The sequence below is a fragment of the Phodopus roborovskii genome, unplaced genomic scaffold, assembly GCF_943737965.1.
Source record: "Phodopus roborovskii unplaced genomic scaffold, PHOROB, whole genome shotgun sequence".
In the NCBI taxonomy this organism is placed as follows: domain Eukaryota; kingdom Metazoa; phylum Chordata; class Mammalia; order Rodentia; family Cricetidae; genus Phodopus; species Phodopus roborovskii.
The window spans coordinates 1,764,081-2,052,438 of NW_026126511.1; the positions used below are offsets into that span (position 1 = coordinate 1,764,081).

The 288,358-nt window shown below is 45.7% G+C and overlaps 2 protein-coding genes and 1 non-coding gene across 3 annotated transcripts; 1 reads left to right on the plus strand and 2 right to left on the minus strand.

Moving 5' to 3' along the window:
* Window positions 1-16,225: 16,225 nt before the first annotated feature.
* Clybl (citramalyl-CoA lyase) lies at window positions 16,226-214,198 on the minus strand. The gene is made up of 8 exons (XM_051195198.1): window positions 214,119-214,198; window positions 99,881-100,067; window positions 44,234-44,422; window positions 39,695-39,796; window positions 37,877-37,970; window positions 36,400-36,567; window positions 31,665-31,789; window positions 16,226-16,450 (listed from the first exon to the last, which is right to left on the minus strand). Exons 1-8 carry the CDS (start codon window positions 214,172-214,174, stop codon window positions 16,355-16,357), a joined length of 1,017 nt encoding a protein of 338 aa, XP_051051155.1. The 5' UTR covers window positions 214,175-214,198; the 3' UTR covers window positions 16,226-16,354.
* Window positions 27,924-28,028, plus strand: LOC127230539 (U6 spliceosomal RNA). Its single transcript, XR_007835188.1, has one exon. It is a non-coding gene; the product is annotated as a U6 spliceosomal RNA (small nuclear RNA).
* An 18,117-nt stretch (window positions 214,199-232,315) lies between the features above and the next one.
* On the minus strand, window positions 232,316-276,388 carry Tm9sf2 (transmembrane 9 superfamily member 2). The gene is made up of 17 exons (XM_051195199.1): window positions 275,993-276,388; window positions 264,596-264,663; window positions 262,134-262,227; window positions 255,703-255,830; window positions 253,520-253,649; window positions 251,984-252,108; window positions 251,437-251,548; window positions 250,423-250,502; window positions 249,018-249,126; window positions 246,143-246,275; window positions 244,469-244,588; window positions 242,411-242,468; window positions 241,152-241,311; window positions 240,394-240,545; window positions 239,183-239,294; window positions 235,663-235,834; window positions 232,316-232,996 (listed from the first exon to the last, which is right to left on the minus strand). The coding sequence occupies exons 1-17, from the start codon at window positions 276,371-276,373 to the stop codon at window positions 232,929-232,931; spliced, it is 2,202 nt and encodes a 733-aa protein (XP_051051156.1). The 5' UTR covers window positions 276,374-276,388; the 3' UTR covers window positions 232,316-232,928.
* Between the last annotated feature and the right edge of the window lie 11,970 nt (window positions 276,389-288,358).

The window sequence follows — 288,358 nt, forward strand, 5'->3', positions numbered from 1 at the left end:
GCATCCCAAATTATTTCACACCTTTCTTAGCAGCAATACCCTACACACTCACTGGCAATAAGTAGCCAGAACTGCTCAGGAAGCCACTAAAGAGGATGCTCTTCGGGTCACTCAGGGATGCTTACTTGGAACAATTAAAAGAAGAGGCTGTTTCGCAGTTTGTTTTTAAGGCAGATGCTCAGCTGGCCAGGATAGCGGTACTTAGCCCTTCACAGAGCCGAGTGCTCTCGCGTGGTCTCTGTGTGGCTTTGCTTCCCTGATTGACAGTTTCTGCCTCAGCTCACTCTGTTTTCCCAGGTGGCTTGTAGCCTTCGGAAGAGTTGTCTGTTGTGAAAATGCCCACACCATCTTTCATATGAAGAACATATACATGCTTGATAGCTGGCAACAGCCAGGGAGGGGCAGGCTAGCCAGGCCAGACTCTCTGGTAGGGATTCGTCTCAGCCATTCTTGACCATTTATTTACTTATTCTTGATCCACACCAATTTATGTAAGGGGGGGGGGAGAATAGGGACGCGGCTCATTGTCCCTGGGAGACCAACAGATGCTACCTATGGACCAGTTTGCTAAGTCTCAAGGGTGTAGGACCAATTTCTTTAGAACAAGAAGCAGGAGATTGCTACAACCAGCTGAGAGAGGGCAGGGCCTGATCAGAGCAGTAAGCGGTATATAGGGAGGAGACTGAGTGAGAGCAGAGACAGAGAGAGGAGGCAGAGGCTGAGGGGCATGCCAGGGCTAAGCTTGGCCATGAGGTCTGTTGAGGAGGGGTCATTAGCTCCAGAAATGAGCATGTCAGGAGATTGAGATCTACAAAACATAGCTAGAGAAGATCGTGTTCTCTGTGTGTCTCTTGGGCCCTCTCTCTGTGCTCCTCATCATTTCCCAGCAGGGTGTGTGGCCAGGTACCTTCACCTTTTCCCAGGAATCTGAACCACTAACCAGGCTTTCTCCGTACTCGACCCTGTCTTTGAGAGGAAACACTGTTGGCTCAAATGGGAGCCTCCACATCCAGTCCAGGTCATACAGGACCAACTGCGGAACTCTGGTGAGCATCCTGGGCCTGGCTGGTGGACAGGCAGAGCTTGGGCAGCTCAGCTAGGTCATTTATAGGAACTGCCTGCCATACTGAATCCTGCTCAATCCAAAGAGGATGCACAGCTTTATCTTAAAGGATTGGGCGTGGGGAGGGGGGCATGGGGAGAGGCTGGAGACGTGTCCCAGTGGTTAGGAGCATTTGCTGCCCCTGCAGAGGACCCAGGTTCAGTTTCCAGCATACAGCATCTTCTGACCTCCGTGGGCGCCAAGAACACACATGTGGTGTACATACAAGTGTGCAGGCAAAATATTAATGCATAAAGTAAAATGAATGTATAGATATGTTGATTTATATTTTCATCTATAGTCAGACGTTAGCAGACTACGGAAGCCTTACTCTTTCTGCCTCAGGGGAGGCCTAGGGGACCTTCTCTGTACAAGCACCCTCTCTTAGGAGTGGGGGCATTTAGGTATTCTAGAAGCTGGGTGGGTGACTGGCAAAGGATAAGAGCAAGTAATCTTAATTACTGAACTACCTGCCCCCTTGGGTCACCTCTTGAGGTGAGGGGGTGCAGGGGGGAGGGAGAGGGAGAGAGAAAGGCAGAAGGAGCCTGTCCCAGTAAGTAGGTACGCACATGTGTGGAGGTCAGAGGGGCCAGTTTTTTCCTTCTGCCATGGGGGTCGAAGGGGGGCATCAGGCTTGGATGCAAACGTCTTTACCCACCGAACCACCTCCCTGGCCCAGCACTGAATGTATTCGCTCATTTACTCAACAGAAATCGACTAGGGGCAGGCGCCAGGGAAGAGGAAAGCTGATGAACTTTCTGCCTCTGGTTGAATTCCAGCCTCATAAGCATGTGTGTGGCTCGCAGAACCGAGGTAGCAAGTGCCTGTCCTGTTCTACTTAGCTCTTCCTCGCTTACCGTGCAGTCTCTCTGTCCCCTCCTTTCTGCACTGTGTCCCCTGCTCAGGACATTTCAAGTGAGGGTGGCCCGTGGATGGAGGCCCTATGGCTCCCTCTCCAGGGCCATCCGGCTGCTTTTGTCTCTACCCCTCATAGAAAAGCTGGAGGCCTTTGGAGATGAGGACAGTTACACTTGGCCTGCGGAATGTCTTTCAAGGCTAGCCTGTAACATGCTGCCTGGAGGTGGAAATGATCCAACAAACCAAACCATGCATCACAGACATCCTCACGCTCCCTGCATAGGGGCCAGGTGTATAAACAGAGCAGGGAGGGGCCGGACACCTTGGAAGCCCCTAGAAGGAATTGCTGGGAGACACAGAACAGGCCCTTTCAGGGCCCCTTTCCTTTCTTTCTCGTGTGTTTTGTTTTGTTTCGTTTTGTTTGAGACGGGGTCTCACTAATGTGGCTCTGGCTGCCCTAGAATTCACTATGTAGGCCAGAGTGTTCTCAAACTCACAGAGATCTGCTTCCCTCTGTTTCCCAGCTAGGACTCCTTTTTCTACACTTCCTACTTACCAAGGCAGTGCAATGCACCCTGGACTTTCTTTTCCAATTCTCTGTCACTATTGAGGACCTGAACGGCTCTAAAACCCCATTCTAATGTACTTTGTGACACTCTGCCCGGCTTACGAGACCGGTGTTCATATCCCACCTGATAGTCACATACAGGACAAGGTCTCCCAGCATTTCTCCTAACCATCATGCATTTCTAACCTTTTACAAATCCTTTTCCTTGAATAGCCAAATTCTTAGATGTTTTTACATCTTTTCCCCCCTCCCCCCACCTTCCCTGTGCCCTCCCTTTTTAGTGGATCGAGGATAACTGCCCCCTCCCTTTTTAGTGGATAACTTGCATGTTTGTTTGGAGACATAATGAAGAATGAAGAGTAGTAGGTAAGAAAAGCCTAAACTGAACGCTGGACTTTCACAACCAATAGAATTACGACACAGGGGAAAAGGTCTGGGCCTCCTCCAAAACACCTGCCTCCAGGTCAAGTATCTCATCATACTTAAGGCAACAACAGAATCTCAACAGACTGCCGGAGTGAAAGTATTTTCTAAAAAGGTCCCAGCCTCATTAAGCTGGGAAAGGGATGGATCAAACCTGGTCTTTGGGCCTAAGGCAAAAGGCCTTGATCAGAGCTTCCTGCATCTCTAGGGGAGGTCCTGACCCTCAGGAAACAGCTAGGCTAGGGCCAGGAGGAGCTTTCCTCAAAGTGGCTCAAGTTCTGAAGAACCCCTAGCCCTTGTCTTAGTGACTCAGGGCGAGCAAGCAAGCCCTGGCTGAGGCCACAGAGGAGGTGGCCAGAGGGCAGTGAGAACATACGGTCCCTGGGCTGTTTATGAAGACCCTCCAAGTCTGCTGGGCTTACTCCCCCCACCCCAGGACCCCCTGCTGCAGAAACCGAAGATACTGTGCAAGGCCAGAGCTACTAAGTCCCTCAAATCAGATATCTGAGCCTGCTCATACACACTCAGGGACATTAGGACTCCCTTAGCTACTGGCTGGCCTCTGCTTTTTTATCTGAACTAGCAGCAGTCAGCTGAGACACTGAAACAGGTACAGTATTCTGTGTGTAGTTTAAGTATACAAGATATATATATATATATATATATATATATATATATATATTAGTTCTGAAGCATGGCCATGTCACCAAAGGAGCCACACTTTCTTCTGGGGGAGATTTCCATAGCAGTGTTGTAAGGAGGCCCGCCCCTGTCACCTGGCAGATGCACTCAGGCAGGACCCTGGTCAGCCCAGAGTTTCATGATTATGTAGTCTGCACGAAGATGCAAAGGACTCCTTTAAAAGGCAGACCCGGGCACTTATGCTCTCTTTCCTGATGTTCCCCTGGGGCAGACAGGACTCTTCCTGTCTCCCTCTTCTCTTCTGTCCTCTCTCTGTCTCTGTGTCTCTTTATCTCTTTTCTCTTCCCTTCGCCCTCGCTCCCCTTTCTAATAAAACTTCTCACTAAGCTCTGCCTGGGTCACCTTTGCTAGCCATGGAATCCGCCAAGGCCCCCTCGAGCTTTATCCCTAACAAGTGTACCTGAATGTGAGTGAGAAGTCAGTGGATAGCAAAACTCTGAGGTTCCAGTCCTTTCTCTAGTCAGCCTGGTGTGTAAGGTGAATGTGCAAGAAATTGAAGCTCAGGTCAGATGAGAGGAGTTGTTTTCACAAGGGTAAAGTTCAAATCTTAATGGGCCTAACACAAAAGTCACATGCCATCTTTGAAGGTTCTATGGCTTGATTTGGTCATTTCTCTCATCTGCAAAATAAAAGCTGACTGGAGTTTTATTTCATGAGACTCAGAGATCAATATCTGTAAAAAAGACTACCAGATATTTAGGCAGAGGCAGGTGGGTCTCTGAGTTCAAGGCCAGCCTGGTCTACAGAATGAGTTCCAGGTCAGCCATGGCTACACAGAGAAACTCTGTCTAAAATAAAATAAAGTAAAATAAAATAGAGTACCATTATAATTTTAAATTAAAACCAGGTCTTGTGATATTGCCCAGATCAGCCTGCAGCTCCTAGCTGCACTAACCTTCATGCCTCCATGTCTTGCACAGCCGAGGCCCAGTACCACTGGGCAGTTCTCTCTCTCCTTTTTGGTTTTCCCAGATATATTATCCATTCTTAGCCTTGAACTCATGGTGAGCCTCCTGCCTCAGTTTCCTGAGTGCTGGGAGTGTAGGAGTGTGCTATCATGCCTCATCCAACAGACATTTCTAATAAGCAGTCCATTGCAAGGATGACCTCAGAAGCCTTGGCTGGCTTCCTGGTGCTATGACTTATATAATTGAAAACTTAAATACAAATAATGAGGACATCTGCTGTACAAAGATTTTAAAAAATTAAAAGTTCTTAACCTATTGAGAAACCCCTTCTTACAGAAAATCCAGACGTTTGGATCCAAGTCCCACCAAAGATTTTTGGCAGGTGTTATGAGTCTAGAAAAATCACATTTCCCCCACATTTTAATAATCTCACATGGGTTTTAAGTCCATCACAAAACACGGATTTATCTTTTGCCCTTGAGAATCAAAAGATAGTCAAGGTTTTTGATTTGTACACTGAAGACAGCCAGATGAGAAACATAGAGATACTGTGGCTCACAAGCCTGCATATGCCTGTAACCTCAGCATTTGGGAGGCTGAGGTAGGAGGATTAGTATAGATCTGAGAGTCCAGCCCCAACAAGCAGGAGTCTGTCACACACACAGAAAATGAAGTCAGTGTGTGTGTGTGTGTGTGTGTGTGTGTGTGTGTGTGTGTGTGTGCCCATTCGCAAGTGCACATGTGCAGTGAGCCTCTTGGTATGAAGGGGAGCCCTTACTGGGGGGGAGTCACATTGAAGAAATTTTAAGGGACAGGCAGGAAAGGGAAGCATACCCCTAACTCCCAGCAATGCCTGCCTGGGAAACCAACTCTTCAACTGGCACTCAGCTTTGGAGGTGGGTTTTATTTTCCCATGAAGCCTGATACCCGCTCCTAGAATGGCAGCATACCTCTGTGTTCCTGAACTCTGGCTGCAGCAGCAGAAGGTGTGGAGGTAGAAAAGTATCACGCAAAAGGCAGGAAACAGAAATACTGTGTTTGGGATCTGGATCAGAAATCCAAATCAAGCCGGCACTATTGCTGACAGAAACACACATTTCTAAAGATATTTATTTGAAAGTTTGGAAGAAAGCAAAGCTCATGCCCTGGGGCTTCTGGGAGTATGTACAAAATACAATAATTAAATTAAGTCCAGCAGTTAAAATTCCTCATAAAAAGAAAAGGCTGGAGTGCTTCCCAATGGGGAATGCTTGACTTAAAAGAAAGGTTTTACTCCATGGCCTGAAGGTCAACAAACTGAGGCTCCATGAGAATGTATAAAATTTCTTAAAGCGCTCTTCTGTCTTTGTTTTGTTGAAAGAAAATAAAAGAGTAAAAAGGGACAAGTTTTGAAAATTCAAAAAAAAAAATGAAGGTGCTGTCCTAAAATCATCAGGGTTTTTATAAATGCCACACTGGAGGCTATGAAAACAACTTCTCTTTTCTGAACACTAATCAAACACATATGCCCTTCACGGAGGGGGGGGCAAGGAAGCTTTTGAACAAATCTCTTTAGAACAAACTCATTTTCAGAGGCACTACTTGCAAATTCATGATGAATTCACTTGCCAGTAAATTTTGAACATATTTACCTTCAATATTTCAATATTCTCATAAATACATTTTACATTTCGAAATGGCTTGCATGGCACAAAAACTGGTGTGTGTGTGTGTGTGTGTGTGTGTGTGGTTTCATGAGACAAAGTTACTAGATTTTGTTGGATCCTACCCTAAAATGGAAAGTTTGTTGCAATTTGAAAATGCCTTTTTTTTAGGGTGGAGAAATGAGACAGTGTTTCTCTCTGCAATGTCTTTGGCTCTCCTGGAACTGGCTTTGTAGACCAAGATGACTTCCAACCCAGAGAGATCTGCCTGCCTCTGCCTCCCAAGTGCTGGGATTAAAGGCAGTGCCCTCACTACCCAGAGAAAATGTCATTTTTTAATATTTATTTATTTATTTATTTATTTATTTATTTATTTATGAGACAGGGTTTCTTTGTGTAGCTTTGGAGTCTGTCCTGGAACTCACTTTGTAGACCAGGCTGGCGTTGAACTCAGAGATCCACCTGGCTCTGCCTCCCAAGTGCTGGGACTAAAGGCGAGTGCTGCCACTGCCTGGCAAGCCTGATCATTTGTAAGCATCTTTCTAGGCTCCCGTATGAGTGTCCCTGGCACTCTCAGATGACCTCTGCTGAAGCATTGTGAAGCCATAATCTATCTGCTGTGTCCTGCAAGCCTTGAACGGAGACAGGAGATGCTGTCTTTGGTATACAGGCAGCATGATCAGATGTGCCACGTTAGGAAGAGCGACGATATTTCATTTACTGGACAATTAGTGGTCTCGTTGCCATCTCTCCTTTGATTCTCCAAGTACAGCATTAGCTGTCCCCTGCACTCAGGGTCTCTCCAGTAAAATGGGCAGAATGCACAGTCGGTGCCAAGTTCACAGTAAATGCAAGACTGTGGAATGTTCCCGAAGCAGCGGGAACTTGAGCTAGAATTACCTCCAAAAACACGGGCTCAGGATTGGGGGTGGGGTTACCTAATTTTCTTGCTTTCCTCTTGGAATTTGTGCTTTTTGAAATTCTGAAGGTGGGTGGGCCTGGGGTGGGGAATTCTAAGGAAGAAGAGCCAACCAATTTTAAGTACTCAGAGGGGTGAGGTGGAATGAAGCCAGAAGACACAAAGAATTTTAAGGGCTTTGGAAGATAAGGTGGCAGGGGTCCGTGAGGCCAGAGAAGCAAGTACAGCTGCTGTCCTTGGGGTCTGAATCCCGCCACTGTCCCCCAGGACCGTTTCCCTGGCAGACCCAAGACATTCATTCCCTCAGCTCAGCCCTGGTGGCAAACCCTGCAGTGTGGGAGAGGGAAAGGGGGACCGTAGGACTGTGGGGTGACTGAGTCTACTGTGGGCTTTTGAACCACAGCTGTTTGAACTGAAACAGGCTCGGATGTCCTTACTGGCATTGGAGGGGCGCTGTGGCCCAGTTTCAGGGAGACCCTTTCTGCTCATTCTGTAGTTGTGACTCTGGGTTGGGAGTGTGGTGTGGTTTGGCATATATGTGGTTCTACCTGCCGTACAACCTCGAGCAAGCCAACAATCCCAGGGCACTCAGTGTCATTAGAAGTGTGTGTTTCTATGTGAATGGTGCCCCCTTTCAGCCAGGACTGGTACCGTATAAGGCCTCTAGAGCTTTGGTTTCTATCTATGAGATCAGGAGATTGGATAAAATGATGGAATTTAAGATTATTATAGTCAAACATCTCTGGCATTGAGTAAATTCTCACAGCCGATGAACAGGCCTACGGTGTTGCTAACAGTGCCATGAGGCTCTCCCGTAATGCACACAGACGTTGCCAGATCAATGCATTTTTCCCGTCAGAACATGTCTAGCAACAGAAGCAAAGGAGAAAACCAGGCTCACTAATAGAAATCAAGGCTCACCCGTTAACCTGTTTCTGGAGGAATCACTCACTGGCAGTTTAAGACAGCTTGATCTACTATGTAGTGAGCCGGTTGGCCACATAGTGAGACCCTGTCTCAAAACAACAAGAAAGGGCCTATAGCTCAATGCCTAAGAAAGGAAGAAAGGTGATTGATGGATGGGGATGCAGAGGAAGGGCCTAAGTCAATTTCTGGAAGTTGCATAACATATCAGGATACCCCTGTCCTAACACAGCCCACACACATGCAAGTACAAGGCTCCTTCAGCTACTCTGGGAATGGCCAGGCCTTGGGCCACACAGCTGTGTGGATACTGGAGGGCTGAAGGCTGTGGTCCCCAGCTGGTCAAATGTGTGCCATTTCCATGGTGTGTCCCTCTGACTGCCATATCTTCACGGCAAAGCTCGGAACTAGTGTCTTCTCTAAGAAAACTGAGGCTTAGAGAATAAATGTCTAGTCTGAATGTAAACTAACTGACTAGTGAAAAAGCCAGGACCAGAAGCTGATTGATGGGGAGAGACTCAAGCCCTGGTTTTAACAAACACACCTTCTTCTTCTTCTTCTTCTTCTTCTTCTTCTTCTTCTTCTTCTTCTTCTTCTTCTTCTTTCTTTGTTTTTCAAGACAGGATTTCTCTGTGTAGTTTTGGAGCCTGTCTTGGACTTCTCTCTGTAGATCAGGCTGGCCTCGAACTCACAGAGATCCGCCTCCCTCTGCCTCCCAAGTGGTGGGATCAAAGACGTGTGCCACCACTGACCAGCTAACAAATACACTTTTTATGAAGCTCATATCTGGGGGTGAGGAATGAGAGCAGGAAAGTGTTTGGAGGATCATAACATCGTCCGGTATGTGTACTGTGTGAGGGCACACATACCTAGGGGGAACTCCAGTAACAATCCAGTCCAACACACTGGGAGATGGCAGATCAGTAGGCTGTGGGGGAACCAGAGAGCCCTCACAGACAGGCATGTCCGGAAAGGTTAGCCATCTTGAGGATGATGGGAAGGGAAACTCGGGCAGAGACGCTCATGCGGTTAGAGAGGCAGGCGCTACAGCACCCAGTGCAAAGGAGGAGGGGGGAAGCAGAGTCCTGGAGCTCGGACATCACAGCAGCCCATTGTCTCGGGCAAGCCTGGGAGAAGCATCATAGGGTTCCCATGAGAGCCTCTACAGGAATTCCAGTTCCTGGTAATCCTGTCATGGAGTTTAGACTATCGGTGCGCTGTGTGTGTGTATGTGTGTGTGTCCACCCATGGAGGTCTGAGGACTACTTGGGCAGGGTCTTTCTTGCTTCTGCCTCTATACACTAAGGCACCCCAACCCCTCTACCCCAGCTGTCCCATTTTTTTTCCTGTTTCCACCTCCTACCTGTACAGCCATATGAGTCCTGAGATTACAGATGCCTACCTCTGCATCTGGCTTTTTTTCAATGGGTTCGTTCATCATCAGGCTTGCTCTAGGAAGCACTTCTACAGGTTGAGCCATCTACTCATCCCCCTCCTCAGGGCTCACCCTGACTTCTCCCTCCTTCCCTTCATGGTGCTTAGGAGATATAAAGGCAGATGCTTAGAGAGAGCACTGTTCCTCTGAAGACACTACACTCAGTCTCACGAAGCCAGAACATTCCTTGTCTTTGTGATGCTATTTGTGCATCTAAATAACAAAGGCAATTTAGTCCATTGTTTAAGACAAAACAAAAACTGGGTTAAACCAGTTGTTTGGCATCCAGAAGACCAAAAGTCCTGCTTATTTCCACTTCTTGCCTTCAGCAGCTAGGGTGGCTACTATATGACCCATCCGTGGGCTCCCTTGTTTTCTCTTTCTTTCCTGTGTGTGTGTGTGAGTGTGTGTGTGTGAGTGTGTATGTGTGTGAGTGTGACTTGTGTGTGTGAGTGTGTGTGTCTGTGAGTGTGTATGTGTGTATGTGTGACTGTGACTTGTGTGAGTGTGTGTGTGAGTGTGTATGTGTGTATGTGTGTGACTGTGTGTAAGTGTGACTGTGTGTGAGTGTGTGACTGTGTGTGTGTGTGGCACATACAACATGCAGGAGCTGGTTTCCTCCTTCCACCATGTGTCTCAGGAGTCAAACTCAGGACTTTAAAAGTCCCTTTATTGAAGAGGCCTTGAACCTTGTCTTTAAATTTGCAGTGTGCCTCCGTTCAGTGGTTCTCAAGTAAGAGGTCACATGTGAGGAAGTTACCACACCCTGGTCCATCTCTAGTTGTGGCAGAACACAGCTTTGTGGTTAGTTCCTCCTGCATGGCCTAGGGAGAAAAAGGAGGTAGCAGGCCAAGTAGCAAGCTTCCTCAGACCTCAGGCTGGCTCTACCTGGCTCTGCACGGCTGTCAGCCATTGGGCCTAGCCCCCAAGACACAGGAAAGACGCTCACTGACTGATGGATTTCCAAACGTTTTTAAATCCTTAATTCAAACTTCTGTTCTTATAACTACTGTGGCCAATAGAGCTTGTCCGTCTGTTTGTTTTGGTTTGGCTTTTTGGTTTTTTTGGTTGTTTGGTTTGTTTTTGTTTTCTGAGACAGGGATTCTCTGTGTAACAGTCCTAGCTGTCCTGGAATTAGCTCTTTAGGCCAGGCTGGCTTTGAACTCACAGAGGTTCACCTGCCTCTGCCTCTGGAGTGCTGGGATTAAAGGCCTGAGCAGCCCCCACCACCCGGCACCCTGTCTGTGTTTCTAAATATAACATAATTGTATGGGTTTGTTCCTTCCTGAACATCCAACAGACTTAATTTTTTGAGACAGGGTCTCACTATATATAGCCCTAGCTGACCTGGAACTCAGAGATTCACCTGCCTCTGCCTCCCAAGTGCTGGGAATTAAAGGTTTAGTCACCCAACTGAGCCTACACAGGCATTTCAGCATAAAGAGAATTCATCTGTGAATACCCAGAGACTTTCTGACAGCTGTCTGGCATCCAGTGAACTCAACAGGTACATGAATTTAGTTGACCATTCCTGAGTGCAGACTCCCCATTAAAAACTTTCAGGAGAATATATTTACTCAGCAAGGTTCTGCTTCTTTCTTACCCAGGGGATTAGAATTTATGGTGTTCTCTCACAGATGTGCAAAGAAATCAAAAGTTGCTTGCTGCCTCTGGGGGAATCTTAGCCAGAAAGCTGTCTGCTTTGGGGATTCAGATCCTGGGTTAGGAAACATCACCTCGACAGAGAACGGTTGAAAAGGCAGAAGACCTGGCTTCTTCCAGGTTCTTTGGCCCACAAATCCGGTCATCTTTAAAGAGAACCAGTGCATCAAGACCCACAGGACTCGCCGCCAGGAATTGGAGGCTTCCCCAGAATTTGTCTTTCGCGCGTGGCCTAGGTGCCAACCTCGGTGTTGGCGACACATTCAGGCGGCGGGTCCCCAGTACCGGCTGTGGGCCCCACGCAGGTGTCCGGTCTGTGCGCGGGGTGCGCAGGGGCCCAGGAGCCCCGAGAGAGACGTTATTGTTACACTGTAACGAGTCTGATTAACACGCTCCTGACACTTTCTCTTAGTTTCTCTGGCTCCTAGCAACCGCGCACAAAGGCGAGGGATTGTCCCTGGCTCCGCGGGGACACGGGGCAGCCTTTGATCTTGTACCATTACAGCCTGGCTGCGCGACAGGCTCGCGGGTCCGGGAGGCCTGCAGTCCTGGCCACTGGGCCACTGGAATCCCTCCAATGCGGCCCGGGCCTGGCCCCGACGGCCACTGCCCGCCCGCCCCCCACCCCGACCCGCGCGCGCCAAGCACTGCTGCACGCGCGTTAACTCATCGCGAAGGGAAGGGCAGCAGCTTCCGAATGGGTGCCCGGAGCCTGCTGGTCTCTGCCCAAGGGTAATGACCACGCGTTGAGCTCAGCCAGTGAGTGAGTGGCGCGGGACGGAACAACTGCGTGTTTGATCTGACCACTTGGGCACGGCACTTTTCCTAAGCGGCACGCCGCTGCCAGGCTCGCCTTGCCCGTCCGTCCCGTAGGGAAGAGTGAAAGGAAAAGACAGTCAGTCGCACTGGAAAAAAAAAATAATAAAGGAAATATATCTATATATGTGAAGGACACCAGTTACATAGCCCCTCAAAACGCAATATCCCGCTCGATGAAACTGAGTGGATCGTCACAAACTCTGCGCCCCCGGGGAGGATTCCGGTGCCTTTCCAGCGCTTGCTTTGCGCCACTGGATTTTGAAGGAGGTGTGCTGTCAAACAATTACTGGGATCTAAACAAACCGTCTCTACCTACCAACGACAAAAGTCATCACGACAGAAGTGCGAAAAGCTGCCGGGTCACACTGCTGTAAGTTTTAGAGGCACTGAGCTGGGTATCCGAAAGTGAGTTCCTTTTCAGTTCGGTCGCTTTTCTTAGCCGTCCCGCCCCCCCCCCCCCCCGCCTCGATTTAGAACAGAGAGTGGAAAGAAAGAAGAGTTAGGCTTTAGCATTTCAATGTTAGGGTCAGGTAATTACTTCCCCTAAATTGCAAAGTGAAGGCCTTGCAGGGGGCGCCCCCAGGAGAAGGTCGTTGTTCCCAACTCCTGCATTTACAGACCCGTCCCGTGACCTCCGCCAGTATTAATATTCACAAGTTTTCCCGTTTTGACCTGTTTTGTTCCTTCTATTGCTTTTCTAGCACTGGGGGGGGGGGGGGTAAAAAAAAACACAGAGGATTCAGATTGCAAAATAAATGTAAGCTCTAAAAGCAGAATGTCCTGAGAAAGAGTTGGGGGGGGGGGTGGAGAGCTGGCATTCTCTCCTCTCCTTGTGGCAACTTAGAGAATTCCAGCGTCTAAAGAAAGTCAGTTTCCCTAGCTCCCACACAACTAACTATTGAGTGCAAAGGTGTTCCAGGCGATAATGACTTCTATTTTAAAGAGCGGAACACCGCATGGTTGGTTCTATTTACCCAGCAAAATATGCCAGGCAATCAGAGACTTTCAAATCCAAACTACAGGCGGTGAAGCTCATTCCCCGGAACACTATTTCCTGGCTTGTCTCTAGAGCAGTGGGGGCCAGCCCGGCCGGCAGCGTGGACCACTGAAGGCAAGGCTCGAGAAACTCTTTAACTTGCGGTCTCATCCAGCCCGAATTCCCCTCACCCTTTCAATAAAACATGACTGAACAGACATGATCCTCTATACATTAAAATGAGTTTGTCACAGATAGTCATTAAGACCTCAGTAAAACAATGAAGACATTATTGGGCTCCCCCCCCCTCGGGCAAGGTATTAAAGGAATAAAGCAATCTACACCACACGGGTCCTATTGAGATTAATGAAAAAATTATGCAAAAAAATCGCAATTTCATTTTCCCGTGACGAGGCTTTGCGTCGATTCAGTCAGTCTTGCTTCGCACCTGATGATTTATTAAACTAATCTGTGGCGATCAACCGCTGATGTTCTCAGCTCAATCTTGTCCTGGCTCATTTTCTAAGTAATTGTTTCTCATTAGTTCTGATAATGTTTTAATAGTGTTATCCATAATTTAGCCCCCTAGAATTAATAACAAGGGGGGGGTGAGTGATATGGCAAAGCGGCTGCCATGAGCTACACAAAAATATAAACAGGTATTTTTTTTTTTTAATTAATCCGATGAGCAGCCAAGTCCCCTTCCGTGCCTCCTTCCGAGCGCAGAGGCCCACTACATTTCCTGTCTGTGTCCCTACAGGGTTTCAGTAGGCTCATTCAACTCTATCACCTCCTCATGGTACCAGGGATGTGATGGGGAGGGGTGGACTACCTTCCTCCTGGCTTCTCTTGTCTTTTAGAATTCTGTCTCCTGGGGAATGAGGTCCAACGGGACTCTGATAGTCGAGGCCCTTGTCTGCTCAGAGAACTGGCAATTGGCTCACATCTCTGTCTCCTGAGGGCCTCACTCTTATGATCCTACTTATAAATGGGATCTCTCTGTTATGAAGATGATCGGCCTGATGTGGTTTTGGGCTGGGTACGGTGGTACGCAACTGTGATCTCAGTACTGAGAACGTTGATAAAGGAGTCCCGTGAGTTTGGTGTTAACCTGGGATACAAGACTTCTGCTTAAAAGTCAAAACCAGAACCAAACAGGGTGTTTTTGTATGAACAAGGACTCAGAGATAGTCCAACACGGTAGGAGTCCATGGCCCTGTTGCCGTGGATTGGGAGGACTCACTGGGCCCAGCTCTCAGTACTACCTGGAAGGGTTCCTTTTCTTGAGGACCCCATGGCTTCTACCACATAATAAGGAGGGGCTTACTCAGAAGGAGGTCCTGGCTTGAGGAGGCCCAAAACTGTGTGAGCTTAGGGGCTGCCCGAATTGCTGGGGTGGAGGCCAGAACATGTATCCCTGATCTTTTCACAGCCAGAGGCTTATCTGAATCAGTGCTGTTTCTGACGTACAAGTGTGTGTGTGTGTGTGTGTGTGTTTTCACATGTACGTCAAGGCCATCTGTCCTCTGCTGGCTTGTAAGCAGTCTTCCTAAATCTTTGTTTTGAAGGGAGACCAGTGTGGACCCTGTGCACACTTGACTTCATGGTTCCAGAAGCATGTGGGTGCTTCTCGCCCTACTCTTTACCCCCTGTCTGCTGTCCTGAAGCACCACCCTCAGGAGGACAGCCTTTCCCTACTCCCACAGACCTTTCCAGAAACTCTGGGGTAACAAGGGGCAGCCCAAGCGAGGAATGATGAGTTCTTAATGAGGGCCTTCACGGGGAAGGCCAGACACAGGGTCCAGAGCAAGCGGCACTGGCCGGGCAGGCCTCATCCCTGTTCACAAGCGAGCCCCTCAGGCTTCCTGCTTGTGTATATTCATGTCTCAAGAACATGTTTCTCTAGATTTATCTATCAGTTCTGGTCTGCTTCAGTCTCACGCCAGTGAGAAAGATCGTCCCCCCCTTCCTGCCCTGCACTGGGGATCATGGCAGTGGTGGTGGTAACTGTGGCTTCTGGCCTGGCATTGATGTAATGATATGCCCTCCACCTCCTAGGGCTTTCTGCAGGAACTGAAAAGGATCAGGGTGAAAAGTGGGCCCCTGGTTGGGGCACACGCCTGGGGGCCATGGAGAGAACACAGCAAAAGGGCCCAGGGAGGAGGAGGGAAAGGAAACTGGAAAACAACTGTTTTCTATTTACAAATTTAAATAAACAGAACAGCCTTCCCCTGCGGTGTTTGTCAAGGAGGAGCAGCCATGCTGCTGAGTAGGTCATGAAAAGGTTGGTGTGGAGTTTTAAACTTCCCATTCTGCTAATTTCTTAAAGAACAGTAGTCCAGAAGTCTCCACACAAAAGCTCATGATTTAATGAGGAAGAGAAACAAAATCTCCGCTTGTTGGTGTTTCAAACTTCACTGGCGTCCTCTGGCACTCACAAGTTGATCCTCTGAGGTTTCAATACCCTTTCGCCTTCAATATAAGAGTGCACGCTGAATACAGAACAATGGCTGGTTGTTATGTTTGTTTACCCTGCCTACAAGCTGGGTTAACCTCTTCAAAACAGCTTTACTAAGCCCGTTAACCACACCACCCATATGACCCACAGCCTCATCTCTAATGTGATGCAAATCTTACAGGGGGCCATATGCACCAGCCCTGTGGCTTTGTGTCCTCTAGACATACAAGTTTATGGCTGAGGGAGTCCTATCTTGGCCCTACAGGAAGATAAAGGGGAGAAGGGACAGGTCTTGTTTCCCCTGATTTGGTTTTTGTTTTTTAATTGCCAGTAACTGTTGGCCAAGAGGAGAACTTTCAGGGTCGCCATATGGATAGAGTCTTTGGGGGACAGTGGGCTCCCCCGGGGGGGTCAGTTTTGGAAGTTTGACTTTTGTTTTTCAGAAGCTGTCTTTTATAAGGTAATGTAATACCTAACATTTTCAATACCATCTTTGCTGTTTACCGGATCACTCATAAACGTACTGAAACATTAACTTTGATGTTATTCTTTAAAAATTTAACCTTAAAGTTATCTGTGGTGTCCACTGTGCAAATGAATAATATTGATAATATTGGAAATATTTCCTAATAAAAGGAGAGTAGGGAAAGTATATACAAGCCAGAATTTCATTGAGAACTTCTCCCCTCCCATGAAACAATAAACCATATTTATAACACATTAATAGATGACAGTAAAACCATGAGCTTAGACTCTAAAGGAAGAAAGTTTATTTTTAGAATAACTGGTCAGTAAGACGGGGTGGGGTGGGGGGGTGGAAGTCGTGACTAACTCGAACTGTAAATGAAATAAGGTCCTGATCAGGCATGCTAACACGCTACCCTGGGCACTGTGGCTTGTCTTTGAGAAACCCACTGTACCCATTCAGCCCGCCTGAGGAGGGCTTCATTTAACAGATCATTTTTCCTTGATGGATGTGGCAAGCGTAACAATGTTGTGGGCCTGCTTCAGTAATGGCATGTCGATCATACTTCCCCGGAAAGTAAAGGCTCCCTGGAAAACAGAATACAAACTTCCTGAATGAATGCTCTAAAATTACAGGCTTCTTTTCTCGTGCACACTCTTGTACCACAAGAACATTTCAGATCCCACCTGAGTTATGCTGACTTTCCTGCCCAACTTTTAAGGAAAAAAACAGAGCAAATTGCAGGGGAAAGATTTCTTTTTATCCTCCTACAGAGGCGGGGAGGGGGAGAAAAATCCTTCAGCATTTTAACGGAGAGGGGGAAAAAAAACACATCAGAAGCAAAACACGGCCAACTGCTCATTTCACTCTTTAAAAGATCTAACAGAAAACAACTATGGAAGAAAAATTTTTAATGCTTCCCTATTTCATTTTGAAATATTGTGTGGGAAACAGTCGTGTGCTCTGGCGAGTGATTCTTGTTTATAAAAAGTACGTGATCATCAGCTTAATCAATGCTTCCTCCTTGCCAGACATAGGGAAGTTGTTACTCTAGGGTGATGAGAACACGTGAAATCAACCCTAGTGAGCAGAAACAGGTCATGCCACCTGGGTACATAAGTCAACAAAAAAACCATCACTCTGACTGTTGACCAGATTAAGGCATCTTCTGCCCCCCACCCCGACCCCTGTATATCCCCATCTTGCAGACTCTTTACTTCTTAAACCTGCAAACACCCACTCAGTGTGGTGTGTCATGTGAGCCCTATTCTGGGTTGGGATGCTGGGGCCTACAGTAGTGATCCTCCAAAGTCCCATGACTGGGAAGGGTTAGAGTTACAGGTGACGATGAGTCTCCCAACTTGAGACCTTCACTGTAATCAGAAGAAGCACCGTCAATCGACAGTCGGTAGCATGCCCAGATCCCACAGTGCCACCTCCGTATTAGTGTTCTTGTTGCCCCTAGCTTTGTTTTTCTTTCTCTCTATCGTAGACTGCCCTTCAATGCAAGGCAATCCTCCTGCTTCAGCCTTCGAAGCATTAGAATTACAGGTCTGAGTTACCGTGTCTGGCTTCGTGTGCTTTCGGCCTTCCCTGTTTTTGAGGCAGTGTCTTGGAACTTGTCATGTAGACTGGGCTGGCTTTGGACTCACAGAGATCCACCTGCCTCTGCCTTGCCAGTGCTGAGATCAAAGACCTGTGTTACGACGCCTAGTTTTTCAATAGGTTTAAAAAAAAAAATATTTGTCTTTGAAATACTAGAGATGAAACTTTTTCTTCTGTCCGTTTTTTTTTTTTTTTTTTTTTTTTTTTTTTGAGGCAGGGTTTCTCTGTGTAGGTTTGTAGACCAGGCTGGCCTCAAACTCTGCCTCTGCCTTCTGAGTGTTGGGATTGAAGGTGTGAGCCACCACTGTGGGCTCTAAACCCCTGCTTTCTCCTCCCTTTCACCCGTGGTCAAGGATGTTCCAAGAGAGAGCTCTGGAGGTGGGTGGAGCCATCCTAACCCTTGATGCCTCATTCACACATAGCACAAATCATCCCCTATTTCCTAAGTACAGCATGCCAGTAGTCGGCAATGCCCTTGCTGCTCCTGCACAGGGCTTCTGGCATGAGCACGCTGGGAGCTACCACGAGGGTTATATGCAACAGGCACAAAGGGCGTGCTTGTTGCATGGAAGTAAAAGAACAGAGAACCCTTGGTGGTAGCTTCAGATTTTATTTTTCAATAGAGAGAGAGATTTAAAAGCCTATACAACGGGATTTTTTTCCAGGAATTCCTGATCCTCTTAGCCTTATAGAGTGGTGAATCTGATTATTAGTCACACCTGCGTGACCTGAAATCCTGTATTTAGGTCACTTTCCTGATATTCTCTCTTTTGCAATCTATACCCTTCAGTTGGCCTTTGGCCCATCCCACATAGCCTAGAGCTAATCTGGATCGTCTAGGATCATGATGAACTTTATGAATCTGGTTGGGGTGGTTCCATGGGTTAGCATTCCATGGAGATCAGGGTGTAGGTCCCACGCTGTTTTACAAGGCAGTAGTCTAGTTTTCACACTGGAGTAAATGAGGACACACAATGGCCTCTTCATTACCGCCCACAAGTGGATTATGGCCCCTGTAAAACTGTGCATCTGTCCTCCTGAGGTTTAACTAACAGGCTGGAGAGAGAAAGCGTAGACAAACACAAAACAAAACAAACAAAAGGATGATGAACCCTGAATCAAAAGTGATGTGTTTGGGTTCAGACCATGTCTCTGGAGAGCGTATTCCCTTCCATGGCCACACTAGGGATGAGAAGTACTTCCAGCTGCATGTCAAGACCTGGACTGAGAAAGAGCTTTTCTTTCTTTTATAGATGCAGGTCTGGCTTGATTTCCTTTACTGTAGTAGAAAACAAGATGCGGCATCCTTGTTCTATTTCATTTCCTCCTGCAAGTCGAGGACCTGGCAAGAATATCCGTATGCCTTCATGCATCCATTCATAATATGCCTGTTGTTGTTACCTTTTAATGAATAGATTTATCTGGGCAACCTAAACAGTCTGGTGGCCAGGACTCATTTTAGAAAAGGCAACTTGCCAAAAAGGGATTTTCAGGGACAGTTTGGAGATGATAGAGGTGTTCCTGTTTCTCTGGCTGACGCTCTTTTGGAAAGTTGATACACTACCACAGAAACTGCAAGGAACTTTTGTCTACCAGCCTGAAGATTCAGGTTATAATTCTGTTTTAGGTTCCTTTGAGGAACTAGAGAGATTTCTGCTAAGTGGTGAAGAGCCTTGACTGCCATTACGGAGGACAAATTGAGATTCCCACTGCCAATGCGGGGGGCTCACCACTCAGGAACTCTAGCTCCAGAGCATCCAACAACAACCTGTCTCCGGAGGCACCTCATGGGCACGGCGCACACACATACACGGAGGCAGACGTTCTTACACATAAAAAAGTAAATAAATCTTTTTAAAATGCTTAAAAACAATACCATGCGTGGGACCCAATACTTTAAGACCCATGCTGACAAAATAATAACAGCTATAAATTTTTGGGACAGTTACTAATCCCACAGCTACTACTGCAGCTTTACACACTTTGTTTCATGAATATAACTCCCCTCAGCCCGCATCCCTCTTTCCTGACCTGCTCCCCCTACACTACATTCCAAACCTCTGTTCCCATGGCTTTTATCCATATTCACCCTCACAGCTTACAAACCTGCCTGGTGCAAGTCCATCCTGTAGCTTACTAGGAAAGGATGGGCGGGGGGGGGGGGAGTGTTTGCTTCTAAAGGTTTATTTTAAATTACACATACGTGTACATCTGTGTGTGGGTGTGTGCACAGCAGTACAGGTACCCACGGAACTCAGAAGACAGTGCTGGAACCCTTTGATTTAGAGTTATAAGTGGTTGTGAGCTGCCTGTTGCCGGTGCCGGTGCCGGAGCCAGAACTCAGGCCCACACCAAGAACGGTACAGATTCTTAACCAGTGAGCTACCTCTCTGGCCTCAAGACACATTTACCTGACTCAAATCCTGTGTGTTCTTCGAAGCTTTCGGATTGAAAACTGTGCCGAGCACATTCCATGATTAGCTGAACCAGACTCTCACACAAATAACCAGTCTTAGCTGTGTTATTTGTGTTGGGTGTGTGTGTGTGTGTGTGTGTTAAATTGCAGTTTCCAAGCGCATTCCTACAGGGTTAGATGCAGAAAGCCTGGAGGTTGGCCAGGAATTGTGTCATGACTCCAATGCACACTTGAGAGTTTGTGACCTTGTGTTTTGCTGCTCTGAATTGAAGTTATAAGTACAAGCTTACTAAGTGTAAAGCCACTTGAGCCCCTGTGACCTCACGGTGCTTAGTAATGGTCTCTTACATTGATCATCTATCCCCAGGCCTGTGCCCAGCCCTGGTGAACTGCTTAGGACAGGAGGGGGAAGGCTCCACCCCTACCCTCTAGAAGCTTCCAGTCGTGGGAGCGGACAAAGAAAAGCAGCTGATGCCTCCAGACAGAATGAGTGGAGATCTAGATCTCCAGTGGCTTTTCCCCAGTCTGCACCTCCCTCACCAGGCTGCACAGCTCCATAGATGTGAGGCGGTGAGCTCAGCATATGTCACACACATCCCATGACAGTTGCCCTAGGGCTCAAGCCCTGCAGACTTTCATTCTACGGTGACCAATTGTGTCACCTGTCATCGTAGATCTCTGGTCCGTGGCATGGCACTTACTGCATATAGGTCTGTGATTTAGATTCCAGAAGTGGGGGCTAACATCATGGCAGAGTTCCTGTCATCTGTATAAGGAGGGGGGTGGTATTTTGCGACACTAAAGTCATTCCTAGTGATGAAAGGTCCCAAGGGCTGGGGATGTAGTAGCTCAGTAGCACAGCACCAGAGCCCTGGGTTTGATCCCCAGCACCAACCACACGAACGATGGTTCAGAGCGGCCCTGAAGTTACATGATGTTCTTCAAGAGAACACACAGACGGATATTTTCTCGGGAAATTGATGAGCTGAGAAGAGTGATCACATCTATGGAAAGTGGTCAGTTCCTGGCACTCAGTGCCTGTAGTTCTATTTATTTATTATGTGTGCAATGTTCTGTCTGCATGTGTGCCTGCAGGCCAGAAGAGGAAGCCAGGTCTCATTACAGATAGTTGTGAGCCACCATGTAGTTGCTGGGAATTGAACTCAGGACCTCTGGAAGGGCAGCCAGTGCTCTTAACCACTGAGCCATCTCTCCAGCCCTGCAGGTTTGTGATGTTTCCTTCTCTAGAGGACTAAAAGGCCAGTTTTCTAGGTGCTAGCACACTACTAACTCTTCTTCTACACCAGAGTGGGAATCAGGCCTCAGGCATTCATGGCGTGTCCTCTGACTTAGAGCTGCATACCTAGCTCAAACGGGTATGTTCACTTTGCTTTCAGACACCATTGGACATTCACAGAGTTCCCTCTCAGGAGTGGAGAAGGCTGTCTTGGCATTTGCTTCTTTGGGTGACAGACACCTGCTGCAACATGGTACTGGGGCCTTTTGCTCAGACAATTGTTTCCACGGAATTCCTATTACCTTTCTCTAAAAATACTTTGTGTGTGTGTGTGTGTGTGTATGCACGCGCGTGTGTGTGTGTGTGCATACACATGGCAGGCAGAGGATGACTCTCGGGAGTCAGTCCTTTCCAGTCTGTGGGTTCCAGGGACCAAACTCAAGATACCAGGTTTGGGAGCAGTGGCCTTGACCCACAGGGTCTATGTTGCTGATCTATACATTTTGTCAGTGTTGGCCACTGTCAAGTTTCCAGGTCAGATGCTGGCTGTTCCTGAGCCAGATCGGGCCAACCCTGGGAGTTCCTAAAGTGTCCGTTACCTAAATTTTTGAGACAGGGTCTTCACTCAACTCGGAGCTTGCTGATTCACCTAGAACAATCCCCAGGGACCCCAATATCCTCGGCACCATAACTGTAGGGGTAGCGCTACACCCAGCTTTCACAAAGTAGATGCTGAGGGTCTGAACTTGGAGCTCAAGCTTGCACAGCAGGTACTTGACCAACTTACCCATTTATCTAACACTGGCTTCTTTCTTTACTGTCCCTCAGCCTATTCTGCTGGCAGAATTCTTGAACAAGCCGGTCGTGATGTTCGTTTAATGATGGGAGTTTGAGCGCTGTGACTGTTTGGCTGGCATCAGAGATCTCACTGAGAGATCTGCGGGGTGGGAGTGATAGTGTTCCCCATTGTGGTCTCATGTCACAAGCAGCTATGTGACAGCCATGATCATGGTAACTATTACCCTGGTGGTGCCATAGCAATCAGAGTAGAGGTGTGCCAATAGTCCTGTGCCTCTAGTCACCGGAGACCCCTCACGTAAAGCAAATGAGAGGTCCCAGGGATCGCAGATCGGTGTTTTGCCTGTATGCATATCTGTGTGTGAGTGCCAAATCACTGGGAGCTGGATTATAGACCAGTTGTGAGCTGTCATACGGGTGCTGGGAACTGAACTGGGGACCTCTGGCAGAGCAGCCAAGGCTCTTAACTGCTGAGCCACCTCTACAGCCTCAGCTTGCAATGATAACTTGCTGGATATTTTATTAGTAAAAATAGATTTTAATACAGCAGCCATTTATTCCTATTGCCAGGCTACTTTCAGATGCCAGCTAATGTATCTCTAGGTGAAACTGGAGAAAGCCCAGCTGAAGAGACCAGCATAGCACTTAGCACTAACCTGTCCTTCACTCCATGGTTGGAATTTAGACAGGTGACATCTATCCAGCCTTTGAAAGGCAGGCCATGGGTTTGGCAGATGGGAAAGGAGAGTGAGGGGACCTGGGTGGTGGTTAACCCTGCTGAGCCCCTGGGGAAGGTCCATCAGCTCCTGAGGACCTTCCCAAGCTCAGAGAGGCTGTAAGAGTCCAGCTCCCAAAGCCTGGAGAAGGACCTGCTAGCCTTCGCATTCTTTCCCTACACCTTCTCCATAGTCCACGGCCTTTAAAACTCATAGCACAGAGCCACTGGTGGGGAATAGGACACAGGCTTTTGTGTGGTCTCTGGGCAGCTCAAGTCAGGCCTGAGAAGGTAGTGGGCATGTGCACCAGAGTCCCTCCAGGGCTACCCCCAAACAGAGAGCGAACATGCCCCATGACGGTAGACACGCAATGGCCTTCCAGGCTCCCTGTCATGAGAACTGTCAGAGGTGTATCACCACCACCCCTGAACCAGGTCTACCACGGCCACCTCTACTCGGATTGCTATGGCACCACCAGAGTGACAGTTACCATGACTACAGCTATCACATAGCTACTTGTGTTGTGACTGATAGGGTTAGCCAACGCCTTTTTAAGGCTTATTTGGAGGGGACTGGGAGTCCCCACCATACACGCGGGGAGTTCTCTCCTACTGTGTGTGTCCCAAGGACTGAACACAACTTGTCAATTGCACACAAGTGCCTTTACCCATTGAGTTGTCTGTCAAAGACACTTAACTACATTTGTCATCAAAAGCCCCCAGAAGGACTGGAGAACATCTGGTGTGTACCCAGGTCAGATTTCAGAATGACTTTAATGGGTTGAGAGACATCAGCATTGGTGATAAGAGTAGAGGCAGATGCATGCTAGACCCCCTGTTCCCTGTAAACCAACACCCCCCACCCCAGACACAGTTTTTAAAAATAGCTGTCTCTTCAAGAAACTAGACTCAGGGCATTGGAGAGATGGCTTAGAGTTTAAGAGCACTGGCTGCTCTTCCAGAGGTCCTGGGTTCAATTCTCACCCAGCACCCACACGGCAGCTCACAACTGTCTATAACTGTACTACCAACAGGATCCAATGCACTCTTCTGGTATGCAGACACAGAAGCAGACAAAGTCATCCATACACATAAAAAAATAAATAAATCTTTAGGGGAAAGTAAAGGAAATAGATGCAGGAGTGCTAGATATTTGACAGAGTACCAGCGGGAAGACGAATATAATTTAGAAAGTAGAGAAGGCTACCAAATGGCCAGAACCGGGAAGATGACAAATGGCCAAAACGGGGTCAATTCCAATCAAGTGGAAAGCGGAACAGACAGAGGATGAATGGATGAACGGTGCTCACATTAATTTTGTAAAGAAAAATCATAAAATCACTTAGTTCTCACTCTACACAGAAAACAAAACAAAAACCTACGTGTCATCCTTGCCAAGACCAACTCAGGACTTCACTGAAAGGGTTAGAAGTCAGAGGAGAAGCAACAATTCCCGGAGGTGGCTTTGGAAGGCGCCAGGTTGGAAGGCAAATGAGCAGGAGAGCTGAGGTGAACTGGGGTTCTATTCTAGGGGCGCTGGAAACCCCTGTAATGCAGCACTCTGGAGGTGGAGGCAGGACCAGAATTCAGGGTTATCCTCAATCAACCAAATAACACTTCATGTCAAACAAAAGCCACATTGCCGATGGAAATCCCAGACAGTAAATGCCACATTACCCCAAAGTACACTAAGATCAATGATGCTAAGCTCCTAGGATTATTTTTTTAAGTAGATATAAATGGGCTAACATGAACTAAAATTAATTTAAGATTATTAGAACACTAGTACTTTTTTTTTTTAGCACAACAGATGGGGACATAGTCTTAATTTTTCTAGAAGGCCGAGAGAAGTCAATATCATGGATACTGTTAACAGCGGGCCATGGTGGCTCACACCTATAATCAGAGGTTCATTTTAGTTTGAAGCCATCCTGAGTTTCTAGGTCAGACAGGGAAATGCAGAAAACCCCCGTCTCAAAAGCAAAAACAAAAACCCAGCAAGTTATTTTCAGCACTGATAAATAATTTGTAAGAAGTTGGTTCAATAGTGTTTCCTAAGTGTGCTTTAAGCGTCCATTTCTGTCTAGCTGGCTACGGGGAGACATGGAGGTAGCAGACAGAAATCTTTGTTCTCTAGGATGGTAGTAAGACTGCCCATGTTTTTCCCATCAAGTACGACCAAAGTGGAAAAAATAGAGAATTCTATAAATGCTTGACTTATTATTATTCTTATTATTTACACACTTTTGGTTGTGAGCCTAGCCTTTAACGGCTGAGCCATCTCTCTAGCCCTTGACATATATTAAATTTGCTAGCTTTTAATGTAAACAAGAAAGACAAAGTTCCACCATAGGACACCAAAAATCAGGGCTGGAGAGATGGCACACCAGCTAAGACCTCTTAAGTGCTCTTGAAGAGGACCAAGTTTGGCTTTCAGCATCCACACCGGGCGGCTCACAAAGTACCTATAACTCCAGCTCCAGAGAACCTGACAGCTCTAACCTCCGCAGGCACTGCCCTCGCCACCCGTCACACACATAATGAAAAATAAGCCTTAAAAGCACCAGCAGTATAAAGGATTCCTCACACTTCTCTAGTCAGTTAAGGGAGAGGAGATAACTATGGTGGTGGTGATGGGGGGCGGGTGCAGATAGAGGTGTGAGACATGAAGTAGGAGGGAAAAAAAACAAAGGAGAAAGCCAGGGAAAGGGGATGAGGGGAAGGGCGAAGACCACACAGACAAATCTACAGACCTAGAGCCTCAAAGGGAAAAACAGGGCAAAACAATCCTTCCTGCCCCCTCCCACCCCCGCGCGTCTCCTTGCTGGGAGTGTACCATTCGAGGGATGAAACTCAGCTCTGGGTAACACGGGCTTTTCCAGCCTTACTCTGACCCTCTCCCTTCTACCTCGAGCCTGTGGAGTGGGGTTTGGGTTTAGAGTGATCTGAACCAATCAAAAACCCTACTGGGCCAGGGTGGATGAACAAGATCAAAATAGGATTGGGAAGAAAGGGGCGGAGCTATGTGGGATTTGATAACAGGGAGGGCAGGGTGAACCTGGAGTTCTTTTCTTCCTTCCTTGTTTGGCTCTTGCTCAAGAGCAGAAGACATAGGCTGGAGAGACGGCTCAGTGGTTAAGAGTACTAGCTGGTCTTCCAGAGGATCTGAGTTCAATTTCCAGCACCCACTCCCACTTGGTGACTCTATAACGGGACCTGATGCTCTCTTTTGGTGCATATAAATAATTTTAAAAAAAAATTTTAAAAATTATATTAAAATATAAATAATTAAAAGAAAGAAAAAAGATCAGAAGATGCTTGTCTGCATATAAATCTGAACTAGCATTCACATTTTGATTAAAACGGGAATCATGATTCTATCTGGGAGCTTAGGAGATCTTAACTGAATCCAGATCCCTAGCACCCATGTAAAAGCTGGGTGCTGTGGTGCATGTGTATATCCCCAGTTCTGGGGAGATGGCGCTGGGAGGACCCTGGTGTGTATGTGGTGGGGAGGCAGGTGTGTGTGTGTGTGGGGGGGTGTCTGCTGGCTGGCTAGTATAGCAAAAGGGCAAATGCAGGCTTAGTGACAAAACACCTCTTAAAAACTAAGATGTAGGATGAAAGACTAACCTCTGACCTCTGCACACTAGTGAGCACACCAGTACAATACCCCCCACACAGGTATACACCCACGCACACACACCAGATCTGTCATTTGTGTGAGTATTCATTGTTACCCAGCAGAAATATCTGTACTCTTCTATTTAAGAATGGTGGTCACAGATTTATAACCACCTTGGATGTGAATGATTTATAAACATTTTTTTTGGGGTTTCAGGTCTGACTATATGATATTTTAAAAAGCTTTCAGATACAGGGAAAAAAATATAACTACAGAGTAAAGCTGTTTTGATTATACTACCTTTAAGAACTGGCTTTAATGAATCATACGAAAGATGAAGCCAGTAATTTAAAGAGTTACCAGACAACCTATGAAAAAATTAATATGAAAACCAAAAGAAACAAAACAAAAACCTTATCCCTTAATGCAGGACTGGCCATTTGTCTCTAAAAACAAGGCTTCTTTAAGAGCAGCACAGGAATTCCACGTCCAGGTTTTAAATGCTTTTCCTTTTTTTTTTTTTTTTTTTCTTTCTTTTTTTTTAATTGCCACTCAGCGTGTATCGAATTTGTCATGAAGTTACCATTGGCACACTCAAGATTTCCTAAGGGCTGGACATTTTGGAGTCAATATTATAGCATATAGCTCTGAAAACGCTAAATGAACACAAAGGGACATACAGGGAAAAAGCAGTTACCAAGCATCACAAAGTCTGTTTCTGCCCGTCTTTCCTTTCCACCCAGATTTCACTGGGTACTTGTCGGATTGTTGTTCAGAAATAGAAGGGAAAGGCTGTGGGATGGGTGGGCAGGGCGGGGAAAGGGCTACACTGTTACCTATTAGTGGCTCAATTCTTTCATCTGACAAAGTCAACAAGCAAATCTTTAGATGGTTTATTTGATCTGTGTGAAAGAGACAGTAGGTTTTCTGGCACTTGAACAAGAAGGAAGAGTATTTTTGGCTGGAGAGATTTCTCCCGAGTTCTCTCGGGGAGCCTTCGGGAGAGCCATCTGGATCGAACGGTATTTCTTTTGTAAAGGTCCACATTTGGAAGCATAAAGGTGCAGAGCTGTGATACCTACAAAATCACTTGCTTTCCGTAGTTGGAAGGGGACGATTTAGTATAGCTGGCGACTTTTGAGATGGAAAGAAACCAACTTCTCCTTTCTGCTTTAATAAGAGATTTCTTATAGTTGACACTCCACACAGGAAGTGTTTATGAATGTCAGCTCGTTAGCCTTCGCTATTGCTCCTTCATGAGTGAAACAGGAACGTCCCAGTTACGTGTGATATTTACTCCTTACGTCACTACTGACCTTGCCTTTGACCTTTATAATTGTTAATGGGACCTAGATCTTGAACGAAAGTTTCCCCTCCCTTGGCACTTAGTCAGCTTGTGACTCTGTAATGAATGAAAACTGCTAAAAATGTTTGACCAAAAAAAAAAAAAAAAAAAAAAAATCCTTCCAAACGGGCAATGATGGGATTAAAGGGGGATTGCCTAGAAAACTGAATAAAACTCAGGTTTGCAGCCAAATACTGCAAGGCTATGTCTATTCTAACAAAGGACCCCCCAAAATCATCGTAAATGCCATGCATATATTTGCTAGATCGCCACACTTTTTCACACTCTATGTTAAGATTTCCTTTGATTTTTAGTGTATGTGCTCTGGCAGTACACATACTAAAATTGTAAAGATACAGAGGAGATTAACATTGCCCTCTTGCACCACAATGACATGCAAATTCCAGAAGCATTCCATATTTTCACAAGTTGAAAGAAGTTTCCTTTGATTAGTTATCATTTTTTAAAAAGGGGAATGAGCTATTTCCTATTGCCATTTTTGCCTAATAAGCAATCATGGAGAAGAAAGACTTAGTAGCAACATCATAATACGGATGGAAAAAAGCCGCAGGGTCAAATATGCTTTTATGTATTGTATTAATACATATGTTATAGGCACTTAATTCTGTGTAATTAACAGTTTCTGTTAATCCCAGCAATAACTAATGACTTGAGAAGCTTCCATTATAATTATGAAAGTTTTACATTATATAAAATTCTTAGTGGATTGAAAAAAGAAAGAAAGTCATGTTTCTTCATTAAACCAACACTAAATCCAGTTCTGAATGGAGAAAAATTGCCACTATGAAAAAAATGATTGAATACATACATACATACATACATATATATATATATATAGAGAGAGAGAGATAAGCAAATAATCTTAAAGAAAATCCTTTATACATTTAAAGCAAACCATGTGAAAAGTGATTTATTCCAGCTTAGATATTTTACCAAGCCAGAACTTATGGTGTACATGATGGAGTCTGACCAGTTAGTAAAAGTGGGTGAGCACTTTGCAAAGGATGTCAATTACATTACAAATATTTTACTTCCTAGGAACTAGAACTGGAATAGAGCTTATGCTGAATAAGCTTTTTCTAACAGATTTTAATAAGAGAAAAACAAGCTAAGGTTCCAAATTTCAGCCCATTGCTTCTGTTATTTATCAGGAGGGCTCTGTCAACATACCTGTCAAATACTAACAGACTAGGTGGGCTCGGTGTCATTATTTTTTTGAGGTACATTGTCTTCCCCACGTTCTGGATGCATTAGACTTAATGTCCATGGAACTTCTAACAGAAAAGAACCCTGAGTTTTCAAAGCCTGAGCCCCAACAACTCACCTGCCCATGATTGTTGTCAGTTAGAGACAGGAAAAAAACTAGGACTTTCACTATTATAGTATATCACTTTAGGAAACATAAATGGCCCAATATTAACTGCCAACTTCAGCCACGCTTCGGCCTCCAAGCAGAAAGGACATAATTGAAGACAAGGGGTGGGAGAAAAGGCAAGGCTATTTCACATTGCCTTCTTGGACCGTTTCTACTTAAAGGAATTAATTAAATGAAATTTTCATCAGATGAGAGGGACAAGGCCTCAGGGAGATTCATGAGCACCTCACCAGGATGCAAGCCATCCATTTCCCGTCCTTGGTAGTCATCTGTGCTTTGGACAAGACATCCGGGGGTTCGTATTTTTCATAAATAGCACACATTTGAACTCAGACAGATTAGATGTTTGTTGCAGGTGATACTTCCTATGATTGAGCTCTTATTTATACAAGATCTCTGCCAAAAGAGACCACGCTATTTAAACCGCAAGACCCCACCAAGATCCAGAGGCACCTACCTGCCGCCCCAGTGTTTGTGACCAGCCTTTTTTTGTAGGCACAGGGAAAGAATCGTGCTAACTGGATAAAATAACCATATGTCCCTACTGGAAGCTCCATTACTTCAGTCATTTAACCCACGCTGGACAAAAAAAAAAGCGCCAGGGCTATTTGCTGTAGGAAACAAACCTCCACAAAGTGGACAGGGAAGAAATGACCTAATAGGTAATGCCCTTCTGCTCCAATTTCTATGGTTCTGTGTTAAGAAAAGCTGGCCTGCCACACTGTTGTGAAAGCTTATGCCCCAATTATACCCCGACAAGAGCGCCACTTCTTATTTGGAGAATGAAAAAGAAAAAAAGCTCAGAACTTAACATTTCCATCGCCATTACCAAAGTCTTGGGCAATTTTCCCCAAGGAATAATATTTTCAAGATATAATGGAAGAGGGGGGATTGTAGTCTTCATTCGAGAGCCTAAATGGCAGGAAAGGTGTGTTTCTGGTCTGACTTTTGTTTGGGAGCTGGTAAAATGGAGGATAACATTTCCCATCTGGTTGCAAGACCAGGTATCAGTGACAATGGCGTGCCTGGTTCATCGAGGCAGAACCAGCCCACACCGGACCTTGTCTGCCATCTTAAGGGAACACAGGCTGCCTCAGTTTCCTGTTTCAATAAATGGTTATCGCTTGCACACTGTCAGCTAGCATAAGGTGTGTCAATGTGTGTGTGTGTGTGTGTGTGTGTGTGAGTGCGCGAGCGCGCGTGTGCATGCAGGTGTGCGTGACAAATGGATGGAGTTGTTTGTTTGTGTCAGTGAAAGTAAACATCTTTTCTTTCTATGTAAATAATGTTTATTTGCAGGCAAGCTCCATATATAAACAGACATAAAATACAATGCCAACTTAAAATATTTTTTTCTGTGAAATGGAGAATATTTTTGATGGCCACCCTTGACATGAAATGAAGTGGGGATGGGGATGGGGATAGGGGAATGTAATTTATCACAAAATTGGTGTGATGTCCAAATGGGATCGTTCCTCTGTAGGTCTTCTGGCTTTGTATATTAAGTGTGAATCTGTACAAATGTGTGTATGGGGTTGGGTGTGTGGGGATATGCCTGTTCATGGCAGATATCTACAGGGAACGACCTACTTAATATTGTTACCCACTTGTACAAGCCTTGAGATTTTCAGGTGTCCTTGGTACCAGGGGATGTGCAAAGGACACTTGGGCACACATGACTGTCACAGGCCCACCATTGAAAAACCAGCTTTCCCTTCTTCTCTGCTGTCTTTTACGTATTTATATATTTTCACAAGCGTGAGTATTTAATGTTTAGGACCTTATTAATCTTTCAGCATTCTCTCTTTGCTAAGTAATTCTGTATGGGAGGCGTGACTACTCCGCTCCTTACGGAAGGCATGGGCTGAAGTAGAAGATTATCTCTAGGATAGATTTATAAATGCAACCCTCCACCCCCCATCCCTTTGAAAAAGAGGCAAACGGTATTATTGCAAATAACCTTTAAGATAATTAACTGACAATGCTGCAAGTAACATAAAATCTTCCTTCAGGCGACACCTAATTTAAGTGTTACTGGCACAAAGTGGAGACAGATTGTGCATTACCACCGCAATATTTACATAGCAGAAACCCACAGAGCGGGAAACGCCAGGCTCAATGAAGCACTAAATTAGAACAACCGTACTCGGTGTTAATTTGCCTTCCATTCTTTCCAAATCTCAGGTCCAGAAATCGGTACAAATCCATCTACATCCTCCCACTCCTAAATGACTAAACCAGAGGAGACACTAATACTTTTTTTTCCCCTATCCCCCCCCCATTAAAATAACTTGAAATTTATTTCTTTTCTCTACAAGAACCATGTGGTCAAACTGTGCTTATTTCGTTACGATGCTCTCTCACTTTGATGTGAAATTATTTTCACACAACTGCTGCTTCGAAGACCACACGGGAGGAGCTAACAAAACTTACTTTTTTAAGGCTGCCAACACAGCTTACAGGACAGATTAGTAAGCTATTTAGGGAAAGGGATGGGCATCTACCTTCAGGGATTTTCTGAGTGATAAATGTTATTTTCATCCCACATTCCCCCTTTTCTTCTGGTAGAAGCAACGAGTTTTCTTTCCTTAAGCAATTCAAAGGGTATTATTTTGCTCATAGCATTAAACTCCTGCATCAATGAGGCATTTACAAAACATTTACCTTCCCCAGTCGCTGGTGCTCTGCGAAGGCGGCAATCAGTTCTTCAGCCCACTGAATTTTTTCCAGGGTCGGAGTAAACTGCTCTTGTACCACAGCGATCTGGTTGGGGTGGATCACCTGTTTACCTGCAAGGAGAGGAGCTGCATTGGAGGCTGGTGTGGGGGACAGACAGCACGCACACACACACACACACCAAGTGCACCCAGCTTGGGACATCCCTGGATGCCTCACAGAGTAGGTGTTGAAGAAGGAAACGGTACAAAATACAACCCACAACCAGACAGGCTTTTCACAAAAACCACATAAGAACAAATACAAGTACAGCAGTAACTGCACTCTAGATTTATGGCAGGGCCACTTCAGAGGAGAAAATGCCTCATTTTTGGTTACAGGTGGCTGGACGATGCAGCTTGTTGGATAACTACTTTGCCTGGGCATTTAACTAGAGGATACCTATAAATTATCCATTATTTTGAGTTAAAGGTAGAATGAATTTAGGTGAGAATTCTCTCTAATTGTGTAAGCTACTTGGTTTGGGAAAATTGTGTTTCTTCCTATAGTTCTTATACCAACAACATGTCAATTGTTAAGCTCATCACAGATGTTATGACCATATTAATACCAAATACTACATTACGATTGTGTACTTAATTTTCTTTTTGAGCATGTCATTTTTAACATATGTATTTCAATGAAAATATGTGTACAGTTGTAAAATAAAAGGCGGATTTGAGTACTGGGTCATCTAGATTATTTTGTTTAAATTTTTTTAAAATAAAAAGATTACAGGAAATTTATCTATCCAAAAATGTATTCTGATCTTCCCTTTTTTCTTAACAGTTTGAGAGTTGGTTTGTCTTCAAATTACAAGAAATCGTATCTATGCAGAAATGCCTTAAAAAAAGATCTTTGATTCTTTATGAAGTTTAAGGATTTTAAATAAAAGCATCTTCTATACACAGGCCTCAAAGGATTCTGTACAATTATAACACTGTTAAAAAAAAAATGAAAAACGAAACCTCAATTGAACAATCAGGGAAGTATGGTATTTAATCAGGTCATTAATAAAATGCAATATAATTTAATGTCACAATGATGAGATTACATTGCATTACAAGATAAAGTTATGAACGTAAATTGCCTCTTTATAGTTGATGTACACTTAATGGCTGTTAACTGCATTTGTTGCTACATTAATTTGCTTTTGAAACAGTTGTTTCAATATTTAACCACTACAAATTACCGCTCAGATGTTTTAGAAAACACCAGTTCCTGTTACTATCCTTCTGTTGAACAGATAAAGAAATGGTGTTTGTAAAAATAGTAAAACGGGGAATTTCTTTTTTTTTGGTAGTGTTTCAAGAAAAGAAGTTTAGGTGACTAGATAATATTTTTTTGTTTTGGTCCTGGCATAGTTGAAACATACTGTATTATCGTTTCGTTCCTGCCTGTCAGTGTAATAGGAAAATGTTAGGAATCCATATAAATAAAAGCACTTGAAACTATTTGAACACTAATTTTTGGAGACAAATAATAGGAGCCACAAATGTGAACTCTTTTCAAATAGTAGGTATTGATTCCACATTTAATTAATTTAATAGTTGTAATAATATTTATTATTTAAAAAGCTTGTCAGTGCCCAGTAGGCATTTCCTAATTGTCAGCCCTGGGTTTTATAATTTATGTACATAATTTACACTGCTGTGCGAAAAGGCAGATTTCACGGAAACTTCTGGTACAGGCACTGTAATGTCAGCAGCAAACATAACTAGCTAGCTAGATTCTTGTGAAATCTCCCAACAGCTCTGAAGTGCCCATACTTTAGTAATAGGCCACTGTTAAGATGTATGTTGGGTTTCTTAAACCTGTGTACACTCTCATGCCAAGGGCTCTTTTATCACTGTACACATTCCAATGACTGCCGTGTGGAAACGGAACAAATATTTTATCCAGAAGGCTTATTATTGACAAGTTACCAAGAGGGTGCAAAATTGGACGGCATTAAAATTTATGACCGTGAGATCCTTTTTACAGGACCACTTGATATATCTTGCTTTAAATCAATACCTGTCAAGTCTTTTAGGTAACTGCATGATGGTGTCATTTATGTCTTCCATAAAAGACTGCGGAAAAAGGAAAAAAAAGAAAGAAAAGAAAACCTATATTGCTTCTCATATTTATAATCGTGCCTCCTCGAAGCATGTAGTGATGTAGTAAATGGCTAAGGCAGTGGGAAAACCTTTCTCCCGAGTTTTACTTTTGATGTCTTTTTATTATTTAAAAAAAAAAGAGAAAAATCCTAAAGTTAATGGCTTGATACAGTCAACGGATTAACGGATTGATTTTAGATCAGTTAATATGAGTGGGGGTCCCATGCAGTAATGATGGCCAAAAAAAAAAAAAAAAAAACCAACCATAGCCCACTGTTTTGTGTGATGATAACTTATTTTTGGAGGGGAGGAAATGGTCTAATCTTGTTATATTCTCATAAAGTAAGGCTAAACATATGTATATAGACATTAAAATTATTGTATAGACAACCTAGTCTTTACCAGCATTATAAGTAACACAACACTTTCACTGATTTTTAAGTCCTTTGGCCACCTGCTTCAGACAAGTGTTGTACAGTTGGTGACAATATTTTGCCTCCTCTCCTCACTCTCTTTCATCTTCTGGTTGTTTTTGTTTTCTCCCTTTCTTATGCAAGGCTTAAGATATCACAATTAAATTCCAAAAACTAGTACCCCAAGATAATGAATAGCATGAAGTGTTCAATGAGAGCATGTGCTTAAGAAATGCGCTCTTTATTAGTGTGTAGCAATATAGTTGTGACAATAAAGACCCTTTCTCTCAAAATCAGTAAGTGTGTGTGGCGTGTGGCCCCGCTTACAGGTTCTGTCACTTGGACGCACAATGGGCACCGTGCCCTCCGCGCCTCCCCGCACCCTGGCCTCCACCTTCCTGTGATCCAATGTTCCCCATTGGGCAGAGACAATAGTGCCAGGTCCGAAAGTTCTTCGTGCTGAGCTGGGCACAGTCTAGACATTTAAACCGGATTTGAAATAGCTTGTCTTTTGGAATTGAACTGGGGACCAATTGAATTCAGTTCTGTATCTTGAGAAGCCTTTAAGCCCCAGAGGAAGCTGGAAAAAACATCAGCCCAAGAACATAAAGGCCTGGTGGCCGAGGCCGGGGAGCTCTGTCCTGTTGAATTAGTTCCCACTTCAGAGCAACCTGGCTACCTGGCTATAGGCCAACAACATCAGAGTTAGATAGGTTTAACATTAGATAGATTTCGTGGAGGTTTTTTTTTTTTTTTTTTTTTTTTTCCTTTCCTTCCAACTTTCCCATTTGGGTCACATCCTAACTGGCCACTGAAGGAGGCCAAGGACAGGCATGTCCCATGCGCTGAATAATAGGGGGATTCCTTTCTCTCTCAGTCCCTATGAAATATAAGGAGAAGTTACTAATAGTTCAAATCACTATGCAACATTTCTATGCGTGGATCATATGTTTGCAAGGTTAAAACATTAGGCGTTCAGGTTTATTTTAGTGTTCTGCTATATACAAAAACAGATATCAGGGTTATGTCATTCTGAGATAACTGTACTATTGTTTTAAGTCTTTCCATTTTGCTTCAGGATAAGTCATCCTCTGCTAATAAACCCTTTCCTTTCCAAGGCATTTTATGAGGCTTTCGGCTAAATTCTGACTAGGTATAGTAGCAAAATATTTTTTTTTTTTTAAAAAAGGGATAACATCCTTCCTTTCTTTCTTTCCTTCCTCCCTCCTCCCCTCCCTTCCTCCTTTCCTTCCTTCCTTCCTTCCTTCCTGCCTGCCTGCCTACCTTTCCTCCTCCTCCTTGCTGAGTATATTTATAGCTATCAATCTTAGACCAAAAGGATAAACAATAGTCCCTCCGTGTGTGCGTGCGTGCGTGCGTGTGTGTGCGTGCGTGCGTGCATGGGTGCGTGCATGTGTGTGTGAGACAGAGAGAGAGCACACTCGCGTTCACATTAGTATATAACTGCACGGAGTTATTTATGCGTAAGATTCTATTAGGGATTTCAAAAGACAGAGCTCTGCTGCAAAACATGACTTTCAGTTGTTCCCGGGACTCATGGGGACAGGAGTGATGAGCACATCGATGACTGTCAACTGCCTGCCTGCACCCCGTACCGGCCTGTGAGGGACTCACGGACCCAGTGCCAGCCAGTACCATAGGTGTCGGCTATCAGGAGACAAAGGAGGAAGGGGGTGCATGAGGTTGCCAAATAATTAAAAAAAAAATAGTTATGGGTAAAACTTAAATCACGGGCAATATCATCAATTAAAAGTTAATATGTCAACTATTTTAGTAACATCTCTTTATATTCTATCAGGCTAAATTCTGATAGTTATTTACTCTGCAGCCCTCCCATGATAACTTCATCCCTTGTCTGGGGTCAGCTCAAACTATACAGAAATACTTAATAAGACAGGAAAGAAAAAGAACTAACAATTACAAAGAAAAATTCAAACAAGTGCCATGTTTTGTAAGTTGCAAAGACAAAAGAGAGAGAGAGAGAGAGAGAGGGGAAGAAGAAAGAGAAACACCCAACAACCCAGGTAACAGCCATTTGCCTTCTGCTCTGTGCAGCTGTCAGGTGTTACAGCTCATGGGGTGAGTAGACATCTTTTTTTCAGGGGTACCTGCTAATGTACACACTTTTTAAGACAGCACTAGGAATCGTACCAGTGAAGCCCATAGCGGCGGCTTCTCTTGACTGTTTGAGAAGTCCATCTCCATCCCGGAAGTCAATGTATACAAGATCTATGGCTTGTAGGCCAAAGGCCTTCGCTATGACGACAATTTTCTGTCGGGCGTAGAGGATGTCTTGGGTGTTCTTATTGCTTGTTGCGCCTGTAAGTGTGATATGCACAGGGAAGTGTTGCTATAACCTTGGCAACCAAACTCAGACACCTACTATAGAAACCAGGTTAGGAAGACATGCATGCCTTCCTGGGAACTGTACCCCAGGAAAGCAATTATTCAGCTGTACAGGAAGGCTGGTATATGGGGAAGAAATGTTGAATAGCACATGTGTCTAGTGAACTGGCATATTTTCAAATGTAACCGCTCGTACATGCATCAGCTAAAGGCCCCTCCTCCGTGTCAGGAGATGTATGTGGGGTCATACACAGTGGCCTGGTTTTCTTCCTTTGTGTTATCACTTGGAGAGTGTCAGTCCAAAGACAGAACCACAACAAAGTGTGCAGGGGGCTTGGGGGGAAATGGTTCACTTCCTGGAAGTGCCATGTGCTGTCTTGTTACATCTGTCCTCAAAGGTGTCCTGAGCCCATACTCCGGGGTTTGGTCGGAGCACTTGAGGAATGAGACTCTCATTTTGGGAGAGGCAGAAAGTACCTCTATGCCTTCTGTAGCACACACATTAGCTGTGGGATGCATTAAAGTCTCCTGAGAAGACTTGTATAAAAATAAAAATTTTCTTCTTCACCCTGAAGGAAGGGACTGAGTCACTGCTTAAACTTGGGCTACAGTAGTAGGAAAAGTGTCCCCAGACCCCTGAAACGTGAGTCTGAAGACAGCCTCTAACCATAGAAACATCCAGATAGGACTGAGTACAGGGCCCAGGGGAGGAAACACACCAGTGGGCATCAGCAGGGCCAGTAAATATGTAACAACAAATGTTCTGAAATACATGCTAAGGCAAACTTATAATCTACCTTTAAAAAAAAAAACTTGCTTACTACATTTAACGTGAAGACACTCCACTGAGGCCAACAAGATATCACTGTAATGCTTTCTTAAGGAGGACCAGGCCCTGGACTGACGTGAGGACCAATATTTAAGCCAGCGTCAGGCTGTTTATGTAACATGTTAGCAGATGCCAAGAAGACCTCTATATGTCCTTAAGCAAGCCTGAGGCTGCAAGGGGCTTTTATTAGTTATTTTATAAATGAGCAGAAGTAACAATGCAGGACTCTGGGAGCAGGAAATGGAGCCCTAAATTATCAGGAAGTGGTGGTCAGTTAGTTGTCATGAAAAGCCATGGTCAGGGCTGGGAAATATGCATTGTTATGTAAATGTCCCTTTGTGAGGGGGCAAAGACAAAAAAATCTCACACACACACACACACACACACACACACACACACACACATGCACGCAGGGGCGGGCGGGGCTGGGGAAGACACAGAGATTTTTGACACCTATGCTGGCTCGGAAATCTTCTCCTCCAAAAACGACTGCATCTAGGAACAGACCCACTTGAGGCCCAATCCTCACTGTTTCTTCACACACTGCCTGGAAAAGAGCAGAACAGAGGAGTCTCAGAGGCTGGGAGCCAGGGAATCCGTGCTAGGAAAGATCGGATGCGAACACACTTTGGCTGACACACACTGAGCCCTTCCCCAAAGCACTTAATGTCCTCCAGATAAGTACCTCATACACATTTGCTTGGCCTGCTGTTTACATTAATACAGCCGCCGCTATTTATTATACAGCTAGAATGCTCAAATTAGAGCCCACCCAATTTTCTAGATAACTTTGGGTGAACTTTCTTAGCGTCTATTGTAAGTAATCCAGAATTTGTTTTGTCTTAAAAGACTTTAAGTAATAAACATAAAGCCACAGGAGAGGAGAGCAGATTTTTTTTTAAATCAAACTAATTGGATTTATCTGCGTTAAGGTCAACTAAAAATGGTTTCAGGCTTAAAGTCAGGCAGTGCAAACCTGCAGCTTGAGAGGGGACATGAACGGCCATGAGTCACCCAGGGCTTTCGAACAAAGCAACTCTGACATGTCCAAACGGAAGTAAAGACGAGTAGTGTTTGCCGTAGACGGAACTCAGAGCCTTGGGGCTGTAATGTGCTAACATTTATTTGTGTGGGTGGGTTGCTGTGGATTAACTTCAGGCATTGTGGGAGCTCCTAAACACATGACAGAATAACAAAAAAAAGTGATCTAAAAATTAAACCACTCCCTGTACCTGACCCCAGCTCAGGTTTGCGTTCCGGGGTAGCGGCTCTGTGGTTATCTGAATAAAGGAGTTGGTCACGAGACAGGCTTGAAGCAGCCCCCCCCAAAAAAAAAAAAAAAAAACCTTTGCACTGGGACCCAAAGTCCTCCAGGTCTGTAAAGCCTCACCTGAGCACTTGCTTGTGTGCTCTCCATCTCAGCTCAGCTAACTTTTTTTGGTGATTTTTTTTTTCCCTCGTGCCCTCTGGAGTGGAGGAAAATTAAATGCAAAAACACCACGGACTAGAAAGTCTGAGAAGAGGGTACAGGGTGTGCTAGACAGTCATTCAAAGGTCAGGTGGGATGGGGGACACATTCTGGGAAATGGAATAACAAACCTGGGTGTGGGGGGCAGTGGGACAATGGGCCAGTGGCTGTGAATCTGACAAGGCAGGTAGTTTAATGCAGCCACACGGTGGCCGAGGATTGGCTCGGTTCATCTTCTTAAACGCGTGTTAGAAAACACTTTGTCTGAATCATGACAGACTCAAACAAGAGATTATAAATTATTTACGTATGTGAACTATAAACAATAATCTTATCTGCTAGGGATTACAGATAATAGTACCACAGAGAGCCCGGGGACGCTTGAGGATGGAAAGACAAATTGTAGGAAAGAAACAACTCAAATTTAATTCATAAAGGTGACAAAGTAAAATTTCCATGTACATTTACCCTACCCACGTGATAATTCAAGGCATATATTTGTCCTGTGATTTTATATTTATGCATATCCCAGGAACATATAAATGTTTTGTTTAGATATTCAAGACAGGAAAGGCCTTTTTAAAAAGCTGGTTTCTTTGTCTTCCAAGATATTGACAACCCAAGAAAATGTTTTTGGACAGTCATGGTTTAAATATCTTATTTTGTTTTATAAATGTTTCCTTAAAGTTTTTTTTTTTTTTTTTTTTAAAGTAGACGTTCAAAAAAAAAAAAAAAAACCAGAAGTTCTCACTAGGTTATTAAAATAAAACGCTAGCTTACATAACCACGTATGGTTTTCTTACCTTAAAATTGAGCAAACCCATTGCAGTTTCCACAAAAGGGATTAAATTCATTGGCTGTTCAAGTTTTCGGCCTTTTAAGTGGAATGAGAATTTGTCTGAAAACTAAAATCAGAAGTAAGTGTCACAGGTAATTAGTGATGAGAGCAGAAGTTCAACCCCTGAGATGCAGACGTAGGAGCAGGGCTGCAGCCTTTGACCTGAGGAAGTAATAACACCCCAGCCTCCTTTATCTACACAAAGGAATGGGGGGGGGAAGTAGAGGTAACAAAGCCCCCCCACCCCCACCCCCAAACCCCAGAGTGAGATCCCAAACACTACAATTCATTTTCTGCCAAAGGAAATAATCTGAGGCCTACAAGTTAGAGGGGAGGAGAGATTCCCAGGTTTAAATGCTTCCCTGGAAAACATATTTACTCAGCACCTCTCACCCTCTCTGCTCCGATAAATGCAAATGGCAGGCTCTCAGAACAAAGCAGGGCTCTCTACCTGCCCTTCTGTTCTGTCTCGAACCCAACACCGACACTTGTGCAATCGCTCGGCTGCCTCCTACATATGATGAATCTGTAGTATTCGTTATAGTGTTATTACCCTTTGTTCCGGAGGATTTTCTTCATATTTTTTTTTAAAGCTTACCTAGGAAGACCTTAAAAAGGAAGTTTAATTCTTTGAAGACCAAAGCTTGCCAATTTTTTCCATGAGACCAGTTCACAGCTAGCTCTGTGCAGCCAGTGGGGTAGCCCAAATTCCAAAATCTATCATCTGGAAACATACAAAAGCTCTCGCAGATCCCCCACACCCCCGTTTCAAAAAAGGGGGGGAGCCACACAATCTAAATTGTAAATCTATTATGTCTATCTAGATCTAATAAGATGCGGGAAGATAAAAAAAAAAAGAAAGAGAGAAAAGAAACACAGGTATAATAAAGATATTTTTGTAAATAAAGTTGAAAACATATACATCCATTTAAATTTAAGGAATATTCAGCCATTAATGGATATCAAAGGAAAAGGGAATTTTAATCATCTCTCCATTCAGTCTCAGTTGGGTAAATCATATCTAAGAGATTTGCATAAATATAAACCATCAAAGACTTTTCATCTTCAAAGGGGGTTTCAAGACCCTATAAGCTTTGTACTGTAATCATCACAGGTCGCCACCCTGCAGGAATAAGGCTGCTATGGCAACATAAAAACTAATGCTTAAGGCTTAGCATAATATTCTCGCTAATAGAAAGGAAACTCATTTTAAAAGCTGGCAGCCTATTTACCAGAGGCAGGATTAAAGGTGTTATTTCCCCTTTACCTGCCCCTCCTTGCCTGTGCGCCAACCCCCCCCCCCCCCAAACAAAAAAAAAAAAAAAAAACCTAATCACTGGGATCTTTAAAAAAGCTTTTGAGCGATTTGCAGTAACTTTACAATTAGGCTAAAATAAATCACAGCTTTCAGTAATGAAGAATGGCTCCCCTTGCTTGCAGCCCCTCCCCCGTAGATGGGCATCACTACCACCTCCTCAGTAACTTTCCGGGAAGGAATAGCCCACCACAACAGCCAGGATGAAGAGGGGGCTGAATGGATGGGTCAGAGCCTGTATGGTACTAGACGCCGGGAAAACAAAACATAATTTATGCCACAATTAAACTTGAGAACAAGTAGTGAAATACTGGTGGTGGCTTGAGTGTTGAATACACAACTACGGTTTTTTTTTTATTTTTCCATTAAATAAAAAGAAGAAGAAGAAAAGAGAAAGAAAACTCCCAAGGCTACTTGTAGTGTTCTCCGTGATAGTCATTATAACTACAAAAAATCGTAAAGTTTACAGCTAGGTAAACCTTTTACAAGATATCCCCTGTTCCTAATGAACAAAACCTCTAATGCCTTTAGCTTTATAGCCAATAGGGGCATTTAAAAATTAAATATGCTAGCCCTTCCCCTCCCCCTCCCCATCCCCTTCTTTCTTAAAAAAAAAAAAAAATTGCATTAAGTACTAACACAAAAGGTAACTAGTGGAGAAGTTTCAATTAATTTTTTTCAAAAGGAGACGATTAAATGTTTCCGGCCTGGTAAAGTGTTCATTTCATCGAGGTGGAGGGGGCCGGGGAGGGGGGCGTGAGGAAAAGAAGGGGGGGGATTACAAAGAGGTTGGGGAGGAGATGAAGTAGCAAGGCTCAGCAATTCTTTCAATACCAGTGCACACCCAATAGCGTGTTGGAAGAATGCACACTGTTGGGATTTGTGGGAGAATTGTCCCGCGACAAAAGAGGCAGAGTTACGCTTGTTACAGCCCAATAAGCCATGCCAGTCAGACAAGAGCCCACACTAACGACAAAAGGCGAGCAGGCGATTCTCACACAAAAGAAAACAAGCCAGCCCCGTCTTTCAGTTGTGCATCAGGCTTGGGGTTTTACGCTCCGCTCCGCATGCATACATACAAACGGAGGGGAAAATAAACAGCCCCAAAAGACTTCTGCTAACTACAAGTCCTATTTCAGTTTCGGAGTGTCCCACACGTACATCGACAGGAAGCTGTAGCTCAAGGCTGGGGAGAGCACCCCCATCTTAAGTGAATGGCGATGCTGGTGTTAATAGGCATTAACGAAGGAACCGAGGAGGAGAGGGACTTCGCAGAGTCCTCCCATCGGCTTGATACTTACCTGTATATCAGGATATTAATACACTCTTCACGCCCGTCTCTCTAAGTAACTAAGGCTAACCTTGGTGAGAGCTCTGGTTTACTAAGTAAACACAAGTCCCTCTAAGACAGGCCTTGTGAGACCGCTCCAATGCCATGGCATCTACACGTATAACAATTCCCAGCCTTCTAGTAGCTACAGTCAAAGAGTAAAGTGGAGAAGAGGAATTGGTTTCCCTATCTTATATTCAACTAATAGGTCCCAAATATTATCGCCGCAATATGGAATCAATGTAAAGATTAGGGTATTTTTCTTTCCCCGTTTGGAAAGAATATCAACTGTCTAAACTCTGGCGAGTGTTCATTTTGCTCATTATAAGCACACCTCAGTTTTTGCACAGGCCACATTTCAAATGCTCAGTACCCACATGTGGCAGGTGACCCATGCATTGCCAGTAAAGGTACAGAGTATTCAGATGGATTAAAAAAAAAGTGAGCAGTTGGGGCTGGAGAGATGGCTCAGGGGTTAAGAGCACTGGCTGCTCTTCCAGAGGGATCTGGGTTCGATTCCCAGCACCCACATGACAGCTCACAACTGTCTGTAACTTCAGGGGGTCTGACACCTTCATGCAGACCTGCATGCAGGCAGAACAAAACATGCTTATGAAATAAAAAATAAATACGTTATTATTTTTTTAGTGAGCAATTTTACCAGGTATGACAGCTACTCAGGGTATTGCTATGGCTAGATCCACAGCCCACAAGATAAAATGAGATGGGCCTTTGATTGCCCACATCACCCATTCAGTCAGGTGACTCCCAAAGATTCTGCTCCAAGTGGCATAATAAAATGGCATTTTATTCGAGGGACTTGGAGAATAATAGTAACTTCCTATTCAATACCCTACTCCCCAAATCCCACAATTAAAACAATCATAGTATAATTGGGCCCATTTCAAAGTTTTCTTAAGTAATTTGACATGCCAACCACTTTACATTTCAGGCTTTTATTGGCTGAAAAGTCCGTCATGAAACGTAAACACACCTGACAGTAATTTAAAAAGGGGGCGAACCAGAGAGCTGTTCAGGAAATAATATCTGAGCTAATTAAAACCACGAGTTAAAAGCTTCCTGTTTCCCCCTCCAGTTGCCCTAAGGAGTGACCTTTTCCTTGTCTGCTTTGGGCTCTTTGCTTCACATGTAGCTAGAGTCCCTTGATGCCTCTGATGGCTCTAGGAGAACCATCTATGTCATGGTTCTTCCAATTGCAAACCCCAGCTTCCAGTGGCAGGGCAGATGCTCAGGCAAGTTAGTGTCCAGGGACTGATTTGTGAGGGCTACAGAGGCAGCTGCTTTGCACACAAATCCAATCAGAAAGCAGAAGTAGAGTTCTCAAAGGAGAGCTCTTCTGGCAAACATGCTGGGGAATGCTGGATGCTTGGGGAAGGAAATGGTTGATAGTACCGCTCATTCTCACAAATCCCTTCTCTCCTCTGTTAGTGACTCAGAATCTCATGCAGCCCAGGCTGGTCTCAAACTTGTTATATAGTTAAGGGTGACCTTGAATTTCTGATCTTCCTATCTCTATCTCCTGAGTGCTGGGCTTATATGCATTTGTCTCCACACCCAATTTTACGTGATGCTGGGGTATCAAACTAGGGCCTTGTGTGTACTAGGCAAGAGTTCTTCCCAATGGAGCTACATCTAGCCCCATTTTCTCTTCTTCCTGTCTCTCTTTTCTCGTGGCACACTGACTGAATCTAGGGCCTGACACATGACAGCAACTGTTCTATCCATGAGCTATTGTGTGAGCTATGTGTATGCATTTCTAAACTAATGGCATCCAGACCCTCTGCTGGTGACTGACTCCTTAGCCTGCCTTGAGCGCACAGTAAAACACTATGACTTACCCAACGGATTTCTTCAGGACCTTCCACCTTTGGTAACATCACACTAGAGGGAAGAACTTGGGACTGCAGAATTGTCTCTAGGTCAGCTTCAGCCAGACCACTAGACACCGAGTTGATCCTCACACACTTTTCTGTAGGGCCCAGGTCAAAATCTTCAAGAGTTCTTACAATTGTCAGTCGAGCTTCATTCTGTAAATATTGGGGGGGAAATGCATCTCCTGAATGTATTCTTAGTATTAAGGAGAACCCAATGAACAGTCACAGAACTCTGACAGACACTCACGAACACTGTGATTAGAGCAACACATTTTCTGCCCACAAAAATGATATTGCAAATGGATCATCCAAACTCTTAGGGAAGCAAATGATTCCTACACATCATTTGAGACGGCCGCAGCACAATGAGGGTATACCTTCATGCATACTGGTTGGTGTACCTCTGAATGGCAGAGTAATTGGCTCATTAGTGTACCTTCCATTTGAAGAGGCAAAATAATCCATTGGTTGGGCGTTAACGGTGCACTAAGCATGGTTCCAAGTCTTTCCCCACATTTCTTTATGTAATAAGTCTTAGAAACTAGATGTCATTGTAATTGTGGCAATGTCAACTGCCAGCATAGCCACATTAGGAGAAAGGTAAACATTAGGTCTTCTGCTCCTCAGGTATCACACTTTAAAAAAAAAAATCATAGTTTTTATTTTTAATGATCAAGTTGCTTCTTGGCAGGCATTCAATTAAGAAGGGGTTCACAGGAACCTAGCATTCAGTATTTCATGAGAAGCTCCCACTAACTCAGATGGAAACGGTAGTATCCAAGAAACCCCTTCATGGAGTGCTGACAAATAGACTGATTTGATGGTCTTCGCTGCAGTTATGAAAACCTAAAAGTCACATTTGAATTATCCCAACGAAAAAATGTATGAGACCAAATATGTTATGCATTAGCTTTGAGTTGGAGGTGAAGACTGTGGAATGGGCAAATGAAAAGGGCATACTAAAGGAGAGGTGAGGGTCGGCGTTGAGAGAAAGGAAGCTCTTAGGGCCATTATTTACGGCCAATTCTAGTTTCAGAAATAAAGTCCTCCATCTTGCCAACAGCCCTCAACAAATTCCCACTGCCAGAAGGAACGCTTATCAAAGGTAGTTTCATTTGGGAAGAATTTTTACGACATCAATAAAACTTTAAAGCATCTAACTACCGATGAATGCATTAAAAAAAAATGGCTCAGTGACTAAGAGCACTCACTACTCTTCCAGAAGACATAGATTTAGTTCCTAGCATCCACATGGCAGCTCACAACTGTCTGTAACTACAGGTCCAGGGGAGTGATACTTTCTGCTGGCTTCCATGGGCACTAGTCACAAACACGATGCGTACACACACAAGCAAACATTCAAACACATAAAATAAAATTATATAAATCTTTGGGGGAAAAATACTAACAATATACAGCCATTTGGATAGCAACACATATCTAAGAAAATGGCTTCCCAACGCATAGATAAGGATGAATTGTTTGCTTTGAGTAGTAGCACACACCTTTAGCCCTAGCACTTGGCAGACAGAGGCAAGCAGATCATTGAGTTTGAGGCCAGTTTGGTCTACATAGTGAGTTACAAGCTAGCAGAGTTACACAGTGAGAGCCTATCTAAAACAAGAAATAATTGAACTATTTAAGCCAACATGAAGTCTAAACCCAGTCAAAGAGACAACCTATGACAGTTGACTTAAACCAGATATAAGCAAGTCAACCTCTGAATGGAAATCAGGAAGGCTTCCGGTTGGAGCCTGAGCTACACAGTGTGATGAAAGACTTGCTTAGAGTTATTAGGGTATGTGGAAACAGCACCCAGAATGAGATTAGGGTGTCTGTTCAAACTTGATTTAGGAGTATTGGCTGTGAATAATTAGGCCAAATTTAAGCAAAAGAAAAAGAAAGCACATGAGATGATACATCCAATAGTGATTTGTGTCTACATGATGCCATTACTTAATTTTTCTAGATTCTTCCTTAACTATGTATATGTGTGTTGTAGGAAGTATGTGTACACAAGCACAGGTGCCCAAATAGTTCAGAGAGGCCTCAGACTGCCCTGAAAAGTTGGAGTCACAGGTGGTCGTGAGCCACCCTTGATGATGAGGATTTGGGGACTCGAACGCAAGCCCTCTTCGAGAGAAGTATGAGCTCTTAACCTCTAAGCTGACTCTCCAGTTCCCACCCCTACCCAAATTGGTTATTTCACAGAGCAGATGCCACTTCTGTGTACTGTTGCTGCAGAGGCTAATGGGAATATGCTGATGACCAAGTATAGGCCTTAGACCAACAGCAGGGTTCAAAGGTTCTCTTTAGTAGCAGTGGGGCTCCTCTGTTTTCAGATCCACGGCCTCAGAGGACCTAAAATCCAGGTCCTGCTGCGCACAGTCTGGACAGTTACAAAGTCTGGATAGTTTGGGTTTGCAAACATTCCCAACGTCTAGATTCTCACCCAATACCAAGTCAGCCTTGCAGAGGGTCCACCAAAACACTGGATGAGAAAATAAAAGGCAATTTTAGACTATCTAGGGAAAGATTACTGTACAGTCAAGCTGAGTATGGTGGTGTGCTCAGGCGGCAGATGGAAGAGGATGTCAAGTTTTAGGCCAGCCTGGTCTACGTTCCTCATCCCCCTACCCCCCACCCCCACCCCCGTCTTTAAGAAGGGAGGACCGAATGAACATGTCTACCAAACATGTGTTGTCGATGATGCAGAGTCCCTGGCAACTCCCTAAATTGCTTCTCTGGTGTCAAACAGAACCGGACCCTTAAGCTGTTTGGTGATTTCCTTTGGGTCTGAAGGGAACGGCTTGTTCAGAGCTCATGTTCTAAGCCTGCTTGTGATTTTCATCTGAAGTCAGATTGCCATGGTTTCCGCACATTCCGGCTGACTTAGTAAGACTCGATCCTTGTGAAATTGGCTGCAAAAGAAGAACCTAATTCCAGTTTCCAGGCATAATCTGATTAGTCCTTTGCGTGTTACAATAACGAGCAGCGAGTGCTCGGCGTTCTCTTCTTCTTTTTTGGCTCGGAATAAACACGGAGCTCTTTCCCGGGCATCACAGTGTACCTTTCCAAAGAGAGAGGATGGCATCTGAGGTATATTGCCATACAACACCCTTATTAACAGGCTGTTGATTGCTATAATTTACATCAATGAAGAATGGATCCCTCTGGTACGTATCCCAAAATATCCAACAACCTTACTGAATTTACACCAACCAACAAGTGTGTGGATTTTTTTTTCTTTTTGTTATTTTAATGGTGAAATATGTCACTGTGCTAGTAAATACACCCAAGCCATCTGTTGGGTTTCGAGGGAGGCAGCTTCGATGAACAATTAGTGGTGTGTATTCTGTTAGATCTGTCCACCCAGTTGTGAGGAGGACATTCTGTTCGTTTGACTTCTCCCTACCATCTCTCACCTTCATCGCCACCATCCCTCCATACTTCTCCTTTTCCTCTGGCCCTATTCCTCCTTCCATCTCCTTCTTTAGGTAGGTTAAAGAGGTCTACAAGGCGCCTGGCACACTCCCTCAGTGGGGTGTAGAGAGTGGCTTTCAGAGATTTTGAAAGGAGCATGCTTTGTAGGGATAGAATGCTAAGGGGGAAAGTTGGTCTCACTGAGGCTGAGGAGGGACCACACTGCCAATGGCCTTGTTGCTGGGTCCTCATGGCTGGACCAACCGTGGCCCTCTCGGATCTGACAAACTTCAAAGCTGAATGACAGAAATCAAGGCCTTTTATGAAAGGTCCCCTTAGATCTTGGAAGTGTTCACTTACTGCCATTGAGTGTTCTGTACCATGCCTGATTGCAGATTTCACACGGGGTTTCAGACAAGTCGGGATGGACCAGAATCTTCCTGTTCTGAAAAGTAGCCTTCCCAAAGCTCTTGCAACCAACTGGTCGATATTCCGTGCCACAGGCTATCTGGTGCAGTGGGCCAGAGGCTAATGAAACTGTCCTTGAGCATAAGCCACAGTACTGTGTGACCGTGTCTGGGCCAGGAACCAAGGCGTGCTATGATTTCAGAGCCTGGATTCCTGTCACCTGGAGAGGAGACATGCTCCGGTGACGTAAGAAAGCAGATAAATCAACCATCCCCAAGACCTGCGGCCTCAGAAATTAAGGTAAAAAAATCTGCGTGCAGTTGGTTCAGTTGGCACCCATTAAAGCTAATAACTAATCATCCTCGCAAGTTTCTAGCTAAGAACGATGAGATCTGAAAAGAAAACAACATCCGTCCACTTTTACACTCCAGTGGAAGGGGTGGTCCCTCGCGGCGGGGCGGCACAGTCTCGCCATCTGGAGAATAAATCGAGTGTGAAGTACAGTATAGTTTGGGACCAAGCTCCGTGGCGGCCGCTCAGCAGTTAGTTCATTAGCCCCAAACTTCCAGGGATTAGAGGGGCATCAATTCTACCTGTCGGATAGGATGAGACAGACAGGGCACCGGATTCAAGAAGCACAGAGACACCCAGGAGCCCCCTTGGGTTTATTTATAGACCCACACTCAAATAAGTGACTTAAATAACAGCATCATCACAGTTCCCTAACATCCGAATTAACACCTTCCCTCTGTCCACACACACAAAGTGAACACACAAAGTGAACGTTAACGTGCTCACCCTTTACTGGGACAGGCGAAAAGCTTGCCTCCACCAGACGCTGAGATCTGGTAATTAAGAAATAGGCAGGGCCTTCTAGACTCGGGGGAGATGTGCAGCATTTGTAATTAAAAGCATATATAAAATTAATATTTTCATTCCATAAGGACAAAATGCCATGCCTTGTGTTCCAAAGCACTCATAAATTCTACCTTTTCTAGACGGGCCCATCTTTAACCCTCACTTGTAAAGTGATGTCACAGGTGTGGACTCCTCCCACATTGTGAGCATAAAGGTCTTGATATCAGCATCTTTTATATTAAAATCGTCAAGGTCAAGTTTAGCTTTAAAATAAAACAAAACAAACAACAGAAAAAAAACCTTTGTGTGAACTGTTTCATTTAAAGACCTTGTCTTTTCATCCCCTTTCTGGACATTTAGAATAAAAAGCAGAAATACCTGTAACTCAAAGTAAGTCATCATAAGGAGACCTTACTGCATTTCTTTGTAAACGTGCAGAATTTATCATTCCAGGGGTCACTAGGAGGGATGTAGTAGCCGAACTGAAAAACATGTTCGTGGCCCCTGCAAACTGGCAGTGTGCTTCGTTAGGCAAGGGACAGTGTTGGCACTCAAAGAGGCATTAATTGTACAAAATGATGAGTTTTGCCCTGACTTTTCAAATATGCACAGGAATTACTTTGATTATGCATTTCTACTTCATTGGGTTTTGTTGTTGTTATGGCAAATAAATCTTGGTTTGTTTCCTGAAAAAGGGTTTGGGGGGGAGGAAGGGAGAAAAGAAACCCTTGCATTGATGGCATTCCATGCCTTTGTGTTGTTTTTCCAGGCAGGGTTTCTCTGTATAGCCCTGGCTGCCCTGAAACTCACTCTGTAGACCAGGCTGGCCTCCAATTCAAGGATCTGCCTGTCTCTGCCTCCCAAGGGCCGGGATTAAAGGCATGTGCACCAACACTACCCGATGACATTCTGTGTCTTACCTGGCTTAAAATTTTATGCCTTGATTCATCCTACAACCTTCTACATACCATCCCTATTTACTCTGAAACCATTGATTCTTTCTTATACAGGAGAGGTTTTTGATGTGTTAATCATGAAAGATACATTAAATCAAGGGCATGTGGGAAAGAGAGAGAGACAGAATTACAAACCATCTCTCATTTCAAGGACTGAGAAGGCTCAGGAAGCTGACAGTATGTAACTGAAATTTCTCTTTTAATTGGCTCTACAACCCACAAACACAACATATAAAACACAATGATGACATTCAAAACTCCACGAGAAGAATTTCTTTTTAGTCTGCAAGCAGTTAAGAACATTTCTAATAGAGCCAGTAAGAGAGGCTCCACAGGAAAAGGCCCCTGCTGCCAAGCTAGAGGACGTGAGCCTGACCCCTCAAACCACACGCTGGAGAAAGGGAACCCACTCTTGCAAGTTGTCCTTTGACGGTCATCACATAAGGCGGGTATGCTCCAGCATGCGCCTCTCCTCAAATAAGTAAGTGTAAAAGATTTAAAAATATTTCAAAACGAGCCTGGAACCATGGCTTTGGGTGACGCGAGCCTTTACATGTATCTTACGTCAAGGAATGAAGACTTCACATCTGCGCATTTCACTGTATGCAGATGTCACCTAAAATCAGAAAACGAACTATTAAGAAAACGCCCACCTCTAGTCGCTGGCCAGCGTGCAGCAGGACTGAAGGGAGGATGGGACTGGCAACTTGCACTGCAATCGGTTTTTAAAGGATGAGCTGACGATGGGCAAGAGAGCAGTCTGCGCAGATGGAGGCAGTCGGTGTAACACAGCAGAGGACACTGGGCGTCATTGTCTAACCTTCCAAATTTTCTGATGTACACAATTCTCGTAATAAAATTGAGAGGAGAAAAAGAAATCCTCAAGATTTCTGAAATGTTCATATTTGGGGGAGCTCGTCAATTTGTTTAAAAAACAAACAAACAAAAGCAAACCCCACGATGCTTGTCCTTAACATTTGTGTATATTTGAGTATCCCCACAATAAGAAATTTAAAAATAACAATTTCACTTTGTTATCTGTGGGACACAATTTATAGATAATTATTTGTGAGGTTTTGGTGGTTTTTTTGTTTTGGTTTTTTTTTTTTTTTTTTTTTTGGTGTTGTTTTGGTTTGTTCTTTCTTGTCTATTCTTTTTTATTTATTTTGAGACACACACACACACACACACACACACACACACACATATATATAATCAGCAATGGCTGCTATCCTGGAACTCTCCCCGTAGACCAGGCTGGCCTTGAACTCACAGAGATCCACCTGCCTCTACCTCCTGAGTGCTAGGATTAAAGTCGTGCACTACCAACACCCGGTGGGCTTTTTGTTTTTATTTTTATTTTAGAGGATTTATTTCATGTGTTCTACATGTGCGTCTGATGCTCTCCGAGGCCAGAGGGCAGCACTGAATCCCCTGCAGTTGGAATGTGGTGATCATGAGCCACCAAGTGGGTACTGGGGGCCAAACCCAGGTCCTCTGCAAGAGCAACACATGTTCCTAACCACCGAGCCATGGCTCCAGCCCCTTGGTAAGGCTTTAACGAGACAGAATTCACACGACATGTATGTAATTCGCCCAGTCACACTTTTTCTTCCCGCACATTTGCTTTGCCTTGAAGGTCAGAGACATAACATGTAACCTTCTGCAAATTGCTTCTTACACCCATGGTTACGTGTCAGAACTCACTCGAGTGCTGTCGTCCATCAGCACTTCCTCTTGTGCTGTGGAACCCTGTACCTATCATCAAGTAATGAACACAGGTTGCTTTCTACTTTGGGGCCGTTGTGTTGTGGGACATGTTCTATGAACATGCTCATATACACTTGTACTTCTATCATGGAGTGTGTAGTCAGAAGAAAATGTGACACCTGGGGCACAGTAACTGTACGCCATACCAATTTAATGTTCGTTCCGTGGCGTACGGCTAGCGATAGGGCCCGTAGGATTAGATGCACAGTTTAGCCTAGAACAAAACCTGCTGCCCACAGAAGGGGTGGCCCCTCCCCCCCCCCCCAGAGCCCAAAACGGGCAAGGAAGGCGGCACTGGGCTTGGAGCCTCTGGAAACCACGACTTGAATAGCAGCAGCGGAAGGAACACCCCCAGGAAGTGAACAGATGGGATGGCTTCAAGAATACAGGCTCTCACCATGCACAAGCCCGATAATCTAAGTTCAACTCCTAGAATCCACAGCGGAAGGAGAAAAGTGACCCGTCATAGCTGGGCTCTGACTTCTATTCGGGTGCTCTGGCACATAAACACCACATACGCACGCACACGCACGCACACGCACGCACGCCATACACACACACATACACCATACACACACCACTCATATATATACCACATACGCACGCACACGCACGCACACGCACGCACGCCATACACACACACATACACCATACACACACCACTCATATATATACCACATACACACACACACACATACCATAGTCACACACCACTCTCTCTCTCACACACACACACAGAGACCCAAGTAGATGGCTCATATATATGAAGGAAGTGGGGGGGGGAGCCCTGCTTAATGCCAGGGCAATAGACAGAGAGACAGGTTAGTCTACAAGGGCTTATCTTAGCAGTGAGAGAATTAGGGATGTGTTCCACTAGAAAGAATGCCAAGGAGCTGACGGGCCGGGGATTCACAGGTGGACCCTAAGGTCCCTCTGGACCAGTTGCCCGGTGCCCAGGACTGCATTTGGGGAGGATGTGCCCTTGGTCAGGGTCCTGCTTAGTCCCATTCACACTGAAGCATCTTGCTTTGAGAGAGCCCCTAGCCTAGAGAGACTCACTGCCATCTATCTTCTGTATGGGGGACTCCAGTCCAGCCGACTGGACTGACGCAGCGGAGTGGGTGGCCAGCCACCTCCCTGAACGCACCACCGGGAAGGTGTCTCTCTTCCCTAACTGGTACAAAGTGCAGCTGGAGATGAGCTGCCCTCTCCCTCTCTCGGTATTTATATTCCACGACTTCTCTGGGTTAGAGGAGGTAATTAACTGTTTTGGTTTAAAAGCCCTCCTGCTGGGTCGCAGTCTGCGTGGGAGAATCAAAGTAAACAAGCAAAAGGGAGCTGTGTCATCAAAGGACTCTGCACCTACGTTTCTTCATCATGAGACGGGAAAGCGCACCATTTGCTGCAGGCGCCCGCAGATCACCGTTCGGGGCAGGATCCCGGTGCTTCTGTTCTTTTTAATGGCAAACCAAGAGGGATCGGTTCATAATTTAATGAGGCAGGCTTACCAAGGGTCCAAACACTCTGGAGATAACAGGCACATCACCTGTGCCCTGCCTGAACAGTTGTAAGCGATGCTGGTAACACGTTCTGTCAGGTGACCTCCTCTAGCAACATTGTGGGGAAAGAATTAAAAGTTTCCTCTTCATGTGAACATGTAGAACCAGTTGTTGGGGTTGGGATCACGGCTCATTTGGTGGAAGTGTTTGCCTGGCATGCTTGAGGACTTGGATTTGATCCCAGCCTTCATAACTGGGTCTCCCGGGTAATTGGGGCTATCAGGAGGCTGACGGGAAAGGTCAGAAGTTCAAGGTCATCCTAAGCCACACATCGAGTTTCTTGTCAACTTGAGTTACATGAGATTCTGTTTCTTTGTTTGTTTGTTTGTTTTTTGTTTTTTTGTTTGGTTGGTTGTTTTTTGTTTGTTTCAGGGTTTCTCTGTATAGTCCTGGCTGTCATGGAACTCACTCTGTAGACAAGTCTGGCCTTGAACTCACAGAGATCTGCCTACCTCTGCCTCCTAGGTACTGAAATTAAAGATGTGCACCACCACCCAGCTCTGAGGCCAGCCTGGTCTACAGAGCCAGTTCCGGGAGAGCCAGGGCCAAACAGAGAAACCCTGCCTCAGAGAAACCAAACTAACCAATCAAATTTTAAAAACCTATTTACTATGATTATGCCACAGCATGCAGGCTGGAGTTGTTTCTCCTCTTCTACCTTTAAGTTGTTCTAGGGATTGAACTGAGGTCACCAAGTCCATGCAAGTTCCTTTGCCTACTAAGCCATCTGGCCAGCCAAAGAACAACTGTCTTATTAAAGCCAAACTACTTCTATGTAGGAAGACATGATTCTCCACCCATCACCAAGGCTTGGAGGCATGTTGGGCCACGCCTCTCCCAGGCTGTCCATGGTGGGTTATGATCAAACAATGACACTGAAGTCAAAAATTCCTGTGCCAGCTACTTCAGCAACACCTAAGGTATGGACACACGGTATCTGGAGCCCATCACTGGGAGTTATAGCAATATACTGGGAGCATGCCATGAAGCGAACCAGGCTAAGCCTCATTTTGGTGGTTTGCCCTCACCTCTCCTCCCATAGCAGAGTACCAAATGAAGATGATTCATTGTGGTGCACTCATTCATTTGTTGTCTTAGCAGACAAGAAGGAAGAAAATTTGGTGATGCAATTCTGTGAGTATCATCAAGAGCAAAATGAGAAGGAACTATTTCTAGCAGTGCATTAAAATAGACCACGACTCCCCTGACTACTCTTCAGTAGGCAAGGCTTTAAAGCTAAAAAGGAATCAATACAAAAGAGAAAAAAGAAAGAAGGAAGGAAGGGAGGGAGGGAAGGAGGGAGGGAGGAAAAGCACCCTAAAAAACCCTTCCAGACAAGAGATTGTCTGAGACATCTCATGTACACAGACTGGACCCAGACTTCCTATGTAACGGATGGTGATTGTTCCCCATCCCACCTCCTGCGCTGGGATATCACAGGCTCAGTAGTTTCTGCACCCACTCAATTAACTCTGCTACATCCCTAGTGTGGGGCCTTCGTTTTCATCTTTGAGACAGTGGTCTTTGTTGAAGAGCCTTGGATGGCCCGGAACTCAAAACTGTGGTGATCGCCGCCTCTGGAAAACTGGGGTTATAAGCATATGCCACCACCCCTAACTTGCTTTGTCCCTTTTACGTGGCAAATTAACACTTTTAAATTTATTTAACATGCATACTTGTCCGTGTGTGCCGTGGCACATGTATGCGGGTCAGAGGACAGAGGGATTTGGCACTCTACATCATTCAGAGTTTAAGGGTCAAACTCAGGTCATCAGGCTTGACAGCAATTGGACTTATCTGGTGAGCCACCTCACTGGCCCAAATATTTTAAAGGGTTACACTTTTCCAGAACAAATTGATAGCTATTTTACTTTTCCATCTCATTCATATTATTTTTCTTAAAACCAACAATGAAAAAAAAATAGAGGCTAGGTGATGGCAACAACCTGCAAATCCTTTTTATTTGTTTTTGTCTTTCAAGACAGGGTTTCTCTGTGTAGCCCTGGCTGTCCTGTAGACCAGGCTGGCTTCAAACTCAGAGATCGGCCTGCCTCTGCCTCTGGGATTAAAGGTGTGTGCCACTATGCCCTGCTCTTTTTTTTTCTAAGACAAGTATTTCCAGGCTTGTCTCCAACTCCACCACGTGGGGTTATACAGCCAAGGATGACCCAGAACTCCTGATCCTCCTCCTCCATCCAATTCTGGAGTGTTGGGAGGACTTGACCGTTTGAGGCAGCTCTGGGGATCCAGCCCACACACACTGGGGCAGGCAGGGTACCAACTGGGCTACACCCCCAGCTCTCCAAAAATACTTCCTTTATTTAAAAATAAATGACATGTATCTATCTTAAATGCGGGAGTAGGGGAGTCCGAGTGTGGCACGGCCTACACGCGGAGGTGAGAGGATAACTTTTGGGAATTGGTTCTCTCCTTCCAATACATGGGTCCCAGGGATCCAACTCAGGTCACCAGGCGTGGTGGAAAGTACCGGTACCCACTGAGCCATCTCTCTGCGCGCGCGCCCGCCCGCCTCACATTTCTTTTTCCTTACAGAAGGGGGAGGCTTTGGCAACTGTGGTCTGGTCACCACAGAGGGCTGTCCTCTGGGACCACCTACAATCGAGTGCTGTAGCTGTAGAGGAAGTGGCTAGAGCCACGACACTGAGCACACCAACTCCCATGCGTAAGATCATCTCTAATCCCCCGGCCCCTGCCCCCACTCCCGTGAATGCTATCAGAACAATGGCAGGCTGGCAGTGCACTTGGTCTCTCTGTCCTGTGTTTCCCACCTTTGCGTGCCAGCCCTTCTCATCCACTTCCCGGCAGCTTTGCTTTCCCGCCGCTGCCAGCCAGGCAGGCGTACTTGCGCGAACCACTTGGGTTTTCTTTCCTCTTTCTGCGCCCAGTAAATTTTCATAAAGCGTTTAACATGAGAACAAGTAGCTTAATTTCCCGAGTGGCGAACTCGGAGCCCGGCACCACTGCCGCGATTTGGCTTCTGAGGCCAGGGCATCAGCCCCAGCAGCCGGAAACCTTGCCAGATCTTTCTCTGAACAGCCCCAGGTGCGATTTAGCAGAACAGATTGTGTGGACGCTGGATGGCCTGTGTCACAATAAAATGGTGTCCTTTCTTCCTGTGAGATGAAGATGGAAGCCTCCTGGGCTCGCAGTTCTGCCTCTGGACATGTAGGACAGGGGAAAGGCGTCCCAACCTGCCACACACACCTGGCCTCAAGAACGTTAAAGTTCTAACAACATCGGAGCTCCTTGCCCACCCCTCGCCCACCCCGTTGTTTTCTTTAACTGTAAATGGAGCAGGAAATCCAACGATTTATATTAATATGCAAAAAATGGAATAATCATAATCGCAAACTCCAGTCTGGACTTTAGTGCACGAAACCTCCATGGGGAGGGAGTAACCTGTGAAGCGGATGGTGACTCTGTGTTGATATTTAGGTGTTGGCTCACCCAGCGATGGCCAAGCTGCTGGGGGAAGATGCTGTGGAGAGAATCCAGGCCTTGCAGACAGACAGAACAGCCTGTCCCCTGGAGAGAGTGAGATTAGTGAGTCTTAGAAAAAGACCAGGCAGGAAGCCCAAAGTCCGCAGTTAACAGGGACTTTTACCCCTTAGTGATAAACAGCTAACAAGTAGAACAATGGAGTCCCTATGCCAATGGCTCCGGAATAAATCACTCAGATGCTTTTTAACTTACGATGGAGTTCAGTCCTTAAACAGATAAGTTAAAAGGTCAGATACTTGGGCAGCTGAGGCAGGAAGAATGCCCTGAGTCTGAGGCCAGCCTGCGTTATAAAGTGAGACAATAAATAAGTAGTCATATGTAAAAAAAAAAAAAAAAAAAAAAAAAAAAAATGCACTTTCTGGCTCTATCCTACAAACCATCCCATCCTAGGAGCATGGCATACTGTAAGAGAGTTGGCTGTTTCCTCTTAGGGTCACAGGGCTGACTAGAATGTGCCCTTTTTTTTATCTTCATAACGTTCCTGGAGAAGAGGTCAGTGAGTGTTTGATTATCCACAGCCACCTCAAAAACAGAGAGTTTCTGGGAATTGAACTCGGGTCATCAGGCTTGGTGGCAAGTGCCTCTACCCACTGAGCCATTTTGAAAGTGCGACCCATTATGTTGGGAAACACATGGCCGTAGGAGCACAAGGTTGCCTGCTCACATCTGGGCAGATCAGAGCTCAGAGGAAGGGGAACGCATGTTCACTTGGCCTCATCGTTTTTAAAAATTCAGTCTGGGACACCAGACCTTATACTATACGCAAGGTGGGTCTTCCCTCTTCAGCTGAACCTCTCTGGAAATGCCCTTGATAATGCACTTAGGTGTCTCCTAGGTGATTCAAATACTGTCCAGTTGACAATGGAGATTAACATCACAGCGGGGAGAGCATGGGGGCTGGTGTGGGAGAGCGTGGGGGCTGGTGTGGGAGGGCGTGGGGGCTGGCGTGGGAGGGCGTGGGGGGCTGGCGTGGGAGGGCGTGGGGGCTGGCGTGGGAGGGCGTGGGGGGGCTGGCGTGGGAGGGCGTGGGGGCTGGCGTGGGAGGGCGTGGGGGCTGGCGTGGGAGGGCGTGGGGGCTGGCGTGGGAGGGCGTGGGGGCTGGCGTGGGAGGGCGTGGGGGCTGGCGTGGGAGGGCGTGGGGGCTGGCGTGGGAGGGCGTGGGGGCTGGCGTGGGCTTCTTACTAAACTGGAAGTAGTGACTAGGCTGTGGGTACATGGACAGTTTATAATCTTACGCCTGCGGGCCAGGCATCATGTACCAAAGATGCTACAATCTCCCCAACAGTGCCACCAGCTGGAGACAACCCCTTCGTCATAAGGATTTAATGATTTCCTGGGTTTTGCTACTGATCCATTTGTTCGTTTTATTCAGGAGCTTTCCCAAATGCAATCTGTACTAGGCTCTCTCTTAGGTAATGGAGAGAACAGCTCCCTACCGACGTGGAACTAGCCTGTACTCAGGACAACAGCTAATCAACAACAACAACAAAAGTTAAACTAAGAACAACTTCGGTGGAAAGTGCCATGAACAGAATTAAGTGACGGGTCTGAAGCGACAGGGACAAGATGGCAAAGCATTTCCTTTGAGGACATGTCATTCGGTCTGACACCTGGGCAGTTACACATGACGCCGTAACACATATCTCGAAACATTTAGCATAGAGCACGTATGCAAAGAGCTGCCATACAAACACTGGATTCGTTTAACTGCTCACTCAGGCCCCCAACTCTCACAGACTTCCAGCAGTGGAGTCACCACCGTGCCTGAGGACCGCTCACACAAGCAACTGGATGGTCTCTTCACCACACAATACCTCTGCTTCTTCATTTCAAGGAGAGGTTAGGCGTTAGGGCTATGGGTCAATCGGTAGAGTATCTGCTGACATGAACAAGGCTTTTTTAGGTTCCTTCCCCACCACCACATAAAACTGGCCACGGTGGTTTTCTGTCAACTTGACACAAGCTAGAGTCATCACAGAATGGGGGGGGAGGGGGCTCAGTTGAGAAAATACCTCCAAAATATCAGGCTGTAGGCAAGCCTGTAGGGCATTTTATTAATTAGTGAATGGCGTGTGAAGGGCCCAGTCCATTGTGGGTGGTGCCATCCCTGGCTTGGTGGTCCTGGGTTCTCTAAGAAAGGAGATTGAGCAAGCCAGTAAGCAGCCCCCTGTGTGGCCTCTGCATCAGCTCCTGCCTCCAGGATCCTGCCCTGTTAGAGTCCCTACCCTTTCCATGATGAACTGTGATATGGAAGTGTAAGGCAAATAAAACCTTTCTTTCCCAAGTTGCTATGGCCAAGGTGTTTCATCACAGCAATAGAAACCCTAACTGAGACGGTGCCTATAATCCCAGCACTCTGGAAGTAGAGGCAGGAGGATCAGAGACGTTCAAGGTCATCCTCTGATACATAGTAAGTTTGGGACCCCGTATAAGTAAGGGGGTGGAGGATGAGGTAACAACAGCTTCTGATGTATGTAAATGTAAAGTTTGATATAAGGACTTAATATTTGTTACATTTAATATATACATAACATATATACGCACTTACTTTAAAATGTACAATAAAGTTTTTTTTCAAGGTTGTGCAATTTAAACAACCATCTTCTTGTGCCCACCCAGTTGGGCTGGGGCCTAGGCATGACCCTGGCTTCAACGTCCCAATACTCTCACTCCAGAACTATGACCACAGTGGGAATGCAGCGTGTAGTTCTAGTGTCCTTGACGTCCAGCCCGAAGGGAAAGACAGGGAGCTCTCTTGGAATGGAGGTGAATCCCAAAAGAGGCCAGTCTACTCATAGAGCCCCATGGGTAGGGCACAGTGTAAGTTCCCCTCAAGTATGGCACGGTGGCATTTAAGCAAACAGCAGATGGTGGGTGAGATGGCTCAGTGGCTAAAGGTACATGTTGACAAGTCTGACGACCTGAGCTTGATCTCCAGGACCCCACACAGTGTCGAGAGAGAACCGACTCCAACAAATGCCTGAGCGAGCTTGTGCACATGCACTTGTGCATACCCTCACAGCACACAAAATGCTTAAGGGACAAAAAGAAGGAACAGAAATAGGAATGGGGGGGGGCTGGAGAGATGGCTCAATGATTTACAGCACTGACCGCTCTTCAGGAGGACCCAGGTTCAATTCCCAGCACCCACATGGCAGCTCACAACTGTCTGTAATTCCAGTTCCAGAGTATCTGACACCCTCATACAGACATGCATGCAGGAAGAATGCCAATGCACATAAAACAAAAAAATAAAGTTATAAAAAAAGAAAAGAAATAGGAATAGGAATGCAACTATCACTTCTGTTCTTTTGCCTTGCAGAGGCTCGTAAAAGCTTTGATCTCGTGGTGCCCTTCCTACAGCCGAAGGACAAGGTTGTCTCGACCCTCGAAGACAAGGCAGAAGAATGATAAGTCTTACTAAGCTCCCCACGCACTCCTATTAGTCAGTCCCTTTGGCTGTCCACTTGGTATCAAACCCAAGCCCCAAAGCACAATCCTCCCCTGCTTCTTTGGGTTGTAATTAATGAACTGTCCCTTTAACTGTTAGTATTAGATGTCAACTTGATGGAATACAGAATCCCCTGGAGGCCGGCCTCTGGGTGTGTGTGAGGGATTTATCTTGGCTGGGACCCTCTGGGTGTGTGTGAGGGATTTATCTTGGCTGGGACCCTGGACTGTATGATGGAGAATAGAGGCTGAGCAGCAACAAGTATTCATCGCTCTCTGCTTCTTGGTTGTGACCATCTCCCTCAAGCTCCTGCTGCCTTGATATCCCCACCATCCCCACCATGATGGACTGAACTGTGAAGCTGAACCCGAACCTCACCAAACAGCTAGACCGGCTGACTAGCTATCTCCAGAGACCAGACTGAACCACCTGTCTCCAACCCAGCTCCCTACCGTTTCCACCGTGGTTCTGCTCTGGCACCTGGATTACAGCTGCCACGAACACAGCTGCTGTGGGTCTATGCTTGGGTCCTCATGCTGGCTCAGCGAGCACGTTCCTGACAGAGCTGTCTCCCCAGACCTTGGTCTTGAGCTCCTAATTCTTCTGCCTGTGTCTCCCAAATGTTGAGAAGGAGGATGTCCCACCACACCCTGCTGCTTCTCCACTCTTACTAACAGATTTGCTATGATATAACCCAAATTAAGTATGTCTCCCCAGGTATTGGTAACACGAGTTCTAATTGGTGTTAATAACAAAAGCCTGAAGCCAGATAGTGTGCAAATGCTGAAAGATCAGAGAGAGAGGCAAGGTTTTTCTGGCAGCCTGGACCCACCACAGCGCCTGCCCCAAATAACACACAGAGACCCTGTATTAGGTATAATGCAGAGAACAGTGTTGGTGACTGTCTGTGAGTTTCTATTGATTGGATAAAACATCATGACCAAAAGCAACTTGGAGGAGGAAAGGGTCTATTGACCTGACAGCTTGTAAGTCCATCACGGAGGGAAACCATGGCGGGATTTCTGGGCCGGAACGTGGAGGCACTGACTGACTTCCTCTGCCTGCTTTCTTACATAACCCCGGGACCACCCCAGGGGTGAGTGGTGCTACCTGCAGTGAGCTGGTCCCTGCCACATTAATCATCAATCGAAAAAATGTACCACCAGCTTCTTTTAGCTTATCCATGGGCCAATCTGGTGAGGTTATTTTCTCAACTGAGTTTCCATCTTCCAAAATGACTTTATCTTGTGCCACGATGACATAAAACCAGCCAGCACAGTGATATTGGCTGAGAGTAAGACCCCTGCACATGGCTCTCTGAGCTCACAGAGCTCGAGCACGCCGGTTAAACATCACCTCTAACACTGATCCACTGTCATATTCAGTAGTCGACTAGGACTGAGGTCCTGATAACCTCGCCACACCCTGAGAGGAAAGGGAAGGTAACTGGAGCAAATGCCTGACTGCCATCATTTGAAGTCAAAGTACCTCCTGGGCTGGAAAGCCACAACTCTCATTCCCGGGGCTTGACTAAAGTTAAGCAGGTACGCGATGTGACGTTAGGATAAAGCTCGAGGGGGACCTTGGCGGATTCCATGGCAGGGGAGGGTGACCAAGGCGGGGGACAAACGTGCCAGGCAGAGTTTAAGTGAATTTTATTAGAAAGGGTAGAGGGGAGGAGAGAGGAAAGAGACACAGAGATAGAGAGGACAGAAGAGAAGAGGGAGACAGGAAAAGGCCTGCCCCACCCACCCCAGCGGAACAACGGAAGAGATGAAGAGAGCTGGGAAAGAGCCTGAAAGAGAATGCAAGTGGGCGGGAAGGAGGGGGAGGTCTTTCTTTTAAAGGGGTCCTTTGCACCTGGGCTGACCAGGGTACTGCCGGAGTGCATTCTGCTAGGTGGCTGGGCAGGCCAGCATAATACCTGAGTCCTTACACCCAAGATCCACGGTGATAGCATTAAGCACAAACTTGTTTTTGTTTAAAACTCATCACTGTCTAGGAAATGAAGTGTCATCTCTTGGGAAGGGTAGAGCCATCAGCTACCTACTCGTAAACGAGAGAGGCACTTTCTGGTTGATGCAGAGAGAGGAAGACCCAGATGGCAGATCCTTTTGGCATAGACTTCTCTGCTCCGGCTGTCTAATATGCTCGCTCGCTGAGTTAATTCTGCTTGTATCAGAATCATCACCGAAGTTTGCTTGTTTGGGAGGAAAGACAAAAACAACAAGGTTTTCATCTAAAGCAATCCCACCTTCCTCCGTTGGCACCAGGGTGCCCTGTTGACTAAAAGACACAACCAAAGTGATCTGGATCCTTGTCCAGCGAAGAAGTCGACAGAACCCCTTCCCTGGGAACAGGTTAGGAGCCTAGACTGTGTGGGGCCTGATACCTGGACCAGAACTGATGCCCAACAAAGGTTCAAATTTTATTTTAAGAGCAGGCTTTGGCATGTAGGATGTTGCGTCACTGCCCGCTGAGTCCCTCGGGTGCGCCCTGCCTTCTTTCACGAGGAATCCCTGCCAATCTAGGATCTGTGAGCCGCTTCTGCCAGCCAATCTTCTCTAATTTAGCATATGCACAAAGCCAGTTTTTGGACACCACGATGGAGCCTGGCACCTCTGCAGCTCTCTGTGTTTGCAATGTTCCCAGTGAAATGGGAATAACTAGCAGGATGGCAACAAAATACAACATGAGAAAGGCTTTCTAAATTCACGGATAAACCCTGTGTGTGTGTGTGTGTGTGTGTGTGTGCGCGCGCGCGCATGCGTGTGTCCCTCCTGCTCCCTGACATAAACTTCCCCCATGCCTTCCCTTGTGGTTCTTTCATTTAGCTTTTTCAATCTGGAATGTACTTAGCAAAAGCCAGCACTGATGATGATAAAACCCTGCTCCCCACTGAGAACATCTGATTTTTTAAAATGTAAAAAAAAAAACAAAAAAAAAATGCTGCTCTTTACAGAATAGGACATTTCCCTCTTAATGAGCTTTGAGATATACCCAAATAATTTGCAACTAGCAAACGACACCATTTCAGAGCACTTACCAAATCATTCCCATGCACGAAAAACCAATTTGATAAGAGGCCCAACCTAGCAGAACCTACAGTTTGGGGACAAAAATGGGGGATGCTTCAGAGGGGACAGCTGTCACGGCCATGGGAAAATTTACCTACCCCTAAGGCTTTTACCACAATCTTCCCCAGAAATCCTCAATCTTCAGGATGTTTGTTTGACAGGCTAGTTGAGAGCAAGGGACATTTTGATTTTTTTCCTATGTATGTACATATGAAATAAAAATCTCTGAGTGAAGGGTAAGTAGAACCGTGGCACTTTCTGGAGCCAGTTTCTTCCAAAGGATGCCATTTGTGATGATGACCAAAATTTGACTACTTTGTTATGATCTCTTGCCCGGTTGGACACCACTGCCGCAGAGTGAGTGAGCCCTCCCAAGCCATACACCACCCCAACACCCAGAGCTTCTGATGGGACAGTGTAAGTCTGAGCTCTGCATGGATTGCTATAAATATTTCAGGACTGTGCCTGGTGGTGATCCTCGAATGTGACACAGAAGCTAGGCTTGATGGCCCCTGCCCTGGTGTGGCCTCCCCGGGTGGCTGGGGGTGGGAGTTCCTGCTGCCAGTCATTCTGAGTAGCCCCCAGGCTGATTAGTGACAAAGACTGCCAGGCTCCTAAAGGGAGGGCCAGGGCAGCTCTTTCTGGCAGCAGGTACGATGGACATGCATGGAGTCCTGAGGCGGAGACCAGGGGCATTCATTTCGTGTTTGTGGGTATGTACGTCATCTGCAAGACCACCTGCCTAGTCTCACTGGAGGATTGCCATTAAGGGACGTCTGATGGCACCAGGTTCTCTCCCACCCCTCAGGGGCTCCGCCCAAGCCAGACAGAAAGGCTGGGCAGTGGTGCCGGGGATTAGAGGGATCGATATGTGTATATGGAATACTGTCACAGACGATTGAAGAAGCTCACACATCACCCCGCAGGGAACTGCCATGAACTGAAGTCTGTGGTCGATGGCTCTCACGGAACCCTAGGCCCTGGCTAGCCGGCCTGGGTGTCGCCAAAGATAAGATCTGTGACATTCGTAATTACTAGCATAGTGGTGACGAGAACACATGATTCTAGGGCTGGCCTCCAAAATAAAATTTAAAAAAAAAAAAAATAGCTACTTAAACGGGGAGCTTTTTGTCGCTCCCAAGTGAGCCTGGAGCCTAAAATTACAAAAGAGCTACATGCTACATTTTCATATGTAGCATAGACAGCCAGGTTATTGCAGCCCCAAGCCTATATATATTGGGTCCCCTTGCCTCTGCACCCTGAGCTGATCCCCAAGCTCAAGAGCATACTAAGAGTCCTTACTGATAGATGTGTGTTCACATAGGAACAATTAGAGAGTTTACATTTATGAAAAACAAGACAAATACTGGACTAGAATACTGTTTTGGTTGTTAATTTTTGCTGTTGTTGTTGTTGGCTTTTTGATGTTTGTTTTGTTTTGCTTTGTTTTTTGAGGCATGGTCTCATACAGCCCGGGGTTAATCCTGAACTCTATGTATTGAGGATGGCCTTGAACTCCTGATCCTTCTTACTATGACAATGGTTTACAGTCTTCTTAAGATAGTGTCTTACTAGCCCGGTGGTGTTGGTGGTGTTAATCCCAGCACTAGGGAGGCAGAGGGAGGCGGATCTTGAGGCCAACCTGGTCTACAGAGCGAGTTCCAGGACAGGCTCCAAAAACCACGGAGAAACCCTGTCTCAAAAACAAACACCAAAAACAGAAAGTGTCTTGCTATGCAACTTAGACTGGTGTGATTCTGAGTGTGCACCAGCACATCGCCACAACCACACACGCACACGCACTAAGGGTGATACCAACCGTGGGCAAGGTGACCCTGAATTGTATGAGAAAAGCAAGCTAAGCGAGCACTGAGGAGCGAGCCAGCAAGTGGCACTCCTGCATGGCTTCTGCTGTCAGCTTCTGTCTCCAGCTTCCTGACATCTTCTGATGATGGAGTGTGATACGGAAGAGTAAGAGAAGCCTAGAAAGTGGTTCCTCCACCTGTCGATTTCAAACTTCGTTTTATCACAGAAACAGAGACCCCCCCACAACAAAACACGTCCTCAAGACGTCCACCCATGGCATGCATAGGTCTCCCACACACTCTAAATAAAAACCATTAAAAAAAAAAATACTTCAATCTTATCAGGCCAAGCACATTTACAAAAGAGAGGTTAGAGTATAATTTGGAGTTCTCTTATGGGGTTTATCGTTTCCGTAATGCAACTCAGTTTTCCCAGTGAAAAGAAAAAAAAAGAAAGGAAGGAAGGAAGGAAGATAGCTCAAACCCAGAACTACTCTGTGCTATATATAGTCAAAGAAAAAACAAAATGTCTGGGCAGAGGGTAACAGTATTAATGAAGGCTCTCCAGGACAGTGCCACTGGGAAGGACACAGGCAGACATTTATTTTAAGGCCATAATGAACTCCTCTGAAACATGCAGGAGAGGCTGAGAAGCTTGACCCTGGGATGAGGGTTGGAGGGCAATCTCTTCTCCAAACCAACTATCTACAACCAACCACCTATGAAACACCTATTACTGAAGACAAGAGCCTGGCCAGGCTGGCGCCTGAAATCAGCCGGCCATCACAGGAGCTTTTCTTCTGCACTGAGAAGAAATAAGTCCTCATCCTTCAAGGTCTAGCCATCTCCCCACATCAGCTGTGGATCTGCAATACTTTATAGCCTTCCTCACCAGAAAGCCATCCGCATAGAATTTAGATGCTGACCCCTGTGGATGGTGAGCAGAAAGGGGGTGAGATGGAGGGGAAAGTCCACCCACTTCAGCAGCTCCATTCCGGTTCTTCCGGGGTGCCGGAGACATCATTTCAACCATGTCCAACAGATTCGTGACAACCTGTGCTGCCCCCCACCTCAAATTCTCACCCATTACTGTCTTTAAATAGTCACCTAGAGCGCCTAAGGGGATGCCATTTCTCAACGTGGGTTCGAACTCATGAACCAACATGGTGCCATGCTGAGCTGAAAGTCACAGCTATTCCCATCCCAGACTCACAAAAGCCACCTGCCCAACAAATCATTCCTCATAGAAAGGAAGACTAAGGATGTAGCTCTGTGGCACAGAGTTTGTCTGACATGACCAACGCCTTGGAATCCCTTCAGAGAACCACCATGGGACGGGCGGGGGGGGGGCGGAGGGGGGAGAGATTCAGAATAAAATGAAGTAGTATCATTTTTACGCTTCCCTCCAATGTCAGCTAATGACAAATAATATTACAGTCCCTTGGCGACAGCGTGCTTTCACATACATTTATCTTTATCCCCCCCCCCCAGCAGCCTTGGAGGGCTGATGCCATGGTCCTCATTTCTATGTCTCACAGGGATGAAGAGACTTTCCTATGCTGTTAGATTGTCTGACTTTGTCCCCAGCTCCCTGCTGGATTGCCCAAACTCCTCAGGGTCATTGCTGGTGACCAGCCTCACCTACCAAGCCTTACTTTATGGTGTTATATAAATGGAATTACATAGACATGTTCATCCAATAAGCCACTAAAGCACTTCTGTCAAAGGCGGTGATGCTGCACATGGCCGGCACCCTCTCCCCCTGTTCTCTGTCTTTCTGGAGTGCAGAGAGCTCTGTTTGAGTCCATGGGAGGCCACTGCCTGGGAGGGTGGGAGGCTTGTGAATACATCCCATTACACAAAGGCTTCCATACCAGTAAATAATTAGGAAGAAGTTCAAGGCTGCTTCCTCAGCTGATCCTCACCGGTTTAATCTGAGCCAATTCTGGATTAAATATTTCTGCTCAGTGGTTTTGACAGTCTCCGCCAGGCACATCCAGATGAAACTGGAGATGCAGAAAATAGTTTTTGATGGAGTGAGGAGATGAAATAGTTAGGAAGCCAGTCAACCGAGTGCATGAACTTACTTGTGCAGACTGAGAGAAACAGTAAGCAGAAAGAGGCAGGTGCACCCTCGGGAGTGTGTATACCTGTGAGTCCTGTGAGTGATGGGGATGCGTGTGAATGTGTGTTAGAGAGCATGCATGTACACAAGTGTTGTAAGTGGGAAGGCCGGGCTGGGATGACGCTAATTAATTAGACTTGGAGATCTTGGCAGCCAGAGGTATGTTTATAAACAGTCTTCACTGAATCATACCTTTCCAACTATTGACGATCCTATTTGCCAGAAACCATCTCTGGGATAATTATTCTGTACTTGCTGCAGTCCAAAAGTGAGGGGAGAAATACTAATATGTGAAGGCAACCGCCCTCCGCTCTAACATACAGCTCTGCTCAGAGATGAACATTCCCAGTGCTCAGCTAATGCAGCAAGGCCAACACAAAGCAATTTGCACAAAGGTTGGATGGTAGTCGGGGGCTTTGGGGCTGGAATCTCAAAATATTTCAAACAGGAATAGACGAAACAACAGAATTCCAGTCGCTAAGGAATCTATGGAGACAGAATAAATACTTCTGCAGATATGCCAAATCATCATCCATGGACCCTTTCTGCGGAAGTGATTAGAGCAGGTATTCTATTAAAATGAGCGAATAAACCAGGCAAGAAAAAGACATGTGATCCAACAAACAAAAGCTCCAACTCAGAATGAGGCCTAGATGAAAAGAAGGGAGCTCACCAGATAACTATTCAGTTAAAAACCGGATCAGATCACAGCAGAGACAAGAAGGGAGGGGCCTTATTGGTTACTTAGTATATCTTAAGATGGTTTACAATTCCCAACTCCTAAGTGGGGCTCTATTAGTAACAGATACAAGTGAATGAAGCAAATTCAAAAGAGGATAAACAAACAGTGATACATCCGGACAATGAGATACTATTTAGCAGTGAAAAGAAGTGATCTGTGAAGCCAGGGTGGGTGGGTGAGGAGACACAGAGGACCTTGAGTGCATACTGTTAAATCAAAGAAATCATCTGATTTCAACCTGATGACATTTTAGAAAAGACAAAACTATAGCCCTCAATGGTTGTCATAGGTGAGGTTGTTTATGCAGTTATGTTATGTAATGACTATTAATATAAGTATATGTTAGTGTATTCATGTGTAGAGGATGGCGGTAGGGAAAAGGGTACAAGTTCATTCCTCTCCTAACAGAGATGGAAGTCGATGGGTATCTTTAAAAAGGAAAATGAACAAACAGGTGATAAATAGCAGTGAGGGTGTGCACGAGTCTGGTGATGAGTGGACTGTGATAGGGGCACAGGTAGCTGGCAAAACATTATTTCTAGGTGTCTCTGAAGGAGATGTTAGAAGAGATTTCTCTCACCAATGTGGATGGGCCTCACCCAAGCTGCTCAAAGCTGTGAGCAGATACTCTCTCACATTCGCTCTGTTCTTCTGCTGGGATATCAGTCCTGTCCTGCACTGGCCTTTGGGCTTCGAGTCTGCCAGGGTTCTCTGGCCTTTGGGCTCTGACTGAATTACTCCAATGGCTTTTATAATTTCTTAGCTTGTAGACCCTGGACTACAGTTTCATAGCCTCTGTGATGCTCTAAGCCATTTCCCAAAAGTCCCTCCTTACATAGCCTCGTCTCAATGCCCCCTCCTCTCTCTCCCTTCCTCCCCCCTCCACCTGTCTCATCATAGGTGTGTGTGTGTATGTATGTATGTATGTATGTATGTATGTATGTATGTGTCTCTGTTTTCAGGGATCAGGCTGTCAGTAGGTCTATTTTTTTTTAATTAAAGACTTATGTGTTTGTGTGCAAGTATGCCACCTGTATTCCAGTGCCCAAGAGGCCAGAGGGTACCAGATCCCCTGGAGCTGGAGTTTCTGATGATTGTGAGATGCCCAGTGTGGGTGCTGACCCTCTGAAGGAGCAGTGTGTGCTTGTTACCTGCTGAGCCCTCTCTCCAACTCTGGGTCAACCATCTTCAATCTATAACCCCTCTCTCTGCCTGTTAGCAATGAAGCTAATGAGACAGAAAAAACACAGAGTGTCTAAGGTCTTTCTTAGAAGTTACTCACATCGTTTCCATCCACATGCTGTTAGCTAAAATTTAAGTTCAAGGCAGTATATAATCTGTATGCCAAGAGGAAGAGGGCAGAGGCTTGTTGATCTCTGCCACATAAATTCTAGTACATGACTACGTCACAGTGCCAGAATCAGAATCCAGATAGCTCGATTTTAGCTCAGTAATACAATTTCAAGCCAGGTGATGGGGACACACCTTTAACCCCAGCACTCAGCAAGCAGAGGCAGGCAGATCTCTATGAGTTTGAGGCCAGCCTGGTCTACAGATCAAGATCAAGTTCCAGGACAGCCAGGGCTACACAAAGAAACCCAATCTCAAAAAACAAAAATTCAAATAGTCTTTCAATTAAAATATTCTCTCTCACCCACAAAGCTCCATAACATACATTAAAGATATATAAACACTAAACAGAGATGGTCTACCTCCAAGGATCTCCAATATATTAATATAATCTGATTCCCTTTTTTTAGGGAAAATATATATGGTCACATTGAGATTCATGCCTGGGAAGGAAATGGTCACCAAGGATGAATCCAGGCTCCAGGGCAACAGAACTTGGTTCAAAGATGACTGAGGAGGGATGAGCTCCCGCTTTCAAACCACACGGCCTTTATTTGCATCTGCAGTGTTACATGAAGCATTATCCCTGTTATCAGTGGGTAAGTGGAAAAGAAATCCTACCTATAGCCTTCAGATCCCCTGCCGGTTCCTGAGACATCTCAGCCAGCAGGAGTTAGGAAGGACTGGGCCTTTCATCTTCCTTGGGGTCTGTCTAGTCAGGCCACTGTAATGAAACACCCCAGTCTAGAGGGCTTAGTAACAAAAAAAAAAAAACATTGATTTCTCACAGTTTTGGAGCCTGGGAAGTGCCAGCACGTGTGATGTCTGGTGAAGGCGGGCAGGGAACTCTTTAGAGCCTCTTTTATTAGGACACTAATAAAGTGAGGTTACCTCATTCACAGTGACTCTCCCCTTGTGGCCTGGTCACCTCTCAGAGGCCACGCCTCCAAATGCTATCATACTGGATATTAGTTTCCAACCCAAGGATTTTTAGAACACAAACATTCAAACCACTGCAGAACTACAGCATAGCAGGTCCCTGCCCAACACTTGCTGTCCCAGGACAACCAGCAAAAACCCATTAGGAGCCACTCCTAAGCAAAGGCAATCTGAAAATGCTGCATATGAAAAGCTTATCACCATGTTCATTTCACAGACGAGAATTTCCGGAGACAGTTCGGCACGGCATGACACAGACAGAATCTGAGTTTGTCTGACCGACTCCATCCCATCTCATTGCATCCATCAGCCCCTAACACACACCACCGCATGAGCACTGAAGACTACACCACCGAGTACTGAGGAGACATGGTTTGTGGTCAGCTAACAAAAGGCAATAAAAAACATCCCACAAATGCAAAGTGCTCTGTAATCTGACCTGGTACCACTAAGGTCCGGATCTTTAGCAAATTGGGGGCCGGGGGAGATGATCATACTCTTTTCTCCCCCCACCCCAAGAACAACACGAAAGAAAACAAAACAAAAGGTTGTGCAGAATTTTAAGGAAGAAACTATGTTGCCTCTACCACTCTTAATCCAAAAAGAAGAAACCACAGTCTTTCTTCCTAACAGGATGGATCTACAGTGTAGACCAGCGATCAGACACACAGTTGGCCCTGTGCATAGAAAACGCTTGGGCTCACAATCCAGTCAGTCTGCTAGGTAAGCAGGAAACAGAGTTGATGCCAGGAAGAATTTGATGTCACAGCCTTGGCACAACAAGTACCCTACTCTGCCTCTCTGACCCACGCACAGGCTGTCACCACCCTTGGGTGTACTGACTGTAGCTACACAAAGATCCAAGAGTCATTCTGTACCTGGTGGCACGCGTCGTGGGACCCCAATTGAATGGCTTATGCTGTCTATCTTTGCACCACTCACAACAGTGATGGGGGATGGGGGGACGGGGTCTCCTTGAGTCCCACCCACCCAGTCCCCTATCTCTCCCTGTACCTGTATAGTTAGTCCATGGAACATGGCATCTGAAAACCAGAAGGGTTTTATTTGTGTGTGTGTGTGTGTGTACATATATGTATATGGACACATGTGCATGGCCAGAAGCCAATGCCTGTGTCTTCTCCCATTGCTTTCCACCTTACATTTTGAGGGTGGGTCTCTCACTGGACCTGTGACTCACTGATTTTGGCTAGACTGGCTGGCTGGTAAACACCAGGAATCCTCCTGCCTCCAATCCCCAGCACGGGGATTACATCACCATGTTCAGCTTTTATTACATAGGTGTTAAGAGTGGAACTCCTTGTGTGGCAAGCCCTTTACTGACTGAGCCAATCCCAAGGCAAGCTCCTTCTGGGTCTCAAACTCACACAGATCACTTTTTCATTGTTGGAGCTCAAACCCATGGCCTCGTGAATGCTGAGCGTACACTATTGTCACTGATCTCCAAGAAAAGCCACAAATCCAGTTCTCTTAAAGCACACAGCAGCCCCGCTGAAATCTCTACTCAGGACCCCAAGAAGACTGAGTCTCTACAGTTCTGTGACCCCCCCCCCAAACCTCTGCACATTGGCTATGAGTTATTGAAGTGCAAAGGGCTCTAGTTAGCTGTGGCTTCTCTAACTAACAGACATAAGTCCTCAGACCTGTAACAATACAACAGCAAACCATAGAGTATGGGCCGTCAAAAATGGTGTGGACTTTAGGAAGGTAACTGGAACCTCCTTCATGCCTTTCCCCCATCCCCCAAAACCTGGGTTACAGCCCAAGGATGATCAGATCACACTGTGACCTTAGCAACAGCAACACTTCAGCTTAAGTTTTATTGTCAGGTGCCAAACCTACGAAAGAAGTATTGGTTTTCAGAGCTTGTTGGACTTGGGAGTAGAAGCTTGGGTACCATGGACTCACAGCACTCGGAGAGGTTTGAAAGGACCCATCGGCCCGTGGGACATCTCCACCTTGTCACTAGAAAGGTGTGTTTCCTCCCCTAGAGTGGTCTTCTGTTTCTCTGTAGGCTTCAGTGAGGCCTGTGGCATCTCAGTTATAACCCAGATAACAAAACCTAGCAGCCCCCTGGAAACCTAGGTCTGGCTGAGGGCCTGTCCATTCCATGGATGTTTTAAAAACAGCTCCAACTAGACCCCAGGGGGCAGCCTGCTTCAAAGGGCAGCTGGAAGGCCATGTGGGGATGGAGTGTGGCACCTGTGCCCAGGGCTATCGGGGATATCTGAAAATACAGAGTGGAGAGCTTGTGCCCTGTTCCCAAAAGGCAGCTAATTTCACCTGCCATTTCTAGCATTTCTCTGGCTTCCTCTCTCGCCTCAGATGGGCAGGTTTCCAGAGCTGTCAGATTTTCTTCTGCCCAAGTGAGCAGGGACATTGATTTTGGAGGAAGGCAGCCCCTTCCCCCCACCCACGCCCTTGCCTGGCTCCTGGTGTGCCTCACCAACACCATGGCATTGTCTGGATTTATTAGTACTGCCTGGCTGAGGCCTCCCTTCCCAGGTGGCCCTGGTGGCTCTGGCCTCCCTTGCTTGGCATGTTGACATGCATTTTTGGTCTCCTAGGGTGAGACTACTTACCTGGATAATGGGCACTTGACCCCCTGGTTCCCAGAGTGGACTTCTGTACCACAGCGGGACCTGCATCGCCAGGAGGGAGTCATAGCAATGTGACCTTGCTTGGCTGGCTTTGAGATTGATGGAAATCGGGACACTTAGGGGGTTCCTAATGGCTCCCGACATAGGGATCTTGGAGGATCCGTGGAGGAGACTCAATGTTCCTTTCAGAGCTGGAATTTTTCTCATCTGGCACAGAATTGTAGGTGTCTGTTTCTCTGAAGAATTTGCCCTTGGAGACAGGAAGTAGGATTTTACAGAGAAAACTAGAAAGATCTTTAAGGGAGGTTTAGAAAAGGAAGTCTTTCTCTCACAGCATGTATAACCCTCATCCCCTCCTCTCTTCTCTCTGACCACAGTGACGGCCTGTACGTGACCCTCCCATCTACTCTCAGCCCTCTCTGGCCCACTGTTCTGCCTTTAGCATGACTTGTTTGGGAGAGAGTTTTGCTATGTAGCCAAAACTGGCCTCAGACTCAGTCCTTCTGCCTCCCAAATGCTAGGATTACAGTGTGCGCACCACACCCACTCAGGATGGTCTTTCTACCAATATGCATGTCAGCTGTTTAGGCTTAGCTGCTTTTCACTGTCTAAAAGCCCTTAATATCTATCATCCAGCTCCTGCCTGCCTCCTGAGCCTCATCCTGCTTGCTGTACTGTACCTTCCCCTGGGCTTGCATAGTTCCCCCTTCCATCTCCTCCCACATCTCTCTGAAGCCCACACTAAATCTATCCAGTCCCTCGGATCCTCGCTCAGACGTCGCCTGCACGGGATTCTTCTCTAGCAGGGGTTTTTCTGTCTCCATTGCGTTTTGTGTTGGGTCTTCCATCACTCTGACAAACTGACTACTGCATGGGCAATTGGGTGACACTGGACCAGCCATGAGGTCCTAGGGAAGAGGCTCCATACTTAGGTTGCTTATGCCACACACACACACTTCAGTGACTGCTGACTGCAGTCCTGTGGTGGCTGCTCAACACCTTATGTGATGATGTACAGAATGGCTCCTTTACCTGCCTGGCACGCCTTTCCCAACAGTGTTACTGCTGTGAAGTGGAGCCCCGTTACTCCAGGGTAGAACAGAAACCCCCACTTGTCAGGAAGACCTGGACTGTTGCTAGGAACCCTGAACATACTAATCTGGAGAAGTGGGACAATGCCCCCACTCCCTAAACACAAGTCAGCTTGGTGGCTTCATCTGGCTTCACAATCCCCCCCTGTGTGATGGCAGACTGGCATGTCTTCCCTGACTTCTCGTGTTGGCCAAGATGAACGTGCCACATTGGTGATAATGTCAGTAAACTCTGAGGCTGCCAAGGAGTTGCAGCAAGTGAGGGCCAAGAGGAAGCCGGCGGAGGCCCGCAAACATGCAAGCCCTGGAAATTGTCTCATTAAGAGAGGTGCCAGCCGCCACACCCTGGATGGAAGGGCATAATTGCTGAAAACAGCTAATCACTAACAGCATGACAGCTCAGGGGCTATAGTCCTTTTCTTTACTTCAGGGTCTGTGCCCCAGCCCCCTTCCCTGAGGGGAAAAGGTGTCAGAAAAAAAGGAAGCCAGGCATGGTGACATGGCTCCTGCCTGCTCATGCACAGGGAAGTCCTTCCCTTGGGCTTTCCCACGACACTTACAGGGAAGCATCTCTTTGTTGCTAAACTTGAAATTACAATTCTTCCATCTAAAGAAAGTGCTCCAGACTCCAGAGAGATGATCTGAAATCCAGTGTGGATGAGGATTGTTGTCTGAGTGACACTGGCCTTTCCCAAGGGGGGTGGTGGTTCTCATGAGAGTAACCCTGGGCTTACAGGAGAGTATGTGTGCACACATAGACTGAACATTGCTAGGTGGTCCCTACTGATAACCGGCCCACAAAATGAGCAAATAAAGGCCCTCATAGATATGCTGGGATTTGCTGTGCAGGGGATTGAACTGAGAGCTTCCTACACACTCAGCAAATTGTTCTACCACTGAGTCACATTCCCAGCCATCTCTTTGTTAAATTGCATTCATTATAAGTGTATTTATGGGGGGGTCACTAAAATAAGTGGATAGCTTCCTCTACCAAATGTCCAAATATCATGACAGAGTCACAGCTCTCCAGAAGGATGTGCCTATTCAAAGTTAAGAAGCACAGGGGTGAGGAGACAGCTCAGTGGCTAAAGTGCTTTGCCATGAAAGTGAAAATGCTGGAACTCATATCCCAAGCACCCTCATAACATGCCAATTGGGCATGAACTCCAGCTTTCGGCAGATGAAGGGGGGGGGGACACAGGGGGGCGCCTGGAACAAACTGCCTAGCTAGATTAGCTTTACTAGGGTGGTCTAGGTTCTGACCCTGAAAGTCAAAAGTGTTCCTTAATGTGGAGACATTGGTATGTCATAATCTCTGAAAAATAAAGGTTTTCTTGACCCCTTTTGTGTATGGGGGTGGGGTATGTGCAAGTGTGTACACCTTTTCCAATGAACCCGAAGCCTACCGTTTATACTAGACTATGTGGGCAGTCAGCTCCCAGGGTCTACCTGTCTATCCCGCAGACTACCATGCTTGGTTTCTACATGGGTTTTTACTATGAATTTGAATTCAAGTCCTCACGGCTTTTGTAACAAATGCTATTACCCACGGACCCATCTCCCAAGCCCTATATTCCTTTTGTAAAAGACTCCTCAATATATAACAAAAGCCATAAATGGGACTAGAAAGATGGCTCAATGGTTAAGAGCACTTACTGCCCTTCCAGAGGACCCAAATTTAGACCCTAGCACCCACATCTGGAAGCTCACGACTGCCTATAACTATGATTGCCTATAACTACACCTCCAGGAGATCTTACGCCTTATTTTGGCCTCCACAGGAGGCACACACATGTGGCATACATTTACACGTACACACATATACTTAAGAAAAATTTAAAAAGCCATAAAATGTTTCTACTTACTGACATAGTAATCCCAATCCAATAACTGTTCTAAAAGAAGTAGCTGGGCACATTGATACACACCAGGAATTCCAACACTGGGAAAGGGGGGCCAGGGAGATAAGGGAGCCAAAACCATTTCAGCTACATAGTGAGTGTCCAGGGTTAAAAAGTATATACACAAAGCTCCTTATTGTGAAATGTATCAAAATTTGTTACGTTACAAATTAGAGTAAAAACTAAAGACAGGTTATATACTCAGCAGCTGGAGAATGGTTAATTAAAGTGAAAATATTTGATGTTTACTACATATCTGTTAAGATAATATGGATTTTTTTGTAGTAATTTAAAAAGTAACAATACTGGCAAGATGGCTTAGTGGATAAAGGCGCTTGCTACCAAGCCTGGTGATGTGAGCTCAAGCCCACATTGTGGAAGAGGAGAGGGATGCCCACAAACTGTTCTCTGACTGCCATATGTATGTCATGGCATATGCACACACACATAAATTAATTAAATGTAATAGTTTTTAATTTAATTAATTTATTTTACATCCCAACCACATTTCCCCCTCCCTCCTCCCCTCTCATTCCCTTCCCCCAAATGTAACACTTTTCTAAAGTGGTCCAATCAAACATGGACCCTTTACGGCTACTAGAGGATTGGGACATCACAAGGCTACTAGAGGATTGGGACATCACAACCACAGGCTTACATCAGAGTGAGTTTTGTGTGAAATTAGTGGACACAGAATGAGTTCTTTCCTGTTAAAGGTTTTTCAGTTTTATTAGGGTGCATGTTTGTAATGTGATGGGAGAAATGTGTATGGTGGTCACAGGAAACCTCATGAAGTTCATTTCCTCTTTTCCAACATGTGAATCAGCTCAGATCACCAGACCTGTGCCACAAAGCTCCCTCCCACTGAGCCATCTTGCTAGTCCTGTTTTTTTTTTTTTTTTTTTTAAACCTATGCATGTCTGTGTACAAGTGTTCTGGTTGTCCGGGGAGGTCAGAAAAGGGACTCAGGTCCCCTGGAACTAGAGTCACAGACGATTCTGAGCTGCCATGTGGGTGCTGAGGATTGAACCCTCATCCTCTGAAAGTCTTCATCCTGTGCTCTCAATTGCTGAGCCATCTCCCCAAACTCACCCTCAGCTCTCCAAACTCAGCCCTCCTTTAAAAAAATATTCTTCACTGCTGCTAAAAGCAATAGAAATTATAAACTTTAAGTACCTGACAAGTCGTGTCTACAAAAATAAGGGCACCTGCTGAGCTGTTTTGATGATTAAATAAGTTAATGGGTGAAAATGCACCTAGGTGTGACCCTGGAGTGCTGGAAGGCTTCCCTCCTGTCCCTCTCCTTCTTACCCTCCCCTCCTCCCAGCATCAGTATCCCGAGGGGGTAGGATCAACATTGGGCATGTTGTTGTGCTAGGAGACCAACTTCCTGTCTGGCCCTCTCTCTTTCTCAGCAAGAGTATTTTCTTCCCTGTTCATTGTTTTTTAACTCATAACTTCAAGAGCTCCACAGGCTCTGGCCACTTACCCTTCCCAACTCTCTTTAAAATTAACTTGTCCTTTTCTCCTTAGCTAAAAGTCTTTAAAAGCAGTATCAACAGCATGGCAGTTCTGAAAGACAATAAACACAGAATCACCAGCAGTCACAGAGTGACACACAGTGACCGGACAGACGCCTCCATTGACAAAGTGCTGGCTGCACAAGTCCGAGGACCTGAACTTGGATCCCTGGCACCCACATAAGAAGTCAGCTGTGGTGTCATGTAGCCATAATGCCCGTGGTGAAGAAGCAGAGACTAGAGGATCCCTGGGGCTCCGTGGCCAACCAGCCTGTCTAGCTGAATCCTTGAGCTCCCAGTTCAGTGAATCACCTGATCTCAAGAACTAAGGTGGACAGTGACAGAGGAAGACACTAGCTGTCAGTGGCACATGGGAGCATGCACACGCACGCACACACACACGCACAAACACGCACGCGCACACACGCACACCAGTAACTCAGATATTCTGAATCCACCACAATATCCTTCAGAGTAACCAAAGATGGAAATAACCCAATTGTGGTGGAAATAACCCAAGTATTACAGCAAAAAAAAAAAAAAAAAAAAAAAAAGTACCAATAATCAACTTTTGTGAGAGGAAAGGCTCACGGTTGTGGGAACTCCAGACCACGATGGACTGGCATTGGTGCTTGGCTGCCTATGCGACGGCAGCTGGCAACGATGGATGGGTGGGGTGAAGCAAAACTGCCGACTTATTGCCAGGAACCAAAAGAGAAGATGGAGGAGGGACGGTGCTGGCATTCAAGCGTTTCCTCCCGCCTACTCTCAGGGACCCAGCAACAGGAGAGCCATGTCACCCTCCTCCCAAGATGCCAGCCACCAAGATGCAACACTGTTGCTTCCGCCTCGTGTCGCCATGCCCATGTCTCTCCCCGTTCTCTTCTTTGACTCTCTGCACATCCCCCATGTCTGCCAAACCTCTGTGGTGGGATCTGTTGCTTGGTGCAACTTTGTGGAACCCCTTGGCTCCAGCCCACCAAGGTACCTTCTGCCATGACAGACGGGAGTCCCACAATCCTCTTCCCATGCTTTAAAATCATCCACATCAGCCCCACCATTCAAAACATCTAACCCCCTCCCAATACCATCACTCCGCAGTCTGAGTCTTTCACACAGAACACCAAGTGCCCAGAGCCATCGGGGATATACAGTGAGCTCAAGGTCAGTCTGCATAGCTTAGTGAGACACCCCCCCACACACACACACACCTCAAAATAAAAAAAGTAAAAACAAAAAGCTAGAAGGATATGGCTGGGATTGGCAAAGTTCTTGCTAGGCAGGTGAGGTTCGCCAGGACCACACACGTACACAAACACCACTAACGGGCTAAAGATTGTGTTTTACACTCTTTACAACACTTCTTTAAAGCGTATGGTGTTAATAATAGCGACCTTCCCCTGAGTCGATACATTAACACAGCTTGTGAGTACTGCACTGATACCTCAGCAAGTCCTTTCTGGCGGTGATACCTTAGGTAAAGGACGAAGGCAGCATATAAATCTCGGTATGGTAGCCGGCCAAAAAGAAAGACTGTCGGACAGTAGCCTTTTAGTGCCCTAGATCTGCACTGCAGTAGGATCGCTCTGGGGTTCAAGGAGAGGTGGGGTGAAAGGTGTGGGCGTGGGGGGGATTGCAGCCTGTACTCTGCAGGGGAGTAAAGAAAACAGAAGGAAGTCAGCAACCTGTGGAGCAGCTCAATGCAAAATCAGGTCTTTGCAAGAGTTCCTGGGAGCCCCTGATAGTCACAGGGCTCAACCTCTTGCTGTGGGTGTTTCCTGCTGTGCTCTGAGAGGGTATTCACTTACTTCCCATCATGCATTGCCCCCTCTTGGACATTCCCCCCACACACACACACTGTTGCATTAACTTTTCAGGCCTGGGGAGTCATGAACAAATGTCTGCTCAACCCAGATAGGGTGCCAAGGACAGAACAAAGGATTCCTCACAAGTCTAGCTGTTGAACCAGGAAGCTTAACTGACTTACTTCCAAGAGCATGGATGAGGAACTGCTTACAGGAGCACAGGGGAACTTGTTGGCAGCTACACCACTAAGCACGCACCCAACACCCCCCCCCCAGCAACAAGTCACGGCTCTAGAACAATGAGCAGACACCGGGATGTCAGTAGCACCACCAGTCGTGTGACCGTCACATGTGCATAACTCAAGACAGCTGCTGCCACTTCAAGAACAGAGGACAGAGTTCCAGACACCTACTGTGAAGGTAACATTAGCTGTCATTTGGCAGGACCCACAAGGACCTAGGAGACAAGCCGTTGGGCATATCTGTGAGGAATTTTCTAGACTGGGGTGGGAAGCGCCGCCTTAATGGAGGTGGTGCTCTCCCATGAGCACCCACTTCCCAGGCAGAAGGGAGAGAGGAAGCTACCTGAGTGCCAGCGCTTATTGCTGTCTGCTACCTGACCACAGATGCTCCCACCTCAAGGTCCTGCCACCATGATGGACTCTCTCTGGAACTGAGAGCCAAAACAAAGCCCGGCCTGCCTCCCTTGAGTCGCTTTCATTGGGTATTTTGTTACAGAGTTGAAATTTTACAACCAAGTTCTGTGCTGTCTCCGGTCTGCCCTGGGGTCATCTCAATCTCCCTTCTCCCAGCTGCCTTCAAGGGTTTTCTTGATGGTTGGCAGAACGTTCCATATTCCAGCTGCCCATTGTCCTCTGGTCTGTAGCAGTTGCAAAACTCAACTCTAACCTCCAGATGTGATGGGCTCCTCTTGGGCTGTGTCTTAGGGTTTCTATTGCTGCCACAAAACACCAAAAAAGCAAGTTGGGGAGGAAAGGCTTGCACTTTTACATTGTAACCACTGAAGGAAGTCAGGACAGGAACTCAAACAAGGCAAGAACCTGGAGGCAGGAGCTGATGCAGAGGCCCCGGGAGAAGTGTTGAGTACTGGCTTGTTCCCCATGGCTTGCTCAGCCTGCTTTCTTATAGAACCCAGGACCACCAGCCCAGGGGTGGCCCCACCCATAACGGTGCCTCTCCCATTGGTCACTAATAAGAAACGCCTCACAGCCAGATCTCATGGAGGCGTTTCCTCAGCTGAGGTTCCGTCCTTTAGCTTGGGTGAAGTGGACACACAAAACCAGCCAGAACTTAATCTCATACTATTCTGCAGCTCAGGCTGCCGTGAACCCCCAAGCGTGTGAGTACAGATGTCCCTGTGGCATCCAAGCGAGGCAGCAAACTATTGGACAATCCATGCACAAACGACCTGAAAGTTAGTTCATTTCATTGCTGATTAAATCAACCCAAGGACCAACCCCGAAGATCGATCAACACGTGAAACATGGTGAAGGTGGAAACTTGTATTGGGCAATTGTGGTGATTAGTGACAGAACCTGAAATCATCTAACAGATGGGTCTCTGGGCATTCCTGTGGGGGATTTATCTAGATTGTATTCACTGAGGAGGGAAGACACTATTCCATGGGCTGGGATAACGGACTATGTGAAAGGAAGAAAATGTGTTAGTCACATACATCCACCCATACGCAATTCCGATGCGCCTAGCTTTCTGACGGTGGATACCATGTGACCAGCCCCTGCTACCTTTACTTCCTGCCATTACAAACTGTACCTTGAACTGTGCAACAAAATAAATACGTTTTCCCTTATCGAACTGCCCCTGCCTCTGCCTCCCAAGTGCTGGGATTAAAGGCGTGCACCACCACTGCCTGGCTACAGGTGCATCTTCATACCGTGCACACATCAACTCCAGGTGGGAACATTACCATGAGCCTGAGTTCGTGCCAGTGAGGAGAACTACTCCCAATGTTACACGCAACTGAAGGACACATGCTTCCCACACGTTTCTGTTCAATACATTCAGCTGCAAAGATCGGAAGATCCGACTCATTTATGGGATAACATGCAGGACACGTGAAGCCATGAGACCCAGGGACGTGGTAACAGAGGCTTACTTTGCTACCCACAGTGACGCCTTGTTCAAAGGCAGACTGTCCTTAGGGGTGTCCGTGGCAACATGTCCCCTTGCCACCGTTAGCAGGAAAGAAAAACTAATTTGCCATGGTTTTCTTTGAAGAAGGACAAACACACCAGGGACCTTCAGCACCCCATTGATTATGGACAGTAACTGCTCTGACTGGCCTCGCCAGACTTTCTTAGCTCTTGAACCAGGATGAAGTCCCTTAGATGTATTAATTGCTTGATGGTGGCCCACGGAGAAGGCAGATCTCGAGACTTCACCACAATTATACCATTCCTTTGTCCACCGAGATTTAGTAGTGAGTGCTGGAAGCCCTGGGTAACGCAGGGGACTCCACCGAGAGACAAGCACTATCATGCATTGTCACGGAGGAGAAGGACAGACAAAGGACACGCAAAATCTAGACAGAGAGAAATAATGGTATGTGAGGCCATGAAAGATCTTCTGGGAGGGATGCTCCCACTGGGACCCAAGGACACTGGGCAGAAGGAAGGTCACACACAGGTGAATCCCAAGTCAGAGGAGGATCGACGAGTCTCGCATTCCACCCTGAGTACTTGAGGTCAGAGACTAATCACTCATATAGTCATTTCTATGTGCAGTCAATTACGAAAGAGCCACCTGCCATAGAAAAGGACACACATATGTATGTACCTCACAGGCAAAAGACGCCTGCTTGAAGAATGATTGATTTGTGATTGAATCAAGCTTTTACTCCTCCATCCATGTTCACTATCCTTTTTTTTTTTTTTTTTCTTTTAAACCTTCACTGGAATCAGAACACTGTATAAGAAGTGAAATTCTATTTTGTGTGTGTGTGTGTGTGTGTGTGTGTGTTATATGTACAGGTCTCCTAGTTAAGGTTACTATTGCTGTGATGAAACGTCATGAACAAAAGCAACAAAAAAGTCTATTTGGTTTACACCTCCATATCACCGTTCATCACTGGAGGAAGTCAAGAGAAGATCTGGAGGCAGGAGCTGACGCAGAGGCCATGGAGGGTGCTGCTTACTGGTTTGCACCTGTTGGGTTGCTCAGCCTGCTTTCTTATAGATCCCAGAACCACCAATCCAGGATGCCACCACCCACAATAGGCTGGGCCATGCCCCATCAATCACTAATTAATTAAATACCCTATAGGCTTATCTACAGCCCAATATTATAAAAGAATTTTCTCAACTGAGGTTCCCAAATGACTCTATCTAGTGTTGAGTTGATTAAAAAAAAAAAAAAAAAAAAAACCAGCCAGCAAAACAGTGTATGCATAAGTGTCTGTGCATGTATATCAGACATCTTCCTGTTTCTACCCCACTCCACCCCAGTGCTGGGATTTCAGACACGTGTGCAGCCGTATACAGTTTTGTCACATGGGTGCCGGCCTCTGAACTTAAATTCTCATGTTTGTGCATTGGGCATTCTTACCCACAAGCCAAGAAGCCAATTTCAAACAGGAGTTAGAACCTTTTGTTATGTTTAAAATCTGATGTAGTTCAAGTACCAATAATGATAACGAGTCTGGGGGTTATTAAATTAAAAGCAGGTTATAAAAGGACTCTGAACCAGACACACCGCCATTTCTCATGACGAACTCAGAGTACCAAGTGTTACAGCATCAGGAGGTGGGACCTTGGGAGGTAACTGGGTCACGATGGTCGGGACCTCATGAATGCAATCTGTACACTTGTAAGACACTAGAGAAGGAAGGCATCTCCTGGCCAGGGAAGGATCCAAGGGAAGATGGACGCCTACAACCGGACAACACCTCTACCAGCAATGGACAGCTGTTGCTCTGCCACTTCCTCTTTTCTGAGAAGCATCCTCTTAAGGACAGCAGGAAAGTCTCTCTCTCTCTCTCTCTCTCTCCACCTTCCACAGAGAGGAAAAGAGAGAGCACAAACCCCACATTTAAACGTTTTGTTTGCATGTTTGTTTGGTTGGTTTTGGGTTTTCCAGACAGGTTTCTCTGTGTAGACCAAGCTGGCCTCGAACTCACACATCGGCCTGCCTCTGCCTGCCTTCTGAGTTCTGGGATTAAAAGTGTGCGCCACCACTGCCTGGCTCATATACAATGGATCTCTATGAGTTTGAGGCCAGCCTGGTCTACAAATCGAGTTCCAAGACAGCCAGAGCTGTTACACGGAGAAACCCCGTCTCAACTCCGCCTCCCCCCAAAAAAAGGTATGCTTTTAAATGAACCTTATTATAGCATGAGCTCAGACCCTGAAAGGCCAGCATTTACCAGGTGGGGTGAGTTGGGGCTCTGACCAGACCCAGGCTTGGTTCCAGGCCTCACCCGAGAGTCAGGATGAGTGCTCCTAAAGCCTGTGGTTCCCCTTATGTTAGCCCTTCTTCCCCCAAAACAGCTGCTCCCACACATTCTTTTTCTAAAAACATATTTTGTTTCTGTGGGTGAGTGCATGTGTGTTGGCATAGGCATGCTGCAGTACTTGTGTAGAAGTCAGAGAATAACTTGCAAGAGGCAGTTTTCTCCAACCACATAAGGACCGGTTCTCTCCTCTACCACGTGGGTCCTGGAGAAGGAAATCAGGTTGTCCGGTTTGGTGCCAGGCACCTTACCCGCTGAGGTATAGCTCTCTAGCTCAGGGACCATACATACCTCTTGAATCAAGTTTCTCAGGGAAAGCTCTAATGACAATACCCTGCCCATCTGGGCTTTTTCTGGACAAGGTGACCAAAACATAACCCTGGCTCGATTAAGCCTAAAAGAGCTTCACTGGTTCAGCTGCGAGTTCCCAAAGCCCAGCACCAGGTTCAAGGCACTCGCTGGGCTCCAAGCTTAGGCATGCTGGGCATGGTGGGCAATTCCTATAATCCCAGCATTTGGTAGATCTCTATGAGTTCAAAGCCAGCCTGATCTACAAGGAGAATCCAGGCCACCCAAGGCTTTGTATTCGTTCAAGCTCAAGGCTGGGAATACTGTCCTTTAATCCCAGCCCCCAGGAGGCAAAAGCAGGCAGATCTCTGTGAGTTCCAAACCAGCCAGGGCTACGTATCTAACAAGATCCTAGCTCAAAAAACAAAAATGAGTTGTGGAGATAGAGCTCAGTTGGTAGAGTGCTTGACTGACATCTACAAATCCCTGTTCTATCTCAGTATCACGTATGCTCTGGAAATGGAGGCGGGAAGATAAAAACTTCAGAACTATCTACTGTATAGTGAGTCTGACACTAGACTGAAATACACAAGAGCCTGTACTACTACTACTAATAATAATAATAATAATGATAATGATAATGATAAACAAACCAGAAAAGCTAATAGAGTGTGGTGGTTTGAATGTAATTGGCCCCCATACGCTCATGGGGAGTGGCACTATTAGGAGGTGTGGCCTTGGTAGAGGAAGTGTGTTACTGGAGGTGGGCTTTGAGATTTCAAATGCTCAAGTCAGGCCCAATGCCACCTCTCTCCACCTGCTGCCTGCTGATGCAGAACCATGTCTGTCTGCACACCACCATGATGACAATGGACTAAACCTCTGGACTATGAGCCAGCCCCAGCTCAATGTTTTTCTTTATAAGAGTTGCCATGGTCATGACGTCTCTTCTCAGCAATTAAACCCTAACTAAGACAGAGACCAAACTTCCCTATCCGCTCATATTCTTTCCAGGGGTGTTTCAGAAAAAAAGCCAATGCCTTAAAACCAAACACTCCCAGCTGGGTGTTTCCAGTATCGTGAGTGGCATGCCTTGGCTATTTCTCCCACGTAAGCAAGCACCTACAAACCTGCATCAGGAAACCCAGCGTCGATGTGACTGCTAATTAACCACCTTGGACCACGAAGTGGCTATGCGGAGGATTATCTACCTCAGTACCTGTGTGATTGATCCCGTTTGATTATCTACACCCTTCCCTGCTTCCGATGCAATTACTTTCCTCTACGGTGATGTTGATGCCCATGCAAGCACTTGTTCAGATACATGTGTGATTGATGCCCATACAATTATCTAGCACAATGATAATGCCAATGATTGATGCCGGTATGATTATCTTCTAGGATGATACCCATGCAAATGCAAACTGGCAAGTTCTGTACGCTCTAATAATACCCCTCTCGCCAGCATTTGAAAGCCAATCACTTAAGGACTTCAGGCAGGTCCTCTTTGAAGATAAGGGGCCACCCATACACGGTCAGACATCTGTGTATACATTGTGTGGACAAATCTATGCTAAATCACATGTTTATGCACACAAATTTGGGTGAGGAGTCCCACCTTTCATGCAGTAGAATTTAAAATAAAACCTGGGCATGGCAGCCTCAGTTTAATCCCTGGGACCTACATGGAAGATGGAGAGAAGCCACTGCTTCGAGCTGTGGTCTCATCTACTTGACTTGAGCATGCCGTGACATGCACGTGCCCCATCCCCCAAGATTAATATTAAAATAAGAAAAGGAAACTTGGTATTCAAGTTTAAAAGTCAGACCAATATCTCCGGCCTTTCCTTTATATCGCTAACATTCTCATTCTGAAGGTGTAAGAGCCAAAGTTAACCTGTGAGCCCCACATGCCCAAGGACAGTTAAGTTCCTGGCATGCTGGGGGCTGTGGTTGTTGGCACTGGGAGTGCTTGCTTGGATGTGGGTGGGCATATGTAGGGAGAAACATGTCAGGATGTGTGCTTGTCCCAGATTGGACCTGATGGGTGGCCAGAGTCCATCATCCTGGCCAGTATTTAACTAAAGCTTGCTTCAAATTTGGCTGCAAATTGTCAGAACTGCTCTGTTTTGTTTTGTTTTTCTTGAGTGAATCTCCGGTTTGACAGAGGCCCATCAATGAAAAGGCATTACTAACTTCACAGAGAACGGATATTCTGTTGACCCTGCAACATGTATTTCTGATGCCTGGTGGTGGTTTTGCACACCTTTGATCCCAGCACTCAGAAGTCGGAGGCAGGCAGGTTTTTGTGAGTTCAAGGCCAGGCAGAGCTAGTTCCAAGACAGCTAAGGCTGTTACACAGAGAAACCAAGCCAAAACACAACATATGTATTTCTGTCAGCAACATCGGTTCCTAGTGACTGTTTTGCTCAAGTTGACCATCCCAGAAAATCAGCAGCAAGGAATGGTTGACAATTCTACCACGTGGGTAAGGGTGCAAGCACATCTGTGTACCTGACCACATTCCCAAAGGCCCAGCCCCAGGAACAGATAAGGCCACATTCACAGTTCATTCCTCAGCCTCCATTGCCCGCCCCCACCACAAGAGCACTGGTCTCTGAATAATGGCATGCACAGCCATTTATCCCCTTCCTTTCTCCAATTCATTGTTCTTACTGTTGAGAAAAGCATGTAATAGCCCCATAGAATTTGATTATTTTCTTTGTTATTATTTAAAAAAAAAAAAACTTACTAATCCATGAAGAGTTTCTTCCTGGGTAATGTTAATTCAGCTGCCTGTTTTATAATAGGATTATGTTTTCCAGGATTTAAAAAATCCCAAGTGTTAACTACCAAATAGACTTCTACAACCTCTATAAAATCTAATTTAATCCCCATTGGCATTAGGGAAATAGCTGAGGTACAATTTATGTCTGACTACACTTAACACCCTACAGCCTCCAATAAATATATAACATTTCTTTTGAAGTTATAACAGGGAACTGTTCAGTGGGATAACTGGGTCTCACGAGTCCAATCGTGCAATATCTCTAAGGCAGAACAAATGTTGTTTACATGCGGTAAAGATTATGGGGGAAAGTTTGTTTAACAGATTAATGCATGTTTGCCCGTATTTATGCGACCTTCTACATTATGCAAATTCAAGTTAAAATGATCTTCATTTTCTTTCATTTGAAAATAATTACAGAGGAAGTCAGCTATTTGGTCTGTTACCATTTAGCTTAAGAAACTAATTAGCTTAGGATACATTTCGTAACAAACATGGCACCAAACTCAGGGAGAAGGCAAATGCCACATTCTACTTTGCAAACCAGGAGGGCAGTTTCTGGTGAGTGGGTGCAGATGAAAGCCGGGAAGACCTGGGAGCCAAAGACAAGGATTAACAGATTTCCTTTTGTCCCTTAGTCTCTTTTTAAAATGCATTGGGCATGAAAGGGACTCACTGGAATGTCAGATTTAGTCACAATGAAACAGACATATTTCCCCCTCCCTCCCGTCCCCCTTCAGACAGGTGACTATGGGGATGTTCATGACAAGCCAGATGGAAAGGCGGAAATGCTGGCAAATACCCACTAAAGATGAAGGAGGGTAAAATAAGGATGCTGACTTGCAACGTGTCAAAAGAGGACTGAGAAACTGGGAAGTTGAACGCTAATCTCAGGGCAGTCCAGCCTCTTAAAGATGCAAATTGCAGTCAAACATGGAAAACACTGGGGCTCTGTTTACCCTTTCAGAGGGAGTGCAAGCTGCTAGTCAGGCTCCATTGCTGGGCTGGCCACTTTGTTTATCAATAAACAGGAAGACAGTTAGACTATAATTTTCCTGCCTAGTTACTGGTGGCCAAAAGGAAATGCTGGCAGCTTGATAGTACTGGGTTCCAGTTGCACAGAAAACCAATTATTATTGGACTAATGTATGGGTGTTTGCAAGTTGCACAGGCATGATACACATGTCCCCAAAACCATGTGAGACATGTTGGCAGTGATCACTCCTGGTGACGCATGGTCTAAGGAGAGCTGTCAAAATAGGCCTGGGCCTCCAAGAGCTCAGCTGTGGAGTGCTGCTTCAAAATACAGGCTTACACACACACACACACACACACACACACACACACACACACACGAAGTGAGTTAAGATGGCAGACATGTGGGAATCTTTTATGTGGTAATATAATGTAACACAGACTTGCTTTAGTTAAAATCAAACAATGAGGCAATAAACTCAACTCTGAAATGGAGATTTTTTATTAGAATATGATCTAATTGCTACTGCATGCTCTGTTACCATGGAATGGCTATATGTTGGGTTATTCTAATGTCAGCAGAGCTACATTCCTCAAACACATGATCTCAGATCTAAAGTGTGCACAAAATCCTAAACCTGACATTAAAACAAAAATTCTGTGTCACACATGTTCCTGTTCAGGCCTATGAACAAGTCAAATTATTACTTCTGTTTTCTTTCATTTGGCCTTTATAAATGCATTTGTGAGAAATAAAGGTGAGTCAGGCCTGGTGTTACATGCTTTTAATCCCAGCACTCAGAGGCAGAGGCTAAAGTTCAAGGCCAGTCTGGTCTATGAAGGGAGTGTTCTGGTGTCATACAATAAGACTCGGACTCATAAACAAATATACATTTTGAACACATGTAAACTGCTAACTGGGCATGAAAATGCATGATAAATATGGGACAAAATCTTCCTAAGACAGTGCTTCTGCTAATGTTGAATTAACCCATACAAGAAAAATAATGAAAATACATTGGTACTTGATGACATAGAATCTACTTATTCTTATTGCTTGTAACTTACCTGAGACTCTCTGGTAAGTTGTGGGAACACACTAGAATTCATTTTACAAGAATCTAGAAGGAAAGTAGACTGAATGCATGGAGCTGTTGGATGTTGGATGGTAGCTTGCCTAAATTTTTTTTAAAAACAGGGTCTCATGTAGCCCAAAGCTGGTCTCCAATTCATTCTCCAGGGTAATGTGTCCAAGGATGACACTGAACTACCAATGGCCAAGTGATGGGACTACAAGTATGTATGATCCTGTGTGGTTTTATGCAATGCTAGGGATCAAATGCAGAGTTTCATATATGTTAAACCAACAGTTACCGACCCATATCCTCAGCCCTAACCGAGCAGTGTTTACCTTCTGTTGAGCCAACAACCACCACCCTGGCTATTTGACATGGGGAACACCCGTTCTCTGTTTTAGAACATGTAAGTAAGTGAAAATTCTAAAGCTCTGCATGGTTTTGTTAATAGCAGTTTTGGTCAAATGTAGTGTTCTGGGGTGGGGACTGCCTGGGGGGAACTCATTAACCTTGTCACCTTGAAGAAGTTTGCTAACCTCTCTTTATTCTCCTAGGCCTGTCTGCCACGGAGAATGGTAAGTGCTTCTGGGAGAATAGGGCGAGCCAATCCGTGCATAACACTTAGAAACTATGCTAGCAAACAAAAGTACTCACTGGTTCTCTGGAACCACCCTTAGATGGCTGTCAGCACCACGGTCAGCTCCAGGTCACTCCAGGAGATGTGGTAATGTTTGTACCCTCCTGAGTCTCAAAGCTGATGACTCATGACTGGTCTCTAAGCCACTCAAGTTGACTCCAAGTTGGGGTCTTTCATATCCACCTCAGCCCTAACTGGAAGAGATTTTCCGTACTGGGGCTGATTCTTTTCTTTATAGCCCTTAATGCTCATGACACTACACCACCATTTTCTGCAGACTCCTATCACAATGCAAAGGGGATTAGACCAAGAGGAGTAAGAAGTGAGAGGTCTATAAGTATTCAAAGCTAGCTTTGACTCTAAGTAATTACTTTTATTCTTTTATTTTTATTTTACATATCAATCCCAGTTCCCTCTCCTTCCTTCCCTCCCTCCCTCTTTCCCTCTCTCCCACCCTCCCATACCCCCTGACCACCCTCCTCTCCCATTCCCCCCCCACTCCACATGTAGTGTGATGCCTTCCAGGAGGGGTCATCTAAATCTGTCAAGTCATTTGGAGTAGGGACTAGGCCTTCTCTCCTGTCTCTAGGTTAAGGGAGTATCCCTCCATGGGGAACGTGCTCCCAAAGTCCTTTTGTGCACCAGGGATACATCCTGGTTCCACTGTCAGAGGTCCCTTAGACTGCTCAGGCCTTCTAACTGAGACCTGTGTTCAGGGGGTCTGAGTCAGTCCCATGCTGGATTCCCAGATATCAGTCTGGGGGCAGCAATTACTCTTGATGGAGAAACTTGAAACTCCATGAGTAGTGGTGCACATCTTTAATCCCAACACTTGGGAGGCTGAGACAGGTGGATCTCCTTGAGTTCAAGGCCAGCCTGGACTACAAAGCAAGTTCCAGGACAGCCAGAGCTACACAAAGAAACCCTGTCTCAAAATAAATAAATAAATAAATGAAACCCTTCTATCAAGTCAGCTCTCTGGCTTATCTTTTTCCTTCTGGAATCTTCTTTGTCCCAAACCAATAACTTGTTCAAGAATAAATTGCCTTCTTTGAACAGGAATGGCTGAGAGCTACCAACTTCTAAAGTTAAAAACACTAAATAGCAAGCAAATGTGTGGAATGCATCACATGTGGAACTTTTCCTTGACAAAATACTCCTGATTTCTCTTTACCAAAGGAACCATCTTCCTCACTCCATTATGTCAAACCATGGGGCCAGAGAGACGATTCAGCAGTTAGGAGTGCTGGCTGCTCTTCGAAAGGATCCAGGTTCAATTCCCAGCACCCACACCGCAGCTCACAGCTACCTGTAACTCTAGTTCTAGAGGATTCAACACCCTCTTCTGACCTGCATGGGTACCGGGAACACAAGTGATGTACAGACAACACGTGAAGACAAAGGACCTATACATATAAGAATAAGTTAATTAAATTAAATTGAAAGTAAATTAAACAAACATCTTGGGTCTATTTTGTGAGAATCGTGTTATCCTTGTCTTGTGGTTTAAAATAAAAAAGCGAAGGTTTTAATTAATATAGGGTGTATGGAGGTCACAGGCTGACATCGGGTGTCTTAGTCTCTTCCCGGCTTAGGTTTCAAGATGGGTTCTCACTCTAGAGCTCATTGGCTAACCAGGCTGGCCAGCGAGCCCCAGGCACCCTCCTGCCTCTGCCTCCCCAGGACTGGAGCTTGTGATCTTGATATTCTGTGGCTTGCCTTCGTTCTGTACCTGCTCCACCCCCATCTCCTCCTAATGTGGGACACGGGTGGGGGTAAGGGGACGAGGGACACTCAAGTCTGCCTGCTTTCAAAATCACCTTGCAGACTGAGTCCCGTCCCCGGCCCCCTTTCAACCATATTTTTAGCTGAAACTCAGAGGTGTGTTTCATCGGCCAGGCCTGGGCTGTCTACGTCAGGAGCATTGGATTGTGGGTCATCACCAGTCTTAATTGGGTTCCCTGGAATCGCAGCAGAAGAATTACTGACGATTTGTGGGCTTCGGCCCTTTGTGGAGAGACTTTGTTGAGCTCATTAAGAGATCTCAGAATATGATGGCCTTTCAGTAAGAAGACTCGGGGTCTGATGAACAAAACAATGCGGGGGGGGGGGGAGTGGGTTGTTTGGTTTTGTTTGTTCACAATTTTTCCTCAGGGGCCAGGTTCTTTAAGATTATGAAAGGATTAATAAGCGACTGGAAACATGTTACTGCTTGCATAAAAACCTGCATAGGTTTTTCACTTCAGAACCTTTAAGGATCAAAAAGACCTTGCCGAGTTCCTGAGCACAGTTCAGCTTGCCATACTGTTCTGAAAAGACTCCCAGATACCCCAACCGCTATTGAAAAGAATTCCGAAGCTCTTTAAGTCTTTCAATAAATGCAAGGTACCTGGGAGTGGGCCTTCCCACCCTAATCCACACCCCTATTGCAGAGGAGTTGGCTCCCTGTGCCCCTTTCGAATGTTCAATCATTGGACACACATCTTGCTGCTTTCTCCCTGTGGGGAGAATACACCTAGTCACTCATTTATGCCAATAAAACTGACAATGCCCCGGGGTTTCTAAAACCTAAAGCAATACAGAGAAGCACTGTCTCAAAAAAACCCAAAAAAATCCAAAATCTAGCCAAACAGATCCGTGTATGTGTGTGTGTCTGTGTGTGTGTGTCTGTACAAGAGAAGAAGGACCCGTAAAACTGAATACATATGCAATGAAAAGTATTACATAGGGACTCAATAATTAACTGTTTTTACTTAAAATATTTATTTGTGTGTACGTATGCCAACCTGTGTGAGTTCGTGCATACCCTGTGCATACGGGAGCCTGTTCACTGAAACTGGAGTTACAGGCAGCTGTGAGCCACCCTGTGGGTGCTGGGAACTGAAACCAGATTGATGGGAGATGTCATTCTGTATATGTTTCTTATACTGGTTAATAATAAAGCACTGTTGGCCAATAGGAAAGGAAGATAGGAGGGACTAGGAGACAAGGAGGAAATAGGAAGTAGAAAGGAGGAGTCAAGATGGAGAGTCTGAAGAAAGCAGTATGCCGCCGGCTCCCCGGTAAGAGAAATACATAGATCAGCAGAAATGGGTTAATAATTAAGGCAGAGCTAGCCGATAAGAAACAAGTAACCGGGCCAACAGCATTGTATCAAATACAGAGTCTCTGTGTATTATTTGGGGCTGGCGGCGCAGCAGCAGGACTAGACCAGGCGGCAGGCGGAAAACCGTACTCCTTACACCAGATCCTCTGCGAGAGCGACAAGTGTTCTTAACCCCTGAGCCATCCACTGAGCCTCTGTCCAACCCAAGAATTAACTGGTTTAAAATGGTATGTGTGCCAAGGGTAGTGTGGGACATGCCTTTCATCCCAGCGCTTGGGAGGCAGAGGTGGGTAGGCCTCTGCAAGTTCAAGGCGAGCCTGATCTACACTGTGAGTGTTTTAAGACAGCCAAAGCTACATAGTGAGACCCTGCCTCAAAAAAATGAAGTATGTGTTGGCTGGACTCGTAGCTGTAGCTCAATGGTAAAGCACTTGCCTAGCATAAGGAGTCCCTAGGTTCATCCCCAGGATTACAAAAGAAAAACAGAAATAAAATATGAATCAGAAAAGCATATTTGTATTTGTCAAAAAGTGAATGTATTCCTTTTCTTTCACTTATTTGTAGATGGAAGTTTCTGTCCTGACAGGTCCTGTAGCCAGTTAGTCCCAAATAAACACAAAGAGGCTTATATTAATTATAACCTGTTAGGCTCAATGGCTCAGGCTTCTTATTGACTAGCTCTCTCTTAACTGTTAACCCATTTCTATTAATCCGTATATCTCCACTTGGTTTTGGCTTACCCGTAATGTCATGTCCAGAGGGAGGAAGAGGGGCTTGCTTCCTTGGCAGCTACATAGTATCCCCTTGACTCTTCCTAATACCTTTTTTCTGCCCCTGTTTGGATTTCCCACCTGGCTAAATCCTGCCTGTCCATTGGACAAAACAGCTTTACTCACAACCAGTAAGTGAAACATATATTCACAGCATACAAAAGGGATCCCCTATCATTTATTTTTATTTATTCATTTGGTTTTTGTGAGACAGGGTTTCTTTGTGCAGCACTGACCATCCTGGAGCTCACTTTGTAGACCAGGTTGGTTTCAGACTCAGAGAGATCCACCTGCCTCAGCTGGCCTCCAGAGTGCTGGGATTAAAAGTGTGTGCCATTACCAACGAGCAGCACGTATTTGTATTTTCTTGATCTGGCTTACCACATCAGCAGAGAAAATTATTACAGACCAGCTATAATAAGCCAGTTCAGGCAGCCACAGGTTCTCTGCCGGTTAGAGCCAGGAGAGACACCTTCTGCTGCCACTTGGCTTTCACAAAATGGTCACTCACCCCTTGCCTGCCTTCCTGTTTCCCAAAACAAGGAAGCTCATTAGAGGGAGCCTCACCCAGGACCTGCACCACCCCCTACCGATACCAACTTCACACAAAATCTCCTTCCTTTTTCCTAATGCCATCGGCTTTTCCTCTCTCTTCCAAGAACTGCTCAAGAATTAAAGTTCCATCCCACACGCTTGCCTAGGCACGGAGCCATCACAAAACAAAGTGTGGCAGTGCCCCGCCTTTTACTGCGCTGAGAAGTGGAAGAAAGCCATCCCAAACTACACAGCCAAGGACAAGGTCAACTGAGGATATATTAGTGAAATATAGTCGGCCGGACACTCATGGTGGCTCACAATCATCCATAACTCAAGTTCTAGAGGATCTGACACCCTCTTCATACCTCCCAGGGCACACCACACATTCAGGCAAACACTATTACACATGGATAAACAACTCTAAAATTTTCCTTTGAAACAAAACAACAAATAAACAAACAAAAGCCCACTTAAAATCAAATGAAAATAAGAAGACCTTGCTCCCATGAGAATTTTGAAACGCAACTATTTAATCTTTGACTATCTCACACTGTCAGCCAATGGCTCCTCCAAGACAGGAATCCCACAAATGACATCTCTTGTCTGTCATAGCACCTGCTTTAAAGAATTAAATGTAAATACCAAATAACTTTAAATAACTGTTTAAATCACTACTTAATGAACGGCAGCCCCGGCATCATGACTCTAGTCCTCCACTCACGTCTTCTCAGCCTTACGCAGGGTCATGACGACTCCCCAGAGTTCTGTGCACTGGTACATTGCCTGTCAAGCAGGGTCTTAGACATCCGTGTGCTTCCTAATGCAACCAGAGGCGAAGACTGAGCAATGGCAAGAGCCTTCCCATCATTCACACTTGAGAAGGTGAGTGTGTTTGAACTGGTAGTACCATTCTTGACATGAAGGAGCTACTTAAGCACAGACTGAATTAGCAGGGCAGGATTAGGGCCAGCTGGAAGATATTACACACTCAAACGCTTGCCTGTGGAAACTCCTTTTGTTTTCATGGTAAGTGCACTCCACAGAGAGCCAGGCAAGTGAAATAGTCAGTCAATTAGCAAAATAAATAAATAAATAAATAAATAAATAAATAAATAAATAAAATTAAGATACAAAATGATACATGCCTATATTTAATAATTCTAAAGAGGATGAATGATGCCATAGCTCAGCTTGGCAAAACTACAGCCAGATAATCAGAACTGAAGCTTTAATATAGAGTGTAACGTAGAGATAAGCTCACAAATAGGGGCTCAGCTGCACGTGGAGGGACATGCCTGCAGGGTTAGAAGCACTGGCCTCAGGAGTTTAAGGTCGTGGCCAGATAGGCTATGTGGGGAGTTCTGGGCTAGCCTGAGCTACATGAAATTCTATCTAGAAATAAACGCTATCCTCTCCACCAAGAAGAATAATACACAGATTAGAAAAATGACTAGGAAATAACTTCAGATGCAGGCGCAGTGGACACAGTCTGACACATGTGTACCTCTGTGCGTTGGAGCCCAGCCTGGTCTCCACAGAGTTCCAAGCCATTGAGGCTACATAGTGATACTCCATCTCAAAACAAGAGAACTTAAAACAAGTATCTGGTAACCCATTTCTGGGACCATCCCACCCTGCAGCAGGAAGCTGTTACTCTATCTTGCTAAACAAAACTTTGGTTGCTTGCCTTGAGAGAGAGAGAGAGAGAGAGAGAGAGAGATGGTAGAATACTTGCTTGCCCTGCTTGCATGAAGTCCTAGATTTGATCCCAGCACTGTTAAATAAACAAAACAAAATCCAGGTATTATCTACCTGACACTTCGGTTTTCGGGTGATGGACGAGGACACAGTAGTGTATGTTTAGCTGGTTCTATCAGGAATGTACCTTCATTCTGATAAGGGATTTGACAAAAATCTAACAGTTTCATGGAGAGATTGGATTTTTGGATTCAGATGACCGAATAACCATATCCCCAGGATAAATCATGGGCATGAACCTCAGAATGCCTCGGTTTCCTTATTTGCAAAAGTGCCTCTTTGAGCTGCCATGTAATTGACAGTGTCTGGTATTTTTGTCAGCACCGTTTAAATGTTGGTTAAATAAACTCAAACAGAAGGTTCTCGATGGTGGCTTGTGATGTACTTGGCTCTAACCTCTTTAACAGTTACACAGCAAACTTGTTAGGTTTTCATATGGCAACACTTGTCAAACGCTTAGATGATTGGAACGTCAGATGATGAAACCGAAATCCAAAAAAGCCCTGAGACAATAACAATGGAGCAGACTGCCTGAGATGGGGCTAAATCCTCTTTTGTATTTTTTTTTTTTTTTTTAACTGTGTCTGTGATAAAATAGGCTGACAAGCAATTAAGGAAGGAAGCTCAAGGTAGCAGGATCTAAAATGGGCGGTCACCGCAGCCACAGGTGCAGTGGATGATGCAGGAGATTCTGATTCATTTTCTCCTCATACACCCACAGGGCAGTGAGTCTTCCACACTCACTCAGGATGACCCTCCACAGTCACACCCAGATGCCATTTCCAGCTGGTTCTAGATCCTGTCCAGTTGATGGATCTAACCATCATATCTAGGAATAATTTTAACCGCCAAACAAATACTATCCAGATCCACTTTTTACAATTATTGTGCTAGCTTACAAAGACTTTCTGTGGATTTTTTTGTTTTGTTTTGTTTTGAGACAGGGTCTCTGTGTGTGTAGCCCTGGCCATCCTGGAACTAACTCAGTAGACCAGGCTGGCCTCAAACTCAGAGATCCACCTGCCTCTGCCTCCCAAGTGCTGGGATTAAAGGCCACCATTGCCTTAGATTTCTGTGGGTTTTTAAAGGGAACTCTAGTTGGCTCTTATCAACACAGCATGTAGAATAGTGTGTTTAGTAATTAGTGCAATATTCAGCTGTAATAAGAGAATTGAGTATCCTAATGAAGAACCTGTACTGAGGTAACCACCCTGTAGTGAGCTATCCACCCTTCCCGCACCTATTGCACTGACCACACCCATTAGGGCGTGGGGACAGGTGCCACGTGACCTAGGGGGACTAGGTCTGGGGTCCCAGACCCCAGCTCACTCTCTTGCTTCCTGGTCAGAGACAGACAGCATCTGGAGGCATCCTTGGAAAGGAACCTGCGGCGGTCATCTGTTTCTGGTGTAAGTGATTTCTCCCCGAATAAACATCCATCAGCCTATCTGTCTTCCAGGTTCTTATTTAGCACGCTATGCCACCCACATTCCAGAACCACATACTCCTCATTCCCCACCCACCTACAATGACTCAGTGCCAACTGCCCCATCATGGCTAAAGGCCAATACCACTCTTTTCCATCTTCTACCCAAACTGTATTTTCCCTATGCCCATGCTCCATACTCCCTACACAGCCACCATCACCACCAGGCACCAGGTCTGTAGCTGTCTCTACCCTGTTCAGAGGTTTCGTGAGGTCTGTTGCGTGCTGTGATTCCCCCCCCCCAATGTTTCTTGGTCCCCCAATTATCAAGATACTCTTCAGCTGCAAAACCCTTTCTCACCTGTACTCTTGTGAAAAATAAGTGTGGTGGCAGGTTTGTAATCTCAGCTCTGAGGAGACAGAGATAGACAGATCCCTGGGACTTTAAACTGTCTCAATAAACAAACAAACAAACAAACAAATAAGGTGAAGCTTTCCTAAGAAAGGACTTCCAGGATCAAGGTTGATCTCTGGTGTCTACACACATAAGCATTTGCATGAAGCCGGGCATAATGGCTCTCACACCTTTAATCCCAGCACTTGGAGGCAGAAGCAGGTGAATCTCTGTGAGTTCCAGGCCAGCCTGGTCTACATAATAAGTTCTAGGACACCCAGGGCTACATAGTGAGATCCCATCTCAAACACCTGCCCCCAACACACACACACACACACACACCAAAAGAAGTCGGCCACTGTAGCTTGCTCATCTCCTGAGGCTTCTAACTAGTAGCTCAGCTGCTGATATCTGGATAGCGAATGGCTGAATACACAGATACACAGGCAGATGTAAGAAGGGACAGAAAAGACTGGGGGAGGGGGTCTCAGAGGACAGCCTCAAGAAGAAGCATAATCAGAACTTCATATCCAGGCTCTCAGGGGCTTACTGTGCTCCTATGCTAAAATAAACTCCCCTCTGACTGCAATTGCTAGGGGCTTTATCTGACCCGTTTGCTATAGGAAATCAAGCTACTTGCAGGCACTTTATCAACTTTTCTCCCATAATAATCCCCAGCATTGACAAAAGGAGATATTGTCATCCCCACAGTATAGATAAGAAATTGAGGCAAGGTAAGGTGAATTGCCTGAGGTTATAGGAAACTGGAATTACAACCTGGTATCTAATCTCAGAGCACAGAGTTTTGGGAGGGGTATGCTGGAACCACATTACAGTCTTTAAAAAAAAGAAAAAGAAAAAGAAAGTCTATTTAGTTTAATCTCTAGGAGAAAGAAAATTAATTGTGTCAATTATATACCAAACACATTGAGCAGACGCTTTAGATTCTACATGTCTATTCTAATCTTTTCCCAAATACTTGGGAAGTCTGGGTTGTATCATTAAGAAGATATGGGAAATTAACTCTTTTTTTTAATTAAGGTAAATATTTGTTTGCTAGTAGGAAAGTAATTATTCTGGAAAGCTGTACAGTTCAGACAGGCTCCTTCAGATCATGGGGAGTAAGAAGCTACCCAGACAGCAGGGATCCAGATGGCCTAGGGACTCAATGGGTAAACAAAGGTTGGGGAAAGCATGTTTTTAACCAAAGCATTTGCACGCATACATAAATTATTATTATTATACAGATTTGCATATTTCACCTAATTATCAAACAAATGCTTGTTCATTACTTAAAATCTTGAAAATAAACGGGCTGTGGTGGCGAATACCTTCAATCCCAGGATTTTGGGAGGCAGAGACAGGGGGATCTCTGAGGTCAGCCTGATCTATAGAGTGCCTCAAAATAAATAAATAGAAAGGTAAGCAGAACAGGGGCTGGAGAGATGGCTCAGTAGTTAAGAGGACTGACTTCACTCCCAGAGGTCAAGGGTTCAGTTCCCAGCACCTTCACGGTGGCTAATAACTCCAGTTCCAAAGGGTCTCATGCCTTCTTCTGGCGCAGACATACATGCAAACAAAACACATATGCAAAATAAAAATAGATAAACCCAAAGTATCTACCATTCAACTACCAGGCAAGAAACTTCTGTGCCTGGCCTGGTGGTGAATTCTATCATCCCAAAACCTGGGTGGTTGATGCAGAAGGATTGTAAAGTTGAGGTCAGCTTGGGAGATACAGTTTAAAACTTATAAGTTTTAAATTAAGAACAGTTTTGTTTTAATGAGGAGGGACCAGGAACAATCCCCATCGACCTGTTCACACACTATTCAGGCGCCGGGATAGAAGCCGCAAGAAGCTGTGAGTCCTGTGTACTTCTCCTATAAGAAGGAGAAATACTGACTCGTCCATGGAAAAGTACCTCATCTGTTCTTGGCCATCTGTCCCAGAGAACCTAAGGCAAATATTCAATATACCTGGTGGTTTTAAGAAGAAATAAATTCCTAAACCAAGCAGTGGTGGCGCATACCTTTGAACCAGAACTCAGGAGGCAGAGGAGAGTACAGATCAAGTTCTAGAACAGTCAGGGCTATACAGAAGAAATAAATTCCTTCGTTGTATTTCAGTTGGCTTGGGACTCTTTTACCGAGATTCTAGAACCATCTAACTCATTTACGTAGGACAAGCAGAGCAAATCTGGTTACCTCTCTATTTATATGTACACCCACTGATCACGGATATTTGGATGCTATGGCTTTAAGATGTTATTTTAACAGAACGTGTCTCTTCTCTCAGAGACAGTTGGAACTGGTATAAAGCGGTGAATCTAAAACCACTAACCATCGACAAAGACCAAGGATAACACTCTGCCAACAGCGAACAATGCTAGTTTAAGAGCAGTGAATTTCCAGCCCAGCTTCCCTCCATCAAAAAACCAGGCCCTTACCTTCTTATTTTCAGCCACACCATCCTCACAGTCCAGCACAGCACAGTCTACTTTTAGGGATGGAATCTTCCGTATTTTCTTTTCATCATTCCCAGGCACATAGAGCACCGCCCTCCGAGGAACATACTTGTGATTGGACAAGGAGCTATACGCAGGCCTGCAGATATTGGCCCCGAGGGATGCCTTCCTGCAAGAGAAGTAAATAGGGTTAGTCCGAAATGGAATTCTGCACTTATAAACCTGTGGACAGGGACTGGAGAGATGGCTCAGTGGTGAAGAGCACTGTCTGCTCTTCCAGAGGACCTGGGTTCAATTCCCAGCACCCATATAGCGAGTAGCTTGCAACTTTCTATAACTCCAGTTCCAGGGGATCTGACAGCAATGCGCATAAAGTTAAATAACTTTTAAAAACAAAATTTGGGGATGAACTCTTCTCTTATCCATTCACTCACTTTGACTATTTAAAGATACGTAAATTTTTAAAGTTATGTGTATGTGGTGTCGGTAGCAGGTAACACACGAACGCATAAGTAATACAGGTGCTTCGGAGCCCAGAAGAGGTCTTTGGGGTCCCTTGGAGTTGACGTTGCAGGTGAGCCACCAGAGTTGACGCTAGGGACTGAATTCAGAACTCTGAGAGAGCAGCACACTCAGGCCATTTCTCTCCCTCCATTTTCCGCTTTTCGCTTGCTCTCATGACCAGGTCCTACTGTGCAGCCCTGGCTGTCGTAAAACTCACTCCATAGACCAGGCTGGCCTTGAACTCACAAAGATCCACCTGCCTCTGCCTCTCAAAGGGATTACAGCCAGATGCCACCAAACCCCACCTACTTTTTTGGCTTTTTGAGATGGGTCTTGTTATATAACCTTGGCTCTCATCACTATGAGCTCAGGCTGGTCTCAAACTGGGCAAACCGTGGGGAAATCTGAGTTACACACTCACTACATGTTTAGATTTATACACTCAGTTTTCAACATCAAAATTTAGAAACCATACAAAGAAATGAGGAAATGTGGCCCTGTACAAGGAAAAAAAAAAAAAAAAAAGCAACTCAGTTAAAAAGAAAAACAAAAAAAAAAAAAAAAACAGCTCTGGAAACGTCCTGATGGCAACTCCACTAAATGAAGATGTTTCGATGTTTTGTTTTTCCTTGACAGAGCCTCGTTCTAGAACCCAAGCGGGCTTGGCACTCAAGAGCTTCCTGCTTCACCTGGGACCAGACTTGCTGCATCAACCTCTTTGTTCCCGGCATTGCTCAAACACACAGACTCTGTTTTGGTCTAACCCTGAGTCTATCAGGCAATGTAATGTGCAGTTCGTTGCAAACATATGCACAGCTAACACATGACTGAGAAGTGGGCCTTCAATGGGTTCCAGAAGATCAGGGCTTTTCGAGACAGTTCCTCTGTATTATTTGGAGCCTGTCCTGGAACTCGCTCTGTAGTCCAGGCTGGCTTTGAACTCACGGAGATCCGCCTGCCTCTGCCTCCCAAGTGCTGGGACAAAAATCGGGCACCCCCCCAATGCCCAGCCTTACCAGACACCTTGACTAGATAGGTCACTGCCTCATGGAAAGGCCCCAGGCAACAGGGCACTAAGCCTGGTGAAGATGTGTTCCCAAGGCAACGGGGCCTACCCAGAAGGTCCAGAGACGGATATCCAACAGCATGGCCTGTGAAGGGAGGCCAGAAAGGCTCACGCCTGGAATTTAGTGAGGACTGAGGGCAGGGCATGTTTGAAATATAAGGAAAAATGTAGGAGGAATCCGAGTCTCCAGTTCCATTGTGGACTCTGAGATCTCCAGGGGCCTCAGCACAAGCAACATGCAAATGTATTCAAACAATATGCAAAGCGCCCGTTGAAAAAGAATGTGGCAGCCTTATGGTGAGTTCTCTCCACTGAGCCACCCGTTTTGGAGGTGACATTTCCCAGGGAGGCCCCTCCTGGCCTGACCCACCTTCTGTTTTCTTCCGACCCCTCGCCTAGCTGCCTATTTCTGTATCTAGGTCCCTTAGTGTGTGTGTGTGGGGGGGGGCGCTTCTCAACCTAAGAGCCAATATAACACTGCCTGGCCCTATCTGGGAGCTTTTAAAGATTTGTCAAATTCACTCAAGGATGTCGTTACACACCGGTCATCCCAGCATGAGGATCAGTACTTCAAGGACATTCTCAGCCAACCTGGGCTACACAGGACCATGTCTTAAAGCAGTAACAACACAACAGCTTATGATGTCAGGCAGATTTCAGTGAGTCCCAAAGCAGCTTGTCTATATAGAGAGCTCCAGACCAGCCAGACCTACATAGTGAGTGAGGCTCTGTCTTCAAAAACAGGCGGTGGTGGCGGCTACAGCAGCAGCAGCAGCAGGAACAGCAATGGCACACGCCTTTGGTCTCAGGAGGCAGAGGCAGGTGGATCTCTGAGCGCGAAGCCAACCTGGTATACAGAGTGGGTTCCAGGACAACCAGCGCTTTTACACAGAGAAACCCTGCCTTGGAGGGGGGTTGGGGGGACCAACAAACACACACACATATTGCGGTAAATAAGGATCAGGATAAACAAATAGGCCGAATAGATGTTTATTCAGGGAGAAATAACTTACAACCTAGACAGATGAACACCAGGAAATTCAACCCGATCCTCTCCTGTCCGAGTCACGCCAGAAAGAGAGCGCCTTCCTGGCCCCCTCCGACCTCCTTCCTCAGGTCACCTCCGCCCATCGCTCCACCCCCCAATGGGCGTGGTCAGTGCTACAGAAGGACTACCTCACTACAATTCCCCTTTTAGTCTAAAGAAAAGATTTAGGCTTAATACAAAACTATATACAAAACAGTGAATAACAAGTGTGCTCTAAGAAAAGGAAAATCGAGAACAAAATGACCTACATATCTAGTCCTAGGGTGAGGGCATAATGGAGTTTACAATAGAGTTGTCCTAAGCTGGAAAACGTAAGTCTAGTACCTAATATATCTAACTAGGAAGAGAGAATAATAGTTGTGATAGTTTAATCTTCAACCTCATCAAGACCTGAGAAGGAAATTAACAATACTAGAGTAGACAGGAAATGCGGATGGACAACTTTCAAAAGGTGCAGCAAGGACAGAAACAGCAAGCCACCTGAACAGTCACCCTAGGTCTCACAGCGACGTTGGTACACCCAGATTTGGCTAAGGCCAAGAGAACTTGACAGACCACAACAACAGCAGGGAAATAGAATGGCTGTCTTACCCTGACTTGGCAAGGTCAAGCAGTCTTTTATATTTGTCTCCTGCAAGCACATAGGACTACATGTCCAAATCAGTGGTCAAGGTGGGGGCAATTCTATGCCCAACAGGCCATTAGCTGAGGCGAGATTGAGCTCCAGCAGGAGCAACAACAGTGTCCAACATATTTTCGGGAAAGTGCACGGTGCTGTCAGGAGCAACAGTGTCTCATGTCAATGGAGTACTAATATTAAAACATTTAAATGCCATGTTCTGCATGTCTATGAAGTGATTGAAGATTAAGCATCTATATCTGACTAATCTCATAGGTACAGGAAATGTGAGTGAAGATAATCTGTAATACTCGGGAACTTAGCTAAAAAGACTGATTAAAACTTTCCTGAGTAAAGCAGGAACAAATACTTAAACAATATAACTATTTACATATACTTTCTGGCGTGACTCGGACCTCCTTCCTCAGGTCACCTCTGCCCATCGCTCCACCCCCCAATGGGCGTGGTCAGTGCTACAGGAGGACTATCTCACTACACACACACACACACACACACACACACACACACACACACACCAAACCTATCCAACTAAATCTCCTTTTGAGGAACTCCGGTTCACACTGGCTCATTCTGGAACTCCTTTTGGAGGCAAAGTCAAGGACCTGCCTTCCCCCTTGAGTTCCCAGAGCTGTAGATAAGCAGGAGTTCTGGGCGACGACGATACGATATTATTGGTGCAGTGAAGCCTGAGGCTGCAGGCTTCATGCTTCTAATGTGCAGCTAAGTGTGCTGGCTAGGATTCTAGAACCTCCCAGAGTGTGGAAGCTGTCCTCACACAAGCGCTTCTGCTCCACAAAACGAGCCATGTGTAAAGGCACACACCTATAATCCCAGCTCCTGGGAGGCAAGGCCAGCCTATGCTACAGAGCAAATCACAGGCAAACCAGAGCCACATTAACAAGGCAATGTCTCAAAAATAAATAAAAATAGGGTGGAGGGGGCATGGGAAGATAGCCTGTAGAATGCTTGTCTCCTACTCACAACTCCCAGAGCCCACGTCAAAGTGCCAAGCATGGAGGTACACACTTGTCATTCCGATACCGGGGAAGCAGAGACCAAAGGGCCCCTGGGAATCACTGCCCAGCCAGCATAGCCTACTTGATGAGCTCCTGGCCTAGATTCCGTGTCCAGGGAGATGCACAGCATTCCTGAGAACAACATCCAAGGTTGTCTTTTAGTCCACATGCTTGTGCACACGCGTGCACTCACAATACACTACACATTAAATAATAACAATAATAATAATAAAAGGGTGGGCATTTGCCTAGCATGTTCAACACTCTATTCCCATTCCGAGCACTGAAGAAAAGCAAAAAAAGAAGGCTGAGTTTTGATCTTGTCTGGCAACGGACATGGGAAGTACAGCATCCTTGTGTTAAGTGACAGTAAGAGCCCATCAGTGCATCCATCCTGCCTACCCTCCAAGCGGCGGCAAAGCTTACCTCTTAATTTCCACTTGTTTAAGCTATTAATAGCAAGGTATCTTCGCCAGCATCTATAATTGAGGCTCCACTTATGTTCTCGCATTGCTAAGTTCCCCAGTGCCCACCAGAGATTCCTTCCCTAGTTTGAAAAGCTGTTTTGGTTACTATGGCAACGGTGCAGAGAAGAGGGGGGAGTGTTCCGAGGACAGAAGAGCCACACAACAGACATTTGTCCTCCTACAGGCAGACAAGGCCCTTCTAGAGACCTGTACACGCCGCAGATCAGTGTGCGGCTGGTTCGGAAAAGCTGAGAAAATGTTTCCAATACAGCCCGCCCCCCATGAGCCTCTCATGAACTCCATTAGGGCCGAAAGGAAGAGAGTGATGTGTCCAAAACAGACAGACACACGGTGGTGGTGGGAGGTCCACATGAGATTCACTTCTAATGCACGACCCATGGGCCGTGCCCCTGTGCCTTGAGGCCTCTCTGGTGATGCATGTGCCAAGCAGGGGCTGGAGGGCTGTGTTTCCCTACTGATCTACTCTTGCCTCTGTCAGGGAAGCCTCTGGGAAAGCAGTATTTGAAGAGATAAGTAGTACATGGTCTAATCTAGAAAAGTCAGATTCATAGGCAGAGGTGGGCAGCCCAGGCCTTCGGTCCCAGCACTCTAGATGCTTAGGCAGGAAGATTACCAAGTCAAGGTCAGCCTAGGGTATATGGAAACCATCTCAACACACGCACACACACACACACACACACACACACGAACACACCACACACCATACACACACGTACACACACACACGCACACACACACAGGCACACACACACTCACACATACCACATACACCCCCTACATGTGTACACACACATACACATACCCACACACACACCCACATCACACACCACACACACATACACACACACACCCACATCCTCACCTCCACACACCACCTACACACTACAGCAAACCAACGTCCTGAACGTTGTAATCAGAAGGCGGGGAGAAAGATGTGAACTGTTGATGAAAGGGTGTGGAGTCTCTGTTGGAAAAAAACAGGAGTTCCAGAGATGGAAGATGGGCAGTGGTGACAGCTGCACCTTTGAAATATTCTCAAACCACTGTACAACTAAAAATGGATAACATGGTTAGTTTTAATGCTCTGTATATTTTACTAAAGAGAAAATCAAAGAGTTGGAGGGCTGGGGCTATAGCTCAGTAGTAGAGCATTTATCCAAAATGGGTTGATGCCTGGAGTTCAGTCTCCGATATTGCCTAATAACAACAACAAAAGCAATAGAGATGTGCACCGTGGCAAGAACCTATTGTCCTAGCTCCATGAGAGCCTGAGGCAGGAGCCCAGGAATTTTAAGTCCAGCCTGGACAATGTAAGATCTCAAAAAGAGCAGTACTAAACATGTTTGGCTTCTTGCGCCGTGCCTCACGACAGCACCTACACAGGGTTATTAGAATTCAAGATCAAGTGTGCAGACAGTAAACAGAGCCTCCAAAGCCAGCCCTTCTAAAGTAAAGACTACGGGCTGCACAGACGTGGAAGGTAACCTTCCAGAAGTTCCTCACAGTTTCCCAGTGAGTCCATGAGGCGCGGCCACCGAGCTCTGGTTGTCTAGGTGAGAGCATGGGTTGGAATGCGTGGCAAGCTGGAGGAACTGCACTGATCTTGAGTGGACCCCATGGAGACCCAGGCTTACAGCCTGCCTTTACTAACAAGCACAGCATCAGCCCTTTCCAGAGAGAGCTAGCCAGTAAGAAGCCCTAGCCATCAGCCAACGTTTTATAAATTAATATAAGTTTTTGTGTGTTTATTTCAGGCTGATCACCTGCAGAACCAGGCTGGAAAGGAACTCCAGCTACACCCAAGGGTCGCCCCACTGCGAGGGAACTGAGACACAGCACTTTGAGGCATGTCAAAGTGTCTGGCCAGTTGTTATTAAAAACCTAAGGGACCTGCCAGTCAAGTTTCCCTTTGTCTCAGTAGAGAACATTCATAGCTTGGGACCCTGGAACTCAATGCGTAACCAAGAGAGAGGACCATGTCCACAGCTAGCCCAAGGTGAACATTTGGAGCAGATCTAGCTCAGCTGTTCAGTGCTTGAACTCCCAAGACCTCATTCTGAAACCTAGTGCAGAAAAGACACTATTTGGTAGCAAATATATCAAAATCAGCCCAGTGTTGAGTATGGGAAATTATGTTCCCATAGCAACACCACAGCTATCCACTAGCCAGGCCTGGCAGGCACAACTGTAGTCCCACTGACTTGGGAAGCCAAGACAGGAGACTCACTTGAACCTGGAGTCTATGGGTTCGAGGCCAGCCTGGGCAATGCAGTGAGACTTTTTCACAAAAATAAAACCAGTAAATTGTAAAAGTACTTGCTGCCAAATCTAAGGACTTAAGTTCCACCCCTGGAACTATAGTAAGAGAGAATCAACTCCCTGAAATCATCCTCTATGTACTTACCACAAGTATGCACATGTGCACACATATACATATAATCAAATGATCATACCAGTTGAGTGAAATAAATGTGTGCAGGTAGCACAGGCCTTCAATCCCAGCATTTGTGAGACACAGGCTTGAGGCCAGCCCCCTCCACATAGGGAATTCCAGGTCAGCAAGGGGCACAAACTTGAACAAAACAAAACCAAAATAAACCCACTAATAAATAATAACACCCTCGCTGCAGAAATGTGGGAGGGGACCAAGTTATAGCATGTATATAAAGCAATGCATCATGTTAAAAAAAAAATCAGTAAAACACTTTTAAATAAAGGTAAATATCCATGAGTGTCTCCCCACCTAAGAGACTTCATTAGCGATGGATTTCCAAAGGTAAGAGGAACAGTCAAAACCAGGCTGTTGTTTCCTGGGTCATTCAGAACTTCAGTGGTGAATAAGCAAAGGTGAGCTAGAAAAGTATGTTTTTAAACTTTTGGGTCAGAAAGTATGGGTTCCCCTTTTTCCTGGAGGTCAATTGGCCACCAGCTCATGAGGACAAAGGGGTGTAAGTTAGGACGGAGGGCCTTTGCCTGTGAGCACAGCGGAAATAGACTTCCAGGAGAACACTTCAGTGAGGCAGCTCCACTTTATTCAGGGTATTGGGGATGTATAGGATTGGGGGGTGGTAGGTGGGGCAAGCCCTAGTTTGCATTAAACAGCAGGTTCCTACCATAAAGCTCCTAGTACAAGTCTTAGTTGTTATATGTGGAAGCATGTTCCTACCACAGTCTACCACATGGGCAGCAGGGGGAAAGCTTCTGAAGGAACTGCATCCAGGGTCACACTAGAGATAAGTCCGACATCCAGGCATACAGACAGTCTCCAGATAAGGCTAGATGGGGCACATGGAAGCCCTCTATGGGGGGAGTCCTCCATGTGGCAGAGCTCAGAGACGGCTGCCAGGCCATGGTAGACTGCAACCTCTGCCCAGAGCCTCCCCACAAGAAAGGACAACTGTGGACCCAACAGATGCAGCCATGTCTTTAGTCTCCCGTAGCTCAGGCTGGCCTCAAACTCATCATGGAGCTGAGGGTAACCTTGGCCTTCTGATCCTCCTGCCTCTACCTTCCACGTGCTAGGATCACGTTTATACAGTGCTTGAGACGGAACCCAGGTTATCGTGAGAACTGAGCGAACACTCCACCACCTGAGCCACTGCAGTCCAGACCGGTCCTGTTATGGTTTTGCAAACTTCAAAGGCTGCTATGCATGTCACAATGCTACCCCATGACTGGATTCTTTGATAGAGAGAAATAATCAAGGCAAAACCTCCCCCCCCCCATGGGGTTGGGGGTAGGGGAATGGCCCTGCAATTTTGAGAAAATGGTTCTTCCACTTTAAAAAAGAAAAAAACAGTAACTGTCATGAAACTGATCTTGGTTAGTGGAATCTCTTGTTTCTTTCCAGATTGCTCAGAAATTCCTTTCAAGTGTCAATCTCAATGAAATTGAGGCCAAAATGTTACATAGTTTTGAATTTTGATATCTTTGCTGGCCACAGTCCCTAGATTATTCTGGTCTGTAGGCTTGGGGAGGGTCTAATATTGTGCACTCTCTTTCTCCTCTCTCCCTGTCCCCCTCTGTCTCTGAATAATATTTTAGAAAAAAAAAATACAGCCTGGGTCTAATTGCCAGATCCACACCATGCACACGAAGGCTGAGAAGACAAGCTGAGATCTTGACTCAGGCGATGCAGCTTTGATTGTTTGGGACCCACAATTAGATGAAGACCATTTCTTTGTAATTATTCAGAGCTAAGTGTGATGAAAATTAAAATGAAACATATGGATGTGAACAGGAAGAGAGACTTTGTTTTTGTTTTGTCTTCAAAGTTTAATAGACTACAGGAACTAGCCTCCTCCATCTCTGTCTAAGGCAAGGCCTCCTGGAACCTGCTCTTAACTTTAAGGATAATTAAGAGGGTGTATGTGTGTGTGTGTGTATGTGGGGATGTTGGTGTGTGGGTTGTGTGTGTGTGTGTGTGTGTGTGTGTGTGTGTGTTCATTCAGAATGTGATAATGGAGTCTGCAAAGCTCTCTTGTCTAATACTTCTATTTACTTCCTTTGGAGTGGCCAACCAAATGCCGTTGGGTGACAAGGCTAGACCCTGGAGGTTGGAAAGCCTTGGCTGGCTTTCTCTTTTCCTTTCAGACAGCCTCCTGTAGCTCAGGGTGGCCTCAAACTCTTTCTATAGTAGAGGATAACCTTGAACTCCTGTCCCTCCTGCCCTACCACCTCAGTGCTGGAATTGCAGGATGAGCTACCACAGAACACAGAAAACACTGGGGGCTACAAACGAGGAGGCACGCTGTGCCACACTGGTTTTAGCTCACAAGTCTTCCTGTCTTCCATCAAGGTCTTCTCTTTCCCATTTCTCTGGTGTCTAGTCTCTCTCTTGCTCACTTCATAATCTCAACCAGCAACTAGACTACCAAGGTGGAGGTGTTTCAATGACCAACTATCTCTCCAAATTAGTCTTACTCTGGCCACAGATCCCAGAGGGTTTAGCTCCTTCTAAATCCAGTATTGATGGATCTGTAATCCGATCCCTCAGCCATTAGGAGCCCTGCAGAATACCAACCATCATGGGCAACCTGTTCCTAGATAGTTTCCATCAGTTCTCTAGGACCTTACTAGAAGTTTCAAGTGCCAAAGGAGTTGGTGAAATTTCCTCTCCTATTATGCATGAATGCTATTTGCAAATCAGGCATGGAGCTGGGAACTATTGTATAAGTCTGCAATCCCAACACTAAGGAAGTTCAAAGCCAGTCTGAGCTCTATAGGACAGCATAGGCCACCTAAATTCTTGTCTCCAACAGTCAAACAAACACGCAAACTAGCAAACTTTCACGTGTGTCTTCTCTAACAATTTGAAGAAGAGAGAGCAAAGAAACACAACCTGAAACCACAGCTTAGACAGAGACAGATTCCCAGCAAAAAAAAAAAAAAAAAAACAGACTTCCATAACAGCCCAAAGGCCCAGGAGCATGGAAAGGATATTCAATTATAAAATATCAACATTTGCACAGTAGTTCCCACTAATTAAGAAAGAAAGATAGACACTGTTTGTTATAAACACCAACAGGTCTGGAACAAACCGGAGAGCTCACCACAGAGTGACACCAAGCAAGCCCTTGAGTCAGAGCCGGTCATCAGTATGTCTGAGAGCCTGCATTTTGTCACAGGGCTCTTAATCCTCCTATGGCACCTACATTTTAATCATTTGTTCCAAGCGTCTCCCTCAAACAATTAGCACTAATGAATGACCAGAATACCTCGGATCATATATGTCTAATTGCAGTCAAGAGCCCTTCTTGTCTGCATGTACATTTCAATTTACCTCTGGGGATAAATGTTTGTTAATTGTGTTTCTTTATGTGGCAAGGAAGAGAAAGGCTTCTCAAGCAAAAAGGAGCCAGTGTTCCCTCTTTCCCTTTGTTCCGGCAAGAAGCTAAAGTCACTTCAAGAGGCACTTAATCCCATCATCCGCGGTTACAATTGCCTTACAGCATCAATCTAAAAGAATCTCAAGTAAAATGATGCAGCTATATTGTGTAATTAAAAGCAATTCAGGTAGTTATTACTGGGGCCCTTTCCAGGTCCAAATACTTAAAATGGCCCTGCAGGGATCCCAAACACCCTAGTGTTTTAAATTTGGTCAGCAATATTCTCTCCCTAGAAAGGGAAAAATATGCAAAGGAGAGGGGAAAAAAAGGAAAAGAGATAAAAATCAAAACAAAAAATAAGCCCACTGTATCTTAGCTTCTTCTATACTGTAAAGCAAAAGAGGGAGAAAAAAAAAAAAAATCAAAGGAAAAATATCCACGACTCCCAACTACAAAACGAAACAAACTAGTCATGAAAAGAAGAAAACTGATGTTTTGCAAATTAAATAGTCCCTATCTGCACTTCAGAAAATAACACGTGTTATGATGCAAGCTGAATCTCTTCAACATGGACACAGTTTACAGACTTGATATGTGAAAAGTATAAATGCCCTCAAAATTCAAGTTTATTAGAAAAAGAGGGGGGGGAAGAATAAATTTCTGGTGTGTCCGTGCCAACTTACAAAGGTTCTGAGATGTTGATGAGGACTTTATTTTTTATTTATTTATTTATTTATTAATTTATTTTTTAATTTAGCACAGATTTCCAAACAGATTCGGGTTATTTTTTAAAAGCAGATTAAAAGTGCCTACGCATTTGGGTTTCTTATTTGGCTTTGTAACCAGCAAGAGTCGCCGTGTTGACAGAGGCTGAGAACAGGCATAGTTCTAATGCTTGACTATGGTATCTTCAAGTTAAAATGTAACTCAACAGATGTGACACAGGGTGTTGAAATAATGGTGTCTGTGTTACAACAATTTACTCCTTTACATTTCAAAAATGGGGGGAAATAAGAAAGCCAGAGGAAAATGCTAAGTGAGGGCCTCTCTGGGCTGTTGGACAACGCAGACATTTTTCCAGAAAGGAACAGGACGGTCTCAGGAGAAGGCATTCTGGAAGCATCCTGGCCTTCCACAAGGCTCCATTGAATACATATCGCTGGTACCCAATTCCTGCGCCTCACAGAGGCACCAACAAATACACGTGCAGGCGCAGATTAGCACACATTATAATTATGGCCTGAAAACTACCATGTGTAAACACACAAGGGCCCGGTGTCAAGTGCACATTCAAATCAAAACATGACTGTCTAGGAAGATGTTTAAATACAGAATTTAAAGTCAGAGATCACCCATTTAAGCAATTTAAGTCAGTATGAATGTGCCAACTAAGGATCGTGAAAGCCTTTGGGCTGGGCATGGCTACTCCCACCTTTAATCCCAGCCCTAAGCAGGCAGGAGCAGATGGATCTCAGAGTTCCAGACCAACACGGTCTACATGGGGAGTTCCGGGTAGAGTAAGGACCTTGTCTTCAAAGGAAGAATGAAGTTCAGCCCTGTACAAACTGATATAAAATGATAGAATGGACTGGTTATGTTCCTGTTTTCCATCTGCCTGCCATGCTTTTTCTGAGTAGATGATAAATCATACTGTTAGAGAAGCTACTTGTCCACCTGATTTTATGCTGAGAGTTTGTCTATACCCAGTGTAAGCCTACTGTAGGTTAGTATGCAATCATCCAGCCCGGGTTCCCTTTGAAGTCAGAGCAAGGGACGGAGGCAACCAGGTTGCTGTGTTTTGTTTCGGTTTTATTGTCTTTATTTTCTAGCAGGCTGGTTGGTGAGTGACACACTTCCAGGAAAGTGGATGAGGAGCACTGGTGGTACACGCGTCTCCCCTGACCCACGCTCACAGGGTAAATCACCTCCAGCATAGACAGCAATAGGTGTTTCTTTGCTACAGCTGTCCCAACCATAGGACCTGCTCCGTGGCCTACATTTTCCCCACAGTTGCTTTTGCATCAAGGTCATTTTCTCTTAGGAAAAGAATGCGAACTTGTAAGGAGACATTTTAGGAATTCTTACACATAAGCTGTAAACACAAATGCACTGGTGACGAATTCCGGAACAGGTCACAGAGACCTTCACCGTCGTTTCCATGAGAGGTTCCTTATCAGCATCACACACATTTCTTTCCCATACCACCCCAGGTCTCTGCACCACCCTCTGTCCCTGATGCTCTTGTAGAATTTTTCTCAGGGGAAGAGCCCACTACAGGTAGCCGGGAGCAGTCCGACGCACGCACGCTTGCACGCACGCACGCACGACTGGGCCCTTCAATTCCTGCCATCCACCCAGCTGTGTGCATGTTGCTCACACAGTGCCAGATCAAGCTGGAGAGCAGGGTGCGAAAAAATTTCAGCTCTAACTCCCGAGATTACAATCTGTCCCAAGCAGCCGACGACACCTACAGGCAACCTGTCTACAAATAAAATAAACAAATCTCAGTTTGAAAGTTGTGTGTAATCTACACATGCACCTTCCTTCCAGACGTGGGTTACTAACAAACCTCCCCCGAATGTGTGTGCACCAATGAAGGAAGGCAAGCCCAGGACACAGAACGCACAGGTCAGAAAGAAAAGGACCAAACAGAATCCATGCAACAGGGAAGAGGTCTGCAGCCTGAGGCTCTGGACTAGAGACCTCTCTCCATCTAAGCCAGTGAATCAGAGCAGAGGGGCTTGCATCGCCAGTCCATGCAGTCTCATCCCTAGTACAGGAGAGACTATATAATGAGAACTGTGTTTGGTTGGCTTGGTTTGGTCTATTATTTTTGACAGGGTCTCTTGGATGAAGGCTAGCTTTGAACTGCCTGTGCAGATAAGGGTGACCTTTAATTTGGGATCCTCCTGCCTCTTCCTTCACAGACCATGACTCTGCCCAGGTTCATACGTTGCCACTCCTCCGCAGTCATGGAAATTAAAAACAGAAACAACAGTTCTGAATCAGATGGAGTTCTACAGGGATCACCATATGCATGGGAATAGAAAGCTAACCTTTCCAAACATGACCAGAACTCAGAATGAAGTTTCAGTTCTACCCTGTCAGGGACTCTTCAATGAGGACAGGTAACCAACCCTCAGCCTCCTCTGCAGCTCCTAGGGGACTATCAGCCAGTGTGCTCCTCAGACAGCAGGCAGAGTATGTGCTATCCTAGATCTGCCAACATGTGCAAACATGACTCCATGCTGTCTTTTCTTAACCGCATGCCTGCTTTTCGCTTATTTACTTTGTCTTGCTGTTTTGAAACGGGATTTCTCTGTGTAGCCCTGGCTGGCCTGGAACACACTCTGTAGACCAGGATGTGCAGATGGACTCTGTCTACAATGGATGGCTTCAAACTCAAGAAATCCACCTGCCTCTGCCTCCCAAGTGCTAGGATTAAAGGCGTGTGTCACTATCGTCCAGCTTTTTCCTGCTTTTTAAACATTAATTTCACAAGGTATGTGATACATAATATGTTTATTTGCTAACACAACCCCTCTGAAAGAACTGGAAGTTTACAATGAATCTTCAATCAGTGAATAGAGAAAATTTTCACACACACTGTTTTTGAAAATACCATTTGCTGATAACTTTTTCACCCCTTATTTACCAAGTATTTAAGTGTTAAAAATAGAAGCAACCTTATAAGATTTTTAAGTTGGTGCTCTGATATAGTACTCACCCAGCATACATGCTTAAGACCTTGGATTCTATCTGTAGCATCCCCCATCCCCCCAAAAATAAAGGCTTTAAGTTGGACATGATGGTATATTCCTATACTCCTTCACACTGGAGACTGAGTTCAAGGCTAAGTTGGGCTACAGAAGATCCTGTCATGGGGCTCACCCCTTAAATCCCAGCCCTCGGGAGGCAGAGGCAGGTGGATCTCTCTGTAAGTTCGAGACCAGCCAGATCTACAGAGCGAGTTCAAGGACAGTCTCCAAAGCTACACAGAGAAACCCTGATGGTGGCACATGTCTTTAATCCCACCAGAGGCAGGGGAATCTCTGAGTTCAAGGCTAGCATGTCTACAGAGTGAGTACCAGGATAGCCATGATTATACAGAGAAAACCAGTCTCAAAAAACAAAACAACAAACAAACAAAAAAGTCAAGTCTATCTTCTCTAAAGTTAATATTTTTGTTTTAATTTTATTTATGGGTCAGGCATGTAGTATATTCCTCCTCGGGAATATACTCCCCTCGGGAGGCAGAGGCAGGGACTAAAGATGGCTCGGTGGTTAAGAGCATATACCGCTCTTCCTGAGACCTGAGTTCAAGCCCAGCAACCCCAGCTCCAGGGGAATCCCACACTTCTGAGCTCTGTGCTCACATGCATCACACGTACACACACCTCCCAGATACACATAGTTGAAATAATAAAATTAAATTTGCTTTCAAGGTTTACATACTATTCTAGGCCAGGGAGACATAGTAAGATCCTGTCTCAACAAACAACACATCTGTGTGTCCACGTCTATCTGTGTCTGTGTGTCTCTGTGTTTCTTTGTCTTTGTGTCTGTATGTGTGTCTATCTCTGCTTCTTTCTCTGTGCACTGTGTGTATAGGTGTCTGTCTGTCTCTTTGTGTGTGTGTGTGTGTGTGTGTTTGTAGATCAAAGGACAGCATTCAGAAGTTGGTTTTCTCCTTCCAACATGCTAACCCAGGGATCGAACTCTTGTTTATCAGGCTCAGCAGCAGGCATCTTTCCCACTGAGCGGTCCATCTCACCAGCCCACTATCTTGGATTTTGTGACAGGTTTTCTGCTCATGGCTGGATAGCCAATAGCTGAGGGGCCATGGCTTAGAGAACACATCCCATGGCAGACAGCTTGGTGCCCGGTCTCTGTGCCCGATTCTCCTTTTTTCCTTACCACATAAATTCACTGAGCTTCACTGAGCCCCAGGAAAGCAACTTCAGTCATCCACAGATTGAAACTGAGCAATTCAGAAGTCAACTTCTAATATGTCTAAGCTTTTGTTTTTGGTTGTTTTTGTCTCGTGTGTACAGATGGCGGCCCTGCCAAGTTTCTCCACCCTGACAAGTTTATCGGCATTAAGCTTGTGCTTGGTGGTGTTCAGGTTTGTTGACTGATTGAATGACAGCACTTCTTATGAATTATAGGGACAATCTCGGGCATCACCCAGAGAAATGTCAGTCTGCAACAGCCAGGAAACCCTTATGTTCTTCTTATAACATGTCACGACCACAGTCTGAACAAGAGACTGAAACACAAAATGCACACACAAACATGTTTTGATCAATACAAAGAAGCTACCCCAGGAATAACTCAGTCAATTTACACGATTGATTTGTTCTTAGGAGCCTTCCGTTTTACTCCATCCCTGATTGAGCTGTTACATGAATCATGAAGGTTTAACTATTAGGATAAAGGGGGATATTTCAATCAGGGAATACCCTTGATGGTTTAATTAAAGAATTTTTGCATCTCACTCACACAGCACCGATCCTTAAGTACCGTGTGGCATTTATTTAAAATGTCCCAAAGGCAATTAAGCACTTGATTAACAATAAAATTTCTTCCTTAACTTCACTCTCAATTACCACGAAGCTCGTTTTTCATTGCCTGACACTCAAGACAGTGCGCAGTACTCGATGGATTCAACTTGCATATAAATCCACAAAACACACACACACACACACACCTTAAAAAGCATCAATACACACAGAAACCCTTTCAAAAAGTAAGGCTTGGCTTCAACTTAGAGCCTGGCCACGTACAAGCAGACACTGCTCTTGGTTAGGGATGACCAGCGAGTTGAACACCATTCTTCCTGACAGATCTTTCTGAGCTCAGGTAGCTCCTCAAAGCCTGGCCCACGGGAAAAAGAAGGACCCTTGGAGCCTTGTTCTAGAGGAGGTAAGGAGAAGGTGAGAGAATGGGCCAAGAGAAGGTCCACCCGGGAGAGGGTGGTGGTGTCTCAGATGCAGCTTATGATTGGCCATGATGGTGGGCTTGTAAGAATCAGAGAACTGCTGCCTGGACTAGTGGGCTAGTGCAGGAGCTCCGGGTGCATGCAGGCCAGGTTTGGCTGGGGGGTGGGGGTGGGGGAGAGGGTTCCCATCTCCAGCACAGTTAGCAAACACAAATAACAGGACCTGCTATGGAGAAGACATCATCCCCCTCCCCCAACCCGCCATGTGTGGGTCTGGAAAACACGGTTAACACAGGACCGGGCAGGGCGGAGGGAGCATCTTGCCACACCTGGACACATCTGGAGAGGGCAGCTTCCACCGGAAGGGACAGCGCAGAGCCAGCAGGACCCGTGCTGGATGTACTGCGCCCCCTCCCTCCTCTCTAGAGCTGAACTGCTGGGGCCAGCTATACATAAATCGATGCTTTTCTGAGTGCTCTAGGGTGGCATCTGTGCATATTCATCAACATCTAAAAAAGAGAGGGATTTCGACAATGACAACCCAAGAAAGCGCCTTGGACATCAAATAGTTAACACGGGGTCAAACAGCCATCCCAGGAGCCTAGGGTAGGAGAGGCCCACAAGGCCAGGCGGGGAAGGAGCTTCAGAACCATCCTCGCCACCCCCCACCCCACCCCAGGGGCAGAGACTGTGAATTCCGCCTGGGGGGGGGGGGATGAAGAACAAATTCGAGAGACTGTGTGGCTGCAGCGTGCAGGGTGAGGAACCCAGGTGTGGCCCATCATTTTCATCTCAATTAGCACCTCAAGTCCTTTCTCTGCAAATGTTGCTCGCACCTCTGAGACCCCTCTGTTTATTTCCTGCACGTGGGGAGTTCCCAGGTATAAACACCAGTTGTTTTAGCAAAACAGTGGCACCCAGAGTCCTCGCGCTTTCTACAGGAAAAGTCCCTTTTCTAGTTACCTTGTGCTAAGATCTGTCTATGTTTTTCGAACTATCTTAGAAACGAATGAAACCTAAGAAACTATCTTATCCCAAACAGATGGTCTTCATTCCAAAAAGCCCTTTAAGACAATTACATTGAAAAGATGATAGACAATTAAATTACATTTTATATCAACTACTTACTTAGGTAACTACAGGATACTGGGGCAGTGTATTAAGTGGCTGGTCCCTACGCTTATATAAATCAAACAAACCTAAATTCCCATTAGTAGTTTTTCAGGTGTACGCCACTGCCCCTGGCTTTTTATTTACATATCAGACCTAACACTGTGGGAGAAGGAAGGAAGACATCTACTTCTTATCCTCACAGATCTCATGCAGAGGAATTGGTGAGTGTGGAGTGTCTATAAAGACGGTTAAACTTGAGGAGTAAAACTGATAGCAGGTCATTTTGAAAATTAAATACCATCATCTGTCATTTAGAAAGAACCCTTTACTGAGGGCTCAAGATGGCTCAGCATGTAAACACATTTGCCGCCACCAACCCTGACAAGTTTGGTTCGATCTGAGACCCACATGACAGAACCCATACCTACAAATTATTCTCACACACACACACACACACACACACACACACACACACCATTTAGTGAGTCCTTTACTTGCATTATCTTAATCTTTGCAACAATCCTATGAAACTGGTCCTAATATCGCTGCCTGTTGTTTACGTGGAAAGACTGCTCGTTGACTGCTCGTTGAATTCCATAATCTAAATTTCCTAACAGGCAGCTGCAACATTCCATATCTGATAGGGAGTTGTCTCCTGGCACGAAACACACCAAAACACCAGCATTTTCACTTGTACTGACCAGAAAAACTTGAGGAACCCATTTAAACAAACAAACAAGCAAAAAACAGCTGTGGCAACAAGCTTTTATAATCCCAGCCATTCTGCTTCAGGACCAGCAACATAGAGAGGTGGAGTCTGGAGTTTGTAGGCTAGCCTAGAGACGCTGCATCAGCAAGGTGGAGGCCACACTCTTAAAAGTTGTCTTTTGACCACCACACATTGCATGCATTGTGCATGAATGTCTGCCATATCCTCTCTCTCTCTCTCTCTCTCTCTCTCTCTCTCTCTCTCTCTGTGTGTGTGTGTGTGTGTGTGTGTGTATGTCCCTCTCCCTCTGTGTGAGTGTATATCTTTTAAAAAGTTCAGGCAAAAAGTACAGGGCAAAAAGTGACTATTTGTAACAGTTTAGAACAAAGCTTGGAAAACTTATCTTAAAGGACCAGACAGGAGATATTTCATCCTTTTAGGATGAAAAGTGTGAGTGATTACAGAGAGCTGCCATAAACAAGAGAGGAAGGATATGGATTCCCACCGATTTTTTTTTTATATACATTTAAGAAGTAAAATTGGGTGCAATTTTTTGGGGGGGTATATTCTATAAGAAAAAATGAGAATCTACCATAGGGGGTAGCATTTTGCTTCACTGGGATTTAAAGACAATGTGCCCATTAAGTCATTCACGTGGGCAAGCCATTCCCAGGTGTAAGCTGTGCAGGGAGAGGTGGAGAATGGCTTAGTTGTTCAAGGACTTGTCTAGCATGTGCAAGACCCTGGGTTCAGTCACTAACTGCATTCACAAGAAACAAATAGTAAATAACCTGAAGTAGAATATCTGTCTGCAGGTTAGCTACAGTCAAGTGTGTGCATGCTGCAGTCACCTTTTAGAGAGAAGAGAGAGGATGTAGGGACAGAGAGGCGCCAGCCACAATCATTGCAACAGAGCCAAAGGGTCAGCATGGAGGCCTTGGGAACCCCAGCCCGATGCGTGAGCCCTGTCACTACCTTGTGAGTGCCAGGCTTGCGGCGCCTACCCTGCTCTCCCCCACCAAGCTCTCCCATTCTGTGTGTCTTTAAACTCCCGAGTTTCTCTCACTTTCCTTATCCTTCCGATCCTGATGTCAACACATTTCTTTCTGGGGCAAGTTCTAAGGGATCAGTTTTGTGTTTCTAAGCATAGCATGTATTTCATCCTTTTAAAACACAAAACCCAGAAACAGTCTTTCTGTGGGCTCCCTGCTCTTTGTGTGATCGCAGGGGAGGGGAGGGGAGAGGGGGCGGTGAGGGGGGAGGGCGATGGGAGCACAAAGGTCCAGGCTGTATTTGACTATAAAAATGCAGAGCAGAGAGCAGAGCAGGAGAAATGAATCCAAAGCCCCACAAACACACGAGCTTATTTTTTCTTCTAACAGATTAAGGATCGTAGGCCCTTCATGCTTACTCAGATGGAACAAGAAAAGATTTTAACCTCTTTGCCTCGTTCCCTTTGAGTGTGAACAAAATAAAAACCAACTGCGTTGAAAACACCCATTATCGCTCCCTCCTTCCCCTTAGGAGCCGAGACAACATCTGGTGAAGGACTCGGGGTTATGCTGCGTCTCAGAATAGTCACAGGGAAGCTATGTCAGAAGCCCGGAACCAGAACACGAGGCGGAAGTTCAGTTTCCCCTCCTTCCTGCGATAACAGACCTAATGGGGGCAGGCACCGAGGATTAAATTCCAGTCCCAGCTTCCAGCAGCACACTAACTCCAGCTGCTAGGGGTGAAGACAGCCACACACACTACAAGCTTACATGTGGCCGAAGGAGCTATGGCTTCTGAGGGGAAGGGACATATTTTCCAAATCAGCCCACTGGTAGCAGAATGAACGTTCACAGTGGAGTCGCTGGTGATTAACGGCGCCTTCAGAACCCGCCAGCCACCAAGCAGAACCAGTTAGACACCATGCTATGCAGGAAAGCAAGGAAAGCTGGCTGAAGGATAGGTGGGCATAGGAAAATCAAGACTTTTGAGTGATCAGCTTGCACAGAGAGGTGGTTCCCCACCCAGCCTCAGCAACTTTCCCTCTACAGGACCCTGTCTGTAAGAGGGTCAGTGTCCCAGGAACTACAATTCCTTGCTGGTTTTCTCTTCTGTAGCCTATAGCATAATATGTCGTTGGGGGTGCAGGGTCTTGCACATCAATATAATAAAAGGCTGAGGAGGCGGCTCAGTAGCTAAGAGTGGACAAACTTGAGGACCTGAGTTCAAATCCTCAGAACCCACATAAAAACCAGCCATGGCCATGGGTGCCTGTGACCCCAGCGTTTAGAGGTGGGGACACATGGATTCTAGAAGCCCCTATAATGAGATGGCAAATGGAGCCAGAATCCCCAGAACCTCATGGGCCAGCCTTCTCCCTGCCAGGGCAAAACAGACACCTGAGGTAAAGTCTTCTGACTTCTATTGTTGAGCACTCACACACCCATAAAAATGTGAGGCCCTGAGTTCCAGTCCCAAAACTGTAGTCTGCTGGGGGGGGGGGGTTGATGCACACCTTTAATCCCAACACTTGGGAGGCAGAAGCTGGCAGACCTCTGTGAATTTGAAGCCAGTGTGGCGCTTTGGCCAGCCTGTCTGGTGTAACTGGTGAGCTCCAGGCCAGTAAAAGACCCTGTCACCAAAAGACATGGAAGTTGTCTTCTGGCCTCGGCAAGAATGTGCATGCACATGAACCCCTCCCTGTTCATACAAACCAAAAAAAGAAAAAAAGACAAATAAAAATCCTACAGTCAGGTCCTTCCCTGCAGATGCACCTCTGTGTCCTGTACTTCAGAAGCCCTCATACCTGAACCTCCAAAGCAGAGGGAGTTAAGGGGCTCGAACACCAGGCTGTGGGGGGTCCCAGCGAAACAGGAGCAGTGTGGTCCCTCACCCCTGCCCTCGCCTGGACACACAGAGGTAGAAAGGACAGTACAGGCTTTCCTGTTGGTACCTTTTAGGGCCTCTCTCCATTAGCACCCAGGAGTCTATGGTCATCTATGTTTCATGCTTTGGACATGTCCTGAGACCCATTCTGCCCAACGGGACCCCATGGCGCCCCCTACCCACCCACCGTCGAGATGCCTGCAAGGCCTCATCCTCCACCGTTGCGGTCTGGCCAGTTGCATGTGCTCCCGCTCTTCCTGTGAGGTCGTCAGGAAGTCTGGTGTCCACGCCTCTCTGTGCTTTGTCTCCGTAAGGAATAAGATCGGTTTCCACCCTCCCCCCACCCCCACTGCTGAGTGTTAATAAGTCCCGAGCCTTACAAACACTAGGCAAGTGCGCTACCACTGAGCCACATCTCCAGAGCTTGTTTTATTTTGAGAAGCAGCCTTACTAGAAAGCCCAGGCCTTGAACTTGACATGTAGCTGAGGATGACTTTGAACTTCGGGTCCAGAGTTTTTAGCCTACTGGTAGCCTCCTGAGACCCACTCTCTCTGTATCACTTGGCTTCCCTAGAGAAATCATATGGATTAGGGTACCCCAGATTGTCTTTTGACCCCCACACAGACGACCCCATGGCACATGCACACAAGTACATATGTGCGTACATGTACATCATAAATGTATCATAAGCATAAATGAATGTGATGAGAATCGAGGTGTGCTGGCATTCACTGGTAATCCTAGCTTTCATGAGGACCTTACCCCTTGTTTGCGAAAGGATACCTTTGTTGTTCACCAATGCCTACTCCAAGCTGGCGGCGGCTCTGTCTCCCATCTTGACCTAAGATGGGATAACAGATACATGCTACAATGTCCCTTGTTATGTGGATCCCTAACATTTGCACGGCAAGGACTTTACACACTGAGATATGCCCAGCCCTATCTCAGCTTTTAGAAAAGTCTTTGTTGGATCAATACTTTCCCTAATCCATATGTAAGCCTTCCAACTCCTACTTATTTTTCTTTAACAGTGCAACATTCCAGTATCTGGCCAATATCAATGGAAATATTACAAAAGTCAGGGCTGCCTCCCCCAGGTCCCATTCTTGTGAGGGGACCCTGGGAAAGAAGTTTAGCCTCCTGAGACTCACTGTCTCTGTATCACTTGGCTTCCCTAGAGAAATCATCTTGGTCTCTTGTGCTGAGGTTCCTTGAACACCCCCATCTTACAACTTTCGAGGGCCACCACTGCACCTGGGCTTAGCCATGTCTGTCCTGAGGAAGCCAAGAGAAGACTTGTTAGAAACACCTGTCTGGGTGTCTCACTGTCCCAAAGACACCAATGAGCTCAGCATCCCCTTTAGCATCCCTCATAGCCAGGGACACCTACCTAAGGACCCATCCACCAGCCTCCTGCAGAGCCTTCCAGAACCTCAGTATGTTCCACCTGGTTTATATCACAGTGATGGTCACATTTCAGAAGATGGTTCTGGCTCTGGGGGTAAGCACTTACAAAGGGAAAGACAAGCCAGGCAGTGGTGGCACACACCTTTAATCCCAGCACTCGGGAGGCAGAGGCAGGCGGATCCGTGTGAGTTCGAGGCCAGCCTGGTCTACAGGGTGAGTTCCAGGACAGGCTCCAAAGCTACAGAGAGACCCTGTCTCTAAATAAGTAAATAAATAAATAAATGTACGTAAATATATAAATATTAAAAAATAAAGACAAAGACGAGCTCCAATAACGCCAGGCCCCACCCCTCCACCCAGCAGCGGGCCCAACGACAATATTAATCAGCTAGGCCAATGCTGACGACCCTAATTGGAGACACTACCCATGACAGCAACAGAGGTGACTTGTGGCAGTAACACGTGCACCGAACAGATGACATGGGCCGAAAAGCTGCCCCCCCCCCGCCTTCTTCCTAATGCTATCAACAGAAGAAACACTTTGCTAACAGAGAGAGGAAAAAGAATTTATTTTCTTTCTGGTTTTTAAAAACAGGGTCTCATGTGGCCCAGGCTGAACTCAAACTGACTGATCTTACCTTCTACCTCCTGAATGCTGGGTGGTACAGGCGTGTACCACCGCAAGCACTTGGTGTTTGGATGATGCTGGGGACAGAATCCAGCCCCTAAAGTCTTCCCGGATGACTGTGGAGTGCCTCATCAACCAACTAATGGCTGTCACACACTTTCTTTGCTCCCCTTAGGAGAGCAAAGTGCGACAATGTGTCGTCCTGCCTCCCTCTCTTTATGTTCATTTCTGAAGCCCGTCAAAGCCAGCTGACACACAGTCCCCAAACAGATCCATGAGGCCAGAGGCACACAGTTCAGTGGCCAGGGGAACAGATGCAGAAAACACACTGATGACAACCACCATCTACCAATCCTTGTGGGGTTTTTCCCCCCTTAAATGCAAGCAATACTCAAACAGGTGGCTAACAAAAGGGCCTGATCCACAAGGGTGTGGAAGAAAAGCTTCGCAGCTGACCTATATAAGCAGAGGTCTTTGGGCTAAGATTGCATATACATTATCTCCATATAAATAGCCCGAGTACATTTGCTGGTCAGCAACAATGTGTCAAGCATATCATAGCACACAAAGACACCTCTCCCAGCTTTAGAATTCACACTTAGAAAAGACAAAAGAGCCCACATCATTCTTCCCAGTGCTGCTTGTTCACAAGGCAGCCTTTCATCCTGCCTTACAGGAAGAAGGCACTTGGGTGGACCCTTGCATTCTGTTTTGCCTGGCTCTGTTAGCAAGGCTGGATAGTGCTTCCAGAACAGGACTGTTCAAAGCAGACAGAACAAGCGTTTCTAGACAGATTAGAAACTTCTCTATTTCCCTTCCCTTAAGAAGGGCTTGATTTGGCTTGGCATGAGCTTTGGAGGCTACCCATCACAAAACTCGGGGGAAGGCACACAGTGGGACCCATAATCTCAGCACTAATATGGAGGTACACACAATGGGGCCTGTGATGCTAACAACACTAATATCCTCTGCACATAGAACTGATGTGCGTTGTTGGCTGGGAGATGTGTTCCCGGGTTAGGAGAACAATTTTCTCAGCTGGACATGATGGCACATATCTATAGTTTCAGCACTCAGGAGGCTGGGAAAGAAGATTGCCAGGAGAGTTCCAGGCCAGCCTGGGTACAGGGTGAGACTGTCTCAAAACTCAAAAGGGAAAAGAGAGGAAGGGAGGGTTTATTCCATTTCCTACGTGGTTTCAGAGATAAAGTGACCAGAGGAGCACAATGCTCCGTTTTAAGGGAACCCTTCCACTGTACCTCTTTTCTCTGAAGAAGACCCGCCCTCCTGGAAAATGTCTGAACTGTGCTCAATTTGATGGGCATTCTTTCTTCTCAACAGTTACCGTGCTGATTTCTCCAAAAAGGCAGTATTCCGAAATGGGATGGAGGGCGGAGGTAAATCTACTACTACAGGGAGCATTTAAAAAAAATCTGTGCAGCAGCTCAATTGTAGAACACTGTGCCTCACATGTGTGAGGTCCTAGCTTTGATCCCCAGACTCCAAAACAGAAAGTCTGCAACAAAGTTTCAATGCAGCAACGAAGCAAACAAGTTCTCTGGTCTTTGAAGCCTTCGGGACCAACTTCCCTCAGAACTGAAGCTCTGACACTCTCACAACCTTAGAATGCTTTTTTTTTTGGGGGGGGGGCGCACAGAAAAAGTACCAATTGGGTAACATCCTTGTCTCTCGGGGTGATTGATGGAAATTAGAATGTTAGTAACCGATGCCCTAGGGAAACAGAGAAGACACGGAAGGATGAGAGGTTGCCATGGAGTGTGTGTGCACATCAGAGACTGAACCCTCTTACCCTGCCTGAACTGCTAGTTTTCTCAAGGAGAAGAAAATTAAGAGACTGCCTGAATCCCTGCCACAACACCGCAATGTTTTTGTGGTCACGCCAGCACCAGCCAGTGTTCCAGTCTGGAGAAGTTTACCAGCCAAGCATTTACCTTAGCCCCAGTACTGAGGCCAATCTGGCACACAGAGTCCAAGCCGGTTGCTGAATGCTAAATACAGAGACGTTTCTGCTGTTTACAACTACCATTCTACATGTGAGTAAAAAAGTAGTTATACTGACATAAGAACAACGATCTGAACTTGACATAAAGTCAGCGTTTATAAACAGTATTTAAAAAGTGAATGAGTTCATCTTTTGTTTTTTTTTTTAAATCCAGAAACACCACCACTCCAAAAAACAATCAAAAAGAAGTCAAATGACGCACAATGCTACTAAGTTGTTCAAAGTTGTAATTGGCTCTTAAGCATCTAGAAGAATTGTAGCAAATATCACGCAAACATACTCTGAAATTGATTTTAAAAATCTCACCCTAATTTAACATAAGGCATGTTGGAGTATAAATCCATGAAAAGCAGCCCAGGCTACTTACAACTGAAAACACTCTTCAAATGGCAAATAAGGGATTCCCTCTCTACGGACACAAACCGCCCTCTCAGTTTCAGACTGTTTTTAACCTGTTGCTCCATGCGCATGTGCAGTGCCTGGATTAACCTCGAAGAAGGCACCAGCCCTAAAAACAGATTCCGGGTATCCAGGGAGTAAGCCGAAAATGAAGGGGGATTCACGCACCACCACAATGACTCCCTGGGGGCCGTTCCGGTCCATCAGAACCGAAATCCAACTTTTCAAAGCACCTAAATGTATGGCTACTAAATAGACTTTGCATTTGCAATAAATAAACACACACACATTTCCCAAAGCAGCTTTTAAAATACAATAGGTGTGACTGAGTTTTAACACTAAGCACTTTATCCCCCCCCCAACCTACTTTAAGATCAAAACAACCTAAGTTAACATTCCCCACTGGCTTTCTTCAGAAAACCCCTTCATCTCTCTGACAGACTCTCAACAAACAAAAAAGGTGGTAAATAAAATAAAACAAATGACAGTACAATAGGGCTTCCTACCTGACCCTGCCAGTGCCCAGCCAGCTCTACAACAGACAGGTAAGTGAGAGCTCACACTTTCTCCTTCCTTCTGAGAGTCTCCTCAGAAACTTACCCAAACTGCGGGTCTCTCTCTGGGCCTGAGGCTGGTCCAAGGATCTTTCCAAAAAAAAAAACCAGAAAGGACAAAGCACCGACTTATCACTCATGGACCTGTCCTTGTTTTACAAGATTTTGTTTCTGCCTCCAGGGGCACCTTCTGAAATAAACAGGGCCCCAGATAGCAGTCATGTTGAAAGCCCAGCCTCTCTTCTGTCCCTACACACTCCTCTTCATTTTAGCCAAGCAGGCCTGGTAATGGTAGCACTCAGCAGGGCGCACCCCGAACTTTAAGCCTCCGCAGCAGCTAAGTGGGGACTTACCACGCATTTGCTGAAATTATCTGTTGCGCCAAACAAGAGAGAGAATTAATCAAAGCTCCCTCCCAACGCAATGCCTGATTGAGCCACCCACCTCAGCCCCTTTGTAAATAGGACTCTGGTGGTGAGGACTACACACCCTAGTGAGCGAGACAGAGCATTTGCTCAAGGTTTTTCTTTTTGTTTTGTTTTGTTTTGTTTTTCTGACCCATTAAGGACGATTTTGAAGATATCTCCTGAACATGAATTCAATGTGTTGGGACATTACAAACTTAAAAAAAAAAAAAAAAAAAAAAAAAGTTTTCTTTGGCCTTTTACATCCTGGCTGACCTTTGGGCCCTGTTTGTGACTATGCATTTCATGCTCACCCCTTCCCCACACACACCCCAAAACAAGAGTCAAGCAAGACAGTCTTGAAATCCCCAAATCCACACTTGGGTGAACGCAGCCGGGCGATAGTTTCTTAAACCAGAAAGTCTGGCCAAGCCATTCTTTTTTGGCATTTTCTCCAAGTCCTGGCTGCCTATGGTGAAAGTAACTCCAAGGCCAGAACCATTTTTCCTCGAAGTGTTTGTTGATGCCATGCTTTGAATTAATATGGAAGAGTATATTTTAGCACAGGAGATAAAACAAACAGGTTTATAACTAAAGACTTGAAAGGCAAAGGAGGGGGCGGGGGGGGGGGCGAGGGCTGAGCCTAAATTTAGTATTTTTATTGACTTCTTGGAAACCAAATAACCCGGCATATTAGTGTGTGCGTTCTACAGCAGACATTCAGCTCCATTGTACTACTCAGAGCAGAATAAAGGGAAACCCTACTGTTCGAAACCCAGCGGAACATCCCCACAACAGGACACAACTGTTCCCTCATGCATGAATGAGGCAGAGATGAAAGGAGAGACGAGCTTCTGAGGTACAGAAAAAACAAAGATAACAAAAGTGGTGGCCGAGAGGGGCTGACACAACTCACTGCGGCAAAGAGGGTGAGAGAAAGGAGCTGGACAATGACGGGGACAGCTAAGTGACGCGGGGGAGAATTGAAAAGTCTACACAAGTGCCTTTTCTCCCCACCCTTCGTGGAGAACAATTAAATGTCAGTACGTCTGTCATTGAAAACAAAAACAACGAAACCTAGAACCATCCTTATGCTCACAAACTTCTAACTCTACATTTAGCAGGGAATTCACACAGTCTGTGACAGTTTACAGGGTCCGTAGTATGCGGTAGGCAGCACAGCCCAGAGGCTAAGGGATATGGAAACTGTTCACCCACGAGGATGGGAACGTGGGTGCAAGGATCATGTGAAAGGAACGGGCCTGAGGGAACTTGACTGTATTTTCTTCTTTCCTCGAGTTATAATAAGATATCTGATATAAATCTGGGATCGAACTTTATCGAGCAACGGCTTCAAATGTCTGGACTTTAAATTTCTTCACTCTCAACCCCAGGTGTCAAGATATTATTATAAACACTGCAGAAGAATGAAGGCATCTGTGGTACCCTCTAGGGTGAATGCAGTCATGGGGGTGTACTGAGGATAATTCCTTTTTTGATGTTTTCTTAAACTGAGGCACACCTGTCCACGCTTTACTGACGTTGAGTAATAGTTGGGGAGAAAAATCCTGTCATCCCCCCCCCATACATTAAAATCCGCTGGATGGTTTTTCTCCCCGTTAGCCATCAGCATGGGAAAGTCACACCGTGTTTTAAATCTCACTCCTAAGCATTATTCCTGGTTTGCAATCTCACACAAGACCCAAGAAGCAGTTATTGACCCTGTCAGAACACCTGATTAATGGATAAACGCTGTAATTGATTAGCAGAGAAGTGTGAATTAAAACGGAGCATGGCATCAATAACCGGCCTCCGATGAGGTATTTGACTGAAAATGTAAAACAAGAAGACCGTGCCGCTCAATCTCATCAAAGGCATGCTTTTCTTAAACCCAAAGGAAACAGGGGAAGGAAGCTCAGCTCTCTCCGTGTCCTGGTCTCTGTGGTTCTTTAAGCCTTCCTCGAGGGAGGGATGCTGTGGGAAGATTACCAGCACACCACCTTCAAACATCCAGCAGGGCAGAACATGGTAGTTAAAGATTCCCACTCAGGAAGCTGACTCACAAGGATGGCCAGGCCAGTTTGTGGCCAGCCTGGACTATCCTTGGAGACTTTCTCTCTAAATTAAAAGTCAAGCAAATTCCTGGAGAGACATGAAGCAGGGCTCATGGGAACCTTGCCTCTTTCTGTGTATAGAAGTGGAAATTTCATGCATTCACTTGCTCAGTGAGTGTCTGGTTTAGGTAGGTTATTGTTCTGGGATAGAAAGCAAAGATGATTGAGTGTTTTGTTTGTTTATTTTTGTTTTGTTTCACTTTTTGAAACAGGGTCGCTCTACATTACCCCTGGCTGTCCTGGAACTCACTATGTAGATCAGGTTGGACTCAAACTCAAGAGATCTACCTGCCTCTGCCTCTAGAGTGCTGGGATTAAAGGCGTGAGCCCACCACACCTGGCAAATAAGATTTATGTTAGGCTATGCAGACCCACTCCTATGTAAACTATCCAGAAATAGTGTATAACCTTAAGTAAAAATAAAAATAAAAGGTGGCACATGCCTTTAGTCCCAGCACTTGGGAGGCAGAGCCAGGTGGATCTCTGTGAGTTTGATACAGAACTAGGTCTATGCAAATGAAAAAAAAAAAAAAAAAAAGGAGCTGAGTTAAACTGGACCCCTTAAGAAGATAAGCTATCCACAAATGGCAAGCAGGGTGTGACCAAAGAAAGCTCAGAGGTCATCTAGGGTCTAGCTTGATGGAAAAGGTGGCAAACCTTTTGTCATTAAAGCCATGAATCTGCACAAAGAGCAGACGACCAGATCAAGTTTGTATTTGTAAGGCGTTATTAATAGAGAAACAGCACTGTGAACAAGTATTCAAGAGCCAGCAAGACTCTTGCTGGATCATTGGTAAAAGCAAATAAATAAATGTAATTAAAAAAACAATCAACCATGCCATCATACACACCTTAAACCCTGCCACTTGGTTGACAGAGGCAGGGTGAACTCAAGTTAGTCTTGGTCCCCAAATCGAAAAATAAAGGCAGTGGCCCAAGAACGTATTCACAGTTCAGGTCACAGTGATCCCAAAGGCAAAAACAACTCCTATCAGAGATGAACAGAGGAAATACAGAAAGTCCTAAACACCAGGAAGTCCATGGGAACCACATACATGTGAAAACGTGTTTGCTTGAAGTTATAGCCAGGCACAGTGCACTCCCCTATAATCCTAGCCCTCAGGAAGATGAGGCAGGAGGAAACCACAAGTATGAGGCACTATCTAATGTTGGCCTTTGTTCTAGCTTGCTTCTCTGTTGCTGTGATAAAGATAACCAAAGCAAATCAGGGAAGGAAAGGGTGTCCTTCGGCTTACACTTCCGGGTCACGCTGGAGGAAGACAGGGCCAGGAGGAAGTGAAGCAGAAATCCCAGAGAAATGGGGGGGGGGCCTGGCTTATGCTCAGGGCCACCAGCCCAGCGCACGGTCCTAGGACAGCGGCGTCCTGTGAGACCACTCCAAAAGACAAGAGACTTGTGACCTCAGTTTCTCCAAAACATGGAAGTGTTTGTTCTAGGAATGTGCCTCTGCGCCTCCTCCAGCTGTGGTGAGGGAAGTTCACCTCAGATGATTCATTACAGCTGGCTGCTGTTACCTGTTTAAATGCCTCTATGGAAAAAAAAAAAAAAAAACAAAACAAAACAAAAAAAAAAAAAACTTGCTTTTACCACATTAACAGGTGAGGATGCTCAGCCTAAATGCCTGGAACATTCCTTGTTTCCTGACTGCAGATGCAGTACACGACACCTGCCTCAAGTCCGGCAAGCAGGAGGGCCTGAGTTCAGTGCTCAGAAATCTCATTGTAAGTGTGGTTATGGCCGGGCAGTGGTGGCTCACGCCTTTAGTCCCAGCACTAAAGGCAGAGGCAGGTGGAGCTCTGTGACCAGCCTGGTCTACAAGAACTAGTTCCAGGACAAAGTGTGATTGTGTTATTGTAAACTCACAATGATGTAGGCAGACAGGAGGGTTCCTGGGGAAGGCTGGTCAGCCAGCCTAGGCTAATTTGCGACCTCCAAGCCAATGAGACACCATGTTTCAAAATGCGGTAAACTGTCTTTTTTTTTTTTTTTTAATTTAATGTGTGTGACTGTTTTCTCTGAATGTATATCTGTGTACCATATTTGTGCCTGGGGGCCCACAGGGGCAGGAATTACAATTGTGAGTTGCCCATCCAGCTCTGGGAACTGAGCTATGGAAGAGCAGCCAGTGCTCTTAACACTGAGCCATCTCTGAGCCCAGATAGCATGTATTTCTGAAGATGTCATTGGAGGTCATCCTATGGCCTCTACAGTGTTCCTGAGGATGTCATTGGAGGTCATCCTTTACATTCACACCTGTGTACACACATTTATTTTACGAGTAGTTTTCCCACCAGACTGGACCCACAGCCATGTCAGCCCCAAAGGCACACAGAGACATTGTATTAGATATACAGCTGTTGGCCTGTTACTAGCATTTCTTATGGCTAGTTCTGTCTTAAATATTAACCCATTTCTATCTATCTAAGTATTTCCATTTAGTCTCATCTTACCAGAGAGAGGGTCTGGACCTCTTCTCTCTCAAGTCTCTACATGCTGAATCTCTTCTACCTCTCCCTGAATCCTCCTAGTCTCCTATTTTGCTTTCCTATTGGCCAACAGTGCTTTATTCATTAACCAATATTCAAAACATATTTATAGAATGACATCTCCCATCACAGTTATTAGCACTAGAAAGCAGGAATTGTAACTACCCCAAAATAGAAGATTATCTGAAAATAAGACATTGACTTGAGGGGCTGGAGGGAGGCTCAGAGGTTAAGAACACTTGCTGCCCCTGCAGAGGATCTGGCTTTGTAACAGAACACACCAGTTCACACATCAGTAACTGCAGTTTCAGGACATCAGACAGCCCTCTGTCCTCCTCAGGAGCCAGGCGCTCATGTGATACATGTACAGACATGCAAGTAAAACATCCCCACATATTACAAAAAAAATTAAGTAAATCCTCAGAAAACATTCATTTGAAACACAGAAGTTTTAGAATAAAAAAGTCAAATCACTGAAACTAATAAGCAAAAAGTATATCAGACATGGGCATAAAGAACTAAGGAAGTATAGAATGAACCAGTGTGTGTTCAAATGTATGCATGTGCGCATGCATGCGTGCATGTATGTATGCTTGTGTGTGTGTGTGTGCGCATGCGCATGCATGTGATGTGTAAAGGTGAGGTATGCAGATCATAGTACAGAGTCAGGGGATGGAAGTCATTAGGCTGAGGAATAGGGATGGGATTGAGGGCCATCACAGCCAGTGTCACAGAGCAGCAAGCACAGAAGATTAATACTGATCAGGAAAATTTTGAAGCACACCCATGAGCTGCATCAACAATCCCAACCCAACAATTAAATGAGGAGCTGTGAAGCTACTGAACACAGAACCCAGGGAGCAGTTCTTCTCATGCACCTAAACTCTCTGTCCCTATGCAGCAAAACAAACTGGAATTTAGCAGAGTGTTTGCAAAGTGCTAAGGAAACAGCCTTAAATTCAGGTTGAGACTTCTTTGCATGTGAAAGGTCCTGGGTTCGAGCCCCGGAAAACACAGACCTAGGAAGTCAGAAGAGACTCTATGCTATTAAACCTACTGAATCAATAATCATCACAGGCAGATTCAAATGGAGCCACATGTAGTGTATATCTGTTGAGGATATAGGATTATGAGTCAGAGGCCAGCCTGGGTTATACAAGGACCTCTGTCTGCTGCATGCATAAGTTCCAGGTTCGGTGCCCAGTACCCCAGACACAATAAAAATAGAGAAAATCCCTGTTGAAATCTACAACCCAGTCAACAGAGGTATGGGCGCCTGTAATCCCCTAAATTTTGCCAGCATTCTGATTTTGCCCTCAGGCCCCAATGCTGTGGGCAGTTACAAAGCTAGCTTTTCCATTTTGCTCTCATTCTTTTTTCCCAGAGCTTGCTGACTGTCAATCTTTGATGGTAAAAGCCCTAATGCACAGATGTGTAGGCAGCCTAGGAAGCAACAAGTTCAGAACAGAAATCGGCAGGAGTGGGACCTCAAAAATAAAGCTGATGGGTCTGGGGAGACAGCTCAACGTGTGAAATGTTTGCTGTGCATACATGATCGTCCCCTACCGTGTAAAAGCAGGGTGTGACCACTTGAGCCTGAAACCCTAGTGCAGGGAAGGAATGGGAAGGTGCAAATGCAGTGGTGGTGACAGGTGGATCCTGGGTGTTTTATAACCAGCGAGCTGGCCATCCAACCTACCTAGATGGCAAGCTTCTTTTCTTTTACACTTTTTGAGACAAAGTCTCTCTGTATAGACCTAGCCATCCTGGAACTTGCTCTATAGACCAGGCTAGCCTCAAACTCAAAGATCCACCTGCCTCTGCCTCCCAAGTGCTGGGATTAAAGGTGTGCGCATGCTTTTTCTGCCTCAAGGAACAAAGAATTCACATGACAGCAAAACTGAAGACAGGATGCAGAGGAATGTGGTCAAGAAGAACACAGATTTTATGGCAGGTGTGGTGACTCACACCTGTGACCCCAACACTTGAAGGCTGAGGTAAGGCCAGCTTGAGCTACAGCAAGCAGCAAACAAGGTATAAAGCTTGACAATCTGAATTCCCTAGGACCCACATGACAGAAGGAGAAAACCAACTCCACAAGTTGTACCCTGACCTCCACACATGCACTACAGCACACACGCTCACTGGCACACACAAAATAGTGTGGTAGTTTATGCCTATAATCAAAGCAATTCAGAGGTGGAAGCTGAAGGAATAGTTCTGAATGACTGTATCCAGTGTGGATGGCTGTATCCAGTGTGGATGACTATATCCAGGGTGGATGACTGTATCCAGGGTGGATGGCTGTATCCAGTGTGGATGACTGTATCCAGGGTGGATGACTGTATCCAGTGTGGATGACTGTATCCAGTGTGGATGACTGTATCCAGTGTGGATGACTGTATCCAGGGTGGATGACTGTATCCAGTGTGGATGACTATATCCAGTGTGGATGGTTGTATCCAGTGTGGATGATTGTATCCACTTGTCTGGATGATTGCAGATGACATGAGACCCTGTATCAAAACAAAGAGAACCCCAAGGGCAGAGGATGAAGCCCAGGGGGAGGCTAGACTTCTTCAGCACTGACAGCAGCAAACCAACAAAATCTTAAATGATCAATTTCATCTATTCCCTATCTGGAGTGAAACTTATTGGGGAACCATGTGCTAGTTCAGTTGTGGGGAGGCTGGTGAGATAGGAGGAAGGCAAAGGGCTAGGGGTCAGAGGTCACATAAAACATTTGAAAGGACATTATGGTAAAAGAGAAAGAAGGGACTTGGCAGAAGGGGGAGGGTTTAGCAAGCAACATTCCTTGAGACACCTCCCCATTGTACCCCTTCCTGACTAAATGAAAACTCACAAACTCCCTCATTCCTTTACTTTGTCTTCCAAAGTCTCAATGACAAAGACCACTGACGACAAAACAAAAACAAAGAAACTACCATACAGTATCAATAATAACAGCTTTATTATTCCCCAGCTCCACTGGGGCAGAGAAAGCGCAGCAGAAGGTCCAGAAAGAACAAATGCTCTGTGCTGCCCGTGACTGCCCAGTCCAGAATGCAACCCTGCTGCACCCTGCTGCACCCTGCTGCGTGGCTCTGAGCCTCCGGAAGGGTGGAGGGAGGCACCAATCTCAAATCTCCTTAAAAGAAAACTGAAATAGGGAATTCAGTTACCCGAAGGGCGGCAAAGCTCTCCCCTTCCACAAGGTCCCTTGCAGCGCACAACTTCAGCCCTTAAGGCTGCTCGCACACAGTTCCTAAAAGAAATAATCGGCACAAAATAAACCCTGACTTAAGGTTAAGAGGGGCGAGGACTCTCTAGGAGCTAACATCTCACAAGGGGTACAGTCTTTGTAGTTTGCAGCCTAGGGTGACACTCAGGGCCTTTGCATCTGCTGGGCAAGTGCTCGGCCTCTAAACCCCAGACCTCGCTCGCCCTGTGGTTTTTTTTTTTTTTTCAAAGAAAGACAAATCTCCCTGAGAATAAGGGAGACTATACAGGAGAGAAGAGAAACTCTTTTTTAGACCACAAAGGCCCACAGGACATTCCCACAATGTGTTTTTGCAGGCAGTCCAGAGGCAGGAAAACTGACTTTACAAAAAAAGTTCGCCATAACATAACTTATTTTCCCTTTTTGTGCTATATGTGATTTAAGGCCACGTTGCAGCTTTTCCGGAGGAGGCTCGATTATCTCACTGTTTTGTTCCCTTGTGCTTCAATATGCATGGAATTCTGCTGGAGCTACTTTCGAGTATATGGTTTGTGTCTCTCCTCTTCCGCCATGCAGTGACCACGGCTATCTCTCTCCTGTGGAACTCGGGGACTTTCTGCCCTCAGTTTCATCTCCGTTGCTATGATAAACACCATGACCAAAGCCAACCCGGGGAGGAGAGGGTTGATTTCAGATTTCAGATTAATGCCCACTATCTAGGGAAAGCCAAAGCCAGGAGCTTGAAGAAAAAACTGAAGTGGATTTACGGATTCCTCTCAGCCTCCCCAGTCACATGCAGACCACCAGACTAGGGATGGTACTGCCCACAGTGGGCTGGCCCTTTCTCCTTTAATTAGACAATTACAATTCCCCACAGACCAATGCAACGGGCTCAATTCCACAAATGAAGGTTCCTCTCCCTGGCCATGCTAAGTTGGAAACTGAAGTGAACCATGACACCCTCCCTTTACCCTCTCTTCCCCTAACCCCTAGGCTAGGACTCATCATTTTGACTTCCACTACTACAACTCTGTCTATTTTAAATATGTTATACATATCAGAGCCATGCAGTATTCACTGATTGTGACTTGGCATAATTCCTTCAACATCAACCATATTGTAGCAGGTACCTAATTCCATCCCTTTTAAAGGCAGAACAATATTACACTGTTTTGCCATATTATAATTATCCATTTACTGGCCAGTTCTGCCATTATTTTTGGGCTCTGTGAGCTGCATGTCTATGGACTTGGAGTATTTGAGTCCCTGCTTTTTTTCAAGACAGGGTTTCTCTGTATTGTTTGGAGCCTGTCCTAGGACTAGATCTGTAGACCAGGCTGGCCTTGAACTCACAGAGATCCATCTGCCTTTGCCTCCCTGGAGCTGAAATTAAAGGTGTGCACCACCAACGCAGGTGAGTTCCTGCTTTTAATTCCTTTCAGTGTGTGCCTGGAAGTAGAACCAGTTTAGTACCTTCATGTTTTGCTCACATATAATGCTGTAAATGTGGTCAATGTCATAAATGTAACAAGTGTTACAATGTTATAAACTAAACAAGTGTATCCTATTAGTCTGCTTGGTGAGGTTCTGAAATGACTTAGTTAAGGGTCAAGTCAGCTTTCCCCCCAAGGAGGTCTGAAGATTCTGCTAAGGGAAGATCTGTACCTACAGAACAGTGGTTCTCAATATGTGGTTTGTGACTCTGTGACCCCTTTGGGATCATTGACCCTTTCACAGAGGTCACATATTAGATACCTATATATGTACACTATGATTCATAACAGTAGCAAGATGACAGCTATGAAGTAGTAACAAAATAAGTGTATGGATGGGGGTCATCACAACATGGGGAACTGTACTAAAGGGTCTCAGCATGAGTAAGGTTGAGAACCACTGTTACAGAAAGAAACATGTCTGGGGCTGAAGAGATAGCTCAGTAGCTCTGAACACTTTTAGAGATCCCAGTGCACATATCAGGTACTCATAAACACCTGTAACTCCAGCTCTAGAACTCAATAGTCTCTTCTGGCTTCTCTAACACACATGCAGACACATCAATAATAATAATGGTGGTAGTAGTAGCATGGGGACTGCAGCGATGGCTCAGCAGTTAAGAACACTGACTGCACCAGGTGTTGGTGGCACACACCTTTAGTCCCAGCACTTGGGAGGCAGAGGCAAGTGGATCTTTGTGAGTTCAAGGCCAGACTGTTCTACAGAGTGAGTTCCAGGACAGCTAGAGCTGTTACACAGAGAAACCCTGTCTCGAAATACCAAACCAAAACAAAGCAAAGCAAAAACAAGAAAACATGCCAAAAACAAAACAAAATACTGACTGCTCTTCCAGAGGACCCTGTTTCAATTCCCAGCACCCACAAGTTGGTTCACAACTGTCTGTAACTCCAGTTCCAGGAGATCTGACACCCTCACACAGGCATATTTGTAGGCAGAACACCAATGCATATACAATAAAGATAAATTAATTAATAATAAAATCTTTTTTGGTTTTTGTTGTTGCTTTCCAAGACAAGGTTTTCTGTGTAGCCCTGGCTGTCCTGGAACTCGCTTGAGAGCCACCTGCCTCTGCCTCCCAAGTGCTGCGATTTAAGGTGTGTGCCGCCACACACAGAGTTATGAATCTTTTAAAAAGAGAGAGGGGGAAAAAAAAGCATGCCAACAACAAAGGCTGAATGTTATGGGTCAAGAAAATGTTTTCCCATCTGTACATCTTCGGAAATTAATTTCGTCAGTTTAAACAAAGGTGTTGCTGTGAGCTGCGTTTCAATACAGGACACGAAACTGGCCTTTTGGAGTTTGGACTTCATTGAGCTCCTGGCACACAGAAAATTCTCATTCAACACACTCCTGGTTTCCCCTGTTCACAGGTGACACTATGACTGCATACCCTATCAACAAAGGGCATTCGAATGCTAGTAAGTGGATGCGATTACTCCAGTTAACATTCAGACCCATGGACCATCATAAACAGGTTTCTAGGAAACCAGAGAGCTGTTTCACACATCAGAGCAGGACTTTAGGTATTTGGTGGATGTCCTCACAAGTCAAGTCACCAGACTTCCAACAAGACAAGGAAGCCACCAGAGCAATATTAAAAACAAACAAGCAACCTTTCCCCTATGGGTCAGATAAGTGGAAAAGCACATCTCTAGGCTTGAGGAAATGATTGACAATGCATATTCAGAGGAAAGATGGGAAAGCCATTAACAACACAAAGGAGAGTCTACTTTCTCTGAGGGCTGGAGAATTTACACAAGCGGCAGGAACACAAACAACCTCCACAGGTGCTCACCACCTGCACACAGCAGCCACTTTCTCCAGAAGCCTTGACAACTGCAGGTGCAAGGCAGACATACTTCTTCAGCTTGGGCTCTGCTCTACAAACAAAACTAACACATACCACAGCTGCAAAGGTTTCCTGGTGCTGCTGTGGTTTGCTTTGTTTAATGAAAGTAGAGAGTTTTCCAGACACCAGATAGGAAGAGTAAGCCAAATTTTCCTTCGACAGGAAGCCCCACAAAAAGGCTTTTGAAAGAAAAGAAAAAAAAAAAGTGGATAAAGAGCTGGGCGTCTGTGGTTCACACCATTAATCCCAGCACTCAGGATGCAGAGGCAGGTGGATCCCTGTGAGTTGAGACCAACACGACTGTGAAGTGAATTCCAGGACAGCCAGAGTTGTTACACAGAGAAACCCCGTCTCAAAAACAACAACAAAAGGTGGAAAACCAGAAGTCCAGGGAGATGGCTGGTGTGTAAAATCTTACTGTGCTGGCATGAAGACCTGAGCACTCAAAGTTTAAGCATAGCTGCCCATCTCTTCTGCTCCAGTGTTCCGGTGGTGTGAGCAAATATGGAGAGAAGGGGGTGGGGGAGGGGGAGGGGAGGCTGGCTGCTCATCCACTCTAGCCAAAACTGTGAGCTCTAAGTTCAGTGAGAAATCCTGTCTCAAAAAACATATAAGGTGGATAGGGCTCGGGGTTAAGAGCACACTGACTGCGATTCCAGAGGATCTGGGTTCAATTCCCAGAGCCTACATGCCAGCTCACAGTTGTCTGTGGCTCCATCTCCAGGAAATATCTGACAGATGCACAAGCAGGTGAAACACCAATGCACATAAAACGAAAATAAAGTCACTAAAATTTTATATAACCACTCAGGGCTCAGGGAAGTGTATCTAGACACCGAGTCATCCACCACAAGCTCGAGCGCGCACATGCACACCCTCCTGAATTCATCTTAATTATTAGAACCTGTATAATAAGCAAGTACTTTCTTATGCTGCACATGAAAACATTGTGGCTAAGAGGTATCAGGCAAAGGAATAAAGATGACAGAAGGTGGGCACACAGGAAACACCGGAGGGGGGGAATGTATTCGCTAGAATGAAATGATGCAATGAGATACTATTCGCGCAGTGGTCTGGCCGAGCAAGTGTCCCATAAACGGCCACCATGGTGTGTATGAGAGCTATGGGTGTTGATATCCTGGCATTAGTCTGACACAGCCCCCTGACAACTAGCACGATTCTACAAACACCTGCATTCAGGCAGATACTTAGCTCAAAGGGCTCTGTGTTGCGAGGCTATGCCTCATGTTACGTGGCTGCATAAGGTGTCTCTATGTTTGTGCAAGCTTTCTTTTTTAAATGAGCGCCTCGCACCTGTTCCTACCCATCCCTTTCCCCTTCTTCTCTGTTCCCGGTTGGCCAACACCTACCCCTTCCTTTGCTCCCGTTCCCCCAATAAACTCCACATAGGTTTTGCTGAGTTTTGTGGTTTGTGTTTCATCGCCCACAGCTACAGCAAATAACAACTGGAACTTTCTGAGCAGGGGTCACCATCTTTCTGTCCCTGCACATCTAACAGCACCACCCTGAGGTAACAAAGGTTGGGCTCTTGGCTGTATCTAGATCAAGCCAATGTCAGTTTCCTCTGACCTAAGAACCTTGAAAATCAGAAATGGATTTTATAATGCACATTAAGTTATTTCTTTTCTTTGATTTTTGATACAGGGTTTCTTTGTGTAGCTTTGGAGCCTGTCCTGGAACTTGCTTTGTAGACCAGGGTGGTCTCAAACTCACAGAGATCCACCTGCCTCTGCCTCCCAAGTGCTGGGCTTATAAATCATTTAAACTTCTTTCCTGCTGTGTCTTGAGAGGGACAATATATGGACAGTCCCACACATACCTTAGTACCAAAAAAGAAAAACTTTCCAATGCCCATTCATGAGGACTTATATTCATTTATCATTTTGGCAAATAGACCCTTGGATTAAGGACTGGCCCATTTCATCCGCAAAATCTGTTTGTTTCCATATTTATTTTTTTGTGGTATTAGAGATTGAATCTAGAACCTTACACCTACATACTAGGCCAAGGGCTCTACTACTTTTTATTTATTAATTTACTTATTATTAATGTCTTTTTATTTAGTTAGTTTTTTGTTTTTTTGTTTGTTTGTTTGTTTGTTTTTTGAGACAGGGTCTCTGAAGCTTTGGAATCTGTCCTGGAACTCCCTCTGTACACTGGGCTGTACTTGAACTCAGAGTTCTGCCTGCCTCTGCCTCCCAAGAGCTAGGATTAAAGGCATGTACCACCAATGGCCTCTGATTTTTGAGTACTACTAGAATGCTCCACTAGGGATTTTGTGTTTGGGAGTGGTTTTTGTTTTTGTTTTGAGACCAGCCTTTATCACGCTAGCCCTGGCTAGCTGCAACTTGCCAGGCAGAGCACTCTGGGCTGCCTCTGCCTCCCAGTACTTTCGGAGTACTTTTTATCTTGAGGAGAGATCCTAAATTGCCCAATCTGACCTTGAATTCACCCTACAGCCCAAGTAGGCCTTGGTCATCCTGCCCCGGCCCTCCAAAAGCTAGAATTACAGGCTTCTGCTCGCTGCTGGTTCTCTGCTTCACCCACGACATTTTGAAAGCTGCAACCATCAATGTCTTTAAACATTCGAGTGTGAACAGCCCATGGAGTTTTCTAGACTTGAGGCACAAGAGTTGTGTCAGCTTTGAAACAGTGAAAAGCTGATGTAAACCCCCAGGCCAGTCATCACCTCCCTTTATTTAGGGTCCCACGCCTAACTAAGGTGTTTACAAGTCAGTATTTATCGCCTTCCTCAGAGATATTTTTACACCATCTTGTTACTTTCCTGTGAAAGAGGAAGGGAGACACAAAGGAGAAGACCCAGGCCTATTCCCCTTTGAGCGACTGCAGTTTAAAACAGAAAACTGCAGCAGCCTGTTTTTACAAACCTCAATATTTAAAATTTCTTCCATGTCAGTGATGAAGTGGGGAGGGTGGAGCTTACTTCTGAAAATAACTATTTCATAGAACATCAGGGTTAGTTTCTGAGTGGCACGTTTTAAAACATTTAATCAGTAATCTGAATGTATGTCAACACCTTCTGGCAGTGTGCTATGAAACTCGAACCTTGTCAACAGCAACAGAAAAAGGTGACACACTTGGGACCCAGAGCTTTTATGCCGACACACAGTAATAATATAATTTTAAAATTTATCATCTGTTTAGCTGCAAGCAACAATTAATCTTTTTGACAATTTGTACAATGCTCTAAATAACACCTGGGAAGAGAAACCCCATGTTCTAATTTTTACTTTCGTCGTCTTCCAGGGCTTTTCAGCTACACATTGCCTACAAAGCCACACACGATAAAATTTATGATTAGAATTAAAACGCTGGCAAAAGAAGGAAAAGAAACAAACAAACAAAAAGATTTCCCTTGTCAGTGAATGCCCCTTCTTGCCTCAGTTAATAACATTACTTAACATGGGAACTGTAAGTGAGAGCAGGTCCCTAAGGAAATGCAAGCCTCCAAGGGTTCATTTCTGTCATGTCAAATGACATCCTATTCCCAAAGCATTTAACCTATGACTTCGTATAACTACTTTCTCGCTCCAATGTGATTCTGATGAGGCCCCAGAAATGTCACCAATCCCTCAACTGGCAATCCTATCAAGGCAATCAACATAGGCCTCCTAACCTGATGGTTTTTAAAAACACCAAAGGACAAACATGCATTCAAATGTTCAGGACCATGTGATGGCATGTATGTTGTAAGGATTTGTGCATTTTGGGCCCTATGAGATTTTCTGAGGTCTGGTTTTAGGCAACATTAGTGTGTGTGTGTGTGTGTGTGTCTATGTATGTGTCTGTGTCTCTCTGTATGTGTGTGTGTGTGTGTGTCTGTGTGTGTCTATGTATGTATCTGTGTCTCTGTGTGTGTGTCTCTGTATGTGTGTGTATCTATGTATGTGTCTGTGTGTGTGTGTGTCTCTGTATGTGTGTATCTATGTATGTGTCTGTGTCTGTGTGTGTGTGTCTATGTATGTGTCTGTGTCTGTGTGTGTGTATGTGTGTGTGTCTGTCTGTCTGTCTGTCTGTCTATCTGTGTGTGTGTCTATGTAGGCCAGAAGTCTATGTCAGGGATCTCTCCTCTGTCATTCTCTATGTCCTTTTTTGAGACAGGGTCCCTCACTGAGACTGTGTTGGGCTGGATGACCTGAAAAATCACAAGAATTCTCCTATGTCCACTTACCCAGCATTGAGACTAAGGCTCATGCCCCATCGTCTGGCTTTTATGTGGATCCAAATTCATGCCCAATGCTTGCAAGGCGTGCACCTTACTTACTGAGTCATCTCTGCAGCCCCTACATTAAACTTCCCCATTCATTACCAACAAACAAAGGCAGGTGCCACGTGTCCCTACTGACCCCAGCCCTCCTGATATGTTCCCACACAGGGGTAGCGAGGGGACAGCAACACACAAGCAGAAAGCAGAAGCAAATGGCATCTTCAGATAATATTAAACAGGTTATTACAAACAATGGCGACCCCAGCAAGATGCCTTATGGCTCAGTCGGTAGCATGTGTTCAGCACCCATAAAGCCTCGGGTTCAATCCCCAGCAGCACAAACACTTAGGGTTTAGAGGCAAAGTGTATCACAAGTTCAAAGTCATCTTCTGCTGTACGGCAAGTTCAAGGCCTGTGTGGGCTACATGAGACCCTGCGCCAAAACAACCAATGCAATCCAAAACAACAGCTATCCCCATCTAAGACTCTGATCACACCCGCTTGAGAAATGAAACCAGAGGGCTAGGTAGCAAGCCAACAGAACTTAGCAGAAGGGAGCCAGTTAGGTAGAACAGTACAAAGACAGTCACCACCAAGCCAGGAGACCTGAATTCAGTCCCTAGGACCTACATAATGACGAGAACTAACTACCACAAACTGTCCTCTGATTTGCACAGGTATGCCATGACGTCCATACACATTCGTGTGCATGTGCCTGTGTGTGCATGTATGTGTGTCTGAGAGAGAGAGGGTGCATGTAAAAAAAAAAAATCAATGCAATTTATTTTTATTTTACTTTTTGGAGTTTTGAGAAAAGATCTCACCATGTAACTCTGGCTGGCCTGGAACTCACAGAGACTGCCCTCCTGAGTCCTGAGATCAAAGGCATGCACCACCACTGCCCTGCCATAAATGTAATGTTTAAAGTGTGTTGTGTTTTTTTGTTTGTTTTAATTTCAAAACAAACAAGAGCTTAGCACAATGGGGGTGAAGAAGCCAGGGAAAGGGCTGGTACCTGGAGAGATGGCTCAGCCAGTGAATAGAGGGACCAGTAAGACACAAGTTAGATCCCCAGCACTGGAGAGCTGCAGATGGGACCCCTGGGGCTCAGTGAGTCCTGAGTCCCTCTCAGTGAAGTACTCTTACTACAAAAACAAGGCCGAAGGGGGCTGAGAGATGGCTCAGTGGTGAAGGGCACTGCCTGCTCTTCCACAGGATCTGGGGTTTGATTCCTAGCAACCACAGGGTGGTTCACAGCCATCTGTAACTGCAGTTCCAGGGGGGATCCAATGCCCACTTCTGGCCTCTATTGGTACCAGGCACACAAGTAGCATGTAGACATACATGTAGGTAAAAACACCCATACACATAAAATCAAACTGAAAACAAAAACCAAGAAGGCTATCTCCTGAAGAATAACATTGGGGTTGGCCTCTGAACTCTACACCAGTGCCGGAGCGTCCTCAGGAACGTGCACATACATGCACATGTATAAAGGAAGAAAACAGAAAGGAGAGAAATAGGGAAACATAGATGTTCTTTGCTCACAGAGAGTTGTTCCTTTCCTGCCTCTTCCTTTCGGCCTGAGCCATCTCTCCAGCCCTATTATTTATTTTATTTTATTTCAAAACACAATCTCTCTATGTATCCCTGGCTGTCTTGAAACTCACTGTGTAGACTAGGCTGGCCTCAAACCCACAATGAGCTCTCTGTCTCTCTCTCTCTCTCTTTTCCAAGACAAGGGTTTCTCTGTGTCACAGCCCTGGCTGTCCTGGAACTCTGTAGAACAGGATGGCCTAGAACTCACAGAGATCCTCAAGCATGCCTGTCAGGTCCTGAGTTCTGGGATTAAAGACATAGTCCATCAGGTCGTGTGTGTGTGTGTGTGTGTGTGTGTGTGTGTGTGTGTGTGTGTGTGTAGCATGTGCCTGTACATGCAGGTACCCTCAGAGGCCAGAAGGGAGGATAGGATATCCTGGAGTCAGAGTTGCAGGCTACCATGAACTGCCTGAATTGGATGCTGCGAATTGAACTGCTACTTCAGAGGAGCAGTAGGCCCTCTTAACCACTGAGCCATCTCTCCAGTCCTGGGTTGGTTTGCCGCTATTGTTTCTGATGCAGGGCCTCGTGTAGCCCAGGGTATCCAGGAACTCACTGTGTAGTCGAGGCTGACCATCAGGTTTGAATTTCTTTCCTCCACAAGCTGGCTTCAAAATCCAGCGATCTTCCTGCCCCAGCCTAAGGGCTGAGGTCACAGAAGTGTATTAACTAGTATCTACGCCTAAGGCCTGAGCCAGAGCTCCTCGGCTAGCAGAGGAGTATCCATGGTGCACGGGCAAGAGAACCACTTCTGAGAAATGTGTTTCTTACTGCAGCCCCAAGATCTCAGAAAACACCTCCCAGATTGTGCTCCTCGGCTAATTAACAGCACACACCCCAACCCAAGGAAAGGCATGCATGAGGCTGGCTGGAACCCAAGTGCTAAGACAGCCATTCGGAGCAATGGCGCTGGTGGAGAGGTAGGCGCCTGACTGCCGGATGCCAACGTATCCTTTCGCTCCTTGTCCCCCTGCCGGGTACGCAGCAGAGTCCAAACGGCTAGCCAAAGGAAGGAACGGGCTCACAGCTGACACACGTGTGCTTTTCGGCCCCGCTCTCCAGGTCCCGTGTTTCCTTGCAGCCAGTTTGTCAGAATTCCTGTGTTGGTTCGTGGAGGGGGTGAGGAGACATGCTGGAGGGAGGAAGGAGTGGCCACCGATGTCGTACGAGCTCAATTCCAGCCTAAGCGGGTGAAATGCCTCCTGAGGAAGGAGGGCTGCTGTCCCGAGGGAGCTTACACAGCCATAAACCCTGGCTTAGCTTCCTCCCAGTTACAGTTTATTGCATTAACATTTCTTTTGTGCTGGCTGCTGGAGGGAACCTATTGTAAATTTGGGCAATTATGACTTTTGTCCCATCTGTCCCTCCCCTCCTCAGTACTGTAACATCAAAGGTAGCCAGTTCAGTAGAGGTTGGCTTTAGCTGTTAAATCCAACCTGAGACACAAGTTGAAATGACAGGCTCCTACAGAAAAGGACTAAAATAAATCAGAAAGACGCTGGTCCTGCCTTCTGAGAGTCTTAAGATAATCTCCCTTAAACCTCCTGTACGACGTCTCCAAGCCAAAGCCTGCCTAGATGCTTCCGTATCTCCGTGCACAGATCCCTGCAGACAGAGACTGTGAACCCCAAATGCTGGGGTTTCCCTACATCCTGCCTCTGCTTAAAAGAACAACAGCGTGTGTGTAATGGAAGCAAGCAATGTGCCAGGGTCCTAGTGAAGGCAGGCGTGGTAAGCAGACTCCCACTTGGGAGTCTTGACGGACAGGATGGAACCTAGAGCGTCTGTCTTCGTGCGCCCATAAGCTATCATCTATTACAGAGAAAAAAGAAAACACCAATGAATACATGTACGAATTGCTGGTGATTCCAAGGCTAAGAAGACACTGTGTAAGTCACTTCTATACCCTAGAACTTTCTGAGGACCCTAGTGGGGGCTCAACCAAACAAGGAGAGATAGAGAAGCTGTTTCATGAGCACTCTTATAATATGGGCATATTCTGCCCCTCGGCCCTCAGAACCTTAAAGTCAGAGTGATCACATGACCCGTAATCCCCCCCCCTCCTACCAAGAAAAGAGAAAACACAGTATAAACAAAATGATGCATTGGCCAGGTGGTGGTGGGAGGCACTTGGGAGGCAGAGGCAGGCCGATCTCTGTGAGTTCAAGGCTAGCCTGGTTTATAGAGTGCATTCCAGAATAGCCAGAGCTGCCCTGTCTCAAAAAAAACCAAAAAGCAAGCAAACTATGATTCTAAGTGTTCAAAGCAGCCATATTCCAGGTAGACAAAAAGTGAAAATGACCCAAATACCCATCGTTGGATTGGTGGATAAACAAAACGAACAGCATATAAAGGGAAATTATATATATATATATATGTAATAAGTGGCACTACTTGGAAGACAGGTGACTTCCAAAGACATTATGGTAAGTGAAGGTGGAGAGATAGCTCATTGGGCAACAGCCCCTGATACATAAGCATGAGGACCCCAGCACCCACAGGAAAAGGTGGGTATGGCTATGCTTGAAAACTATGGGGAGACAGAGGCAGGAGGATTGCTGAGCCTTCCTGACCACTAGCCTCGACCTGGGTTCAGCAAGAGACCCCCAACTCAAAAGAATAAGTTACACAGGTATGTGCGTTCATATATACCCATGTGACTGTAACACACACACACACAAACACACACACAGATCGAGAGAGAGAGAGAGAGAGAGAGAGAAGGTATGCTAAGTGGAAGAAGCCAGACCTGAAAGGCCTGGGCTACCAAGAGATATCCTGCCTCAAAAAAAAAAAAAAAAAAAAAAAAAAAAAAAAGAAAGAAAGAAAGAAAGAAAGAAAAGAAAAGAACATACTATAGTCTGTAAGCCCCTCATGTAGCCCAGGCTAGCCTCAAACTCCCTGTGTAGCTGGGGCTGGCTCTGAACTCCCCACTCTCCTTGCCTCAGCATGCGCCACACAGCCACACGAGTGCATTGGAAACAAGAGCAGAAAGGAAAGAATAAGCCCCTAGATGTGCCACTGGCATCCCTGTCACCTGGCTCTGAGTTTTCTCTGTCTGGGACAAGCAGGGCTCGGGCACACTCCACAGAAGCAGTACCCTAAGCCCTCAGGGCTTGGAACTCTGTGAAGCAGCGTTTCCAGGCCTTCGGGATCCCATACACTCCAGCTCTCGTGTTCCCTTTGAGGGAGAAAGCGCTGTGTTTCAATCCTGCACGTGTATATCTGTTACATTGTAATATAAAGGGTGCTCTTAAGGAATCTATGGTCTAATTAATTCTCTTACTTCCCTATGGTAGGTGGCAAGGTTACAGTGAAACAAACACAAGCATGCAAGTGTCAATTTTGGTGTTTTTTTGTTTTTTTTTTTTTGGCAATTCCATCTAGTGTTATCTAATACACCATCATAGGAAGGTCTGTCTTTAGAACCATGTGATGCTGTTTTTGTTGTTGTTGTTGTTTGTTTGTTTCGTTTTTTGTTTTTGTTTGAGCAAGACAGAACCTTTCTTGGCTCTTGGTAAGTTTAACCCAAGGCGCTGAGGTGCCAGATGATGGATGGCAACCAAAGCCACCGCAAGCCTGTGGCTTTGAATTCATTGTCAAAAACCCAAGAATAGGGAAAGGTGGCCAAGGAATGAGCTGATTGAATATAGATTAATTAAGGAAACATGAGAAAGAACTTCCTGGAGTGAGAGGGGCTCCGAAGGAGGAATTCTGCCATGTTGCTGGGCCCAACAGTCTTAAGGGCCTTGCAGAAATTAGATGAGGTCATTGCTTACTGGGACTGTGGCACAGACCAAGGCAATTAGAAGTCTACATACACACTCAATGTATGCTCCCCTTGTCCAATCAGAGGAGTGATCTAATGACCATGAGGGGAGATCATTAGACTGTAAGTCCCTGGAAAGCAAATTGGGACTTCCTTCCCCAGCTACCTGGTAGGTCCTTTCTATATGCTGGAAAAGAGAGGAAACCTCTCTCCATCACCCCATGTCATAGTGTAACAGACAATCCATGCAGTCAGAGCAGTAGTCACACACTGTCCACCAGGAGCTGTGCCCTTCCTGCCTACGGGAAGCCTACCCCCTTGCTTCACTCTCTCATCAAAGTAAATTATTCTTTTAAATTGTACTATTTCCACGTGTATGGGTATTTTGCCTGTATTATATCTGTGCAGCCCACGAAATGTAGAGCCCATAGAAGCCAGGAAAGGGTGTTGGATCCTCTGGAACCATAGTTACAGGGAGTTGTGAGCTGACACTGGGAACGGAAACCTGGTTCCTCTGCCAGCGTAACCAGTGCACTGAGCCATCGTTCCAGCCTCACACAAAACTGTTCTTGAATGGAGCTCTAATGTTCCTTTGAATAATCACCTACAGAGGGACTGGAAAGTTGGCTCAGTGATTCAGAGCACCCATTTGCAGAGTACCTGAGTTCCATACGCAGCACCCACGTGGTCGCTAACAACCACCTGTAACTCCATGGGCACCTGGCACACATCCATACAAGCTCACAAAACATTTAAATATTTTTATATTAAAAAAAATCACTAACAGAGACATAATGCAAGAATCATTGTGATCAGACTTCCTTCCCCCCCCCAAAAAAAATAACAGTTTCTATAGAAGGGTCAGTTTGTCTGACCCTTCTGAAAATTGGTCTATGCAGTTTACTTACAAGTCTGGGGCAACTTAAATATTCATTAAGAAACGGGAGGGGGGTACCAACTTCATTCCTCACACTAGAGAGGCAGAGGTAGGTGGATGCAGAAGTTAGGTGCCAGCCTGTTTTGCACAGTGATTTCCAGGCTAACACAGGGCTCCATAGTGAGACCCTGTGCTGGAAAATAAATAAATTATGGCTTAGGTCACAAAAACAAGCTGTAACCCCCTTAAACTCAAGTGCTCACAAACATCCCTGGGTGTCTATCAGCAACTCGTATCTCGGGAGAGAGTCAATGAAGGGGGCTACCACGTTGGAATTTGCAAGAGCAGGTCAGCCACTCAAAGCCAAGTGATCGGAGAGTTAATCAGGAGAGATAGCAGCTCTGAAATTGCCCATTAACCCACGCCTCCCAGCACCCTGCTGCCCCTAACCAAACAAAACCCCGCAGAGCAGCTTTTCTTCAAGGAGGAGGTTGACAGCTACTTGCCCCGAATGGGTTTTTTGTTTGTTTGTTTGTTATTCAAATAACGTTTCTCCCTGCCAAAACAGAAAGGGAAAATGACAGAAGTATGTGATTAATGATTTTTTTTTTAAATAGAAGAGACCCAGTGTTGAATTGTAAAGTAGGGATCGAAAAGACACCCACACCATTAAATACCAGATTTTCTTATGCAAGTTTGATATGAGTCCCTCTCAAAACACAGTTGCACTAGGGGATCCAAATTAAATGACAGGACTGTCAGTCTCAGTATCCTGGAAGAGTAGTCAGGCAGTTCTGGAACATTCTTAAAGCACTGCCATCTAGAACTGGATGTTGAGTCCATCACGTGGTGGTGGGTTAGTGTCTGCACCCTGCCCTGTCACAAGCTGTGTAATATTAGGGTGAGTTCTAAGATACTTTCACACGTCCCAAGCTATAGGCAGAGATGCGGCTCACCGAGGGAAGCTCAGGAGCTCAGAAACAAAGGAAGGGAGGAGAGGGGGAGGACAGGAGAGAAAGAGAGAAAACAAAACTTTTTAATGTTGCCTTTAATCAGCTCTTAAAGCAAAGCCAGAAGCTGAAAACATTCTTTATATTCAGTGGTTCTCATCCTTCCTAAAGCTTCAGCTGTCCCCTTAGTACATTATTCCTCTTTGTTGTGGTGGTTGCTACTTCATAACTGTAATTTTGTTGCTGTTAGGAATAGTAATGCTAATATCCCGAGTTTCCCAATGGTCTTAGGCGAACCTTGTGAAAGGGTCGTTTAATCTCCCAGAGGGTGGCGACCCACAGGTTGAGAACCACTGCTGTAAGTAAATGGCAAAGAGAATTGTGGTCACTTAGGTAATCAGAACATCAAGGGGGCCAACAGGCAGTGGATTTAACAATAGAAAAGATGGTGTCAAAGGACCAAAATGCAGGCAAGCATCCATTGCATAATAAGAGATGTGAGCAAAACTTTACTGAGGTTGGAGGAGGCTGGGGACAAACCGGGAGTGATAAAATGCTACTTAACACAACAATGTGGATAGCATTTAGGCCACATGCAAATTCTCTCTACAGAGCTTTTCCCCAATGGAATGCAATTTACCACTCAGAGGATGTAACCTTTTGAATCCACAGAGCTAATTAATAAAACAGTCTAAAAAGAATGCAGAGTTAATCACCATCCTCCTCCTGGGCTATTTCAACTATGCTCTTTACATTTCACTGTTAAACAAAATCTCGGATGTTGTTGCAACATTCAAGGGTCCCCTATCTTAACCAGAGGCAAGCTAGTGGTCAGTTCAGGCTGCTCCTGAAGACCTGCTCTGTGACCCACAGAAATCACAACTGCAAACATGGAGTCGGGTCCTGCTGCAATTATTCAAAAGTTGCAATCGTTGCAATGATTTTTAAAAAATCTCACTCTGGTTTGCTGATACTGTTGGGCAAACGGAATTTAAACAACGTCTTGGTATGAATCATAGGACTAAACAGCAGATGAGTTTATATCTTCCACTTGCTTTCTGCTTTTGTCTTCCCCTGAGCATGTCTGAGCTAGATAGTTTTTGTTTCTCACTGATAATATGAGAAATGGGAGTTAATTCCTTTAGGACACCCTGTTAATTATTTCCAGGAAATATCCGAACTGTACTGCAAGCAGTGGTCACCCTGAGTTGTCTCCCATGCCCTTTTGAACCTAACTGAAAGAAGGCAGGATGGTTCTAACTTCAAACTCAGAATAATCCAGAGCCATGTTCGGTAACAAGGCTTAAACAGGACCTTGGTGTGGGAGCCTCTGTGAATTTGGATTCAGTCCTGAGCACCCTTCCTGGAAGGCTACATTCTATAGCACAGTATCTTCTATAGTATCTTCTAAAGGTGGAGTGGTGGTGCTCACGGTAAGGCTGACTCTATGGAGAGTCCCTGAAAGCTGAGTGGGCAGACCCAGAAAGGGCCAGTCACCTGGGCCTGAGACCTAGAAAGGGCGGGTCTCACCCGGGGCGTCATGAACGATGGTGTTGAGCAATTTTGGAAAAGTAGTTCATCCTCCAAAATTCGACTGCCAAAACCTCCAGAATAATGTATCACACCCCTCCAGTGGCCTTTCCCTTTCCGGCTTCACAAACTGCCTGGGTCTAGCTGGGACAAAATGTGCATCTCTCCTCTTCAGACCAAACCATCTTCTCCTTCCCAGTTCACTTGCTTTTCCTATAGCAATGCCAAGTTTGTATACCAGGAAGGAAAAAAAAAATCTAAAGAAAAGCCAAGTGAGTGGTGTCATTAGCAAATGCAAATATGCTAATTCAGATAAAAATATAATCCACCAAGTCCAACTTGTCATATGCAAAATAATTTTAATGACATATCTGAAAAGTGTTAGTGTGTTCTGCTGCCAAGAAGGCAATACATTTAAGGCAAGCTTACAGAGTCTCTGGAGTCACAGACTGCAATACCCTGTGACTATCTTAATTTTTAAAATTCAGTTTACAAATATATACCAATATTTTTCTCACTTTTAATCACTCCCCTACTGTTTCAGCATAAGAGTTAAAATAACCTAAACAGCGTCTTGAAACACACTCAGCAAGTCTGCTACACAGATCTGGGAAACGATAAGGACAGCAACAGCAGCAAAAAGAAGTATGAAGAAACACAATTGTTCAAAACCACGTGAAATAGTATGAGACATAGCTCCTAGGTTCAAGGGACTGATCATTTTTCCTGGGAAATTTTTACTTTAAAGCAACTCTAAATGAAAATGCTTATAATTAAGGGAAAGACCGTCGCTTCAAACAGATTGGCTCTCTTTAACAAGCGTCTCTCCTTCTAGCTACTCAGATATGCTATATTCCCTAATTATCACCTTTTAAGGGCCATCTGGGCCCATTCCTCCCCATCAGGGGGCAATTCCATTTGCATTGTTCCCGGGCTTAGTCATGATCAAGCAGTCTGGTGGTAAAGTTCATTAGAAATGAGAACAGACGCATTCAACCCAACACAGTAAACCAGGTATCGGATCCTCGGGCGCCCGCAGGAGAGATGGGAAACTCGCCATCCGAGTTCCCAGAGAACCGTCAAGTTTTCACCGCACATTTTATCCAATTGCTTCAAGAAAACATTCAGCCTGGTCCCTGACCAGGTACGTAATGAAAACTTGATTAAGCCTCCTCACACGGCAAAAATATTTCTCAATTACGGCAACACAACTAGAGTCCCTTATGTCTTTCGGTTGGAAAGTCTATTAAAATCCCTTTAATGGTTCCCTCATTTAGGCCACCATTCACAAGCAGTATACTACTTCCTGTAGAGAACACACAAGAATTATCCTAATGGTTATTCTCTGCGAAGTGAGTGCACATTACCGGAAGAAGCGTGTCGGACCCAGACTGATACTGACTGGCTATATGAGTTTCACACAGATTCACCCCACATTGTCTTTTGTCTGGGACTATCCCATACGTTCGAGAACTCTCGTGTTTGTGTGCCAAAGTTAACCTCGTCCCATGGACGAGCTGGCCAGTGCTGGCAGCTGCTGCCCCATAGAGCTGATTGTAAAAAGAACAATTAATTCAGGGCAGACCCGTGGAAGGTTCCCGCTCCCCTCCAAAGGTCTGACACATAAAACTCAGGAAATCGTTACCTGCCTCATCTTGCAATTTCTGCGCCTGGCTTGCAAAGGCCATCTTAATCCTCGATGCCAGCCTCAGGAGATGCAGGAAGCTGGCCTCCTGCTGAGTGCCACAGCCTCTTCAGCTACACCTTAGTCTTGCAAATGTCGACAGCTGCAGCGGGACCCTAATCTATGCAAGGCAGGTGTAGCCTCGGGCTCTGTACCAGTGACCCTTTGGAGTATTAGGGCTGGCAAGTTAAGGAGTTACTGTTCAAAAAGGAGTATTCTTAGTCCCTCGTTATTGAGATCACTAATCTTTTTTTTTTTTTTTTTTTTTTTTTGGGGGGGGGGGAAACAACCTCTTCCCTCCTGTTTGTACCGTGATACTCTCCCAGGCTCTTCTGAAATACCCTTACTGCTGTCATTCTGAGCCAGCTGGGAGTCGATCTGCAGGAGTTCTGTTCCAACCGGCGCTACTCATTTGGTGCTATGTAGGTGGGAAAAAAAAAAAATGGTTCTATGGAATGTCCGTCTATGTTTTAAAAACTTAATCCTAGGGGCCAGAGAGAGGGCTCAGCAGAGGACCCAGGTTCTGTTCCCAGCACCCACGTGAGGGCTCATGGCCATCTTTGACTCCAGTTTTAGGGAGTTCAAGGCTGTCTTCTGGTTCCTGCCAGCACCAGGTATACAAATGGTGTAGGGACACATATATGTAAAACACCCATACACAAACAAAGCCGTCGTTTTTGTTTTTATTTTTAAGGTTATAATACACAAATAAAAATTTTAAGTATTTTTATAGTTTAATCACAAGTATTTTTAATATTTAAATATTGATCTGTGCACAGGTGCTTGCCTGCATGTGTTTGTGCGAGCCTCGGTCTCTCTGATGTTCACCAGGGTAGCAGATGGAGTTACTATGTGGGTGCTGGGGACTGAATGTGGTCCTGTGGAAGACCACCCAGTGTTCTCAGCCAATCTAGGTCTCTTTTTATAAAAGTTTTTGTTTGCACGGGCGTTGGTGGCGCACATCTTTAATCCCAGCACTCGGGAGGCAGTCAAGCAGATCTCTGTGAGTTTGAGTCCAGCCTGGTCTACAGAGTTCCAGGACAGGTTCTAAAGCTACAGAGAAACCCTGTCTCAAAAATCCAAAAAAAAAAAAAAAAAAAAAAAAAGTTTTTGTTTGCTTATGTGTTTAAAGGTAAAGGTAAAACAAAATAAACCGTTACCCCAAAATCTACTCCGCCAATGCTACTAACGGTTTCAGAAGAAAGCTGTCTATGATGTTCCTAAGATGTTCTCACCCAGAGGGTCTCGACCCCTTCAGGATTCACATGTCAGATACCCCGCATATCAGATGTTTACATTATGATTTATAACAGTAGCAAAAATACAGTTATGATGTAGCAACAAAATGATTTTATGTTTGGTTATAGGTCACCACGACATGAGGGACTGTATTAAAGGGTCACAGCGTTAGGAAGGGTTGAGGACCACTTAGGACTAAGAGTTAATGAACAAAACTGAGTCAGAACTGCTTAGTTGATGAATGTGTAGCAAACACCACACCACAGAAACTGAGCCAACAATAATTCATTCAAGCCTCAGCCCTTTCTTCTCAGTCTCTCAGATCCTCTTTCTCTGAATGTGATAAAAACAAAAGTATCTATGGCCAAGGTCGGTGTCCCCCAAAGCTCTACAGAAACACAGCTCCAAGATGACTGCCCAGGTAGAGACTGTGCCAGCCACTAAGGTCATGAACAGGATCCGGTATCTGGACCTGGGTCATTTTTTGTGCAATCTTTGCTTGTGTAGATTTTGAAGGCTGTCCAAGCTCTTTAAGAACTCAGAATTTAGCCAGGTGTGGTGGTGTGCCCTTGAGAAGCAGAAGCAGGAAGATCTCTGTGTTCAAGACCAGCCTGGTCTACAGAGCAAGTTCTGAAACAGCCGGGGCTGTTACACAGAGAAACAAAACAAAAAACCTCAGGACTTCCTCACTGTGTCGATGGAAGGAAGGTCTTTCCCAGCCCTTCCTGGATGACCCCTCATATGTAGCAGAGAGAAAAATAAGAAGAAACCAGGAGTTAGACACGATCTGACCCTTCTCATGTACTCTGTGATAGCAAGGATGCCATCCCAACCACGGAGATGTAGGAGAGCACTGTGCAAGGCGCTTGCCTTCTTGGGGAATTGATACCTTCTCTTGTCTATGTGGAAGATCCCATTCCATTCTCTCTCCCCACCTAAAGGAACTGGGATTTGCCCCAAGGTTGCTTGTGTGTCATCTATGTGTTCCTACCGAGGCCACTGGAAACCCAGAGTCTTTCTGTACACCAAGGCTGTCTTTTAACTGTCTCCCTTTACAGCTCAATTTTACGATACGCTTTAAAAATCCAGAAGCCACTATGTAATTTTCGAGATAATAAGTATTTTCAAACATTTGGGTTTTTCGAAAGGACTATTTTAATTTTTCCCTTAATTTTAAAAATTCATTTCGTATTTTTTCTGCCCTTGACTTTCAGAAAATACATCACAATAAGCTTCTTTTGACCTTTTCTAATTCTTACAGAACTGTTGAGTTTTTTTTTTTTCTAGTATAAAATTTGAAACACGCATAAAAAGACTGTGCCTGTGCCGCAGAACCGGGCTATACTTCCGTACCCATTACTTCTAGTAATTTCACAAGGAGTACATTTTCTTGAGTCGTGTGATGTTTTTAGCAACAAGACTCCCATGGGCTTTAATGGAAGTCACACTGCTAAAACTCCATGCCCCACTTTGAAAATTTAAGAGTAATTGCTAAGTCCCCCTTAGAGGGTCATAGAAATATTAAAAACCAAAGTATGTTGCTAAGAACTCCAATTATGCCTGAAGGCTTACATCAGGTTTTATAAAATGATTGGTCACATATATAATGTACTCTAATACCGTTTTATTGGCTGGCTGTTTTCTTCATAAAAGAAGGCCTTTGTGAAATGCTCTGAACAAGGACACGCAATACAGTGAACTTTGAATCCAGTGTTCATTTAAACCCATAGCTCCATCTTAAAGGGGTGGGAGGTATGAGGACGTAAATGGACTTGGGGACATTTTATCTTGTTATTTGTCATCTGCAAGGGGGTCATTTAGTTCTCTGCACCCCCCAGGCTGGTAGACTGTCAGAAATGCATTAAACCGTGGAATATAACCAATCCACCCTGGCAGAATAGTCTTCCTGAGTCCACCAGCCAGGAAGACTATGCACTCCTCTCAAGTGAGCTGCTGAGCATTGGCCCAACAGTCCCCGGCTTGGTAAAACCTCACTTCCTCTCCAGAAGCAAGGAGTTTCATTAATTCAAAGGGAATCCAGCTTATCATTTATTTATTCATTTATTTATTTCCTATTGTTAAAGATTTACAAACTAACAGAAGCTGCAAGGGCAGAAGAAAAACAAGCAAAACTCCCACACACCCCAGATCTCTATCAGCAATCACCCTTTTTCGGGCCTCCTGAGACAGTAAACACAAGCCTATCTTTTTCTGTTGTTGTTTGTTTTGTTTTTGAGACAAGCAGCCCAGGCTGGCCTCCAATTCCCAAGGTGACTTTGAACTTCTGCCCCTCTGTCCTGCAACCCCCTGGAGCTCAGCTAACAGGTATGTGGGCTTATGGGATGCCAGGCAAGCGGCTGGTAACTTACTCCTCAGCCCCTCCCCCTTTCTGAAGGATTCTGTGTGTAGACTGACTCCTGAAAAATATTAAAATGTTATAGCTATGGTCAAAAATAATTACACCCCCATGGGCCTCTTGTGAGCCCCACCCAGGCTGAATGCCAATGGGACGACGGTTCCCAGTCAGTAGGAGAAACCCAAAAGGTCCGTCCATTCTAAGAGCACCAGCTGGACCCTGAGTCTTGGCAGCCACCCAGTGCTTGGGCTAACGTGGAAGCTGGGGTCTTCCACGAGCAGGAGGTGATGGCCCCAACGAACGCACTCTGAACTTACCTGCTGTACCGTTCTGTGACATGTCTAGTTAATACCAGGTCTTGCTTGAAGATAAGAGAAACTTGCTTTTCTATCAGTGCTTACAAACCAAGGGTTTAGGCCGGGCATGGCAGGTTTGGCTTATTTATAGAGCAGCCTCTTTCAAGTATTGTCGAAGCCCCGTGTAAAACTACCATGGATGCATGGGTGGAAGGATGCATGGATGCATGGGTGGACGGATGCATGGATGCATGGATGGACGGATGCACAACAGAGCTGAGGTTCAAACTGTAGACAATGCCCACATTGACAAGCTGCCTGCTACTGAACTTCAATTTACCCTTAATAAAGTTGGTCCACATAGATTGAGTTCTTTTCTTAAAATAATTTATGTTTAATGTTTATGTGCATTGGTGTTTTGACTACTTGTATGTCTGTGTGAGGTGCTTGACCCCTTCCCACTGGAGTTACAGACAGCTGTGAGCTGCCAGGAGAGTTCTGGGAATTGAACCAGGGTGCTCTGGAAGAGCAGCCAATGCTCTTCACTACTGAGCCATCACCTCTCCAGCATTCACCCCCCCCCCAATCTTACAGCAAAGGTCACCTAGAGGCCTTGCGAAACCCTGGCTGACTACCTACCATTCCTGAGCCCTCCTGGTGCACAGGCCTAGGAATCTGCATTTCCAGCAGATTCTAGGTTGGGTCCTATTTTGCTTATAGACAGAGCTGCATATGCTCACACTCTTGAGAGCCATTGCTGCAGAGGCCAAGGGTGAGGTCAGCTGTCATTTTGTGACTCTGAAGGAAGACAATGTTTGCAAAGAACGTTGTCTCTTTGCTGTCCCTGTGGTATAGAGCAGGGAAGTTTGCCCAGTGCCCCAGTTAGGAGGCAGTTAGCATGACTCCAGGGGGCTCAGGATGGAGGAGAAGAGGCAGAAACCCATTCACTATGTTGGTTGCAAAATCCTTTCCACATAGTCTCCTTGCAGAGAAAAAAAAAAGTTAGTGAGCAAACTTCAAAACCTGTGGAAATGCCAGCTGTCTCATTCAGACTTCAAATCATGAATGCAAAAGCGTTTAGCACAAACAGTTAAAAAAAAAAAAAAAAAAAAGACTAAGCATCCTAAATCGCTATATTAACGACTGCCCCCAGAAGATGACGAGGCCACTTAATGCTATTTAATGTATGCATACCACACAACAATACACACAGCTCTAAGATGCTGTTTCTCACATCAGGGCCGAGTGGGAAAACATTTTCTTGGAGTGAAGTTTAATAATAAGTACCTGGAAATCAGAGGCAGCTGTAGAATTTTTCTGTACAATGGCCAGAGGGATCCACAGACATGCTAGTCCCCCACTGCCTACCTCTCCTCCCCTGCTCCCATCCCCTTCCTCATTTTTGGAAAGAGGAGAAATATGCTTCATATAAAGTGGGCTGCGGTTGCTCGTTAACATGACATTTGGACAGATGTGTCATTTGCAGATATAATAGGCCTGTGCTTCACCGCCCCCTGCACAATTACTCAGATCACCATCTGAGGAGCCGTAAGAGTGCGTCACCAGGAAGAGAAAACAATTCCCAGCAGTGGCGCGAGAGTAACACTGGTAAATACAAACCCTGAGCTGTCAAGTGAGGAAGACCTCAGCCGCACGCAAACCGCCAGGGCCCTGCATTGTTGGAGAGGAAATCTAAAACGGAGCATTTCTAGAGGCATCACAGTTCAATTCTCCACTTAGAAATCGTGTCCCAGAGAGTTTAATTCGCTATACCATTTCAGCCAAAAGGCTCTTTTAAAATAAAGATTTTATGGTATGCGTATGAGTGTTTTGCCTGCGTGTATCTATGTGCACCATGTGCATCCAGTGCCTGTAGAGGCCAGGAGAGGGCGTCAGATGCCCTGAACCCTGGAGCTGGAGTTAGAGCCAGTTGTGGCTCTAACCCAGGTCCTCAGCAAAAGCAGCTAAGTGCTCTTAACTACTTTGCCGTCTCCCCAGCCCCTCCTCCCCCTCCTGTTCTTCTTGTCCTAAGATTGTGTGTGGAGAGTATATGTGCACATGACTGAAGGTGCACTTAGAAGCCAAAGGTGTCAGATCTGGAGCTGGGGTCGCGCACTTGTGAGCCACTGTGCGGATGCTGGGGGGTGGGGATCCCTCTAAGAGAGCAGCCAGTGCTTTTCCCAAGTCTCACCTTCCTCAAAAATGCTCTTCTCTAAGGATGTGAAAACTATAGACAAGTTAAAATATTTTGAAAAAGAAAATAAAAACATAATTGCATAAATGTGTGGGGTTTTTTGTTTGTTTGTTTTTTAAATGAATAACCATTGTCTGCACGTAGTAAGCCATTCGTGAATGCCTGGTAAGTGAATGGATACTAACAGTAATATCCTTTACTTTCTGCTTTGAAAGGGTTAACCTAAATTAAAATATCAGCAGAGAAATATTTCACACCTGCTTTTACCACCTACTCTTCCTTTAATTATGCAAAAGATGATTGTATCAAACCCACTATGTAAATCTCTTCAAACAGAAAAGATAATAATACTTTCCTGATGTGAGTTTGGTTGCAGAAAAGGCAAATTGGTGCATAATTAACAATTTGTTGGTGCAAATTCATCTGCATCTTTTAATTGGTGTTAATTAGATTAGGACTAAAATTTCTTTAATCCTTTATCTTGCCTTTTTTGATGCAAACTAATTTCCTCAGCTGGATGTCAAAGTTTCCTATTAATTACACCTTTTTAACAGGCCTGCTTCCTCAGCTTCAGAGACTGAAGGCTCAAACATACAGACGGGAGCAATTTTCAGAAGATCCTGAGACCAAGATTTTAGGAAAAATAAGACATAGTGAGAATTGACACTCGGAAGGTTGCAAGTGGATGCAGGTGGGTTTGCTGGTCTCAGCAATCCTTAAACCCTGACTGCCCCAGACAGAAGAGCTTGGGGCGTTTGGTGGTTACATGTAAACAACACTGTGTAACTCTGTCACGGTGCAGATGTTGGAACAGACCTGAAATAGCAGTGGCAAATGAGTATTTGGTTAAGAAGATAGCCTGCCTGTAAATCCCAAGAATAACCAATATGCTGGTTTCTTTTACAGTGTATTATCCAGGGACCTCTGTGTAAAATACTTGTCTACCTGCTCCAATGGGAAACTCACACCCATCTTAGGTGAATTAAATTACACATTTCATATGGATACTGTAACCCTTCTGCCACAGTGAGCATGTCGTCGGAGAAAAAGCCACAAAATGCGTTCAATATCTTTTATGGCAATGCGACCTGAAATAAAATTTTATGTAGTCAAGGATTTTGATAGCTCTTTATCCGTTGCCTTCCTCTCGCTATGCAAGGGTGATGATTGAAACCTGGTGTGTGCTTGGGGTGGGGGGTGGGGGGGTAAAGCCATAAAACATTTTATGAACAAATAAAACAGTAGCCATTAAGTTCTGCTATGATGTCTGAGTAGATATTCAGCACAAAAACACGATAAAACAACTGTAAACCTAGTGTGATCAAATGTAATTACAATGACTTGTCTCTAGTGAATGACAGGAACTAAATACAGTCACAGACTTCTCCAAAATTACTTTGGGCAAAGAACCAAGAGAACACTATATCCTTTCTTCGCGAAAGGCATTTTGCCAAATAAATCGCAAACACACAAGCTTTGATAACCATGGCCAAAAAAGCACTTGGGAACTCATTATGGAAATGTTTAAGACACAGGCACATATGTGCGCGTGCGCGTTCAGATGCGAGAGCGCGCGCGCGCGCGCACGTGTCCTCATATTGGATAATAAAAAAGACATAATGTAATCTCCCTAAAAAAGCCACATTTGAGATTTTTAATTGGTGCTCTGCACGAGTTAATCCAGAGAGTGATAGGCAATTACAAGCTTTCTCCACCCTCCCCCAGACTCGGGCTTTTGGCTGCCTTTCCCGCTGTCTTTGGACAGACTGTAAGAAAACCTACTTGGAGACTATTATGCAGCTAAAAGTAAACAATGGATTCCGGAACAACCTGATTTGTTCTTTTTCCCCCCTACATGTTGGCCAATGCAGGTGGAACCTCTCCCCGACTTTCCACCTTTTAACTGTAATCTAGTAAAGCATTCTCTCTGTAAAGAGAAAAATGGCCCTTCTCAAACTGGAGTCTGGGCTGCACAGAGACCGTGGTTACAGTCCTAAGAAGTGATAGTCCCAGAGGGGCTCCGATGTTCCAGCTCTACTCCTAAAGCAATGACAACATGCTGCTACGGGCCATTTTGGAGTTGAGTGTCTTCAAGATATTAGAATTGGGTGTGGTGGCGCACATCTGTCATCTCAGCACCCTGGAGACACAGGCAGGAGGGTGGCTACAAATATGACGTTATTCTTGTCTACATAGCAAGTTCCAGACCATCCAGGACTATATAGGGAGATTCTGCCCCAACAATTAAAACAGTCCTGGAGAGGCGCTCAGCAGTTAAGAGGGTGTGCCCCTCACAACCTGCTGTAGCTCTAGCACCAGGAGATGGAAGGTCGGAGGCCACTGGCCTCTGCGGATGCCGGCCCTCACACGAGCATACCCACCAACATTGAAAATAAATCTTTTAAACAAAAAAGTATAAATGTAACTTCATTTCACACTTACAGCCCAGAAAACACATTCAAAATTTTGTACCCGAATTTTCATTGAAGTATTTCCTGTATTTCTATAACTGACCAATGCATAATTAAAATCTGGTCTGTACTGGGCTGGTGAGGAGGTTCAGTGAGTAGATTGGCTGCCACACAGAGTTGGGCTTGGTTTTCCTGCCCAAAAGCGAACAACCTGCGTCAACCTTTACCTTCAGCTGTGAGGTAACCAGTTCCCTCCTGCTGCTTCTGGTACCCACCTAACCCCTGCAAGAGCTTCTTTTCTTTTCTTTCTTCTTTCCTTCCTTCTCTTTCTTTCCTTTTTTTTTTTTTTTCTTTGACAATACTTCATGTAAGTCTATTTTCTAAGTGCTGGGTTTACAGACATGCACCTGACCTCCCTCTCTCTCTCTTCCTCCCTCCCCCCCACCCTGTTTTTCCTTCTAAAACATCTATTATGGAGATTAGATCTCAGGTCCTCAAACTTCTGCAGCAAGCACTCAGCTGCTAAGCCTTCTCTCCAGCCCTGCAAGATGTACGTACTTTCACTATTTTTTGGCCTCTTTAAAAGCTGGCTTAAGCCAGGCCATGGTGGTGCACACCTTTAATCCCAGCTCTCAGAAGGCAGAAGCCAGTGGATCTCTGTGAGCTCCACCCTGGTCTACAAAGTGAGCTCCAGGACAACCAGGGCTATACAAAGAAACCCTGCCTTGAAAAACCAAACCAAACCAAACAAACAAACAAAACTGGCTAAGGGGCTGGAGAGATGGCTCAGAGGTTAAGAGCACTGCCTCTCTTACCCAGGTCCTGAGTTCGATTCCCAGCAACCACGTGGTTGCTAACAACCATCTACAGTGAGATTTGGTGCCCTCTTCTGGCCTGCAGGCAGAACGTTGTATAAATGATACGTGTTTGAAAGAGATAAGAGGAAGGAGGGAAGGAGGGAGAGAACAAGAGGGAAAGGGATGGCTTAAGAGGTCCTCCATTGTCCTTCACCTGGAGAGGTACCCTAACCTCAGCCGCCTTACCGGAAGACAAACAAGGACTAAGCACTTTTCCAGCTCTTACCAAGTCTGCTCACTCCAGTGGTCAGTGACCCATTCTCTCGATGCAAAATTCATATCTACTGGCAGCAGCAACGTGTGCATAGCCACCCAGTTTCCCGCTTGACCTTTGTGTTGTGTCAACATCCATCTCCATGCCTTCGCGATGGATGGGGTGAGCCAGTCAGCCCTAGACCCACTCAGAAGGGACACCACTCAGCCCATCTACTCTGATACCGTCTCTGGGAACAATGCCTACATGCAGACCTCCAGCCTGGACCTCCTTATACCCAACCGCTGTTGACTTCAAGGCACAATTCTAGCAGCTATTTGAAATAGGTTAAATAGGTTCCAGCCGAAAGTCTGAGCTTGCTCCTGCCAACATGCTCCATTACCTCAGTAGAGAGTGACTCTTTTCCTTCCAGGCACCTGAGCCAAGAGCCTAAATGCTTCCCTGACTCCCCTTCTCTTTCTAACCAAGAACCATTTGATACCATAAATGCATCCAGCCATTTCTTATGCTACTTTGAGCCACCATCAATCAGTGCACAATGGTTGAGGGCATTTAAATCCTGCCCAGTCTTCCTATGCAATGCACATCTGTCAGATGAATGAATAACCCCTACAAATCCCCCAAAGCCATTGCCTGCCAACATCTGGTTCATAGCGGCTTTATAGGTTAAGAGCGTAAAATCCAGGCTGGGCTGTGGTGACACACTCCATTGATCCCAACACTCAGGAGGCAGAAGCAGGTGGATCTTTGTGAGTTCGAGGCCAGACTGGTCTACAAAGTGAATTCCAGGACAGCCAGGGCTACACAGAGAAATCCTTTCTTGAAAAATCAAACAAACAAACAAACAAACAAGAAGGAGCATAAAATCCTGCTGTGCGATTTTTAAATAAAATAAGGAGAAAATCTAGGTAAAGCTTCTGGTTGCTGCCGAATCTGTATCACAGTCTGGAAATGAGAGGTGACACAGACAGATGTCTTCAACTCCAGCAGACATTTACATGCCAGCATAGAGTAATGTACTCCAAGTGCTAAGAGCATCCCGTGATCCAAGATCATCACCCACTCCCCACCAACATTAAGACTTATGTTGTATCCCAGGCTGTCCTGGAAAGTCCTATGAAGCCAAAGATTACACCTGATGTCTAGTCCCCTCCCTACACCTCTAGGATGAGGTCACAGATGTGTGCTGCCACCGCCAAGCCCCATGCATACGTGTTTGTGGGGTTCTTGCATGGGCCTGAGGGTCATCCACACTTCCCTTCCTACAGGACTTCAGAAAGAATTTTCTGTATTTAGCTTTTCTCCTCCAGTCTGTTTTCATCAAAGTTCCAAATCACCTCTCCCATGATTAGAGATTAATCTCCTGAAATGCAGCCGTATTCAGCCTTCTCCTGCTGGGAACCTCTAGTGGTTCCTCCAAGCTCAGTCCAAATCCCATGGCCTTGTATCCAACAACCTTCACAGCCTGTATTCCCACCTCATCTCCTGCAGGTCAAGAGAATATGGCTTTTAATTATTTGGCACAGTATCTGAACAATCCACCCACTTTTTCCGCAAACTGTCTCACGTAGGTTGTTGAATCTGAGAACTTGTGCATGCTAGCACCAAGCTACATAGCCAGACTTCCTTTCATTTCTTTTACTGGATACCCTGGCACAGATGGTTGAAATCATCCACGTGGGCACTGGGAGTCTAAGGTGGGTCATGGTACCCCACCCTGGGCTCTATGAGTGCACCCAGTGTGTTTAACCTCTGACCCCCCCTCTTAAACCTTTCGATTCTTTTGTGCGTTAAAACAACAGGGACAGTTGTTTTTATGCTGTGGTAGGGACTGAGCCCATGGCTTTCTGCATTCCAGACAAGTACTCTACCAACTCAACTATATCTCTAGCACCACTCTCTGACTTAAAAAAAAAAAAAAAATTACTAGCGCTAGCCAGGTGTGGAGGCACACGCCTTTAATCCAGGCACTCAGGAGGCAGAGGCAGGTGGGTGTTTGTGAGTTTGAAGCCAGCCTGGTCTATGTAGTGAGTTTCAGGACAACCAGGACTACATAGAGAAAACTTGTCAAACTTGTCTCAACCTAACAAAACAAAACCAAAAATCAAAACACACACACACACACACTCACAGGGGGTGGAGGGGAAGATCCAGACTAAAAGTGGGTCTTCCCACTTCAAATGATTTAATTAAGAAAAAATTCTTCACAGGTGTGCCCAGCCACTTAGGTTTTAGTTGATTCCAGATGCAGTCAAGTTGACAAACAAGAATATCCATCACAAATCCACCCCTTGTCAACCTGACACACACAATCATATCTCCTTATGTGGTACTTAATTTCCAAATGAAAACAACAACCAGGACATAATTATACCTAACATGACATAGCTATTCAATGTATAATCGCAAATACATTTTATATTTAACCAGGTCATAATTATGCCTAACATAACTATCCCTTGTACAATGGCAAACACATTATACATTTTAGAATAGGTAGCGATGCCCTTTAGGGGCTTTCTTTTAGCATCTCAAACTTAAATATGATGACTACTGATATTGCTTTAATTGGTGCTAAAGAACTGACTGCTGTGGAATAATCCTTTAGAACCCTGTGAACATGTATCACTCTCATTGTTTATGAAGAGCTGACTGCCCAATAGCTAGGCAGGAAGAGCTTAGGTTGGAGAGCCAAACTGGGGGAATGCTGGGAAGGAGGGCGGGGTCACCAGGGAGAAGCTGAGGAAGCAGGAAATGAACATGCCACGCTGAAACACTGTAGAACACAGGGAAGAAATATGGGTTAATGTAAGTTGTAAGAGCTAGTAGGTAATAAGCCGAAGCCACTGGCCTGGCTGTCACAATTAATGAGAAGTCTCTGTGCTGTTGTTTGGCAGCTGGCTGGTAGGACAGAGCTGACTGGCAGGACAGAGAAAGTCTGCCTACAAACTGATGATAAAGAAATCAAGGGGATCTGGGTGGTGGTGGCTCACACCTTTGATCCCAGCACTGGGAAGGGACACGCAGGAGGATCCTGTGCATATGTGGACAAACAAAACACAATAGGCTTCTCGTCTGTCCCATGTCTGGAAACACCGATTGATTAGCCAGTACCAAAGGTCTGTACAAGTCACGCCATCATAAAGTCACTTTACCTGTACTGACCTTTATGGGTTAGGAATGGGACAAAGAGTCCAGTAGCCCATGAACAAGGACCTACTATGTTCAGGGGACGTACCTATGTTCTCACAAGTAGGGGTAGGGACAGAATGATAGAACATGGTTTTAGCTGACATCTGAGGCTTACTTTTGCATTAACCAGTATTTATCTTTGTTATTGCTGTTGTTTGACTAAAACTAAACCACAACATTCTCCAAAGCCTCTAGTAGAAACATTTTACAAATGTGAAGTGCTCAGACATCCCTGTGTTTGGTTTGACTAGGTGGAGGAATGTGCAGACATGGCAGACTTTTAACCCCGCTACAATGGGGCTAGCAACGTCTGTCTTTAGCGCAGGTGTCTAGGAACTGCAAGCAGCTTGTGTTTCAGGAAAAGATGCAATAACAAGGCGAGTGAATCTTGCTTTTGCCGAGGCTGTGTATAGAAACAGCCTTGTGCATGCTGGCTAACCACTCCACCAGTGAACACACAGGCAGCGAACATCTTTTGGGTATTATTTGTACACATGGAAGTCTCTAATGCTACTAGAATAATATGAAGGTTAAAAAAAAAAAATACCCCTATGGAAACCTGACAGTACTGATTCAGCCAGACTAGCCTTGCAGCTTTAAAGAGTTGCATTGCGAGTTGTGAAATGTGTACTGCACACAGTATGGAGTATGTATGCATCTCAGTTGTAACAGCTGTTAGCTAAAAACCCAGATCTTTGTGGTAAATGAAAAAGGAGCTCCCTGCTATCCATGCAGTTGGAGATATCTCTCATTGAATCAGAAAATGATTTGTGGTGAGAGAAATAAAACAATAAATTGAAATTGCAGCCCAGCTCAACATGACCTTTGGAAAAGGGGATATCTAGGAGCACCCAGCATTTTTTGTTGTTGTTTTGTTTTGTTGTTGTTTGCTTGCTCTTTTGTTTTTTGAGACACAGAAACCCTATCTCAAAAAACAAAAGAGCAAGCAACCCTGGAATTAGCTCTGTAGACCAGGCCATCCTCGAAATCACAGAGATCCACCTGCCTCTGCCTCCCAAGTGCTGCAACTAAAGGCATGTGAAACCACCACTAAGCAACACCCAGCATTTGTAAGGCTTACGGATCCCTACCTCTACTGATTTTTAAAGTAGGGTCTCACTAAATTTTCCCATCTGGTCTGGAACTCATAACTCTCTTGCCTCAGCCTCCTGTGTGCTGGGAGTACAGGTATATATCACCATGCCCAGTTCCCAATGATTCTTAAAACAAGACTAGGTCACCATGCCCAGTTCCCAATGATTCTTAAAACAAGACTAGGGAAAGAAGTTGTTGGGGCTGGAGAAATGGCTCAGAGGCTAAGAGCACTGGCTGTTCTTCCAGAGGTCCTGAGTTCAATTCCCAGCAACCACATGGTGGCTCACATCCATCTACAATGAGATCTGATGCTCTTTTCTGACATGCAGGAATACATCACTGTATACATAATAAATCTTTAAAGAAAAGAGATTGCAGCCCAAAGGCGCTTGGCCCTGTTGTTTCTGAGCTCACGCATGGCGGGCAGAAGGAACAAGCATAAAACAAGGAGGCTCGCTCATGTCTGGATGTGGCTCTGTGGCAGAGCAGCTGATACCTACTGAGTGAGGCTCCTCCTGCCTTCCTGCCTGCTCTGAGACCATCTCCTCCTACCCTGGTCACTCTGAACCTAACTTCTGACCTCTTCATCTGTGTCGATGTCTTATTGGGCCTCTGTGTTTGCTTCACTTAACCAGTCCTGTGTCCTGGAATGGCTCTGGTCCTGTCACTACCAACTAACGACTACAGGGTGGATCCGGGGTGGAGTCCCTGCCCTGTACTCATTCCAACAGAGAAGTTTAGACACAAGCGACAGATAGCTTGGCTCTAGCTCCTCTTTTTCTTCACGAGGCCCCGATCATAAGTTCATGCAGTGAGGAAGGTATCAATGGTGAAGGTTTGTTTTTGTCCATTTTCTTCAAAGGACAGTAATGGGTGTAGTTCTTTTGCTGCACTTATCACCAATGAAACACGAACACGAGACTCACCGTGCCCACGTGGAGTTTATTGGTGGAGAGAGAAAGGGGTAGCTGGTGGCCAACTGAAAACAGGAAGGGAGTGTGGGGGGCTTGCTTAAAAAGGGAAACTCGCGCATGCGTAACCGAGTCCCTACACCATCCCTTAACGAGTCCCGCCCATCGTTAGGGGGTGGGGTCAGCAGAATGCCAGTTTCCAACGATGGGGACAAGCTCATTTCCCATATGACTACAGAACTTCCCAGCCTGCATCTATAAACCAAGAGCCACAACTTCATATCTACACCAGCTCCTTTTGTTTCAAAACAGGCCATTTACCGATAGAAATATTACAAAGGCTTTAGTTTTTTAGAGGAAATTACAAAAGTAGAATGAACAGACCCACTAAAAAAATACGAGAGACTATTTTGATAACTATAGGAATATGTACTGTAGGTTTTTTTTTAAGTGATACCTTTTAAAATATTACCAAATGCGTTATATGACTTCATCAAGATTGTGTGTGTGTGTGTATTTATGTGTATGTGTGTGTGTATATATACATATTTATGTGTATGTGTGTATGTGTGTGGTGCATATGTGTGCATGTGTGTGTGTGTATGTATGTATGTGTGTGGTGCATATGTGTACATGTGTGTGTGTGTGTGTGGTGCATATGTGTGCATGTGTGTGTGTGTATGTGTGTGGTGCATATGTGTGCATGTGTGTGTGTGTATGTGTGTGGTGCATATGTGTGCGTGTGTGTGTATGTATGTGTGTGGTGCATATGTGTGCATGTGTGTGTGTGTATGTGTGTGGTGCATATGTGTGCATGTGTGTGTGTGTGTATGTGTGGTGCATATGTGTGCGTGTGTGTGTGTGTACTTGTGAGTGTAGGTATCTCACTGAAGCTGGCCAGCAAGTCCCTGGACTCCTCTGTCTCCACCCCCCAGTGCTGAGTCACAGGTGTCCAAGGCTGTGCTTCCCCCGCCCGTGGGTGCTGCTGATCAAACTTGGAGTCTCCAGGTTACACAGCATTTCACTGACTGAGCCCTCCCCTCAGTCCCACCAGGAGAATATTTAGTGTGGAACCTATTAGTTGCTTCCCGTAAATTTTCCTATTTTACTTTGTAAACTGAAGCCAGTACACATCTAGAATCCTATCTTTCTAATTACCATCAAGCCTGTCCATTCTTCCTAATGTAGAGCTCTGTGTGGATAGGCTCAGCATTCTGAGGCAGGACCGTCGTTCTGTCTGTCCTTCCACAACCTACATGCTCTTGCAACCCATGCTGTTCCATGCTTACGATCAACATACTGTAAGGGTTCAGTGTTCTGCTCAGACAGATCAAAGCCAGCTACAAAACAGGGTCTCACCATGTACCCTAGGCTACCAGGCTGCCCTTGACCTCTGAGTTCCCAAGAGCCCCAAAACTTCCCAAGATACAGCTCCCAACACAGCTTGCTTCTCTTCCCGTGGTCTTCATGAAGGCTAGCTCAGGAAAAAACTCTGTCCTAAAGCAGAATTCCAACCTGAGTTCAGTGGGCAGAAACTCGGGGTGGGGAGGGTGGGCATAGCACATTCGGACCCCAGGCATTTCAGCATCCCTCTAGGAGATTCCTAGTTAGAGGCAGCAGTCACATGACCCACAGAACTGCTACCTCAGCACCTGCAAACAGTCAGGATCATCTTTAAAGGCAGCAGGGTCTCCTTAGTTCTGTGAATGTATGACCGTCGCTGGTAGCCTTTTGGTTGGTAATGAACATTTTGACATTAGCGCTGTAAATTCTGTACCATATTTTAACACCTGCTACATCAGATGCAAATGCAGGGGGTAAAAAAAAATCCCAACTGCATAATGAAAAACCATTCGTTTTCCCTTTTCTAATCCCAGCAGGGACGGAGCAACTCTGCAAACATATGTGAGACTAGGGACTTTGGAAGGAAATGCTGGCCAGCACCTCATGGCCCAAATCACTGTCTCAAAATCATAATTTAAGGAGAAGAGAGTAGGAACCCTTGGGAGAAGACGCTATGAGACTAGTGCGCGATCTAGTGTAAATCCGATCATTTCTAGGACCATCTCAGAGAGGCTCATCCATCCGGGGGGTTTGCTCCAGGTGGCGCTCCCCCTGGCTCATCCCTCTGCCATGAGGGCGGTCCCATCGTGGCCTCAGCCAGTACCAGACCCCTTACAGAACGTGAAGGTTGGCAACAGCAATGACTTTTCTGGACCAGTCAATGTTCATCTCCACCCCCACCCCCCAGGCCTTTCCCAAATGTCCTTCCCTTTGTCCCTCTACCCTACTGCGACTGCGTCCCGGGTGGGCTTATCAACCCTGCTGTCTCTGAATGTCCCAAAGTCCAAACCCCACCAGGGGCTTCCATCCAGGGATCTACCAGATAGGCCCAGGCCTGTACCTTCCTTCCCCTTCAATTCTGGCAGAAGTGAGCCCTCAGTCAGGCCCTCCCCGGACAGATCTTGGAAATGATTAATCTCTCAGATTAAACTGAATGAGCTCAATATAAAAATATTTTTAAAAAACAGTAGGGTCGTTAAAGAGTGACAGATTTAAGCGCCATCTGGGCTCACTGGTCAGGGTGGCGCGAATTCCATCAAACGGCTGAACGGCGCACGATCTGAGAATCCCATCTGTTTTATCTAGCATGCATCCGTCCGACAGTTTGGCCATTTTGATGTTAGAGTTGTTTAAAGAAAACATTATTCTATGGACATAGAACAATGCCTCCTCTAAACTCCCTGAATGAAAATGTACACTTAATTATCCCAATGCCTGACAGAAACGAAGCTGAGCTGAACTCTTAACAGTGGCCCCAGAGCAATTCCAAACAGATTTCTTTTCAAGAAATGGTTATTTTTGTAAACCTTTGGGACCATATGTGGAGATAGATGTTTCTTAGGGTTACCCTGTGAAAGTTCATTTTGTGTTTTTTGGTTTTTTTGTTTTGTTTTGTCCCCATCGAAAACCATAATGATAAGATAGTACATCTTATACAGCAGGATTTTTTTTTCTTTTGTTTCTTCCTCTGCATCCCTCAGCTAAAATATTTTTATGAAAATATTATTGTAAAAAATGCTCAAGAAACACCTGGCAGATTTAGTTACTCTCGAGAAACATGTTTTTCCTCTTCTGCTCTTTCTTTGAACAGAGGGGGCCTGGCTGGTCCCTTTGCCACTTAGGAGTACTTCCCTGCCAGCTTAGGCTTTAAAACAACTTCTAGAAACATCATTTGGATTTCCCTGTGCCCAATAACAATGTTCTGTTTCTGAAAGGATGATCAAGAAAAAAAGAGAGAGAGAGAGAGAGAGAGAGAGAGAGAGAGAGAGAGAGAGAGAGAAAAGACCATAAACATATACCATGGCCACCCTGACAGTATATGTTGGGCTCTTTTTTTTTTTTTTTTTTTTTTCCTTTAACAAATGGAGGAAATTGTGTGTGTGTGTATATATATATATATATATATATGTATGTATGTATGTATATATATATATATAGTGAAAGGTTAGTAGAATGAGCTAAAAGTAACCAGTGCACATTATGTATACACATGAAAATATCAGTGAAGCCCATCAATCTGTACCACTAACAGATTCTGTAAAAAAGGAATGAATATATTTTTATGTATTTTAAGACATTTTAGAAGAAACCTATTTTAACCAGACTATCCTTTAACTAGAAAACATCATTCCTCTATGATATCATGATTAGAATTTTTGCCCATAAAATACAGAAGGGATAATTTTCCTATTTTACTGTTATGTTACAGTTATGTGACACATTACAGTATTTTACAAACACATGGATGCTAAGCTATTATAAAAACCAAGACTCATGCAATTGGGTACCAAAAGAGAGAGTGCCCATTATTACCTTCATTATTAACTATTGTCATCTTTTATAGGTACCATGTACAGTCAAGATTTCCTTAGTCTCAACAGGCGTTGGTGGCACATGCCTCTAATCTCAGCATTCTCGAGAGGCAGAGGCAGGAGGATCTGTGAGTTAGAGGCCAGCCTGGTCTGCAGAGCTACTACCAGGACAGGCTACAAATCGATACAGAGAAACCCTATCTCAAAAAAAAAAAAAAAAAAAAAAAGGATTTCCTCAGTCTCACAGTCACATCCTTACATACTTTAGCCATTTTACATATCAGATGAATTTGCCAACATATAAGTCACTGGCAGTTTTTTAAAAAGTTGCCAGACTAGACTATACCACATAAGGAACACTGGCCATTTATCAAGCCAATAAATCTTACCAGAGAATCCTTTCTAAGATTATGCATAGCAGTGTCTAAAAAGGCATGCTAAAAGTATGAAGTACTTAGCTGTCTTCAGTAATCACAACTTAATATTCCCATAGAATGAGTACGGAAAAACAGGGTGACATCCAGGCATGGTGGTACATGCCTTTACTCCTAGCAGAGGCGGACACAGGTGGATTTCTGAGTTCAAGACCACCTTCGTCTACAGAGTAAATTCTGGGACAGCCAGGTCTACACAGAGACCCTGTCTCAATGTGCCCCCACCTCTGCTGCTACCAAATTCTTTCTCCAAATCTCCCTTACTTGATTAAATAAAGAAGCACAATTGTATGGGTTATTTTTTAAACAGCGTTTCATAGATGGATTTGAAGTACCAATCTCGGGGCATCATATGATCCCAAAGAAAAATCCTCTCTGCAAGCGAACAAATCTTCAAATGCAAAAGCAAACATTAAAATTGCTTGAAAACTTTATTTTTTTCCAAAAAGCTACTCTGGGCAGCCCACCTAGATCTCTAGGAAAACACGACAACTCTTGTCTAGGGCAACTGACCCCAGAGCTACGGTGGCATCTAACTCACATATAGGACATTGATTTATCCTAAGTGCCAGTGGCCAAGAGTTACAATCCATTCAGGCCACTTAACTAAAGCAAATGCCGGGGCCATTGGCTTTTCTTTTTCCTTTAAGTATGGAAAATAAATCAAAAGGGGCTTTAGAAGGACCAAGGCTATTCAAGACGTCCCTGAAGAGTGAACTTGTACTGGTTATTAAAGTTTCTTTACACCTGTGGGGTTTTGTCCCTTCCTATGTCTCCTGCAATAGACAGGAAAGGAATGGCTCCTCCCCTGTGCTACTGGCTTCACCCACCACCCCCCTTTCCTACCCTATCCAAGCCTGCAATGTTTTGCAGCTTGGTATTAGAGAAAACAGAGCCGGTCAGGTTGTCTCGGAGAGGTGCCAGCTGGCTTCTGCACAAAGGTGACAAGCGTTCTTTGTTTATGGCTAATCTTTTTGGCTTTCTTGGTGTCCCTAAGTCACGCAGGCGCACACTGGGCATTTCCATCAAGTGAACACAGTATCGATGCTGGCAGCTTGGGGCCCACATCCCTAGGCATATCCCCAACTGCACAGCTTCTTTCCGTGGGCACTGGAGAAAAGAGGCCACTTACACTGGGCATGAGCTGGTTCTGTGGCCCAGCCGTGGGGTGAGGACACACTCAGCCATGTGATGGAGTGTGGGCAGCCATGCGGGCTGCAGGAAAGAGTGGGGAGCAGTAACAATGCAGGGAGAGCCACTGCGGAGTCATTCTTCCTTGCTCAGGTAAAATGCCCCTAATCAAGCAGCACTCCCTCAAGGATGCCAACCAGAAAATGGTATTATTTATACCCGTGCGTGTGGCTGGTATCAAATGATGACTGTTTGCTCCAGTTTCATACACTGTTCAATCACTGGTGCATATTTTTAGGGCTTACAAAGTAGAAGAAAATATTCCCCTCGGGGTTTTGCCTAAGTAACTCAATGTGAGCTAAGAGAAAGGGAGAGCTAGCGTGTTCCTTGACAAATAATTTGTATTTCGGTGTACTTCTAAAGAAAATGCTGGGTGTCCTGTGTGCTGCCCACGGTTTTTTTTTTTTTCTTTGTACCTTAGGTCTTAGTACTATATTTGAAGTCACTGAACAGCAGCCTGTTGAAAAGTAAAAATAAAGAACAATGCACACTGAAAAAAACAAAAAACAAAAACAAAAACAAAAAAAAAACACCCAACAAGGACAATGAATCCCCTGCAACCTGGAAAACAAAACAAAACAAACAGACACAAAAAACAAAACTTAAGTGTCTCCTTAACCCTTACCCAAACTCCTGTGCTGTACTTCATAAATTATTAAATCAGATGGTGGAATTAACCATTCATCGGGCCGCCCAATAAATCTGCATTTCAAAATAAGATGACTTGTCAAATTTGTTGCTAGCAATACTGATGGAAAAAAGTATGCTTTTTCTTTAAAAAAAAAAAATCTTTGTCCTATTATGACTATTGTCTGGAAAAGACAATGTTTTCATGAACTGAACACACACACATCTATTTCTGTAAAGTGCAAATGAAACAAAATAGATAGGACACAGCTAATCCAGTTCTGTGACCCCAGTAATTTCCAAGACACCAGGAGAAAGCTGGAAGCTATTTTGACTCAAAAGAATTGATAAAAAATTAATTGTATTCCTCTTTTTAAAAAATTAAGTATTTTAAACTATTAAGAGCCCACATAAGACTTCTAAAAAAACCCTGAATGCTCACATCTAGTCAAGGTCCTGGAAACCATACGACACAGCTGTATCTGTGTTGGGATAGGGCATTCTATAACCAGAACCTCTCAAACTTTGGGAGAGTTTTAGGAAACACGACACAACCAGAACAAAACGCTTTCTGAGAACAAACTCCCAAAGAGAGAAAGATCAGGGAGCCAGGCAGACCAGCAAAGGCCTTCTTCCCAATCTGGGGTCATTCTACCCCCAGCACTGATTGGTCTCCCAATAAATTCCACACTGGCTCCTCCCTTCAGCTGTCTCGGAAACACTTGAACGGCCTCCTTGCTCCACAAAAGTTTAGTTTGCTGATTGGGTCTGAAACAAAGGGAAGACAGCGGGGGGCGCCGTTTATAAGGGGGCAGGAGAGGCTGCCCGGCTATTGTGCTCCGGCGGCATCCACAAGCTGTCAATTCTATTTTAACATCGTTAATAAGACTGTTAACACATCAGACTTTGTTTTAGAGACCTTGAAAACACCAACAAACTATTAAACGACCCACCTGAAATAAAATAGTATCCACTTTGGAAGACTCGAAATCATACTGGGAAAGAAACGAGTCCTTAAAATGAAAAGGCCCAAAGAGAGGGAAAAAGGGAAGAATTATGACTGATGTGTGCAAAGTCCTCTTTTATTTGGTCATTTGGGCCATGTTGTCTTTGGGTTGCAGGTGTTCAGAATCAAGAAGTTATATCAAAATGCAATAACTGAGGAGCATACGCAAGACGGGATGACGGGTTTGATAGAATATTTAAAATGAATATTTGGCCTGACAGATTAAGGACAGTTAATTCTACTGGGAAACAAACAAACAAAAAATCCTTTGATCTCAGAAATTAAAGAATTAGGAAGCAATCCACTACAGAAGTTCCTAATCCAAGGCTTGCTCCTTAAAAACAAAACAAAACTTTTTTTTTTCCCCTTTGCTCAACATTAGGAATTGAGATTGTCCAACAAAATAAAATGTTTGTGTCTAAAAATTAAGAGGCCCAGCTTGATACTCAACATTTAACAATAAATATCATTAAAGGAGAAATTGCTTCATTTGAATTTTGTTATGGAAACAAATGTTTTATTAAACTTTTTTCTATTCAAACAATAAACTTATAGGGTGATCTAATAAATTTATAATTGTTAGTAAACTATCAACTCATTCATTGTAAAAAAAAAAAAAAAAAAAAAAGAAGAAAAAGAAAACTACCTTAAAACCCCACAATGCATTGCAAGAAATTTGTAACATTGTATCTATACAGCAGAATATACAGTTACATGTATGTGTTAATCTTACACAGCCCATTATTTAAAGCAACGATCATTTAATACTCTTGTCAGCACTGCAGAGAAAAATTAAAAACATCAATTTTTTTTTTTTAAAAAAGGAAACTCAAAGTCAAATCACAGAGAAGAGTTATACAGCTTTCAGAAAGAGAGTTAAAAAAGAAAAAGTTTAGGATTATTTAAGTATTTGAACTGTTGAGTACCGCCGTTGGTAGGTGGCCAGCAGTGTGTTAGGCCTGCTGGAGACTGAATGTAAAGGCGAGAACACATTACACATTAATAAGGGAACACAGGGTTGTAAACCCAAGGGTGAATCACACACAATTTGGCGATTGTATCCCCCACAGGTCGGAGGACCAATGAGCAGGAGCTGGTACCAGGCCAGGGGACTCAGGTGACCTTTCTTAAGAAGTGGAAACTGAGGCAGTTACGCTGAAGGAGGGCCAGGGCAAAATAACATTCAGCTACCTCTAGACCATTGCCTTTCCCAAACACAATGCTGGCCTTGCCTCTCTGGCTCCCTACCATCCTTCATGTTTGAGATACACACAGTTCAGCCCGAGTATTTCAGTTGCTATAACAACTGCGTCAAATTGTTCTCAGATGTCCCTTTTAATCACATCATTTTTTAAAAAGCCGGATGCTTCGGCAGAGTGCCTCGGTTTACTCCAACCCCACCTGCCTCTCCAGGAGCCTGGGCTTGGCTTCTTTCTCTCAAACACCTGTACTGTCACCCTCTCCTCCTTCTCCGCAGGCCAAAGAGACTCTTTTAAAAACGTGTTTGTACGACGCAGCCTAATTATTGAGTTTTTAAACCCAGGTGACAGACAGGGTGGCCAGAACTGTTTCCGGGGGCTCACCGGGGACAGACAATGCTGCCATGCGGGCCTGTGCAGTAGGCTCTGCCCAGACAGCTGTATTTCCCAGTATCAATTATTTATGCCACCAAACAGGTTTTGGATAGAATGCTGGCAGTTTTAATTGGCTTCTGGTGACTACACAGGCACAGCACCTTTAAAACATTACCTACCTTTAGATAGGAAAATAAAACCATCATAATGTGTAGCTGATTCAGCCTCATGCATGAATTTTTAAACTAGTTTGAGACGTTTTGGGCAAGGCCAGTAAAGAAGAAAGCCCTGGCATCTGAAAAGAAATTACTTTTGCCAGCATCAGCAACAATGCAAAACAGGGCACCAACAAGAAGCAGGACAGGGGCTGTAAACAATTCAAGCAGGCTCTTTGCATATGTAGTGAAACCTAAGGCCCTTCCCCAGAGAGCAGGGAGCTACAGATAAGAAGACAAAGGCCTTACTGGGGCTTTTCGGGTCACTATTGGAGTTTAAAGGCAGCAGAGAGCCCACTCCATGGATCTCCAGTGTAAATTCAAATGAGGAAACCAAGGGCCACTAAGTTAGGGTGTCCAAGACAACTCCAGTTTTCTAATGGCCCTGTCAGTTTTATACATACCTGTGTGTGTGTGTACTCAATACACACACATATATGTACAGTAATGCAATGTGGGGAGGGAAAAGGTCCAATATAATCCCTACCTGCCAAAATTAAAACACAAGGTAAATACATGCAACTACATAGACAAACACTGGCCCCAAACAGACTCAATATAAAAAGTTAGAACTGTTACTTCAAAAAATACTAGTGACTTTTTTTTTTTTTAAGCCACAGAGGGGGGATCTCTTTTAACTACGTCAAAAGAGAGAAGGGGGTAGGTTCTCTACCTTTGAATACTGAATGAGGGAACGGCCGCATCAAAGACTTCCCTTGATCTGTTTTGCCTGAAAAATTAATAGGTTTTACCAAAAAGCTCGAATTGCAAAAATCTCAAAGGGGGGAAAAAAAAATCAGGCTGACACCCACAGTCCCGGGACAAAATGCAGCCGGGAAGAGGGGGTATTGCTTTTGGAGGGGTTCTAATGCTTGATTTGGGGAACGGGAGTATTTTTTTTTCATCAACAAGGCAGATCAGACCTTCCGCTGAAACTCTTCAAGGGCTAAGGAACAGTACCGCGTGTCTTCCTCCTACCTTCCCGCCTCTCTGCTGTCCATCTCCCCACCCTGCCCGTAGCAGATGCTGGAGGTACAGCGGCAAGGCCTGACCACCCAACTCTGCAGTTTCAAAAGGAACAGTTGAAAGGCCTGAGGATGATCCTGCGGAAGGCAGTCTAGGAAAGTCAGCATTCCTGAGGCCCTGGCCTCCGCCTTGCTTTTCTTTTCTCTCCGGCGAGGGGGAGGTGGGCCCAGGACCTCAAAGGGGGCAGTTTTGGGATGCCTGGAAGGACTTCTCTAGTTCACACTCCTTGTGGCAGCGGGGTGGCCCCTGGACGTGAATATTTGTAGCTATCTCTTAAAGAAACCCCACAGTAATTGCATTTCTGGAATAAATGACTGGGTGTTGGGAAAGAGAGTGTGGGGAGGGGGGATGGGACAGCCTCTGTCCAAGGCTTCTGCCTCTCCATTCAAACCCTGATCCCAAGGTGCCTTGGTGGCAACACGAGGGTCTGGGATGTGAGCAGGAAGGTCCCCCGTTCAACAGCAGGAAAAGGAGAGGGAAAAAGTAGAAGGAAATGTGGCTAGGAGGGGAGACCCCCCCCAAACACATTCACTTGGCTCAGGGGCTGAGGAGGGGGTTGGAGAGATGTGCTAAAACCGCTATTTGCAGATGAATAGACAAGGAGCTGCTCAATTCTCTCAGTGACAAATCTTAATTGCTCAAAACAAAGCAAGCTTCCAAGGGCCTGGCACTATAAAGGCCCCATCTTCGCCTGTAACTCACAGAACAAAGCGCTACATCCAGTATTTCCATAAAAAAAAATAGTAATAATAAACTAAAACAAATCTCAGTAAGTTTACCTTAATCTGTTTCCAAGGGTTTAACTCCCCCCCCCCATACCGGCTAGGTTAGACCTACCTAATGTCATCACATAGATCCATTTATTTTACCATCTTTTTTTAGAGATGAGATGAGAGAGTCCCATGTCTTATTTTTTAAAAGGTGGGTCAAAATCTGAATTTCAAAGAATAACATTACTAAGCAATTACATGGGAAATCTAGAAGGCCTTCTGAGAGAGCTATCAAAAGACAATATTTATCTAGAATTCGGGCATTAACGGCCCTGACACAGCAAAACCATTGTATTTTCCACAACTTTTGTTTTGCTCTATACAGCTGTGTTTTCACAGATGTCAAGCCATGTGTCCCCACCAAAAGGTTTTAGCCCTCCCTTCAGAAGCGAATGCTGATCAAAGGTTCAGACGCAAACACAAGCTCCCTTCTCTGGAACATGTTTTTATTTTTCCCCGCAGTGGCTGCAAACCAGAATTCCCATCTGCTGCCCTGCAGCACCCAGGTTAACCTCAGCTTAGCAGTGGTGCTCAGAATACTGTTATCTCAGCTCAGAAGGCAGGCATAGACGAAGCAGGCCTGCCAGCACCAGGAGAGCCCCTCCCCAAGACGTCCACTCAGCTCAGACAGAATCGAGCCGGGCAGGGGCTGAATCCATTTTGGACAATGCTAGAAATCAATTTCCCCTTGTCTCAAATGTCAGGGCATATTTGTGAAGTTAGGAAGGGTTTTGCTTTGATTGCACACCAACTTGTAGAAAGAAAAGCATGGGAGGTCTCCTTGGTTAGCCCATCTTCTTTCTACTCCAGTAACATGAAACAAGAATATGCAACTGATGCTTGGCTCATTGGAAACTCTCTAACAATAGCAAGTGACATCATAAAGTAACATTAATCTCAAACATATTGCATTTTGCTAAGATATAGTTCTGAATGGAAATAATGTTCTTAGGCGGTCGTTCCCCCCACCCCACCTGTTATTCTTTTTAACAACATTGCACTCACTTCCCATTCTTTCCGCTGAACATATCTCTGAAATGACCAAGATATAAACAAGTAAGTTTCTGTATGCCCCCCAAAAAAATGAAAAAATAAAAAAAGTAATGAGTTCACTGCCGCCTGAGCATTAGCTCCAGAGAAGAGAGGCACAGTAAAGCAACGGACAGGATGAGACTTTAAAAGGTGTTTTTGTTTGTTTTTTTTTGTTTTTTTTGTTTTTGTTTTGTTTTGTTTTGGCCAGGTTCTGAAGATCATCGGGTGAAATGAATTGGAAAGAGACGTGTATCTGTCTACCTACATCTCTGCAGACAGTGGCTAGGGATATGAATGGAGGGAGACATGACGGATACAAAGCTTTGGCCAGTCCCTCTTGAGATTTTACATGTTCCAAAGTGGGAAGTGGCGCGGACTGGTCCGAACGCCAGTGTGTGAGTGCCATCTAGTGGCCACCTCAGAACTACAGCCTGGTTACCACACCTACCGTAGGCTCGCAGTACGCGTTATCTCCCCCACACATCTCCCGCAACTCGCTCCTGTGCACTCATTACAGCTTTTGTTGCCCTGATTACAAAATAAACTTTAAAAAAAAAAAAAAACCCACACCCTCAGAGCTTCAGAAAAGCAAAGCAGGACGCGGGATGTGGCTTAAAGTCGCTTCTGACGAGGAAAAGCAACACATCACAGATGTCACCCCTGAAGCTGCGAAACAACCGCGCGGGAAAGGTTAGATCGGCCATCATCTCTACCAAGGGATTGCTTTGGCCGTATCTGAAGGCCAGACTCTATGAAAATAGAGCCCTGCCATTCACAGCTGCCCTCTGATGTCAGCTGACCGCCCTTCCCTGCCTGGGCTCAGACGCAGACCTCTTAGAGCGCTCGTGCAGCTAGACTCATGGGCCTGCAGGAAGACGGCTCAGGCTCAGCTATTTCTCCTACTCCAAACGCCCGGACTGTAAACCCCACAGTAGAGCGACCCACCAGCATGCCCTTTCCCCTGCCCCAGCTTTGCCGACCCCAGCTCTGAGTGTGGGGCCTCCAGTGGTCTATAGAATGGCAGCTGGCTGTTCGTCCTTGGGTAGCAGGTGGTCCCAGAACCCCCTGCCAGCCGCTAGAGGCCACTGTTCCGTCTTCATTCTATGAGTCCCACCTTCGTAAAGACACCTGGGCTAGCATAGTCAAGACAGGACCAGAATGCAGCACTGTTGTGAGTCGTCGCTTCCACAGGGGGAAGGAGGACAATTCTTGTAACAGACCAGCCGCATAGGAGCATGTTGAGCTTAGGGGAGCAGAGCCCCAGGACTGGACGGGACCTCTCCTCCCATGTCTTAGCGATAAAAATAATCATTAAAGTCATTGTGTTTGGGGCCTAAACACAGCCCTCAGGCATATCCTGGGCTGTAGTGTGAATGGAGTGGGTACCTTTACCCACATGCTTACTGCTCTTCCAGGGACCAGGGTTCAAGTCCAAGCACCTACATGTGTAAAAAAATATTCATTCACTTAAAATAAAAATAAGTAAATCTTTAAAAATATGTACATGTCCCCGTGATCACGTGGCACTGCATCGAAGCTGTCTGACCACTTTCTTCTGTCTGGGGTTGCACTGGCTCTTTGGTTTATTCACCCTCTGAGCTAATGTTTATTTATTTTTTAATTTTTGGTTTTTCGACACTGGGTTTCTCACTGGCCCAGAACCTGCCAAGCAGAACAGGGGGGGCTGGTGAGCAAACCCCAGGAATCTGCCAGTTCTCTCTCCCGAGGGCTGGGATCACATGGGTGTACCATCACATCTGGCTTTTTTTTCTAAATATGAGTTCTGGGGATGAAACCTGTGTGGAACACAAGCCTTTACCAACTACACCATCTCTCAGCACTATTTTTAAATACTTTATTTTGTTTTGTTTTGAATTTTTTTTAACTTTATTTTTATTTTTCTGTATATGGGTGTCCTACCTGCCTAACATCTGTGTAGCACCCACACGCTGCATGGTACACAGAACCAGAAGAGGGCATCAGATCTCCTGACTGGAGTTTCAGACGGTTCTGAGCTGTCATGTGGATGCTGGGAACTGAACTTGGCTCCTCTGGGAGAGCAACAAGTGTTCTTAACTGCTGAGCCATTTCTCCAGCACCAACATTTAAAGTGAAACGCCATCGTTTCAGGCACCATGACAAAGACATGCACACGACAAGCTGGTTACCCATGAATCAACAGTGGGTTGGTAATAGGGTTCCGGTCCTCCCTGCTCTGGTACCTTGGTCCTCTCAGGCAGTGTCCTTTACTCCTGGTTTCAGCCTCAGGACAGAAGCTTGTGGCTTGTGGCTGCTTATCCCTGCTCTTTAAAGAAAGATTCGTGTAGGCTGGCTATTAACTCAAAGGTTGTAGGAGCAGAGGTCCTGGGTTCTACCTCCAGTTCCCTAGGAAATGAGGGTGCGGAAGTGCAACATCCACCATGATGCTTTCATTCCAGAACACTCCCATCCCATTCCAGAACACCCAGAACACCCACATCCCATTCCAGAGCACCCTCATCCCATTCCAGAACACCCACATCCCATTCCAGAGCACCCAGAACACCCACATCCCATTCCAGAGCACCCTCATCCCATTCCAGAACACCCACATCCCATTCCAGAACACCCAGAACACCCACATCCCATTCCAGAACACCCAGAACACCCAGAACACCTGCATCCCATTCTAGAGCACCCATATCCCATTCCAGAACACCCCCATCCCATTCCAGAACACCCACATTTCATTCTGGAACACCCACATCCCATTCCAGAACACCCTCATCCCATTCCAGACCACCCCCATCCCATTCCAGAACACCCAGAACACCCACATCCCATTCCAGAACACCCACATCCCATTCCAGAACACCCGCACCCCATTCCAGAACACCCACATCCCATTCCAGAACACCCACATCACATCTCATTCTGGAACACCCACATCCCATTCCAGAACACCCAGAACACCCACATCCCATTCCAGAACGCCCTCATCCCATTCCAGAACACCCACATCCCATTCCAGAACACCCAGAACACCTATATCCAATTCCAGAAGACCTACATCCTATTCCAGAATACCAGTATCCCATTCTTGATCACCCACATCCCATTCTGGAACATCTATGTCCTCTTCTGGAACCCCTACAGATAATTTCAGTTGCCTTTACAGGTATCTAAAAAACAAAAAACCTGAGTCTACAATCCAAGGCTCCTGACAACCTGGCCCCATGAAATTTTCCATTCTCACCCCTCCCTACACAAACCCTTTCTCTTCAGTGTGGACTTTTCCTGTCACTTGCCTACACTGGCCCATCTTCCTCAGGACCACCTCTGCTGTAAGCATGTGCAAAGCCTGCTCATCCCGGGAGTATTATAGTCATATGTCACTTCATGGAGATGCATTCTAAGACCATTAGTCATTGTTCAAGAAGTCATACTAATACACTGTAATATCCCACGGTGATTTAACACATGGGACTACCATTGTATATGCTGTCCATAGCTGACAGACCCTCATCATCCTGTAACCCCTGCCTGTTTACTGCACCCATGCTCATGACTGCAACTCTTCCCACATTCCAATCAGTTATGTGAGTGGCCAGCACAGTCCCTTTACTTGCAGAAAGGTAATCGCCATCTGGCTGTGAAGCATGTTTCGAGGGCAGCCTTGTCTCCCGGACCCTAGAGCCTGTCTGCCCTTCTGAGTGGCCTCGCTCATGTGTGGAAGGGATAAAAGCAGATGTGTGGCATAGCTGGCGTTTCTAGGAAGCTTGCAACCCTTTCCCAGCTCCCTACTGATTTCTACACTATATGCACTCCCTACTCCATCCACTGTGTCTACCCTATGCCCTTGCCTTACTTCATCCACTCAAGTCTACTGCCCAGGCTAGCCTGGTTCTTAGGGCAATCATCTTGTCTCTGCCTCCCAAGTGCTGGAATCACTAGCATGTACTGCCACCATGCCTAGCCAGAGGGTTTACTTTAATGGGGACATCAAAGGGTACAAAGATAAATGATCATCAATGAGCACACACATGCATGCACACGCACACACACAAACACACACACACGCATGCATGCGTGTTAGGTGAGTGTTAGGTTATCACAGAGAAAGGGACACCAGGTTATCTGATCTCACCACACCAAAAATGGGAGGGGGCTCAATGGGCAGAAGAAACAGCAAGCCTTGGAGAGAAAGGAGACCCAGAGGATGGTAAGACTCTTCATGCATGCAACCGAAGAGTCGGGGAGATGGAATGAACTAGGGAAAACCCTGAAAGATAAGCTGGGGTCCATACAATCGTGGAAGGTCTTCTCCTGTGTGCATGTGTGTGTGTGTGTCCACACATGACATGTGGAAGTTAGAGTTGACCTTGTTCTTTCCTTCCAGGGATCAAACTCAAGTTTTCAGGCTTGGCAGCAAGCACCTTTACCCACTGGTCCCAAGACATGTGATGACAGTTTCTACGTTGGTGGGCAGGGAAGGTCTCTCTGGACCAACACCTGAGGTTCTGTTATTGCCCTTAAGAGTCATGCAGTGTTCAGAAATAAGTCTGTTACCCTTGCTGCAAACTATCTCTGCCCTCCCCCCAACCCCTTTACTGGCAAATTCATAAAATCTGCCAAAGAGATGGTTGCATTACAAAGGCATTACTACACCAAAATGACACTGGCTAGCTTTTCTAACCCTTGTGGCATGGTTTTCAAGGACACTCCTGTTCCTCATAGGCTGCACTTGGACCACCATGTTAGTGTAACATTATTTTAGTTAAAACTGATCTTCATGCATTCTCAAAGTGAGCCGGGTCCAACAACAAAGGGAGGTTATAAATGGAGCAACGCAGAATGCGAAGGAAAAAAGTGAGGGAATCTGTGGTTTAAAAAAAATAAAACAAAACAAAACCAATGTTTAACGCCCAGAAACAGGACAGACTGCATAGCATCTGCGTGGGGACGCAGAGCTGAGACATCACTGCATCACACTGCTCGAGCAGGACCTATGTCTACATGAACACGGCTCTATGATTTGAGTAAAGCTGTCCCATCCCAGGGCTTTTAATGTGATTCAATTTGGGAATGTGTGCATTTGTGCATCCTAAGCAATTTTACTAATTTAACTCTCCTTTAATCACTAATAGTTTTAATTGGAGGGGTTGGTTAGATTTATGAATGAGATATGAATATAAACATATATATGTCCTTATGTTCAAACAGAGAACATTTCTAAATCCAACCCGCAAATGTAGAACCATGTGGCATAAAAGACTGAGCGGGAGAAAAAAAAAAATGTTACTTCCACGAATTTGTAAAAACTGCTCATTTTTACAAAGCTGGATGACTAATTTTCGTCTATTTTGTTTTCATATATTTTTCATATATATTTCACATATTTTGTTTTCAGTTATTAATAGAAGGAAAGAGAGAGAGTAAATGTGACTAGACCATCAGTGCAGGCTTATAATGAACTGAATGGTCAGAAATGGTGCAATCACCTTCACCTGGCGTTCATGGGTCTGCAGAGGCCAGAGGACACCTAGATGTCCTTCCTCAGAGGCCAGCCAGGCACCTTGTTTTTGAGACAGTTTCTCTCACTGACTAGAGCTCACCAAGTGGAGTAGGCTGGCTAGGTAGCTAGCCCCAGGGACCTGCCTATGTGTGGCTGCACAGTTTGGGATCCTAAGTATTTACATGGGGCTCTGGAGACCAAACTCAGGTTCTCATGCTCATATACCATAACAAGTAAACTGAATCCCCAGACTTGTTTTATTTTTATTTATTTATTTAATTTTTGTTGTTTTTTTTTTTTTTTGTTTTGTTTTGTTTTGTTTTTGAGACAGGGTTTCATTTTGTAGCCCTGGCTGTCCTGGAACTTGCTTTGTAGACTAGGCTGGCCTTGAACTCTCAGAAATCCTCCTGCCTCTGCCTCCCAAATGCTGAGACTAAAGGTGTATGTCACCAATGCTCAGCTATTTTTATTTTTAATTACACATGAAAATGTTTTGGTGGTGGTGGTGGTGTGGGGGGGGGAGGGGTGTTGTACAGATATATGTGAATGAAATTGCCTGTGGAAGCCAGAAGAGGGCGCCAGAGGGTGCTACTCCATGTAGCTTGAGTGGTTGTGTTGACTTACGTGGGTGCTAGGAACAGAACTTGTGTCCTCTCCCAGAGCAGTACACATGCTTAGCCATTGTCTTTCCAGCAGACTTGCCTCTTCCTTAAGACAAGGCCATGCTATGTAGCTCTGGGTGGCTCAGCACTAGAACACACAGAGCCCAGACTGACCTCAAGGTCATGGCCTCAGGCTTCCAAACGCTGGAATCACAGGTGTGAGCCACTACACACAACTTTTATGAAATTCTCAGGCTGTCGGTACTTCTGGCCATGCAATCTGCTCTGAGACACATATCTGTAATGAACAGAAGCCCCCAAGAGGGAGCACAGGCAATCCCATGAATCAGATTATCATCATAATGTGTGGGTGGTAAGAGGAGGGTTCTCAGATACCAGGCCTGACAAGAATACTGTGTCAGACTCCAAAGGACAACGGACCGTTAACTACAGTCACTATATTACTTATATATTCATCTAAGAAAACAGGTAGAATCCGGGCAAGCTGAGCCATCTACAGCTACTGTGCACTCAAGCCTTCAGAACAGTCAGTGGCATTGGGATTTTTGTCTCAGGACTATAGAGTTAAAGTCAGAGTCCTGCCAATTGTGAGGTGCCCTCTCTCACACAGACCACCCACAACCATGGATTTTCCATCTGGTGAACAAAACAGACAGCTCCCTAATTATTTCTGAAAAGGATTTTTCCCCTGTAACATACTTTTCTTTATTTGTCTGTGACCTGGAACTTAACAGAAAACCCACCGCATGCCAACTCCATTTCTTGTAACGAAACACCCTATTTTATTGTTTTAACTGCTGTGTGGATTTTGTTGTTGTTGTTGCTGCTGTGTGATTTTTTTGTTTTTGTTTTTGGCTCTAAGATAGAAATTATTACCCTGAGATCCAGCACACCAAATGCAATTCCCAACCCAATTCCAACCAACAACTGTTTTCTTTGAACAGAGAATACCCTGTTTAAATACGAACCACTGAAGTTTTCGCTCACAACCAACAGGACGGAAATCGGAGGGAAATTATTTGCAATCGTTCTCAACTGGGCACCCATACTGCTAGTGTCAAAATCTATGGCTTTTCCAACAGGATGGCCACCTCTGCCAAAAGCATGCTCAGAAATGCCAACTGTAATTAAAATCTGGCACCTGTCTTGGGCGCCAAATTTGCTTCTAATGTCTCCATGATGCAATGTGTCTCAGCTTTGGAGGACGTATGATATTTCTTGCCCTCTGCCCTTCGGAAAAACACACGAGCAGGAAAATAATTGACGGCTGTTATCCCCAAAATTACGTCCCCCCACATCCTAACTCCGATGAATCTTCTCTGTTTCCTCCCTCAGAATGTTTGTTTAATTGGCCCCAAGAGAATCAGCAGACACCCCTCCCCACATTTTGTTTTTACAACCCATGGGGAAAACAGGCACTGGGCACCTTCTTCCTCCTCAGGGTTGCTGTTGGGGAGTTGGAGTATGATATGAACTAACCACACAAGATTTACACACTACTGAATTTCGACACAGATTGCCTCCCCCAAGCAGGCTTTTTAGAGTAGTAAATACACTACATGTGTGCGTGTGCATGTGTGTGTGTGCATGTATATGTGTGCACGTATGCAAGTGCATGTGTGTGTGCACACGCGTGTGTATGAATGAACTCAGAACCTCACACCCTTTCTCACTAAGTTACCCCTAGACCAGGAGCATACATCTATTTTGTTAGTCTGTTTGTTAAGTAGAATTTCACTCTATAGCCAAAGATGGCCTCAAACTCCTGGCAATCCTCCTGCCTCAGCTTCAGACTGCTGAAATTACAGGCATGAGCCACAATGCTCAGCTTTATGAAGAACAAAAACCTTGATTTGATACTCATTGCCATCGTCCTTTCTCAGGCTGTCTACCCATAAGCTTGTGTCCCATCGACTCTTTTGTTGAACTCCAAATCATACTAAGGTTTTTGTGTTTGCCTTTGGCTGTTAAGGATCTGTAGCATTTCTCATGAAGGCATTCCAGAGCAAGACCAACTAAGGAAAAAAAATTACTAGAGATACAATAGGTATAAAGCAGCCACTGATCACGTTAAGTTTCCCTATATAAAAGAACCTTCTAAGCCGGGCAGTGGTGGCACACACCTTTAATCCCACCACTCAGGAGTCAGAGGCAGGCCATCACTGTGAGTTCAAGGCCAGACTGGTCTACAGAGTGAGTTCCAAGACAAGTTTCAAAGCTAAATACACAGAGAAACTCTGTCTTGAAAAAAGAAAAGAAAATGTCTGAACAGTTCAGGCTGTCCCTTCGGATCACTTGCTCACACACAGGGTCTGGTGAGCCTATCAGTGTAGGCTTCTTCTGGGGACTGTGTGGTTAAGACTGACTTGACACCATCTAGGATCACCTAGGAGACAAACCTTTGGAAATGTCTTTTGTTATGAGTAGTTTGCCACCAGCCTGGCCCCCTCAGCATGCCAGCCCCAAATAACACACTGGGACCCTGTATTAGATATAAAGCTGTAGGCCAGTTACTAGTTTCTTATCGGCTAACTCGTCTTAATTATTAACCCATTTCTATTCTATGTATTTCCACGTGGTCTCATCTTACGGGAGAGAGGGGCCGGTGTTCTTCTGTCTCCGTCCTCCATCTTGAATCTCCTCCCTACTCCTTCCGGGATCCTCCCTGTCTCCTAGTCCCACCCATCTTGCTTTCCAATTGGCCAACTGTGCTTTATTCATTAACCAATAGGAGAAGCTTAGCTACAGAATGACATCTCCCATCATCTCCTCTTTTCTGTCTAAAATAAAAAGAAGGGTTTTAACCTTAACATAGCAAAATATATCACACAACAAGTGTCTGTGAGGAAGTTTCTAGAATGGACCAACTGAGGTGGGAAGATCCACCCCAGTTGTGGGTGGTTGAAACTTCACCTCCTCAATGACACACTTCCTCCAAAAAAGCCACGCCTCCTGATAGTGCCGCTCCCTTTAGGGGCCGGTTTTTTTTTTTTTTCCAAACCATCGCAACCTGTAACCTCAGCACTAAGGAAATGGAGCCAGGAAGGTCAGAAATTCAAGGTCGTTCTCAGCTATGCATCAAGTTTAAGGTCAGCCTGGGATACATGAGACCCTCTCTCAAGAAAGAAAGGAAGGAAGAAAGAAGGGAGGGAGGCAGGGAGGGAAGGAGGGAAAGAGGGAGGGGAGGGAGGAAGGGAGAGAGGGAGGGAAGGAAGGAAGAGGGTTAGGGAGAAAGGGAGGGAGAGAATGTCTACAAAGCTTCTACAAGACCCCTGATAATTCTCAGTAGTTAAGGATGACAATAGGTAACCAAATGACAGATTATATCGATGACCTCACAACAAGGCTAAATTGCCTTTGCCCTGGAAAATATAACGGGAAGGGATGCATTATAGAATATCCCTTTACACTGGGTGAAGATGTGTCACTGGGATTGGTTTAATAAAGAGCTAAACGGCTAATAGCCAGGCAGGGTTTTTCAGGGCAGAGAGAGCACTTGCAGGAAGGTAGAGTCGCCAGCTAGATGGAGAAGAAACATCATGGGCAATACAAAGTAAAGCCATGAGACAGAAAGTAGACTGATAAAATGAGTGAATTTAAGTTGTAAGAAGCCTAAGCTACTGGCTAATCTCTTATAATTAATAATACGTCTCTGTGTGGTTATTTGGGAGCTGGCTGGTGGGACCGAAAAATCCACCTACGAATGTGAGTAGCATCCATACAAACAAGTTTCTTTAACTAGGACTTCATGGGAGTCCATCAAATTCTAGAACAGTAGACACGCCAACATCCAGCCTCCACATGCTTGTGAACACATAGCATGGATTATGCGGCCTGTTTGCAGTGTTACTGAGGGAAGCTAACTCTCAGAGCTGCTCACTCCTGGCTTCCTCTAACTTCCCCATAGCTCCAGCTACTTTGGAAACTATGGTTAACTTAAGCCCAGGGGTTCAAGGCCAGCCTGGGCAACATAGCAAGACTCCATCTTAAAATTAAATTAGTCAGCATGTTGGGTAGGGGTTACCCCAAGTTCAAAACATCTTTTCTTACTCATTCATCAGTCACTTCCCATTCCCTCTTCCGCCAATGCCAGGCAGCTATTACCTGCTCAGCTGTTTTTCAAGTTTCTATTTCTAGGCTCATATCTTTCTGATCTGATCATCCATGCTATGTATATTTTTTTATTAACTCCTTGAACATATTTATGGTAAATGCTTTAACACCGTTGCCTGTTAATTGCAATATCCAGATCATCTTGAGTTTGGATGTTTGCAATTGCTCCTCCTTCTTTATCTTGTTGGTTTTTTTTTTTTTTTTTTTTTTTTTTCTTTTTACAGGACAGCAGCCACTGCAAATGACCCACTGTCCATACGCCAAGGTTTGTACTCACTCTGAAGGGTAATTTCCACTCATACACAGCGTTAACATGCTGGACATGGACACCAGACTGCCTCCCTTGTGTTGGGTGGTACATAGTCATACTTAGTTTTACACCAGGTTCCCTGTAAGCCACATAGTTCAGTGCCCAGCACTTTAAAACACCTAGAATCAAAAACTACATTAGATCCAGTAAGATGAGTCCAGTAAAGATGTTTGCTGCCGAGAGTAATGGGCGATGTGTGTCCCATCCCCACCAGGCCCACGTAATGGGATGATAACCAACTCCCACAAGTTGTCCTCTGACCTACACACGCATACCACGGCACACCCAGACCTCCCACACATAAACAAATGTAATAAAGCATTTTAAAGCAGATTTTATTATAGTAACCTATACAGGGAATGCAATCAATTTACTCACCACTGGTGGGAAACTCCCTTGTTTTTCTTATTACCTAGATCACTGCTGTGGTATAACATCATAGTTTAATGGGTTCCTTTCTTTTTTTTTTTTAAGATTTATTTATTTATTATGAATACAATGTTCTGCCTGCGTGTATGTCTGTCTGCAGGCCAGCACAGGACACCAGATCTCAAACGGGGAAGGTTGTAAGCCACCATGTGGTTGCTGGGACTTGAACTCAGGTCTTCTGGAAGAGCAGCCAGTGCCCTTAACTGCTGAGCTATCTCTCCAGTCCTTGATGGGTTCTTTGTTGCTATGGTTTCCCACAGCTGTTTGACCCCCAAATAAGCACATGGCTGATGACTGGGGCTTCTCATTGGCTAGCTCCATCTTAATTATTAACCCATTTCTATTAATCTATATATTTCTACATGGTCTTGGCATACCAGAGAATGCCTGGACCTCTTACTCCTTTGTGGTCTACATGGAAACTCTTTTTGGTGGGCTCCCTCTTCCTACCTTTCCCAAAATTCTCCTCATCTCCTAGTCCCGCCCATCTTCTGACTCATTGGCCAAACAGTGTTTCATTCATCAACCAATAAGAGAAACACATATACAGAAGGACGTTCTGTGTAGTTTATAAAATCCTCTGTAGGGGCTGGAGAGACGGCTCAGCAGTCAGGAGCACTGGCTGTTTTTGGGGAGGACCTGGAGTTCAGTTCCCCGCACCCACACTGCAGCTTATGAGAGCATCTGCAACTCCAGTTTGAGGAGGTGCTACGTCCTCTCCTAGTCCCCGTGAATACTTTACTTACGTGGTGCACTCACATACCTGCAGACAAAGCAAGTAAAAATGACCTTCTTAATTAATAAGAGTATTCTCTGGTTTGTTTTCTCTTTGCTGCCGGACCTCCGCCATCATGGGTCGCATGCACGCCCGGAAGGGCCTGTCCCAATCGGCGCTGCCTTACCAACGCAGTGTCCCCCCACGTGGCTGACGATGCGAAGGAACAGATTTACAATCTGGCCAAGAAAGGCCTGACTCCTTCCCAAATAGGTGTGATCCTGAGGGGCTCACATGGGTGTCACAGGTCTGTTTTGTGACTGGCAGTAAAATCTTGAGAACCCTTAAGTCCAAAGGCCTTGCCCCTGACCTCCCTGAGCATCTCTACCATTTGATTAAGAAAGCTGTTGATGTCCGAAAGCACTTTGAGAGGAACAGGAAGGATAAGGGTGTTAAATCCCGCCTGATTCTGATAGAGAGCAGAATTCACCTGCTGGCTGGCCACTATAAGACTAAGCGGGTCCTCCCACCCAATTGAAATATGAGTCATGCACAGCCTGTGCTCTAGTGGCATACATTCTCTCGTTTATACAAGCAATAAAATCACTTTGAATAATAATTAAAAGCATATTCTTTTTTAATTTTATTTTTAAATGACTTGTTATTTATTTCATGCACATTTGTGTTTTGCCTGCGTGTGTGTCTGTGTGAGGGTGTCAGATCCCCTGGAACTGGAGTTACAGACAGTTGTGAGCTGCTGTGTAGGAATTGAACCCAGGTCCATCTGGAAGAACAGCGTGCGTTCTTAACCACTGAGCTATCTCTCAGCCCCAAGAGCATCCTTTTTGATAGCAATAAAAGAATCCTCCTTCCCAAAGGAGCCCGAACCAAAGGGCTAAAATGCTCATGGCTCCTTGGACAGGATTCAGACACAGGAGGTGGGTCGGCTCCTTTTCCTCCCTTCATCTGTAAGTTTAGACTAGACTCTCCTTCCTTTATCTGTAAAACAGGTAAAGATGCTGTTTTCACCAGAACATCAACGAGTGTAAGGCACATGGGGGGGGGGAGTAACTCATCCAAGTCTTCCCAGGCCTAAGAATAGGATCCAGGAGGAGGGCGGAGGCAGGTCAGGAAGATCAGTGCAGGGTAACTGGGGACAGGAGGGCTCAGCTGGAATGGGAGGTCACAGGGGAAAGAGGAGAGAAGAAAAAGGAGAGGCCAAAAATAATGTCTTTGAACTAGGTAAGATTCCATCAAACGCTGCTCGCTTCAGAACTACCTTAGTGGAAACCGGCGAAGCCGCAAACTCGTCCTTGGCACTCCTGCCCTGCCCCGACCCTGCCACTTTTAGCCCGTCTCTGAACCCTCGAGTCATAGCCATCCCTGCTTTTCAGAGAGCACACTAGCCAGCAGCCGCAAGATTCTCCCTTGACATGAACTCCCAGAAATGTGGTGCTGTCCACGCTGTGAGAGGAAATGAAGAGGAGGAGGAAGGGGGAACTAATCGTTTCAAGGAGGTCTCAGTTTCGTTTATTTTATTATTAGTAGTATCGTTACTTGGCTTCATCTGTGTTTACTGTTTTCTGCATGTTAAGGTGTGTGAGTGTATGACATAGCGTGGGTCGGAGAACAACTCTGTGGAGTTGTCTCCTTCAGCCTTTGTGTAGGTTAAGGGGATAGAAATATCTGTGCAGCAAGCACCCTTATCCACTTAGCGCACTGGTCCTTATTATTATTGTTGTTGTTGTTTGAAGACAATGGTTCACCATGCATCTCAGGCTGGTGGTTGAGAACTCATTGTGTAGCCCAGGCTGGCCTTGGCTTTGTAATCCTCCTAAATGCTAGAAGCTTCAGGACAGGCTTTTTGTTTGCTTGTTTGTTTTGTTTTTTGACACAGGGTCTCTCTGTAGCTTTTGGAACCTGTCCTGAAAGTTGCTTTGTAGACCAGGTTGGCCACGAACTCACAGAGATCCACCTACTTGCCTTCTGACTCCAGAGTGCTGGGATTAAAGGCTCAGTGCCACCTCCTCGCAGCAGCTCAGGTCAGGCTTTTAGAAAGGAATTTTAGTCTCTACCAGGACAATATCCCTCTGACAAGGGCACCGATTCTCTTGCAGTCATGTAACAACCCAAGCTGCTCCCAAAGCTGAATTGCTCCCAGCGTTCAAACTTGTGTCTGTTTGAGAGACGCATACTCATAGGGCGGTTTGTGCCAAGACGACGGAGCACCTCTGGGCTGAACTTGCACATGACGTTTGCGGTACAGCCGGGAAAAGCTGTGAACTTGGTTACTCTGAACAAGAGTCAGAGAGCAAGCCACCCTCAAAGCCATAAATGCACTTCTAAGTCAGAAGGCACTTGAACTCCTGAGACCTAAGGGAGGATGATAAGATCTCCACAAGGAACTGGGCTTGAAACTTAAAACAGGGACCCCCACAGCAGAGGAGTCAGAGCCCAGGGGCACAGTGGTTTCAAGGATATCACACCGACCTCAGGAATAGGGGTGTAGCTCCTTTGGAGAGTGCTTGCCTAGCAGGCATAAAGCCCTAGGTTTGATTCCCAGGCGACATAAATTCACTTCTGTAATGACAACATTTGGGAAGTAAAGGTAGGGGACTGGAAATTTAATGCCATCCTTGGCTTTACATAGAGAGTTTGAGCCTAGCCTGGGCTACATGAGACCCTGTGGTAAACCACACACACACACACACACACACACACACACACACACACACACACACGCTTTCTGATGCAGTCACAACCGTCCCACATGTATTCTGCGGGAAGAGGGAGACCTGGAGACAAAGGACAGCCATGTATCCAGGAGCTACAGCCATGGTCATGCATGAGAACCCAGTCAGAAAAGGACAAAGGGTGAAGTCTCTGGGCCCCAGGGGCTGCAGGGAAACCATCCACTGCCATAGGGGCCTGAAAGCAAGAGGACCCTCAGCACACAGCAGGACCTCAAGGGGAGACTGTGAGGGCCAGGCAGGGATAACTCTGCAAACACACCTAGCCCCCTTCTACGGCTCCCAGAGGAGAGGCTGCGCAGATGGGAGGGGACCTGAGCACTGAGACTTGTCCCCTTGTTAGGAAGAAGTCTCAGCCTCTACAGCAGTGCCTCAGCTCCTCGTGGTGTGGTGACCCCCACATGAAATTATTCCGTTGCTACTTCATAACTGTAATGTTGCTACTGTTACGAATCACAATGTGAATAATGACACGTGTCCCCAAAGGCGAGAGCTGCTGTTCACTGAAAGAGCCTGAATTCTCACTTTTTTTCTTCATGGTTTCAGTTAAAGAGCCACTCGGGAGCTGGCAAGATGGCTGAGCAGGTGAAGGAGCTGACACCCTGACCCTGGGTTTGATGCATGGGACCTATCTACATGGTGAAGGGAGAGGGTCATCACTTGTAGGCTGGCCTCTGACCCGCCTGTGCATGGGTGCACACATGCACACACGCACACAATATAGATAAAAAAAAATGTCAATTAAATTATTTTAAATAAGGAAAGAATAAGGCCTCCTCCTGGGTTTGAAAATCTGAAGTTGGGTTAGCCACTGTGAACACCATTTGCCAGCCCCACAGTTGCTGCCCACACTTGCCCCGGGCTCAGAATTCAGCCTCCTGTCCCCACACAGCAGAGGTGAGTTCTAGTTGCTGTTTCACATTAAAAACCTTATCAGCTATGACACTTAAAGCCACTGTGACAGCTGACCTTTCTTTCTTTCTTTTCTTTCTTTTTAACTAACAAAAGCAATCACACTCTTACATAGTTTTTACGCTGGCAACACTGTTTCCTGTCCAGAGTCAGAAACAGAGAAATCACATTGTCACAAGTAGTAAATGATGGCCCTGTGCCTGCCACACTTAAAGGTCTATTTGTGAAGCTGATAACCTAAGACTGGAAACTCTGTTACAAAATGATGGCTGTCCAGGGCCTGAAGTTGAGGTTCACAAGCCTGTTGTGCCTTCCGACCGGCCCTCCATGCTTATAAAGGACGTTGTCCAATGTCTTAAAGCATGAGAGGCAACCAGTCCTCACTCCCCAGGCTGCTAATGGTCTCACATAAAATGAGCTTCCATGATTTTATTGCCACCCTGCTGTAACTTCACAGGTGACAGGCCACCAGGGAAAGAATAAGGACACGTCTTTAAGTTTCCCACTTGGTGTTTCAGATACACTGATGTGCTGCTGCACTTCTGGTTAATAAGAACGGGGCTCTGCCATGTGACTTGGGGAGACCAAAAATAAGTCAACAGGTCCCCTCTGGGGTTGGGGGGTGGGGGATTTTAATTCACTTCCTAAATGGATGGCTTTAAGCCGACAGAGCCACTGCGCCTTTGTATTTCCACTTAAATATATGGGTGGATATCAGCTGATCTTGCGTTTTTTGAGAAGTAATTAGAAGAAAACACTAACATGCACATTCCGACCACATAAGGCAGCTTTGTACCCACGCTCGCTACTCAAGAATTGCTGTAACTCACAGGGGTGATCATGGGAGCCTTGCAAGGGAGAAAAGGCCCCGGTGGGGTCTATAAACCTCCTGTTGTAATATGTGTACATTTATATGAAGTTTTAACAACACATGGCACACCAAACACAGTGCCAATGAGCCACTTTCAAAAGAAAACACCTCCCAGAAGCCTTCAGGACAAAGCTGAAACCAGAAAACGCACGAGATCTTGAGTTTGGGTGTGTCTAACTTTGTAGGCTATGACAGCCATTTCTGGTCAGAGGCCATTTAGCAACAACTTTCTCTGGGAAGGAAAAGGAAACCTGAAAATCATACAAAGTAAACATAAGTTTTCAACTTTCAGAAGCAGCTGGCAGGACACAGAGAGGGTCAGCTAGTAAAAGAACCTGCAGGCTCAGCTGACCGCCTGAGTTGGATGCCAACTATCCACAGTGGGGGTGGGGGAGAACATTGAGAGTGTCTTCTGATCGCCACACGTGTATGGTGCTAGGACACACCTGCAAACACGATCGTGAACACGCGCACGCACACACACACACACTTTGGTTTTTTTTTTGTTTGTTTGTTTGTTTTGTTTTGTTGTTTTTTTTTTTTGTTTTTGTTTTTTTGAGACAGGGTTTCTCTGTGTAGTCCTGGCTGTCCTGGAACTCACTCACAGACACACACTTTTAAGATAACATCTTTATTTCTAAGAAATGGCAAATACTTATTTTCTCAACATCTTTTAAAAATATAAACTAAAAGCTGCGTGTGGCATCACACATCTTTAATCCCAGCACTTGGGAGGCAGAGGCAGACAAATCTCTGTTAGTTCAAGGTCCGCCTGGTATACAAAGCAAGTCCCAGAATAGTTACTACTGTTACACAGAGAAACCCTGTCTCAAAAAACAACAACACTCCTTTAATTCCAACAGAGGAAGGCAGACCTCTGAGTTCGAGGCCAGCCTGGTCTACAAAGTAAGTTCTAGGAAAGCCAGGGCTACACAGAGAAACTCTGTCTAGGAACAAAACAAAACAGTCAAGTATGACATATTTGAACTAATTTTAAAACTTTAAAAATTTTCAGATTCAAATAAAACAAAATGCCACATAAATTACTTGTATATTTCTTAACACGCATATTCTTAAGCTTTCAAAACACAACACATTCTCTCACAGTTTTCCCCTCTTATGATCACAGATCTTCCAGCATCATTAGTCATGGCCTTAGAAGCGGTGAAAAGTAACCCAGCTGCCAAAAATTATTTACTTTGTAGCACAAACGACTAAGGATGTAACACCCACTAACTGACCTGCAGAGAAAAGGCAGGGTTAATTTATTCTGCCTGCCTGGGTTGTAGCTTCCATTAAAACAAGACTTGTTGCCATGTTTAACCCTTTCTTCACACATTTTTGAAAAAGAGATGAAAGAAAAAAAAATAGAGAAAAAGAGAAAAGGGCAAGAAGCCAACATTTTTGTGAATCCCACATTTGTTATTGCCTTTGAGCCTAAGATTAAAAAAAAAAAAGAATCATAAACCCTGTGTTTTGGTTAGGTTTTGGTGGTTAGTGGTGTTATGGACTTTGAGCTTTTTAGGCCCCGTGGTCCATCACTAAGCCACCCCCCCCCAGCCCACAATTAGTATTAGAATAAGGATCATTGCACTTACTATGTATTTTTTATGAACAGCACAGCTTCAGGGGCCGTTTGCCGCTCAGAAGCAACCAGCCCAACCGCAGAACCATGAGCAGAAAGTCCCAAGTCCTAACTGGATGATCCTTCTGGCTGAGCGACGACAGGGGCAGGCATATTAGTCCCCACTTATAGAAGCCCTTTGTAACTGCAGCCCAGGAATGTCATCTGTCTTGAATTATGTCCACCTGGGATTATGTCCCGATGACCAACACCGGCAGAACACTGGGACTTGAGAACTTCACTGCTTTGGTGATTGACATTTAAACTGTTTGAAGTTTCTAATTAAGGTCTCTTAACAAATCAACTACAGATGTAGGAAGCTAAGCATGCGGTTGTGCAGTATACAGAGATCCTAAAGCCACCTGAGAGGGGCAAACGACCAGAACCAGTTCGATGCAGTAGGCTCATTAGAGCCAAGAGCCTGCTGCCCCTGGTGCAATCACTGCTGTACCGGCTCATTTAGCTTTCCCAGAGCAGCACGTGTTGAGGTGCTGGAGCCCGCCCGGGGTGGGGGAGCCTCCCGTATATTAGGGGAATGTTCTAGAACTGAGCAACATCCCCAAACCCCTGGGTTTGTGAAAGCAAGATAGACGAGAAGGGACTGAAATGGCTTGGAAATACCACTTACAACTTGACGGGTCCCCATATCAGCTTGAAACAACCTCGGGGCACCTCCATGATGGGTTAATTGAGGTGGGGTAGCACCCATTCCTTGGGCTGGGGTCAGTTACTGAATAGCAAGGAGAAAGCCTCTCGCTGCTTCCTGACTAGCAACAAAATGACCAGCCATTTCACCACGCTTTCCCGCCAAAATGGGCGGCCCCCTCCAACAGTGACCCCAAACAAACGCTTCCTTCCCTATGTGGCTCCTTGTTGATTGCAGGGACGCAAAGCAAGGCTTCCAAATGAAGAGCCCGCCCTGCACTGCTGCCTGGCAGGAGCCCCGCACGGGACACACAAGCCTGATGAGCTTCACAGCCAAACCCTGCGCTAGTCATCCTGTCCTCCTAACTCCTGCGGCGGGACAAACAGTAGCTCTCCTTCCTCTTTGTCACCTTGAAGTCAGCTTCCAAGGGGATGCCCCCACATACCCTCTGAGAGTCATCCCCACCTCTGTGTTCCCACAGCAGTCTGAGCGTATCCCTGTTCATCTGGGCAGGCCGGTGAGAGAGTATCTTCTCCGGGTTAAAGGAGTAAGAAGTCTGGTCCACTGTGGTTGTCCCTATTTTCTGGGCTAAGAACCTGAACTGTAAGAAAAGAAAATGAGCTAGCATGCGCATTCATCTCTCTCTCTCTCTCTTTTTAAATTTAAAAAAGTGCATCTGTCTTTTCATGTGTGGGAGTGCTTTGCCTACATGTATGACTGTGCACACACGTGTGTGTAGTGCTTATGGAGGCCAGGAGGGGGTGTCAGATCCCCTGGGACTGTGGTGACACATAGTTGTGAAATGCCACGTGTGTGCTGGGAATTGAACCGGGTTCTCAACTGAGTTATCTCTCTTTCTTGAGTGTGCAATGTGTCTGCTGCATCAACATTTTACTGCTGGCTGCATTGTTTGTAATAGCCAGAACCTGGAAGCAACCTAGATGCCCCTCTCAAACTAAGAATGGGTAAAAAAAAAAAAAAAAAAAAATGTAATACATTTATACAGAGGAGTATTACTCACAAGAAAGAAAGAAAGAAAGAAAGAAAGAAAGACATGACATCTTGAAATTCACAGGCAAATGGATGGAACTAGAAGAAACCATCCTGAGGGAAGTAATCCAGACCCAGAAAGAAAAGCATGGTATGTACTCTCTCATAAGTGGATTTTAGACATAGAGCAAAGGATCACCAGCCTACAATCCACAACCTCAGAGAAGCTAGGAAACAAAGAGGACACTTGAAGAGACATACGCGTACCCCCACCCCCTAGGGGTAAAGGGACAAGATCTCCTGAGTAAAGTGTGAGCATGGAGAAAGGGAAAGGGAGTAAGAGAAACAGGAGGGGAGGGAGGAGGAGAACATGAGGGATCGGGGAAGAACAGAGGAGAGCAAGGAAAGAGACACCTGGATGGAGGGAGCCATTATGGACTTAACGAGAAAACTGGCACTAGGGAAATTCCCAGGAATCCACAAGTATGACCCCAACTAAGACGCTAAGCAATAGTGGAGAGGCTACCTTAAATGCCTTTCTCCCATAATGAGATTGATGACTACCCTATATGCCATCCTAGAGCCTTCATCCAGTAGCCGATGGAAGCAGAAGCAGACACCCCCAGCTAAACACTGGGCCAAACTCCTGGAATCCAGTTGCAGAGAGGGAGGAGTGATGAGCAAAGGGGTCAAGACCAGGCTGGAGAAACCCATAGAGACAGCTGACCTGAGCAATGAGGAGTTCATGGACCCCAGACTGATAGCTGGGAAACCAGCATAGGACAGACCCAGATTCCCTGAATGTTGGTGTCAGTTGGGGGGGGGGGTTTGGGCAGTCTGTGGGGCCTCTGGCAGTGGAACCAGTATTTATCCCTAGTGCATGAATGGTCTTTGGGAGCCCATTCCCTATGGAGGGATACTCTCTCAGCCTAGACACATGAGGGAGGCCTAGGCCCTGCTCCAAATGATGTGACAGACTTTGATGATCCCCCACGGAAGCCTCATCCTCCCTGAGGAGTAGATGGGGGGGTTGGTGGGGGGGAATGGGAGGACAGGGGGGACAGGTAACTGAGATTGGTATATAAAGTAACATTGTTTTTAATTTAAATAAAAATTAATTTTAAAGGAAGGAAGGAAGGGAGGGAGGGAGAGGGAGCTGGGATAGATATGTAAAATAAAAAAAATAAATAAAATAATAAAAAAAACTAATTTTAAAAAATTTTGCTGCTGGCTTCGTCATGATGAACTGCGATTTCAAAGTGTCAGTCAGAACAAGCCATTTCTTCTGTAAGTTACTATTGCCAGGGCATTTTGCTACGCCCACGCACGCCCTCATTCTCTCTCTCACACACACACACACATTCCCACAAATGTCCCCATTCACACATGCACACACACACACACTCATGCACACGCGCACACACGCGCGCCCCTCCCCACACCTGTCAGAGAGCAGCAAACAAAGAGTGGAAATATCTTACATGAGACCGTGTACCAAATACATAGCCTTCTGGTGTCTGGTAGAGAAGACACTGTTTTTCACCTGAATAGTTGCTTACGAGTAACCAGAGCCTGGGGCACAATCCTCCTCCCTGTTAGAAGTACGTATAAATGGGTGACCAAATACTACTGAGAAGCGGTCTGAAAACAGTTCTTCCTGTTGGTGTGTTCTGGAGTTGTTTGGTGACGAGCTGTCCTAGGAAGTAAACACCGGTCTCATTTTCCTGCACAATAAACTCTGAAACAGATTCTGCGAGAAAACAGTGTTGTCCGTAGAAAAATAACAGGTTTAAAAATTGCTTTAGGGAGAAAAACCACATCAAGCAAGAAGCCATATGGTTGCGAGGACGGAAAGATACATTCCTTATCCCTCATTAACAATAATCCTAGAAATATTAACATTTTCACTAATTCCTCCCCAGACAGGATGCCCATTAATAGCACGCACCTGGGTCAACAGTACTTTCCATCTCCCAAAGCATTCCGCGGGCTGGTGCCTGAGATCCCCATTTTTTCACACCTTAGGTGTCTGTGCAGCCTGAAAGCTGTAAATCCCTGCTTGGTACCCCGGTTGGTTGGCTGTGTGTGAGGGAGGCTGCAGCCACCAGGCCAGGCTCAGGCCAGGCTGGTCCACAGCAGCTCCACCCCAGTCCTGAGAGGGGACAGCTGTGTCAATACGATGTCCTGTCCTCAATGAGCTTACTGCCCAAATAACACCACACACACAGCGTGGGCCTATGAGGGGGCTCCTCAGAAGAAGCCACAGCTGGGATTCAAAACTAGGGGTGGACAAGGGCATCAGGAGTGGACACGGCCCCCACTGTGCCCTTCCCAGAAATCAAGAAGGCAAACTGACGAGGAGACAGTTCCAGGGGCCAGGGGCCAGTCTGTAAGCAGGAGGACCTAGTTCAGTCCCCAGTGCCCACGTGCTACCTGCAGTGGCATACACTCGCAGACAGGAGGCAGGTCCCTGGGGCTTGCAGGCCAGCAGGCTTTAGCCTGATTGGTGAGCTCCCGTCCACTGAGAGACTGTCTCAAAGGAAGTGAGTGGGCATTTCTGAGGATGACACCTGAAAGCGTGACACCTGCATACATGTGCATGTGTGCGAACGCACATGTGTAAAAATGGCAATCTCACAATGAAAGCGGACCCTGCTCCCCCATCTCTGCTCGGGTTTTGTGGAGTGCTGGGGCAGAGCTCACTCTGCCGCTGAGGAGCAGCCAGCTCATCCACAGCCATTGTTACTGCAACCTTCTAGACACTGAGTGGGCCCTGCCTTGAAGAGCAGAAGATCTGCTCCCTAGAAATTCTGGAACAGGAAGGCTGGAGACAGTGGCAAGGAGGTGCCTTAGGCCGCAGAGTCAGATTGGCCAGCTTGACCTCGGGGACACCTCGGTACTTGGGTGTGCTACATGAGACGCTTCTGAAAGACCTCCTGGCTGGACTGTGTAGACCAACAGTGTAGTCTGTACAGACCTCTCCTTTATTCTTTGGGAAACTCTTTGACAAAAGGAAGAATGCTGTGAAATCTGAAAACAGCCCTGGCCTGTGTTCAAGAACTCAAGCCAAGAAAGAAACTTCAGATTTGACATCTTAAATTACCAGGAATGTTTAGACAAATCTATAATCTAGGAAAACATACAGACACCCACACTCATACGCAGACCTTCTCACATCCAACCAATAATTAGAAGCAAATTCGACTTGCTGCGGCCATGCAGTGAGGTGTGCATTCAAGATCTCTTTCCTCCGTCGGTGGCGCCCTTCCCGTGCCAGACCCCGTACCAGACCCAGGTAGGAAGGGCTGAACCCTGAGTCTCCGGTGTTCGCAGAGGAGAGTGAAGTGGGCTGCCAAGGGAAGCGGTGGGGGGTGGGAGGTGAGGGACTTCCCCCATGGGTGCAGCTTTTATGCCGGTGTCTGGTTTCCTTTTGTGTATCAACACTTTGTTGATTTTTAATCACGGTTTATCCGCTTATTTATTTATTTTACCATATGGGTGTTTTGCCTGCATGTATGTCTGGGTACCACAGGCATGCCAGGTACCTCGTGCCCACAGAGGCCAGTAGAGGGCATCAGTTTTTCTGGAACTGAAGTTACAGATGGTTGTGAACCACCGTATAGGCGCTGGGAATCGAACCCAAGTCCTCTGGAAGAACAGCCAGTACTTTTAAACACTGAGACAGGGTCTCTCTATGTAGTCCTGGCTGTCCTGGGACTCACTCTGTAGACCAGGCTGGCCTCAAACTCACGGAGATCCGCCTGCCTCTGCCTCCCGAGTGCTGGGATTAAAGGCGTGCGCCACCAACGCCCAGCTGAGAAGGAGAATTTTTAAAGGGTGCACATATAAAGAGGGGAAAGCTTCTACACGTCCGCAGTAATAGCACTTCTGTCACCAGAACACTCAGGAGACCCTGATGTTCTTGCCTCGCCTGGGTAGACCCTGGTGATCCAAACTCACACCCTAAACCTCTAGCCCGAGGATGATGTGGGCCAGGGGTTACCACGGAGCTCTCTCTGTGAAAGATCTCTTGACTGGCTGCAGCTTTGCCTATAAGACCCTCACACACGGCGGGGGTGAGGGTGGTGGGGAGTGTCTACATCTCCAACACCAGCACTCTGCGGTCAACAACTTGGTGGGTTGTTGACTGCGGGACCCAGAACAGGTATGGTCTATGACGGCACTGTGGGCCAGCTTGGGGGCACCAGGAGAGCAAGGAAGGCAGACAGGACAGAGGACAAAGGGAGTAGGAAGAGAAAAAAAGAAAATCAAGTATCTAGGGACTCAGAGATGGCTTCGGTGGTCAACAACACTTGCAGAGGACCCAGAGTCCATTCCTAGCCCATTTTTGGCCACGCACAACTGTCTGTAACTCCTGTTCCAGGGGTATCTGGCACTCTCTTCTGGCCTCCATGGGCACTGCATGCCCAGGGTATACAGACATACACCAGGACTCATACACATAAAATTATTATTATTATTATTATTATTATTATTATTTTGGTTTTTCAAGACAGGGATTCTCTGTATTTGGAACCTGTCCTGGAACTCGCTCTTGTAGCCCAGGCTGGGTCTTGAACTCACAGAGATCTGCCTGCCTCTGCCTCCCAAGTGCTGGGATTAAAGGCATGCACTACAATACCCAACAAATAAATGAACCTCAAAAAAAGTAAAATCTTGGCGCTCTAGAGATGGCTCAGAGGTTAAGAGCACTGGATGCTCTTCCAGAGGTTCTGAGTTCAATTCCCAGCAACCACGTGGTGGCTCACAATCATCTGTAATGAGATCTGGTGTCTTCTGCTGGTGTGCAGGAATACATGCAGGCAGAATACTGTATACATAATAAATAAATGTTTAAAATAAATAAAATAAAAAAATAAAACCAGCGAGGTCTACATAATTCCAGGATGGCCAGGGTTACATAATGAGACCCTGTTTCCAAATAATAATAATAATAATAATAATAATAACTACTTGTAAGACAACCATATCTATTTTCCCAAGTCCAAACCTTGAAGATCAGCATGAAACTTGGGAAACCCATGTCTCTTTTCTTCTTCCCTTCCTCCCCCTACTTTTTCATTTTGTGTGTGGTATGTGTAGATGAATGTGTGCACATTCGTGTGTGTGTGTGCACATGTGTGTGTGTGTGTGTGCACATGTGTGTGCAGACCGAGGTCAGTACCAGACGTCTTTCCTCAATCACTCTCCCCCTCCCTCCTCCGTTCCTTTCCGCGTGTATAATTTTAATTAATTCTTTGAAAATTTCAATCAATGTATTTTTATAATATCCACCCTCCACCCCTCCCCCACTCCCCCTATACCCAGCCCCCACCTCCACGCGCACTACACTTTTAAGACTTATTTATTTGGTCCTGTGGATGCGAGTATGCCGCGGCCTGTCCATGGAGGGTGGGGCCCATTCTTCCCTTGTACCCATTGCCGCCCTGTGGACGCTGCCTTCTCCTGCCCTCACCCCCATCTCCCCCGTGAGATGCTGGGGCTACATAGGTTTGAGCTGTACCTAGCATTTTTATTATCTTATTACGTTTGTTTGTCTGTTGTTTTGAGACAGGATGTCTCTGTATATCCTTGGTTGTTCTGGAACTCACTCTGGAGACCAGGCTGGCCTTGAACTCAGAGAGTTTCCTCAGCCTCCCAAGTACTGGGATTAAGGCCGTGTGCCACCACACCCTGATATTATTATTATTATTATTATTATTATTATTATTATTATTATTTTCAAACTCTGCCCAAATTGAGTTCAGCTGGACCAAAATAAGACAGGGCTCAAAGGACCATTGTGAATTTCTAAATTTCTGAATTCTCCAAGGCTCTTTTACTGAAGGGCAGTAATTCCTTCCTTCTTTTTCTTCTATCAGTATCTCCTCCTGTCTCCCCAGGGTCTCAGGTAGCCCAGGCTAGCTTCAAATTCACTATTTAGCTAAGCATGAGAACTTCTGTTTCCTCCACTGAGATGCAACACCATGCTGGGTTTCCACAGCGCGGGAGATCAAACCCGCCCATTCCAACTCAGCCATTCCTTCCACAACAATAGAAGAACGTCGGGTTTTGTAGTTTCGGGGGCTTTAAACGCAACAGAATAAGCAAGGCACATCCCTAATGTTGTGAATGTTTGTGGCCTGGAAGGTCAAACGGACAATCCAGAAATGAACACCTGTCTCTGGGGGAGGCAGGGTAGGGAGAAGGTACACAGGCAGCTGCTGGGGATGCAGGGCTGCGGGGCTGAAGGAGAGAAATGGCCCAGGCTGGCACAGCGGGGCAGCCCGGCGCAGGGAGAGCCAAGGTCAAGGGGAGTGCAGAGCGACTTCAGTCTCTTAAGGCTTAAGATGTGAGCGGACCATTCACAGGGCAGTGTAGACTTATTCCCCTCCCCTCCGCGTGCCTTTCATTTGTCTTAGAGAACGAACAGAAAAGCCCTTCCCTATCTTTAAGAAAAAAGCAGCGGGTTTGCGAGGGCGCGGCCCAGCACTGCAGAGATCCCTACATCTCCCGTTGCTAGAGCGCCCTCCAGTGTCGCAGGGATGAGCTACACTTGGCATGGGGGCTGGGAACCTTTTTTTTTTTTTTTTTTTTTTTTTTTTAATGTTAAACTTTTAATTTGGACCCAAGTCAGCCTTCTCACGAAGGCCAGTGTGAGCTTAGATAAGACGAGAGACGTTTACACGCCTTTACACAAGCCTCCGTTCTTTCTAACCAAAGCAACAAAAGCGTGTCTGTGGCAACGTTTTAATGACCCACATACATTTTAAAACATTTCAAAGTTCTACAGAGGAGCCCGTATTAAAGGGAGAAAGGGCCATTTTTAGAAATATAGAACCGTTTTGTCTTGTTTATTTTCTGGGATAGCACCTCACGCGGCCCAAGCTTGCCTCAAGCTCACCCTGTAGCTAGGTTGATCTCGAACTCCTGACCCTCCTGCTTCCCCACGATGGGAGTGCAGATGCTTGGTGCCTTGAATAGAACTGTGAGTTAAGTAGAAAATGCACTCTCCAACTAAACTGTGACTTGAGCTGTAACTTGGCTGGGCAGGTAACGGGATTTACTGCCAAGCCTGAGGACCTGAGCCCAAAGCCCCACCCACCCACATGAGAGACAGAGCCAACTTCCTGCAAAGTATCCTCTAATCTCCACACAAGTGCTTCAGTGTAGGTGTTCAGGTACCACACACACACACACTCAAAGACACACATACAGACGCACCACAAACACATATACATACTACCACACACATATAAATACACACAACACACAGACATAGACATATATGTACACAGACACACACAGATACATATAGACACATACACACACACCATATCACACACACACACACACACACACACACACACTAAAATTTTGAAAACCCGTCACAATGCTCGGTACACAAACACGCTTGCCTCTGAGCCTGATGGCCTGAGTCCAATGCCTAGACCGTACATGTTGGGAAGAGAGGACCAACTCCAAAGGGTTGACCTCTGACCTCTACATCTGAACTCTGCCATCAGCACCCATACACATGCACTCACACAGATACATGCAAATAAATAAGAATTGTAATTTGCCAGGTGTGGTTGGTGTACAACTTTAATCTCAGCACGTGGTTAGTACGGGATCTCTGTGAGTTTGAGGCCAGCCTGGTCTACAGGCCAGCCAGAGCTACACTGTGAGACCTTGCCTCAAAAACAAAAACAAACAAAAGAATTGCAACTTTTAGAAAGTGGATAAATTAAATGAGGCTCTGGATGGGGGTGGGGGTAGTAGGATAATTAAGTGGAAAACAACTGTTGTCATTTAAAATCTCCAGTATCAGAAAGTTCTGTAAATGAATATCTGAAGCGCTTGAAGACACCAGCCAGTCCCTGCAGCATGCAGAGTGTTGGGGATTGTGTCCAGGGCTTCATATGTGTGAGGCAAGCACTCTTCCAACTGAGCTACATCCCCAGTCCACCCCCCCCCCACCTTCTTTTATAACTCTCAGTCATGAGTATAGTCCCATAATATAGCAGCAACAATCCATTCATGGGGCAGAACCATCATGTCTTAATTTCCTCCTAACGGTCCTACTCTTAACACACTTGCTTTGGGGAGCTCATCCCCAACACACAATTTTGAGGGACACATTCAAACCACAGCAACAAGCTATAGAAACAACACGAAATAAATCAAAGTTGTTTGAATGGCAGTGGATTTATACTCATACCCAAGTGACCTATATGAAAACACAAATACCATTTCCTCCATAATATCTTTATTACCTAATAAAATTCTAAACTTAACCTGTTGAGAACAAAAAGAAAGTTTAAAAAAAAAAAAAACAAAAACAAGCTAGCTATGCCTAACACATCACAGCTGCTTTTAGTGTCAGCAAAAGGGTTTTGTTTTATAATTAGCAACTCTTTTCCCCTTAGTAAAATCCATCAGGCAAAACAAAAGCCCCTCCCCAAGGAGCCCAGCATACTAGTTTTCTCTCTGCATCTTCTAAACCCATGTTCCTGGTCTGGTGTGGTAGTGCACAGATCTTGGGAGGCAGAAGCAGGCTAGTCTCTGTGAATTCAGGGTCAGACTGGGCTACTTAGTGACTTCCAGGCCAGCCAGAGTTACACACTAAGACCCTGTCTCAAAAACTAAATAAATAATTAAAATAAAATGCATAAACTTACAAATATTACAGCAATGTGTTACTGAGTTTGTAACACACGCCCACACTTAACACGATGGCATACGGACAGATACATAGGAGTCATTGGAACATGGTTGTGTGAGGTTTCTGAATGCTTGTGAGAAAACTCCAAAACAAGAGTCCTGTCCTCAGTGTCTTCAAAACACAGAATTGTTCCTGGGATGTGAGCAGATAGGATAGGAGTGAGTTTACTTAAGATTACCAGTTATAACCAGTTATTGTTTTTTTTACATGGAAAAACATGTGTGACTACGCTAAAAGTATAAAATTGTCTGATGCTCTGAATAAAGCTGGCTGTCTGCTGAGACTCCAGTCAGCCTCACCCATCAGCCCCACTCTCCCGGGATCCCACCGCTTCTGAAGTTGTGAACAACAAGTAACATAGTAACATTTCTGTATCTCCTTGAATGAAGTCTTATGAGTCAAAAGTGGATTGGATCCATGAAGATGTAAATGGTAACACATTTACCAGCACATGACCACCTATGGAAAAAAAGTTCTGATGCATTCTGCAGCAAGGGTAAGGCTTCCAAGTGTCACGCTAAGTAAAGGAAGTCACAAACAAAGGGGCAGGCACTGCACAAATGCATCCAGATTGGACAAAACCAGGCAGTCGTCACTCAGCAGGGACACAGAAAAGGTGTGAAAAAGCAGGGCTGACTGCACATTAGCAACATAACTATAAACTCTACATTCAGAATGGCTAAACCGGAAAACCGTATATGCACACATGTGTGCACAGGTCCCCATCTTTTAAAGTGACTTATTTTTACCTTATGTTTATAAGTGTTTTGCCTTTTATTTTTTACGTACACAGTGTTCTGCCTGCAGGCCAGAAGAGGGCGCCACATCTCATTATAAATGCTTGTGAGCTACCTGTGGTTGCTGGGAACTGAACTCAGGACCTCTGGAAGAATAGCCAGCAGATGGCGTTTAACCTCCGAGCCATCTCTCCAGCCCCCAAGAATCAAGATTCTTAAGATGTTAATTCCTCCAGCTTACTGTACCGACTCAGTGTAATACTGACCAAATCCAATCAGGTTAATTCATGGTATTAACAAAAGAATTCTGGTTCCTGTAGAAAAACGAAGGACCCAGAAGAGCCATCACAAGAACCATTCAAGACAGTCTAAGGAGAGCATGGTGTCGGCTAAACGACAGCATAGTCAAATAATGGGATAGAGCCAGGAAAGAACTTACCAGATGCCACCAACTGATGGTGGATGAAGGAGCAAGGATGGTCCTCAACAAACTGGCTAGTACAAGTGACACATAATACTGTTCAGCTTCCAAAACAAAGGACAGGGGAGGGGGACCTCTCATGATCCACACAGGATAAGCCGGACTTATCAAAATTAGAACGTTTTTCTCTTTGAAATGCACTCTTAAGAGAATGCTGAGAAAAAGCACAGTATGGAGAAAGTACTTCCAAAACACAAATCTGATGAAGGCCCTGTAGCTGATACACCAACACCGTGTAAACTCAACAGCAAGCAGACAGCCTGTAGGACAGGACTGGCCCAACGGCGTCCTTCTACCCAGGCTCACTCAACTTTGTGGGGGGGGGGAGGATCCCGACACACAACAAATCCACTCTCCTGCAGACCCACCTAGATGTCCTTTAACTCGACTGATGTTTTCCAGCCGGAGTGGGTGAGCACCAGATCCCACATATTTCGGGCTCAATCCCTCATGGCTTCCCCTACTTCAGACACAAACAAAAGCTGTGGGGGTTTGTCTTGCATTTCGACTGTTGGGCCATACATCAGGGGTTCCTGAGGCTCTGCTCTTTAGATTTGATTCATTCGCTACGACAGAGCTCTTGGAAACTGGCTACCATGAGACATTCCAAAGGATACAGATGAACAGCCAGATGGAAGGAGGCACAGGGCAGGGTGTGGGGGAGGGGCAGGAGCTTCTATGCCCTCTTTAAGTACATCTCCCTCCAGAAAGCCGCATGTGTTCAGCAGTCTGGATGCTCTCCAAACCCTGTCCTCTTGGATTTTGATGGAAGCATCTTTTGCACAGACATGATTGATTGCCTCATTGGTTACTTGGAATCAACTCAATCTTCATTCCCAACTCCTCGCCCCCCGGAGGTTGGGGGTGACACATTCCCCCTGGGCTTTAGTTAGTGTTTCAGTTATGTTTTATACTGCAGTGATAAAATACCATAACCAAAAGCAACTTGGGGAGGAAAGGGTTATTTCCACTTACAACCGTCACTGAGGGAAATCAAGGCAGGGATTGCGGCAGAGGCCATGGAGGGGAGGTGTGCCGCTTGCTGGCTTGCTGGCTTGCTCCCCTGGATTGTTCAGATAGCTTTCCTTTTTGTGTTTGTTCGTTTGTTTGTTTGAGACAGGATTTCTTGTGTAGCTTTGGAGGCTGCCCTGGAACTCACTCTGTTGACTCAGAGATCTGCCTGCCTCTGCCTCCCAAGTGCCGGGATTAAAGGTGTGCGCCACCACCCAGCCAGACAGTATCCTTCCTTCCTTCCTTCCTTCTTTTCTTTGTTTTGCTTTGTTTTTCAAGACAGGATTTCTCTGTGTAGCTTTGGAGCCTATCCTGGTACTCACTCTGTAGCCCAGGCTGGCCTCGAACTCACAAAGATCCACCTGCCTCTGCCTCCCGAGTGCACCACCACCGCCTGGCTTTCTTCCTTTCTTTTTTTAATATTTATTTATTGCATGCACACCTGAAGGCCAGAAAAGGGCACCAGGTCTCATTATAGATGATTGGGAGCCACCATATGGTTGCTGGGAATTGAACTCAGGACCTCTGGAAGAGCATTCAGTGCTCTTAACCTCTGAGCCATCTCTCCAGCCCCCAGACAGCTTTCTTATGCAACTCAGGACCACCTGCCCAGTGTGACACTACCCAAGACACATCAATTGTTAGTTAAGAAATACCCACAGGCTTGCCCACAGGCCAACCTTGTAGAAACAATTGTGGTTCCCTCTTCTCAAAAAACATCTAGCTATGTCGAGTTCATAAAACACTTGCCAGCACAGGCCCAGTTTAAAGTTCAAGGTCTCCAATCATACTGGGTTTGCTGAGCAGGTCCACATCCTGAAGCCCCCAGACACTCAAGTAACTCTAGAGAGTCCAGTGGCTTAGGGCTCTGTTCCAGGAAACAGGGACTGAAACCAAATACACATTTCTTATTATATATCACAGAATCACATACAACCCAGTTCAGAAATCGGCAAAGTGGTTGGGACAATTTACAAAGAATATTCACAGATGGCAAATCGGCATTTGGAAGGTTGCACAAAAACCTGACCCCATTGACATGCCTCCTCCAAATAGGCCACACCCCCTAACCTTCCTGGAATTGATCCATGGACTAGGAATCACGCATTCAAACATATGAGCTTATGGGGTCCACTATCATCCAAACCATCACAACATCGTTTGAGGAGATTTCAAGTTCAATCAAACTGGAAACAAGATGCTACAACTACACACCCATTAGAGGAGCCGAACACTCTTTAACCAACAAAGACAAACATTGGGTTTGCAAAGCAACAGGACTCTCATACACTCATAAAACAGTGCGGCTACCACGGCATTTTCTTATATAGCTAAACACAACCTTCTCAAACAATTCAACAGTCACATTCCTAGGCAATTATGTCTATATATAAACCTGCACACTAGACTATGGCTGCTCTTCCCCTGCGTCTTCCCCACTCAGTCCGACCTGTGTAAGTCCTGGTTACTGTCATGGTGAGAACCAGAGACTCTGGGGTTGCAAGCCAGGGATTTGCTCCTGGCCATAACACGACAGGCCCGGAGCCTCTATTACTGTCGGGTTCTAGCAGGTGAGCAAATTCCCCCAGGAGTCCCTGTCCCATTTATCCTCCAGTTTGGCTGAAGTGGGAGCAATATTCTCTGGTATTACACTGGGGGACAGACAGCTGGTTCTGCAAATCCAGATTGGCGACACAGAGCAACAAACTGGTCCTAAAGCTGGAGTCAGCGATGGTTTCCAGTCTGGCAGTCCCTCCTGCTCGGCTCAGCCCTGACCTTCAGATGATTTGCTTCTGGGTCCTGAGACCTCTCCCTTCCTGGGTGCACCTGCCCCCTTTATGCCTCTGATGGTGAGCTCACAGATGGTCCTTCTAAAGACCCTGCGTCCCTGTGAACCCCTCTCCTGGGCTCCAGTGCAGCATGCCCCTCAGGTGGCTCTGATCTGGAGATGCCTGTGGAGCAGGTATGGATGGGAACTCCATGCCCTGAGGATCTCTGAGCTACCAATGCTGGCTGGAAGTTGACCTGGTGCTGGGCAGAGGACTCTGTGCTCAGTGTCTTGAAGGCACAATGGGATGTGTACACGGAGCATCTGGTGACTTCTCCCAGATGTTCAGTACTTGGCTCCTAGAAGTGATGCTGATCCTAACCCCACCCAAACTTGTGTTTAACTAATTAAACTTTACTGCTTTTCCTTAAAAGCAAACAGCAACAACAACAAAACCTGTACACAAATATATAGTAAAGGTTTATGCACAACCAACAAAAACCAGAAGCAACCAAAACGTCCTTCAACAGCACAATGTAAAAATCAATAGCTATACAATGGAATATTACTTGGCAGTAAAAAGAAACGAGTTATTAAGCCAAGACAGACATAAAGGAATTGTACATGCATATTATTACGTAAAAGAATCCAACCTAGAAAGACCGTACACCATATGGTTTCAATTCTATGACATTTCAAATGAGATATATATGTTACATGGGCTTGACAACCGGACTTTCATCCCTGGAGCCTATGGAGGAAGAGGACAACTCCTGAAAGTTGTCCTCTGACCTCCATACATAAACATATACACACAATAAAGTAAGTGTAAAAACTAAATCATCTGTTGGGAAGAATGCAGACTCTGAAAAAGGCCCCCGACTATACGCAAATGCAGGAAAGAGCTCTGCCGAAAGGAAGGAAGAGAGAAAGAGAGAGAGAGAGAGAGAGAGAGAGAGAGAGAGAGAGAGGTGCTGACCTAATAATTCCAGAAATAAGTGGGCTCGCTAAGGCTGTAGGGAAAATGAGCACGGTCCTCCAGTGGACAGACTTCTTCCCAGTGAGTGTGATGACACAGCGAATGCTCGCTAGGATTGAACGGTTAAGTCAATGCAGGTGGACAGCAGGAGCCAGGTTTCTTAATACAGAAGTGGCCATTTACAAACAAGCCACGGGAAGTGGTTAGACTGGTCCCTGTAGTGATGCATTAGAGCTGGAGACATCTCAAGAACTCATGTGTGCTTTTATAAATGGTTACAGACAGTTCTACATAACAATTGTTTTGGTTTGATTTTTTTTTTTTTTTTCAAGACAGGGTTTCTCTGTGTAGCCCTGGCTGTCCTGGAACTCACTATGTAGACCAGACTGGCCTTGAACTCACAGATATCTGCTTGTCTTTGCCTCCCAAGTTGTGTGATTAAAGACATGTGTCACCACTGTCTAGCTTCTACATAACGTTTCTTATAGATTGTGCATGTGTGTATGTGTGTGTGTGGTATGTGTATGTGTACGTGTAATGTGTGTGTGGTATGTATGACGTGTATTGTGTAGTGTGTATTCATGGTGTATGTGTATGTGTGTGTGGTTTGTGATGTGTGTGTGGTGTATGTGTGATGGGTGTCTATGTGTGTAGTGTGTTTGTATGGTGTGTGCGTGTATGCGTGTGTGGCGTGCATGTGTGGTGTGTAGTCACATTTCCATCTATATTTCTTGGCTCTGTCAAGTGCGTTACATTCCCTTCCTTCAAAGGGGTAATTTATGCACATCCAGCATGGCCACAGTCAATAGCATGGATGACAAGATAATCTAGGAGGGTCTGGAGGCCTGCCCAGCAATGCTTCAGATACTCTAAAAGTAAGGAACCACCAGAAGTGGCCCGCTGGTCCAAAGTTAAGTTCAATCCAACAGGCCTGGCACATAGTATTTCATTAACTCTAGGGGGTGCACTGGGACCCACACTGATTTGACACAACTGGCTCAGTAAAGCCCAGCACCCTTGGTAGAGATGCAAATATGTGACATGGAGGTAAGTCAAAAGCATTTCACACTAAGCCCCAAGCCTACTGTGGTGACAAACCACAGTACTCCTGTCTCACCCCAGAAAAGGAACCTGTGTGCCGCCTGGAACAACTCCCTTAGCTGGCACTCCAGCTCCAGGAGTGAGTCCCCTGAGCCAGGGTGCTAAGACCATGTGGGTCCTGCCGTGGGTCAGGGGTGACCCACGATCCTTGGCTTCATCGCCCCACGGGACTTTGAGACAGTCATGTGAGCTCTCTGACCACCATAAACGGGACTCCTTCTTCAAACGGTGGCAAGGGAAACCCCAGGAGATGTCCAAGTGTCACGTCCTCAGATCTAGAGATGGGATTCCCTGACACACGGGGGTCCCTGACTGTGACAGTCTACTGAACTTTTACCAACTCGTGTTGCTATGTAGCCAAGCGTAACCTTGAACCTGCGTCCTCCTGCCTCTGCTTCCCAAGTTCTGAAATTCCTTTCAAATATTTACTCCAAAGCCCGTGAAAAGAGACTCCCCTTGTTGAATCAAAGAAAATTTCAAACTATATAAAACCCTTATGCTCTGTTCATCTACAAGAGAAGTCAGTGTTTTTCAAGAACCAACTTTGGCAAAAGCTCTTCGGGACCCTCAGTCATCTTTAGATGGGAAAGTGGGTACAGAGATCAGACATTTGGGAACCGCTGTGCTTCACTTAGGAACCGGGTGTGCTGTCGCCCAGGAGGCGAGCGTCCCTAGAAAGTCTACCGCCGCGGTTAAGTCCCGGCGGCCGACTGCCCTGCCAGTCGGCCCAGCAACGTTTGTACCCATTGACCGGGTCCATGCAAAGCCCTCCCGCTGGGAGGCAGCAGCCGCGGCAGCTGCAGCGACCTTGGCAGAGGTCAAGCGCGGAAGGCGCAGAGGCTGCGGGCTCGAGTGCCCGTGCAGGCCCAAGGGATCGCGCCTTCACCGCGCGGCGGGGACTGGGGACCTGAACTCACAGCCTGGGCAGCGCCGCCGCTCCGCGTACGGCGTTCCGCAGCACACACAGCGCCATCTTCCCGACGTGATCCGCCCCGCCCCGCCCCGCCCCCTGCCCCGCCCCGCCCCGCCCCCTGCCCCGCCCTTCTTCCCAGTGCCACACCCCGCCCCGCTGGCCACGCCCCTCCTCGGCCGGTCTATTGCCCCGGGCCCTCACTACCGAGTACCCCGGGCTTCCTCCTTTCTCAGCGCTCGCGTGGGGACGCGTTGGTGACCCAACCCGACTCTCACCGAGCTTCTGATGCGACTTGGGAAAACATGGGTTTCCCTAGGCGGCACAGACTCAGATTTCCGCGTTTGTTTGTTGCTTGTTTTCTGGTTTTGTTCCTGCAAAGGCGCTCAGCAGGGCAGGCTGGGGACTCCACACATGCCTGCCCCCACCCCCCGCGGGCCGGGCTTCCAGAAGCCGAGAGAAGCTCGGTTCCAGCAGGCGGCGGCCGTGCCCTCCCGCCCCGCTGGGTCCCCTGATCCAAGGCGCCCACCTACTGTCTGCCCCTCTGCCGCTCCTGTCTTCAGGTCTACACTTTTGTTTCCAGTTGTCCCTCGGTTCCGTTAGTTCTGAATTTACACCTGGTGGGAAGAAGCCGCCCCCACCCACCCCGTGCAGCGCAGAGGCCCCCACACCCACCCCGGGCCTCTCCAGCCTGCGTGCGGCCCGGGCCTGTGCCCTTTCCAGCCGCGTCAGAGCTCGAGGCAAAGGAAGTATCTGAAACCCTCACCCCTACATCTGATTTACACGTCGATGTTTGGTTCTGAGGCAGGCCTCGTCTCCGGATGTCTCTACGGCCCGCATGCACGTGATTTAGACGCCTTTTTAAATAATATGCCCGGGAGTAGAATTTAGGGCCATATAACCATGCCAGGCGAGCTACACCCCGGCCCCAGACTGCCAAAACCTTAGAGTTGCAGTTCACAAAAACAGGCATGCCAGATAGAAAGAAGCGAGCGCGGTACATTTTTCACTACATGGCCTTGCAATTATCATGAAAACTGGATTAATTTCACTGTTTGTTTCTGGGTTTTGCATTAGTTTCCACACGGATACGTCCATGCTCCTAGGACCGGTCGGCTGGAAATACCTGATCAGCCTCGCTGTTTGCTGAAACATTTAAACAGCGTTCCAGTGGTAAAGGGCAGACCCATTAGGAAAATGAAGCCCTTCATCCTTCGTTTAGGAACCCCAAAGGCTCTTTATCACAAGCCATTCTTCCCTTCCTTTTGCTGTCTGGCCGGATGCAGGGTTTTTCTCACCAAAGTTGAGTCTCAAAGGCTGTGCAGCTAGTGTCACTGGTCTCAAACTTCAGAATGGCGCACTTAGAAAGGGGCCTATTAGAAGTTCTGTGGAACGGTTTTTAAGCAGCGGCACAGATAGAACTTGGCTGAGATCATTGCTGCCTCCTGCTGCTAAGATACAAAACCCTCCCAGCCGCGCTCCCGGGCCGCGCTGCCTTTGATAAGGGTGATGGCTGCGTCTGGCTCCTTGGGGAGAGAGGAAGAGACGTCTCTTAGATTTAGGCCAAATGCAGAATAACTAACGGCCGCGTCGTGAGCCTGCCGGGCTTCAGCTCCCTCTCTTTAAGCTGAGGAAGTTAGACTACATAACCTTCAAAATATCCTTTGGCTCCGGAAGGCCTGGATGGAATCTGATTTTATGACTTCATGGTTTTCCAATCTCGACGGCGGCCAAACTGCGCTACAGCGCCCCCCACCCCAGGACCAAAAGGCCGGTGCCGCCCCAGCCCTTCTAGTATTTATCTGTCTAGTATTTATCTGGGTTTTCGGGACACGGCCTTCTTATATAGCCCAGGCTAACCTCTTGCTCGTTGTGTGGTTGAAGGCTGCCTGCACCTTCCCCAGTGTTGGGATTACAAGTTGGTTTTATGAAGCGCTGGCGATTGAACCCAGGGCGTGCACATACTAGGCAAGTACTCTGCCGAATGAGCTACTTTCGGAGCCTCAGTGTCTGGATTTCCAAGTGTGGGTCGGCCTTCAAAGATGTACGCGTCCTAACTGCTGGAATCTGAGTGTGTCACTCGGCAGATGTGATGAAGGATCTTGAGATGGGAGACTACTGTGGGTCATGGCGGTGGGATGGGGGGTTCCAATGTCATCATAAGCGTCCCTATCACAAGGAGGCAGGGGCATCAAATCACAGTGCAGACAGGAGACATGTGAGCACAATGGGCCTGGAGAGGAACTGTCAAGGCAGCCGAACACTTCTTCCCTTCAGGGCCCAGAAAGAAATGCAGCCAATGCGGCCAATGTGGCCTGCTAAAACCTCCAACTTCTCACCATGGAGCTATCTGAACTCCCGGCCTCTAGAACTGTAAGATAATACTTGTTTTGAGACCCTAACTTTGCAGTAATGGGTTGCAGAAGCAAAAGGATCCTGAAGTACCTATTAAAATCAAACTTTAAGGCCAGGCATTGGTGGGCAAGCCTTTAATCCCAGCACCCAGAGAGGCAGAGGCAGGCAGATCTCTGTGAGTTCGAGGACAGCCTGGTCTACAGGAGGAGTTTCAGGGCAGGCTCCAAAGCAATACAGAGAAACTCTAAGAGTTCCTTTAAGGCATGTGGAGGGTTTTGGGACAGAGGTCAGTGGGTGAAATGTTTTCCTAGCATGCGTGAGGCCCTGGGTTCCATGCCCAGTTTTGCATGGAGTGGATATGATGTCACATGACTGTTATCCTAGCACTTAAGAGGTGGGGCACAAGAGGATCAAGAGTTCAAGACCGGGCCAGAGAGATGGCTCAGGGACTGAGGGCACTAGCTGCTCTTGCAGAGGACAGAGGCATTCATCATATGAGTACCCATAAGATGGCTCACAACTATCTATAATCCAGGTTCAGTGGATCCAATGTCCTCTTCTCACTCTGTGGACCCTAGGCATGCATGTGGTACCCTTAAATACATGCAGGAAAAACATGTACCCTTGCACATAAAACAAATTTAAAAAATTTAAAGAATTCAAAGATAACCTTCAATTACATAGTGAGCTTGAGGCCAGCCTCATAAAAATATACGAGACCTTGTCTCATAACAAGTAAAAATAAATTTCAAAGGGGCTGGACATTGTGGTGTAGTCCCAGCATTCTGGAGACAGAGGCAGGCTACTGAGTCCAGCCTGGTCTACATAGTGGGTTTCAGGCCAGCCAGGGCTACACAGTCAGATGCTGCGTGAGATGGCCACTTGCCTCACAACCCTCAATACTTGAGTTCAATTTCTGGGACCCACAGGGCATCAGGAGAAAACTGACCTCCACGTTACATGTGCTGTGGCATGTGTTTCCCCAACCCTCACGCACGATAAGTAAATCATAAAGTCTAGGCCACGCAATGGCAGCAGAGCTTGAAAGAGTAAAAAGCACCATTTCCACTGGAAACCCATAGCGCTCTGCCTGCCTCTGCCTCCTAGGAGCAGGCTCAAGGGGGTGTGCCACCATTCCTGGCCCTGTCAAGGTATTCTATCATTCAACAGCAATAGTGGTGCTTTCCCACACAATCCTAGCCACTCAGGAGGCCGAAGGAGGATAATTGAAAATTTAAGGACAGACTCAGCAAGTTCAAGGCTAGTCCAGGCAACTTACCCAGCTGCTGTCTCAGAAACCAGAATGAAATTGGGCTGAAGCTGTAAGTTGGTGGTAGAGCATTTGTCTAGCATGCCAAAGCCTTGAGTGTTACAAAAAAATAAAACAAGCCAATATATATGAGTGCAGCTATTGACTGAGAACTCTCTCTGTCCCTCCTCTCCCTCTCTCTCTCTCTCTCTCTCTCTCTCTCTCTCTCTCAGTGTGTGTGTGTGTGTGTGTGTGTGTGTGTTCTATCATTTGTCCATCTACCTAGAAATCTGCACTCATGTAGATTGATATACACACAGAGAGAAAAATAACTAACACATAGCTAGATAAAGAATTCACCTAAGAGAGACAGGCTGCCTTTTGGGGTCGTTTCTCCCCAGACCCCTAACTTCAATTTCGGTGTTTAAGTTTGTCTATAATAAACATCTACTATCGCCTATGCAATACTAAGCAGGATTTTATTAAAGGGAAAAATAGGACCTGGAGAGATGGTTTAGTGGTCAAGAACACTATCTGCTCTGGTAGAGGACCTGCATGGGTCCCTGCACCCATGCAGCCATTAACAACTCCAGTTCTAAAGGATCTGAAGCCAATGTTTGGTCTCTGTGGGCACTGCATGCATTTTGGTGCACATACATACATGCACACAAAACACCCCTACACATAAAAATAAGTAAACATGCTTGGCAACGGTAGTGCAAGTCTTTAATCCCAGCACTAGGGCAGGTGGACCTCTGTGAGTTCAAGACCAGTCTGGTCTACATAGTGAGTTCCAAGTCCCTGTCTCAAAAACAAATAATTAATTAATTAAAAAAATAAATTTGTGTGTGTGTGTGTGAGTTTGCTTTTTGTTTTTGTTTTTTGTTTGTTTGTTTTCTTTCAAGACAGGGTTTCTCTGTGTAGATTTGGAGCCTACCCTGAAACTTCTTTATAGACCAGGTTGGCCTGGAAATCACAGAGATCGGACCGCCTCTACCTCCCAAGTGCTGGGATTAAAGAAATGCACCACCATCACCCAGCATAAATAAAATAAATATTAAAAAAATAGATTTGGCCTTTTGCAAGAAAAAAACATTTTTCAGAGAACATTATGTGTCATCCACCATCGATGGGAATACAGGAATGAATGAAGAAACGGTATTGCCTTTGCTTGATCACAGCAACAAGTCTAAGAAATGCTTTGTTCTTCAGGACAACTGGAAACAAGGCTGAGGGCCCTGGAGACTCCCTGTGCTCACAAGCAGCGCCGAGGCTGTCTTAGTTCGCTGGGTGGGCTTCGCTCCTGGGTCAGGGCCATTTGTACCATGTGGACAGGGCTACAGAGAGTCAGCAAATGGGGATTAAAGAGCAGCTTGGAGCAATAAGATCACATGAGGTCCCAAATATCTCATTTATCAGGATGAATCCAAATTTGACTCCTATTGCTAAAAGGAGAAATAAAAAGCAAGATACATATTTCTTACAAGCCGACCTGGGGGCGTTATCGTGCTGTCTATTATCAGCAATGAGCAGATTTGATTCCCTTCCAAACAAGATTGGCAGAGCCTGCGGGATCTGTCAGAGTCGGGCTAATCCTCCAATCATCCGTCTGCCCCACCATGGTAATAGAAAAGTGTTGGTAATAAGGAGGTTAACAATCTTCTTGTCTGGCGCATTAGAGATAATTCCACACAACCCGGAGGGCCTTACCCAAACAGCCTCCATGATGTGGCTCAGCATTACCCATTGCCGGGTGTCGCTGCCAGCTGTCAGTGGTGCAAGTAAGTCCCTGGGTCTCTGCTCCGATCAACACACAGGACAGACTTCAGGAGTTCTTAACACATCATGGGACAGAGGACACACAAAACTCAGCAGCTACAAACTCCGAAGATGGTGTTGCACACTGTGCATGCCTTGCTCAGGGCCCGGGGCCAGTTAGCGAGCTCAGCTCCCTGAAGGCCACCTTGCAGGTCTCCTCCATTTTATCTTATTATCTGGATGGTTTAAATGAACTGTTTTGAGTAACTAATGTATACATAGAGCTATTTTTTTTTTAATAGCAAAAAAAAGGAAAACTTGCCACTCCTTATCTCCATTTCCTCCTTCCTCCTTCCCCTGGAAGGTGACTTGCCTCAGATTTATTTCATTTGTTTCCGAGAGAAAAAAATAAAAACCGGAGCCAGGCCGTCAGTGGTGGCACACTACTTTAATTCCAGCACTTGGGAGGCAGAAGCAGATCGATCTCCAGGTTGGAAGCCATCCTGGTCTACAGAGTAAGTTCCAGGGCAGTCAAGGCTAGACAGAGAAACACTGTTTCAAAAAACCGAACTAAAAACAAAAACAAACAAACAAAAAAAACCTACAGAGGCAGTTTGACTGAATTGTGTGACTTCAGTTAAACAAATTAAAGCTGTTACAGAGAAGAAACATTGTACTTGCTCGGGATCTTAGAGTAGTCAGATCCAGAGAAACAGTAGAATGAGGGTTGGCCGTGGGAAACAACGATCACTTGATAAGAGGGCTGGAGACTTGGGGCCACAGAGTGAAGCTGCTTGCTTAGTTTATGCCCTGCATAGCTGGGGTGTCAGCCGAGACAGAAGACAGAAAAGGCTGGCAAGGAGAACGGTGGTTTTTGTAATCTTAATGGCGTTTCCCTGCTCCCCAAATCCCTTGCTGGCAGAGTTCTTCAGGGAGGCACAATATTTCCAGTTAGCTAATGTAGGTTCCCAACTCAAACGTTCCATCCTTCAAGGGTTCAAGGACCTCCCTCTTTTCTACACATTGGCTCAGTCAATATAGCAGATTTCCTGTATCTTTCCAACTCTACATAGATAAACTAAAAAGTGCCCAAACCAGCAGGCAGCAGCTGTGAGGTAGGGGAGACAGGGGCTTAGTGATTCATTGATGATCTCAGTATACTAATAATACTAAGGACGGACATGATGATTTACCTCCCACAACAGGGGAGGAGAATGGTGGGAAGCCCATGCTTCATGAAGACACTTTTAAGTCTGAGAAGATGGAAAAGTTCTACAGGTAAGATGTTGATGACGGTTACCCAACAGTATGAATGTCACGTTTGTGTACGTGTGCTAGGGATCAAACCCAGTGTCTTGTGTACACTAAGCAAGCTCTCCACTCCTGAGCCCTACCCCAAGCCCAATATGAATGTAAACAATGTTCCAGAACCGTCCTCTTGAAAATGAGGCTGGGCTTGGGCTCAGTTGGAGGAGCAGTGCTTGCCTGGGATGCACAAAACCCCCTGTTCAGTCTTCAGCCTGGCATGCGCCAAACATGGTGGTGTATGACCGTATTCCTGGCACTCAGAGAATAAATCCAAGGTCATCCTCAGCTACATATGGAATTCAGTGCTTAGTCTCAACAACGGGAGAAAACAGGAATTCAAGGGGAATGGTTTGTCAGGAACATCACAGTAAAAACTATGAAACTGAGATTTTTGATTTCACTTTCCTTTTTAATATAAAAGAGGAAATATAATTCTCGGCATGGTGGCACATGCCTTTAACCCCAGAACTTGGGAAGCAGGTAGATTTCTGAGTTCAAAGTCAGCCTGGAGTATAAAAAGACAGGGCAGCCAAGAATACACAGAGAGACACTGTCTCAAAAAAAAAAATATATATATATATATATATATATAATGCCATGTATTGTTTTTCTTTCTGACAACGATTTAGGGAGGAAATGGCTTGTTTTAACTCACATCTGGATTATAGTCCATAATACAGGAAATGAGGCCAGGGAATTGAAGCAGCTGGCCACACCCAAATCAAGAGCAGACTGTATTAATGACTGCTCACTCTCTCAGCTGGCTTTCTCCACTCATACAACTCGGGACCTGAAGCCAGGCAATGCTGCCAGCACAGTGGGCTGGGTCCTCTTGCGTCGGTTAGCATGATCAAGACCGACCTCCCACTACCTGACTGCAGCACTACTGATCCATGCAATCCCTCACCAAGACTCTCCCCAGATGAGTCAGGTCACACCAAGTACCATGTCAGCCAGCTCCCAACTGCCTTGCAACTCCAGCTCCAGGGGACCCAACTGCCTTTTTATAGCTTCTGTATGTGTGCACATATATGGCATGCATTTGCACAAACACATAAATAAAAATACATCCTGTATAAAAATAAAGAATACCAACCACACACCTGTTTTGGGCACTAATGCAAAACCCTAGCATACATGGAGGTATTTAGTTTTTGTACAAAAGAGAAGAAATAAAATATGCATGGCAAGTCTAGATAAAGTGCATACATGCACTGAGAAAATCAATTCAGGCTTCAGAGAAGCTGACTTCCCTATCTGACTCAAATATTTCCCCCTTTGAGGCAAGGTCTCACTATATAGCCCTGGGTAGTCTGGAACTCACTGTGTAGACTAGGTTGGCCTTGAACTCACAGAGACTGGCCTGCCTCTGCCTCGAAGGTACTGGGATCAAAGGCACATATGTACCACCACACCTGGCTCTAATTCAAACTTTCCTACCCTGGAAAACTTGGAAAAATATTTTCACACCACATGTTTTTAAAAATAAGATTAGAGCTGGGAAGTTCGCCTGCTTTACTCAGTCCTAAGCTTAAAGTTTGCAAAATCTAGTTTTTGCTTCTTTCTCCTCTTCTTCATCTTCTTTTTAAAAGCTTTGAACTTATTGACCTCAGTATTTTTGCTACATCCATTGCTAGGATCAAATCCTTATTCTTTTCAAAAACCATTCCTTTAACCCGAGGTCAATTCCAATGTGAAATATGAGGAAGTTATAAAAAGACTAAAATCTAGAACAGCCATAACCCTGATGTACTTTATCCAAATTTTTACAACTTTGAAGTGCACTGGCTACAGAAAGAAGACAGGGTTTTATGTTCCAGCCAGCGGAACGAGCACAGGTAAGAACGAAACAGTATCATTTTTCAACTCCACAGCAGCCAATTCTCAATCCCCCCACCCAAAAAGCTGGGGAGCAGGCAAGCGGAGTCAACGAAAACAAACTGTTGCCATCATTTACTTAGAAAACAATTCCCTGAGATCCTTTTTTCCCCAAGGTGTGTGGGGGGGGGATCATTTTCTCAGTTTACTTTCTAGAAGAGAAATTTGTACAGACAGCCAACAGGGGGACCCAGCCCTGCACTTGGGGCTATGGTGAAGTGGGACCATGGCTGGTGTAGTTTACTGTCTGGTGTTGTCTGTAAGATTCCTGAGGGCCATGGACACTGTCCCATCTGAATGACCCAGAGAGAGAGGTTCCAGTTGTAAGGACTCAGGCATTAGGCTGGCCTGCCCCTTTCACCTGGCAGAATGCACTCAGGCAGTACTCTGGTCAGCACAGGGTTCCATGAGTGCTAGCCTGCAGGCAGGTGCAAATGACCCTTTAAAAGTCAGACCCCGCCCACTTACGCTCTCTTTGGCTTTCTCTCCTCTCTCTCTCTCTCTCTCTCTCTCTCTCTCTCTCTCTCTCTCCTGCTTTCCATTGGCCACCAGCTACCCCCTCTTTCTCTCTCCCCTCTCTCTCTCCCCCCTCTCTCCTCTCCTGTTCCCGGTGCCTCTATGTCTCTTTCCTTCCCCCTCACTTTCCTTTCTAAATAAACTCCTCATTTTAGCTCTGTCTGCCTGGCATGTTATTCCCTCCCGCCTCGGTCACTGTCACCTGCTATGGAACGTGCTATGCTCTCCCACATGGTCCCTTACCTTGGGACCCTCACCCGGGACCACCCACCCCCCTCTCCAGCTTTTATTCTTATAACTGTAACAGAAGAACAGCTGTTGCATGGGTGGAGAAGATTGGCTGCTGGAAACTGATATTCAAGCACAGAGCTTTGACCCTGGGCGGGAGACTGAGTGGATGACTGCACCCACACTGTTAATGGATACGGCGGCATAGTGCACCTCTCTGACATTGGCTTTGAGCTTGGACTGCGTGCCAGTCCCAACTGTAGACCTGGTGGAGCCTTGCATGCTTCTGTTAGTGCTGCTATCATCCCAGCAAGAGAATCATGTCTCATCAAAATCCACCATGTCCAGGAGGAGGAGCCCATGGGGGAGGAAGAGCTGCCCCACAGGCCTGCAGTGGGACAAAACTGTTTCCACAACTCCAGCGGCCCCAGCATGGAGCCCAGCCCAGGCCAGGTCAGCCCACCTTCTGCAAACACAAGATTACATCAGCAAAAGCAAACGCTAGCTGCAGGAAGTGCTAGCCTGTCTGTGCTGCTCTCCTTCAGCCCATAAGGGCCTGCGAGGGTTATGGCTCTATTTGCCACTTGGGGAGGGACATCTGCAGCACCCTGTCTGAACCGAATGTTTCTCTTTGGAAATGCCTCCCTGCCAGCTCCTGTTCCCATGGCCACCTGTCCTGCTGCCATGACAGACCCAGGCATGAGGGTGTGCTCCAACTGTGGGGAGTCCATGTTGGGGGGGGGGTAGAACTGAGCGCTGGGTGGACAAGGGGACTCCCCTCCCCCATCCAGAGCACTAAAGGCAGTTCAGTGAGTCCAGCAGCATTTCCGTCTAGACTGCTTTTGGGAAAGGGTCTGTGCGAGAATAAAGTCGATACAGGAGAAAAGTGAAGGCGAGAGGTAGAAGGGAAAGACAGTGACCTCAGCAACAGCATCCCTCTCTGCCACGTGACCAGCCGCCTTGTGTCCCTGCCACCATGACGGACCATAAAACTGTGAGCCAGACTAAAGCGCACACACACACACACACACACACACCGAGTGGCTGTGACCAGGGGTAAGGGAGGGAAGCGGCCTGGGCTGACAATGCTATTTCCACGGTGATGCTCCGGAGAGGCACAAGCCAGAACAAGCCAGAGAGGCAGAGACACCACCATGTCAGAGAGCATCACACAACGGAGCCTCTAGGTGGCTCTACTAACGATCAGGGACTGTGATCACACTTGACCATCACCTTTTGGAGGTGTCTTTTGACGACCCTCTCTACTCAAAAGCTGGAAGACTGTGGCTCTCTCTGTGGGCTCTTTGATCATGAGCTGGACAGGAACCGAGGGACTGGCAGCCCAGAACTAGGAGAAACATCAAAATCTAGCACTCAGATCCCTTGTGGCAACTAAGTGTAGCCCTGAGAGGAAGCAGAAGGAGGGAGTCAGAGCAGAGAGAGAGAGAGAGAGAGAGAGCACAAAGCCCTGTCACCACGCACTGACAACCCGGAACCAGCTGCAAGGACACCGGGCTCTGGAGCTTGTGCTCATCATGAGGATTGTTCAAAGGCGCACAAATCTGTGTTACAATGCTTTCCTGCATTGTTTGCTTGTCTTCGTTTCTTCCATTGAAGACAGAAGTTCCTGTGGAATATTCCTTTGCTCTGTGTGAGGATGTGTCACTGTGATTGGTTTAATAAGAAGCCAAATGGCCAATAGGTAGGCAGGAGGTATAGGAGGCAGGACCTCTGGACAGAGCTCTGGGGAGAAGAAAGGGCAGGGTCGAAAACCAGACACCAAGGGAGCAAGACATGCAGGAGAGGTAAGAGCCACCACGTGGATGAACAAAAGTCCACTATAAGAAGTAACTTGAATTATGTACTTTCCAGGGTTGCACGTGCCTGTGTTTCTCTTCAAAGAACCCAGGTATCTGCAGAAGCTGAGTCTTCATCCCTTTTAATTGTTCAACATATCATCAGTGTCAAACCCATCTTCACCCAGACACAAGGTTAACTATAGGAGATCCTTCCCTGGGGTCATTCCCCACCTTTGAATAAAACGGGCAAAGCAACTCCTGCCTTTGCCCGAGAAGCTCCACGCACTGCGCTTGGTGACAGAGGTTTGGCTGAGCTGGGTGCTCAGAAGGATGGGCCGCTGCAGCTGAACCTGGGACATCTACAACTCAACCACCTCTTTCTTCCTAGAGGTTCGTGGAGATCGTGGCGATTTGACCTCTGGCCACTGAGCTGTTCAGACAGCTGGTGACATGGAGAAGGGTCTCAGTGGAGACAGGTTCCTTGTGACCGGAATCTTTGTGTGCCCTACCTCACACGCACACCTCCTCCATCCACTTGGTCGGAGGTCCCAGCCCAAGTACTGCCTGGTTAACCTTGTCTGATCGCCACCACCATCTCCATTGATGATAAGGGTTTCCGACTTGTTCCCCTCCCTCAGACGGTGTCCCAAATGGAACCCTCAAAGTGAACTATAGCTAAGTTCCTTGTGGGGCGCTGGGGGCAGGGTAGGGTACACAAGAGGCTCTCATCTGTCAGCGAACCTTGCCTCCAATACCTTCTCTTTCCCAAGGCAGCCACTTCACGATTTTGAGGAAAAGAAAGAACACCATGTTATTCTTTATGATGTCTAGAAAAATCTAAATCTAGTTAAGTCTGGTGACGCTGGGATATAACTATTGCGACATTGTGAGTGGCAGAGGTAATTGTCTGTCGTTGGTTAACAGAATTTCACATGTATTTATTCATAGATTGCTACAGGAACCAAAAGTTAAATGTTTGAATGTAAATGCAAATCAGAAAGGATTAAGGGTAGATTTTTGCCAATTTCTTGGGGCTTTGAAAACAGGCTGCATCTTCCAGGGCAAGGGGGACACTTGGGCACGGCGTGAGAACCTGCTCTTCCCCTAGGGGAGATTTTACCCACTGCTGTTTTTGAGTCAGGAGGTGCCAAGCCTCCTGGGACTTGCCTGGGAGGCATGGAGGATATATTTGGGGACTGCTGGAGTTTGGAGCCTGCAGGGATACCCTGAGGCACTTGGGCACCTGTGCCTGAGAGTTACAAAGGAGCAATTGTGGCAAACCAGACCAGGGCGAATCACTCCAAAAGCATACAATTAACCACAACCCTGAGTCCAGGTGAGGGAGGAGGCAGATCTCAGGGGAGCAAACACTCTGCCCCCATCGGGGGAACTGGGTTGCCCTCCTGTCCATACTGATCCACGGACTGCTGCTACACAGTGGCACAGGCTAGCACACACTCTGACACCTATGAGGATGGCTAGGATGCTCACCGGAGGTAGAAATAAGCCATGTCACGGTGCCCAAAATGAAGCTGTGAGGGGAGTGTGGGGTTGGGGATCCAGCAGGGAGGCTCTGTCAGGGCACATCACGGCCAGACAGCAGGACGTTTCAGCATTGTCTCTCAGAGATTATTAGTGAAGGCTACACTGGGGTATAAGAGATGATCCGTCTATTAGCTGGGCTCCAGCAATGCTTTGATTAGGGCCTTTGTCATCTGAATTGATCCTGGGGAGACGAGACACAGAGCCATCATTTCTAAGTCAAGTTTCTGAACATACTCATTTCTTTCTCCCAACAGGTCCCAAGAGATGGCCTCTGTCACATCTCATGTTTACTTAATCCCAGAAGTGTCATTTAATGACAGTAATGCCTTGTCCAAACACTAAAAACTTCATTTCCACAGCTGCTTTTAAAACATGCCCACCAGGGGCTGGAGAGATGGTTCTGTGATTAAGATCACTGGCTGCTCTTCTAGAGGACCCGGGTTCAAAACCTAGCATGCATATGACAGCTCACACCTGCCTGTAACTCCAGTTCCAGGGGACCCAATACCCTCACACAGATAAACACGCAGGTAAAACACCAATGCACATAAAATAAAAATAATTTAAAAACTTACTCCTTAAAAAATGCACACCAAATTTTAAAATAATAATTATTAATATTGTCAGTTAAACAAGTATCCACATAAGAGGCGTCAAGAACCTTAGCTAAGAGGGAGGAGATATCTCAGAGATCATTAAGAGCAGTGTCTCCAGGAGATGATAGGGGTCTTACTTTTCTCTGTACCCTATTGTACAGAGAGGGCAGCAACTCTCTCCCTCCAAGGGGAAAATGAATTTAAATAAATGAAAATTAAATATTAAGAATCTAAGCTGACCAGCACAATACTTTTTCTCCAACCTTCATGATGAAAGGGACCGAGCTCGGCTTTTGAAGAGCTCTCCTTCCTCCCCCAACCCCGGCGTTCCAGGAACTATGTATAATTCCTTTAAGGATGGAGCAGGCATGTGTGGGTGTGAACCACCCCCTCCCCACACGCTTGACAGAAGTGTGGCGAGAAGGGCCATCTGTTTTGCTTGAATGAGAAGTGACCCAGCATTCGGATTTCAATTAGCCTCTTTGAAGCTTTCTGTCCAGGCTGGTTCCATGGGTCACAGTTCAGACTGAGTGAAGAGAGGAGCTGGCCAAGTTTGTCACTGCCGGTTTGATTTTAACAACCGTTGGCGAGTGCGGACCAAGTGTACCAGACAATGCTGCTGGGTGGGTATTACAGTGACATGGAGTCAAAACGGCCCATTCTGGAATCCTGGAGCCAAAGGATACAGCGGCAAGGCTCCTTTCGGCTAACTGGACTATTTAAAATCAATATACTTATCACTGAAATCCCAATGTCAGTCAACGAATGTAAGCGTATTATGGAAAGTGTATGCAAAGCATTGTGGCGGGGCTCCATGTTGGCCTGCCGGTAGACATCTTCAGCCATTGGCCACGACTGTCCAAGGAGGCACAGCGTCCTCTGCTGTTTCTCAGCAGATGTACAAGCCCAGCAGAGTAAGATTCAGAGTTTGTTCTCTCACTCAGGAGCCTCAGGCATCAATTGGGCTGAAGCCGCGGATCTAAACCAGGGCTGCTCCCGCCTGTATGGATTCCCTTTGTCCTGACCACACTCTGCAGCCCCCTCTCTGACCCACTGACCTTCCTGCCATGTGACTATGCATCTGTAAGTTCCCAGCCAATGTGTGCAGTCACGTCGGGTCCATTGTAAGGCTATTCATCATGATCGGTGCGGATGGCCTATGTGAGTCTTTGCTAAAAGTGTCCAAAAGAAACACTAACACTATGAAATAATTTATTACTGAGAAAAACAAATAAGCACCGAGTCCACGAGTGAAAAGGAGACCCGAGAATCAGTTATGAGGCTGTGGCTACAGAGCTCCAGGGAGCAGGTGGAAGGGAGTCTGCAGATGCCCATGGGCTAAAGGAACAGCATTTTGTTTTTAATTTTTAATATTTACACATAAGAGGGTTCTATCCAAGAGAAAACGGGAAAGCAGGGGCTGGAGAGACAGCTCAGGTCCAGCTCCCAGCATCGAGAAAGCAGCTCACAACCATTTGTGACCTTAGCCCTGGAGGACCCCCACCCCCACCCCAGTGAGCACCAGGTACACCCTAGGTGCTCCCAGGAGGACTCAGTGAGTGCTCCCAGGAGGACTCAGTGAGTGCTCCCAGGAGGACTCAGTGAGTGCTCCCAGGAGGACTCAGTGGGCAAAAGCACCCGCTGGCAGGGCTGGCAACCTGAGCCCATCCCTACGATTCACAAGCTGGGAGGACAGAACCATGTCCCAGCTGTCCTCTGACCTCCACGTTTGCGGTCTGACACACACACCCAACACATGCACATGCGTACATAAATAAAATGTAATTTAAAAAGTTTAAATTTTATCTACGCACTACATGCATATGGCTGTTTTGTCTGCACGTACATTTGCACACCAGAAGAGGGCGTCGGATGCGGATCCAATGGGACTGCAGTTAACAGGTGGTTGGGAGTCACCATGTGGGTCCTGGGAATTGAACTCAGGACCTCTGAAAGAGCAGTCAATGCTCTTAACTGCCGAGCCAGCCCTCCAGCACCCGCAACTTAGAACATTTAATAAAAGAAGACCTGCTTGTACCTAATTAACAGGCGGCTTTGCGTTATTAAGAAGGTGTTTTTCACATGTATACTCCTCCTGTAATCCAAATAGGTGGCGACCATAACCTGAGCCTGCAGAGGATCGATGAGGAAAACGTGCTTTTGTTTTTAAAAGTATATTGACTTATATTATGCGTGTGTTTCACGTATGTATGTATGTGTACTGTGTGCCTGCCTGGTCCCTCAGAGGCCAGATTGGGGCTTTGGACAGATGACCAAGAGCATAAAGTAGGTCTTTATAAGACTTGGTAAAGTGATCTTAAAAACAAAAGAAAGAAGAGTCCTTTAGGATCTGTAATGCGTTAATAAGGTGGTGTGATTATTGGTGTTTTGTAATTTTGGGCACTGTCTGGACAGTGCAAGGCACACACAGCATAGACATGGATGGGCAGCCTTCAAGTCACCCAACAGCCCCTGGGTGGCACCGTGTCTGCACTGTGCAGCCTTCCAAGTACGACTGTGCTCGCCTCCCCTGAAATCGTCCCATTACCTAAACGGCACGCTCCGGGGCCTCTCCTTTAATTAGCGCACTTGTATTGCGTGAGACCTAAAACGTTAAGGGTTGAACGGTGCTGTCGAGCCCGGTCTACTTACTGGTATTGTTTAAATTATTAGTCTAAAGCTAGGACTTAAAAATAGCATAACTAGGAAAAAATCTGAAGTGACATGAAAAGATTTGCAAGCATTTATTTTCAATTCAGAATGCATGCGGTTGCCCCCTGTGTGCATGTTGCCATGGCAACCGACACAGGCAAATCAGAGAACCCTGTCCCCAAAGAGCTTACTCATAGCTTCATGGGTGGTGGTGGTGGTAGGGGGGGCATCTAACATAATTTCATTGGGAAAGATCTGTACAAAGAGCATTTATAAGAACATTTCCGAACCTATAGCCAAGGCTTATTATTTTTTAAAAACGATGTAGCTGGGTGTGGTAGCATGCCTTTAATCCCAGCACTCAGGAAGTAGGGGCAGACAGATCTCTTTGAGTCTGAGGTCAGCTTGGTCTACAGAGCAAGTTCTAGCACAATCAGGGCTGCACAGAGGACCCTGTCTAAAAAACAAACACGCAAACCACAACAATAGCAAAATGCATCAAAAAGGCTGTTGGAGCTGCCCGAGCAGGCTGAGGGTGCCCAGCACCAAGCCCGACTACCCAGGTTCAATCCAGGGAGCCTCTTAACTTGGATGCACAGGGAACCCCCCCCTCATAAATAAATAGAAAAGCAGAGTACTTTCAGATTATTTTTGTGTGGTGTGTGGTGTGTGCCCGAGGTCAGACATCAGGTGTCTCCTCTTCTTCTCTACCTTATTTATTTTTATTTAAATATTTGTGTGGGTAGGATTGTTAATCTTGAGATTTGCAAGACAAAAAAACCAGTCCCACCATCTTGGGCCAAATTAAAACAAGATTTATGAAAATATTGTATACTGCCCAACATGGACTTTGGGGTCAGGACCAGTCCTGGAACTATTGCGGCTTGAGTGGCACTGAGACACGTGTTGTCTGGGCTTATAAAGACAAACCCCATAGGCATCCATACTTTCCCAAGAGGTTCTGTTATTTTCAAGAACTACAACTCCCAGCATTCCAGGGAGTTACTTGGTCCTCGGGCAGGTGGGGCTTACAGGTTAATGTAGGGTGTAACAATGACATTCTGCCAGCATAAACGCATGAACATCACAGGCATTGCTGGCACATGCAGAGTTCAGAAGAAGGCAACACATTCCCTGGAACTACAGTTAGAAATGGTTTCTGAGCCACCGAGAGTGGGCGCTGGAAACTGAACCCAGGTCCTCTGCAAGAGCGCTTAACTGTTGAGTCGTCTTCCTAGAGCCTATACTTTGTTTTTTGAGACAAGGTCACTCAACTTCCTGAACCTGGAGCTCACCAACCAGATAGCCTGCCTGGCCAGCACGTGTGGACACAAGTTTCTGTCCAGTCCGATCCCACCACATTCCAGTACCAAATAAAACACACAAAGGGGTACATTAACCATAAACTATTTTTGGTAGATGGATCCGGGGTCTTTTTTTTTTTTTTTTTTTTTTTTTCTCTTTCTTTTGAGACAGGGTTTCTCTGTTCACTGGAGCAAAATTAAAAGAAACTTTGCCGCACGAAGACCACCCTGGTGTCTGAATGAGAACTTCCTGATATAGACAAACCCTTCCTGTTTGGTCAAGCAGCCTACTCAAAAGTACCAGTTACGGTGCAAAGGAGCGCGTGTAACTGGCAACCTTTAATACCATAAAGCTTCTCTGCTCTTGAAAAGCAGCAGGCTGTTTGGGTAGGAGACAGGGTCTCAATGTGTAACCCAATGTGTAACCTCCAGTGTCCAATGTTCCTGCTGCCTCACCTTCCTGTGCTCACCTGGCCCGGCCGGTGTGTGCAATCTTCAGTAAGGCCTGGCTTTGTGAGTGACAGCTACTCACCTGGGTTTAAGTTTAAAGCCAATGTCAGATGTGATGCCATAAGAAGCCAGCAATGAGGCCTCAATACAGAAGACACTTACAGTCACACATTCACATCTCTAACACAGTTAGAGCCGAGCCCACACTGTGTGCAACACGTCTGTAATCCAGGCTGGTCTCCAACTCACTCTGCAGCCAGGACGGACCTATATCATCCTCATGCCTCAAGTTCTAAATGTGTCATTTGTCTGACCAGACAGGCACGACAGTATCTACCACCCTTTCAGAGTAGAGATTCAGATTTGACAACACCCGAAAGGGCAAACTTTCACTTAGGTAGAAACTGAGAGAGTATTATATATTATATATATATATATTAACAGTATCCAACAACACCAGATTAAAAATAAAAAAATACATATGTAAATCACTTTAAACATCCGTGGTCAACAGATTCGTTTTCATAGAAACTCCTTAAATATGCCACAGGGAATGATGCAATGAAGACATTTTTACAATATTTATTAAGATAACAAATTTATAAATTCAAAGACTCAGAGGCACATAGTTTAAAAGGCCAATACCATGGGAATAATGAAGTCAACACAGAAGAGTAAGAAGATATGAACAATTACAACCAATACAAGATTTTAAAAGCCACATTCCCCCAATGAACATGTCATAGGAATCATCCTTCAAAATTACCATGATAAAAAGTTATTTCCTTCAAAGAAAAATAATTCTTTCCACCTACCGAGCCTAGAAAATCCTATTTACAATCAACTGTCCAGTCTCTCATCAGCATTATGGCCTCCTCTAATCTGCCATTAGAAATGTTGAAAAGTTTATAGCTATCGTATTTACAAATGCACATAATATTTAAATTTACCCTTCTCGGAGAACTGAATATATACTTAATCCAATCACAATACAAATGCTTTAGTGTTGAAATACACCTTGTGGGTACAGGTGCCTGGGAAGAGGTGTACTTAGAAGTATGCTGTTTCTGAAGGATTACTAGGCCAATAAGTCTGAGAAAACTCAAGGTAGTCACAAAACAGGTCTTTGTTGGTGAAGGTTTAGTTTATTTCTGTTTCAACTGGACACACTGGGTTTCTTCAGTCAACTTTCACCACACTGTATATTTTGGTGACAAACCAAAAGCATGCAAAGAAGCCAATTGTTCCTAGAAAAGAAAAGAAACAAAATCCCTTTCAAAACAAGTTCACTAGTTTACACCAAAAAGCAGATGTAAGGGGACTGGGCCTTTTAAAAAGAACAACACTTTCCACTTAAATTCCTTATGCGGTAACAGCCCTGTCTGTCCTGGAACTCACTCTGTAGACCAGGCGGGCTTGGAACTCAGAGATCCGCCTGCCTCTGCCTCCCAAGTGCTGGGATTCAAGGCGTGCGCCACCACTGTCCAGCTATTTTCCTGTTTACATACATCACTGAATTAAAAAATGAAAAGCATATCATACTGTGATGCCCATTTAAGAATTTTTTTAAACTAATAAACTGGAACTATTACTATTTTTACCAGGTTCACAAGATGGTAAGATGGGATGTTCTCTAAGTATAGTTGCCAGGAATCAACAGCATTCAATGAGTTACAGTAAGAGAATCTAGATGTTTCTGGAATATATGCAAGTGATATAACAGACACCCCAGCAGGAAACAGACCGTGCGGTTTGGCACCGCACCGCACACTATGCATGGTCAGATAACTCACTGCTCTAAGCTCACTGCTGTGCTTGTTCTTCCAAGTGGGGCTTGAACGGCCTCTAGGATACTAGGCAAACACTCCACCACTCGGCCACACACGCACGCATGCACGCACGCTCCCTTTTCTCTCTGACGCAGGGCCTCACTAAGTCCACCAGGTGGGGCCGGGACTCTTGAGTAGATGGGTTCTGGGCTGCACCCACCCCACTCCAAACCCTTTCCCGTCCACAGTGAAGCAGTTCTTCCAGCTGACAGGAAACACGAGCCTTCACTCTCAGCTCCGGGCACATTTCTTTCAGCACAACAAAAACAAAGCTCAAAGCAAGCTTGTTGGAAGTATGGCCAAAATCAAACCTATTTTCTGTGATGTGACATGTGGCATCCTTTTAAATCAAAGCTTTTCAGAAGCTACTTTTATTAAGATCGTTTGTGTGGGTTTCGTGTGGAGCTCAGAGGCCAGCTTTTGGGTCTAGTTCTCTCCTTCCACCACGGTGCTGAGGATCAAACTCAGGCTTGAGTGGCAAGTGCTTCTACTCCTTGAGGCATCTCACCAGCCACACAAAAATTCCTTAAACTGTGACAGTAGCAAAATTACAGTAATGAAGAGTAATTTCCTGGCTGGGGCCACCACAACATGAGGGACTGTATTAAAGGGTCAGGGTTAGGGCAGTTGAGAACCACTCATCTACGTTTGTGATCATACAATTAGATGGTAGGGGCATGAAAAATTCAGTAACAGTAAAAGATTCCCAAATGTGTGACGAGCAAAAATTAATCCAAGATCAAACGTATAATGAATCAGAGCTGTTATAGCAGCGCTTGCCTGTGTTGTGCCACATACGACCTCAGGGCAAAACACACAGCATGCTACAGCATCGCACACACATGCCATCATGCCACACACCACCAGGGAACAGTGTGTGGGCATGCATGGGCTCCTAGAACACAGCTGAGTAGGGCCTATTTGCAGACAGCTGTGAGAGCTAGCTGATGTGGGTGCCAGGACTTGAACACAGGTTCTCTGAAAAAGCAGCACATGCTTTTGGCCACAGAAACGATATCTTTAGCCCTTGCAAAGTTGTTTAATCTTCAATAAATGGCTAAATTATAAAAGGAGTATTTAAATTTTTTTTTTTTTTTTTTTTTTTTTTTTTAAACTATCAGCCAGTGTTTGATTTGTATACCTACTTTCTACAGCTGTAAACCAGGGCACGGAAATGCTCTCCTGCAGAAAAGCTCAAGAGTCCCGTGTAAATTACACTTGAACCTACTGCACCTAACGCGGACTCTGCTCTACAGCAACCGAAACCTTGTAAATACTGCAAACCCATTTAAGACATAAGTGCTAGCAAACTTCTTTCCTTAGGAAATCTGGGAAATGCCCAATGGGTAGGGTACAGACATACTCACACAGGGGACCCATGTGGCCCCATGAGAGGCTTCCGTTTAATGTCCCAACTGGTTCTCATCATTTTAAATGTAACCTACAGAAAGCACTAAAGATTTCCTAAGTCTACACACAGTACTTGGGAAAGACTGGGGAGGTCTGAATGTTCCGATATTCACCCTTACGCTGGACGTATGGCGAGGAGTTTGGTGAAGGCTTGGGAAAGGTGGTCAGAACACAAAGTGTCCATCATCACCCTGGCAGGCCTATGGGCACCATGTACACTCTGACATTCCGAGAAGGACACCTCTCCTTGGACTACAGGGTACTTATTTCTGTTGTGTAAACAGACGGCTTTAAATGAAACTGGGTCAGTTTGGAATTCTGAAGCACACACAGGCACAGCTCATCTGGAAAAAAACACCTCAAACATAGATCCCCTTCCTACACAGCGAAGCCCAAGAGCACCCATAACACCGCTGTTTTAGACATCATGTAGTTGGCCAGGGCCTGGGATCTAAGTGTGTCACATGGCACCAGACACCCCCAAGCCCAGCCTGGGCGATGTGTGGCCTCACTTTGCTTTTGCATTTTCAATATCCTGAGGCGAAACCACAAGCAGCTGTGTCACATGAGGCTGAGCTGTGCTGAGGGCCCAATAAAGGGCAGTGAGAAGCAGAACATTCACAAAGAGAAATAAATTATCTAAAAACATATTAAAACCACCACTTATGTCTTACCTGTGAAAAGGAAGAAGATCAAAACCATTATCATAGTATAACCAAAGTACAGGATTGTACTGGCTGTCCCGGTGATCTGAAGCTTTGAGAAGAAGTAGTGTATGGCATATATTAAGAAGTAGACGGCGGTGAAGCCGCTGGTGAGGAAGGACCGCCACTGCCAATGATAGTCCTAGGAGAAGACAGAGAAGAGGGAGAATCACTAAGACTAAACAGCAAGGAGCTAAGAGTCACCAAGCAAGGCCAGCCTCATCTGCCTCAGCTCCAGCTGCTGGCCCAGAACTTTGTGTTTCCCACCTCATTAAAGGCGCTAAGAGGCACTCCTATTGGTTGGATAGCTTCTTAACAACTGGCTGAAAATGTGTGAGAAAATATTCAACAGTTTATGAATAACAAAGAATCAGACTGTATTTGAAAGTTTACGATTCTGAAGAAAAACCAATGTACAAAAACCCTTTGACAGTTCAAAATGATAATTTCTTTTATTATAGTTCAGTCAGTTTCCTATTTAGGTCTGGGGGAGATTTACCTCCAATCACGACTCACATAATTCCAACAAGGTGGGTAGAGGTCATCAGGGCAGCTTTAGAAAAAGACTTCCCAACTCTGCTACAATATGGGAATAAGTGTGTGTGTGTGGTGGGGGCTGCTACAATTTGGGAATGGGGGGAGGGGGAAACTATTTTAAAAAGCAAACTAAGAGCTGAGTATATCTATAATCCCAACACTCAGGAGGCTGAGACTAGCCTGTCCACATGGTGCATGTAGGCCAGACTAGGATACAGTGAAAGAGATGATGTAAAAAAGGTAAAAGCGAAACACACACACACACACACACACACACACACACACACACACACACACACACACACACAAAACAAGATCAGGAAGAAAAAAGGACACTTAACAAAACCCTACTATAGCCAATCGAAGAATTCATCAGTGTTTCAGAGCATCAAAGCCTCCACACAAAACCAGGCAAGGGCATGAATGTACACATGTGTGTGGTGCTGACAACTGAGTCCGAGGCTTGCACATACTGGGTGAGCACTGTAGGTTACGGAGCTACGGTCCAGCCCAGGCGTGTTTTTATATGCCAACAATGGACAAGGACACAAAATTACCTGGAAATACCTTTCAAAAAGGATCTGAAACACTTACATCCCCACAGTATAAAACATAAACGACAGAAAACCTAAGAAGTCAAAACAGTATGGCATACATATAATATCGTATAGATGATGATAACAGGATGGAAAATCCAGAAGTGAACTTATACATCTATGGACAACTGATTTTCAGCAAGGGAGCCACAGCCAAGACCATTCAATAAGCAGGCACGTTTCTTCATCTGGCAAGAAGTGTATCATGACATTAAAAAGCAAAAGCAACAGAAGAAAAACATTAGCTAAGTTAACTAGGAAACTAAAAGCCTCTCTGGAAAAGAATATCAGGAAAGTAAAAAGCACCAAAGAATGGAAGAAATCATCTGAAAATGCCTTAGTATCCAGGAACATATGAAAGACAATTTAAAAATGGGCAGGACTGAGCAGCCATTTAGCAAAGACAAGAAAAGATGTGCAACACCGTCGGGCACTGAACACAGGCATCAGGGAGGCTGCACCGTGCACCCGCTGCACCGCACACGTCCTGCACCGCACACGTCCTGCACCGCACACCCATTGCACTGCTGTACACCCCCTGCACCGCACACCCCTGTACTGCATAACCAATGCACCACACACCCCCCGTACCGAGCACCCGCTGCACAACTATGCCAAGGGGTAGACACTATGCCAGCGTAGACACTAAGAGCTGACAAAGACTTAGAGGACTGAGCCCATACGTTGCTGGTGGAAACAGAAGACAGCCTTCAGGGCTTAAAGTAAAGAACTAGCACATGGCAAAGCGATTCAAGAGAACCCCCAACAGGACTAAAACACATTTAAACACCCATCGGTGGGTGTTCACAGCAGCATTATTTACAACAGCTAAAAGGAAGTAAATACTGACGTGCCTGCCAGGGCATAAATGTACACACAGATGTTACACATACAGCAGAATACTGTTCAATCACAAAGGGATAAAGCACTATAATACGACAGAGTAGAACCCTGAAAAAGTATTCCCTATGCATTTATTTTCTTGGAAATTTACTTATGATAATTGTATGTGTGTATGGACACCTGTGTGTGTTAATGCACAGATCAGAGGACAATTGTGTGGAGTGGATTTTCTTTTCCTACCTTTACTTAGGTTGGGTTGCAGGGACTCTAGTCATCAGGTATTTTATCTGGCTGAGCCATTGCTCTGGCTCCAGAAACTTTTCTACTTTGCTTATTTGTTTGATTTTTTTTGAGGCAGAGTTTCTCTGTGTAGCCCTGGCTGTTCTGTAGAACAGGCTGGCCTAGAATTCAGAAATCCTCCTACCTCAACCTCTGAGTTCTGGGATCACAAATGTGTGCCACACCATGTTTTCTTTCAGAGACAGAAAACAGACTAGTGTTGCCAGGGTCAGGGGAAGAAGGAAGTGGATAGTCAATGCTTATGAATCAGACAAAAACATGCTAAGTGCCAGAAATTTCTGAACTCTGGAAGAATGGATCTACTCATGTGCCAGGCATGTCAGACTGTGGCTGTGGGCTGCATGCAGCCGAGGACCAGTGAGGGACACTCGGCTCTGGAGCATCCGTTCTGAGATGACAGCACATTGCACTGCAGGACCAGTCAATCATTCTACCTGACACAATGATGCCTTCACTGTAGTGTTGCCACAAATCACAACTCAATGCAATGAAATCACTGAAATTTTTCAATGAACTCTGCCACTCCAACAACTTATCTTAAAAAAAAAAAAAAAAAAAAAAAGGATTTTCGAGACAGGGTTCCTTTATGCAACAGCTCTGGCTGTCATGAACTTCACTTTGTAGATCAGGTTGGCCTTGAACTAACTCACAGAGATCCACCTGGCTCTGTCTCCAGAGACTAAAGGTGTGTGCCACCACTGTCAAGCTTAGAAATGTTTATTATGTGTGTCTGTCTGAATGTGTCCCACCTGTGTGCAGGTGCCTGAGGAGACCAGAAGAGGGCGCAGTATCCCTCAGAGCAGGAGTCAGCTGATGTGGGTGCTGGGAGCTGAGCACAGGTCCCTTGCAAGAGCTCATCTCTTTCCACTGAGCCATCTCCCCAGCCCCCAACTACTTAGTTTACCAATTTTTAGAACCCAGAAACATCGTAATTTTTAAGTCAGGTAGTCCTAAAAGTCAAATTTAGTACACTATAATATTCTTGGGAAAATAAGATTCTAAAAATCTCTACTAACAGACTTTATATAAGTACAACGGACAAGAATGTGATCTTGATTCAATCCCGAAGAAGCCTTCTTTCGATTTGTGAATAGAGGCTAATTTCTTTGATAGTAAACATGTATGTAGAGAAATTATCTCAGCAATACTCAAGCTGAACTATGCCAAAGTTAGAATACGGCCTATAATCAATATTGAACACTGCTGACACGTACCTCCGCGCATAGGTGGAAATAGCAAAGGAGGATGGTTGCTTCAGAGCATGTAATAACCAGAATGATAAACACCAGAAACAGGAAGCCAAACATGTAATACATCTGATGGGACCTGTAATCACACACGTCAGGACACAAGGATATAAATATTCTGACATAATAAATGACATATTGTTTATTATGTTTTGAACTAGGAAGGTTTTATTTCTTTCTCAACAAAGATAACTTTGCACAGGTTTGATGACAGAGAGGGCTGAGACAAGGAACGGGAACGATAGGGTGGTGATTTTAGCCTCCTGTTCAGGTAGACCCTGAAACCACTACTCAGGAAAATGTGGCAAGCCTGTTTATCTACTAGTGAGTCAGAAGTGTTTGAGAAAAACACAATGAGAAAACAGTCAAAATTGGGTTAAAAAAACCAAAACAAAACAAAACCCACCACATTAGCGCATGAGGTTTTAGAATTTGGAAAACTATTATAATAACTGGGAAGGAAAGATAGTCCATTTGTAAAGTTCCAATCTATTCCAATTTCATGAAACCTCAGCTCCTGGTACAATTGTAATGTGTGTCCATATGCTTAAAGGTGATCACAGTAAGCTACCCTCACTCAAACATACTGCAATAGAGAGGCACAAAATTAAAGTAAGTTTCCATGGCATGGAAATGGGGCCCATACCTTTAATCTCACCTTTTGGGAGACAAGAGGCAGACATTCTCTATGAGTTCAAGCCCAGCCTGGTCTACATAGCAAGTTCCAGGCCAGTCAGGGATACATAGGGAAGCCCTACTTCAAAAAAAAAGAAAAAAAAAAAAAAAAAAGACTTTCCCACGGGATCACGGGAACAAGACACATTGAGTGCAGGTCTGGGTGGTCACACACAACTTCCAGGTCATGGAGTCGGCCCTCCCTCTCCCCACGAGGCTCAGCTGTTTCTCTCTGCAGCAGTACAGCTACTTAAGAGCAACCTCCTGAACCTCATCTTTTTCCTATGGAAAATGGGGCCAGAACCTTAGACGTTATACAAGAATTTACAAGGGTAAGAAATATAAGCCTTCATTTAGTGTTAGCTGTTACCACCGCTCTACTCTTTGCCACGGAAGGATAACCTTTTGGTTTGTCATTAGAGCTGTTTACATCCGTAGCCCAGAAGCACCAACAGTCCCTCACATACCAAGGCAATGGGAAGAGGACTCTGTCCTCAGCTTACCAAATGCTATTCAGAATGAAGAAAAGCTGGATAAAGATGCAGCCGAAGGGCAAAATCCCCCCCATGATGATACCAGGCAAGGGCTTTGTGTAGAACGACTGTTCAGGAATCTGACGAGGAATCTGATTGGTTCGAACTGGGTGTTCAATAGCCTTCAGATGGGGAAAAGGGATTCATAATTAAGTAGCCACTGACATACTCCTGCACAATTTTTTGCTTTCTTCTTGGTTTCCATACTGACACTACTTGACATTGAAAGCCTGTGTGAGTCATCAGATTGAAATATGTAATCAGAAGCACTGAGTCAGACACTGCCAGCTGTAAGGCCTACCTTCTAAGCAGGCCAAAGCCTTTTCTAGTGGTCATCCACTGACCAATGGCTTTACACAAAGTACGAGGTAAGAGAAGAGCATATGGCATTAATAATTTAATTTTATACATGCCGGAAGAGATTAGTTGGTCCTGAAATTTTATCATTTTTTTAAAAACTGGTTTGAAAACATAAGGGGGAAATACCGCAAACAAGAAACAAAACCAAAGCCCTTTACTCTAGGTGTGGCGGGGCATGCCTGTGTTCTAGCATTCAGGCGTGCTCTGAGAATGCGCCTTAAAAAGCACAGCAGCCCTAACACCACTACTTCATGAACTTGGAAGGCTACATCTGAAGGGCAAGTGTACACTTTGTGACATTTTATGGAGTCTTCTAAGGCAGAGTAGACAAGTCTCCTCAGCTGAAACCACTGCACTTACGAACTTACATTCTTCTTAAAGCCAAAGTATGCACCGATAAACGTCAAAGGCACAGATATGCAGAACCAAAGGGCCAGGATGGCAACCAGAGTGCCGAAAGGGATGGCCGCCGAAGAGCCTTCTCCCCAGAGGATCAGATTCATTATAAAGAAGTCAGCAAACACAATCCTGAAAGACAGACAGTCAAAAAACATGAAGAAGGGACATTAACCTGTGACTCATGTTACATGAGTGACTTAGGACAGAAAACAAAAGGTACACTTTCCAAGTCATAGGGTCCACAGACTTAAAACGTTACTACAAACTGCAAAACTGCCTTTTCAGCTGTGCCAACCAATTTAAACTCCAAGCAGCAGCTGATGAAAGTTGCCTTCCCACATATTTCCATCACAGCTAGAACTGTTGTGGCTTGTATTTCAGTGGACAACTGCAGTGAGCATCTGGCGCTCGCTGGCCTTGGCGCCCATCACTTCTGCGCTTGCTGGTGAGGTCCCCTGCTCACTTTCCATTAGGGCTGCATGACTCTGTGCACCATTTCTATACTCCAGTCACTAATTCCTCGCTAAACATCATGCTTCCCCTGTGCTTTTACTGAATTCAAACATCTAAGCGTGAGCAGCTATACTCCCACCACGGCTTCTGAGTGTAACTCTCAATTAGCAGTAAGCGTGCCTCGGATGAAGGGCACTGTCTGTGACTCCGCCACTGCTCAAAGCGCCCAAGGCTGCTAATCACAGGTGCACACTTTGTGCTACTTCTCCACACTGGGGATAAGCACATATGTGCTTCCCGTGCTGCTCTGTCTCTGGCCTGCCAGTCTACAGCCCTGCCTGCAGCCCACCCTGTGTGCTCTACACTGCTGGCTGGTGCTCAGCGGCCAGCTCCTGTCCACCAGAGACTGACAGTTCCCTTCAGGAAGAAGCCCTCCCTGTGATCAGGTCAAAAGCTTCCCTGCACCCTTACACGGGAACTTGTCAGACAACTGCCACAGGCTGAGAGACAGAAAGGTATTTGTCAAGGGAGGTGCTAGCTAGCCCTTTCTCCTCATACACTACGCACACTCATAAGAAAGCAAGTGTTTCTAGAATCTAAAGGTCATTTTCCTGTAAGTGGTGCATGGTGTCACTCGGCACAAGTTCACTAAATATCATGCTATCCATTTTCCAAACGTAAATGCTTTCTTAGATGCCTGACTTAGAGGCATAAGGAACTGGAAAGGCTGGGGAATAACAGATGATCACTAAGAATGCGTGAAGAGTCCACTTACCCGGGACAAAGAAATGATGTCAGTAGCACATTTGTTTTCCACTTCTCGCCCCCAAAGGCTGTGAAGGAAACAAAAGCGTAAGCAGGCAGCACGATCAGCTCCCCCTCAGATGCTATGATGCCTGCTAGTAAATGGTCCACAGTGCACAGGCAAGTCCAGTATTCGAGGTTAAGCCATCCGGATCTGGTGTTATTTACTGATGCCACAAAACAAACAACCCCTTAAACTCCTGCCAACACCAATGAACACACCCGGGTATGGAAACGGCACAGGAAGGATTCTGTGCCACAACCTTTAAGCCTGCAACATATTTAAATTCCCACAGTAGGGGTGAAGACCTCGGGCTCTCCAATACTGTGGTTCACAGGGGCTGGGAAGATGAGGGCAACCCCAGCAAACCTGGAGAAGGGCGGTAGCTTTCTGACAGAACCAGTTTGCTCACATAAGTTTTACTTTGCTTTGGACCTCTCTAATTTTTTTCTTCCACTTAAAAATATCAAATCATGAACTGTGCAGAGTACAAAGCGACATTTCTTCCTCTGTCCCCAGGTTAAAAGTCAGACATGAAACTGGGTTGGGAAGACTTTTGATTTGAAAGTAGTTTTAGTATCTTTTATAAGCAAGTGTATATAATACCTTAAAGGAAAATGATAAAAGTAAATGAAAATGAATATAATTATAAATTTGATGACATGAATTTAGTTGCTGTAGACTGTGAATTTACTGTTGAGTTTAATAATAAACACAACTCCAACCTTCAAAATATTTTGTTTTCAAATTTATTTTATGTATATGGGGGCCTTGCCGGCACGTATGTATGCGCACCATAGTCATGTCTGGCACCAGGAGGTCAGAAGGTGCTGGGTCCCTGCAACTGGAGTTACAGACGTTTGTGAGCCACCACGTGGGTGCCAGCAACAGAACTCAGGTCCTCTACAAAAGCAACAAATGCTCTTAACCACTGAGCCACCTCTCTAGCTCCTCAAAAACGTTTTTAAAGCACAAGCAACCACCCAGCAAGATACTACTGACAAACAAACAAACAAAATCCTTTTATCAAACAAAGATTTCTTCTGTGGGGGCCATCTGACACCACCTCTAAGCAACGCTACTTATTGTCCAAGGTAGTGTCTGACCTGAGGAGGGAGGGTAGAGAGGCATTAGCTGGGGGTAGGAGGGAGGAATGTAGGTGGAGAGAGAGAAAGAGAGAGGTATAAACAAGGCTGGCACAACAGGTAGGTTCCGTCTGTATCTCACGTGTATTAAAATACACAGGACCAGCGTGCTCCCATCTTTCAGTGAAGAGCACAAGAAGATAAGAGCAGAACCAGGGAAGCAACCCTGAACCCCACCACCCCCATCTGCACACATAACAGGGCCTGACAGGGAGCCAAGTCTAGCTGAGGTCTCCCAATCCCAACCTTATGGTCACCTGGGCAACTCTACCGTGTTTCACCTGAAATGTTCTCACTAGCAGACCCCAGGAACTAAAGGCAGGGCTTCAGCATTCCTAAGCAGGGCCAACTGTCACATTCTTTGACCTTGACAAACTAAATCCTAAGCCACCAACCTTATCTGTGGCCCTGATCCTTTGTTCTCTAAATTTTGCTTTACTTCTGAAGAGACAGAAACTAATGACACAACAAATGTTACTTTCTCCAGGGCTCCCCCAAAAGTGACATCTTTGTTTACTTTAGCTTACAAACGTTAAACTGGTACGTTGATTTGTTTAATCCCAAAAGCCAAAGCTTTAAAGGAAGGGAGAAGGAACAGCAGATAAGCAGCATCACACCACCTTATGCTACGTGAAAGCATTTGAGAGACACATCTACAACATGGAAAAAGAAACCACTCTCCAGGCTCTTATCAAGAAACCTCTGTGATACCTGTTCAGGCACGGCCTACCTGTCCCCACCACCCCCTGTCAGAACCACAATTGTGGCAAATTAAACTGCAGTATACCTGTCCAGGCAGCGTCAACACTGCCCCCCACCCCCCGCCCCGTTCAGAACCACGATGGTAGCAAACTCAATTATAGCCATTATGGCCTTTACTCACATTTGTAGAATCTGGCAGCAACATAGCCAGCAGGCGTGCCCAGCAACACCCACAATACGACAGCACATGTCATCAGGGCTCCTCGATTGGCAGGGGACAAGAATCCCAGACAAGCAAAAACTAAGAAGCAACCATCAAAAGCTATGTTATTAGTCTGCTTCCTTTGTTGTGAAATAATAGAATACTTGTTTTTTATACAAGAAAACAAATATAACCTCATGAAAAATACACACAGCCCCGAGCAGCCAATAGTGACTAACACACTGCATGGACATGACCCCACATGAAGCCAGTGTCACCAGGGAGTCCCTGTGGGCGCATAAGATCCCTTCTAGGTAGTTGCTGATAAAACACTACAGCAATACCCTCAAGGCCATGTCTGCACAGAACCCACCTTGGTTCTCTGATGGTATTATGCTCGCCTCTGGCTTACTAAGATTTTTTTTAATGATGCCTTCTCCAGGCCTACCTTTCTGCTGCAGTTCATCCTAGTCCATCTATCAAATCCGTTATCTTCCTAGTTGTTATTACATTAAAATAACAATAGCTAGTATTACTTAGTCTTCAAAATAAGCCTAGCAACCTGAGTGTAAGCCTAACGGTGTGAACTGTGGCTTTCAAATTTACTCAGATGCCTGGCATTTAGAAATGACTCAGTCATTCGCACTATAAAAGTGTGCAGCCAGGCAGTGGCGGTGCACACCTTTAATCCCAGCACTCAGGAGGCAGAGGCAGGTGCATCCCAAAACAAGGCTAACAAACAAAAAACCTAAAACAACAACAAAAAAGCAATAATTTTACTAACAGAAAATTACTAGTGCTCATGGTAGCTCACATAAGGAGCAGGAGCAGGGCTCTACTATGAGTTTGAGGAGGTTCTGGGCCAGCTCAGGATACCAAGTAACACTGTCTCAAAAAAGTAAGGCTGGACAAAAGACTACCTACACATACTATTACATATCTGACCTGTAGCCAAACCAGATCATATGTACCCTAGAAAAAATTTAAATGGTTGTCTGTGGATTTTTTGTTTCTGTTTGTTTGTGTTCTGTTGTGTAAAGGCTCTGGCTGTACCATACTGGAACTCATTCTGTAGACCAGGCTGGCCTGACACCTACAGATCTGCGAGCTGGGAATAAAGGCCCAGAGCATTCTTTTAGTAAAAACTTTTACTAAAACTTTTCACCAGTAGCTGGACTCAAGTAAAACCAGGGTTTAAAATATATACACAATGTAGAAAAGTATATTCATAATCAGCTTCTCTTACAGAATAGACAGAGAAACAGTGATCCTACGTCTGACCATCCTCTGAAGGAGATCTACTTCACCGAGAGGAGGCTCAAGGAGACCCTGTGGTTATGGGACTCTGCCAAAAAAGAAGTCTTCCTTCCTAGATTTTCCCCATGAGAAAACGCTACAAGAACGTCCTTCCTTGCCCCTAGTCCCCTCTTTTCTACCCTTGATGACACAGGTCTTTGGACCCTTAGCAGGCTCCAGGCTATCACATCTCCAGACGAGGGAAGGAGACACCCCCCATCAGCCTTTGGGCGAATCTAACCTGTCCCAGATGCCAGAGCCCAATAGGGTCTTAGCACAGCTGCTTCACATATGAAAACCTACTTCCAAATAGTATTCACACAAAGTATCTTCTTTTTAATCTTCATTAAAACTTACACAGAGTTACAAAAGTCATAATTAAAATCTGTGTGCCGGATCCTAGAAAGACAGACAGCAGCATCCCCTTTCTTGGAGGACGGAATATGTCCCCATGAACTAGTTTCCAGCCAAACTCTTCCTGGGCATCCTCCTACAGAAAGAAAGAATTCAGTTCAGCAAGTCACACGGCAACATTTTTGTCTATTTACCACTGAATATGCTGCTATACATTTTCAAACTGATGTTAATTACTTCAGTTTTGAAGTCAGGATGTGAGCATGGAATTTAAACAGCTCTCTAGGACTGTTTCTGAAGGAATTTACGTACTTAAGTCCCTGGGAAATGCCTACTGCACACAGGTCCTCTAAGATCCTCAGCATTGCCAAGGAAAGGGGACTGGAAATGGAGACTTTACACGCACAGTGAGAGTAAACTCAGCTGTAAATCATGCTTGTATTGCAGGCCCAACTGCACGCATCTTATATGTACCCCATCAATAGTGCTACCTGACTGCTTTACTAGACATGCGAATCAGAACTACAGAACCCTCACTCTCCAGATGAAGACGTCACCTTCTGTCACACTTCAGCATCACGACACACCCACAGCATCCACACTTCCCTCCTCTCCACGGCTCAATTCATAACACCTCGGTCCATCTGGTTACACAACACAGGCCTGTTTCTGACCTTGTTTCCATTTAGCTGATCCTCAACACAGCAGTCAGAGGGACCCCTCTAACCAACCAAGTCCTCACCTCCTACCCGTCCTTTAGAATGTGCCTCCACTCGGTTCCCCAGCATCCCTCTTGGCCGTCCTCCAGGTCCACCGGAGCCCCTCTCACAGGTTCCCACTTAAACCCGTATCTTCCTAACAGCAGACAATGCTACTGCTAACACATATTTTTATTGTAGTAAATAAACTTCAACTGAAATTTAAAAGTCCTATTAGAGTTATATGTAGGTATGATTTCAGTTCAGAGTAACAGTAATAGCCAGAGTGTGTCCTTTCTTCCTTTCTTGCATTCCTCTACATGCATTTTGGTACTAACACTTCCAGGACATTACACGGAATGAAGTATTATGAAACACACACGGTCTCTTAAGAGATGAAGTAAGTTTCACCTGGGATTGGTTTAATAAAAGCTGGAGGATGGGGAGGGGGAGGTTAGAATCTATAGATCAATCGTGCCTGAACATGAGTTTACAGATGCTAGGCAATGGGTTTACATATCTCTTTGCTTTGTGAATGTCTGTTTAAAACGTGAGAGGCTGAGAAAAACATGCACTTCTCTTCAGTTGAGCTAGTGTTAAATAAAGGATTGCGTTGTTTGAAAATTGTGAGTACTCAGTGGTTAAGAGCACTGACTGCTCTTCCAGAGGACCTGGGTTCAATTCCAAGCACCCACATGGCAGCTCACAACTGTAATTCCAGTTCCAGGGGACCCGATATCCATAGTAAAACACCAATGCATATAAAATAAACAAATAAAAAAACCCTGAAATTAAAAAAACAAAACAAATAAACAAAAAAACTAAGTGTGCAGTTGCACAGACCTCAAAAGCCAGCACCAGCGACACTGAGTAAGGACCAAATTTAAGCCCAGTCTGGAGTACATAACAAGACTCTGTCTCCACACGCACGCACATGCACACACATGCACACGCACGCATGCACACGCACACACACGCACACACACGCATGCACGCACACATGCGCGCGCGCGCGCGCAAAGCCCAGCAAAAGACAAAAACCTCAAAACAACAAAAAACAACAACAAAGAACAGGTAAATTTTGCCCAATGTGCATGGGCTTCTTTCTCTGGGGAAAAAGCCATGTGACTAGGCTCTTGTCACCTCGCAGAGACAGTCTACTATGAAATGGGTTACGTGCACTTACACACTCGCCTTGCGGCTTCTTTATTCTAACACCACTTGAAGCTTCTGTTTACTATGCATTCACAGCTGGCTCACTGTTGTTAATATTCAGCATTCTACTGTGTGGATAAGCTATAAAGTCAGCCACCTATTAACTGCTTATAATTATACAATTTCTAGGCAAGTGTAGCATACCTACTCTCTGAAAATAAAACTAACAATAAAAGTCTGCTGTGCCCAAGTTAATTCCCAAGCTGCACTGCTAGGCCCGGGTACCGACAGCTGGAAAGAAGGACTAGCACTGTCAAAGAGTCTTCCACTCTGCATTTCCACTGCGAACCAAGCTATGCGTGTTCTCTCAATCGCCCATACCGGCAGAGCCACGCGAACAAACAGCACTGACATGCACGTTCCTCACTGTGTACGGTCACCACGCGGATTTTCTGATTGAAGAAACAGTTTTATTCTCATAAACGTTGTCAGAGGACAACTTTCAGGGGTGGCTCTCTCCCTCTGTGGGCTGTGAGAACTGAACTCAGTGCATCGGGCTTGCACACAAAGCCTTCTACAGGGTTTGCCACAGGCCCCATTTCTTATGTCCTTTGCCCAGACTTCTCTTTCCAGATGAATACCTGCTGCGTCCTCACATCATCCATCAGACAGTCTGTCTGTCCACATTCATACACTTGTTATAGAAAGTGTCTCCTCGTCAACTCCTCGTCCATCTCTCTCTGAACTGTTTGCAGTTCCTTGGTCTGTTAAACAATCTCCACAAAGTCTGCCTGTGACCAAGTATTTCTGTTCACTGACAAAAGTGTCTCTCAATTCAAACAAGCAAACAGTTCATTTTATTTATGTTTAGGAAATACTTTATGGTTTTCTGTTTTTCTGTCTGGGAAATTTTTAGCTCTTATTTTTTCACATATTTCACATTCTGCAACTGAAAGTTCCCACTGTGGGAAATCTGAAATCTCTGTGGTGTCTAAAGACTACCTACATGAAACGTTTCCACTCACCGTAGAGTCCATCTGGTTATATCTGGCAATATCTTTATGCAGCGTGCGTAACATAATCATAGCTACCATTCCGGATAAGAAGAGAACAATAACCAAGGAGTTCATTATGCTGTGGGAACAAAGCATAGGATTGCAGCTCAGTCACGCAAGCGTCAAAACTCTTCACCGAGTGACAGAACAGCAGCGGTGGCGCATGCCTTTAGTCCCAGCACTCCGGAGGCAGAGGCAGGCACATCTCTGAGTTCTCAGGTGGCCTGGTCTATAGAGCGAGTTCCAGGACACAGAAAGAAATCCTACCTGGCCCTGGTTGTACTGGAGACCAGGCTGGACTCATGCTAGGACTAAAGGCATGCACCACCATGTCCGGCTTAGAAATCAAAACTTAGTGGTTCTTTTGGTTTTTGGAGACAGGCTTTCTCTGTGTAGCAGTCCTGGCTGTGCTTGAACTCAGAGATCCGCCGCCTCTGTGTCTTCCCCAAGCCACAGGACTAAAGGCCTGTGCCACCGCCTGGCTCAAAACTTCTTAAAAAACCAACTCATTCAGTGTACTGTGTTCTTCCAAGGACATATTTTCATATATCCATCATCGCCCTTCTTAACTCCCTCCCTTAGCTTTGTCCAGTTTGACTGCAACCCTGTGATCCTCCTGCCGCACTCAGTCATGGTACTGCAGACTGATTCCTGGCCATCGACTACAAACCCACAGCCTCTACCGCTGTGCAGCCTAGAATCAGGCTGGTTTTGTGTATGGACAACATTACTGTTTTCACATCACTGCAATACACACACCAAGGCAGCAAAGGCTGGCTTGGATCCTCAAGGAACTTACTGATGGGAAAATTTACTCAGTCAATTAGTGAATGTCAAGATTAGTCAGTAAAGCAGGAAAAGGAGGGACGCACAGTGAACTAGCTCCAAGACAAAGTCCAGAGTCATGCTTTGGAGTGAACAATGGCCGAACACTCTGACCTTAGTCAGTAATAGCCTTAGATGCTCCATCCCGTGACCTCTAAGCCCTTATCATTCCACTCCCATGAGCTACGCATTTCTGGATTAAGAAACAAACTTAGAAATAGATGACCTGCCTAGCCAAATACTTCATGGCTTAAAGCAGGGGTTCTCAACCTGTGAGTTACGATTCTTTTGGCAAACCTCTCTAAACGTATTTACATTATGATTCATGACAGTAGCAAAATTACAGTTAAGAAGTAGCAACAAAAACAATTTTATGTTGGGAGGGCCCATAACACTACGAATGTATTAAATCATCATGACGTTAGGAAGGTTGCACCACTGGCTTAAATTCAAGATCTCAACTCTAGTCCAGACCACTAAGCGCACGAACAGGGCTGGAGAGGGAATGAAATGCTCACAGGGAGGAGGAGCCAAGCAAGCAGACTCTTACCTAAACCACTGAATGTGGGTATGAGGCATGGACTCCAAAATGTAGTCCCATCTAGATGCCCATCTGATGTTTTTCTCTTCCTGGAGGGGAAGAAGGAAACTCTGAGCACCTTCTTTTGACAAGGTACATTAAGAATCTGAAAATTATTTTCAATAGCTCACTCTCCTAGCCTGTTAACACCTCAGTTTTAACAGCAGAACCTGACTTGCTAGTGAGAATGGGGTAGTTTTAGATTTATTCAAAACCAGTGCAAATAGACTGAAACTAAGCAGTAAATAACAAACAAACAAAAACCCAAACAAACGCAAGCGTGGCAAGAATTCCAGCAATACTTACATGTTTGTGTTTTTAAAAGTCCAGCTCTTAAGTTATAGCTAGTACTAGTGGATTTTCAATGCCAAAATTTAGAGCTATATTTAATTTCTTGAGAAAATAACAAGAACAGGACGAGTTCTCCTTAAACTGTAGCTATGGGACGACTCACAAGACCATGGTTATACCACAGGTACACTGAACATCTGGTAAATGCCATTCACACTGGAGTTTTACCTAAAGACACATACTGTTTATTGTGCTGGCCTTGAAAATTAAATACTACACATGGGGACATTAAACATCACAGCTATCTTAGCTAGTCAAGGTAAAAATGTAAAAGCAGAGGTAGAATTCTTCCCCATATTTCTGACGACCACCTTCTCTGATACCCTCATGCTCATTATGAAAAGGACGACGCTTCCCACAAGCTCCTGACATTTCACATCACCTTCTACACCTACTTCCTGAGCTTGTCTTACACGCACCTCTTAGTTGTAACGCACACTAAGCACAATTCCCCAATCTCCTATATCTTTTCATTTAAACTACAATTTAGTCTTAGGAATGATTTTGTTGTTTGGTGCATTGACAGGTATTCTAAAAACTTATCTACTTGACCATTAGTATTTTTAATTAGGTTAAGTGGTACATATTTAAAACCAGTTTTTGAATTATACTCAAGGTTAAAAACAAACTTACCTCAAAACTAATAGAGTAAGTGTAGGCAATTTTGATCTCCCCAGAAGCCTTGTTACTTATATCCATGGGGGGTCCAGAGCAGTCTGGTTTATCTATATGGGTATGTTTGAAGCTGTGGGAAGAAGCATTTTGGCAAAATAATGTTAAAGTTCAGTTTAGAAAAACAAAACAAGATGCACAAAGAAAGGCATCTCAATCTCCACTCCCTTTACAGAGAAATCATTATTACTGTTTCTCTGAGCAGCCTACAACAGCCTCATGAACGTTACACTTGAGCTCTTGCTGGAATTAAGACTAAGGAATAAGCACTTGACCTCAAAGTACTTACCCTTTAGATCTCAGTTTCACTTACACTTGTTTATGGGGTGAGGGGAGGTGTTGAGGGACATGATCTCACTCTTTAGGCCTGGCTGGCTTGGAGCTCACAATGCCCTGTACCCACCTCAATCCTCCTGCCTCAGACTCCCAGAGTGCTAGGATTACAAGTGTGAGCCACCACACCTGGTTGCAATAGTTTTTGTTTGTTTTAACCTACGTGTATATTTACCTTTTTGGTTCAAGTTTAGCAGCTACTAATCTTGCTCCCATGGACCCAGTTTCAACAACATGATAATATATTTTGATGTCAACATGATTGAAGATGTAGAAAGTATCTCTCTCATGGAATTCTGACTGTGAAAGAGAACATACAGTTAAAGACAGAGCATTATCTACGGCAGAACCAAGCAGACTTCACCAATGACGACTGGACAAAGTTCAGATGAAATTTTCATCCTTCCCTATCACAAGCTGCAGCTTTAAACTTGAAGCCCTTACAAGCCAGAGATAAATGGAGAAGGTAAATGATGGTTTCTAAGGTTTAATTTTACATAAAAACTAATATACACCTGCTTAAACCAGGTAACCAATATTTTCTAGCTTTTCACTTACAATAAAATGTTAAAAAAAGAATTGTAAATATGCAAAACTATCCACATTTAATCGCATCTCCTCTCTAAAAATCTGCAAAATGATTTAAATAAATAACCTCAACTACTCAAGTACCCGTGGTCAACTTTCACAAGAGGATTCATCAATAAAATGAGATTTATGCTAACTTATCAGATCATATCCATTAAGAGAGTGAATCAGGCTCAGTATGTAAAAACCTCATACACCCAATATTAGTAATAACAACATAGTATAGAATTAGTGATTATTCCATACCAACGTCTCTGCTCTTAGTACTCTACCCTTATCATTGAAGCAGGGCTTCAAAGACAAACATCTTACACAAAGGATATTCTCAAGCTTTTGCAATATAAATTCACGAACTTTATGGAGAAGCTTCTGACACTCCAGTATCTATGTAAGATTTATGCATCAGATGTTCCTTCCTCAGAGTCCCTCCTAAGACTAGCAGGTTTTTCTTACTTTTCCTTAATAACTACGTTTGCTCTAAAAAAGGTTTATGACTTTCTTAAAGTTGCATTTTTATTGTGCATGTGTGGGCACATGTGTGGAGGTCAGAGGACAACCTCGGGGAGTCGGTAATCTCCTTTCTCCGAACGGGTCCTGGGAACTGAACTCAGGTCACCAAGCACCTTTACCTAATGAGCCATCTCACCTGCCCTGAATCTAACTTTTTTTTTTATTAAAAATTTCTGAAGGTTTATTTTTAGTGGGTACATGTCTTTAATCCCAGCACTACTCGGGAGGCAGACAGGCAGATCTCTGACTGTTTTGGTGTTATATGTGTGTCTTAAGTGCCAGTGCTCTTACAAGTCATAAGAGGTCCCCGGAACTGGAGCGCTAGGCTCCCGTGAGCCACCTGACACCATCCCTCCAGCCACAGAATCTAACTTTTAACTGAGTCAGAACCGAGACTTAGCACTTAACACAGAACTATTGTAAGAGACTGTAAATGTTGAACTGAATTCGAATTATTTTAATCCTAGAGTTAAATTTGCAGCTTTAATCTGCCTTAAATTTAAGATCTAAGTAATGTACTTGAGAACATCTGCATTCATCCTATGCCTGTAATAGTTCTGTTTAAAGATCAAATTCTCCTCCCAAAAAGCAGTGCAAAGTTTATCAGACTTACACTAATAACACAGGCATCTTTTGCATGGCCTTTGTCTGTAATGTAACAGCCAATAGGAAATCCAGGATTACAGAACCTCTGACCATCTTCGACATCATAACACCACGTTACAGGCATATTATCCACAATCCTGTGCAGGTAAGTAAAAGTCGAGTTAGGAGAGAGCCTAGCAAACACAACTTAATACTGCTTACATCAACGTCACTTTACGAATGTAAACATTTCTAAATGCCTTGTTTCGTTTTGTTTTTTTTTTATTGAGACGGGGTTTCTCTGTGTAGCCCTGACTGTCATCAAAACTCAGGGATCCAACTGCCTCTGAATCCCAAGTGCTGGGATTACAGGCATGCAACATCATCGCCCAGCTTCTAAACGTCTTAAGATCCCAAATCCCACACTGTCTGAAGAGACCTACGCGCAGGCTGTGAGCACATGCTCTGCAGGAAAGGGTTATACACATCAGCTGCCACAGCTGTAAAACTGATGGCATCGTCTAGGCACCTGGGTACAGCTTTTACCTTCAGCAGAGCACTTGAAGCTGGAAGCAGGTGCAGAGCGATGTATCTGGCTCCTGAGGAGCTTACTAGGCAGACATAAACGGTGTTTATTACAGCAGCTCAGTAGAAAGGCAAAGAGTACAACGATGAGATGAAATTTAACTAAAGGGTGCAGAAAATAAGTGGAGATTACAGTATTTTCTGATAAAACTTATAAATCCAAGTGATTTATAAGAGAAATATTGCTATAAAGCAAGAGAACTAAATCTTCGAAGTTTATAGTGAGAAAACACTGGCGTCGTGAGGCTGCATTCCAGTCCAGGCGTGTGGGCCTCTGCTTAGAACACACTGCAGGGCGCAAAACAAAAAACCAGCCAAAACAAGCTAGTCGTATTACAGTCATAAGACTACACTCCGGGGCATGTTTTATTTTTTAATTAATGTGTGCCCTAGGAAGTAAAATTATGATTCTCTATCACCCAAGGTGTATGTTAATGACCTAATAAAACATGTCTTGCCATATCTAAGTGCTACTTAATAGCACTCTGTGTACCAAATTTTAGAAGCACCTATACTATTAAGCTATTTATTATTATTATACCCAAAAGACTATAACATAAAATATTAGAAACATAAAACAATGCCATATAAATAATTCAGAGTTTCGTGGGAAACTAAGTCATCAGTCAGTTGCTTTAGACAGAGTGCAGTCTAACCAGTGAGTGCACACAGGCGACACAGGGCGTCCTTACGCTGGTCTGCTGGAAAGAAGACGCCACATAAAAACTAGAGTGCTGGCTGCCACGAGGGAGTGGGAGGCCACTGGGCTCTAAAAGCAAACCCAGGTATCAGAGTGTATGCTGAATGCAAAGAGAAACCCTAACAAATGAATGGCTGCAAGAATATCCCTAGAATGGCTGCTTCCTAAGCCAGGAGGCAGCATTTATTTCCTAACATACATTAGTTTAACCCCATCTCCAACGCCACAGTGTGAAAGAGCATCGAAAGACAACACAAGGGTGTTTCCCCAGAAGCTCTGCAGGTCCAAGTCCCAACTGTCGCCACAAAGGACCCTTTCCTTTCAGGGCGGAAGCTCCCTCCTCCACCCAGGGCCTCTCAGGGACTCCACCAGCACAACTTCACCATAAACAGTAAGTCTCAACAACTCAGCCGAGAGGCTGCTGCCGAGGCTGCAATAACAGCACTGTGGCAAAAAGGAGTGAACTTGGCAATGAAGTCCCTGTGTCATTTAACACAGACACATCTATATTAATGAGATTTTGCAGTTTTGAAAACTGTACACCATTTTCTTTTGTTGAAGTGGTAGGATCTGAGATTAAATGTGCTAAAGTTAGCTTCCAAACCTATTTCTATGCCATAAGCCGCAGTATAGACTCTTGAAAGACTTTTTGATTTCAACACAAACTGGTAAGAAACTTGTTAATGTTGCACCATGGTTACAAAACACAAAGCAGATTTGATCTGAATGAAGATGCTGCTTACAAATGTTAAATTTGGCTGTGCTAATGCTCCTTCTTTTGGCCATCTCTTCCCCACAGCATAAAGTTGGTCCCGTGTTAACCACACATGACCACAGTATAGCAGGCCCTGCCGGGTGAAGGCAGCACCCGACACCCGGGATCTCAGCAGGAAAGACAACACAGAAACAGAAATCTCATGTCTCACCAGTGATGCTGATAGTTCAGCAGCATACTTTTTTTCAGGAAGTCCAACTTCTGTTTGTCTTCAGCCTTCTCTGTATGGTATGTTTTCGTGCAAACAAGCTTACAGGTTTCCATCTTATTAAATGTGAACTGTATAGAAAGAATGCAGAAATACATTAACAAATTATCCAAAAAGATAGAGGTTCTTCCTAAGGGAACAGGTAATTTCTTTTTTTTTTTTTTAAAGATTTGTTTGTTTATTTATTTATTATGCATACAATATCCAGATCTCAGAACAGATGGTTCTGAGCCACCATGTGGGTGCTGGGAATTGAACTCAGGACCTCTGGAAGAGCAGCCAGTGCTCTCAACCCCTGAGCCATCTCTCAGCCCCAGGTAACATCCTAAGTCATCAATATTGGTGATCAGCACCTAAAACCCACCACAGCTCACTCAATCACACTGAAACTTCAATCTGCTTCTCTACAGAGTTAAGCCTGCAACTTTTCTGGTCACGTTTTCTTTCATGTTCTGATGTCTTCAATTTATTCTTCTACATGTAAATGAGATCTACAAGAAAAGGAAGTCGGAGCAGGTTCCCTGTAGGCATGATCTAAATTTCTGGAGTTGATAGCTTCTAGTAAAAAGGACCCAAGGTTCCTATGCCAAATGGACGGCATTAATCAGGGTCCTTTATGTTCAACATGAGACTCAGCAGTGAGCACATCTAAAAATCAGAGCACATATGGTCGTTTAGTCAGGTTTACACACTGTTCATTTTCAGGATTCTATTTATAAAAAAGATCAAATAAAAATTAGTAATTCCTTAAAAATCAAATTGAAAAACTAAAGTTTCCTCCAAATTTGAGCCCAGAATTTACCACACAGACATACACCCCACTCACAGAACATTTTAATGACAGGTTTGCAATGATTCGCTGTGAGCCATTTAAGTGTTAATTTTAAAAATGCTTTTCTGGGCTGGAGGCTGGGGGCAGAGCACACTGGCAGAGCACCAGAGGAGCAGTGAGCATGAGGCTCTGGTTCAACCTGCAGAACCAAAACCAGAATCAACTGTCCACCTATATGAACAGCTTTGTATTTCCACAAGACCGTGACATAGTAACTACATATATAAACCATAGTAATTTGTAATGAAAAAGTGTGTTTCATTTCTAAATAGCCCACTTGACTTGCCTGTTTTGAAACAAGGTTTATTACTCTATTACAGCGTGGTCCCATTCTGAAGGTCCTTCTACCAACCCACGCCTCCACAATGCTGGGGTCTCTGTAGGTACACACTACAGCACCCGGCTAGGGGTCTACTTGTGCTACGCTGGCTGCCGCTCGAGCTGATGGTGAATGTCTAAGTGTAGGCCACTGCTGCCATCTGTCAGCCGACAGTTTAATTTTCACCATATCACCTCACCTAAAACAGAGCATTTGTACCAATACTCTGAACCTTAAGGTTCATTTTAGTAAGTGGAAAGTAGTAACACAGAAGCACTCACAGTACAGAATCGGAGGCACAGAGGTCACACTTAAGTAAACAGACATCATCTCCTCTACCAGTCATACAACAGGTGATCCCAAGCTTCAGACTAATGGGTGAACTGGAGTTGGCAGACCCAACTTCTGTGTTCAACCGTGAAAGACACAAAAAGACCAAAGGAGGTGTGTGTGTGCACATGTGCATGTGTATGTGCATGCATGGTGTGTGTGCAGGTGAGCACGTGTGCATGCAGCCTATGAGCCACAGGCCAATGTCAGACAGCCTCTTCTAACTGCTCTCCACTGTAGTTTTGAAACGGTGTGTCCCTGAACTGGAGCTCACTGACTCACAGCTCCCCAGTGGGGAGTACAGGTACATGCACTACTGTACCCTGTACGCAGCTTTTATATGGGTGCTGGGCTCTGAATTTAGGCCCAGTCCTGGTGTTATCTGATTAGACAGCAATAGTTAACATTATCCTAATGCTCCACATGTTCTATGCATGTTCATACTCATATTTATCAAGGCTCATGTGTTCCACCCAACAAAGGATGGGGTTGACCTTACTGACACTTTGCAGATAAAAAAAAAACAAAGGCATAAAAGAGACAAACTAGGAAATGCCGGTCAGGATGTGACCCAATCGAGTTGAGCAGCACAAACAAAATGCTCCTCTCTGTGTTTTAAATCACTGTTGCTGTGGATCTAACAGCATCTTTATTGTTACATGTGTGTCTATGGACCACACATGCACACATGGCTCCTGGAGGCCAGGTGAGGGTGCTGAATCCTCTGGGACTAGAGTGACAGTTGGCTGTAAGATGCCAGGGTTCTCTGGAGGCACAGTCAGTGCTTCTAACTGCTGAACTATCTTTCCAGCACCCAGTACTTAAGTTTTAGTAAGAATTTAAACATGGTGTTAGCTGTCAAGGAAACCAATCTCCCTTTATAACATACAAGCCCAACTTTGTCCTAGTTTTACTTAATTTTAGTGTGTGTGTGTGTGTGTGTGTGTGTGTGTGTGTGTGTGGTGTATGTGCACACACAGGGGAGCGCTCATGTTCATGTATGTGGTGGTCAGGAGCTGTCTTGCTCAATCACTCTCCATATCATAAAATATACAACTTTTAATTCTTATTTTGTGCGTGTGCTCTTGCATGGTAAATACATGTGGCACTCACAGTAGCCAGAAGAGGGCATGTGAAGCCTTAAACTGTTCATGTCCCAAATTTACTCTTCTGCTCATCCCAATTCTCCTTTTCTGCCTTAGGAAATGAAAACCCCAGTCTATATCCTATTCCTTGGCTAATTCTCTTGTGAAATACAGAAAATAAATGACCCAGAGACAGATACTGGGGTTCAAACTTCAAGCTGAACATCAGGAAAGCAGGGCAGCAGGGCCCTAGCTCTTACTCAAACTGAAAGGTGACCCTGGCTCTACCATAGCTCAGGCTGCTGCTGCCTCCTCAGCGTGGCTGGGAGCCCTGAGACTTCAGTGTCTTCCTGTCCTCCGCGTGGCTGGAGACCCTGCCCCTGTCTCATACACCTCTCTAATGCTGGGATTAAAGGTGTGTGCTCCCAGGTGCAGGAATCAACGGCTTGAGCTCTGTTACTCTTCACTCTTGTGGCTTTGAACTAACAGAGATCCGTCTACCTCTTAATCCTGAGCCCTGGGATTAAAGGTGTGCACCACTGCCTGATTTTTATAGCTGACTTTGCTTTCTGAATCCTCAGGCAAGCTTTAATGAATCATAAATAAAGTATCAAGACACTCCTGGCTCCACTTTTTTAAAGTTTTTATTTTTATGTGTATGCTCTGCCGGCATGCAGTGTAACACACACACACACACACACACACACACGCACGCACGCACGCACGCACGCACGCACGCACAAACGCACAAACGCACGCACGCGCGCGCACACACACACACACACACGCTACGCTCACAGAGTCCAGCAGGGGGTCAGGTTCCTGAAACTGAGTTACAGCTCTGAACTGCTATGTGGGTGCTGGGAACTGCAGCAGAGCGGTCTTAACCCCTGACCCATCGCTCCAAGTCCTCTTGGCTCCACTTTCAAAACAACAGACTGATCCTAAGAGTCCAATTACTCCACAGTCTCCTCCCTTCTAGCCATCCCTAGGTCCAGCGTCCTACCTGGCTGGCTACAAAATCTCCCAACCTCCCAGCTTTTCTCCTTGCCCTCCGAGTCTGTTCTGAACTTGCCCCCATAATGGGTGATGATCCAAGCTGATGCAAACTCCCCAATTCTGCTCAGATGTAAAGGGCCCAAAGCTTTTTTCCCTCACTGTTGTTTCTGATGGTGCCAAGGACTGAACCCAGGGCCACCAGCATGCCAGTGAAGGGACCATGACAGGCTACAGAAAAGACTCAACGTGCGCTTGCCTGACCCTGGGTACAAGGGCACAACAGTGAGGAGCAGAGCATAGCAACCGCCCTGGGAGGGCCTATAGGCCATAGCAACCAGTTGGCCAATCAACACTAAACAGGTCAGGTCTCCCCAGCTGGGAAGCTCAGCGACACTGAGACCTGCACTTGCCGGCCCCCAGACACTCCGTTAGCGGTCCTGTAAGTTTCCCACCTCACAGTTCCTGGGGTCCTTCTCCTGTCATCCGCCATGACGAGTGAACAAAGGGCCCGAGTTAAGGCAGTTGGCTCATTAAACAAGAAAAGACTCTTGGCTTTTGCATCGGAATGGTCTCTTGATGATCTGGGGGTTCAGAATTTGGGCACGACACCAGCATGTGGCCTACCACTGAACGGTTCCCTTGTGTAACACGGCCCTGTTACTGTTTTGCCTCACACACACACACCCCTCAGCTCTATCACTCACTTGTTCAAGTTGCTCTGGCTTATCTGTGCACCTTCAGCACTCTGTGTGAATCCACACCTGGGGACTGCCATTTGCTGTCCGCCTCTTAAAATGCCTCCCCCAGGACTTCGTGAGGCTTACTCCCTTACTTACTTTCAAGGTCTTTTATTCAAATGTCACCTTCTCAGTGAGACTTTTTAAATTTACATTTTTTAATGTCACATCTGGGTAAGCCTATTTAAAATTGCAAATTCTCTGTTTTATTTTCAGGACTTCTTTCCAAGTGACTGACATACTATACACTTTAGTTGTCTCCATCTCCCCCTTGCCATCAATACAGAGGATCCACAGAGACCAGAGATTCCTTTTGTCTTGTGCACTGTTATAGTCTCCATCTGTAATAGTGCTACATTTCCCCACCCTAAACAGAAGTCACAGAAAAAGTGGCAGAGCAGACAGCAGGTGCTTTCTCTGCAGACCTAACAGGGTAAAAGTACCTGGAAATACAGTGCAGACGAATCAAAATGACATGGAAACAGATTGCTTAGCTGAGTGGTGACAGCACTCGGGGCAGAGCACAGTGAACCTCTGAGTTCCGGGCCAGCCTGGTCCACAACAGCCAGGGCTACACAGAGAAACCCTGTCTCGGAAAAGAGTGGGGGTGGTGGTGGTGAGGAAAGAAGTCAGACAGACAGACAGACAGACAGACAGAGGATCTCAATACACAGATGGCTGATTTGGAAAGAACAGTCTCCTCTTGCAACACCATGTTTTCATATGCCTGAATCTTCAAGAATCTTTAAACTTGGGACTAAAGAATTCATGCTTTTTGGTTTGGGACAGGATCTTGCTATGCAGCCTAGGATGACCTGGAACTGCCTTTAGTACCCCTACAGGCACAAATGCCACATCGCTCTGCCTAACACAGACCTCGATCCTAAAGTTTCTATCCAACAAGAAGAATATTAGGTACATGTCAATCTTCATTTTAGTATCCTTCTGTTATACTTTTCCCTTAACTCCCAGGACAAGGGATTAAATGTGAACAATCCCAGGACCCAAGGGTCCCACATACACTTAGAATGTCAAGAGTGAGACCCTGTTAGAGGCCAGCCCTGGCTTTTCCTGGCCTTCCCAGCTCAGTGTTGGGCCAAAGGCTGAGTGCCTGGTAGTGTGAGGTCCCTGCACCCTTCCTGTCACACACATTAACTGACTCTTCTACTCTTCTCCCCCTCCCCCCCACCTGCTCCTTCCCTCTTTCTGTCCTCCCTCCCTCCCTCCTTCCCCCTTCTAGTTTTTTTGAGACAGGGTTTCTCTGTGTAGCTCTGTAAGCCATGTTGACCTCAAGCATAGAGATCCACCTGCCTCTGCTTCCCAAGTGCTGGGATTAAAGGTGTGCACCATCATCTCCTGGCTACTCTTTCCATTTTTGAGACTGGTCTCAGGTAGTTCCAGGCTGGCCTGAGGGCACTCAGTCTTCCTGTCTCCAATCCTGAGTGCTGGATTATAGGCTGTACCGCCATGCTTGGTTTTGTGGGGCCAAGGATAGACCCCAGGCCATTGTACATGGCAAAGCACTGTGCCAAATCAATTATATCCCACTCCTCAAAAACACTCTAAATGACTCAAACAGAAAGATAAGCTAAGCAAACCAAGACCAAAATTTAAATTAAATTTTTAAAAAATCTCCTCAAAATAACAGTGGAGAAGGCCTGGCAACATCACACTTTGGGACAGAGGAAATCTATAGACACTGTTCAGAAACAGAAGGAAACAGACAGGAAAAGGTATGCTGCGAGACGGAAAGAAGTCTCTATACTGCCTGTCACATGAGCTGTGTGTGATGGCTCCGTAAGAAAGACCTATCAATGGCACACTATGAAAAGAAGGGTCTCTCTAAACCATAGCTTTGAGAAATTGCTGCTGGGGGCTGGAGGGATGGCTCAGTGGTTAAGGGCACTGCCTGCTCTTCCAGAGGTCACTGTTGACTCCCAGCACCCGCATGGCAGCTCACAGCCACCTGTAACTCCAGTCCCAAGGCATCCCTTTGGGCAGCAGGTACAAGTGGTACACACACGTGGGCTAAACACCCATACATGCAAAATAAGCTTAAACTGAATACAAACCTTATATGGTGAAGGTTCAATTCTCTCCCCGAATAATACCTGACCAAGATTTTCAGATGGGCGTTTTCCTTCTGATGCTTGGCAAAAATCAAACCTGAGGAAAGAACACAAACATCATGAGGTAAGAACCACTGGACGGTCTCCAGAGACCCCTTATTTAACAGCTCCTTCAATGAGGAGCATCACAGTTTCCACCAGAAGCAGACATTTCCTCTACTATACACATCTAAGGGCTTAAAGAATTTACACATTGTGGATTATTCACTTCAAGTTTAATTATACATCATTTATAATATAGCCTTATTCTTCAGGCATTTTTCCTCAAGATTGATCTTTGATATAACTTTTTTTTTTTTTTTTGGTGCTATTTCGAGTCAGTGTTCTCTGTGGTGTAGCTCTAGTTGTCCTGGAACTCACTCTCTCTGTGGACCAGGCTGGCCTTGAACACATAGAGATCCGCCTGCCTCTGCCTCCTAAGTGCTGGGATTAAGGGCGTGCGCCACCACCGTCTGGTTTGTTGTAACTTGTCAATGCAGATCTTCCCACCCGGCTATGGTGGCTGCCCACTCCCTCACTGTGAGAACTCAGAATGGTGAGCAAGAATGCTCAGTCACCTTATGACCTCTCCTACAATTTCCCTGTATACAAGTCAGCTTTAGTGACACTCTGCTTCAATGTGATAGCCCAATGTCAATTCTGCCACAGAAAACCATAGGGCTTTCTGTGTCCACAGTGAATAATTCCGGGAATGGGGATGGTGACAGAATAGTAAAATCCCTGAAGTGAGGGTTTGCTGCCCTCACACAGAGCTGAACCCTAAGTGGGTCTGAGACACTGAGCTTTGCTAACTGGGACCAGGGTGATGATTCAAGTAGTCTGTCCTTAGCAGACAGACACTAGAAAGGGAACCCAGGCCATGAAGTCCCAGAAGGCTCTGTAACATCAGCCCGGAGCCATACTCTAGTCTTATGCATACTCAGAGATTCCTACAGGCTAGTATCTTTTCTATGTAGTAAAAATTGTTCTTTACAAGTATTTGGGCCATGAAAACTTTTTTATGATTTATTTTTATTTGTACGCCTGCATGTGTGCCTGTGTCAGGGTGTCAGACTCCCTGGAACTGGAGTTATAGGCAGGTGTGAGCTGCCATGTAGGTGCTGGGAACAGAACCCAAGTCCTGGGGAAGAGCAGCCAGTGCTATCATCCACCCAGCTGTGCCTCTAGCCTCAGCAATGGAATCTGGGAACTATGTAACAGCTAAAATGGACACAGTGCACCGGGTACAGTATGTGACCAAAAAGCCTGACAACCTCATTATAGTCAGCTAAGCCTACGTAAAGGTGACAGAGCGCACAACCCCACAAACACACTCACACACACACACATGAGATAGTAACAAACAACAACTCTAAGACTGAGGTGACTGCACAGAGACATGAAAGGCGAGGACACTGTTGGGAAAGGTGCAAGTCAGGTATAGGCTTACTCTCCTTTAAAATAGAACTACGTTCAAATACCCCGACGAAAGCATGTCTCAGAGACAAAACGGTTCTTTCTGGGGACAATGTGAAGCACAATTGTCTTTAAAATGCAGGCCGCCAGATGAGGTGGCACACAGGCTTAGTTCCAGCACTTAGGAGGGAGAGGCAGGCGGATCTCTGGTTAGTTCCAGGACAGCCTGGTCTACACAGAGAAACCCTGTCTTGAAAGAACAAATAAATAAACAAAAAGCATAACAAAATAAAAAAGAGATGGCTCGGCTCTTTCTCAGGAAGGACCTGGATTCAAGTCCCAGCACCCTCAACATGGTGGCTCACAACCATCTCTATCTCTAGTACCAGAGGATCCGATGCCTTCTTCTGCCCCCAAACCAGGCATACGCTGCCACACCCAGCTCAGAACACTTGGAGAGAAAACATGCTGTTCTGGGGCTGAAGAGATGACTGGGTAGTCAGAGCACATGTGGCTCTTCCAGAGGACCTAAGCTCAGTTTCTAGCACCCACACGGTGGCCCTCAGCTGCCACGCCTCTCGTGGCTCTGTGGGCGCCTGCACACATGAGGTGGCATCACGCACACACAGAGACAGAGATTCTGCTTGGGAAAAATGAACTGCCCCTTTTATGCTTCTTCGCAGTGTAACAGATGCATCAGGGTTTTCCTCTTATATCTGACTGTAAGAAAATGAAATTTTGGTCTTCTTAAACTTTTATTTATGTGTATGGGTGTTTTGCCTGCCTGAATGTCTGCACACCACACACATGCCTGGTTTGGGGGCAGAGAAGGGAGACCTGTCAAGAGTCTGAAGTCAGCCAGGGCTACAGAGTGAGAGACCCCCCCATCTCTAACCAAATCTTCAGGCCTATGCACTTAGGGGGTTAATACACATTTATTAAAAGTTACACACACACAAATTCTGATGCATCACATAAAAGTTTATATAAAAAACAAGCTGGAAACTTACGCTGTATATTCATAAGGAAGAACAGATTCCACGGAATCAAGCCGGTTAACAAACAGCTCTATCTCAGCCTGAAATGAGGAAGCACACAGTTAGAACATGGACCCTGAAGACAGACATCTCAAGAAAATGCTACACGATCAAACTATTAAGCCATTCTCTTATAAATATTCAATTAATGAACTGTATGCACTTAAAATACACCTGTATAACTTTTACAGATGCAAGCATCTCCAATATTTCTAATGCTTTTTAAATTCTAAATTTTCTAAAATAAGTTTTTTTGCTTTTCTTCTTCTAAGACAGGGTTTCTCTGTGTAGCCCTGGCTGTCCTGGAACTCCCTGTGTAGACCAGGCTGGCCTTGAACTCACAGAGATCCACCTGCCTCTGCCTCCTGAGTGCCTGGACTAAAGGCGTGCTTCATCACTGCCCGGCTGAATAAGGTATTTTGAAAAGCATTTATCTCATTGTTTTTAAAAGCTTGATTTCCAAATTCAGCATTTCATTATACAGCACAAAAGCCGTTTCTATTTTTAGAGGATGGAGAGATGGTTAGGGTGACTGCTCTAGCAGAGGACCAGAGTTCAGAACCCAGCACCTCTGCCAGTTCAGCTCACAGCCTATATCCAGCTCTAGAGGCCTGGAGCTCACAGCCCTGTCTCCAGCTCTAGAGGACCGGAGCTCACAGCCCTGTCTCCAGCTCTAGAGGACCGGAGCTCACAGCCCTGTCTCCAGCTCCAGAGGACCGGAGCTCACAGCCCTGTCTCCAGCTCTAGAGGCCTGGAGCTCACAGCCCTGTCTCCAGCTCTAGAGGACCGGAGCTCACAGCCCTGTCTCCAGCTCCAGAGGACTGAATGCCCTCTTCTAGCCTCTACATTACTATCACACATGATGCAAGTTAACTGCTATCATTAGGAATATACTTTCTCAGTCTTGACTTGGGAAGCTAGGCTGCCAAGGCTTAAATCGGGACTCTGAAGGCAGCTGGGTGTCTACATTTTCTCATTTGAAGAATGAAAACGACAATCCCATTTTCTAGGTGAAAGCTAAGGGCTTACTACTGTGCAGCAATGTCCAACGGAACTTTAATGATGAGATGGGCACCACCTGCACTGTTGGATGCGGCGGCCTCCAGGCCACTGGAGGCTATTGGGCACTGAGGTTGTACTACCACTTAGAATGTGGTCAGTTATTACAGCTGAACAAACTGAATTCTTAACATGTATTTAATGCTAGCTACATTTAGATGGTCACAGAAGGCCAATGGCTTCTGAACTGGACAGAAAGGTAACAGAATATTACGCTGCTTGGTGCCATTTATATAATCTCTTTGTATACTTAACATTTCTACTCCAGTCACTATAGCCTTTCTGTTCCAGAAAACACAATTCTCATTTTATTAGTGCATCCCAGGGGTTGCAAACTTTCCCTATAAAGAGACAGTGAACAGTTCACGTCCTGTAGCAGCCACTGGCTCTATCTCTGTAAAAGCTGCCTGGACAACCGGTAGCTGCGGACACACCTATGGTCCAGTAAGCTGAACGGGCTTTAAGGAAAAAATTACATGTTCATGCAATTGTCAATCATAACTAAATAATACTCATCTTTCTTCCTGCCCACTTAAAAGATAACAACAATCTGTAGCTTGAGAGCCTTCCGAGACCAGGCAGGGAGCTAGGTCAGACTCCTAGTTTACCTGTGAGCCTCAGTTTTAGATTCTGCTAAATGTTCTAAATTCCCACACCACTACATCCAACTCTCTATTCCTACTTTCCCATCTCTGGAGTCATAACCCTTGAAAACTGAAAGGTTGCAATCTTTTCAATTACTTATCTTTATCATGCCAGCTGGTTTTCTTGGGACTCGGCTACACTCATAAAACACCTTTCTTTTAACACTTAAGTTATCAAGCAGAGCTATAGCAAAATTAAAGGTTCAAATACCAAAGTGTCCTAGAGTTATAGAATGCCTCTCTGTCCCAACGTATAAATTCTTCAAAGATACTCATCTCTCTCCTGTGTGCTATACCCAAGGCTACGTTCATTCTCAAGTATACATGGTTTCTTTTCAAATATTTTTCCTAAACTTGTCCAAGACCAAATTAATTTATGTTATTTAGTCCATAAAAATTTAACTGACTCAATTCTGCTCTCTCATATAACTTGTTTCTGGGACTGGGTCCCATGTAGCCCAGACTGGACCTGACCTGTTTGTAGAGCCAAAGATGACCTCAAACTCCTGATCTTCCTGCTCCCCTCCCAAATGCTGAGATTACAGAACATCGTGCCAGGCCTCCCATGTAACTTAAAAAAACCTGAAATCGTAGTCCGATTAGCATTACATTTACTACAGATCTAATACTACTAATTTTATTGGCATTTTTCTTACAGATCTAATATACCAATAAGTTAAAGCATTCCACATGTTTTCCTTGCTACATTTAACACTGTAATTAGCTTCAGGTGCCAGTTCCGAGGTTTACCGCAAAAAGTGCCCACCATCCTACAGCTACCCACTCCCTTAAGCTAGCCCACACCTGTCTTTAAATTCCAATGTAAAATAGCCTTAGAAATCAAGTTTACTTGCTCCTTCTTCCAAAACTGTATTTTTTTTTTCCTTAGTTAGGGTCTCACTATGGGAGCCAAGGCTGACTGGGGTCTCACAATCCTCCCGCCTCTCTACCTCCTGAGTACCGGGGTCACAGACAAGTGCCATACCCCCGGCTCAGAGCAATGTCCCCCTTCGTGAACCCCGCTAGCCCTCTGTCCCATAGTTTATAGTGTCCACCTCGCTGCACCTCACTCACTGCTCACTGAGCCTCACACCAGTTCTTGTCCCAGTCTCAAAAGCTACGTGCATCTATCTTACAAGTTTTGGCTAAGCTTGCATCTGGCATTTTATCTAATATCAAAACCTCCACTAAATTTACCTGCTCTGTCAACTTTTCCTGATACAGCAAAGTGGCCTCAAATTGTACACATAGAAAAGACGTTAACAATGCCTTCAGGTGGTCTGTGTTGGCTCTGCTTTGTGATACTTAAAAAAAGTCTGTAATTATCAAGAGCTTTCCATAACCTTCCAAAAATAGTATTTCTCACAACTCTTCCACCTGAGAACAAAGTTCATTTTAACACTGCACATAAATAAGGACCACATATCAGTTTGGGGACAGCACATTAGACTGCCATGGAGCCCTGGTCCAGGAGCACAGGAGCTGGATGCAGTTCCCAGGCCCCACACGGGTGGCACACGACTGCCTGTAAAGCAAGCTCCAGGTCATCTGATGCCTCTTCTGTCTCTGCAGGTGCCCACGGCACACACCCACACATTAAACAACCACATCTTAAGATTTTAGGTCTGCACTCAATAAGCATGTGATCCTGGGCAAGTAATAACCTTGAATATAAAGACTAGATGAAGCAACAGAAGAAGGCCCACAGCTCCATAGCTGGCGTGCAATTATAAATTAAATGAATAAATCCGTATATTTGTATATACTCTGTCGTTTACAAAGGCTGGGTGTCCCTGGGTTTCTGTGAGAGGCCCTCCAGCAGTGCAAGTGTGAATACTGTACATGCTGGGTCACTGCTTCTGCATAGACAGTGATCGTATCTCAGCTACTCTGCTGGGTTTCTTAAACTTTTCTGCTTGTGAGTGTAGACAGGAAAATCTTTACACAATACTGAGTGAGTACATAAAATAAGAATGCAAACCAAACGTTACTTGATAGAATAATCATTTGGTATAAAGCAATTAAGCCAATTATTGAAAATGAAAGCAAATTTGCATACTCATGAGTAGAGGCGCTGTCATTTTTTACATAAAAACAATAAATCCTGAGGGCTAGAGAGATGGCTTAGAGGTTAAAAGCACTGGCTGCTCTTCCAGAGGTCCCAGGTTCAATTCCTGACACCTGTCAGTTTACAACCGCCTGTAACTACTGTTCCAGGGTAACCCGACGCCCTCTTCTGGCCTCTGCAGGCACTGCAGGCACTCAGTGCTGACATGTCTGCCTACATCAGGGAGAGCTACTGAGTCTCTGGAGTTTACATTAAAGCAGCAAGCACTATAATGAATGACATTTAGGTAATGGGGGTGGGATGAATATAACCAACATATATAAGTGAATGAGACTGTCATGAATGATACACAAGCATGAGGAGACCACCCCTTTAATCCCAGTGCTTGGGAGACCTATGTAGCCAGGCCAGGCCAATCGCTTCATATAGTTCTGTATATAGCTTTTTTCCCTCTTTTTTGGGGGGGTTTGTTTATTGATTATGTACAGTGTTCTGCCTGCAGGCCAGAAGAGGGCTCCAGATCTCATTGTAGGTGGTTCTGAGCCACCATGTGGTTGCTGGGAATTGAACTCAGGTCCTCTGGAAGAGCAGCCAGTGCTCTTAACCACTGAGCCATCTCTCCAGCCCTGCTTTATATAGTTAATTATAGTTAATGTGCACTAATAAGAAGAACATAAACATATTAAAATCTTTTTTTTTTAATTCCAGCAGGGCTGCCCTTGAACTCATTATTTATTAGCTGAGGATAACCCTGAACAGGACTCTGATCTTGCCTCCACTTCCCAAGTGCTAAGATTACACGTGCTTGGTGCCACCAAACCTGCCCGCATTTGTTAAAACCATCATCTTATTCTGCGAGTATCTTTATTCCTACTCTAAAGTTAAATCCATCCCCTTAAACAGGGATGGTCAGAGAGGGCCTCCCAAGACTGCCTCTTCACACCCCACGTTATAAACTGCCTGCAGCTGTGTTACCACAGCACACACACAAAACTGAGCAGCAAGCATTTTAAGGAAGTCAGAGAATCCTAAAACACAGACAAAGCAAACCTGAGTATAACCTCACACTAAGAAACCTGTACGGCAGATGAGAGCCAGGAGCCAAGATGCCGAGCTCTGACTCTCCCCAAAGGGCAAACCGAGCCCTTGAGCACAAGAGCCTTGCTCCATTTACCCACGAGTTAATAACACTAAGTAGTGCTTAGTGCAATGACACCAAGTGACAAGGACACACTGAAGACCCTGCCCTGACTCACTGGACCGATGCAATATCAGGAATGTCTACCCTAATTCAGATCTGCTCCGCACAACTCACTTTTAGGAGCAGGGCTGGGAATTGGGTCCCTCTTTTCTGGTATTACGTTTTCAAAACAGACTTATCCAGGAAGGAAAATGGAACCAAATAGTTAACCTTCCCTATTAAAGTTTGGCAGGAATGACTCTATTGTTGCATAAAAAAAAACAACAACAAACAAACAAAAACCCTTCCCTCTGAATTCGAGGTAACTGGTGTACAGAGTGAGTTCCAGGACAGGCTCCAAAGCTACACAAAGAAACCCTGTCTTGAAACAAACAAAATGTATTAGTCACTGAAAAAAAAAGAAAAGAAATTAGTGTGGCAAACTTTGAAATCTAATTTAGGGTTCAGGGTGCGCTCTAAACTCCTCTCCCCAGTGCTGGTCTTTATCCCCTCTTCCTGTCAGTCCAGTCCCGCTGCTTCAGAATGAAGTGCTGTGGGTTTCCTGTTCCTGCATCTCGGCTTCTGCTCACCCCCATTGCCAGCACACAGCACCACCTAACACCTACAACGAGGAAAGGGCCCTCAGGGAAAAGGGACAGCTTTGTACAAGGACCAAGCTCACAGCCTGGTAGTCACAAAAAGGTCTAAAGTACAATAGCACAGAAATAGCAGGGAGGTTAGAGCAGATCCCACTGCCTGATGTTAGAGACGTCTACAGCGAGACTGAATTGAGTCTTAATGCAGATATGATTAAAAAAAAGTCTCAGTAGGAAGTTGTTAAATGGGAACTCAAGTTACAATAAAAGGTGGCAGTGTTTGATTGTTCAAAGTTGATCCATTTACTCAGGGCTCAGGATTTCCTGATGGCTCTGAAAACTAGTTTCCATTTTACAGTGTATCAAAGACTGGATTATAAATCTGACCCCTGAGCTGTCGTGATGACATTCACTTGTAATCCTAGCACTCAGGAGGTGAGACAGGAGGGCCGGAGCGGTGGGAAGCCAGAGCCGCGCAGCCAGGCAGCCCAGGGCTTATCTGCTTCTTGACTGAACTTTTAGTACCTCTGTGAGTTTGAGACAACCACTAAGTTGTACTGTCCCCCCCCCCCAGAAACGGCAGAATACTTATGGAGAGTAACTAAGCTACTCTGTACCCAGTACACACAACTGCAGTCACTATCACTGTTAGCAGAGACATTTAGTAGGCCTGAAAAATAACAAAGGGGAAAAAATTCACTCAAAGCCCTTTATGGACAGTTAGTTTTCTTCTTCTTTTTAAACTTGTTTGTTTTAAGATAAGGTCTTACCAGCTGGCCCAAGCTAGAAGGAACTCATGAACGGTAGACTGACAGCTGGGGACCCTGCATGGGACTGAACTAGACCCTCTGAATGTGGGGGACAGTTATGTGGCTTGATCTGTTGGGGGCCCCTGGCAGTGGGACCAGGACCTGTCCTGGGTACACGAACTGGCTTTTTGGGGCCCATCCCCTACGGTGGGACACCTTGCTCAGCCTTGATATGGGAGCAAGGAGGGGGCCTGATCCTAACTCAACTTGCTATGCCAGACTTTGTTGACTCCCCAAGAAGGGCTTACCCCTCTGAAGAGTCAATACGGTGTGGGAAGGGAGGAGGTGGGGGCTGGGAGAAGGGGAGGGAGGGGTAACTGGGGTTGGTATGTAAAATGAAAAATAAATTTAAAAAATAGGATACGGTCTCACTATGCAGCCCTGGATAGTTAGCAACATGCTGTAACATGCTATGTGGGTACAGCAGGCTGGACTGAAACTCAGCTCTGCCTCTGCCTCCCAAATGCTGGGATTAAAACAGTGCCCCACCATGCCCGGCAGCCAGGAAACTCACTGAGAAGCCAAGATGGCAGATGTCTGCAAGGAAGATTGGGAACCTGTTGTGAGCTGACGCACTGGCCAGTGAATTGGCAGAGGACCCAGTACACTCCTTGGTTGGCTCTGCCGTGATGTGGCATACATGCCTGTGACATTGTTTCCTGTATTTATACATGCCTGTGACATTGTTTCCTGTATTTAGTGTGTGTACACCTTTGGAAGGAAGAAATGGCAGAATGCTCATTTACTGTAGTAACGCCAATCCTGAAACATCATCCACACACTCCTAGGTCTCCAGAAGGTAAGAACCCATGCTTTTGTTCTAGAGAAAACTATGAGGCACCAAAGTGAACACCTGTTAGTAAATGCTGAGCACCTACAACAACAGGTACACACATAAACTGATTTTTCCTTCGGTTCTTCTGTCTTCTCACTACTTCAAATGCTAGAGACCCCGCTCTGTTCAGGGCAGCCAGCACGAGGGTTCTAAAATCTCACTCTTTCCATGCTGGAGCGCAACTGCTCCCAAAATAACAGACACAATTTATAAAAAGCTTCTAAAAATAGCTACGGAGAAGGGAAGGTTGAAGTACATCCGGCTGAGTAAGCTTTCATTTTATCGGGGTTGCTGAACTACTGTGTCTGAGCTTTGCTGGTTTTAGCCACTAGAGGGCAGAATTGACCGCTTTTCTTCACAGTATAGGAAAAGAATTTCAAGTTTTCTTTTTTAAATTTCTGTGTGTATGGGCATGCCAGTGCATGTTTGCCCACACGGAGGTCAAAGGGCACATTTTGGGGTTAGGTTCTCTCCATCTTGTAGGTCCCAGAGACTAAACTCAGATTGTCAGGCTCACGGGCAAATGGCTCTTTATGTAGACCAGGCTGGACTCGAACTCTGCCTCCCAAGTGCTGGGATTAAAGGCATGTGCCACCAAGTCCAGTGCCAGGAACGAAAACCAAACCATACTCTCTCCCCTAAGAATGTGGTCTCTGTTAACCAGTAAAAAGCGTCCTGTCACTTAGTTCTTCAGTCTAAACTGACATTAAGGAGCCAAACGGTGACGGTTAAAACTGTGAAGGTGAGCTGTCACTACTAGTCTTCTACTGTTACCCACTTCAAGGCAACCGGCTTCTCTTGAGACCCGGTCCAAAGCTAACCAGCACACAGCAGCTGAGGAGGCCAAAACTTTCACAGTAATGGCAACTGCACATTTTACCCTGTGCAGATCACTCCCCTGCCTTTGGCTATGGGAAGAAAGCAGCCACCTCAAAAGCACTGCGAGTCACGCATGAAACATGTTTCCAGGAGTGGGGCATAGCTCGGTGGCATGCAGACATGCCTAGCTTATCCAAGTCCCTGCGTTCAAGCCTTAACACTACAACAATTAAAAGAGGTATCTCGGGTATTATCATATGGCTCTTAAATGTATAACTGAGCTGGACTGGTAACAGCACACCCCTGTAATCCCAACAGTAGGGAGGGCAAAGCTGAAATATTTTGAGGTCAGGAGAACAAAACCCCATTTCAACCCAAACCAAAGTAACTAGGAGATAAATATTAATACTGGGATGCTGTTCTTGCAAGATCTGAGTTTGCTTCCCAGGACCCAAGTCAGTGGCTCACAACCATCTACAACCCCAGCTCCAGTGGGATCTGAGCCCTGACCTCCTCAGGCACACAGACACACAACTAAAAGTAGGGGCTGGAGAGGTGACTCAAGACCAGTGGCTGTTCCTCTTGAGAATCCAGGCTCTATCCAGCATCCACAAGGTGCTAACAAGGCTGTAATTTCATTTCCAAGATACGCGATGTAGACTCCCTGGGCACAAGGCATACACATTATACAGACATACATGAAGGCAAAACACTCACACATGGAAAATAAAATTTACATATAAGAATATGTAAATAGGAGTTGGAGAGATGGCTCAGTCAGTCCTTCTAGAGGACTTCAATTCCCAGTACCCACCCATCTGGTGGCTACAACCACCTATAACCCCAGCTCCAGGAGACCCAATACCCCTGGCCCCCACAGTCATATGCATCTACATCTTATCAGTACATTCCAACCAAACTAATTACAGCAGAGAAAAACTGAAACCAATCTAAATGCCTGACAAGCACAAATGGTTAGGCAAGCCACAGGCAGCATACTGTTAAGAATAAGTGTTCCAGTCTCTAACACAAACAAGGATGCACACTCACGACTAAACAGGTGTTTAAATGCATGCATGTGCTACTATGCTTAAAAAAAAAAAAAAAAAAAAAAAAAAAGAGTAAACCAGGAGAAAGCTAAGATCAGAAATCAGAGAAACATAAATAGGATTTTGTGTTTAGGAAATTAAACATAAAACTTTGTCCGTCCTGTAACACATATACAGACCAGGCTGGCCTTCAACTCAACAAATTTGTCTCTGTCACCCAAACGTTGGAAATTAAAAGTGTGCCCAGCCATGAAGGGCTTATACAACAAATTTAAGGTGACAAAAGCAGCCAAATCCCCAGTCTCTCAAAATCCATCCTGAGTTAATGAAGGACGAGGACTGCAAAGACTCCAGGGCACACGCTACACGGAGCTGTGTATTCCGCTGTGCACCCATCCTGTACAAAGATGGGTCTTCCTCTAACAAGTCCCAAACCCCTTTCACGGGGATCCTAAGAAGCAAGCGTGACTGTCCCTGTGTTATGGAGGGGAGGGACCAGAAATAATAGCGGCAGTACCAAAGGCCTCTCTGCTCACTTCTGTCCCCGTAAGAAACACGGATGCTGCGCTCGCTCTGGGCTGACACCACAGACCCTTAGATAATGTTACTGGGAAGGAAACCCTTTTAGAAGACGGCCAGGTCCCAGGGGCAGAGCTCCCATGAATGGCTCAGTTTCCTCAAAAAATGGCCTAAGGAAGCTCTTTCCTCCTTTCCAACACATGTAGACATAGGGGTATGCAGAAGGGAAGAAATGAGCCCTCATCAGACCCAGACTCTGTGGGCACCTAAATCTTACATTTCTGTCAGGAAGAGAGGGAAGGGAGGGGCACTGAAAAACAAGCCATTACCATCCTGACTGTTCACTATGCAGGGTACCCCCCACACACTGAGAGAAAAGGGAATAAGTTCTCCATACCAGCAAGCTGGAGGAGAGGCCAGCAACATGGCCAACACAGAGCAGCGGAGAACTAGATGAAAATCCCAACATCCAAAAATATGATGTCTTGCCTAGTTTATTCCCACATCTGCCAAAGTTAAAAGCCTCAATGAACCAGAAAAAATTAAAAAAGATATTTAAAGACATTGTGAGGAAAACAATAACAACAAAAATAACACCTACCTGTGGACCCCCAATAAACTCACTCATGCCCATGTCTAGCCTACCATCTCCATCATCATCACTTCTCTGCAGCTCCCTCATCTGTCATTTAGGTATGTGCACACACACCTTTCTCAGCATCACACTTCATAATCTCTGTTCTCCAGTGGCTGCTAGGGGAGCCGGGAAGGGATTTTTCTCTCTGAGGAATTATGAATACAACACGCACTCGCTGTATTCCTTTTAAAACTAATGTGACTGTGTCGGCATGACACGGGACAGCCGACAAATTTAAATCTGAAGAGAAAGTGCAAAATGCAGTGAGAACTTTAATAGCCTCCCTAGTGCTAGAAGACAACCTATTCTAGTTCGCAACTGTGGTAAAGCTAACAGTCATAAAATAAACACCAGCTTTAAAAAAATTTAGCAAACAAGCCTATTTATAGACTGTAAACGGTATCAGAACTATTATTTGAACTGTTAAAATAACGGTTTCAAGGAGATCCTCGACCCTCTAAATGGTTGACTTTTAGTAAGTACCTTAACGAAATAATGGTGTTTGTTAAGTACGTATTCTACGTAAAAGTCACTTAGACTGGAAAACTTGCAGGCGAAATGGTCTAAGAAGCCAACGTTTTTTGAGACCGGTCCCTTCTTCCGCCGTAAGCTTCTTCTTTCTTATTTATTTTATAAAGTGTTTAAGAACTATCCCGGAGAAAAATCACTCGTTCAATATGCTCATACAGACTTTTAAAGTAACATCCAAAGGAAGGCCAGGGAAGGTCTCGACAACTACTCTTTGCTAACGCGGTTCTTTTTACGAGAGCTAAGATGTGTGTGCGTGTGAGTGTGTGTGAGTGTATGTGCGCGGTTCTTTTTACGAGAGCTATGATGTATGTGTGTGTGTGTGTGTGTGTGTGTGTGTGTGTGTGTGTGTGTGTTGCAACCCGCAGGTTCAGCAGTCAACCGCTAATCGCGCAAGTCAGATAGATGTCAAAGTCCTGCAGCGGGTAAGACCGTCGTAACCAGGAGTTCCAGGAAAGCGCAGCCCAACGGGGGAGCAACGGGACTTAAAAAGTTACTGGAAGTCGCGGCTCGGCTGGCTCACCCGGGCAGCTGCCCTGCCCTGCGCTGCCCTGCGCTGCCCTGCGCTGCCCTGCGCTGCGGGGTCCCCGCCGCCCCGCCGCCCCGCCGCCCCGCCGCCCCGCCGACCTTGCACTCGTCGCTCTTCTTGTCTTCCGTGCAGAAGTTGACGGGCGCCAGGCCGGGCAGGTAGAAGGCGCTGCCGGGCCGCGGGCCTGGCGCCGTCCCCAGCAGCAGCAGCAGCAGCAGCGGCAGCGGCAGCGGCAGCGGCAGCGGCCGCCGTGGGCCTCGCGCGGGCGGCCTGGCGCTCATGCCGGCGGCGGCGGCGGCGACGGGAGGCGGCTGAGCCGAGCGGGGGACGACGAGGGAGGCGGGGCGGGCGGGGGCGCTCGGAGATCGCCTGAGGGGCCCGAGCGCCGACGAGGCCGGCCCGCAACGGCTACTTCCGGTTGCGCTGGGAGACTCCGCGGGCCCCGCGGCGGAAACCGGAGCGGGACCCCGACGGAGCATGCGCGGCAGCGCGTGCGCATGCCCGGTGCGGGCGCCGCGGGCTGCTTCCGGCCGGGGCGGGGTATGTGTGGGTGGGGGAGGAAGGAAGAGGAGAGGAGGTCCGCGTTCCGTGTTTTCCGCGCTCCGGCCGGGCCGCTTCCGCCTGCGTGCTTCCGGCTCTGGTTCCGGATTGCAGCCCGCAGCTCCGTTTTCCTGCGCTGCCTGCGCACGCCCAGCAAGCAGCTCGGGACTGCGAGCCGAGGTCTCAGGGGTGCAGGAGGTGCGTGAGGCAAGGTCTGAATGCCTTTCAGGGAGTAGAATAATAATAGTAACAATAATTTTACACCTGTCGGCGGAGCTTGAGACGTGAACCCAGCCCCTCCCCAGAGAGCACCATTTTAAAGTGGGAAACGAGCGTCCGACAGGGCAAGTTCAGCAGGCAGGCAAACCCGAAAACTGCGCAGTGCCTCGGGCTGTGAGGATCCTGCGGGAGGGGTCCGCCTGCCTCAACCCCGGGGCGGGTTACCGGGGAGCTGGGGGTAATAAATAACCGGGTCTCCAGTGGACGCAGCGCCTGCAACACCAGCCCCCGCCGCAGCACGGGCAGTTTGCACCGGGGAGCGCTCCATCTGGAACGCTTCGATCCTAGCTACGTGATGTGACCCTCATGCAGGCCGCCCCTCTTCCTGCACAGACGTCGATCATTTTATCACAGGAGGAGCGGTGGAGCGTGTGCATGCGCGCCCCCTCTCGAATGCGTCCACTTCCCGAACTTTGGGCTGGGCAGGTCTTGACTGACACGTCCCGTTGTGGAAAGAGGCGGCAGCTGTTGTCTCCGAGTAGAAGGGTGGGCTAACACTCCTACCACTGTTTTTTTTTGTTTGTTTTTGTACTACAAACTTGACCCTCACCGTCGCAGCCTCCGCCCCAACCTTGTCATTGCTAATTTTTAACGTCAGATAACAGCACCTGTGCCCGGAAACCTCATTGCCTAAAGCCCGCAAGCTGTCCCCGTCCACTGGAATTGTAGACTGGGTGCTTTAGGAGGTCTCCGGGCTCAGAACTACCCCCCCCCCAGGCCTCTGTGCTGGTTGGTGGCTCAGCTTCTACTCGTGTAAGAGGGGTGGTGTGCAGTGCGGATGCCCCGCAATCCCACAGGTGCCCAAGGGTAGCTACCCCTTTTGGAACTGTATGTTTTTGTTCCCTGTCTCCCTTCCCACGGGTGCAGGGGCCCGGTCTCTGCACCTCCCGCCTCTATAACCGGGCCCTGGAGAACCCGGGACGGGCAAACTACAAAGTGCACGATTCTAGATCTGAATTTAGAATCGCGCTAAAGCCTGAGGTTTTCCAGATGCTGCTAACCCGCCCTTTCACAGAGCAAGACAAGCCACAAAGGACGGCGAATGGCTTCCACGGAGGCCTGGGAGTGCTGAACCCACGGCGACCTGTAGGTCTTAGCTGCAGTGCCCCCGACTGTCAAACTCTGGGCAAAGTAAGTGGGGAAAACAAAACACAAAACCCGGACAAACAGGATCTTTGAGAACGAAAAACCGGATCGGGATTGCAGACAGCTGACTCGCCCAGAGCGCGGACAAGGTGCACGCAGGGCCCCTACGCCAAAGCCTATTTGACACGTCACCGCGCTTGGCGGCCTTTTGGTTGGAAGACCTCGACTTCCGGATCCGGTCTCTTCTGTGTAGTTTCACCTGCGGTTCCCTAGGTTACTGGATGGCGGGGCGGGGTTGGGGAGATCTTGGTTGGTGAGCTGGTCAGGAACGCAGGAGTGGAGAGTTCCCCAACAAACTGGGGAAGGGGGAAATTTCCTCCGAGTTCTCTCCACAGGCGGATGCTCTGGTTGGAGAAACACCTGAGGAATGTGATTTTTCTCCTATGCTGCAGACCGCAATTTTCAAATCGGAGAAGCTAATGGAAGGGAAGAGTCAGGGAATGATGAAAAATGTCCGTGAGGGACGAAGTAGTGGCTGCACAACTCAATATATTATGTCTCTGAGCTTTACCCTCAAAGTGATTAAAATGATAAATTTTATTATGTATCGTTTACCACAGTTAAATAAAAATCCAGAATTATTTATTTCCCCCCATTTTTTTCTCTGTTGAGATCATTTAGAAGTCCGTTTTTCTGAGTTTCTCATATTTTCTGAGTTTCTCATATTATATGAATAGAACGGCCACATTTAGCAAATAAATATGCAGATAGTCCTGTTAAATATTTTAATTTCAGATGGTCAAAGAATAATTACATGGGGCACACATGTATATTATCTGATCATCCCACTCATGTGTCCAGTATAAATTGATAAGAAAGTGACTTACATTTGCAAAAAGTGTGCATTACATATTATTACCTATATGTCTGTAAGTGAAGGCATCTTCAAGATTTTTCTAGAAGGGGGAAAAAGAAACCAAAAATGGATTGTCTTTCATTTCCTGGCAGAGTATGTCATCAATGACAAGTCAGAATATCACACCCAAGATATACCATTTGGGCATAAAGACAATTCTGGGTTAAAGGCGACAGAGAATTAGCGCTCATAGGATCATCTCCCTCTTTTGTCTAAGCAGCATAGAGATCTCCCTTCATAGAAATGGGAGTGAAGCTGGGTGGGCTAGGCCTGCAACCCTGTCTACATGGGAGGCTGAGGTAAGGATCACAAGTTCAAGGCCTGCCCAAGCTGTAGATCCTTGAGTTCCAGGTCAGCTTGGGCAACTTATTGAGACTGGGTCTTAAGAAGTTAAAAAAAAAAAAAAAGAAATAAAAAGAAAGAAAAGACAAGGAGTGGGAATTAATGATATACTGTTTGCCTAGCACGTCCTAGGCAACCTCTAAAACACACACACACACACACACACACACACACACACCAGTAGCAAGCAGGAGATGAATTATTTGGCCAAGAGAACTAGAACCTCTCCTAACCGGAAAGACTTGAGACAATACCAAGAAAAGTCTTCAAATAAACCTTAGCAATCAAATCTACCAAACATTTCCTCATTGCCCCAATGTACAGCCTGCGGATCAAAACCCTTCTAAAGTAGTCACCTTTACACAATGTGCTGCTGCTTGTTACAACACTGGATATGCTTGTGAGTTTTCATTGTTCTGTGACACCCCCCTATGGCAATATTCAACTCATTGCATACTCGGACGAACGTTCCCCAGCTTCTGGAGGGCCATTTCCATGCTCTTTAAATTCTTTATGATGGTACAATCTGAAAGGAAAATAATTCTAGCTTTCGGGATCTGTTCTTGAGAAATACTTTGAATGTGAAAGAAATCTAGCTCTAAGTATCGCCTACACGCGCTTAAACGCCCAGCAAAGGAATTTGCTGACTAAACATGGCGCCACAGCCGGCATTACAGGCACACTGAGGAGAGCTAGGAACTTGGGATGTGTTTAAAATAACATTGGGAAAGGAAAACCTACATCACGGAAGAGTGTGCACACTCTGTCCCCAGCTTTCGTTCAGCTGCTTTTAGGGCTGCGAGTGTGGTACAGCATAAACACCAGCCTAATGTGTTCAAGGTTCTGGGCTCCATTCCCGGCTAACGCGCAAAGAGAAATACCCCGCCTTTTTATGATTAGTATATTCAAATAACTATATTTTAAGCCTTTATGCACTTGCTAGAACGCTGACAACCAAGTGAAGGTTGGGAACCATTGCAGTCTCGTGTTCCGCTTCAGAGATTGTAAAACAGAATGGTGGTTTGCAAAGAACAAGCTTTCCGGCCAGTCTGATGAAGGCATTTCCTCAGCAGAGGCTCCTCTTCCCATTTAACTCTAACTTGTTATCAACTTGACAACATCAAACAAACAAAATATAACTAGGACATTAGTCAGCAATAAAAACGATTGACCGGATCCTGGAGACTCTCATATACACTATGGAAAAGACTGTGGTCCTGGGAGGCTAAGTACTGTAATCCCAGTCACATGATTTACACCCCACCTGCCCCCACCCCGGGCCAGGACCTCAGTATGTAGTCCTGGCCGGAACTCTGTATAAGAAGGCTGGATTCACATTCATAAAGGACTGCCTGCCTCTGCTTCCCAAGTGCTAGGACTAAAGGCATTCACCACCACAGCTGTCAGCATGCTAATCTGATAAACTTGAAACTGTCACAACCAGAGAGCAGATTAGTTGTTCTTGTAACCCGTCTTTCTCTGTCCCGCCAGCCAGCTCCCAAATTATGACCACTTATTATTAATTGTGAAAGCTTTGCCTTTACCTTAGGCTTGTTTATAACTAGCTCTTACAACTTGAATTAACCCATGTTTTTATTAATCTATGTTCTACCACGAGTCCTCTCTGACAGGAACTAATAAAGGGACATTCCCTGGGGATTCCCTGAAGGGTATATCGATATGTAAAAAGACCGGAAGACCACACACATGAAAGTATTCACAAAGGATTTTTTTTGTTTGTTTGTTGTTTGTTTGTTTGTTTGGCTCTGCTGGAATCAGGTGGGGAACCTTGTGCATGCTAAGCTAGGCAAGCATCCTACCACTGAACCACACATGACAGAGTTATTTCTGTGTAGTCAAATGAAGGTGATTTCCTCTCTGCTGAAAAATAATGAACATGGCCTTCCCTTGTAAAGACATTTTTATACAGATAGCTAACACGCGTGTCTTTTTGCATCTGTGAACACGCACATCTATCTTGCTGTAGGAAACTTGAGTGATGCTTGGGAATTTATCAGTTCAGAGAATCTCTGAGCTATTGTGAAAACGCCTTCTGCAAAGGTTGTTCCTTTTACAGTTATAAGGACCGAGTGCTATCATCTCTGGACACCCCATGCTTTGCTATGGGCCGGGGTATAGAGAACACCAGCCCGGCTGCACTATTAGGTTTGATATTAGCATCCATTACCGTGCAGGCATGAGGTTGCAATCGAAGACTAAGTACCTGCTTTTCTTTTCTCTCAGTCCCCACGGGTAGTTAATACTCTCATCAAGTATTAAGCAGCAGGAGGCTGCCAGAGGCCCCAGGGGCCCTGGCCTATTTGATTTCACTTTGTGAAAGGAATCAAAGTTATGCTAGATGCAATAGACACATTGTTGTACTTTAGAGAGAAGTACTTAAGCCAAATTTATCGGTTTATTTCACTATTACTTCAGCTTTCATGACTGAAGCCTGAGATTCCAGGGGCAAGCCTATCCCCGAGAACAGCTACCCTTGGCTTCTGCTCACTTTCCGGGTCCCAGCCCCCTCCTGTCCCAGCCAGGACCACCAGCAGAAAGGGAGGGACTGGACAAGCCAACTAGGCTTTCCACAGAGGCACAGCTAATAGCAGACCTCTGGCTGCAGGGTTGGCAGTTTGGTAGTGAGCCATTATTGCTCTGTGCACTGAGGGCAAGGCCATTACTACACAAGGCTCTGAGAGGCACTTAGAATTTCTGAGAGGGCTTGGCCTTTGGTTCCCAGTAACAGTCCCAGAACTCAAAAAGAAACCAAGCGATTTTGTGAGGTGAAGCTCCACAGCTACCCAAACAGATGCATAGGTAAATAAACAGAAAGTGACTTAGTGAAAACAGTTAAGATTGAATGTAGGGGAGCCCTAACTCTGCCAGAAACCTCAAGGGTTTTAATTTTTAAAATCACAACCGCGCGCGTGTGTAGGGGCGGGAACGCACGTACCCCTGACAGGTTCGCAGAGCTCAAAGGATGTCTTGCAGGGGTGAGTTCTCTTCCCCCATCACGGGAGTGCCAGGGCTGGTGACAGAACTCACCGGGCTTGCTGGCGGGCACCTGTGCCCACTCGGTTATCTGCCTCAGCTATCTGAGACGTCTTGGCCTCCCTTTCAGCTGTGTCTCCACCCTGGCTGTACACAAACATACAAACAACAGTTTGTATGACTCGGTATTCTGGGCTGGCTCTTCAGGTTCAGCCATAACATAAGAGCAAGGAAACAAGACCGGTCAGGAAGAGAGGGGCCCACTTCCCCACATCTAACCCACTCCAGGCATAAAGGACAGAGGTCTTGTGATCCAATTGCCCCTTAAGCAGCCTAGCTCTTAATACTGACAAACCACAGCAACAACCTTCGCCTTAGCGACTTTTCTATTGCTGCGATGAGATACCATGACCAGGGTAACTTATAGAATGTTTGTTTGGGGTTTGCAATTTCCGAGGGTTAGAGTCTATGACTGAGTGGGAGGCAGGCACAGCGTTGGATCGGTCGCTGAGAGTTCGCATCTGGGTCCACAGACAGGAAGAAGCAGAGAGCACACTGGAAATGGCTCAATCATTTGGAACCTCAAAGCCCACCTTCAGCGACCCCCTCCAACAAGGCCAAGCCTCCCAATCCTTTCCAAACAATCTCACTGCAAGGGGACCAAGTACCCCCAAAATATAAGCCTACTGGGGCCATTCTTGTTCAAACCACCAAACATGATAGCTTGTGCCTTTAATGCCAGCACTTGGGTGGCTGAGGCAGGAGTATCTCCGTGACCCCGAGGCCAGCCTGATCTGCACACTGAGTTCCAGGCCCGCATTGAAAGGGAAGGTAGCTTGAGATCGGGCACCGAAGCTTATGAAATGACACGCAGCTGGATGCGGCGGCCCAAGCGGTGCCCAGGCAGCTGTGGGATTGGGTCTGTTCTTCCTGCTGAGTGAATGCGGAGTAGGACCGTCTCCGAACAAGAAGAGATCTAGGAAGGGCCTCGTGGAGGGATGGAGATGGGGAGCCAGCTGGGACCAATGCAGGTAGGACTCGGAGTCAGAGGGTGTCCACATTTCAGACGAAGGGTCGGGAGAGGCTACAAGGCTGCCTGGGAAGAACCTTGCTCAAGCTGTGAGTCTCCAAAGGCAGGCGCCATCGTTTCCCAAGAAGAAAGCACCGTGGAGGGACAAGCTTAGGCTTCAAGCCAGCCTGTTGAGGGTGGGGGTGAGGTGAAGACGTGGCTCGCGGTTTTTGAGGAAGCCAGACAGGGCAATGGTAAGCAAGCATCACACAAGAAGTTTAAGTGAGAGAGAGGTGGTGGAAGAATGATCTAGAGTGTCTGCACAGGTGTTGGAGGACTCAAGCATCGGGCGATTCCTTGAAGCCTTCGAGTGACCAACGCATGCACAGGTTATGGCCTGAGGACCTGAACGCCATGACTCCTGATGGTGGAGAGTAGTAAAGGCCATCAGAAGTGGGTAAGGGCACTGGCTGCAAAATGGTAAGGATGTGAGTTCAAATCCCCGAACACACACACACACACACACTTAAGTTCTAAGAGAAGTGATGGAGCATTCTGTTTGCCAAAATCCATTTACCCTACTTTTAAACAAACAAACAAAAAAGTCTTCCTTTAGTGAATTTATCAATGAATTCTTGGGGTGGGTTCCCCATAAGACACTTTCTTGTTGGATTATCTTTGGACCATCAGCCCACAAATAATGACACGGAGACTTCGTATTAATTATGAAAACTTGGCCTTAGCTTAAGCCTTTTCCTGACTAAAATAAAAACAAGTAACAAGTCTTTTTAAAAAATTACAGCAGTTTTATTAATAGCCATCCAAAACTTGGAAGCAGCAAAATGTCTTATGATTGATGGATGGATAAGCAAACTATAGCTGTAAAAAAGAGTATTTCTTAGCAACAAAGAGAAGTGGTTTATCAAGTCCTGAGAAGACAGGGAGGAAAAACTTAAACCCATGGTACTGGGTGAGAGAAAGCCAACCTAAAAAGGCTGCATCTAGACCGAATCTAACCATATGATACCGTGGGAAGGGCAGGATTATGATGATAGTAACAACCAGAGGTTTCCAAGAGAGAAGAGGGAGCAGGCAGAACGTGGGGGTGGGGTGGGGTAGGGGTGGGGGAAGCCATCTGTCTGACGAAACAATGATGATGCCTCTCCCCCTCCTTCAGCGAGAGGGCCGGGCTGGAGAGCCGGCTCGGTGGGTAAGAGCACTGGCTGCTCTTCCAGAGGACCTGGGTTTGATACCCAGCACCACACGCCGACTCACAACCATCTCTAACTCCGGTTCCAAGCGATACAGGCCTCTTAATAGTACTGCATGCATGTGATCACAGACACAGATTTGGGCAAAAGCTTACACACATTAAAAAGAAAAAAAGTAAAATCTTAAAAAATTAAAAAGGACCATGTGAATACAATCCATCCCATTGTAAGAGTCATCACACTTATGTAAGGTGTGAATAAGAGAGCAACTGTAACAGAACGGGAGGAGTAGCTGGGGATACTCGTTTTTCTCTGCGAACCAACAGCAGCTCTAAAAGAGGGGATTAATTAATCAGTTAATCAATTAATAAAGTCTCAATGCTGAGAAGATGGTTCGTAGAGTAGAAGCACTTGCTACCAGGCCTGACAGCCCGAGTTCCATTCCTGGAGCTCACCTAGGGGAAGGAGAGAACCAACCCCCACAAACTGTCCTTTAACCTGGACACACGTGTGATGGCACACGGCCCCACTAACACATAAATTAATGTGAAAAAATAAAGCCTGAAAAAAGAATTCTCCACAACTTAAGAACAAGCAGCTCTATGGCACTGCCCAGGGTGGGTGTGGGTTAGTCACGAGACCACCCAGAAGAACCGCCGGGCCAGAGCCCAGGTGCCCAAGACTGGCACGCAGTGACAAGATGTGGACCCAGAAGGAGCCTGCACAGCTTCCTGACACTCCTAGAGCACGCAGACACTGGCATGGTGGCTGGGCCTGAGCTCCCTGCAAGTGTCCCAGTCCCCCACAGCCCTGGCCCCAGGGACACTACCACTATCGAGGAGGATGAGGAAGAGAGGGCTGAGAAATTACCTGGGGCTCAGAGGCTGCATTGGGAGACTGCGGATGGGAGAGAAGCGATTTATCCTATCTGTGTGGTCCATGGCTGCAGCGTGATGAGACCTTACCAGCTCCAAATCGAGGGAGCTGTCCATCACACACAAACTGTGGTCCTGTCCAAGGGAGCTGTCCATCACACACCAACTATGGGTCCTGTCCTAGCTCTGAGTGTGTCTACTTGGCATAGGAGACAGACAGTCATCACTTGATGGGCTGACTAGCCCAATGACTGTTCCATCTCTTTCTGTCCCACTAAAAATGACCTTTGCTTACTTGAGGAAAGGGACTAGTAATGTTGATACCTAGGTGACACTGTGTACTGGAAATAACCAACCCAGTCAGAAAAGGTGTTTCCAGGAAGCACTCCACATTTCTGTCAGGCTTAAGTGGACCCATTCAACAGTGAGCTGTGACTAAGATACTTTATACTGGAGACCTTCCATGGACAATGTTTAAAGACTCTCTTCAAACAATGCAATTGTCATAAACGCGCACGGTAAGGACTGGCCTGACCTCACGCAGGAAACTACCTTCGGAAGTCCCAAGTCTTTGTCTTCATGCAAAGTGTGCTGAAGCAAGGAGACAATGTGGTGTACTTTACGGGTGTGGTTAGTTTACCGAGTGCCCATGGTACCCCAGGGACCCTCTGCACCCAATATGAAAGCAACACTTTTGAAACTGGTGTTTTCTTTCTCCCTGTAATGAATATTTCAGAACAGACTTTGTTATTGGATGCTATGCATTTTTATTTAGCTAAAAGGTTTTGCTATGCCACTGGCCAACCCCCCCCCACACTGTCTCCTGTAGCTCAGGCTACCCTTAACTACCCTTAAATTTACTTACTCAGTAGCTGAGGATTTCTTTGCCCTCCTGATCCACCTACTTCACCCTCTTGAGTGCTGGGATTAGGGGCCTGTACCATCTTGCCCAGCCTGACTTCCCTTCTGTTGGGTTTCAAACCCACGACAAATGCCTCAGTTGCATATTGAACATATCCAAACGGACCTGGCTGCCAGGTCCTCCCTGCATCCCTCAGTCCCTATCTGTTACAGGGTCCTTCTGGCTGGCATACCCTATTCCCCAGCCCAAACATCTGCAACCCAGGGGCCCGGCTGCCTGGTTACCTTCTGTCCCCACTGTCTTCCCCTTCTCACACAGCTCAGGGTAGTGTCCACTCTGAGCTCGCCCAGATGTTCCTGCCCCGGCTACATTCTACTACATATCTATAATAAACTTTCTCCTTCACCATACCTAGGAGCAGTCAAATCTTTCCTTTCATTTTTCTTCCTTCCTTCCTTCCTTCCTTTCTTTTCATTCACCTTCTTTGTTTCCAGGGACTGATTTTATTAGAGCTGTGTCTAGGTCAGGTGAACAGGTTTGGGTTGGCTCAGATCAGCCATCCAGCTGTCACGGCCAGCTTTTGCTTGCTGTCAGGAAGTCTCTTGTTGACTTAGACATCCTGGTTTTTTGTTTTGTGTGTGTGTGTGTGTGTGTGTGTGTGTATGTGTATTTTTTTTCATTCGCCAGCTGTTTATGGGTGGTTTTTCTGACTGACGTCAAAGTCCTTATTTTACACATTAACTTACATTTCACACTTGACATTTGATGAAGGAAGTTGAGCTGTTCTTTCTCTCAAGAGCAGCAGTTCCTGAGGGTAAATGGTGCTGTGTGACAACCCAAAGTCAACAGAATCACTAGAGAAATAAGCTCTGAAAAGTCGGGCAATTACCTAGAATTAGATCAAGTCAAAGCTGCAGTTAGGTAAACTCTGCTTCCAAACTGCCTCCAGCAAGCCAAGCATGTCCCAGAGAATTAGAAACAAAAACCAAAGCTTTTGCAACAAGTGTAGTGAATCCCTAATGTTTCCAAGCCCACCTTTCATGTTTCTTTGACTACTTTCCTAACCCTTAATTCCAGGCACCGGAAAGGAAGACCCAGTTTTTAAAACTGTCTTCCTACATAAACAGATGTCGTTTTAAGATCACTAAATGACATCTGAGAAATTAGTGATTTTATTCTGGGACAAAATGGGCAGATACGTTCCCCAAGCTAACAATTTGTTGTCTATGCCCTATTTTTGTTTACGGCAGCTCCAGGACCTCAGCAGAAAGCACAAGAAGCATCCTGGGGATTAAGCTTCCCGAGAGCTACTCTGGGACCACGGAATCACTGCTGTGGATGAGGTCCCATGGGCTACCAGAATTCCCTTGCCAGGACTATGAGGCCGGCCAGTTGGGAGAACTTTGTCTAGTCACCTGACACCTGTTGAGGGAATTTATGAGATCGGATTCCATATTTACATATGTATTAAGACAGGGTCTCATGTAGCCCAGGCTAGTCTCCAACTTACTACTTAACCCAGCCTCCCACGCTGACCTTGGACTACTGGCACTATTAGAAGGTGTGTCCTTGGTGTAGGTGTAGCCTTGTTGAAGAGAGTGTGTGACTGTGGGAGTGGACTTTGAGGTCTTCTGTGCTCAAGTTACACCCAGTGTTACACTTCCTGTTGCCTGTGGACCAAGATGTAGAACTCTTAGCTCCTTCTCCAGCTCCATGTCCTGCAGTGATGATGATAGACTATCCCTCTGAGCTGTAAGCCAGCCCATTACATGTTTTCCTTTATAAGTGTTGCCATGGCATGGTGTCTCTTCAGAGCAACAGAAACCCTATTTATTTAAATAGGGATTAACACACACACACACACACACACACACACACACACACATTATTTTAAGTGTGTGTGTGAGACAGACAGAGAGAGAGAGAGAGAGAGAGAGAGAGAGAGAGAGAGTGTGTGTGTGTGTGTGTGTAAGTACCCATGGAGGGCCAAAGGCTTCAGATCTCCTGAAGCTGGAGTTAGGCACTTGAAGTGGATGCTGAAAACTAAATCAGACCCTCGACAAAAGGGCAGTGTGTGCTCTTAACTCCTGAGCCATCCTTCCTGCCCTGTTTTCTATTCTCATTTTTGCTTATTATGCTATTTATCATATAGAAAATTTTCAAGGGCCCAAGTCTGTCATTTTTATAACACTTGAGCTCTAATTCAGCTCAGAAAATCTTTCCCCTATGAGATCATAAAATAACCCCCTTGTATTCCCTTTTACTACTTTGATACTTTTCCAAAACTGGTTAACTTGAGAACTTTTATTTTGTGTGTTATATAGGATAAGGCTCTAATTTCATATTTTTT

What these genes read in the sequence shown, in the direction of transcription:
- Clybl (XM_051195198.1), bottom strand. Translation starts at nt 214,174, where the DNA reads ATGGCGCTGTGTGTGCTGCGGAACGCCGTACGCGGAGCGGCGGCGCTG. An exon ending in GTGTGGCTGAAAATAAGAAG is followed by an intron (nt 44,423 to 99,880) that starts GTAAGGGCCTGG and finishes CAATATTTACAG; the next exon opens with AATGAAGCTCGACTGACAAT. An exon ending in CGCCGCTATGGGCTTCACTG is followed by an intron (nt 31,790 to 36,399) that starts GTACGATTCCTA and finishes CTCTCCTTGCAG; the next exon opens with GTAAACAGGTGATCCACCCC.
- Tm9sf2 (XM_051195199.1), bottom strand. Translation starts at nt 276,373, where the DNA reads ATGCTCCGTCGGGGTCCCGCTCCGGTTTCCGCCGCGGGGCCCGCGGAG. An exon ending in AAGATGCCTGTGTTATTAGT is followed by an intron (nt 252,109 to 253,519) that starts GTAAGTCTGATA and finishes TCTCTTTCACAG; the next exon opens with TCAGAATTCCATGAGAGAGA. An exon ending in ATAACCAGATGGACTCTACG is followed by an intron (nt 246,276 to 249,017) that starts GTGAGTGGAAAC and finishes TTCTTTCTGTAG; the next exon opens with GAGGATGCCCAGGAAGAGTT.